The 288358-nt window shown below is 44.3% G+C and overlaps 1 protein-coding gene across 1 annotated transcript; it reads right to left on the bottom strand.

Annotated features, from left to right (window-relative positions):
* Positions 1-7047: 7047 nt before the first annotated feature.
* EPM2A (EPM2A glucan phosphatase, laforin) lies at positions 7048-204716 on the bottom strand. Its single transcript, XM_077486416.1, has 5 exons — positions 204598-204716; positions 188684-188944; positions 82969-83143; positions 79961-80202; positions 7048-12122 (listed from the first exon to the last, which is right to left on the bottom strand). The coding sequence occupies exons 2-5, from the start codon at positions 188937-188939 to the stop codon at positions 11845-11847; spliced, it is 951 nt and encodes a 316-aa protein (XP_077342542.1). The 5' UTR covers positions 188940-188944; positions 204598-204716; the 3' UTR covers positions 7048-11844.
* Between the last annotated feature and the right edge of the window lie 83642 nt (positions 204717-288358).

The following is a 288358-nucleotide window of genomic DNA, read 5'->3' on the forward strand; positions in this document are numbered from 1 at the left end:
AGTTTGTAACTGCAGACATCAAGAAAAAGCATAACTTTCCCCGCTCTCGGACCAATTTTGATTGTGCTGAGCGAGCGGCACTTGATGCGTTGGCCTGTGACCACGACTTTGTAATCAAACCATCTGATAAGGGTGGCAATGTCATGGTCATGGACAACACTCAATACGTAGATATGTGTATGGATATGTGTGGGAATTTATTTGAACGAGCCACCCTAAAGAGGCTACTTTCTATCCTCTACCAAAATTACACCAGCAACATACAAAACCTCCAGGCAGACTGATTATATCGGGCTGGGGTAATCTTACCGAAAATCAAAGTCGAGTAGTAGATGGTCATCTTAAACCCCTTGTCACCTGCTTATCGTCCTAGGTATGCGACACAATCCACTTTTTGCAGACCCTACAGGATCTGCATATTGAGGAGGGAGTACAACTAGTTACTATAGATGTGGAGTCGCTTTATGGCACCATTACCCATGTAAAAGGTCTTGCCACTGTACGTCATGTGCTGTCGCAATTTAGCGACTGTGAACCCGCCTACACAGAATTCATTATGAATTCTCTTGAATTCATACTTTACCATAATGTTTTTGTTTTTTGCTTTGACAGTTCCCACTACCTCCAGGTACAGGGGATTGTGATGGGGCACAGCATGTACGCAAACCTGTACCTGGGGGAGTGGGAACACTCACTTCTTACTAATGAAGGACTATCTACCTATATGCATCATGTATTGATGTTGAAACGATACATAGATTATATATTCATCATATGGGACGGCTCCATCGAGCTCCTGCTTGAATTTCAGGCCTTGATTAACAACAATGAGTTTAACCTCAGTTTCACTATGCTACATAGTGCTACTGAAATCACCTTTTTAGATGTAACCGTCAAGAAGCAACCAGATGGGAGTTTATTGAGTCAAATATAGCACAAACCCACAGCAGGAAATTCACTGCTTCACGCAACCAGCTTTCACCCAAAGCCTCTGCTTATGTCCATACCCTTTAGCCAGTACCTTAGCCAGTAACTTAAGGTTCGCAGAAACTGCTCAGACGATGTTGTCTTCAAAAACAAAGCAGATACCCTTAAGACTAGACTCCGGGAAAGGGGCTACTTTAATACATACCTCAAAAAGGCATACCAAAAAACTATCAAGCTATCCCGTCTGGCCTTACTTGATGCACAAAAACAACCACCAGAATTATCACCACATATTCAGTACAACATAAACAGTTTAGGCAAATCCTAAATAGGTACTGGCATTTACTAACCATGGACTCATCATTATCCCAATTTGTGTCAGATAAACCGGCGGTCACCTTTGGGAAAGCACCCTCCGTGGGTGACAAGATCATTAATAGTGAATACCAACCTCATAGGGGTGATGCATGTAAAACCCTAGGCACTTTCTCATGTAGGGGCTGCCCATATTGCCAATATATGGACAGGCGCCGAGGAATTGACCTACTCAACGGACGTTTCCATCCAAATCATTTTGTTAACTGTAAAATTCCCAGCGTGGTATATACATGCTTACATGTGAATGTGGCTGTTACTACGTCGGGAAGACGATTAACGAATTTTGGAAGAGAATCTACCAACACATCCTTTCAATCCGTAAACGTGACCTGGAGACGTTGATTGGCGGAGACATGGCCACGGTGCATCCCGACTCACTCCTGAGGGTCCTCTTTTTGGCATTGGATCGGGTGCACTTTCACCCTAGGGGAAGCGACTTCAATAAGCGCCTCCTCCAATGCAAATTAAGATGGATCCTTAATTTACAGGCAACTCAACCGCCTGTAAAGACCTTTTCTCCCAGGATTCACATCGGGGGTCTGCGAGTTAAACCTGTAGGAACCCCCATTGATATATGACTTCACTTGTATTTATATCTACATTAATTATCATCCAGTGTATACATTTCTTTGTGTCATAATTGTGTATTGCAACTCCTTGTAATTTTTTTCATTATTACATTTTTTTTTATATATTAGTCACTCATTTCTTTTTAATTCATTCATATTTATTTATTATTTTTTCACTTTCATTATTTCATTTTATATACATTTATATTAATTTAATTGCATCTTTATTATTATTTGCTGTTATCTGTGTTGTTGTATCCATGTATGCTTTGTCAATCTACGTAAACACACTGATAGCTATTCTATCCATCCACTAGGTGGCTCTGTATCGTGTCTCCGCTTGCTCCTGTCTATACGCAGACACCTGGCGGGTAAGCTCCACCAGTGTTGGCTGGGGAATTGATGGAACATTTCCGTCCATGCCTCAGCCTATATGCACTGGATGGAGCGATTGTATGTGTCCCCCTTGCTGCATTTGATGTTGCGAGTGGGGAACCTCTCCCCACCGGTGACGTGGGGGTGCATGACGTCGCCATACCCCATGGGCATGGTCGCGCTGCGCACCTTTGTGTCAGGAAGACGCTCTGGACATCGCGTTTAGATGTTCTCGTACAGCTGATCAGGGATGAGCATCATTAGCTGTTTTCTTACAGCTGATAAGCGCTAATAACAACACCCCCTACCACCGCTCAGTTGATTGGCCCATGCCAGGCACAGCCAGGTATATATTTACTGACTCCAGTTTGGGATTGTCAGTCTACCGGCTGCTGACTTGGCACAAACATCATCCTGAGTAAAAGGTAACCTTGTTTACTTCATTTTTATGTCCATATATTTTTCACAGTGGACCATGGTATGTTTGACTGCCTGCTATGTCATTAGTCTGGGCCACTTGATATACTTAATTAATACATAATATATAATTATGTTGTGAGAGGAGCTTACTCTTTCCCTCTTACAATCATTTCCACAGTGCAAACTTTATTGCTGCGGTACTTGCCAGGCGCCTTTTGTGGATGCGTTTTGACACTTGAGCTTCGGACACACACTTTACCATCTACACTGTGTGGGTGTGAGGATTTATGCGACCAGTGTGTATTGCTGTCCTGAATTGTTTTTATCTCCATCTTTTTCAATGAATCTAATATGTAAGTACCTATATCAAAATGCCATTTATCACTACATATTCATATTTATGTTACAGATAAGAAAGTAACAACCCAATTCTGCTTTATAATAAACCACCCCTGAGGAAGGAAAATGCAACAATGCAATAATTTCTGAAACATGTCGGGTACATGGTTGAATATCTAATCTGCTGACCTCACTTGGTTTACGTGGCACTTTAGAATTATAAGTTTGGGTTATCCTATGATATTCTATATGCTTATTCATTGATTTATTGTTACAACTTACTTATTTTTGATGAGCATGTTTGTATGCTATATATATCTTTTTCTACCTTTATATATTAATAACGTTTTTTACTCAATTTTGACCTTACCTACACTTATTATTCTGCCATCCATAAAGTCCAAGAGGGCGTCCCCTAATGCAATTGACGCATGTTTTTTGCGCCAGTAGTTAGGATGTGTTCAGTATAATCAACACAGCACTCAATTCTCAACCTTTTTTTTTTTTTTTTCTCATTAATGTGCACATTTGAGTTTGACGCATAATTTTGCAGTTCCAGTGAGTCATTCACTTTAAAGGGGGCAGCTGTTTGTTCTCATCCCCACAAGGCGCCATTTTTTTTGGTACACGTTTTCTTTCATATTAGGGAATTATGCCTCTGCATTTTTCAAATAGGAACATATTGGTTGCACTGTACTATAGGTACTGTATGTGAATATTTAGGTGTTTGTCAATCATTAGCTGAAGGACTTTTATTTGCTTAACCACTTGCCGCCCGCCCTATAGGCAATTGACGGCGGCAAAGTGGTTTCATAATCCTGACCGGACGTCATATGACGTGATCAGGATTATGAGCCGCTGTGCGCCCCCGGGGGCGCGCATCGCGGCGATCGTTGTTGCGGGGTGTCAGTCTGACACCCGGCAACTACGATCTCGGTAAAGAGTCTCCGACGGAGACTCTTTACCACGTGATCAGCCGTATCCAATCACGGCTGATCACAGTGTAAATGGGAAGAGCCGGTGATCGGCTTTCCCTCACTCGCATCTGTCAGACGCGAGTAGAGGAGAGCCGATCGGCTGCTCCTCTGACAGGGGGGGGGTCTGTGCTGATCGATTATCAGCACAGCCCCCCCAGGATGCCCACACTGGACCACCAGGGACGCCACCAGACCACCAGGGAAAAGGTAATCCTCCCTAGACCACCAGGGATGCCAGTTAGCACAATGGGTGCCAATCAGTGCCCATAATGGATGCCAATCAGTGCCCACAATGGGCATCACTGATTGGCATGCATTATTGTTTGGCACTGATTGGCATCCATTACTATAGCATAACACCAATGCCGCCTATGAGTGCCCACCTGTGCCGCCTATGAGTGCCCACCTGTGCCGCCTATCAGTGCCCACCTGTGCCGCCTATCCATGCCCATCCATGCCCATCTGTGCCGCCTATCCATGCCCATCTGTGCCTCCTATCCATGCCCATCTGTGCCGCCCATCCGTGCCGACCATCTGTGCCAGCTATCAGTGCCAATTTGTGCCACCTATCAGTGTCCGTCCGTGTCGCCCATCCGTGTCGCCCATCAGTGCCGCCTATCAGTGCCGCCTATCAGTGACACTTCATTGGTGCCCATCAGTGCCGCCTTATCAGTGCCCATCAGTGTAGCCCCATCAGTGCCCATCAGTGAAGGAGAAAACGTACTTATTTACAAAGTTTTGAAACTGAAACAAAAAAAAACATTTTTTTTTTCAAGATTTTCGGGATTTTTTTATTTGTAGCGCAAAAAATAAAAACCGTAGAGGTGATCAAATACCACCAAAAGAAAGCTCTATTTGTGGGAAAAAAATGATAAAAATTTCATTTGGGTACAGTGTAGCATGACCGCGCAATTGCCATTCAAAGTGCGACAGCGCCGAAAGCTCAAAATTGGTCTGGGCAGGAAGGTGTTTAAGTGCCCTGTATTGAAGTGGTTAAAAAAAAAAACACAAAATGAATGCAGCCACCACATCCAATGATTGGTAAGCTGTAATATATTACATGTTTGGTTTGGGGTTTAATACTGCATTAACTGTGAATTCTTGGCACAAAAATGTTTATTTTAATATATTCCTCAATAGCCATTAACAAACTAAATCCTCTATATGTTCACTAAATGCTTCTGCAATCATAGATATTACTTTACAAAAGTAGCATAGGTATCATGCTGCTTATGGCCTGTGCACAGACCAGAGGTCCTCACAGTTCAGTTCCGTTTTTATACTGAAGGGTTTTCATCTAGAAAATCAACATCTGAACATTTGGCTTTACTGATTAAAATACCATTATATAATCTCTCCAGCATATGAAAATATTTTTAAAATTTATAGCTTATTCTCTGCAATTTTTTTCTGAACTATCAGCAGTCCGGCTTTGCCAGAAGGCATCTTATAAAAGATTTAATACATTAACATGTTAAATACATTATGTCATTTTTTTTCAGACCATTATATTCTCATATGTTTTTGTTGGAGATCTTGAACTTTTTTTGAGCATATGGATAATCATATACAGTATAGAATGACAAGTGAAAAGATTATTTTTGGATAAAATGGATTATTAACTTTGTGTTATCAGCATAACATGCATTTACTTTGCTAATTCCATTCAAAATGCAAATGTCTTACTTTGTAATTGCAGGCCAACTTGTTTACAAATATGTAAGGTTATAAAATGCAAGTTGATTAATTAAAATGTTAAATAGACATGAGGGGTTTTAAATATTCATAGAGTACATGTTTATGGTACGCAGCATTTAAAAGGGTAACTTGTTTACCAATGTACAAAAGTGGTAAAGAATCCAATTTTGCCTTAAATAATATGAGAAGTAACTGGGGCCAAGGAGCATAGTTTGTGTATAACAAGATCAAAAGAGTTAATTCAACCGATCAGCTGTCTTCACATGGGGCTTTTTTCTCAGAGAATAGGTGCAGGAACCCTCCCCCTTCTGGGTTAATTCTTGTCTCCACCCCCTACCCACCTCTGAGTAACGTTCCTTGGTTTTATCCCCCACCCACACCCCAGTACTACCCCTTTTAGAGAATACAGAGCCAAGTATCATTTTGTGGTGCTAAGTAATTTGTATGGAATTTGTTAATGATAGCAAGAAAAGTAGTAAAATAGATCCCCACAGCCAGCAGAAATAGATCCCCCCCAGAAACAATAGATTTGATCAAAAACAACAGACTCCCCCCAGCAACAATGGACCCCCACAACAAAATACCACCCCAGCAGCAACAACAGATGCTGCCAGCATCAATAGACTCTCTCTCCAGCAGCCAGCAACAATAGACCCCCCCCCCCCTTGTCAATAGTAGATCTCTTCCAGCAATAATTGACCCCCAGCAACAATAGATCCCCCACCAGCAACAATAGACCTCCCAGTAACAATAGACTGTCAACCAAAAATAGATCTGCTCCAGCAACAATGGATCACCCAGCAGCCATTATTAATAGACCCTTCAGCACACCCCAACACCCCCCACCAATACTCATAGTACATTGATTGTTGGGAAAGCGTTATTGTGGATGGAAGGGTCTAAAATATAGTATATTATTATACTTCATATTATTGCATTCATGGAAGCCATTTAGATCCATATTATAGATCAGACATACAGTATCTCACAAAAGTGGGTACACCCCTCACATTTTTGTAAATATTTTATTATATCTTTTCATGTGACAACACTGAAGAAATTACACTTTGCTACAATGTAAAGTAGTGAGTGTACAGCTTGTATAACAGTGTAAATTTGCTGTCCCCTCAAAATAACTCAACGCACAGCCATTAATGTCTAAACCACCTCCGGTTTCAATAACGATACTAATAATTACTATAAATTATTTGTCCTTCAACATTTTGATTTACAACAAGGATGAGGGTCTAGTATGAAATCTAAAGGTGGGCACCACACCAACAAAAATGTTTTGGGGTTCCCCCTAAACCTATCCTTGATCCCTAACACTTACCCTTCTCTTTCCTCACCAGCCAGGCTGCACACACAAGGGTCAGTGTGGATTTTTAGGTGGGCCCTACACTGTTTTTTGGATTTGATTTTTGTTTTGTTTTTTGCACAGGGCCCCTCTTAAAATCTAATGTTATTTAACGGGAATATTTTTTTCTAAATGTCACTTTTGCTGTAGTATATCCTATAGGTGTGCCACTTCTTGTGCAGATTTAAGGCATCCCTCAAGTTTGTTATTTACAGGAATTGAGTATTTTTAATGTTATTCTTTAAACCTTTTGAAAAAACCTGCTCTCGGCTTAATATTTAAAATGTGTTTTTTTTTTCACAATAATACATTTCGTTCCATTGCAGTGCCCAGTTATCCAAAAGCTTGCACACTGGTCATTAACCACTTGCCGACCGCCTTCCACATATATACTGCGGCAAGGTGGCTTGGCTGTGCAAACCGATGTACCTGTACATCGGTCTGTGCATATGGTACTGCGGGCGCATGTGGGTTCACCGGCCACCCGTGATCACGGTGAAGAGAGGCAGAACAGGGATCTGCCTATGTAAACAAGGCAGATCCCAGTTCTGACAGGGGAGGAGAGAGAGTCCGTCCCCCATACAGTTAGAAACACTTCCCTAGGGAACACTTAACCCCTTGATAGCCCCTTAGTGTTAACCCGTTCCCTGCCAGTGCCATTTATAAAGTGATCAGTGCATTTTTATAGCACTGATCATTGTATTGGTGTCACTGATTACCAAAAAGTGTCACTTAGGGTCAGATTTGGTCGCTGCAATGTTGAGTCCCGCTAAAAATTGCTGATCACGCCAATACTAGTAAAAGCAATAAAAACATTTTTTTAAATCCCTACATCTTTCCCCTATTTTGTAGAGGCTATAACTTTTGTACAAACCAATCAATATATGCTTATTGTGTGTGTGTTTTTTTTTTTACCCAAAATATGTAGCAGAATACATATTGACCTAAACTTTTTTTGATTAGCTATTATAACAAAAAGTAAAAAATATTGTTTGTTTTTTTTCAAAATTGTCAGTCTTTTTTTGTTTATAGCACAAAAAATAAAAACCACAGAGGTAATCGCATACCACCAAAAGAAAGTTCTATTTGTGGAAAAAAAAGGACATAAATTTTGTTTGGGTACAACATTGTAGGACCATGCAATTGTCAGTTAAAGCGACGCAGTGGCGTATTGCAAAAGATGGCCTGGTCATTAATCCTTCCAGGGCTGAAGTGGTTAAAATGGCAGAAAAAAATTACAACATTTTGGCTCCCTGAGACCTGACACTATGTTTAGGGTTTGCAAATTTTTCAACGGAGCAATCCCTGCTGAGCAAGCGGAGTCCATAAAAACGGACAGCCCCATGTGAAAGGGGCCTAAGTCTGTTGGTTTAAATGCCATACCTTAAACAATGTAGATTTGACTATTATCTTTATTGTATAGGCCTTCAGATATTAAGCTTCAAATTATGTTTAGGGTCATACTCCCTATAGTGCACAGTTTTGAATTGTCAAATAATGTTTTAATAAAGAAATAGATTATTGATATCATTTATTTTATCAATGTTTCTATTAGTGTTCTCTACATAGAGTATATTATTTTAAATTTCTGTAAATTTTGTAGCTCTGATAAAGGGGAATTGTTTGGGCTCCTGAAATGCACTTGTTGCCTTTTTTTTCTTCTGGTCTTTTTGCTTGTGGAATCAAATAATTACTTTTAGACTTTGGCACTTCTTCTTGCTCAATCATACATGGATTATTCAAATTGAGTGATCTCTGCCCCTCAGAAGGGGCCCCCATGTTGTGGAGAATTGATAAACCTAAGCCATTGTTTTTATTGTAGAAAAAGTATGTACACCCTGCCTCTGCCTCTACCTCTTCTTGGATTTCTGTTGAATGTGGGTGATAGAGGTTTGTAGGTTGTAGGAGTGCATTGGGGTACACTACATGCAGGATAAGACCTAAAGCCTAAGTTGAGATAAAATGAAAATCAGAAAAATTTGAACAAGAGACATAACCTATAGCTAGCATGATGTGCCCTTTGTGTTTATTGTTTTTCTTGTTCTTCCACCCAACATTGCAGTAATCTTCTGGTGCAGCAGGGGTTAATACAGCTAAAAGGCAGTCAGGAGTGCTCATCAGGAGAGCTTGACTATGCCTGCCCTTTCCTACCAGATCCACCATTCATAGAAGCCATACTACATCTTCTACGAATGGCACAGGATCACTGAATTAAGGAGGCAAGCTATCATCAACCCACCTACAATACAGAAAAACACACAAAAAGATACAAAATGTGAGGATCTATTGAAGCGGATAATGAGAGTGATGCCAAATGGTTACAAAGTTTGACAACAGGCATGTGTAAAAGAAGAGTCATGGAGGGTATATGGCTAAGTGGTTAGCATTTCGGTCTAGCAGCACTTGGGTTGTTGGTCTGAAACCTAACCACAGCACTACCTGCCTGGAGTTTGCATGTTCTCCTTGTGACTGCGTAGGCTTCCTCCCACACTCTAAAGACATGCTGGTAGGTAGATTGACCCTAGTAGGTGTATGTATGAATGTGAGTTAGGTTACTTTAAGCCTCATACACATGATCAGACTTTGTACAAACTTTCCTGTGGATTTTTGTACAAAGGGCGTCGGCCGTGAACTTGTATTGCATACACACGGCAGGACTTTTTCAACCAACTTTCACAAAATCACATGTTTTATTTGCTCTTTACTGCCACTTTTGGTCAACTTCTGTATTGTTGTCTGATCTTTTGCATTGGTTCTGAGCATGCGTGTTTGTACTTTGTACAAAAGTCCTATGGTTTCTGTACACGTGATCAGACTTTGCTCCATAGGACTGTTGTTGCTAGAAAGTTTGTCCGTTCATACAGCCAACAAAAGTCTGATGAAAACCGAAAAAGTTTGTCCGATGGAGCATACACACAGTCGGATGTTGCCTTATAACAGCTAATTTGCATGTTTGTTGTCAAAAAGTCTGATCGTGTGTATTGGCATTCAGATTGTAAGCTGCTTTAGGGCAGGGACTGATGTGCAATATATGTGTAAAGCACTGTGTACATTGGCAGCCCCATACAAGTACCTGTAATAAGTAAGCATGTGTAGGAGAAGAGTATAAAAGGTATGACAGTGAGCAGTGGGTGCAGAAGAGAAGTAGCGTATTATATAACTGTAGCTAGTATGTGCATGAGAGGAGTGAAAAAGGTTATGGCATGTGCAAAAAAAGATTTTATATTTTTTTATTATATTTTGAGGTTAAAATATGAGGGTGCACATATTAAGTAAATGTTGCCTTGGGAAAAATGAGAGATTAAATGCATTGTTTTTTTTAAACTGTTACTATTTATTCCCTATAAAAAAAACAAGGAAATAAAAGCACATGTATCCAAATCTGCTGCTAAATTAAAGCCATATCTGCCAAAAAACAAAAAAAAACTCTTGGACTCCAAAGAGCTTTAAGGAAAAAGAGAAATAACAACGAAAACGCAAAACAAATAAAGGGGAACACAAATGAATGTGATTATGGCTGCTACAGTCTTCAAAATGGTTCTAACATGAAACCCTGTCTATATACTTGTTTTTGCAGGAGAAAAATGCATGGGCATTCAAGTGGTTGAGAGCTTGATCAGAAAATTGGGAAAATTATACCTTTTGCTAGTTAATTGAATAAGTTACAACTGCAAATTTTGTATCATTTGTTTCGGTCATGGCAATATTAGGCTGGATTAACACATAAGCATTTTTAGTGCTTTTTGCATTTTGCAGATTTGCACAACAGAATGTGTTCCATAGGAAACCATGTTAAATGGACTGTAGTGCAAATCTGCAAAATGCAAAAAGCACAAAAAATGCATAGGTGTGATTCCAGCCATACACCATGTCTGATTAAGAGATTTGAGACATCCCAGAACTTGCAACTACTCTGCCAAAAGAAGTATATATTTATCCTTAATTTTCCATCTTCTATCGTTGGCTAACAAGTGGCAAACAACGTCACTACTTTTTTTTTTAAGGAGTATGATTTTATAGTGTTAGGGAGGATACAGAGAAAACAAATGTCATTGCATATATAGCCTCAAAGTGTTCTCATAGACACATTTTATATAGTATATAAATGTGCTAAGTTTAACACCTTTAGCTGAGACAGAAAACCTCCCATACCTTCCACAGTTTTTCATAGTAGTTGGCTGACATTATTTATTTTAATAATTACACGTGAGGGGCCAGCTTTTTTAGGCTTGTCAAGTATCGTATAATATAAATCAATTAAATCGATTCTGTTCTACGGGATTGAAATTCAAGTTGAAGTGATTGATGAACATTGGTATAGCAGAATTAATGCAGCAAATTAAATTGAGGATGTAGACTTTGAACTGACTGAAAAGCCTTAGGTTCACATTAACTTTTGTCAGGAAAATCAGATGGCTCTTGGAGCACTTATTTTTGAAGATACAACAGTCTTCAGTTTAATTTATAGGTCAGAAGAAAAAGTAAAAACTCATTTTTTTTTACCTTCTAACACATTTAGCTCTTTTAAAGAAAAGCAAGCTTACGTGAAAGCTTTTCATACCAGTATAATGTGCAAAACGTTATTGCTCTTCAGCACTTCATAACAAATAGAAATGTACTTGTATATCTGTATTAAAATGCAGATGTTTGTAATACCAAGTAATCATTTTATTATTATATGCAGTAATTGGCAATAAATTAACCATAATTAGTTTAACGAAGAGACAGAACATGTAATTGAAACAGAAGAGTTTCAAATACTTATATGCAACAAGCAGTTTTCTACAGTGATGTGTATATTATATTACATCCTACATACAGTGGAACGGAGCTGACCAAACTTTTGATGGAAATCCCCCTGGGCTTGTATCATAGCCTCTTCATCTATGTAGACTGCTGGTCTTCGCGAAGCAAGAAAGTACTGCACTTTTCTGAGGCTCCAACCAATGACATACATGAGAAATCCACATACTGCAGCTGTAGATCTGCCAACGCCAGCATTGCAATGAACATAGACTGTGTGACCATTTTCTAACAGTCCAAACAGGAGGTATACAGCTTGTGGAAGCATCCGAACTCTGCCTAAAACAAAACAGCAAGAACATATATTATTTTAGATAAAATCTGTTTTGTAATTTAAACATATACTGTATAATGGTCTTAATTATTTAGAATAGAGTAAATAAAAAACTTGCAGAAAGTTTAAAAACCAACCAACACATCAAAACTTATTTTTATTAAACTTTCAAAAACATTGCTGCAAATATACATGCCGTTTCAGTGCTCCCAATAAAGACCCATTTACACTAATCAAAACGCCGCTGGAAAGCAATTTATATATATATATATATATATATATATATATATATATATATTTATGGTCTAGAGCCCTCTGACCGATACGTATAAGGATGACAAACAAGGTTAACATAAACTCCCTTCCTAGAAATGGACCTGAAAGTGTGCCCTGGTCTAACGTACGGTATACCAAAATAAGGGGGCATACCCTAGATAGAGAAATGGGTATAAATGAGATGAATATGAAATGGAGTGAAATGAGTACTCTCATGAGGAGTATAATGCCTGAGAAATGCCCTAAAAAGGGGATGGGTGGGTGGGTATCGCGCACCGGAACCGACGAGGGAGGCAGGCGAACGGGCTAGTTATATACCCCACCGGGCTCCTCCCATAATTCCAGGCCACCATACTGGCCTTTCTATTTATGGTCTAGAGCCCTCTGACCGATACGTATAAGGATGACAAACAAGGTTAACATAAACTCCCTTCCTAGAAATGGACCTGAAAGTGTGCCCTGGTCTAACGTACGGTATACCAAAATAAGGGGGCAAAAACATTCAGGTAGGGGTTGTATTTTATTGTTTCAAGTTTGAGACTGGGTGAGTTTAACAAAGGCCTGGGCCATCTCCACTTGCGGGTTGGGTATGTAACGGGCGAAACAGGTGGACTTCCATCTGCCCAACTTCTTGATAACATGGTCCGGGACTCCTTGACGGGAGGCGGTTGAAGCTGCTCCGATACGGAAAGAATGTCCGGAGTAGTGAGTAGGATTGAGGTGAAGGATGCCCAGAAGTATCCTGACATGTTCCATAAACTGGGCAGCGTTCAGTGGTTTAGTGTGAAATGGCAGAAGCGGGCCAGACCCTGGTTGACCGGCCAGAAGGTTTAACAAGCGGGTGAGAATGGCGACCGGGCACCAGCGGTTGTTGGTCTTATAGAAATGTATGTCAGTACCCGAGCCAAGCTGCTGCGTCTTGGAGACTGCTAAGTGTAGAATATAATGATCTTCGTATCGGACCAGGTGGTGCTTGCACAGCATGCGTGCTGAGGGGCCATTACAAGTAAACTCGCCTGGCCGTAAGAAGCCGTAGAAGGCCAGGTGTATGGCTGCTTGCAAGACGATACTTATGCAGAGACCAAAAGGTGAAGTGGCCAGAATATCTGACATATCTCTAAAAACGTCTCCTGTAATAGGCAGCCGTTTGGTGAGGGCCACTAGCTGGCGCTTCTGGATGCCGCGCATAAGAGCCCGTACGGCGTGATAAGAAAATAAGGAAGGTTCGGTAGGGTCCTGGAGGGACGAGAAATGTTGTACACCGGCCAGATATAGCCGGATTGTATTAAAGGACAACGCCAACTCCGAGTGGCAGTGGGAAATGAAGCCTAGGACTTGCTTGACACGGGACGTCTCTGTGCTGTGACACGTCATGAAGCGGTTAAAGGCCCTCCAGGCCGATTGATAGGCCTTGAGGGTATTGCGTGAGAGGGAGTGCTCGATGAGTTGGGTCACCGCTAGGAGGTGTGGTGCTAATCCAGGGTCAGCTGAGACCAGTCCGGGATAGCTGCTGATGTTGGTCCAGCTCCGGGTACCTGATCAAAAAAAGAGACAAAGTTAAAGCGGGAGAGGGCGTCCGCTGCCTGATTGAATTTACCGGGGATGAAGGAACAATGGATATTGAACTGAAATGATAAAGAAAGCTGGACCAGTCGACGAAGGAAGGACATAATTGCTAGAGAGTTGGATCTGCCTTTATTAATGATCTCCGCAGTGGCTAAATTATCTGTAGAAAAGGTCACCGTTTGCCCCGACCAACTGCGGCCCCATGTGTGAGCTGCAGCTACGATAGGGTACAACTCAAAGAGGGAGGACGTCTCGGCGAAGCCAGGAATAGCCAGTATCTGGGGAGGCCAGGGAGCTGCGAGCCACAGATGGCCAAAAATAGCCGCAAAGCCTGTGGAGGCCACTGCGTCGGTCACCACCTGGGGTGAAAGGGAAGACACAGAGGGAATGAACAGGGACACGCCATTCCAAGAGGATAGGAACTCCTCCCACATAGCAAGGTCTGCGGGATCCAGGCTGAGGACTTGCTCCGGGTCCTGTGAGAGGGACAGTAAGACTAATAGGCGTGACACGAATGCGCGACCCTGAGGGATGATGCGCATGGCGAAATTCAGCATGCCGAGTAGGGACTGTAGCTGTCTTTTGGTGCAAGTTCTGGCACGGGTGAAGTCCCTCAGGACCGTCCTGATGCGGGCCAGTTTATCCAGGGGGAGGCTGGCCTGCATAGTGTTGGTGTCTAGGCTGACCCCGAGAAAGGTGATGGTCTGCGTCAGACCGTCCACCTTGTGCTCGGCAATGGGGACGTTGAGGTTACTGAAGACCGCCCTCAACTTATGCAGATCTCCTGGAGGTGAGCCGGGTGGCTCGATCAGCAGGAAGTCATCCAGATAGTGTATGACTCCCCGACACTGGGCTACGTGCAGCAGGATCCACGTGAGAGTCTGAGCGAAAGTATCGAAGAGCCAGGGGCTGCTCTTGGACCCGAATGTAAGTTTGGTGGCAAAATAGTACCGCTCCTTCCACTTGATGCCATGCCAGCACCAGAGAGATGGGTGGATGGGAAGGAGCTTGAAGGCGTCCGAGATGTCGGCCTTGGAGAGCCAGGTTCCTGTGCCTGTTTTGAGAATGGCCTGGATGGCCGTGTCTACAGATGTATACTTGAGGGAGAACTCCTCTGAGGGGATAAGGGAATTAAGACTGGGGACAGAAGAGGAATGAGGCGCTGACAAATCGTACACCAATCTGAGTTTATTAGAGAACTTGCCCTTGACAAGCCCAACAGGGCTGACTCTCCAGGTGTTGAATGGGGGCTGTGTGAAAGGGCCTATGATGAAGTCTCGGTCTAACTCTGACTGTAGTAGTTGGTCAACGGCTCGTTCGTCCATAGCTGCTGACCGCAGGTTCTGGTATTCGTGCGTGAGGTGAGGGAGAGAAATAAGTCCAGTGTGAAAGCCTTGAGTGAAGCCCTGAACAAGGTAGACGGATAGTGAGGGGGTAGGATGATCGGTGAGGTAGATGCTGAGCCACGAGACGTTGACCCAGCTTAGTCAAAATTTCTTAACCGGTTTGACCTCACACATGATCCTGGGATGAGCCCTATGACACTGTGTGCATACGTGGAGCAGCCTGCACTGACTGAAATTGCATGAGCCGCTGTTATAATTGTTGCAGATTGCTGCGCCCCCCATGGTCTTGATCGGGCGCCCAAATTTATCCGTCTGCGGCAGACGTGCCGGCGCCTGTGAGCCCTGAGCGGTACCTGAGGTAGAAGGACCGTCTGAGGGCGGGGCTGCCACTGAGCTAGCGCACCAAGTCGCGGTGTGAGTAGCCGATTGGCAAATCGCACAAAGAGGAGACCGTAGCCCCGCAAAGTGGCGGCAGAATAGTTCTGTATCCATGACGCTCCAATCAGTAGGCGTCTGGAACTGGACGAGCCTGGCGGCCGCTTTGGCGGAAAAGGAGCGGTGGTAGTCGTAAAATTAAAACCCGCCGTATTTATAACCTAGATCTACTACCACATGGAGGTAGCGATCCAGCTCCTCCCTCCTGCCAGGGGAGACTGAGCAGATGATGTCCCTCATCATGCCGAAGGCCAGTGTAAATTCGGTGACAGAAAGCTTCCTGTCCAGCCTGGGGTCTTTGGTCTTGAGGACCACCGACACATCCCCCCATGTATAAGCCTTGTTTTCTGCCAGTTCATGAATGGAGATGAGAAGCGAAGCCAGATTGACGTCCTTGCCCTCTAAGATGTCCTTCCTGATGCTAGCTGATACCAGATGAGAGGGGTACACCACTGATGTACACTCGGTGGTACCTGCGAGAGGGTTGGTCACTGCCTGGGATGCTGGTACTGGAGGAGACACGGGCGGGTGGGTCTCGAGGAGGGCCACCCGATTCTGGACCTCTGACATTGAGGTCGTCAGGGAAGACACCAAGGTATGGAGCTGCGAAATAGAAGAGGCGATAGAGCCCAGTGAGGCCTGCTGGGTACTAGCCTCAGCCGCAGCTGGGGGAGGAAAGAGGAGCCTGAAAAGCTCGGCCTTCCTGGCTGTTGCCGGAAAGGGTACGCCTCTGCGCCTAAGCTCAGCTGTCATCCTAGGAATGGTCCATGCTCTGAGGGACCGTTGGCTGCCACTCTCTGAGACTAGAGACGGAGACAATGGGGCAGTGAGGTCCTCGCTGCCAGCCCGAGACATGGTGGCGTAATCCAGGCCTGGCGAGCCTATTAGTCCTTGGGTTCGGGTTTTCTCCTACGCGGAACCTATATGAGGGTGACATGGATTACAAGACACGTTGGAGATCCTGAAAAAGCATATATGCTTAACAAGAAGGATGCTTCCGCTCATGAGCGTTTCCTCCCAGAAGACGTTTTTTTTTTCCTTTTTTTCTTACCTAAGGAGGCACCGTCCCACCAGGTGCAGGGTGGACCTACTGAAAACTCGACTGACCTGAGGAGATGAAGGTGAAGTTTGAGAGTTCTATACCTGAACAGAAATGCTAGCCAAAATAGTGATTTCATGGAGGTGAGATTTATTTTATTTATTTTTTCCTGGCAGGTATGAAACTTTGAAGCAATTTATAGTGAAATGTGGTCGGTGAGCCAGGCCCCCGGTAGGAATCCAAAGTTTGAAAAATCAACTGGACTTGAACCGGGAAGCGATATGACAGTGAAATGAGTGAATCCGCCATGACAGATGTCCGGATCGCCATGCCACCATCTTGCGACCGAGCACGAAACGGATTCTGGAGCATGTACTGAAAATGAGGCCTGTCCTAGGGCACGCCGAGGCGAATTTGGTGCACGGATGTGACTATTCGTACCGGAGCGTGATAGGTGAGATGAAATGATACCCATGACAAAGACAAGAATCAGAGGATGTGCCCATGAATGAAACAAACGAATCCTGTCTTTGGAGCATGTACTGAAATGAGGCGTGACAGCTGGGCACACCGGAACAAATCGGTGCATCAATAAATGCAACAGGATTCGAATCGGAGCGTGATAAGTGACAGAAAATGATATGCCATGACAGAGACAAGAATCAACGACTGGACAGATGGTTACAACAAAGAATCCTTCTCTGGAGCATGTACTGAAATGAGGCGTAACAGCTGGGCACACCGGAACGAATCGGTGCATTAATGCATGCGACGGGATTCGAATCGGAACGTAATAAGTGACAGAAAGGGTATGCCATGACAAAGACTAGAATCAGGGATTGTGCCTGAACCTGCGAGTGACTCAGTCTCTGGAGCATGTACAGAAATGAGGCCGAATAACTAGGGCACTCCGAAGCGAATCGGTGCATCGGGGATGCGACAGGATTCGCACCGGAGCGCGGTGAGTGACAGAAATGAAATGAATCGATCTGATATCAAAAAGATTGAAATGATGTGAAGTGACATGAAATGATCGAAATAATTCGAACGGAATGAAATGATCGAAATGACTCAAATATATGAAATGAATCGTATTTGGAACGGTCGGATCGGTTTACCGTTTGAAAGGACACGACATTCGAAATGATCCGGACTGCTAGAATTAACGTAACGAGCAGTCGGCTGCGGTATCGAAGTAATTCGACCGATTCGAATATTTAAGTAATGATTGGGGAGTCGTTCGGCTCGACCTGACGTGCCTACGAAATGAAGTGCCCGATGTGGCACGACCGACGCGTCTCGAAAGGAAATAACAACTTTCCTTCGCAAGAAAAAGGAGTAGTGACATGAGGTAACGAGTACGAGTGACACGGTTTAAAACATTCGTGAAATGAAAGGTGAGAGGTTCGTGAGTTCAGGATATCGTGTTTAAGTGACATTGTAACACATGAAATGAGAAAATGGGTGCCGAAGCCCTACCTGCGACAGCCGGCCCAGACGCGTTGTACGACAATGGCAATTTCTTTGAGTATTGCGACACTCGGACGGAAAACACACGAACGCCAACGACAAGACGACTGACAACATGGACACGATCAAGACAAACACGGGGACTCACGAACACAACTCGCTACGTTTGGTCTCAAACAGTCGGCCCTTGATTTCTGACGTATCAGATATCGCGCACCGGAACCGACGAGGAAGGCAGGCGAACGGGCTAGTTATATACCCCACCGAGCTCCTCCCATAATTCCAGGCCACCATACTGGCCTTTCTATATATATATATATATATATATATATATATATATATATATATATATATATATATACATATATACACACACACAGTGCCTTGCGAAAGTATTCGCCCCCCTTGAACTTTTCAACCTTGTGCCACATTTCAGGCTTCAAACATAAAGATATAAAATTTTTATTTTTTGTGAAGAATCACCAACAAGTGGGACACAATTGTGAAGTGGAACGAAATCTATTGGATATTTTAAACTTTTTTAGCAAATAAAAAACTGAAAAGTGGTGCGTGCAAAATTATTCGGCCCCTTTACTTTCAGTGCAGCAAACTCACTCCAGAAGTTCAGCGAGGATCTCTGAATGATCCAATGTTGTCCTAAATGACTGATGGTGATAAATAGAATCCACCTGTGTGTAATCAAGTCTCTGTATAAATGCACCTGCGCTGTGATAGTCTCAGGGTTCTGTTGAAAGCGCAGAGAGCATCATGAAGACCAAGGAACACACCAGGCAGGTCCGTAATTCTGTTGTGGAGAAGTTTAAAGCTGGATTTGGATACAAAAAGATTTCCCAAGCTTTAAACATCCCAAGGAGCACTGTGCAAGCGATCATTTTGAAATGGAAGGAGTATCAGACCACTGCAAATCTACCAAGACCTGGCCGTCCCTCTAAACTTTCAGCTCAGACAAGGAGAAGACTGTCAGAGATGTAGCCAAGAGGCCCATGATCACTCTGGATGAACTGCAGAGAACTACAGCTGAGGTGGGAGAGTCTGTCCATAGGACAACAATCAGTCGTACACTGCACAAATCTGGCCTTTATGGAAGAGTGGCAAGAAGAAAGCCATTTCTCAAAGATATCCATAAAAAGTCTTGTCTAAAGTTTGCCACAAGCCACCTGGGAGACACACCAAACATGTGGAAGAAGGTGCTCTGGCCATATGAAACCAAAATCGAACTTTTTGCCCACAATGCAAAACGATATGTTTGGCGTAAAAGCCACACAGCTCATCACCCTTAACACACCATCCCCACTGTCAAACATGGTGGTGGCAGCATCATGGTTTGGGCCTGCTTTTCTTCAGCAGGGACAGGGAAGATGGTTACAATTGAGGGGAAGATGGATGCAGCCAAATACAGGACCATTCTGGATGAAAACCTGTTGGAGTCTGCAAAAGACCTGAAACTGGGACTGAGATTTATCTTCCAACAAGACAATGATCCCAAACATACAGCAAAATCTACAAAGGAATGGTTCACAAATAAACGTATCCAGGTGTTAGAATGGCCAAGTCAAAGTCCAGACCTGAATCCAATCGAGAATCTGTGGAAAGAGCTGAAAACTGCAGTTCACAAACGCTCTCCATCCAACCTCACTGAGCTTGAGCTGTTTTGCAAGGAAGAATGGGCAAGAATTTCAGTCTCTGCATGTGCAAAACTGATAGAGACATACCCCAAGCGACTTGCAGCTGTAATCGCAGCAAAAGGTGGCTCTACAAAGTATTAACGCAAGGGGGCCGAATAATTTTGCACGCCCCACTTTTCATTTTTTTATTAGTTAAAAAAGTTTCAAAAATCCAATAGATTTCGTTCCACTTCACAATTGTGTCCCTCTTGTTGGTGATTCTTCACAAAAATTAAAAATTTTATATCTTTATGTTTGAAGCCTGAAATGTGGCAAAAGGTTGAAAAGTTCAAGGGGGCCGAATACTTTCGCAAGGCACTATATATATATATATATATATATATATATATATATATATATAGGCAATGAATACAGTAACTTTTGGGGCCATTGGCATTTATACAGTGATAGGTGCTATAAAAATACATCAAGAGTAACTTCCCCCTTACAACAAAGGCAACATTAAAAATGTTTAGTAACGGCAATCTACCAACAGATACTTTTATTGCTTTTTATTTATTATTTGCATACCTTATTTTTTTACTAAGGGCAAATGAATCCAACTCCCTTTACTTCCTGAAACTCAGTCTAGAACTGTGGGAACATGTGATTGGATGTTCCAAGGACACAGTTTTAAGGCCAGCGTGACATCACCAGTGGCTCGGCTGCATGAATTGGCGTCATGTTACGTCGCTTCTATTTGTGGCCACTAGGGGCGCACGCTCTCGCTGCTCGCCCCCAGAGCCGATGCGAGTGCCATGCGCGGTCATAAAGATCACTTGTGACACGCCGAGAATCGGGATCACTGTGTGTAAACACAGAGATCCCGGTTCTCTGAGGGGAGAAGAGACAGATTGGTGTTCATAGTTTGTATGAACACACAATCTATCTCTTCCCCTAGCAAGTTCCATCCCCCCATCAGTTAGAACATGTAGCAGGGAACACAATGAACCCCTTGATCGCCCCCTAGTGTTAACCCCTTCACTGCCAGTGACATTTTTAGTGTAAGCAATGCACTGTAATTTTTATAGCACTGATCGCTGTATACCGTATATACTCGAGTATAAGCCGAGATTTTCAGCCTCTTTTTTGAGGCTGAAAGTGCCCCCCTCGGCTTATACTCGAGTCATCGCTGTCTGCCCGCTCGATCAGCGTGTCGAGCAGACAGACAGCGGCCATTCTATAATTCAAAAGCCGCGCCTCCGGCTCCGCCTTCGCCTGTGATAGGCGGAACACTGAATTTCCCAGCAGCCTGTGTTCCGCCTATCACGGACATCGTATCATCCTCGTACTACGGACGAGGATGATACGATGTCCGTGATAGGCGGAACACAGGCTGCTGGGAAATTCAGTGTTCCGCCTATCACAGGCGAAGGCGGCGGCGCAGCTTTTGAATTTTACAATGGCCGCCGAGGCGCCGACGAAGAGGGCACGGGACGGAGGCAAGGCAAGGCACGGCACGGGACGGGACGGGACGGGACGGAGGCAAGGCACGGCGGCAAGGCACGGCACGGCACGGGACGGAGGCAAGGCACGGGACGGAGGCTCGGGACAAAGGCTCGGGACACAGGTAGGCTGGACACACACACACACACACACACACACACACACACACACACACACACACACACACACACACACACACACAGGGATGGATGGATGGATGGAGACACACACACACAGGGATGGATGGATGGAGACACACACACACAGGGATGGATGGATGGATGGATGGAGACACACACACACAGGGATGGATGGATGGATGGACACACACACACACAGGGATGGATGGACGGACACACAGGGATGGACGGACACACAGGGATGGACGGACACACAGGGATGGACGGACACACACACAGGGATGGACAGGCATGTCTCACCCTCGGCTTATACACGAGTCAATAAGTTTGCCAGTTTTTTTGGGGGTAAATTGGGGGCCTCGGCTTATATTCGGGTCGGCCTATACTCGAGTATATACGGTAAATGCCAATGGCCCCAAAAATGGGTCAAAATTGTCCATTGTGTCCGCCATAATGTTGCAGTCACGATAGAAATGCAGATCGCTGCCATTTCTAATAAAAAAAAATAATAATAATAAAAATACTATAAACCTATCCCCTATTTTGTATATGCTATAACTTTTGCGCAAACCAATCAGTATATACTCTGATTGCGATTTTTATTACCAAAAATATGTAGAAGAGTACATATCAGCCTAAACTGAGAAAAAACGTGCTTTTTAAAAAAAAATTAGATATTTATTATAGCTAAAAAGTACAAAATATTGTGTTTTTTTTTCAAAATTGTCACTTTTTGTTTATAGCACAAAAAATAAAAAAACACAGGGATGATCAAATACCACCAAAAGAAAGCTCTATTTGTGGGAAAAAAAAGGATGTCAATTTTGTTTGGGTACAATGTCGCACGACCGCGCAATTGTCAGTTAAAGTGACACAGTGCAGAATCGCAAAAATGGCCTGGTCATTCAGCAGCCAAATCTTCTGGGGCCGAAGCGGTTAAAGAAACCAGCAGGCAAGAAAAACTGTAACTGTAAGTGAAAGCAAATATGATGTAAATCGGCATAAGCTGGTCGGCAAGTGGTTAAATAGCTAGACACTAATATGACAGTCCAGTATAACACTACCAAAGAAGTGTCAGGGCTGGGCTCTAAGCCTTCCCTTCTCAGTGCTTGGGTTGCTCAGCTGTCAGTTATTTGCCAGCACTCATCGTTCCACAGCGGCTTACCTGGTGATCATTTCCTGCTCATCAGTCTAGCCTACAGCCAGCCCCTTCTGGCTATTTAAACTGCCTGGTTCATTTCTTCCGTGTCTTCGCCTTAGTCAAACATATCTGGAGACTCTCTGCTGTGTTCCTGTTGAAGACTTGCCTGGCTGATGTCCCTTCTGGTTCCTGATCCTGTCTGCTGCCTCTGACTACGCCGATCTCTGGTTTCCTGATTTATTGGCTTGTTCTGACTACCCGCTTTGGCTACCGTACCCTGGCTATATTTTGACTATATTTACTATTTGTACCATTTTTACCATTATATTAACCGGTTCCCGACCAGCGCACGACGATGTACGTCGACAGAATGGCACGGGCAGGCATATTGGCATACAGGTACGTCCAATATTCAATGCCGCCCTGCCATCGGGAGCACGCTGCCGCCGACGCGCTCCCGCACTGGTCGGGACCCCCGTGAGTCCGGTCGCGGGACCCGCGGACTCGATCACCGCGGGCATCCCCGCGATCGTCTCACAGGGACGGCTGAATGGAGGAAATGCCATGTAAACAGCATTTCTCCATTCTGCCTAGCAAGAATCACTGCATTTATATAGCAGTGATTACTGTATAAATGACAATGGTCCCAAAAATGTGTCAAAAATGTCCGATGGGTCCCCTACAATGTCGCAGTCACAATAAAAATGATCGCCGCCATTACTAGTAAAAAAAAAAATGATAAAAAATTAATAAAAGTGCTATAAAACTATCCCTATTTTGTAAACGCTATAACTTTTGCGCAAACCAATCAATAATCGCTTATTGCGATTTTTTTTTACCAAAAATATGTAGAAGAATACGTATCGGCCTAAACTGAGGGAAAAAAATGTTTTTTTATATATTTTTGGGGGATATTTATTATAACAAAAAGTAAAAAATAATGTGTTTTTTTAAAAATTGTCGCTCTATTTTTGTTTATAGCGCAAAAAATAAAAACCGCAGGGGTGATCAAATACCACCAAAAGAAAGCTCTATTTGTGGTAAAAAAAGGACGTCAATTTTGTTTGGGAGCCACGTCGCACGACCGCACAATTGTCAGTTAAAGCGACGCAGTGCCGAATCGCAAAAAGTGGTCTGGTCTTTGACCAGCAAAATGGTCCGGTCTGTAAGTGGTTAAAAGGTGTGATTTTAACTGCATTTTCTGTCTCCGTCTGATTCATAGCTCCTGACAGTAGGTGAAGGCCATGAATCCAGAAGATACAGATGGTCCACCTAGTGGTAATATTTTTTCCAGATTAAATGAGCAGGACCACCACATGGATCAGTTTGCCATAGCGTTATATGCTCCTGATTCGCACTGCTCATCTAGATCCTCCCACTGTGAGGCCGCGTACACACGCGCGGACTGTTCGCCCAATTTTGTCTGTCAAACAGTTTCGGCAAACAGTCCGCTCAAAATTAGCATGGACGGACATGGCCACACACGACGGACGAACAGTTTGCTGAAACCGTGCGCGATGACGTGAACGGCACGTACGACGGGACGAAAAATACGACGTCCTATACACTGCATTATAACTTTCGGCGTGTAAATCCTTTCTGAGCATGCGCGGAACTTAGTTTGACGAACAAGCCTACACACGAGCGGACTGTTCGCTGAAACAAGGTTTCAGCGGACAGTTTTTCGGAAATTCCGTAAAACCTTGTTCGTCAAACTGTCCGCTGAAACTGTCCGCTGAAAGCCCACACACGAGCGGACTGTCCGCCCAAACACTGTTCAGCGGACAAAGTTGGGCGAACAGTCCGCCCGTGTGTACGCGGCCTGACTGTTCCAGTACAACTTGTATTGCAGGCTATCCCTGCTGCTGCTCCAGTCTCTGTGCAGGCACCCACCTTGAATATTACCTCTATAAGAGATATGTCTTGTTCCACTCTGCTTCCCCAGCGATTTGGGGATGATCTAGTTAAATGCAGAGGGTTTTTCAACCAGATTGGGATCTACTTTGAGATGCTGTCCCAGGCGTTCCCCATGGACAGGAGCAAAGTAGGCTTCATTATTTCTTTGCTTTCTGATAGAGGCTGAGAGGGAGATGCAAAAACCCTGAGTTACCCTGAGTTTGTGGCTTCCTTTAAAAGGGTATTTGACGTTCCCACGTGCTCCACTTCTGCTGCCAAGAGCCTCATGTCCATCAAACAGAGTACAATAAAATGTTACCGATTACGCCAGTGAATTCTGTACTCTGGCAACAGAGGCCGCTTGGAACCATTTTGCTCATGGTCTCTCAGATAACATCAAAGTAGAGATAGCAGCCCGAGAAATACCTACGAATCTGGAGAGGTTGATCACATTTGCCATTCTCATTGACTCCAGACCTTCCTTTAAGGAGCGCTTGCGGAACCCTCCTGTACATTTGGCTCCGAGCTTTGCAGCCCCACCCTTGCCTCTCTCACCTCCCATGCCTCCTGGTACTGAGTCCACCAGTGAAGTAGAACCCATGCAGTTGTGCTTCACACATCTCTCTGCGGAGGAGAGGGCCTTTAGGAGGGGGAGAGATTGTGCCTTGATTGTGGCCAGGCAGGTCACTTTTTGAGTCTTGTTCTACTCCTCCAGGAAATGTCCACACCTTGAGATCCTGTAGGGGACAGACGTTGGGTGGAGTTGTTACGTCCCCAATTATCCTGAATATAAACTTTTAGTTATAGTTAACCTTTTTTGGTCTGAGTCGGCCATCAAGACACAGGCTCTAGTTGACTCGGAGGGGCGTTTCACCATGAGATAATCCAATTCCAAGTCATTTCCACACCTCATCACCCATGGTTATTGGTTATCTTTGGTTACAGAGGCACAATCCCTCTGTAATTGGATTTGTGCTGAGGTTCTTTCCTGGTCGCCACAATGCAGTAAAACATGTTTTCATTGTGTACCTCTTTACTCTCCTCCTTGCCAGGGGAGTACTGCGAATTTAGTGGTGCCTTTACCAGAGTTCAAGCCAGTAGTTTGCCTCCACATTGGTCATATGATTGTGCAACTGACCTTCAACCTTGTCATAAGATGCGCATGGGTAAAGCGCTCTGGCGCACAGTTGTGCGCAAATGGAATAAGCTAAAGCACACGTGTACACACACAGGGTGTGACCCCTCGCTGACCTATAAAGGAAGTGAGGTCATTCAAACACACTGCTGGTTCATCTTCAGCTTCCTGTGATTCCCACGTCTGCTCTTGTGATCTGTATTACCCATTGTGACTCGGATTGCCTCATCAACCTCGCTGATCTTCTCCTGACCCGACCTCTGGCTTGACCTTGGACTCCCACTTTCTGAACGTGTTTGACCCTCAGCCTGCATCTGGACTTACCTGCTATCTCCTGTGTTCGACCCCTGGCTTGTCTTTGGATTACCCTTCTGTCTCAGCGTTCCTGGTACTTGTTGTCTTCTAAACTGGACTGTGTTTGACCCCTGGCCTGCCTCCTGGATTCTGCCTTTGCCTTACGGACTTGCTACCATTGCTTCTGGACCTTCCCGCGGGACATCACCTTTCAGCTCAAGCTACCTGCTGATCTACTAGCAAGTGACTGTCCTACCGGTAGCTTGTGCCTCTTGGTGCAACCACACTCTGTGCCACCCTCAGGGGTGGTCTGCGCCGAGTCACAACAGCGACCACTCTCGGCATCTTGGCCTCAGTGAGTACATTTATATGATAAACCTGGTGCCATGCCCCATCGTGGCCGGGTTTACCCTTTGTCTATCTCTGGGAATAAAGCCATGGCGGAGAATGTTGCCAATGCACTCTCGAGGATTCATCTGCAAATCCTTGTCTCCAGCTAGTGCTAGCTTCTTTTTTTGTGAAAAAGAAGAGTGGTGAACTGAGAGATTGTATCGATTATAGGGGTCTCAATCACTTCACTATTAAGAATGTGTATCCGATTACATTATTTGGCCGCCTCAAGGGAGCAATGGTTTTCATGAAGCTTGATCTGAGAGGGGCATATAATCTGGTGAGGATCAAGGAGGGTGAAGAATGGAAAACTGCGTTTAATACCAGGACAGGACATTACAAAAACCTTGTAATGCCATTTGGTCTTTGCAACACTCCTGCAGTTTTTCACTAATTCATCAACAATGTCCTCTGCGATATATTGCAGCAATATGTGGTGGTTTATCTCAACGATATCCTCATATATTCTGAATCCCTAGAGAGCCAAGACACAGATATCTCCCGTGTCCTACAGAGGCTGAGAGGTAATAACCTGTATTGTAAGTTTTGAGAAATTCGAGTTCCATCATGAACAGATTACATTTCTGGGTTATGTCCTTTCTACTGCTGGATTTTCAATGGACCCAGAGAAATTATCTGCAGTTTTACAGTGACCTTGACCCATAGGTCTATGTCCACAATGTTTTCTTGGCTTTGCCAATTATTATCAGAAATGTATTCAGGACTTCTCTTCTCTGGTCAAACCCCTGACTGATATGACCACAAAGGACAGCAACTCACAGAATTGGTCTCTGGATTCCAGTAAAGCCTTTGAGTCTCTCAAGGCTGCCTTTGTTTCAGCTCCTGGCCTGGCACATCCTGATCCCACATTATCTTTCAACCTTGAGGTTGTTGCAGCTGAGACTGGAGTAGGTCGCCTTTCTGTCTCAACGTCCTACCTCTGAGAGCGCTATGAATCCTTGTGGCTACTTTTCTAAGAAATTGTCTCCTGCAGAGTGCAATTACGAGATTGGGGACAAAATTGTTAGCTATCATTCTAGCCCTGAAAGAATGGACACATCTCCTTGAAGGTACCACTGTACCGGTCCTAATTTTGACTGACCACAAGAATCTCACATTCTTGTCTGAGGCAAAATGCTTATCTCCCAGAAGGGTGTGATGGGTTCTTTTTCTGTCAAGCTTTAATTACCCGGTACTGAGAATGTAAGGGCTGACACATGTTGCAACAGTTTTTCTCTGCTTCCAAGATGGAGTCGGTTCCTGCTCCTGTAATACCTCCTGACAGTATTCTAGCCACTGCTCGTACTAGTCTTACTTCACCTTTGGGTGTTAGAATTCCTGCTGCTCAGATCCATTCTCCTCCCGAGAAACCTGGTGAATGCCGCTTTGTCTCTGAGAATCTCCACATTGCTTTGCTCCAGACTTACCATACTCCCAAGGCAGCTGGCCACCCAGGGAAGAATCAACTCATTTAGACTATTTCTCAACAACTCTGGTGGGCTAGTCTCTGCACTGATGTGATGGCCTTCGTAGCCGCTTGTTCCGTGTGTGCTCAGTGTAAAACACCACAACACCTTCCAGTGGGCCTCCTACAACCCATACCCAATGGAGAGAGGCCTTGGACCCACATGTCTATGATTTTTTTGTGGGGTTACCCAACTCCCAGGGCAACACAGTAATTATTATGGTGATTGACCGGTTCTAGAAAATGTCTCATTGTATTCCACTGGAGAAGTTGCCCACATTCAAAGAACTGGCATCCATTTTTGCTCAGGAGATCTTTCTGTTACATGGACTACCCAAGGTTATCATCTCAGACAGGGGTAGTCAGTTTGTCTCCAGGTTTTGGTGAGCCTTTTGTGCAAAGTTAGGGATTCAGCCTTCCTTCTCCTCTGCGTATCACCCACAGTCCAATGGGGCCACAGAATGAGCCAACCAAGCCTCAGAGTAGCTTCTTTGTTACTATATTTCTGACCACCATAACAACTGGTCAGACCTCTTACCTTGGGTGGAGTTTGCTAACAATAGTGCCGTCAATATCGCTTCCCAATTGTCTCCGTTTTTGGCGAATTATGGTTTCCAACCATCCATGTTGCCTGACTCTGTTGTTCCTTAAAGAATTCCTGCGTTATGTTAGAGGAGCATCTCTGTGATCTTTGTTCCACTTGGGTGCAGGTCCAAGAGTCCTTGCAATGTGCCAGTGAGATGTACAGATTCTATGCTGACCACAGGCGCCTCCCTGGGCCCTCCTACCAGGTTGGGAAGAGGGTCTGGCTGTCATCTCGTAACCTCTGACTCTATGTTTCCACATTGAAATTGGCACCACGGTTTATTGAGCCTTTCCGTATTCTCCGTAGGATCAACCCAGTGGCTTAGGCAATAGACTTTCCTTCTAACATGCGCATTTCAAATGTATTCCATGTCTCCTTATTAAAACCTTTGGTGTGCAAAAGTTTCACTAACTCGGTACCATGTTCTCGTCTGGTTCAGGTTGAGAACCATGAAGAGTATTAGATACAATTGATCATTGACTCCTGTAGGTTCTGTGGGCGCATACAGTACCTGGTTCACAGGAAAGGGTACAGTGTGGGGGGACAATTTTAAATTGCCTGGCTTTCTTCTGTACCTTCGCCTTGGTCAAACATATCTGGAGACTCTCTGCTGTGTTCCTGTTGAAGACTTGCCTGACTGATCCATTCTGCTTCCTGATCCTGGCTGCTGCCTTTGACTACACTGATCTTTGGCTTCCTGATTTACTGGCTTGTTCTGACTACCCACTTTGGCTACCGTACCCTGGCTATATTTTGACCACGTTTACTATTTGTACCTTTTTTACCATTATTTTAAAAGGTGTGATTTTAACTGCATTTTCTGTCTCGGTCTAATTGATGATTCCTGAAAAGAAGATCCCCTACTCCAGATTGTTTTCTCAGCATGTCCATATTATTCCAACAGGAAAAGAAATGGAAGCTTCATTCCAGTTATCCACTTTGCATAAAATTTTACTGTACTAGGGTTAATTTTGTAGGTTCTGGGGCCCTTCCTTTGACGCATTTCACAGGTATGAGCTTAGTAGTGGAGTCCACTCCTTGATTATGCACATTCCTGAGTGAAACATGTCAATGGCAGGGACAGATCCATGGAATGAACACTAGAATAATAAAGTGAATAAAGTAAGAGTCTGGTATGTGGCCTCATATTTTTTACGTTAGCCCAATGTGACACCAGCAATGTGAAGTACTCGTTTCAAACAGCGACTCACTAAATTCATTGAAAACCTCTGTGTGACAGCTGATCAACATGTGGGTACCAAGGACTAATTATATGCAGTGGCTTCTAATGGTTTCCAAAACAAACGGATATACTCCTGTCCATTGCATAAGACTGTAACTACAGCATAAACTTATGAATTTAATTATCAATAGCCTTTCTTTCCTCAACATCTCTATGAACACATTGCTTGGCCTATTATTTATATCAGTTACATTTAGTCATGTTTCTGTAACTTAGCAAATTAAGCAAATTACTCTATATAAAAAGTAATTTAGTTTTGAAGTTGTGAAGTGCATACAACTGAGACAAAACAGGAATGATCAATGGTAGTGCAGATTTCTTTTTTTATACGCTCTAAGAATCACTGTTAACAAGTTAATATGTTTTTATGCCTTAATCACTAAGATATCCAGCCTCATTTAAAAGATTATCAACTAACAACTTTTCATTAGCTTATGTATTTATTCAAATGCTATCAAATGAATTTCATTTCAGCTAGTATAATTACTTGAAATGTATGCCTATTTCAAGCTGTCACACACCAGCTAATGGACGAGAGAAGTCAGAAATTTGGTCAGGCAAGATAAGAAGGGTATTTTGAGGGAGTGTCACCAATGTGTCATCTCTAATGGTAAATGTGTTGCAGTCCTATACAAATCTATTGCAATTGGTTGCCCAGTATTACAGATGCTGTAGCGACAAATACAAAAAACTATTACTGTACATGGAATTTGCTCAGTGTGAGACAGCTAGATTTGTCTCCACAGTAATGATGTCACTAATTTGCCAAATAAATGTTTTGGGGGGACAAACTAGACTTTCTTTGGGCTATATTGTTAGTGAAAAATGTATTTAATTTTCTATGCCATCTGTAGAAAAAATAAATAAAAAGGATTACACTAGATGAAAGTGTGCAGAAATATGTGGGTTAATTATAATAAACTTCTGGGAATTAAGAATTAGCAAATGGTTTGTTAATTATCCTAAACACCTGAGAATTAAGAATTAATCCAGGTTCGTGGCAGAATAATCAAGCCCAGTGTGAAATTAAAAAAATTGCAGACTTAAAACCAAACCCCATTAAAGCCTATTGGGGTGAATCTTGATTGCAAGGCTAATAGGGAAGGGATTGTCAAAAAAGCACATGTAGTGCAGATTCATGTGTTTGCTCATGCATGTGGTACACAAATGACTGGTAGTTTCCCATGGCTTATATGCTGCAGGCCAAGCCTGCAGACCACAATGGTGCTGTCATCAGCAGATGTGGGGAGAAAGGCCTATATTTGAGAGCTATGTGGACAGGCCCTGGGGATAGCAGTGAGCTGTAAATGTAGGCCACTGCTGTCCAGTGGAACAGGGCAGCTGCCCCCTCCTGCACCCCTGCCCACTACTGTTCTGTCTCTCCTTACTCCTGGAGTCCACTTAGCAGTAAGCTTCGGGAACATCACTGTCAAATTCAGGGTTGGGAGTTTTAAACAATTTGAATATTAACCGCTTGCCGACCAGCCACCGTCATTATACGGCAGCAGGTCGTTACGATCCCGCACACCATCGTAGCTATATGTCGGCTCCTTTAAGCAGGATAGCAGGCGCGCGCCACCGGAGACATGAGCACGCGCCCGCTGCACTGCGGGGGTGCTGATGCTCATGGCCGAGTGATCTTGGGCACGAGAGTCAGAACAGGGATGTGTTTGTGTAAACACACAAATCCCTGTTCTGTTAGGAGTGACAGATCATGAGTTCCTAATAGCTAGTAACCACAATTTGTCATCCACTCTAGTCAGTCCCCTCCACCTACGGTTAAAACACACACCTAGGGAACACATTTAACCCCTTGATCGCCCCCTATTGTTAACCCCTTCCCTGCCAGTGACATTTATACAGTAATCAGTGCATTTTTATAGCACTTTTTGGTGTATAATTGTCCATCAACACAAAAATGTGTCAAAAGTGCGATGTGTCCGCCGCAATATCACTGTCTCTATAAAAATTGCAGATCACTGCCATTACTAGTAAAAAAATAAAATTAATAAAAATGCCATAAATTGATCCCCTATTTTGTAGACGCTATAACTTTTGCGCAAACCAATCAATATAAGCTTTTTGCGATTTTTTTTTTATTACCAAAAATATTTAGAAGAATACATATCAGCCTAAACTGAGAAAAAAATAACTTTTTTTTTTTAAAGAAAATTGGGGATATTTATTATAGCAAATAGTACAAAATATTGTGTTTTATTTCAAAATTGTCACTCTTTTTTTGTTTAAAGCACAAAAAATAAAAACTGCAGGGGTGATTAAATACCACCAAAAGAAAGCTCTATTTGTGGGAAAAAAGGATGTCAATTTTGTTGGGTGTAACGTTGTATGACCACGCAATTGTCAGTTAAAACGGCGCAGTGCCGTATTGCAAAAAATGCTCTGGTCAGGATGGGGGTAAATCCTTCCAGGGCTGAAGTGGGTTAATTGTTTTTAACCCCTTTTTACACCACCCCACCCCTATCCTGTACATCTCACTCCATCCCATTCTTTCTCTATAATAAAAAATTTACGTAATTGTGCACCTGCACAATGCAGGCAATCTGACCCTGTGATGTCTGATTGGCAGTGGATGTTAACGCCCACAGGGTAGGGGAGCTCTTATAGCAGCCCTTGTGGGTCTGCTATGTGAGCAGCAGTGAATATTCATGCTGGCCTGATGTGATGGATGGTGCAATTCTGATGCGAGTGTAATAATCTGGTCGGTGCTTGGTCTTCCCCAGCGCCTCCCTTATTAGTTATGTTTTTTGTTCCTTTCCTTCTCTCTCTCTCCCTGCCACGTATGGTTGAACTGCGAGGAATATCTGCATACACATTATTTCAGTCCATGGGGAGGAATTATGGCATGATGTATGAAAATGCACTATATTGGTATGACTATTAAGATCAATTTTGTCACTCTATTTATATGGTCCATGAAACGCATTGAGAGGAAAGACTTGCTATAAATCACTGCAGTGGTTTAAAGTTACGCATTTATAATTGTATTTTATTATATGTTTACTTCTTTAAAAGAAATGAAATAAAATATTACAAATTTCACTAAAATGTTGTGCCTCAAAAGTCCCATATGTTACTACAGATACTTTTTTGATAACACTTGGAATATAATAATACATTTAAATAAGTGCAGCTCTGTCTCAAACTACTAATGTATTTCAATTTGAATGCCACAATACGAAATAATACAAAATTAAAAACAATTTAGTGCAATACAACCAAAATTGCTAAAATAGTGTCTTAGATTCTGAATCATCGTTCTTCTGTCGCTCAATCAATTTATATTTGTTTTTCTTCTATTGATAATGTTCTCACACACTGATAGCAAAGTCCACTCAATAAACAACAATCACTGTGAACGTGTCCTTATTTCCAAACAATTATTCTTCTAATAATTGATCAATTTGATTTGTGCAACCTCCTCTGTGTCAGTTCTTCCCAAAAACACATATTATATTCTATATAATATTAATATATATAGATAATATATAATATATAATATACCTTATAGATAATAAACAATATAATTAATGTTTTATTAAAATACAATTATTGGATTTGGACCTAAAATTATATAACAGGATGGGAGAATGCATTTACACAAGAATGCATATATTCCACAAGTAGTGGGCACCACCCTAAGTGGTTGGCGAATATCCTAAAAAGGGCCGACGTTTAGAACCATACAAGTTTGTACAGAGATTAAAGTGATTAACCCTTACATACAGGGGAGGGCTGGCAGCCTTAGGCTGGGGGGCAAGTCCAGTCAAGTGGGCCATTGAACCACCGAATCAGCTCAACATCCATCTACACCACATTCCCCGCACAGAGAGAGAGGGAGGGAGACTGCTCCACATTGCCCCAGAGAGAGAGAAACCCCTTGACACTGCCTGCACATACAGAGAGAGACTGTTTGACAGTGCCTGCACAGAGAGAGAGACCGCTTCACACTGCTTGCACAGAGAGAGAGAGAGAGAGCGCTTCACACTGCCTGCACAGAGAGAGAGAGAGAGCGCTTCACACTGCCTGCACAGAGAGAGAGAGAGAGTGCTTCACACTGCCTGCACAGACAGAGAGAGTGCTTCACACTGCCTGCACAGACAGAGAGAGACCGCTTCACACTGCCTGCACAGAGAGAGAGAGAGACCGCTTCACACTGGTTGCACAGAGAGAGAGCGCTTCACACTGCCTGCCCAGACAGAGAGAGACCGCTTCACACTGCCTGCACAGACAGAGAGAGACCGCTTCACACTACCTGCACAGACAGAGAGAGACCGCTTCACACTCCCTGCACAGAGAGAGAGACCGCTTCACACTCCCTGCACAGAGAGAGAGACCACTTCACCTTCCCTGCGCAGAGAGAGAGACCACTTCACCCTGCCTGCACAGACAGAAAGACCGCTTCACACTCCCTGCACAGAGAGAGAGACCGCTTCAACCTACCTGTACAGAGAGAGAGACCACTTCACCCTGCCTGCACAGACAGAGAGACCACTTCACACTTCCTGCACAGAAATTTCAATCTGTCTATGGTGGCCTAAGTCCACCAGTCTCTGGGTTTAATAATATCCTCAAATCTTCTGAAAGGGGTGCTCCAGTTAGGTGTAGAAATTCACTTTGAACTTCTCCTTATTTCTATAAATCTCTCTAGGGTACTTTCACACTGAAGGCACTTTACAGGCGTTTTAGCGCCTGTAAACTGCCTCTCATGCAACCCCAGTGTGAAAACTTGAGTGCTTTCACACTGAGGTAGTACACTTGCAGAAAATTCCAAAAAGTCCTGCAAGCAGCATTATTGGGACAGTTTGGGAGCGCTGTATACACCGCTCCCAAACTGCCCTGCCTATTGAAATGAATGCAATACGGGCAGTTTTAACTCTCTCTTTGGCCGCTAGTGGGGGTTAAAAGCGCCCTGCTAGCACCACTAAAACAAGCAGCACTGTACCACTACTGCCCACACCATCCCAGTGTGAAAGTACCCTTTGGTATTAGACGTGCAAACAATAAGTTGAGAGCACATCTAATACCTACAGAGAGTAATGGAATCAAGGTGGAGTTCAAAGTGAACTGTGCCATTATCTGCAGGGATTGGCATTTAGGGGGTTAAAACAGGCAGGGAGGAAATGTGATATCAACTCCTCACTGCCTTTCAAAATGCCTCTGAAAAGTGACCTGAACATGGATCACTCTTCAGAGGAGTGGCAGTGACTGCTGCAAGTGAATACATGCCTTTGGGCTGACACAGATTTAGCCTGCAGAGAGGGGGAGGGAGGAGGAGCTCACTTACTTGGGCCGTCCCAGCCTCCCAGGAGACTCACTGGATTCCAGCCGACTGCTCACATTTAACTTTCTCGCCCACACATCCTCTTCACAGAGAGCACACGGGCTGTCCGGAGTGTGGGCGCGGAAAGAGAGAGCAGGTCCAGCCTCTGCCAGCCATTCATGTGGAGGAGGGAGGGGCTGGGCGGGGTTGAGCTGTGCTCTATAACACAAACTGTCAGTATCAGCCCTGTGACAGACGATATCGCCATTCACAGTAATGGATGGATGAAGCTGCCACACTCGGCCGGCTCAAGAACTGCGCATGTGCATTTCTGAGCAGGCGACACAGTGGCCTGTGTACAGCATATCAGAGCGGCCCAGGGGGCAATTACATCCCTGCCCCCCGGCCCAGCCTGCCCCTGGACTAGGTTATAAGTAGTGCGTTCATTGTGAGGAGGTGAGCATCTAGATAAAGGAAGGCCCGTAGACGTGGTGTATCTGGGTTTTGCAAAAGCATTTGATATAGTTCCCCGTAAACATTTACTGTACAAAGTAAGGTCCATTGGCATGGACCATAGGGTGAGTGCATGGATTAAAAACTGGCTACAAGGGCGAGTTCAGAGGGTAGTGATAAATGGGGAGTACTCGGAATGAGCAGGGGTGGGTAGTGAGGCGGGTGCCCCAAGTACTTCCCTGGTCCCAGAACAGGGTTCTGTCCTGGGATCAATCATATTTAATTTATTCATAAACGACCTGGAGGATGTGATAAACAGTACAAACTCTGTATTTGCGGACAAAACTAAGCTAAGCAGGGCAATAACTTCTCTGCAGCATATGGAAACCTTGCAAGAAGATCTGAACAAATTAATGGTGTGGGCAATCACATGGCAAATGAGGTATGATGTGGAAACATTTTAAATAATGCATTTGGATGGCAAAAATATGAATGCAATCTACTCCCTGGGGGAGAACCTCTGGGGGAATCTAGGATGGAAAAGGACCTGGGGGTTCTAGTAGATGACAGACTCAGCAATGGCATGCAATGCCAAACTGCTGCAAGCAAAGCAAACAGAATATTGGCATGCATTAAAAAGGGCATTAACTCCAGAGACAAAAAGATAATTCTCCCACTCTACAAGACTCTGGTCCGGCTGTACCTGAAGTATGCTGTCCAGTTCTGGGCACCAGTCCTCAGGAAGGATGTGCTAGAACTGGAGAGAGTTCAGAGAAGGGCAACAAAATGAATGGGGTCTGGAGGACCTTGGTTATGAGGAAAGGTTATGAGCACTGAACATATTCTCTCTGGAGTAGAGATGCTTGAGAGGGAATATGAGGGGATATGATTTCAATATATAAATACCATAGTGGAGACCCCACAATAGGGATAAAACATTTCTGCGTAAGGGAATTTAATGAGCCACGCGGCCATTCACTAGAATTAGAAGAAAAGTGTTTTAACCTTAAACTGTGTAGAGGGTTCTTTAATGTACGGTCGGACATTCCGTCAACAAAATCCGTCGGACTTTGTCAGACGAATTTTGTCCAAAACTTGTGTTGCATACACACAGTCGGACAAAGTTGTCGGAAAATCCAATCGTACGTAACGTGATGACGTTATTTCGTAACGACTGGACTACGTTCAGGCTAGTAGCCAATAGCTTTGGTCTAGAAATTTGATCTGAGCACTTTGTCCGATCGGAATTCTCTACACACAATCGGACAAAGTCCGATCGGATCATGTTGTCGGAAAGTTTTATAGCCCAGCTCTAAAACTTTGTCCGTCGGATATTCCGATGGAAACAGTCCAATGGAGCCCACACACAGTCGGATTATCCGACAACACGGTCCAATCGGACATTTTTTGTCAGAATTTCTGACCGTGTTACAAGGGCTTAGAGCTTCAAGGATGTAGAATTCCCTTCCACAGGTGGTGGTTTCAATGCAGGGCATCGATAATTTCAAAAAACTATTAGATAAGTACCTGAACGACCACAACATACATGGATATGCAATGTAATACTGACATAAATTCACACACGTAGGTTGGACTTGATGGACTTGTGTCTTTTTTCAACCTTGCCTACTATGTAACTATATTATCACCAGATTGTTGGATTACAGATTTGTGCGGCTTGCTTCTTTCTTCTCATTTATAAAGCTTGTCTGAGCCTTCATAAAAAAAAGTGTCAGAAAGCTGAAATTACACTCTACAGAGCTGAATTAGGAGAGCTCTAACAGCTCATTGGAGACATGCCCCTACACACAACACACAGGAACAGAGCTGTCAATCAGCAGGAGCTAATTTTTTTTCTTGGGTTCAGAAAACTTGCCAAAATTGATTTATGCTGATAGCAATGGAACGAAGCAGCAGACAAAAAATGATACTTAGTGCTCTTAATAAAAACAAGTAGAGATGGCCTTGCGGTTCGCCCGGCAGTTGGTTCGCGGCAAATTTTGCTTGTTCGCAATTCGCCAAACCGGCGGACTTCTGGCGCTGTTCGCAGTGGCCATATTTGTTTACATTGTGAAGAACGTTCACCCATGACACATCCATCATGGGGTACAGGACAGCCAATTGAGACATTTCAGGACATGGACAGTTGGACATCCCCCCTACCTTATAAAAAAGACCTGATCTGGCGGCCATTTTACAGTCTGTCTTTTGTCAGTGTAGGGAGAGGTTGCTGTGTGGAGCAGGGACAGACTCTAGTGACACAAATCGCTAGCTATTAGGTCCACAAAAGTACTTTTAAAGACTGGTATAGGTGTACAGTATATAGGGTTCTGGTGCACTACTGCTGATGGCTGTGCTGCTGATTGCTGAGTGCACTGCTGACTGATTCTGTAGCTGTCTTTTGTCAGTGTAGGAACAGGACGCTGTGTGGAGCAGGGACAGTCAGTTTAATCACTAGCTATTACTATTAGGTCCACAAAGGTGCTTTTAAGGACTGGTATAGGTACAGTATATAAGGTTGGTACACGTATAATATACTTTCTTTCAAATATACAAAGTATATTATGGTGCACTGCTGACTGCTGTGCTGCTGAGTGCTGCCCAATTCTGCAGCTGTCTTTTATCAGTGTAGGGACTGAGGGACATTCTGCAAATCACTTGCTACTAGGTCCACAAAGGTCCTTTTATAGGTGTATATTATATAGGCTTGTACACATATAATATACTTTCCACATACATACTGCACTTCTCTAGAGACTTTTGTCACAGGGTCATTTAAAAAATGACAGGCAGAGGAAGAGGCAGGCCCTTCCGCAGGGGTGGTAGGGGTAGGGCAGGAGCAACAGACTTGAGCCAAAGTGGCAAATTGCAGAAGGCGCGTGCAATTACGTCAAAGGACGCACCAGACTTGGTTGAGTGGCTCACTCAGCCTTACTCTTCTGCACCCTCCTCATCCTCTCAATCTGCACCCTCTTCTTCACTCTTTGCTGTGTACACCCTCAAAGACACTACCACCAACACCACCATCATATACCTTCCGCTTGAGTCACAGGATTATTTCCCGATCCATCACAAGACATTGCCGATGCACAGCCACTCTTGGCATTGGATCAGGAAGAGGAGGTAGCAACAACTGCCACTCAGCAGTCTGACGACAGTACCCAGATCACCCCAAGGAGGAAGTTGATCCCCGCTGTTGCTGCCTACTCCGAGATCTCTAATTATAGAGGTGGAGAAGGTGACGTCGATGATGACGTGTCTAGTGATGTCATGTGGGTGCCCACAAGAGAGGAAGAGGAGGGGAGTTCAGAGGGAGATATGGACCAGCAGATAGGGAGGAAAAGCAGGCAGAACTTAGATTGCACAGGAGGGACAAAGCAGACTACTAATGTATCAGGAGTGAGGCATCAACCATGTACGGTCACATCTGGCGCTCCCAGGACGCCGGTACATGGCTCCGCAGTGTGGGCTTTTTTTAACGTGTCCACTGTTGACAATAGTGTTGCCATCTGCAGCCTTTGCAGTCAACGCATAAGTCGCGGTAAGCCCAACACTCACCTAGGGACGGCCGCCTTAAGAAGGGACATGAGCTGCCATCACCGAGCCCAGTGGGAGCAACGGAACACACAAAGCCACACTCCAGGCTCTCACCGTCCTGCCTCGTCTTCTACTTCTCCTTCTCCTCTCTCCTCACAATTGTCCTCCACTCCACCTTCCATCATGCCATCCTCACATTTTTCTGGAAAAAGGCAGGCTTCCGTGGGCCAAATGTTCAAGCGTAAAAATATGATGACGCCGGATAACCCTCTTGCCCAACGGTTGACGGCTGGCTTGTCAGAACTGATAGCCCACCAACTACTGCCATATAAACTGGTGGACTCTGAGGCCTTTTGAAAATTTGTGGCCATTGGAACACCACAATGGAAGGTGCCAGGAAGGAAGTATTTCTCACAGAAAGGCATCCCAGAGCTATATGGCCATGTTCAGCGGCAAGTGAATGTATCTCTGGCACACAGTGTCGGTGCCAAGATACATCTGACCACAGACACGTGGTCTAGCAAACACGGGCAGGGAAGGTATATCACTTTTACTGCCCACTGGGTGAGCCTTCTGAAGACTGTCAAGCCTGTAACCCGTGGCACCCGTGTAGATTTGGTTTTACTGCCACGGATTGCATGCAGGCCTGCCTCTTCTTCTCCTCCTCCTACTCCATCCTCCTCCCTCTCCTCCTCGGCTGACTCCTTCTTTTCTGCTGCTAGCGTCTCTTCCACTGCGCCACCCAAGCTCCCCAGAACCTATTCGACATGCCAGGTGAGACCTTGCCATGCTGTGCTGCGTCTATTGTGCCTGGAAGCCAAGAGCCACACTGGCCCTGCACTCCTTTCAGCTTTGCGTTCACAGGCAGATCAGTGGCTAACACCGCTCAATTTGACAGTTGGTAAAGTGGTGCGTGACAACGATGCCAATCTGCTTAGCGCATTGAAACAGGGCAAAATTAGGCATGTGCCATGCATGGCACACGTCTTAAACTTGGTCGTGCATCGATTCGTTGTCAAATACCTTGGGGTCCAGGACATCTTGTGGCAGGCAAGGAAAATCTCAGCCCATTTCAGAAGATCTTACACGCCCATGGCTCGCCTTACTGACATTCAGCAGCGACACAATCTGACGGTCAGAAATCTTATTTGCGATTGCCCGATGCGATGGAACTCAACCCTTCTATATGCTTGATAGGCTGCTCCAGCAGAAACGTGCAGTTAACGACTACCTGTGCGAGCTCAGCGACAGGTTCTTGGGAGCTCGGTTTTTTTCACCACGCCGGTGGCTGCTCATGCGTGCAGACTTTTGCGGCCATTTGATGAGATCACCAAACTGGTCAGTCGCAGCCATGGCACCATCAGTGACATCGTACCTTATGCCTTCTTTATGGAGCGTGCATTGCGTCATGTCATTGATCAAGCCGTGGAGGAGCAGGAGCAGGAAGATGAGGAAGTCGCAATGCTGGATGAATTCCCAGGGGGGGCTACTCTATCTGAAACAAGTCAACAACAGGAGTCTGAAGAGGAGTCAGAGGAGGATGGTGCCGGGGCGGATGAGGAGGAGCAAGAAGAGCATGCTTTAAACCTTTCTGGGATCCCTGTTGTGCGTGGATGGGGAGAGAAGATTGTGGAGGACGACATTATCCTGGATGATGAGCAGGAGCCAGGCCACCACACCGCTTCCAGTTTAGTGCAAATGGGGGCCTTCATGCTCCAGTGTTTTAACAGGGACCCCCGTACTGTACTGGGTGGCAACGTACTTAGACCCCGGTACAAACACAAAATGGCGGAAATGTTACCACCATCACAGAGGGCTGTCAGAATGGAGCACTTACAGACCTTGCTTAGACAACTGCTGCATTCTGCTTTTGCGTGCGCTAGCAGAGGAGGAATTCTCACTCCCAGAGAAAGAGTTGCGGGTATCAATCCAACAGTGCCTGCAAGAAGAGGGTGGTTTGAAGATGTCTTGGTGACTTCTGATATGAGGTCATTCTTTCAGCCAACCCATCGACAGGTCTCATCCGGATCCAGCATCAGCGAACGCCTAGATTGACAGGTGTCCGACCACATCGGGTTAACGGCCAATGTGGACGCTCTGAGGAGTGATGAACCCCGGCACTACTGGGTGGGCAGGCTTGACCTCTGGCCAGAGCTTGCCCAATTTGCAATGGAACTGTTGGCTTGCCCCTCATCCAGTGTCCTGTTGGAAAGAATGTTCAGCGCAGCAGGGGGGATCGTGACCGATAAGCGCACTCACCTAGCTCACAACAGTGTTGACTACCTCACATTTATAAAAATGAATGAGGCATGGATGTCGGAGGAATTCAACACATGTGACCAGTAGACCATGTATATGCATAACTCTATAAACGATTTATTTAATAGAACACACTGACCTTTTTTCTACCTTTGGCTCACTTCCTTGCACAAAAAAAGCGCACCGTACTATATTCCCGTACCATCCTGTTTGAAGAGGTTGAGCGATGTCATATTTTTGGGTCCCGCAGCGAGTTGCTGGTATCAGTGCTCTCTATCTCGGTGCTGGTGACCGTGCTCTCTATCTCGGTGCTGGTGTTGTCTTAGTGCTCTCTATCACAGTGCTGGTGTCAGTGCTCGCTATCTCAGTGCTGGTGTGGTCTCAGTGCCCTCTATCTTGGTGCTTCTGTGGCCTCAGTGCCCTCTATCTTGGTGCTTCTGTGGCCTCAGTGCTCTCTATCTCGGTGCTGGTGTTGTCTCAGTGCTCTCTATCTCTGTGCAGGTGTAGTCTCAGTGCTCTCTATCTCCGTGCAGGTGTGGTGTCAGTGCTCTCTATCTCCGTGCTGGTGTGGTCTCAGTGTTCTCTATCTCGGTGCTGGTGTGGTGTCAGTGCTCTCTATCACGGTGCTGGTGTCAGTGCTCTCTATCACGGTGCTGGTGTGGTGTCAGTGATCGCTATCACGGTGCTGGTGTCAGGGCTCTCTATCTCTGTGCTGGTGTCAGTGCTCTCTATCTCTGTGCTGGTGTCAGTGCTCTCTATCTCTGTGCTGGTGTCAGTGCTCTCTATCTCTGTGCTGGTGTCAGTGCTCTCTATCTCTGTGCTGGTGTCAGTGCTCTCTATCTCTGCGCTGGTGTCAGTGCTCTCTATCGCGGTGCTGGTGTCAGTGCTCTCTATCGCGGTGCTGGTGTCAGTGCTCTCTATCGCAGTGCTGGTGTGGTGTCAGTGCTCTCTATCACAGTGCTGGTGTCAGTGCTCTCTATCACAGTGCTGGTGTCAGTGCTCTCTATCACAGTGCTGGTGTCAGTGCTCTCTATCACAGTGCTGGTGTCAGTGCTCTCTATCACAGTGCTGGTGTCAGTGCTCAGTCTCTATTGCGGTGCTGGTTTCAGACAGTGAGGGAGATAGCAGCGGAGAAGTCAATCAGCAGGCAGTGCCAACACCATGGCTGAGGATCAGCACTGGACTGGCACCTCTGGAGCACCGCATAGGTGTGGGTAAGGGCCCGGGCAGAGGGAGGGGCTCAAGCACAGGTTGGCACACTGGGACACTGGCACAGGACTGCGCTGCCCTGACTGTGGCACTGATAATCTCCTGCACCCCCTTCATAGCCTGCCCTGACCTTGCCTCTCCTCCATGGCCTTCATGCGCTCCTGAATTGTCAAAATATCACAGATAAAAAAGAATGCTTGTCGTTGTCGATCCCAGATTCACTTAATACTTTTGTTATGACAGTGTCCATGTTGTGGGACTATGTGTGCACAGCTAGTAAGTATTTTGTGGCTGAAAATATGACCTGGAGGTTTTTAAGGTTCGCCTGCCATTAAAGTCAATGGGGTCCACCGCCAACTTTGCGGTTTGCGAACTTTTGGCCGCATTCGCGGTTCGCATTCACGAAACGTCCCATCGGAAGTTCGTCCATCACTAAAGACAAGTACACACTATAGAGTGTTATGCTTTGTTCATATTTCACATCTGAGGTTTACAACCACTTTAAGCAGTACAATAAAATAAAAAAAATACTAAAACAATGTTTTATCCTAAAAGGTTATGAAGAACAGGATATTGAAGATATAAAAGAAATAGTAAGGAAAGTAGGTAGGGAAGAATCATTAAAGGTGTCTTTATTACACACTTTTATATACAGCACAGATGGAAAACAATTTTTTTCAGAAATGCAGGAATGTAGTCGAAAGAAACCCTATTTTATGGAAACATAAACCCAATTTCCTAGTTATGACTGAACAGATCTGACATTTTACAAAAAAAATTACCCTAATTAACAAAATCCCTGAAACAAAAAGGACCGCTTACCCTCTCCACTTAACCAATCAGTTTAAAATTGACAAATCTTCTCTCTGGAAATTTGATTTATCTAGTTGCATATGAGCACACAGGCAAATATATAGGTTACTGATAGCAACTCAAAATGACAGGATAAGCATGTCCTAACTACAGCACATTTCAGACAGGTTCTCGCTGCTATGAAACCAGGCAAACATAACAGTTTGCAAAAATGATGCAAATCCTTTTTCTAATATATCCACTATGAGGGAAAAGAAGCCGCATCATCTCTTAGGCAATCCAGAGATAGGAATGGAGTTACTATGAAGTCTAAACTTAAATAATTCCATGCAACACAAATGCAATCAAGACTGATCTCTATGCACGCACATGCCCACCAGGACTTCACATAAGACATAAGAATGCCTCCTCATTGAGAAAGCGTACAACACAAGAATTTTAAAATGTTGCAATTCCGAGAAAAGATTCCATTTGAATTCGGCAGCATTTAAATATAAAGAGAAAGGAAGGCATCATTCTGTCTTTTCAAATTCAAATGGCAATAGATTCTAGAATTGAAAAATAGTATAAAAGTAAAAATGAAAGGTGTTTTTAATGCAGATCTTTACCACGCTCCTGATCTCTCTCAGTTACTCAAAAACTATATTGCCAAAAATGTAATCAACTCTAATCAACTCTAATTTAGCTCTAAAACATAACTTCACAGCCCAGGTCACTAATTAGATTCTCATATAAAAGTTCTAACTAGAAACTTCAGTGACAGAATCCTATTCTTTTATTTAACATTATTCAACATTGGATATCTGTGCTCCTATTCCCCCCTCTATTTTTCACTTGATAACTCAGGATAATGTGAAGAGGGTCACAGCTTCAACCACAACAGAATACTTTGAACACATGTAAAAAATAGTGCCATTTAAATGTCTCCCATTCGTCTTTCCATCAATTTTCTTCCCACAATGGATGGCAGCCCCTCTAGGAGCATGTCTCACTCCATGGAACAATCACAATAACAACATTACAGGATGCATACACTACAAATATCAACCACATTCGCTGGTAAGTTAACAGAGGCTTCTGGTACAGTCCCTGCATCTTGGCACACACACCAGAATATTTGCTCAAAAAGCAGTTCTACAAGATCTACAACTTCTGATGACCAAAAATGGTCTCTTTCTTATATATACAGTAGTACACCAGTCTCCCAAACTGTATTGCAAATACTCCAGAAAGATATTCAGCCAAAATGTCCAACGCTATTATTCAGGCACAAAAAACATCTATGTGCCAATCTTGCATACAGTAGTGTTTAAGAGTAAATGTAACATTCCATTCCAGCAGGAAAAGCAGCACCACTATGAAATCTACAGCCTAATTTTGGATACGATATCCATCTTCCACATTTCAGCTCCCTGGAAACCTCAGCTTCACCTCCAGGCCATTTCTCTGGGCATCCTGCTTCTGGGGATTTTGTGTTTCATACCTCTCATCAGATGCTGCAGACTATGCAAGGTATTCTGTCCCTATTGAGGGGGTTCCATCACCCTTAAAAAAAAAAAAAAAATCCCTTGTGCAAAAAAAAAATTTTTTTTAAAAATGATAAAATTATTTAAAAACTTCTCATGAACATAAGTTGTAAAAAGTATTTAAAGTGGTTGTATGGTCAATTTTTTTACTTTTACCTACAGGTAAGTCTATAATAAGGCCCTTGCAATGGGCATATGCACAGGGAATTCTCAACTGAAAGCCCGGCAAATGCTGGTGTTTTGTCAAATACTGTCCTCCGTCGGATAGTGTCTGCCCTGTACTGCACTTGCGCAGTATGGAGAACAAAGAGACACCGAAGGTCTCCGAAGATGAAATGTGCCTGCACACTGAGTCCAGGTTCAAGCCCCACCATCCAAGTGGACATAGAGTTAGAATAAAAATTTGCAGAGCGAAGCGAGGCCGTGCCAGAAGCATGACGAGCGGCCCTGTTACTAAGTGCTGTTTTACATCATCTACCGTATGCCCACTTGCATGGAAGGCCTTGAACCTGGCCTCAGGGCAGAAGGTACTATTAAGTGCACCTTGTCCTTTTGGCATCTTCTTGGCCTGTGCAGTATGGGGCGGACACTATCTGATGGAGGGACAGTTCTCGGCAGAACACCAGACTTTGAAGTTTCCCACATGCATGCGCGGGATTGACGGGAGTGACGTCATCGCGCCTCCAGCCACTCACAGCGATGGAGCCGCGATACCTGGAGAACACGCCAAGGCAACATGTCAGCTACCAAGGCGTGGACCAGGTGAGTTACCGATGCTTCGTTTTAAGGTAAGTATTTCAAAATGAGCTAGTATGCGGTGCATACTAGCTCCTTATGCCTTTTGCCTTACAGGTGTAGAAAAAAACAAAACATTTTGGGGGATATACAACCACTTTAAGTGGGATGGATTCCCTAATGTTGAACAACTGCCTAAGGCCAGGACTCAAATGTTTATTCCATTAGGTCAAGATCCCTTCTAAGGCCACTATTAAGCTTCAACAGCCCTATTCCCAAACACTTTTTAAATGGGTCTCCATCATCATAGGTGTAAATGTGGAAGACACTGTGATGATAATGAGGTCCGATGACCTTAACTGAATGTAGATAAGGGGGAAATGGTGATGAAAAATGGATTTAAAGGGGGAATGGTGTATATATCCCCACTTCTCCAAAATTCACAAGAGATAACATTTTTAAATTTAAATCTCATGTCTATGCTGCAAAAAGGATGACAGCTTTTAAAAGCCACAAACCAAACTGAACATCCCCACACTAGAACACAGTCCAGCCTGAGACATGAAGCAGGAAGCAGGTATCATAGTTCCTGTTAAAGCATTAAATCAGACATGACTAAGGAATGTGCATATTTGTGAGGCTCCCGTCAATAAACACTATAAACCCATCTAAATCCTTACCAGCAATTGACCAGACAATACAATTTTTGGAGTCGAATGGCCATAGCAGCCTCTTTATTACAACAAATATAATACAAAATTCACACGAACATATAACTTAATGCATATAATACATTTTTACATAAACATTACAATCAAATACAAATCAGTTTTTAAACCTTCCTGATCTAGAGGTCTTTGAAGGCAAATTATATTTCCACAACCAAATACACACCATTGTTACCATTTAAGGGAAAGGACTCCCATATCTCCATATGGTCCCAACTCCCCCTAAACCTCCATTATTTTTCAGCACCGCCTTCAAAGACCCCATAGACCTCCTGCCACAGCACACACACGTGACACCTTACGTGCGTGTCACCCTCCAAACTTGGAACACCCGCTGAATGCCATCCTGTAAACCCAGCTGCCACAGGTCAATACCAATAGCATTCAGGCGCACCCCATCGGAACATAAAAAATGCCACGTTTCCTCCTCCAAATCCCGGTGACGAACTGCCAAAGCCCCATTCCGTACGAAAAACTTGGCCACCGCTTTGTTGACTTTTACCCTGGCTCTGTTAAGACCTGCAACAGAACGAGCCAAACGCCAAGCCATCCTGGCCACTATATCAGACCAGATATAAATGGTATCTGGGAAAAAAGATTGCAGTTGCAACAAATCAAATTTGATGTCCCTGATCAGCTCCCAAGCGAGCATACCTATGCATTTCAGGCACAACCCTGGACCATAGCATGCCAGGGACCCCAATCCAGCGTACTATGTCCTCCTCCCCAGACAAACCCAGCAACCTGCCACCCTTCCTGACATCCGCCCTCCTGGCACCCCAATACACATAGGAGTGTGACAGGATCCACACCAAGCAGGTTTCCAAATCTGAAAGAAATAGAAACAGAAAGGGGGAGGGAAGGGAAACACATCACCCCACCACCAAAGTAAATGACCCACCTGAACGAACAACATGAATGTGTAAAAAGCTGAGGAGAGAGGAGCCACAAACAGTAATCCCCCCCCCCTATTTTTTGACTCACAACAGGTGGGGGCAGATATATGATTTAAATCATGTTGACTCCCAACGTCCAATACTTTGAACCACCTTCTCATCCAAACCCCACTGGACCGCCTCCGTAGCCGCTCCAATGCAGAACGAGTGAGAAGAATAATTTTCCGCCCTCAACCCCGCCACCACCAAAAAATTTTTGAACACCGCCTGAAATTGGAAGCGGGACACAGCCACCCCATCCGAATGTTGGAAGAAAACCCCTTGGCCTTGAGGCCTAAATTGGCAAAATTCTCACACAGCTGCAACTGGACATATAGGAGAACCCGGGACCGTCCTCAACTCCAACCAGGCAGGCCCCCTTACCCAATTGATCCATCTTGGACCGCCTCAGGAACACCCCCAAAGCATCCTCCCGTACCCACACATCCTGAACTTCCAAGCCACCTTCACCCTTTTTGTTCCTACTCACTATTTCACCCACCCAAAAAGCCCCAAAAAAGGCCAATACAAAAACGGCCCGGAACAAGACCCTCTCATAATGCGTCTTGTGTCGGCTGCCGAGCGACCATCATGGTATCCGCGCATAGCATGCCGAACCATGAAAGCCTTAGTTGCATCCCGTTGACCCGCCAACTGGAACATAAAGGCCAGCCCATCTAACTTTTGTGACCTATACGAAGGCGAAACCCTGCTCTCAAAATTTCTACCCTCATCGTGAGAGCATTCCCCAACCTATTGCACCAAGTCACCCCATTCCAGTCAAACCTTACTGTACGCTGTCCAAGAAGCCGCAGAGACCGACTTACAGATGAAGAACTGGGCAGTGGCAATGCGATGCTCCATAACTGCTCGGGCAAGGAATCCCGTGCATATCCGCTTCCCACGCCAATTGAATCTGTCCCACTGGAAACAACACATCAGCCACTGAATTATCAATCCTCGGAACATGCACAGCAGTCACAACCCCCAGATTATCACAATGAAAACGCACGCGGCGATTCCTGAGTTCCTCCCCCCAGAGTTCAACCGCCAGCACTAGGGGGAATAATTCCAACACTGCCAGATTGCGTACTAAACCAGCCTCCTTAAATGCCGCCGGCTACCGCCTGCCGTTCCATCTTCCCTGGCAAAAGGCCCCAAAAACCACCTGAACTGGCCGCATTGGTGAACAGTTCCATGTCAACATTTGAAACCACCCACCCCAACCAGAGACAGCGCCTATTATAGGTAGCCAAAAAAAGAGTCCCACACCTTCAGATCCTCCTTATGATCCAGCACCAAATCAATGTAATGATGTGCAGCCCTGACACCGGCCGTGGCAAAAAACGCACCCCAAAGGCATGATGCCACAGAAAAATTTAACTTGTCCAAAAGCGATTGCAGGGCTCGAAGCTGAATTTTCTTTCCCTGTAAAGCCCCAGCCACCTCCTTCCTCAAATCCTCGAGTTTGTCCAAAGGCAAACGGCACTCCATAGACACGTTATCTATGACGATACCCAAGAAATGCAGCTCCGTGGCCGGACCTTCGGTCTTGTCAGCGGCCAACGGATCCCCAAAAGCTTCGAAAATTTGTTGAACTGTGGCCAACAGAGATGCACATACCAAGCTCTCCGCAGGACCTATACACAAAAAATCATCCAAGTAGTGGATGACGGATGACAGGCCCGAACCATCCAGCACCACCTATTCCAGAAAGGAACTAAACTGCTCAAACAAGGAACAGAAAAGGGTAAACACCTGTCAACAAAAAACGTACCCTGCCACCTACAGCCCAACAAATGGCAGAAATCAAGATGAACTGGCAAGAGGCGAAAAGCAACCTCGCTATCTATCTTGGCCAACAGTGCCCCTTACCATACCGTTGCACCCAGGCCACCGCCGTATCAAAAGACGTGTAGAATACCGTACAGAGGTCAATTGAATCGTTAACTGACCCCCCACACAGATGAGACGAATGGTGAATGAGCCGAAACTTGTTCGGCTCCTTTTTGGGAACCACACCCAAAGGGGAAATAACCAAAGCAGGTACTGGTGGCAGCACAAACGGGCCAGCCATGTGACCCAATGAAGATTCTTTGAACAATTTTTCAGTAATGACCCCAGAATGCTCTCTAGCCGACTTCAAATTGTCCGCCATAGGCAGAACCACCATCAATCAACTGTTAAACTTGAAAACCTCAGTAAACCCCAACTCTAATAACTTGCCCGCTTCCCGATTAGGATAATGCCTTAGAAAGGGGACCATCCTTCTTTCCCTCACCGGTGTCTTTTCTTTTTCCAGAATCCTCCCCTTTTCCGCGTCCCTGCTTAAAACACTGAGACTGTGGGTGTAAACCCCCACAGGTGGAACACTCATGCCGGAATCGACACTTGGCCACGAATTTGCAAGTGCCTGCATTAAATTGCCAGCAGAAACCCATGTGACTTCTGGCCATTGCCTGGCAGAGGCCGAACCCCTGGCCCCACCCTGAAAGGTGGGCAAAAACTTCTGGGAGAGAACATTAGCTTCATCCAAAGACTAATGTCTTTATGGTCCCACCGCAAAAGAAGGGCGGAACAGCCTTCAGTTGTCGGAATTGCTCATCATAGCACAACCAAGCAGTCCCCCCATACACCCTTTGCTCCTCCCCAATGGAATCAAGGTAGCAAAAAAATGGTGAGCAGTTTTTCGGGTGCCTTTTCCCCAATAAAGCTCACCAAAATCGCAAACGCTTGCAACCAGTTTGCAAACGTGTGCGAGATCAACCTGTAGCGCTGCTTCTCCTCCTCTTCTTTCTTGCTCTCGTCTGGCTTAATTTTGACCTAGTTAAACTTCTCCAAGGGCAACAAAGAGAAAATGTAAACATACCCCCCTTCCCAATGTGCTTCTTCACCTCAGCCTTCAAATGAGTGCCCAAAGGCCCCTCAAAACAGATGTAGACTTCATATTTGGCGGCATCCGCCAAATGCATCCCATCTGCTCCCACCGTCCCTTTGCCAGCCGCCGCGGTATCCACTACCGCCACCGTTGTACTAGCCACTGCCACCGGTGATGCAAGTGGGGCTAAGGGATTGGCCGCCCCTACCCCACTAGTAGTTGGGCCCCCCACCAACCCCGGCCATTGTGACTGGCCTGGCACCGCCAGAGTAGGGCCCTGGGCTGTGGAAGTGTGGAATGCCTAATGGGGACGGAGGGGAGAAAAAACATCCGTCCGGTGCGTCCTACTGCCACAATTGACCGCCGCTCGCTGCCACCATCCCAGCTTGATCATAAACTCCCCCCAGCTGCCAGCCTACCAATCCCAGGTAACTACCTTCTTTTTCCTCTACCCCCACTCTTGTCTTCGCCTCGCTGCTCACCCCAGTCATGCTGGCCCTCCTCCCAATGCTACTTCTGCTCTGGGCCATTACTTTATCATCACAGTGACTTGAAATGTGTTGGGAGATAAGACTGCCAGGCCTCAACAGTGGCCTTAGAACGAAACTTGATTTAGTGGATTCCACTTTTGGGTGCACTGCTTACCTCAGGTGAATGTTCATCACTGAAGAATCTGTCCCTCCAAATCCTTGTTACAACTTGTGTTCATGAGTAAATATGAAATATTTTAATAAAGTTATGAGTTTTTATTGCACAAGAGCTGTCTGGTGTTTTTTGAAGGGATCCTGAAACACCCTCAGTAGATGTGGAAGACCTTCAATAGTCTGTGGCAGCTGCAAAGAGGAATGAAACAAAGACCACAGAAGCATTATGTCCAGAGAAGCAGCCTGGAAAGGGAGGGAGCAGGAAAGTGGAAGCTTGGTATCAGATCCAATTGAGGTTTGGCGAACCAGTTAGCTGCCACTACAGCCGCAACTTCAGGTTTCATAGCAATGCTGCTTCTTTTCACAGCAATCATATGTCAGATTACTGCTTGAAGACCTGAGGTGATTGGCACAACTTTTATAAGAGAATTTAAATATTAGTGACCTGGGCTGTGACGTTATATGATGAATTGGAGATGGCTGCATTTCTGATAATATTGTTTTTTGCGTAATAGATAAGGGATAAGGATAAAGTGAAAATATGTATTTTTCTGGTCTTCAATAAGTTATATTCGTTTCACCACAAGTTGTTATTTTTCTGTTAGAAATCTATGGATTGATTTATTAGATGTGAAAATAGAAATGTTATATACAGGTATGCTCTTGCCTGTGTGGTCAACTTTATATTGACTGGACTACCCGGAGATGGGACGATCAAATTGATTAACATATTTATTCTACTGAAGCGGTTAATTCTTCTGCTCTCTCTCCTCCTGTCAGCAAGATCCCAATATAAAATTAACAGCACTATGCAATTCCGGCTTTCCCTCTTCAGTCACAGCTCTGGTGTTCAGAGGATTACAAAAAGTGGATGTAAAACAGCTTCAGATACATATACCAGATGTATGTAAAATATATTTAAAGTGTTACTAAACCCAGGACCCTGCATTCACTATATCTGGTCTCCCACAGTACACAGAACATGGAAATGCAATTATTTTAGTAAATATAAACCACTAAATATCTTTTTTCATCAGCAGTATATAGCAGTCTTGTGACTTCTATCAGTGTCTGGTTAAAGCTTGTTGGAGGAGTTTCTATTCTGTTCTGACTGTCCTATAAGTTTACACGACCCCTGGCCCTCTGTCTGGACAGTGCTGATTGGCCCTGTGCTGATCACACGCACTCTCCCAAACAAAAAAAAGAGAATTAACCCCCTAGGTTCCACAGTAAGAAAAACAAGCATGCTTTACTGCATATACTGACTTATTTTATTGTTGTGGATTTAGTAACACTTTAATACACTACTGAATAAAGGTCACATATATTTGCCTACAGTCTAAAGCCTTGTACACACGATTAGATTTTCCGCAGACAAAGTGCCAGACTTTTGCCCGAAGTGCGTGTGCCGTGAATTTGTCTTGCATACAATGGTTTTCAGCACAACAAACAAACATGAACCTAGTGACGTCCTACATAGAATTTCAGCTCTTCAGTGCAACTCTTTGGGCATCTTCTGCTAATGTCATGTTTGGTGAGCATTGATTCCGAGCATGCGTATTTGTACTTTGGACTTTTGTGTGACAGACTTGTGTACAGACGATAGGAAAATCTGACAACAGACTGCAGTCCGCCAAAAATTTTGTAGCCTGCCATCCAACATTTGTTGGTGGAAAGTTGGCCAACAATTGTCTGATGGAGCATACTAATGTTCGGATTTTAGGCAAACAGTTTGTCACACAATTCCCAGACGAAAATCCGCTCGTGTGTACGAGGCTTTTTCTGTATTTACTATGTGCTAGGACAGAATATTGTAATATTTTTATTACAATAAAAATTTAAATTTTCATTCATAAAATCCTTTGCAGAGAACCGCCCCAACAATTTTGGAGAGCATTAAAATTGCAACACATTGTGACCAGTATCTGGAGGGGACAATACTTCCTACACCTTCTGATGAATTTTGAAGAAGCGTGCCCATTGAGTTTCCCAATACGCCATGGCCTTTCACTGTCCTATAGACTGTTTACTCACCCCCCTGAGCGGTGCACCCCTACCTATCTTTTTAATGGGAAAATTAGAAACCATTTTTACAAAACAACAAAAAGAGGATTCTAAAGCCTCGTACACACAATCGGATTGTTGGCCAACAAAACCGTGGAATTTTTTTCTGAAGGGCATTGGCCCAAATTTGTCTTGCATACACACGGCCACACAATTGTTGGCCTACAATTACAAATGTAATGACATACTACGTTATTTTTCAGCTCTTTAGAGCCAATTTTGTGTTAGTAGAACTTTGGTGTTTGTTGATTCGCACTTTTCATTTCACGCTATTCAGTTTGTTTTTGATCGGCCGTTCATCAACCAGCCATGTTGTGGAATCGGAGGAGATAACACGTTATTTTTTATTGGCCTTGGAGTTATTGCTTTGACATTATTTTTTGGTTGAATAATAATGATTTGATTTGGTATATTTTCTATATTTTTGGATGCATAGAATGCACTTTTTGGTAAAGTTCTATTGGCAGATAGAGCAGCTTCATTATTAGCCCATTAACCACTTAACAACCGACCTATAGCCGAATGACGGCTACAGGGCGGTTGCTTAACTGTGGGAGGCCGTCATATGACATCCTCCCAGAATTCCTCTCTCCCGCACCCCCTGGGGTGCGCACTCGAGAGCATCCGTGAACGCCGGGTCCACAGGACCCTGCGCATCACGGATTACGGTAAATGGCCGCTCATCACAGCCGTTTACCACGTGAGCTCTCCGTCAAAGCAATCACTTGTAAACAAACCAGCGTCATGTTATGACGCCGGTTCCTCCCTCCCCTCTCTGTACCGATTGGTGCAGTGCAAGGGGAGAGATCGGTGCCAGCAGCGATGTGGGCTGGATCTGCAGTGCCCACAGCGCTGCTCACCGACAATTAACCCTGCAATTCCCTGCCAATACTCTGCAATGCCCTGCCAATACTCTGCAATACCCAGCCAATACTCTGCAATACCCAGCCAATACCCTGCCAATACTCTGCAATACTCTGCAATACCCAGCAATACCCTGCCAATACTGTGCAATGCCCTGCCAATACTGTGCAATGCCCTGCCAATACTCTGCAATGCCCTGCCAATACTCTGCAATGCCCTGCCAATACTCTGCAATGCCCTGCCAATACTCTGCAATACCCAGCAATGCCCTGCCAATACTCTGCAATGCCCTGCCAATACTCTGCAATGCCCTGCCAATACTCTGCAATACCCAGCAATGCCCTGCCAATACTCTGCAATACCCAGCAATAATCTGAAATACCCAGCAATACTCTGCAATAGCTTGCAATACCCTGCCAATACTCTGCCATAAATTGCCATACCCAGCCATACTCAGTGATACCCATCCATACTCGGTGATACCCTGCAATACCCAGCCATACTCTGCAATACCCAGCCATACTCGGTGATACCCTGCAATACCCAGCCATACTCAGCGATACGCTGAAATATCCAGCCATAGTCGGTTATACCCTGCAATACCCAGCCATTGTCGGTGATACTCTGCAATACCCAGCCATACTCGGCCATGCTCAGCCATACTCTGTGATACCCTGCAATACCCAGCCATACTCGGTGATACACCGCAATACCAAGCCATACTTGTGATACCCTGCAATAATCTGTGATACCCAGCCATGCTCGGCCATGCTTGGCTGTACTCAGCCTCTGTATGTGGCCAGGCTGTGGAAGTCTCACACATGTGGTATCTTCATACTCAGGAGGAGTAGGAGAATCTATTTAGGGGTGTCATTTTTGGTATGTAAATGCTATGTGTTAGAAATATTGTATAAATGGAAAACTTTGTGTTAAAAAAAATGCATTTTAACCACTTCCCGCCGCAACCGTCATATGACGTCCTTGACTTTGTGCGGGGATATCTGAATGATGCCTGTAGCTACCGTGCAAGATAAAAAGTTGCAACGACCACGATTGTATTCTCTAGGGTCTTTGCTAAAAAAAATATATAATGTTTTGGGGTTCTATGTAATTTTCTGGCAAATAAATTATGATTTTTACATGTAGGAGAGAAATGTCAGAATTGGCCTTGGTGCTACAGAACGCCTGATGGTGCTCCCTGCATGTTGGGCCTCTGTATGTGACCATGCTGTGTAAAAGTCTCACACATGTGGTATCGCCATACTCGGGAGTAATAGCAGAATGTGTTTTGGGGTGTAATTTGCGGTATGCATATGCTGTGTGTGAGAAATAACCTGATAATATAACAATTTTGTGAAAAAAAAGAAAAAAAAATCTTGATTTTGCAAAGAATTGTGGGAAAAAATGTCAACTTCAAAAAACTCATCATGCCTCTTACTAAATACCTTGGAATTTCTTCTTTCCAAAAAGGGGTCATTTGGGGGGTATTTGTACTTTTCTGACATGTTAGGGATGTTAGGGTTTCAAGAAATGAGATCAATCAATTTTCAGATATTGGCACCATAGCTTGTGGACTCTATAACTTTCACAAAGACCAAATGATATCCATCAATTTGTACTTATTTTTACCAAAGATATGTAGTAGCATAAATTTTGGCCAACATTTATGAAGAAAAATTACTAATCTGCTATAACAGAAACAAAGAAAAATTCATTTTTTACAGAATTTTCAGTCTTTTTTCTTTTATAGCACAAAAAATAAAAAATAAAAAACCCAGCGATTATTAAATACCACCAAAAGAAAGCTCTATTTGTTTGAAAAAAGGACAAAAATTTCATATGGGTACAGTGTTGCATGACTGAGTAATTGTCATTCAAAATGTGAGAGCACTGAAAGCTGAAAATTGGTCTGGTTATTAAGGGTGTTTAAGTGCCCAGTGGTCAAGTGGTTAAAGAAGAAGAGAATTTTGTGCTGCATTTTGAGATTTCATAATTTGCCACATCACAAATGTTAATTCTCCATTACGAATGCTATTTTACAAGACCGACCACTTCTGGCTTGTCCTTGCTTCTAAGCATGCGTGTTTGTACTTTGGACTTTTGTCTGATGGACTTGTGTACACACGCTCAGAAAATCCGACAACAGACATTTGTTGGTGGAAAATTTGAAAATCTGCTAGCCAACATTTGTTGGCGGAAAGTCGGACAACAATTGTCCGATGGAGCATCCACATGGTCGGATTTTCCGCCAACAGCCTGACATCACACATTTCCCGTCGGAAAATCTGATTGTGTGTATGAGGCATAGGAGTTTAAAACCAAAGTAAAAGTGAGCGCTGTGTGGTTAAATAGCAGCTGGCACAAAATATATACAACCTCCAAACAGTAATGGAAAGAAATGTGCAGCGCTTCAATATAATTCATAAAGCAAAAGACCTGTTATGTGCAGTAAATAGAAGTAAACAAAATAGAACTGTGACATAAGCCGGAATCTATTTTCAATGTATCCAAAAAGTAGCTGCAATAGTCAGTGTGACGTGCCAAACCACTCACTAGAAATCAAACAAATTTCAACATAATATGAACACACTTCACCCCAAGTGCTGAGGGATAATCTTCCACAGTGATACACCTCCATCAATCTAAACACTCACCAGATGGTAAGTTGTAACAAACCTAGAACTGTTGTTATGCAGTATAATGGTGACCTGCACCAATGTGTTGATTTCGTGGTAGGCTCCAATGGGATCAGGCACTTTACAAATGAAGCTCACCAGCAGGAGCCCAAGTGATACTCATATAGTGTATTATTTTATTAAAGTTAAGAATAAGTACATGTACCGTAGTATAAAAGACAATAGTGGTTAAAAGAAACTTACAAAAATGGCTGCTTTCCTACCCACCTGTTGTGTTTCGTGCGCATGCATGTTCTCTAGGATTCTGCCTATTACTGACGTCAAGTTACAGGCTTCTTTAAATAACCACAATCCTGGAAATTACAAAAATTCTTACTGGAAATTGAATGTCTGCCATTTTGCGGAAGGCCGGAAGTGGGATGGCCACCATTTTCCAAGAAATCGAAAGTACCTCGGTCTACGTGTCTATAAGGCCTGAAGTACTATGGCTGCCATTTTGTTGGATTCAGATCACTTACAACCATCCTCAATGACCGAACACCATTTTTCAGATGACTGAAAATAATCTGATCAGCATAACAGAACATCGATAGCATGCCCGCAACCATTTTGTTGAAGTGGTGGTCGTTTACAGACGCTGTATACATAGAAAAGGGTGAACTACCTGCACATTTCTTTCCATAGGATTCTAAGACTCCCTCACTGTTGTCATTTCTTCCAATTGGCTGATTTGTGTATTTCTTGTTTTTTGGAAATTGATTATAATTTTACTTTGACATTTTTTTATAAACAACTACAGAATGCAAAAAAGTGTCAAGATGGTATAGAGCTCCTCAAACACTGAACAAACCTTTTCCACAGTCCTCCCCAGTATATTGGAGATGTCAACAACAGGAAGGTTGCACATATTCTGCAGTTGCCCAATTGCCCAATGCTAAATGCTTCAGGAAAAAGGTGAAAGAACTTTAATTTAAATTGAGTGATGTAAGTTTAGGAAACTCCAGCTGCCTTCCTCCTCCTTGCTCCTCTCTTAACAAAACAATATAAATGGTCACTTTTAATCCATTTTTTAAATGCAGCAAAAGTGCACATTCTGTTTTATTGGAAACAACCATATGCTCCTCTGACTGGCCTTTGAATTTGAAAAGTCAATTAAATTACAGCTAAAGAAGAAATTGTGGCAATGGCCAATTGGGAAGAGGAAATGTTCTGTAAAACATGGTTTTGCTGGTTAAATTTACCTTTTCTGCAGAATACTGTGAACTGATGACAGCTACAAATCATTAAGCAAATATGCCGATATGGTAGAACTGTGTAAATGTGCATTAGTGATTATACCAAGACACAGTCCTCCCTTTCCCCCCTTTTTTTTTCTTCTCCTTCTTTAAGACCCATTTTCTTGTTAAGACTAATGGAACCTTTTACGAATGAAGTATACCTACTTCTTTGGTCTTCTTGGCCTTATAGATCACCTAGTGTATAGTTCACGTCTTTATGTGATATACTAGATGCAGTGATGGTCCTTCAGTCGCATATTTGATACAGTCTTGAACATTTTTCTTTTTTCAATTAACGTTTTTTATTAGAATATACAACAACAAAATCAGAAACATTACATGCCGAGGGCACAGCGGCAGGATAGGCATACAAAATAGAACTGTCAAATGCGGAGACCACTGTGCCCAGTTGAGGAGAGAAAAAAAAGATCAGCAATCACTGGCACCACAGGCCCCACCGAAACAGAAGGCAGGGAACATCGAGTACCAACTTGTAGCTCACGGCATTAGTAACAAACAGAAGTAACAAGAGAAGAAGAAGAAAGGAATGGGGAGGAAGAAGAGAGAGAAGAAAAAAAAAGAGGGGGGGGGGAGAGAATAGAAGGGTGGGTAGAATAGGAGCTCAGCTTCCAGGGCATCTCACCTCGTGTCCTCCCGAAGATGCTAGCGCTCCCAGATCACACCGTGCTCGTCCAACTTGTCCCTCACCCTAGCCGTCAACTTTTCCATCAATTCAACATCCTTAATTCTGGCGTACAGGTCCTCTTGGGATGGGGGTGTATTTTTTTTCCAATTTAGAGCTATCAGGCAGCGGGCAGCTGTGAGTATGTGCCGGAGCAACTTCCTGGACGGCTTGGCCATCTTCGGGTGTGATAGGCCAAGCAGGAAAAATTGTGGCGTAAAGGGTATAGGTGCATCAAAGAGGCGGGTCAATAAGTGTCGGACCGAAGTCCAATAGGAAGCTATTAGGGGGCATGTCCAGTAGATATGGAAGAGAGAGCCCCTGTCGTGCTGGCATCGCCAACACCGGTCGGAGTTGGAGGGGTATATTTTATGGAGGAGATCCGGGGTCTGATACCAAAAATAGAGGAGTTTTCTTTATAGAGAGTGCACATCGAGCTTTTGGCTGCCTGCCTCCAGACTTTCTGCCACGCCTCCATCGGGAGTACCTCCCCCAGCTCTCTCTCCCATCTCAACATGTATGCGTGTTTGCCCTTCGTGTCCATCGGGATTGCATTAAGAAGTTGATATTAGACCCCTACGGTCACGTCCCTCGAGTATTATCCATTCAAACAAAGTCAGAGGGGAGAATTGCAGGGTGGGGGCTATAGTCCGGGCAAAGTGTCTGATCTGGAGATAACTAAAAAGGGCTCGGCGTGGTAGGTCAAATTTGGTCTGGAGCTCCGGGAACGGCAGCAGCCTGCAGGTCACAGGATGAGCCAAGTGGCCAAAGTGGAACAGATTTCTAGAGGCCCAGGGCCAGGACATCCGGTGAGTGAGGCTGACTGGGATTGCGGGATTGTAGAGAAACGAGTTCATGACCGAACATTTAGATTGCAGCACCCCGGAGCTAGACAACCGGTGCCAGAGCTGCCGTAGGTGGGACATCGGACCCAACAGTCTGTCGGGAGGCACCGGCACCTGCATGTTCCATAAAAGGCTATTGGGGTGAATCGGGCCAACCATATTTTCTCAATTTGCGACCATTTATTGTAGGACCGCTGCGGGAACCACGCAAGGATCCCTCGTAATTGGGTACGCCAAGCCCCCATCAGCCCGGGACGCGGACATGACAGAGCTTGGTATTCTATGTTTCCGATGGCCCCATACAATGCGTCCCCTTGAAGTTTCCGCAAGTGGGCATAGGGGACGGGGATGGGTAGAGTTTGAAAGAGATAAAGGAGCTTCGGCAAGATAACCATCTTAATAGATGCGATCCTGCCCAGTAAAGAGATCCGGTGGGGCCTCCATTTTTGGAGAAGGGCTCTGATCGAACTATACAGGGGCGGAAAGTTGGCGTGGTATAAAGTACTATAGGAGGGAGTGATAGAGACCCCTAGGTATTTAATGGAGGCGGTTTCCCATCTATAAGGGAAGGTGGACCTCAGATGTTCAACCTCCGCTGCCGGAATATTCAAGGGGAGGGCTGCGGATTTGGTGGCATTGATCTTGTACCCTGATAGTGCTCCATATGCAGCCAACTCCGCATGAAGATTGGGCAGGGAAATCCTAGGGTGGGTCAACGTCAAAATGACATCGTCCGCAAACAGGGACACCTTAAATTCCTCGCCTCTCACCAACACCCCCCTAATATCCGGGTTGCCCCTAATGGCTGCCGCCAGCGGCTCCACACATAGCGCAAAAAGCAAAGGAGAAAGGGGGCATCCCTGGCGGGTACCGTTAGTTACCCGGAATACGGGTGAAGTAGCAAAGGGGGTTTTGACTTGAGACGTAGGAGCTGTATAGAGATTAATTACCACCTGCAGTCCCATGAAGCCTAGGCGCCGCAGTGTGGCTATCATAAAGGGCCAGCTCAGGCGATCGAACGCCTTCTCAGCATCGAGACTCAAGAGTACCGACGCCATGCTTTCCCTATTGGCTACATCAATTAAGTCAATGATTTTCCGAGTGTTGTCCCCCGCCTGGCGCAAGGGGACAAAACCCACCTGGTCCTTATGGACTAGAGCGGGGAGGAGTGCGTTCAATCTATTCGAGAGGATCTTAGTGAATATTTTCAAGTCAGAGTCCAGCAAGACAATGGGTCTGTAGCTGGCGCATAGCGCTGGGTCCTTGTCCGGATTCGGGATCAGGGATATAAAGGATCTCTGCATGTCGGTAGGCACCGGAGTTTGGTGGAGAAAGGCATTGTAGAGTTTAGTCATGTTGGGGCTAAGTAGGGGAGGAAAGCCTTGTAGTATTCATACGGTAGTCCATCAGGACCGGGGGACTTATGGGCGGGCAAACCCTTCACCGTCTCCTCCAGGTTCTCCGCCGTAATAGAGGCATTAAGACCTAGCAAGTCTTCCTTCCGTAGCCGGGGCAATTGCACGCGCTCTAAGTAACGAGTGATACGGTCCGTCAGATCAGAAGACGGGGGATTGTGCGGTATCTCAGCTTTATTATAGAGATCAGTGTAATAGTCAGAGAAGGCGTTCGCAATTTCCTAGGGATGGGTCAAAAGAACACCTCGCCCATCCTTAATCTGGTGGGGCGCAGACATATGGGTGCGTTCCGCCAGTTTACGGGCCAGAAGTGACTGAGCCTTGTTGCCCTTGTTGTAATACACCTGTTTCAGGCGGACCAGGGCTTTTTCTACCTGGCCCAGGGCTAAGTCCCGAAGGGTTGCCCGTACCCGAACAATCCGTCGGAGGAGTGGGATAGAGGGGGAGACTTGGAGTTTCGCCTCCAAGGACTTTAGCTTAGTGGTAGCCGCCTGTTCGGCTGCCCTGGCATCCTTCTTCATGGCCGAAGAAAGGGCAATACAGCGACCCCGGAGGACAGCCTTATGGGCCGACCATAAGGTCTGGAGCGAGACGTCAGGGGTGTCGTTTTCCAAAAGTAGTGTTCCAGAGTGGATTCTAGTTCGGTCTTGGATGGGGGATGCTGTAGAAGAAAGTTGTTTAGCCGCCAGTTACAGGGCCGTCGCACAGGGGCACCAAGATGTAGCGAGAGAGCGACGGGGGCATGATCCGACCATGAGATGGGGAAAATCTGCGCTGAATCGACAATACGTAGTGCGTTGTTGTTTACAAAAAAATAGTCGATGCGGGAGTGGGTCTGATGGGGGGCAGAGTAGAAGGTATAGCGGCGGTCGATCGGGTGAAGGGCCCTCCACGCGTCAAAAATACCATGCCTCCTAGTCAGCTGGCGGAATAATTTGGAGTCCCTAAGGGCCGTGCCTGTGGGGGTTGAGGGGACACTGCCAGACGGTCATGGACAGCAGAGTGGGATAGGTTAAAGTCTCCTCCTAACACAAGAAGGTCTGAGGGCGTGCGGGATAGACGGGTAAGAACCTTAGCCAGAAAGCTATGTTGGCGCGCGTTCGGAGCGTACAGAGCGCACAAGGTAATGGCCTGCGCTTGCCAGGTGCCTCGAAGAATAATGAAGTGTCCAAGTGGGTCAAGATATACACTGGAGCACTGAAAGGGGGCCCCTTTTTTTAAAAGGATAGCGACCCCCGTCCTCTTTCGCGGATTAAAAGCTTGGTAGGCCTGTGGGTAGTAACTGGATGCGAACCCGAAAGAGTCCCCCTTGTTAAAATGCGTTTCCTGAACCATAATGATATCGGCCCGTGAGTGCCGGAATTCCCGGAGCGCCAGACGTCTTTTTTTTGTTTGAGTTAAGCCCGTGGACATTTAGTAATAGTACCTTAGCCATTGTCATAGAGGGAGCGGGTAAAAAACATACTTAGCTGAGACGTACAGCAGCAAGGTGCGATCCGGGAGCGCAGCAACCAGGGGAGGAAGTCAGGCGGCGTGCCAGATAAGGAGGACCATAGAGCAGGAGGGGGTGGAAGCCTAGGGTAAAGAAAAAGAGTTAGAAAACATACACAATTAAATAATAACACAATCATTTACAGTCTGGCCTACAGGGATCGAGATATCCCAGGGCCAAGTTCCAATTGGGCTCCCCGGCTGGGCTCCCCGGGAGGGAAGTCCCAGAGAGGGAGGCCTAAAAAAAGTCCAAAAGGGAATGCAAAAACAGGTGACGAAAATGACAAAAAGTAAAAAAAAAAATAATAAAAAAAAAATAAAGAAGGGGGGGGGAGGCAGGGAGCTATCAGGTGGCTAACCACGGGGGGTGGGTAACTCCGAGACCGGCCTGTCCGACAGGAGTCCAGGGCCAGCCCAGTTCGTGAGGCAGGAGTAGGTAGGCTATGGGCCAACGGGGGGCACACACAAAAAAAAAGGGGAAACGTAGTGGTGTTCGTGGACACTCAAGAGGGCAAGATCATTGTGATAGATGTCCTGGTGGGAGGGTAGAAAAAGCAGTGTGGTGTGCAGCTCCTCCTGCAGGCTCATCCCATTCTGTGTTTGGGGGGTCTGCACGGGTGCTCTGGACCTCTGGCACGTTTAGTGGAAGGGACCTTCTGCCAGACCACTGGTGGTGGAGGCGGTGTGGCCAGCAGGTCCCAGGCAGGCAAGTTGGGGGCGGGGATCTCCAAAGCGTCACAGAAGGAGTCCAGATCTTCCGGATAACGTAGGATGGCCGTCTTCCCCTGGTGTTTAGCGGTCAAGCTGAAGGGGTATCCCCATCTGTAGACAATACCCTTGTCCTGGAGTGTGCGCAGGAGAGGCTGCAGTAATCTGCGCTTTTGGAGCGTGATCCAGGACAAATCCGGGTATATTTGCAGTGGGGAGTTATCAAAGGTAAGGTTACGGATGGAACGTGCCTTCCGCATGATATCCTCTTTCAGGGGGAAAGAGTGGACCGGACAGATGATGTCCCGAGGTTGCGATGAGGAGCCTTTGGGGGCGGAGGGCCCGATGGGCTCTATCCATTTCAATAGGTTTATCCGCGGGCTCCCCCAGCATTTCATTAAACAACTCTTGTAGCGTAGACTGGAGGTCCTCAGAACCTTCCAATTCTGGGAGGCAACGGACACGGATGTTGTTTCTGCGCCCCCTATTGTCCAGGTCCTCCACTTGGTGCTGCAGATCTCGGAGCATAAGACGGTGGTCGGATGCCTGCATTTGGGTCTGGTGGACTGTCAGCTTCGTGTCTTGCAATTCTTCTTCCACCATTTCCACCCGGTCTGTCAGGTGCTTGAGGCCGGCATGTAAAGATTGGATTTCCGCTCGGCATGTGGCTTGCACGTCAGCAATAAGTTGCTTGAAATCGTCCTTAGTCGGGATCGCTTGCAAATAAGCCTACCCATGAGAGTCCGGACCTACGTTCTGACCCCGAGTCGCAGGGGCAGGGGGAAAAGGCATCTGGGAGACCCCAACATGGGGACTTTGACTCCGGGAGTGGGGTGGAGAAGGGCGGGGGTCCCACGGTTCAGACGGGGCCCCTCTGCGAGGAGACAGCACAGATGGCTCGGGGGGGTCTCTTCCTCTGGTAAAAGGGGGAGCTTGCGCCATCGGTGCATAAGAAAGGGGGGCAAGCGAGTGTCCTCCAGACTCACTTCGGTCCCTGGAACGTTGGGCCTTAGGAACAGCGGGGCCTGGCCACTCAGAAAGCTGCCCCCATCCCCCAGTCGAAGCAGACGCCATCGGGGGGTGCTTGGGGTGCATCAGCTCCGGGAAGTCCTCTGGTTCTGCTGACAAATCTGAGGGGGGGCTGTTCGCAGCAAGGGCCCCTGGGTCCGAGCAGGCACGAAACAGCTGGGGGAAAGCTGCAGTGCACTGCGTGTAAGTTAGCCCGGCTTCCGGATGGGTGGATGGTGGGCCAGGTGAGCAGGGGGAGGCATACTGAGTTTGTACCCCCCGGTGGGGGTCTTCTGGGGCCAAAGCGCTGCGCCCGGGATAAACTTCCCTCTCTGGGGAGCGGTGAGGGCCTGCAGGCGGCAGTGTGCAGTGGTCATTGTGCGTGGCTGCGGCAGCCGGCGCCATCTTTGGACTTCCCGGAGGTCTCGATGCGGCCTTGTCACTTGGACGGTCGGGTGAGGAGCCGGGGGGGGTCATGGAGAGGACTCACCCCCCGGAGCACAGCAGCCGGTGTTTGAAGTCCCGCGGGGAGCTCGAGGTGGAGAGCGGCGGCATCTGAAAATGCTCTCGTAGCGTGGCAGCGGCCGGCGCCATCTTGCTACTCCCGTCCAGGGAGTCCTCGGGCGGGATAAAGTAGCCCCGGAATGCTGCCGAGGAACCCGGAGGCGGTAGCGACGACCCCCGGGAGGATGCAGAGCGGGTGGTACGGGATCTACCCATAAAAGCTGGATGTGGCCCCCGTTTTTGGCCTTTTTGATGCTGGGCTGGACAGGAGCTCTCAAGCCAAGCGTCCGTCCAGGTCGGCTTCCGGTCACGCCCCCTCAGTCTTGAACATTTTAACTATAACATTCATATTGCTCTCTATTCTAGGATCCATGATTGTACTAATGCATGTTTAAAGTGTTAACACATAATCACATATTTCATGGTTAACATTGCTAATGTCATTTTTACAGGCTGTATATTTTCTAAAATGAAAAATAAAGAATTTACAAAAAAAAACTTTGCAGAATTTCTAGAACTTCGTTTGAGCTAAAGCTGATCCATTGAGCTGACTTCTAAATTATTTGTATGGTTTATCATATTCTAAACTATAAATATAATGTAAAAATAGCTTATGTATGCGGTAAAATATGATCACTTTAAAAAAATCAGGGATTGTCTCCTTGAATCTGTCTTATTCACTTACTGTCGGTCATTTAATAGTCTTGTGATGCAAGCTAATAAATTAATTTTACTGCAGTACATCATCTATTACTGCACGAGTGCTCCCAAGTGCGATTGCTCCACTAATTCCAAAAAAAGATCAAGTGAACCATATAACAAGAAAATAATTCCATATTTCAGATCAAAATTGGTTTACAAAACACAACCCACAGCAGGCAGTTTTATAGCTAAAGGAGATTTAAAATGCAGACCAACCAATATTTTTTCTTTACTTTCAATTAAATAACAAACAAAATGCCTGTCAGCACTAAGCCAGTGCATTAAGAGACCAACCCCTTATTTGAAAAGAGTGAAGAGAGTATAGGCTGGTATTAGGGATCGCATATTCTTGGATGTCTTCCAGCAATGTACCAGCTTGTATGTGTCAGTACACCTGAGGCCAGGTGACAGGTGCACGCCACTGGGGCTAGAAGCACACCACTAAGGTTGTGGACCCTTCAACTGACTGCTGCGGATGGAGCTCAGGGTGGTTCAGGAAAGCAGCTCCACCTGAACACAAACATGGACCAAACAGGGAGCTAGAGCTTAAGATCCCCAGGGTGCGGAGTCTAAGCACTAGCAGGTTTTCACCAGAGCCTCTGATGGTGAGGATGGACTTCACTGCAGCTGACTCCAGGTTGTGGCCCCCAGGGTCTCCCAAAAGTCGGGACTACAAGCAGACAGGAATAGTCAGGATAACAAGCCTAAGTTTGTTACACGGAGTCAAACATACAGCATATGGCAAGAAATACACATTGCTCGGGCAAGGCTGGCTTGCAGTGCACAAAGTTAAGTAGTGTTTCCTGTTAGAGGCTGGGGTGGAGCCATGCTGAGAGAATATTACTTAAACATGCAGGTATGAGAGCACAGTCCTTAAGATAACACACAGACCAGAGAGGTAATCAGACAGACAGGGCAGGAAACATTACTGCAGATTCAGGACAGTATGCTTGGTGTGATGGGTTTGTATTTCCAATGTAGCAGGGGTTCACATGCATTGTTTTCTAGAATTTAAAGCTGAACTCTAGTCTTACCTTCAGCTTTGCACAGTTGTATAGGCTTCTCTCCTTTACTTACAGCTTACTATGATTTTATTGCATACTGTGAGTTTCTCACAGTATGTACCAGAAGTTTCAGCAAGTAGGAAAGAGCCTGCTTCACTTCCTAGCTGGAGGATGGCCAGCATCAGCTTTACTGTCCCTAGCTCACACCTTTTAATCATTGTATGTCTTGTATTGTACATTTTTGAAATAAAGAAGCTCAGCATCACGAGGGTGTTACCTAGGGTGTTCTGCATGCACAGCAGTCTGCCTAGGCATGCCAACTCCAGACTACCAGTCACCCATTAAGCTATTTTGATATTTGCTTAACTTCTCCTTGTATGAGGCTCTTAAGAGGTGCACTGGGGGGTGTACTGTGACATTTTTAGAAAGCCCCCTGCTAGCCCCACCCACCAGTCATGGTCTGCCTGCATTGTATGAAGAAGCTTAGAGACCCAGTGATGGCATTGCTTGTTCTAAGGTAGGGTATGTATTGAAAGCACTTTTTATTTAACCACTTTCTGACAACCGTACGCCGATGTACGACGGCAGAATGCTAGGACAGGCAAAAGGGCGTACCTGTACATCCTTTTGAATTTGCTGCCCGTGATTCCGGCAAACTCGATGCTCACTGGCGGCCCGTGATGGTGGCAAAGAGAAGCAGAACGGGGAGATGCAAACAAGGCATTTCCCTGTTCTGCCTAGCAACATGACAGGGATCTACTGCTCTCTGTCATCGGAAGCAGTAATCTCTGTCATGTTGTAGTGAGCCCACCCCCCCTACAGTTCGAACACATCCATGGAACACACTTAACCCCTTAATCGCCCCATAGTGTTTAATCCCTTCCCCGCCAGTGTCATTTATACAGTAATCAGTGGCTATTTGTAGCTCTGATCTCTGTATAAATATCAGTGGTCCTAAAATAGTGTCAAAAGTGTCTGATCTGTCAGCCATAATGTCGCAGTCCCAATAAAAATCGCAGATCGCCACCATTACTAGTAAAAAAAATAATAATAATAAAAATGCCTTAAATATATCCCCTATTTTGCGGACGCTATAACTTTTGCGCAAACCAATCAATATACACTTATTGCGATTTTTTTTTACCAAAACTACATAGAAGAATACATATCGGCCTAAACTGTGGAAGAAATATTTTTTTTTATATTTTTTGAGGGGATATTTATTATAGCAAAAAGTAAAAATATTGCTTTTGTTTTCAAAATTGTTGATTTTTTTTGTTTATAGTGCAAAAAATTAAAACCACAGAGGTGATCAAATACCACGAAAAGAAAGCTCTATTTGTGGGGAAAAAAAGGACATCAATTTTGTTTGAGTACAACATCACACGACCACGCAATTGTCAGCTAAAGCGACGCATTCGCGAATTGCAAAAAATGCTCTGGTCAGGAAGGGGGTAAATCCTTCCAGAGCTGAAGTGGTTAAAAATGTCATTAGTATGTTGATTTGGTTGTAAAAATTGTGGATTAAGGTAGTAAAATTCCAGCAAGACAGAGTATTGGTTATTTCTCATCTCTACCTTTAGATTACCAACATTTTACACAACTATTATAGTTTTATGCAGAGTTAAACGTGATATAATCCTGGCCAGGGTAGTCATTTAACATAGTGTTCAAATATTTCAATGACAATACTATTAAACTGGCCTCTTTAACCACTTAGCACAAACCGCTGTCATTGTACGTCGGTACTTTGACACTAAATACTGTTGTTATGGCAGCAGATAGCTGCTATAACCCTGGTATTTTCAACAACGGCAGGTGGCTGGCTTTCAGATCAAAGTGGTCCCTTGGTGGATTCGCCGTGAGATCACTTTTATAGGTAGCGGGAGAGGGCCCCCCCTCCCACCACGTCCCAGTCATATCCGCCGCTTACCGGAACTGTCAGTATCGGCGAAGACGATCACGTCCTTTCTCCTCTGAGACATGGAGCAGAGTGAAGGGAAGATCGCCCCCACTCGGTAAATAACATTAAATGGCCGAAGCAACGCCATTTCCGCCCAATGGTCTTAAAGGGGAATTTTTTAATTTTTTGTATTGCATTTTAGTGTAAATGTTAGATCTGGGGTCTTTTTGACCCCAGATCTATCATTTAACAGGTCCTGACATGCTTTTTTTTTATTTATTTCTATTACAAGGGATGTTTACATTCCTTGTAATAGTAATGTAGCGCCAGCTCCTGAAGAGCATGCGCTATGTTTTTGTCAATTTAAATGTTCTTAAGACCATAGTTGGGTTTTAGGGTTAATTGTAGTCAATTATGGTCTCAGTATCAGTTTGGCTGGACTATAATGTGTTCTGCTTGGCCATAGGTGTGGGTGTCACCTTTGGCAGGCATTGGAACGCAGTCCAGTATGACGCATTGAGTGCCAATCTCTCTCTGAACCAATCAGTGGGTGCATTGTCTCGCTGTGTATTCTGGGAGAGGGTACTTAAGGTACTGGGGTCACATGATTCGAGGTTCCAGTCCAGAGGATTCTTTCTGACTACCTGGTCCTTGTCCTCCTGACCAGCCCCCAGAGGCCCTCATGGCCTGTGGTGTGGATCCATCCATTTCCGAGTCTCAGGGCTGGCTAGCCTGAGGCACAGTAACTGGAAGGAGGGTTCCAAGGTGGTCCGCTGCCGTCTCAGTTTTGGAGAGGCCCGGCAGCTGAAAACGCAACCAGGGGAGGACTCTTCAGAAGACGGCCACGCACAAGGCTGGCTGCTCAGCAAGAGCCTGAAGGCTAAGCTGGAAAGGACACCAGTTGAATCCACATTCATAAGGTATCACTGGACCGGCTGCAAGATACTGGTACCATGTGAGAGTTATCTAATTTCATCCTTCAGTTACAACTAAGTCTGTGGCAGAGACTTTTCATTCTAAAGTTCTACAACCAAGTCTGTGGTAGAGACTTTGCTTTATCTGAATCACCTGTCAGTTGCTAAATTCACCAAAAGGGGATCTATTCGATAGTTGTAATATCCAGTTGCGAATGGCTATTCCCTGGATTGCATAGAGAGAGACATTCAAGTGTCAGCCGTTCCAAGAGTACCTGAGCTTTCCTACCCTTACCCTCTATTCCCTACTGAGAGATTGTGTTCTCTTCAATGTTTTGCAAATAAAAAAATCCCTAAAGTGGATCCAGTGTCAGTCTCCGTAGTTTGTTGGGCCATCTACCTCGGGAAACCCCTAGATGCAAATCAAGGTGAAGAAGGTAACTGTAAGCCAAAAAATAACCAGCCGCTCCTTTGGGGGTCAGTGCTGCATGTGGGGGCCCGTAGTCCGGGATTTACCTTTAACCTTCGCAACAAAAAGAACTGTACATGTGAGTTTATAGGATAGAGGGTGTAAGTTTTTTGGACTGCGCCATTTTGTGAAAGGCGAAAGACATTCACTGTTGGTGAGTAAGCATGGGAGGAGCCCTGTAAAAGCCTGCGAGTTGCGCAACCAGAGGAACCAGTGGGAGGAGTCTTGCCTGTTTAGTTTCCCTGAACAAGGCACCGCATGAGTGTGTTGTAGGAGGAGAGCGAAGTCACTCGTGTTTTTGCTGTATGGAGAAAAGTTTTGATCAGAAGAAAAAGAATGTTCCGAGTCCCAGGGACATCGTCTGTTCCGGGACCCAGGATGCCATCAGTAGGAGGCCCTATAAGTATGAGGCTGCCTGGTACCGTGCTGACCGACATGGGGATCCGCTTGCTGCCGCAGGGGCGTTTTATCCTCTATACCTCCGGGGACATCGAGGGCCTCGGCATGCTTTTCGGAGCATGTGAGGGACTGGTTGCAAGTCCCCGGCCGTTTGTCCGCTGCCAAAGATGCAGAAACTACTTGTTTAAAGTGGAACAGCCTACAGAGTCGCCTTGGGCCTACCACATGGACTGGGCCATGGGCGTAGCCACCGAGGAGTCCATTGTCTACACTCCGATGGTGAGGTCTACAGCTTCTGCACCATCTACTGTTGCCGGTGCCCTGGAAAAAAGACATTGCTTCTTCCTGTGTTAGAGAAGCTACCCCTGAGGTTATGGACACGGCTTTGTCCACCACCACTGCTATTAATATGCCTGCTCTGGAGGATGTGGAGTGTGCAAAGACCTCCCGCAGCCGCGGTAGAGGACCACCTCCCAGTCCGGCTGGACTTCATCGGAAGGAGGCGATTGCCCTGGAGAACCCAACAAAGTCTACTGGTGAGAAATCTGGGGAAATGGTGGGGAGCAGGACTGTGAAAAGTTACTTGCCAGCAGAAGAGGTACGGGACTCAGATTCAGACTCTTCTTTTAATGCTGGGGACGTTAATGAATTATTTGAAACAATGTCCCAAGAGTTGCTATGGGCCTGTGGGGATGATGTGGCCGCTACCTGTGCTGACATTCCGGGCTGTGTAAAAGAAGCAATAGGTAGATGTGGCACTAAACTTTAACCACTTGCCGACCGCCGCACGACGATGTACGTCGACAGAATGGCACGGGCAGGCATATGGGCGTACCTGTACGTCCCTGCCTTCCCGCGGGTGGGGGGCCCGATCGGGCCCCCCCCCCGGTGCCTGCGGCGGTCGGTATTCGTTCGGGAGCGATCCGGGATGAGGGGACGGCCATTCATTCATGGCCACCCCCTCGCGATCGCTCCCGACGAATGGAAATGCTCCGTGACATCACTTCCTCTCCTGTAATGTAAACACAGGAGAGGAAGTGATGTAATCTCTCCTCCGTGTCGGTATTTTTCGTTCCGGCACCGAGGAGAGAGGATCGGTGAGTTGCACCAACACGACACTTCACAGTAGAACATGCCAGGCACACTCACACCCCCCCTTCACCCCCCGATCACCCCCCCAATTACCCCTGCCCCCCCCCCCAGTCACAGTGACACCAATTGCATTTTTTATTTTTATTTTGCATTGGTGTCATTTGTGACTGTAATAACTGTTAGGGCAGTTAGGGTTAGCCCCCTTTAGTTCTAATGTACCCCCCTAACCCCCCCAATAAAGGTTTAACCCCGTGATCACCCCCTGTCGCCAGTGTCACTAAGGCTGGGTTCACATTGCAGCGGTTTATGAGAATGGATGTGATTCGCACCGCACTGCAGTGCAAATCACATCCAATCTCTGTGCGATTCGAGTTCAGCCATACAGATAGTATGGCTGAATTTGCGTCGCACCCGCCGCACCCGCCGCAAACTCGCACGGGACCCTTTTTTTGGTCCGCAGCAGAATCGGATCGCATGGGTGTTCACACCATGCGATCCGAGTTTGCAGATCGCACTGCGATATGCGAACTGGTCTGGGGGTGTCATTAACATTTCACTGACACTCCCAGCAGTTCGCATAGGGCAGTGTGAACTGCCGCCGGGAGGCATGCGATGCGGGAACCCGCCGCGGATTCGTGGCGTTCCTGCATCGCTTCAGTGTGAACCCAGCCTAATAAGCGATCGTTTTTCTGATCGATGTATTAGTGTCACAGGTGACGCTAGTTAGGCAGGTAGGTATTTAGGTTCGCCGCAGCTTTTTATAGCGCCAGGGACCCCCATATACTACCGCATAAAGCCCCCTGATTGCCCCCTAGTTAACCCTTTCAGCAGTGATCACCATATAACTGTTACAGGTGACGCTGGTTGGTTAGTTATTTTTTTATAGTTTCAGGGAACCCGCCATTTATTACCTAGTCTCACTAGTGTACCCCTAAATTTAGGGGTGTCTACTTTCCAAAATGGGGTCATTTGGGGGGGGGGGTTTGTGCCATCTTGGCATTTTATGGCCTTCAAAACTGTAACGCCCTTAGAAAGCCTGAAGGCGGTGCTTGGTTTTCGGGGCCCCGTACGCGGCTAGGCTCCCAAAAAGTCCCACATATGTGGTATCCCCGTACTCAGGAGAAGCAGCAGAATTTATTTTGGGGTGTCATTTCACATATGCCCATGGCATGCGTGAGCAATATATCATTTAGTGACAATTTTGTGAAAAAAAAATAAAAAAAAATTAAAGTTTGTAATTTTCCCGCAACTTGTGGCAAAATATAAAATATTCCATGGACTCAACATGCCTCTCAGCAAATAGCTTGGGGTGTCTACTTTCTAAAATGGGGTCATTTGTGGGGATTTTGTGCCATCTTGGCATTTTATGGCCTTCAAAACTGTAATAGGTAGTGAGAAGTGAAATCAAAAATTTACGCCCTTAGAAAGCCTGAAGGCGGTGCTTGGTTTTCGGGGCCCCGTAACGCGGCTAGGTTCCCAAAAAGTCCCACATATGTGGTATCCCCGTACTCAGGAGAACCAGCAGAATTTATTTTGGGGTGTCATTTCACATATGCCCATAGCATGTGTGAGCAATATATCATTTAGTGACAACTTTGTGTAAAAAAAAAAATAAAATTTTTTTTTGTCATTATTCAATCGCTTGAGGCAAAAAAATAAAATATTCAATGGGCTCAACATGCCACTTATCAATTTCCTTAGGGGGTCTACTTTCCAAAATGGGGTCATTTGGGGGGGTTTTGTACTGCCCTGCCATTTTAGCACCTCAAGAAATTAGATAGGCAGTCGTAAACTAAAAGCTGCGTAAATTCCAGAAAACGTACCTTAGTTTGTAGATGTGACAACTTTTGCGCAAACCAATAAATATACAGTTATTGACTTTTTTTTTACCAAAGACATGTGGCTGAATACATTTTGGCCTAAATGTATGACTAAAATTGAGTTTATTGGATTTTTCTAATAACAAAAAGTAGAAAATATCATTTTTTTTCAAAATTTGCGGTCTTTTTACGTTTATATCGCAAAAAATAAAAATCGCAGAGGCAATCAAATACCATCAAAAGAAAGCTCTATTTGTGGGAAGAAAAGGACGCAAATTTTGTTTGGGTACAACATTGCATGACCGCGCAATTACCAGTTAAAGCAGCGCAGTGCCAAATTGTAAAAAGACCTCTGGTCATTGACCAGCAAAATGGTCCGGTCTGAAAGTGGTTAATAAATCCCCAAAAATTATTTTCTATCTGAAATATGAGAGAGGCCTCTATTTATTTTTCCAGGATATGCCTGCTTTCACAACATTAAATGAAATTAATTTTAAAAGAAATTAATTATCATTTTTTTTGCAAATATGGTGTTGGACCCCCTGTTATGTTTTACTCCTAACTAAGGTCAACCTCAGGGTTTGCTGTGTTAAAAAATAAATGTAAAAAATGTAATATTGTGGTGTGCTTTTGTAGAGTGATAATTGTGAAAAAAATATGTTGAGGTGAAAAACAAACATTAAATGGAATAAGACGAATAAACAAATTAATAAATAAAATTCTGTGTTGGACCCTCTGTGCAGTGATGGGTCTTCAAAACTTTCCCAAAAATATGACCAAACTGCGTGAAATTTTTTTTTTTTGTCAAATAACAATATTAAATATGCATATAAACAACTAAATTAATAGTCCAAAGACGTGATAAAAGTGACTCGTGCTCAATTTAACGAATCATGTGACTGCTTCTTAATGGCTGAAAAAGTTCCCCGGTGCGTTTTTTCGTGCAAAGTGATGGTTTTGCACTCACCAGATACCAGCTCTTAACAAAAATGCCAAAATTCCCATGTTTCTTGGCAACCCAATGGTACACAAGGCTTATCCACAAATCAATTGGCCATGTGAAGCCCCATATACCCAGCACCTGGCAGCCGGATGAGTGGTCTGGCTGGGAAATAGTGTCTGGGATCAAAACATCCGCCGTGGCTCACTTGGACATCCCCGCAGGCCAGGTAAATGACCTAGACGGGCCATAGTTTAAGGACCCCTGCCTTAGGTGTTTGGTTGCGAGGGATCTTGATTGCCCATGGGTTGCTCATTAACCACTTAATAACCGGCCCATAGCCGAATGACGCTACAGGGCAGTTGGATATCTCTTAGAGGGCATACAGTGATGTCCTCCCAGAATCCCGCTCTTGCGCGCCCCCTGGGGCATGGACCCGAGAACGTCCGTGACCGCCGGCCGTTTACCACGTGACGTCGGTTCCTCTCTCCCCTCTGTGTACTGATATGTACAGTGGAGGGGAGAGATCGGATGGCAGCAGCGCTGTGGGCTGGATCTGTAGTGCCCACAGTGCTGCTGTGACAATTGCAGTCACATCCATGGATCCATCCATCCATGCTCAGCCATCCCTCGATACTCTGCAATACCCTGCCATATCCTGCCATACTCTGCCAATACCCTGCCAATGCCTTGCCAATACTCTGCAATACTCTGCCATATCTTGCCAATACACTGCCAATACACTGCCAATACTCGGTGATACCCAGCCATACTCTGCAATATCCAGCCATACTCTGCAATACTCGGTATTACCCAGCCATACTCGGCGATACCCAGCCATACCCAGCCATGCTCAGCCATACCCCGCCATGTACGCATCCTCTGTATGTGACTAGGCAGTGGAAGTCTCACATATGTGGTTTTGCCGTACTCAGGAGGAGTAGGAGAATCTATTTTGGGGTGTAATTTTTGGTATGTACATGCTATGTGTCAGCAATATTGTATAAATGGTCAACTTTGTGTTAAAAAATATGCATTTTATCCACTTCCCGCCTGCCGGCCGTCATATGATGTCTTTGATTTTGTGTGGGGATATTTGAATGATTCATGCAGCTAAAGGCATCATTCAGATATCAGCTTTTTCAGCCAGTGATTCCCTACACCATAAGAATGATCATAATGGCTGTTCCACTGCTTGATCGTTCTTACGGGAGGCAAGAGGGGACTCGCCCCGCTCCAGTCACCCTCCGGTGCTTCTACCGACTCACTAATACGATAAAAGCCAGGAATGTTTTTTTTTATTTCAGGCTTCCCAGCCTAGAGGGGAGATGTGTGGTCTTATTGACCCCATATCTCACTGTGAAGAGGACCTGTCATGCCATATTCCTATTACAAGGGATGTTTACATTCCTTGTAATAGGAATAAAAGTGATCAAACTATTTATTTTTGGGGAAAAAAGTGTCAAACTAAAATAAATAAAGTAAAATGAACAATAAAAAAAATGTTTTTTTTAAAGTGGCCCTGTCCTCGTGTGCTTGCATGCAGAAGCGAATGCAAACATAAGTCCCGCCCACATATGAAAATGGTGTTCAAACACATGTGAGGTATCGCTGCGAATGTTAGAGCAAGAGCAATAATTTTGGCCCCAGACCTCTTCTTTAACTCAAAACATGTAGCCAGTAAAAAAATTTAAAGTGTCACCTATGGGTATTTTTAAGTAGCGAAGTTTGGCACCATTCCACGAGCATGTGCAATTTTGAAGGGTGACATGTTAGGTATCTATTTACTCGGCATAACTTCATCTCTCACATTATGCATTGGGCTAACTTTACTTTTTTTTTTTTTTTTAAAGCACAAAACTGCGCAAATACCATGCAAGCTAAAAAGCTGCAACGACCGCCATTGTATTCTCTAGGGTCTTTGCTAAAAAAACATATATATAATGTTTTGGAGTTCTATGTAATTTTCTAGCAAATAAATTATGATTTTTACAGGTGCTCCCTGCATGTTGGGCCTCTGTATGTGGCCACACTGTGTAAACATCTCACACATGTGGTATCGCCATACTCAGGAGTAATAGCAGAATGTGTTTTGGGGTGTAATTTGTGGTATATATATATGCTGTGTGCAAGAAATAACCTGCTAATATGACACTTTTGTGAAAAAAAAAGAAAAAAAATCTTGATTTTGCAAAGAATTATGGGAAACAAAAACAACTTTAAAAACCTCACCATGCATCTTTGTAAATACATTAGAATGTCTTCTTTCCAAAAAGGGGTCTTTTGTACTTTTCTGGCATGCTAAGGTCTCAAGAAATGAGATAGGCCGTCAGTACTTGAGGTGTGATACATTTTCAGATATTGGCACCATAGCTTGTGGACTCTATATATTTCACAAAGACCAAATAATATACAACAATTTGTTCTTATTTTTACCAAAGATGTGTAGAAGTATAAATTTTGGCCAAAATGTATCAAGAAAAATTACTAATTTGCTAAATTGTATAACTAACCTTTTTTTTTACAGAATTTTCTGTCTTTTTTCTTTTATAGGGCAAAAAATAAAAACCCCAGCAGTGATTAAATACCACCAAAAGAAATCTCTATTTGTATGAAAAAGGACAAAAATTTAATATAGGTATAGTGTTGCATGACTGAGTAATTATCATTCAAAATATGAGAGCACCGAAAGCAGAAAATTGTTCTGGTTAGGAAGGGGGTTTAAGTGCCCAGTGGTCAAGTGGTTAAAAAGAGAAATCTTTTACTCTGATTAAGCTTCTTAGGGGAATCCATATTCCGGAATGCATGCATAAAGCCACTACAGGATGGGGCAGTTTTGATGCTGCAATTTTGATGGTGGCAATATGATGGGGCAGTTTTGATGGGGCAATATGATGGGCAATTTTGATTGTGGTAGTATGATGGAGCAATTTTGATGGGGGCAGTATAATGGGGCAAGTTTGATGGGGCAATAGAATGGGGCAGTATGATGGGGCAATTTTTATGGGGTCAAAATGATGGGACAATTTTGATGGGGGCAATTTTGATGGTGGCAGTATAATGGGGCAATTTTGATGGGGGCAGTATGATGGTGGCAATATAATGGGGGTGATTTTGATGGAGGCAATAGGATGGGGCAGTTTTGATGGGGGCAATATGATGGGCCAGTTTATATGGGGGCAATTTTGATCGGGGAAATATGGGGCAGTTTTGATGGAGGCAATGTGATGGGGCAGTTTTGGTTGTGGCAGTATGATGGTAGCAGTATGATGGGGCAGTTTTGATGGGGGCAGTATTATGGGGCAATTTTGATTGTTGCAGTATAATGGTGGCAGTATGATGGGACAATTTTGATGGGGGCAGTCTAATGGGGCAATTTTGATGGTCGCAGTTTGATGGGGAAATTTTGATGGAGGCAATAGGATGGGGCAGTTTTTATGGAGTCAATATGATGGGACAATTTTAATGGGGCAATTTGATGGGGCAGTAGGATGGGACAATTTTGATGGGGGTAATATGATGGGGCAATTTTGATGGGGGCAATAGAACGGGGCAGTTTTTATGGGGAAATTTTGATGGTGGCAGTATGATGGGGCAATTTTGATGGTATGATGGTGATGGTATGATGGTGGCAATATAATGGGTGCGATTTTGATGGAGGCAATAGGATGGGGCAGTTTTGATGAGGGCAATATGATGGGCCAGTTTTTATGGGGCAATTTTGATGGGAGAAATATGATGGGGCAGTTTTGATGGGGGCAATGTGATGGGGCAGTTTTAGTTGTGGCAGTATGATGGGTCAGTTTTAATGGGGGCAGTATCATGGGGCAATTTTGATGGTGGCAATATAATGGGGAAAATCTTGATGGGGCAACATGATGGGGCAGTTTTGATGGGGCAGTTTTGATGGTGCAATTTTGATGGTGGCAGTATGATGGGGCAATTTTGATGGTGTCAGCATGATGGGGTAATTTTGAAGGTGGCAGTATGATGGGCCAGTTTTGATGGGGGCAAAATAATAGGGCAATTTTATGGGGCAATATGATGGAGCAGTTTTGATGCGGCAATAGAATGGGGCAATTTTTATGGGGCACTTTTGATGGTGGCAGTATGATGTGGCAAATTTGATGCTGGCAGTATGATGGGACAATTTTGATGGTGGCAGTGTGATGTGGCAATTTTGACGGGGCAATTTGATGGGACAGCTCCTTCAAAAGGTAATTACTTTTTAAAAGATGCTAATTGTAAATGATATCTCTTGTTTCTGTGAAGATATATATAACAGTATCTCACAAAAGTGAATACACCCCTCACATTTTTGTGAATATTTTATTATATCTTTTCATGAGACAACCCTGAAGAAATGACACTTTGCTACAATGTAAAGTAGTGAGTGTACAGCTTGTATAACAGTGTAAATTTGCTGTCCCCTCAAAATAACTCAACACACAGCCATTATTGTCTATACCACTGGCAACAAAAGTAAGTACACCCGGGGAGACACCACATCTGATATGAACATTTGCTGTTCTCCATGTGGACATTCTCGTTCTCCTGTCATTGCCTTGAGCAACTGATCTCCAGTGCATAAAGCGTTAAACACATGAGGTAAGTTTGTGACATTAAAACATATGTATCTATACTGTTTAACCACCTCAATACAGTGCACTTACACACCCTTTCTGCCCAGACCAATTTTCAGCTTTCCACGCTCTCACAGTTTGAATGACAATTACTCATTCTTGCAACACTGTACCCATATGAAACGTGTCCTTTTTCTCACACAAATAGAGCTTTCTTTTGGTGTTATTTAATCACTATTGGGTTTTTTGTGCTATAAATTTTAAAAAAACTTACATTTTGTGAAAAAATTGCCTTTTTCTGTCATAAAATTTGGCTAATTAGTAATTTTTCTCCATAACAATTCTGCTACATATTCTGCTACATATCTTTGGTAAAAAAAAATAACCCAAATTAGTGTATATTATTTGGTCTTTGTGAAAGTTATAGAGTCTACAAACTATGGTGCCAATCACTGAAAATTGATCACATCTGATCAGGCCTTCAGTACATCAGGTGAATCTCATTTCTTGAGACACTAACAAGTCAGGAAAATACAAATACCCCCCAAATGGCCCTTTTTTTAGAAAGTAGACATTCCAAGGTATTAAGTAAGTAGCATGGTGAGTTTTTTTAAGTTGTCATTTGTTTCCCACAATTCTTTGCAAAATTAAGATTTTTTTTATTTTATTTTTACAAAATTGTCATATTATAAGGTTATTTCTCACACACAGCATATGCATACAACAAATTACACCCCAAAATACATTCTGCTACTCTTCCTGAGTACGGCGATACCACATGTGTGAGACTTTTACACAGCCTGGCAACATACAGAGACCCAACATTGAAGTAGCACCTTCAGGCATTCTACAAGCATAAATGACATATCTCATTTCTCAACCACCTATTACATTTTTGAAGGCCCTGGACCACCAGGACAATGGAATTTCCCACAAAATGACCCCATTTTGGAAAGCAAACACCCCAATGTATAATCTATGAGGAATAATGATTCTTTTTAACTGTCATTTGTTGTCATTTTTTTTCCTGAAGTTTTTGGAAAATGTGGAAAAAAATGAAAATGCATTTTTATTTTTTTTACACAAAGTTGTCCATTTCTAACACATAGCATGTATATAGCAAAAATCACACCCCAAAATACATTCTGCTAGAGTATGGCGAAACCACATGTGTGAGACTTTTACACAGCCTGGCTACATACAGATGACCAACATTGAAGTAGCACTTTCAGGTGTTCTAGGAGCATAAATTATACATCTCATTTAATTCCTACCTATCACACTTTTGAAGGTCCTGGTATTACACACAATATGACCCCATTTTGGAACGCAAACACCCCAACGTATATTCTATGAGGCATGGGCTGCAAATAGGTACTCGGGTACTCTGATGGGCTGCAAATAGGTACTTGGGTACTCTGATGGGCTACAAATAGGTACTCGGGTACTCTGATGGCCTGGTGACAGGTACTCGGGTACTCTGATGGGCTGGTGACAGGTACTCGGGTACTCTGATGGCGCGCATTCCCTGTTTAAATGGAGGGCAGTCATATGACGCCATGATGGACGGCGGGCAGCAAGCAGTTGAACTGTTGTATACTTGTATAACATTATATGTATAATCATGATTTCTATATCAATCTTATAGATTGTAGCTATATGGAAGTCTTTCAGCCCTTTACTTTCTTTCCCTGAAGAAGACCCTTACTCCACATGTTGAAACGCTTTGGATTTTATCTGTTTTACAGCATACCTTTACTAGAATACATTAGGTATGAGGATTATAGGGCTATTTTTATCTAAAAAGTAAAATTTTGTTTGGTCACTTCACCTCAAAATTTTGGTAATTTGCATTGAGTGACTACTTTTTATCAAGACAGAAAATTAGGCAAGTCTACCAAACAAAGCTTGTGAATGGTTGGTATGTAAACACAGAGTTATAAGAAAATTGGCATTCACAATGTATATGTACCTTCTGTACTCATATCAGGTGTGGGTATCCATATGTAGGTCATTCCAACATCCTTATACAACATGAAAAGGGTATCTGGGCTCATGGGTTCATTGTATCGATTGCAGCCTTTACTGTTTTGAACGATGTCCCACTCATTTTGAAAGTTTAAGACAGCAGTCACTTTTAGTTCATGCTTCATCTTGATAGTAACATGTTCCAACTGTCGTGGACAACTTCCCAACCAGATATTGGGCAGTATTCTGTTAAAATACACAGATGCATAGTCAAAATATGAAAATAAAATTGCACTTTTATGCCAAAATGATTTACGCAATTTTTCAGGCTCCCTTTATTTTCAGGGTATGATGACATCTTGCTTAATGAAATGTAGCTTAATGAAAATTTCTAGAATGCCCATGCTTACAGTACAATTCACATACATGAAAGAAGCAGCTTCATCACAAGGTGATCGTTCTCTAGTACTGAATGAATTTAAGGGGTTGTAAAACCTCAAGGTTATTCACGTAATACATTCTATGCATTAAGGTGAAAAAAAAACTTCTGTGATGCAGCAGCCCCCCAGAGCCCCCCTTTTACTTACCTGAAACAGGTCGGGGAAGGGGATAAGCTCCAGCTGGTGTCTAGGGTCCTGATTGGATAGATTGATAGGAGCGCAGTCATTGGCTCCCACTGCTGTCAATCAAATCCAATGACGTGGGAGTCGAGTCCTGCTGTCTGCGTCAATGGACGCAGCAGCAAGACACGGGAGGGCACCGGCATGAGTGCTCTGGGGGAGAGCAGCTCTCCAACGGGGCACTCGGGAAGAGGAGGAGCCAGGAGCGCCACTGAGGGACCCCAGAAGAGGAGGATCGGGGCCACTCTGTGCAAAGCCAACTGCACAGAGGAGGTAAGTATGACATGCTTGTTTGTTTATTATTTTTAAAACAAACCTTTACATATCATTTAAGCCTTTCTGAAAAGCAATCCTCTCTTTCAACACAAATATATATATATATATATATATATATATATATATATATATATATATATATATATATATATATATATATATATATGAAGTAGTGAGTGTACAGCTTGTATAATAACAGTGTAAATTTGCTGTCCCCTCAAAATAACTCAACAAACAGCCATTAATGTCTAAACTGCTGGCAACAAATGTAAGTACACCCCTAAGTGAAAATGTCCAAATTGGGCCCAATTAGCCATTTTCCCTCCCCGATGTCATGTGACTCATTAGTGTTACAAGGTCTCAGGTGTGAATGGGGAACAGGTGTGTTAAATTTGGTGTTAGGCGTATGAGTGCTGCCAGCATTGCTGCAAAGGTTGAAGTGGTGGGGGGTCAGCTTGTCAGTGCTCAGACCATATGCCACACAGTAAATCAAATTGGTCTGCATAGCTGTCATCCCAGAAGGAAGACTCTTCTAAAGATGATGCACAAGAAAGCCCACAAACAGTTTGCTGAAGACAAGCAGACTAAGGACATGGATTACTGGAACAATGTCTTGTGGTCTGATGAGACCAATATAAACTTATTTGGTTCAGATAGTGTCAAGCATTGTGGCGGCAAACAGGTGCGGAGTACAAAGACAAGTGTATCTTATCTACAGTCAAACATGGTGGTGGGAGTGTCATGGTCTGGGGCTACATAAGTGCTTCCAGCACTGGGGAACTACAGTTCATTGAGGGAACCATGAATACTAACATGTACTGTGACATACTGAAACAGAGCATGATCCCCTCCCTTTGAAGACTGGGCCACAGGGCAGTATTCCAACATGATAACGAGCCCAAACACACCTCCAAGATGACCACTGCCTTGCTAAAGAATCTGAGGGTAAAGGTGCTGGACTGGACAAGCATGTCTCCAGGCCTAAACCCTGTTAAGCATCTGTGGGACATCCTCAAAGGGAAGGTGGAGGAGCGCAATGTCTCTAACGTCCACCAGCTTCGTGATGTTGTCATGAAGGAGTGGAAGAGGATTCCAGTGGCAACATGTGAAGCTCTGGTGAATTCCATGCCCAAGAGGGTTAAGGCAGTGCTAGAAAATAATGATGGCGATGTTTAGAGGAGTCCATGTGACACTCACATAGAAGAAATTGTTCCATTGATCAACTTGGGTACAGCCAGCATGGCAGATTTTTACATGTGATTATTGCCAGCAGCTATAGCCGCTAGCATTAATCACTGTGTTCTTCCCCACTGGGAGAACACAATAGCCTCTCGGGCACTGACTGTGTTGATGGGGGAAACTAGCAAATTTCTTTCCTGCTATCTGTGATTGCAGGAAAGAAAATCACATCATCTCTGGCCTGTCTTAGTTAATTCCTCCTACACAGCTGATTCTGTTTGATTTATGATTGTATTCTAACCTACATGTTAACCTGTTGATCTGATATAATTGTTTGATCATGCATTGGACTATATGCCTACAAAATCCTTAACTGTGCTCATGTGTACCTAGGAGAACGGACGCTGTTTTAAAGGCAAAGGATGGCCACACCAAATATTAATTAGATTATTATTATTATATTATTATTATTATATATTATTATTATACTTTGTTTTCTGTTTCTGCAATTTGTAGGTTGTTAATAAATCAAAACTTTTAATTCAATGCTTTTTGAAAGCATCCTTACTTTACAGCATTTTTCACAAGTGCCTAAAACATATTACAGTTATAATAAATATATATATTGATTTGAATGTATATATTTGCTCATTACATATGCAGGATCTGCTTCCTGCTTAATAACCCCACACAGTGACTGTGCTTTACTGCTCTTTTCTTTCAAATAAAAATATATATAAATATGGCACAGCAAGTAAATAAAAATGTGCAAATCTCACCAAAAATAGTTTTCTGGTAAATAGAACAATGATAATTCAAAATGTTTACTTTGTTTCTCTTAAAAAAAATAAAATAATAAAGTTAACTTAAATTAGCCAAAAATAGTGTCCATTCTAATTTGTTGCCCTACTCATACTGGTCTTTGAATTTCTAGTACCTGGAAAAGTGCATTGCTTGATTGTCAGCGATGTGAAAATAGAAATGTGTAGTGTGCTTCATTTCATCTGTATGGCCAGTAGTTTCAATCCAGTGCCCTATTGGATAGCAATAAGCGCCATCAACTATATTGCTCTCATCATAAGTACAACATCGGTCATGGTGAGGTCCATTACCTAAGTATAAAGAACACATAAAGGAGAACAAATTTAAATATTTCAATAAGCAGTGGCAAATAATTACTGCAGTCTTAAAGGAAAATATATTAATTTTGGATTAATTGACTTACTTACCTGAAACAGAAGTAATCTACTTCTAAGTACAATGTATTTCTTTGTTAAAGTAAGAAACACTGTAATATATTAGACGAGTACTGCTTAAAGCTTAACTCCAGGCACAATCGCATTTATTTAAATATAGTAAATGCCTTTGGAAACTCTGATATTACCTTGTAAAAGTAGCAGTCACCTGTGCAGAGAGCAGAGCTCTGGGAGGCACCCAGAAGGCTCCACCCACTACAGGTTGCCTGCAAAAAACTACAGGAGGAGGCAGAGACAAGACCAGTCACCCTGCACAAGGGGAGAGAGCAGTAGTGACTGATCTTTATTACTTGAAGCTCCTGCACAGAAGCAATAAATACTGGTAGTACCAAAAACTACGTGGAAGAAGACCACCTGCCCACATCCCTAATAAACTGTGTAATAGGACAAATTTTCCTCTTATGGGACTTTGGGAGGCAGGAGTCTTCAAAATGATATCAAAAAATAGTTTTATTAGAAAAAGTTAAAACATGAAGGCAATAAAAACATATGGATGCAACATTAATGATTGGTGGCATACAGAAAAAACACACAGAAAACACAATGAGGAATGATAGCAACACCACACTGATGAGTCCTAAGCAGTAAGCTGAGGCCAGAATAATAACAACGCGTTTCGAGGTTATTAGAGAGTAGAACCTCTTCTTCAGGGGCTGATAGTGTAGTGTATTCTCATCTGTAGATATTGCAAAAATATAACATAAACAAATAAAATAATCACAATTAGTGACTATTAGTGACTATAGTTCAATATATAAAGTATCAAGCAACATCCAATTGCCACATTCTGTAATTGTTCTAACCGTATAATATTGTAGGTCACCATCCAAAAGCATCCAATGTGAACAAAAACTGGAAATAGGGGGAAGGTTTCTCCTCCAGGGATCAGATCCGTAAGCCGGTGCAAGATGTCGGGGAGTACCGGGAATTCGGAAATCAAGCTAGGCACAAAGGGTGTGTTCCGACCACATATGTTACACCCAAAAAGTGTGCCTGGAATGATCCTATGATCTAACACAAAACAATTGAGATTGTAAGGTAACTGATGTAACTCATTAGTATATGCTATTAATGCAAGCCTAAGCTCAAAAAAGGGGGCTATTAGTAGATACTAAAAATAGGTATTTTCACCCAATAGCATACCTGCTCAAGTGCATCATACAGGGAGTGACCGGCAAATGGCTATCCACCCAGCGATTGTAAACACGGGGACGATAAAAGGATTAGTCCCCACAGGGAAACAATTAAGGCCTAACAGAAAAATGCACCATAGCCAGGGATGTCTGGAAATGCAAAGACATAAATACTGTCTAGTAAGGCATAATAAACAGTCAGACCCTGCTAAGAAAACAGACAGTGGAAATGAGCCCGCAATGAGAGCACATTTCCACAATTAGTGGGGTAGGCAAAGTGAAAGCCTTCAAAACCACCATCAGTTTACAAAGCACTCATATTGTCCCTGGATTTAAATACCAATATATCTATATTTACCTGTAAGAAAGTATGCAGCAGCACGATCAGTCTGATGCCTGCAATAGCATGAGACTGAAAGTGCAATTGCTGCTGTTATATAGACTAACTGACGAACACATCAGTTACAGCTGATCAAGGGGGTTTGGCAGCTAGGGTGAGGTGGGAGGGGCCGCCCTCCGAGTCTCCGGCACGCAAGCTTGCCCACACCCTCCCAGACAAACGATGCCGCAAGAAATAGCCGCTTTGTAACATCATCCGCTCGATTGAAGGGCATGGCCAAAGGAGGGAGGTGACCGGCATCCGCGTCAGTGACACGCGGCGTGCCAGTCACCACGGCAACGGAGGAAAACAAAACCACCGGCTGTGTGTGTACCGGAGACAGGGCGGCCATGGAAGTGAAATCACAAAGGAATGACACCATGGCCTCCGTGCGCCGAGTACATTTCATTTCCCATTGTGTTTGTACACATTTCTGTGTATTTTTCTGTATGCCCCCAATCATTAATGTTGCATCCAAATTTTTTTATTGCCTTCATGTTTTAACTCTAATAAAACAATTTTTTGATAAATTTTGAAGACTCCTGCCTTCCAAAGTCCCGTAAGAGGAAAAATTGTCCTATTACTGCACAGAAGCAAGGTTTCACACTGGATTATTGTACAGATCTGGAAAAAAATACATAAAGCACACTAAAGCATCATACACGCGATCCGACTGTTGGCAGGGGATTGTCTGTTGACAGACTGTTGTCCTGAAAAAAGATCGTTAGTACGCTCTTTCAGACAATTGTCCAACTTTTGGCCAACAAATGTTGGATGGCAGGCTAGTAAATTTTCGGCAGACAAAGGTCTGTTGTCTGATTTTTGTATCGTCAGTACACAAGTCCGTCACACAAAAGTCGAAAGTACAAACACGCTCAGAATCAATGCTCACCAAACAGGAAATTAGCAGAAGGGGCCCTAAGGGTGGCCCTTAAGAGCTGAAACTCCTCGTAGTACATCACTACGTTCATGTTTGTTGGCCAACAATTGTGTACCATTAGTATGCAAGACAAGTTCCTGGCACATGCCCTTTGGACAAAAATCAGACGCTCGGTTGGCCAACAATCGGATCGTGTGTACGAGGCTTAAGACTCAAGTAAGAATACACATGACTCTTGTATTTAGATAATATCTGCTTATCCCATAGTTCAGCGTTAACTTTTAATACTAAACAAATGAAGATACTTGCAGTGGATTACCACCAATCTTTAATATTACTATATATGAAAAAACTCTATTTTAAGTATATGGTAATTAAACCATAACAACAGGCCTAACTAATATGTAGGACAACACAAATAGCTTTATCATCTTTCACATAAAACTCCTAAAAAGATAATCCACCCAATGGACAAAACCATTTACAATCTTTACAGGTATAAGGAAGCCTTAACGCTATTACAAGCAAACAGATATTGGGGGTTATTTACCAAAGGCAAATCCACTTTGTACTGCAAGTGCATTTGGAAGTGCAGTCGCTCTAAATCTAAGAATACTAATAGATCTGAAATGAGGGGAAGCTCTGCTGATTTTATCATCCAATCATGTGCAAGATAAAATGCTGTTTTTTTATTTTCCTTGCGTATCCCCCTCGGATCTACAGCGACTTTACTTCCAAGTGCACTTGCAGTGCAAATAGGATTTTTCTTTAGTAAATAACCCCCATTGTCATTACAACCTGTGGAATCCAATCGCAGTGTCAACAGGTATCTGATAATCTCAAATCCAAAAATAAAACACTCCAGTATATCCACTCACAGTAAGCAGGACTTCTCATCACTTAAAAAATACTGCACATCAATCACTGTCACACTCAAACGGTTTTGGTTCAAATGGCAACATGCATATCTGCTATGATTAATTGTAACCAGCACAGATTCCAGTACTTATTCAATTCAAAGCTAAAAAATTAATAAATAAAGGAGGACTCAATGGGGGTTGTTTATGAAAGGCACAAAGTGCACTTGAAATTGCACTGAAAGTGCACTTGGAAGTGCAGTCACTGTAGATCCGAGGGGGACATGTAAGGAAAATAAAAAACAGCATTTTAGCTTGCACATGATTGTATGATAAAATCAGCAGAGCTTCCCCGCATTTCAGATCTTCCCCTTAGATTTACAGTGACTGTACTTCAAAGTGCACTTTCAGTGCAATTTTTAAGTGCACTTTGCACTTGTAGTGCAAAATGGATTTGCCTTTCGTAAATAACCCCCAATGTGTATTAAGCTTACTTGATATGTTTATGAAGTGTATTCTTTCCTTATCTCTGAATATGTATTCTTCACCACCTTGGCCAGTCGGCAAGGAATTTTCCATTGCAGTATTGCTCCACTTATAGAACAGTACAGAGTATAAAGACATATGAAGAGTAGAAGCAAATGCAAAATGGTTTTAACCACTTCAGCCCTGGAAGAATTTCCTCTCTGACCAGAGCACTTTTTGCAATTCAGCACTGCGTCGCTTTAACTGACAATTGCACGGTCGTGCAACATTGTACCCAAAGTCCTTTTTTCCCCACAAATAGAGCTTTCTTTTGGTGGTATTTGATCACCCCTGCGGTTTTTATTTTTTGCACTGTAAACAAAAAAAGAGCAACAATTAAAAAAAAAAAAAACACATTATTTTTTACTTTTTGCTATAATAAATATCCCCCCAAAGATATATTAAAAAAACAAATTTTTTCCTTAGTTTAGGCCGATACATATTCTTCTACATATTTTTGGTAAAAAAAAATCGCAATAAGCGATTATTGATTGGTTTTCGCAAAAGTTATAGCGTTTACAAAATAGGGGATAGTGTTATTGCATTTTTATTAATATTTAATTTTTTTTAAATGGCGGCGATCAGCGATTTTTATCATGACTGCATTTTTGGGACCATTGTCATTTATACAGCAATCAGTGCTATACAAATACACTGATTCCTGTGTAAATGACACTGGCAGTGAAGGGGTTAACCACTAGGTGGCAGTGTAGGTGTTAAGTGTGTCCTATGGGCGTGTTGCTAACTGTGGTGGGCGTGGCTATGTTTTACAGATGACTGATCTCTGCTCCAATCACATGGAGCAGAGATCAGTGTCATTTGTTGCTAGGCAGAATGAGAAGATGCTGTTTACATCAGCATCTCTCAGTTTTTCCTCTCCGTGAGGCGATCGCTGGTATCCCTGCGGAGATCGAGTTCACGGGACCCGCCACTTGACTCACGGAGCTTCCCGCCCTCTGAAAGGGCAACGCACAAGGTACGTGATTTTGCCTGTACGTGCCCTTCTGCCAACGTATATCGGCGTGAGACAGTCGGGAAACGGTTAAAGCCCAACTATGGGCTAAGTAAAAACAAAAGTCAGATTGATCGAGACCCTGTGCCCTATTTTCACTGGTACTGTTACCAATGACCACTTGTTAAATTCTTTGTCTCTACTGAAGCTGCATGATGTACCATGACACACATGATAATGGTATGCCGTCAGAATGTATGCTGCCGATCCTTTTGGGTTCTGGAATTTGTTCCCCGGTACTACTCTTGTTTTCCCTTTTCTCCATGTCTGATCTTACTTACTGTCGTGTATTGGATTATGAGAGGGCTGAACTCCCTTGTCAAGAGGTCTCTGGTTTTTCACTTCCTGAAGCATCACAGTCCTTAGCAGTGTATTCTTCAGGAAACTCACTTGGTGGGCAGTAAGACACACAGCCGTAAAAAGCCCTGGGTGGGTTTCCACTACCACTCTAGTTACTCTAATTTTGCCAGAGGGGTAAGCTTATTAGTACAGAAGTCACTTCCCTTTCAGCTGTTACACTTACACTAGAGTTGGACCCAGATCGACGGTAAATTATAATACATGCTGTAATAGACAGTCTTGAGATGGTGCTGGTTGGTCTGTATCTTCCTCCTCCAGCCTCATCTAAACTACTCCACAAGATAATTTCTATGGTGACTACATTTGCCAAAGATAAAATATATCTAATACAGGCATACCCCACTTTTAAGTACATAATGGGGTTTATTTACTAAAGCTGGAAAGTGCAAAATCAGGATCACTTCTGCATAGAAACCAATGAGCTTCTAACCCCAGCTTGTTCAATTAAGCCTTGGTATTAAAACCTTGAAGCTCATTGGTTTCAGGATCCATTGGGGCAGTGGAGATCCATCCTGATGAGCAGAAATTAAACAGAAAGACAAATAATGCATATAATTGAACATGCGTGAAAAAATGGATTTACAGCAAGGCCAGTGGGATTTATACATGTCATAAATACTTGGAGCTTGGTATGGTGGCAACCTGTTATATGCCAAAATGGGGCAGGCGCACCGAAACACAGAAAACCATTATATAATCAAATTTGCATAATTTGGATCCCATTCTGATCCACCTGACGCAAATCCCTCCAGGAAGGGTCTGAATGAAATGGACTTGTTTAAACCAGGGGATCTGGTTGCATTGAGGCGAAAGATACATCTCTGCTCATGTTGCAGGAGGATCTTGTTCCAGTTGCCCCTCACATACCCGGATAGATTACAGGATTTCATGGACACTATAGCCCCGTACACACTATCAGATTGTCTGCTGAGTTTTTCCTTCAGATTTACCAAAACCATGTAGTAGAAGGGCCTGCCTGATTGCATACACATTGAAACTCCTAAGGTTTGACCTCATATTATATGGTTTTGGTAAATCTGAAGGAAAAACTCAGCAGACAATCTGATAGCGTGTACGGGGCTTTAGGGGGTTATTTACGAAAGGCAAATCCACTTTGCACTGCAAGTGCATTGAAAGCCCACTTGAAAGTGCAGTCGCCCTAAATCTAAGGGGTAGATCTGAACTGAGTGGAAACTCTGCTGACTTTATCATCCAATTATGTGCAAGCTAAAATGCTGCTTTTTATTTTCCTTGCATATCTCCCTCAGATATACAGTGACTTTACTTCCAAATGCATTTTCAGTGCACTTGCAGTGTAAAGTAGATTTTCCTTTAGTAAATAACCCCCTATGTGTCGGTACGCTCACTTCCAAAATTCCAAAATAGTCTTGCCCACATAAAAACATGCACAGTCACATAACATAAGATATTCTACACTCAGAGTTCGACAATTGGCATAGTGAGTTGGTAGGTATTTTTCGCCATTGGGTAATTTTATATTTTTGGCACTATTCATAAACTGACAATATCTGCAACCCCCGCACCTAAATGTACCTGGGCATTTACAGGGGTCTCTTTTTACCTCTCCCACATATACACTTGTACACTCGTGACTAGTTAGTCCCTTATTGATTTAGCTTGTTTAAAGGTGAATGAGGGATTGTCTTTTATGAAGGGGCAGTGGCGGCCAACCACCCCCCCTTCTGTATTAAATTAATAAAAAAAAAAATATATATATATATATATATATATATATATATATATATATATATATATACACATACTTTTTTAAACGGCCCCTTTAAGAAAAAAAAATAGTAAAAAAAATGTCCTTTAACTAAGTGCACTGTATTCGGGCGGCAGCACAGTGCACTAGGGGAAGCGCCGCGTCAATCACGAGATTGCAGACGTGTCGCTTCATTGGCGGGGTTTGGAGCTGCTTTGTGGCATAAACAATTGCGCTAAGCAGCATCTGCCTGGTGCACAGGCGGGTGCTTTGTTCTCAGTGTGAGAACAAAGTCATTTCCGGCAGGCTACAAAAAGATGGCCATCGATGGGGACTAATCCCCTTGTGTTCAGTGGAGAGGGGAGGCCCCTCCCCTCTCCACTGAACACACAGAGAAAGCCAGTAACTAGCCATGGAGAGTCACAGATGCAGCTTGAAGGAGGACAGATGTGAGGAGGATCCTGTTGCTCCGCTGGGGACACAGATATGAGGAGGACCCTGCTGGAGACACAGATGTAAGGAAGGGCTCCGCTAGGGGCACCTGATGTAAGGAGGGACTCCGCTGGAGGCACCTGATGTAAGGGTGGACTCTGCTGGGAGCACCTGATGTAAGGACAGGCTCCCCTGGGGACACCTGATGGCATCTGGTGGCAGGCGACGTGGCAAGTGACACGCTCAGGGCTCCCACTGATTATGCATTATGGTGAGTTGAATGATTTCATTTTATATTACAAAGTAATAATAGAAATAATGTGCTTCAATCATCCTGACACCATAACAACCATGGTGCCGGGATGATTGAAGTGCTAACACCAGGTGTTTGGAGTATCTTTATCTGCTGATTGTTAAACTTTCTAGAAAACACATGTTCTATTGTTGTGTAGGATCTGGGCCTGCTGTCCCTCCCTCTCTCCCTCTCTCTCCCTCCATCCCTTGTTCATCTCAGACGCTAACCACACCACCTTAGAGTCACGCCCACTATTTTGCTGAAACCACGCCCATTTTCACCAAGTGGGAGGGGTCAAAAAGGAAGGGCGGGCCCCCCAATCCTAAAACTTCACCAGCCGCCAGTGGTTCTCTGACACTCAGTCCAAACCTTCCCCGCATCTTTGCTTCCACCCTGCTGCCACAGCCATGCTGCAGGGTGAGGACAGACTCTGATAGAGACTTTTATGTAAGAGGGAATCTGATGGGGACCCTGATGAAAAGGCAAACTCTGAGGACTCTGATGTAAAGGGGACTCTGATGGGGACTCTAATGTAAAGGGAACTGTAATGGAGACTGTGATGTAGGGGGAAACTCTGGTGGAGATCTTGATATAAGGGGGGGTCTGATGGGAACTCTCACGTAAGGGCGGACTTTGATAAGGACCCTTATGCAAACTAAACTCTGATGTGAACCGGGGAATCCTGGTGTAAAGTTCACTAAGTTTTCATTGCCTTTCTGCCTGGTTGCTAAGAAGGCAATGAGTATTTTACGAATACTTTCCATAAATTAGGCTGAAAGACATGGTTATTGAAAGAGATTTTTTTTTTTTTATAAACGCTTGTGCTGAGGGTTGTACATGTCTGTTAAGCTGTTTTATTTAATGGTGCTCCTCCCACTGTTAGCACAATCTGGCAACACTCACCATTCATCTTAGAGCGCTGTACTTTAGTACTTATAATTATTATTTAGTACTTATCATAGGTATGTAGGTGTTAAAAAAATGTACATGTGAAGGTGGCTTTGACGGAGCTCCAACATTTCTCTGTGGAGAGAGGAGAACCTTTTAGAACAACCATCTCTGCAGCACGCCACCAATCAGTCCTGTATGGTAGATTTGCCAGACGGAAGCTTCAGTAAAAGGCACATAACAGCCCACCTGGTGTTTACCAAAATGCACCCGAAGGAAAAATCACCCCCAACACATTGAATCACATCACCCCAGCACATCGAATCGCATCGCCCCCAGCACATCGCATCGAATCGTATCGCCCCCTGCACTTTGCAGTGAATCGCATCGCCCCCAGCACATCGCATCGCCCCCAGCACATTGAATCGCATCTCCTCCCAGCACATCGAATTGCATCTCCCCAGCATATTGCATCGCCCCGCCAAATGGCATCTCCCCTAGCACTTCAAATCGCATCTCCCCCAGCACATTGAATCGCATTGCCCAAAGCACATTGCATCACCACAACACATCGAATTGCATAAGCACATCAAATCGTATTGCCCCCAGCACATTGCATCAACCCCAACACATCAAATCACATCAGCACATCAAATTTTATCGCCCCAGCACATCAAATCCCATCGCCCCCCAGCACATCACACCGCATTGCCCCAGCACATTGCATGGAATCACATCGCCCCAGCACATCGCATTGCCCCTAGCACATCGAATCGCTTCTCCCCCAGCACATCCAATCGCATCTCCCCCAGCACATTGCATCACCCCAGTACATCAAGTCACCCCAGCACATCGAATTGCATTGCCCAAAGCACATTGCATCTCCCCTAACACATCGAAACGCATCAGCACATTGAATCGCATCGCCCCAGCACATCGAATCGCATCGCCCTAGCACATCGACCGTCCCAGCAAATTGCATCAAATCGCATCACCCCAGCGCATCGCATTGCCCCTAGCACATCGAATTACTTCTCCCCCAGCACATCGAATCACATCTCCCCAGCACATCGAATCGCATCTCCTCCAGCACATTGCATCACCCCAAGCACATCAAATCGCCCCCAGCACATCGAATTGCATCGTCCAAAGCACATTGCATCACCGCAACACACTCCGAACACATCGAATCGCATCAACACATCGAATTGTATCACCCCCAGCACATCGCATTAAATGACATCGCCCCAGCACATCGCATCGCATTGCCCCAGCACATCGAATCGCATCTCCCCAGCACATAGTAATCACATCTCCCCCAGCACATTGCATCACCCCCAGCACATCGAATGGCATCCACCACATCAGATGAGGTGGGATGCGATGGGATGAGGTGGGGTAGGGTTGGGTGGAATGGGATGTGGTGGGGTGGGATGAGATGGGATGAGGTGGAGTGGGGTGGGAGGAGGTGGCATGGGGTGAGGTGGGATGAGATGGGATGGGGTGGGGTGGGATGAGGTGGGATGGGATGGGATGGGATGGGATGGGATGAGGTGGGGTGGGATGGGATGGGATGGGATTGTTGTGTGTGGAAGTCCTGTAGATCTCACCCATGGCCAATAGAGCACACAGTAAGTGTCCCTGCCCCAACCCCTGTATCCATCTGTTACTGTGTGTGTTGTAACTTCCACAGACCTGATCGGTGATGACTGCTTCATGAAGGTCAAGAAACACACCAGACAAGTCAGGGATAAAGTTGTGGAGAAGTTTAAAGCAGAGTTAGGTTATAAAAAAATTCCTAAGCTTTGAACATCTAACAGAGCACTGTTCAATCCATCATCCGAAAATGGAAAGAGTATGGCACAACTACAAACCTACCAAGACATGGCCGTCCACCTAAACTGACAGGCCGGGCAAGGAGAACATTAATCAGAGAAGCAGCCAAGAGGCCCAGGGTAACTCTGGAGGAGCTGCAGAGATCAACAGCTCAGGTGGGAGAATCTGTCCACAGGACAACTATTAGTCGTGCACTCCTGTAATCTGGCATTTATGGAAGGGTGGCAAGAAGAAAGCCATTGTTGAAAGAAAGCAATAAGAAGTTCCATTTGCAGTTTGCGAGAAACAATGCGGGGGACACAGAAAACATGTGAAAGAAGGTGCTCTGGTCAGATGAGACCAAAATTAAACTTTTTGGCCTAAAAGCAAAAAGCTATATGTGGCAGAAAACTAACACTGCACATCACCCTGAACACACCATCCCCACCATGAAACATGGTGATGGCAGCATCATGTTGTGGGGATGCTTTTCTTCAGCAGGGACAGGGAAGCTGGTCAGAGTTGATGGGAAGATGGATGGAGCCAAATACAGGGAAATCTTAGAAGAAAACTTGTTAGAGTCTGCAAAAGACTTGAGACTGGGGCGGAGGTTCACCTTCCAGCAGGACAACGACCCTGAGGCTCCATGCATACTGCAGCTCATGAACTGCAGTTTATTGGAGTTTGGGCATTTTTTTTAAAAGCCCATAAACTCCACTCTATGTTAGCCTGTGTGTCCATGCACACATGGACGTTTTTTAGCTTTAATGAGCAGTGGAGTTTATGGGCTTTTTTCTGAACGCCAGAAATTTGCGTTCAAAGTGCCGTTTTTCACCGCCAAAAAATGGCAAACGCTGATAAACACTGATAAACGCTATTAAACGCTTATAAACATGCGTTAATTAGTGTTCGGCATTCTATTTTTCAATGCATTGTGGGATTTTTGGAGTGTCCTCTGTGTATTTTTATAAAAACGCCCATTAACGCTAATGCTGTAAAAACCTTATAAACGCTAGTATAAAACGCTGTTAAAAGCAGGTTTTTCAACCAGCGTTTTCTGCCAGCAATCTGGCGTCTAGAAAAAGCTTTTTTGAGCTTCAGTGTGCATGGAGCCTTAATATACAGCCAGAGCTACAATGGAATAGTTACATAGTTACACAGTAGGTGAGGTTGAAAAAAGACACAACTTCATCAAGTCCAACTCATGTGTGTGATTATATATCAGTATTACATTGTATATCCCTGCATGTTGCAGTCATTCAGGTGCCTATCTAATAGTTTCTTGAAACTATCGATGCTCCCCACCGAGACCATCACCTGTGGAAGGGAATTCCACATCCTTGCCGCTCTAATGCCTTGTACACATGGTCGAACATTCCGACAACAAAGTCCAACAGACGGATTTTGTGCCAAACTTGTCTTGCATACACACGGTCAGACAAAGTTGTCGGAAAATCCAATTGTTCAGAACGAGGTGACGTTCTTTGCGTACAACGGGACTACGTAGAGGCCAGTAGCCAATAGCTTTGGTCTCGTAATTTAATCTGAGCATGCATGGCACTTCCGTTGGAATTCTGTACAAGCGATCGGAAAAAGTCAGATCGGATTTTGTTATCGGAAAATTTGAGATCCAGCTCTCAAACTTTTTCCACCAGGATTTCTGACGGAAAAAGTCCGATAGAGCCCACACAGGATCAGATTTTCCGACAACATAATCGAATCGGACCTTTTCCGTTGGAAAATCAAACAGGGCATTACAGTAAAGAACCCTCTATGTCATTTAAGGTTAAACCTCTTTTCTTCTAATTTTAATGAGTGGCCACGAGTCTGGTTAAACTCCCTTCTGCTAAAAAGCAACCTTTCCTCATAACTAATATCCTCCAGACACTTTATTAGCTTTGTTTCCCTTCTTTATACTTGCTCCATTTCCAGTACATCCTTCCTGAGGACTGGTGCCCAGAACTGGACAGCATACTCTAGATGCGGCCGGACCAGAGTCTTGTAGAGCGGGAGAATTATTGTTTTATCTCTGGAGATGATCCCCCTTTTAATGCATACCATTATTCTGCTTTGTTAACGGCAGCTTGGCATTGCATGTCATTGTTGAACCTATCATCTACTAGGACCCCCAGGTCCTTTTCCATCCTAGATTCCCCCCAGTGTATAGATTGCATTAATATTTTTGCCACCCAAATGCATTATTTTACATTTTTCTACATTGACCCTCATTTTCCATGTAGTTGCCACACACCATTACTTTGTTCAGATCTTTTTGCAAGGTTTCCACATCCTGCAGAGAAGTTATTGCCCTGCTTAGCTTAGTATCGTCCGCAAATACAGAGATTGAAATGTTTACCTCTTCCTTCAGGTAGTTTATGGACAAATTAAATAGGATTGGTCCCACCACAGAACCCTGGGGGACCTCGCTACCCACCCCTGACAATTCTGAGTACTCCCCATTTATCACCACCCTCTGAACTCGCCCTTATAGCCAGTTTCAATCCATGTACTCACCCTATGGTCCATGCCAACGGACCTTATTTTGTACAGTAAACGTTTTGGGGGAAAAGTGTCAAATGCTTTTGCAAAATCCAGATACACCACGTCCACGGGCCTTCCTTTATCTAGATGGCAACTCATCTCCTCATAGAAGGTTAATAGATTGGTTCGACAAGAACGATTCTTCATGAATCCATGCTGATTACTGCTAATGATACCGTTGTCATTTCTAAAACCTTGTATATAGTCCCTTATCATCCCCTCCAGCTCCTCAAGACTTACCATGGGCCTCTTGGCTGCTTCTCTGATTAATGCTCTCCTTGCCCAGCCTGTCAGTTTGGGTGGATGGCCATGTCTTGGTAGATTTGCAGTTGTTCTATACGCTTTCCATTTTCGGATGATGGATTGAACAGTGCTCTGTAAGATGTTCAAATGATTCAGCTCGGAATGGTTTAGATCAAAGCATATTCATGTGTTAGAATGACTCAGTCAAAGCCCAGATCTAAATCCAGTTGAGAATCTGTGGCAAAATCTGTTGAAAATTGTTGTTCACAGATACTCCCCTTCCAATCTGACAGAGCTTGGGCTATTTTGCAAAGAAGAATGGGGAAAAATGTCACTCTCTAGATGTGCAAAGCTGGTAGAGACAGCCCCAAAAAGACTTGCAGCTGTAATTCCAGTGAAAGGTGGTTCTAGAAAGTATTAATTCAGGGGTGGCTGCATACAAATGCTCCCCACACTTGTCACATATTTCTTTGTAAAACATTTTGAAAACCATTTATCATTTTCCTTTCACTTCACAATTATGTGGCACTTTGTTTTGGTCTATCACATAAAATCCCAATAAAAATTACAGTTTAGGTTGTACATGACAACATGTGGAAAATTTTAAGGAGTATGAATATTTTTCAAGGCCATCTATGTGAAAAAATATACAAAAAAAGCATTTTTCACTTTCAAATAACTTCACCATGTGTACTAAGATGTAATGGTCCAAATTATTTTAAAACTTTAATTTGTAAGAAGTGGAAGACATTTTTTTCAAATCCTTCTCCTTTATTATTATTATTATTATACAGGGTTTATATAGCGCCATCAGTTTGTGCAGCACTTTACAACATGGGGCAGTTACCGTCTAGAAGGGAGGGTCAAGTGGAATAAAAGGTAACAGCTGTGTGGGGGGGGGGGGGGGGGAGAAAATACTACTTACTTCTCTGATAAAAAATAATTTGGTATTGTAAATAATCAAAACATTATTTCAAATCAATATAAATATATAGGTTTACTTTTTTCTCACCTTGCACAGGGTATACAATTTTAGTGTTTGTGTGTTTCAGTTTAAGAAAATAAAATCTAATAAGCAACTTTGATTATTTTGCTTCTTTTAAATACAGATTACAGATTACAGTACTGTATAAAAAAAATACACATCCCCTTTGTCCCTAGTGGTCTGTCCAGTGCCCTGCATGCACTTTTATATTATAAATACAGTTTTTTTCTGCCTGGAATTTGGAGATTGTCCATAGCAACCAAAAAGTGTCCCTTTATGTCAAAAGGGATTTTAGACCAACTAGAAAACAGCGATAATAAATTAGAATCACTTGCAGAATTGAGCAATAGTGATTTGTGGGGAAATTCATCATCAAACACTCAATCTAATGACAGCGACAATTCTGCAAATGAGCAAATTTCTGTGTTTTTGGATTTGATTACATTATTGAATAATTTTTATTATTATTTATTATCATTATTTATTATATTATAAACGTTATCATACCCGGGATGTCTACTAGACTCTTGTTTGAACAGATTTAAGAGAGTTATTCCTAAGAATTGCAGGCCTACAATATAAAAAGCCAAATTTCCATGCAAAATAATTGTACTGCTTTCAGCACCTAAAATCAGAAATAATCATACCGCCAGGGAGGTTAATAAGGGGGCCCCCACCCCATGTGAATGAGTATGGGGTACATCTCACCTGAGGGGAAAAAAGGTGTCAATAAAAAACACACTAGACAGGTTTTTAAAGTAATTTATTAGGCAGCTCTGGGGGTCTTCTTCCGACTTCAGGGGTCTCTTCCTACTTCTCCATTCTCTTTGGCCTCTTCTCCTGGTGTCCGGTTCTTCTCCTGCTCTCCGGCCTCTTCTCCCACTCTCCGGCCTCTTCTCCCGCTCTCCGGCCTTCTTCCAGCTCTTTTTCTAGCGTTGTCCTGGTCTTCTGCGTCGTCTTCTTCCCTCTTCACTTCCTCCGATGTGAAAAACAGACAGTTGGTAGATCGATTGACAGAGGTGGTTTTACAATAGATAGGCATTATTCATCTGCTTTATTAGAGCCCTGTGTATAATGTAGAGCCTGTTATATGATGTGCAGAGTCCTGTGTATAATGTAGATCCTAGTATATGATGTGCAGAGGCTGGTGTATAATGTACAGCCTGGTATATGAGGTGCAGAGCCCTGTGTATAATGTAGAGCCTGGTATATGAGGTACAGAGCCCGGTGTATAATGTAGAGCCTGGTATATAATGTACAGAACCCTGTGTATAATATACAGCCTGGTATATGATGTACAGAGCCTTGTGTATAATGTAGAGCCTCGTATATGATGTGCAGAGCCCTTGTCAGGGTCGTTACCTGGATGGTCGCGGTGCTGCCCATGTTGCTGTGCGCCGATGTCCTGCGGTGCGTGCTGGGGTGCATGTTCCTGTGCGTGTGGTGTTGCGAGCTCCTGTGGGCGCTGGTGCACGTCAGTGTGTGCCCTCGCGTGCCCCTGCTGGCGCCGGTGCGCGTCGGCGCGCGCCAGTGCATGTTGTTGTGGGCATTTCGGGTGCTGCTGGTGTGTCTGCTGGCGCCCGGGTGCAGGTGCGCGCACGCCTATGCGCGCGCCCGCGTGCGTCGGCGCGCGCACGTGCGCGGTGCTTGGCGCCAATCGGCCTATTTAGGCCTGCTGCTGAGACCATTCAGGTGCTGCCTGATCAACAGCTCCTCGGTTCCTGTCCGTTGTCCATATCCTGCATTCCTGTTTCCAGATCTCCTGACGACCCGGCTCTCCTTGGACACCTCTGACCTCTGCCTGCACCTGACCTCGGCCTGTTTGACCTCCCTCTTGCCTGCTCCTTCCGTACCTCTGCTGCCCGCCTGTTGCCAAACCCTGCCTGCACCCGGACCTGCCTGCTCTGCTCCTGCTCCGTACCCAGTTTGCCTGTGTTCTACCTACGCACCTGCTGCTGGAAGCTTCCTGCAAGTTCCTGCTCCTGGAGCCATACCACAGGCTCTCTTACCACTCCGCACTCTCAGCCACCTGTCTGCTCTATCAGGGGTTGTAAGTCGGACACGTACGGGAGACCACCCTCTGCCCAAGCGGACTCACCAGTTCGGTAAGTGCCTGTCTGACAGCCCTGTGTATAATGTACAGCCTGGTATATGATGTACTACAGGGGATGGGGCAGGTGGATTATATAAGGGGTGTGGCTTATGTGAAATGGGAGGGGTCAAATGGAAGGGCGTGGTCTGGCCCCCCATCTTAAAACTTTACCAGCCACAACTGCGAAGGGGCCAGTAGTCGGATCAAATTTCAGCACATGCCAGTATTTCTCAATAATATGTTTTATGGTTTTGTTCTGATTTGAGAATTTTGTAATGGTCCATATCGGGTTGGTCTTTTTTCTAGAAGACATGGGGTTGTAAATAAGCTTGTGTCTCATTTTTTGACAAGCTCTTTTGAAGGTTTTTTTTTTTAGGCAGGTGTTTAAGTATCCTCACACTAACAGCCTAGCTTCCTTTTTTTAAAACGTAGTCATTAGAACAGATTCTTCTAACCCGTAGGTATTGACTATAGGGGATAGAGGAAATGAGCGGTTTGGGATGGAAGCTGCTCACATGCTGTATGGAATTATTGGCTGTGGGTTTACGGTAAATTGAACTGTTTAACAGTCCATCTTGATCCTTATGGATTGTGACATCCAAAAAGGTGATGGAACTGTGATCATAAGTCATTGTAAAAGTCAAATTGAATATGTTATTGTTCAGTTCATGCAAAAAGCTCTTTAGTGTGTCCATTGGTCTGTCCCACACGAACAGGACATCATCAATATAACAATACCATATAATTAAATTTTCTATGTATGGGCTCATACATTCCCATTCCCCAGGGTACAGGTTGGCATAGGACGGGGCACATGATGTCCTCATCACTACCTCGTACTTGGAGGAAATGTGCACCAATAAAGGTGAAATAGTTATGATGAAGTATGAAATCCAAAGCATCTGCTAGAAACTGATTTTTCTTTTTCTCAAAACGATTGTTTTGTGTGATGACGTGCTTGATGCACGTCAGCCCCTTGTTGTGTGGTATAAAGCTATATAAGGCCACTACATCCAATGCCACCAAAATTGATGTAGGTGGGATGCAGAGGCCATCAATAGTCTGTAGAAGATGCATGGTATCTTTAACAAAGCTTGGTAAATTCAGCACGTGTGGATGTAAGTGACCGTCTATGAACTGACTGAGGTTTTCTGTAAGTGAGCCATTGCCAGATATGATTGACCTTCCTGACAGCCGGGGCACGTTCTTGTACAATTTGGGCAAGTCATAGAAAGTTGGAGTGTGGGGTAGTGAGGTTCTCACATAGTCCTAGTCTGATTTGGAAAGTATATTGGCAGCGTAGGCCTCATCAACTAATTTGTAAAATATAATTTATCAATTTTCGTTGAAGAGATTTTGCAGTGCCATTGCTTGTTGTATAAGATTTTATTACAGATTTCTTCATAATGCTCGTTGTTCAAAATTACGATGTTTCCCCTGCTTCCGAAGGTTTAATTGTGATTAAGGAATTGGAGGCAAGCAACTTGAGTGCCTCCCGTTCCTCAGCACTCAGATTATACTGCCTATTGCTAGAGGTATTCATTTTACAAATCTCACTACATGTCAGCTTGACAAAAGCAAACATTAGTATTGAGTGTGGGAAATTTGTCTAATTTCTTTTTAGCGTATTGGGAAGGTATGATTGATCACAAAAGATGTGGTGGGACTGCTATGGGTAACTATTCCAGTGCAATCCCACCACATAACAAGGCAAAATGCCTTGTCCCCAGTGTGCCTGGTTTATCTAACTGCATTGTGATGGTGTGCAGATGGCATGCGCTGAAAAAATTGTAGCACATTTTTTCAGAAAAGGTCAGACAGAATCATTTCATCGGATATTCCAATCGTGTGTGGGCTTCATCTGACTTTTTTTTCAAAAATTCTGACGGAACTAGAAATAGAAAATGTTTTAAATCTTTCCGACGGAATCAATTCCTATCGGGAAAACCATTTGTCTTTATGCTATGCCGACGGAAAAAAAAAAAGACACAAACGCAGCTATTGGCTACTGGCTACTGAACTTCCTTTTTCTAGTCTCGTCGTACGTCATCGCGTTCTAACCGAACGGACTTTGGTGTGATCATGTGTAGGCAAGTCAGTTTCAGAGGAACTCCATTGGAAAGACCGTCAGAGTTTATTCTGACGGAAAAAACGGTCGTGTGTATGCGCATAACACTTCATAAAAATTATATTGATGCAAAGGGGCTCAAGTTATAACTAGCTATCCCGTATTTCAAGACTGACATACAGTTGTGCTCATAAGTTTACATACCCTGTCAGAATTGATGATTTCTTGGCCATTTTTCAGAAAATATGAATGATAACACAAAAACTTTTCTTTCACTCATGGTTTGTGTTTACTCTTTTTAAATCATAATCACAACAGAAACTACCCAAATGACCCTGATCAAAAGTTTACATAACCCAGTTCTTAATACTGTGTATTGCTCTCTTTAACATCAATGACCGCTTGAAGTCTTTTGTGGTATTTGTGGATGAGGCTCTCTACCTTCTCAAATGGTAAAGCTGCCAATTCCTCTTAGCAAAAAGCCTCCAGTTCCTGTAAATTCTTGGGCTGTATTGCATGAACTGCACGTTTGAGTTCTCACCAGAGTGGCTTAATGTGCACCATCCTGGCTGATGAATGCAAATGTTCCTCCATTATTTTTTGATAACATACTGCATTCATCTTGCCATCAATTTTGACCCAATTTCCTGTGCCTTTGTAGCTCACACATCCCTAAAACATCAGTGATCCACTTCCGTGTTTCACAGTAGGAATGGTGTACCTTTCATCATAGGCCTTCTTGACTCCTTTCCAAATGTAGTGTTTATGGTTGTGGCCAAAAAGCTAAATTTTGGTTTCATCACTCTAAATGACTGTGCCAGAAGATTTTAGGCTTGTTTCTGTGCTGTTTGGAGTATTGTAAGCGGGATACTTTGTGGCATTTGCGCAGTAATGGCTTTCTTCTGGTGACACAACCGTGCAACCCATCTTTCTTCACATGCCTCCTTATTGTGCATCTTGAAACAGCCAAACCACATGTTTTCAGAGAGTCCTGTATTTCCCCTGAAGTGCTCTGTGGGTTTTTCTTTGCATCCCAAACAATTTTCCTGGTAGTTATGGCTGAAAATTTAGTTGTCTACCTGGCTGTGGTTTGGTTTCAACAGAACCCCTCATTTTCCACTTATTGATTAGAGTTTGAACACTGCTGATTGGCATTCTCAATTCCTTGGATATCTTTTTATATTCTTTTCCTGTTTTACACACTTCAACTTCCTTTTCCTGCAGATTCTTTGACAATTCTTTTGTTTTCCCCATGACTCTGAATCCAGAACTCCTTGTGACGTCACTTCCGGTGCCGATTACGGAAGCGTGGTGAGGAGGCGAGTGTGTCACTACTCCCATTTTATACTGCGGTTGTTGTTCTTACTTGAAGTAAGCAGCTTTGTTTATTAAACAAGTTTATTTTATCTGCCAATATTGCACTATGGTTGTCCTTTGTTTCCTTTGAGTGCCATTCACACAAAAAGCATTTATCCTTTGGAGCAAGCTTTTTCTCTATATATGGAATTACCCATTGATGAGCGCAGGATGTGTTGATGCTAAGATTTCATGCAGGATTTTGTCTTTGTTTGGTACCTGAATGTCTTCACAGATCCACCAGCAGGATTCCCCATTTGCTATCTGATAAACCTTGTTTGAACTTTTGGTAATTTTTGGAGGTGAGCAGCCAATCTATAAATTTAACAGTTGATGTTGGATTGATGCTTAGTTTTTTTTTCTTCTATCAAGTTATTTCTAGGAGATATTCATCTCTATATGAACTTATTCCTACCACTGGGCTTTAGTTGGACTTTTGTTTGCATTTTTATTTTTCTTTATTTTACTTTATGGCATGTTATAGTGAATAAGCGCACCACTCCCATTTCTCTCCTTTTTTGTATGTGTTTACGCAGTGTTTTTGAGTACACTACTAAGTGGTTGCAGCTATTTCACAGCTATTATACATTTATTATACTTATGTGGAAGACCACTTTTGCAGTAATATGCAAATTTTTATATACATGTATTTCTATCATGATTGATGGTTTTGCCATTTTCATGTATATGCCAGAGCTCAGTTTTTTACAACTTCTATGTAATTGACAAATTGCCTTTTAATACAATAAAGATTTTTTAATCAATAACCTTTGCATTTTTTTAACTGCTAAAAAACCCCATGAGGGAATCTTTCCATTATATAAAAGTTTTGGGGCGTGCAGCATGAGCAGCTCACATATATGTGTTTTTTCTATTCTATACAATTATTAAACTTTTGTTCTTTTTGAGTTTATTATGATTCCTATATTTTCACTATATTTACTGGAGTTTGGAATTTGATGCTTTATTTTTATTTTCAATTACTCATAGTAGCACGCAACTTATATCCCTATAAAAATATGCACTGTCACTGTACTAATGGCACTGGCTGGGAAGGGGTTAACATCAGGGGCGATCAAAGGGTTAACTGTGTGCCTAGCTAGTGTTTTAGTGTAGTGTGAGAGGTGCTTTTACTAGGGGAAGACAGGATCCTGTGAATAGCATCTGCCCTGCTGCTTACAGTTTGACTGCTCAGCACAGGCACCATTTAGAGAATGCCTTGTATCTTCTCAATGAGTGCAAAGCATTCTCTGACTGGAAATGATGAAGATTCTGTTGCCACCAACCCACCTCTCCACCTCATCCAATCAGGGAATGCTTTGCATTCATTAAGAAAATGCAAGTGATCTCTGAATGATGCCAATGCTAAGCGGGCAACCCACTATGTTCAATAAGCTGCAGGGCAGCCGCTTCGCATTGGACCTGGACGCTAGTGGAGATCATTGCAGTAGCGATGCTTATTGCAGTGATTCCCAGCTTTCAGGGAATACCATACAGTAGGTATGGCATATGCCAATATAGATTAATGTAACTATGTAAACGTATCCAATACCTAGATTATATCTTTAAAAGCAAAGCTTAGATTTCATACTAGACAGAACTATTTCTATTTTAGTGCATAAGACACAATAAACAGATTTGTACTTTCAATCTATAATGCAGAACCTTCCTGATTTAAAACACTGTAAAAAACATTGAATTTACTTTTTAAATATGACCGTCCTCTGCTTGTTTTCCTCAGTATTTTGCACAAGCTATACAAAAGATTCACCAATCTCACTTAACCACAATGTTTCAATTAGCTGACCATCTATCATCAGCTCTGAAAAAGTGACACTAATGGTTTCTGAGATAAGAATATTTAGAAAGCTATGCTTTTAGAAAAGACTGTAATCTGAGTTCATTAATTCTGTTTTTATGTTATCACAAAACATTCCCTGCAAAAATAAAATGGTAATAGAGCCATATAATGTACAGCTGACAGCACAGAATTGCCAACTGATGTGTAAAGATGCATGAGACTATATAACAGATCAAGCCCTTCACTCATTTCCACAGTTATAAGGAGATAGAGAATGTTAATTGGTACCCAAATAACTGGGCACAAAGACAAGGAATTCTTCCCAACAAGCATTTTTGTATAAAACATAAGGACATTTCAAGAGTTTCTTGATAGCATTCAAAAATGAATAAGGAACTTCGGTACTGTTTAGTTGTCTGCAATGAAAATCTTTATGACAACCATATTGACATGATGATTTTCACGTAGAAGTTTCACAGTAGTACCGTATTTTCCGGACTATAAGGCGCACCGGATTATAAGGCGCACTAGCAAATGGCTGCCTGCTAATGGGATATTTCCATATATAAGGCGCACCGGACTATAAGGCGCACTGGATTATAAGGCGCATTTAATGAAACAAAGCTCTGAACTCAAAACTTTGGTAATCCCACGAAGCTGCACTGCTTGGATTGGGCATTACGGCCATCTTAGTCAGGAGGTGTGCGCATTCATTCGTTCATTTTCTACGGTCTACCCGCTGCCCCAAAAATGGCTCCTTTTAAGAGACCTGCTTACGAAGCGGATTTCAAACTCATCGCTATCAGTCACGCAGTAGAACAACCTGAGAGAGGTTTACGGTACGTCGGTTTACGGTAAGAGACCGGGTGGCTTTTTCCACGAATCTCCATCCCTATTGGTCTGTGACTCCATGCGCGCCCATCTGACAGATACTGTCAAAGCCCAAGTGAAGAAAACTTATTCGGTGCTTGCCATCATTCCGGGTGCATTAACCAAAGAACTCCAGCGATGTCAACAGGTCATATATAAGGCGCACTGCATTATAAGGCGCACGGTCGATTTTGTGAGAAAATTTAGGGCTTTTAAGTGCGCCTTATAGTCCGAAAAATACGGTATATCTCAATAAAAATAAAGCAGAGATACACACTGTCGTATTGAAATAAAAAAAAAACGATTTCAGACAAGTGAAAACACTGAGTGAATTTCTAATGTTATCTAGCACAGTGTACCAGAAAGTTCAGTCAATATACCTAAAAATGGAATTCCAGATACAAGTATTTTATAAGTTCAGAACTACATAGAGGCCAGGGCTTCATTGAAGATATTTATTTTGTAGAAAGCATTCAGCAGTACCTAGGATATATCTAAGTTCTAAGGTAAGTTATATGACTAAAACCGTACCTCTCCAAAAAAATTAAGATACATTTCAGCCTCAGTGGGAACCTGGAGTATCGATTATGAGTGAAGAAAACAGTTTTTCAAGATTGTGGCATTCCCAGATTGGGCTCTGTAGATTGGAGATTTTAAAGTGCTTTGGGAGTGAAAAAAAGTGAAGAAATCTCCAAACTCTGTATCCAGGTCTTGCAGAAGACCAGCAGGCTGAGCGTGTGGGTGCCATTATAATGATAGGCTTGGGCATAGTTTAGCTCGTTCCATGCTACACACGCCCAAAGAAACTTCATCAACACAAGACGTGTAGCACATCCAATCTCTCTGCCCTATTTCTGAGACCCCCTGCCTCCTTCCCCAGGATACAGTAATTATTGGCTTTGATTAATTAAAGCCAGGATCACTGTATACTCCGAGAAGGTGTCGGTAGCTTCAGCTGTCAAAAAAAGCAGTCTGACACAGTGTTTATAAATAACACCTGCTTAGATGCCAATATAGAAAGTTACAACGTAACATAATGTTACTTTTGTATCTTTCTGTTTATTTATTTGCAGAACAAAGAAATTAAAGCGGAGGTCCACCCTAAAGTGGACCTCCGCTCATCGGAACCCTCCCCCCCTCCGGCGCCACAATTGGCACCTTTCAGGGGGAGGGGGGTGCAGATACCTGTACAGTACAGGTATTCTGCACCCACTTCCGGGATAGCTCTCTGCGGAAAGGGGCGTAGATTACACCCCTTTCCGCAAGGGCCCGCCCCTTTCCGCAAGTGCCCCGCTGCCTGCTGGGAAACACACAGATCCCAGAGGCAGCGGGGACCGTCCTTATTGCACAGCGCGACTCGCGCATGCGCAGTAGGGAACCGGGAAATGAAGCCGAAAGGCTCCATTTCCTGATTCCCATGCCCAAGATGGCGGCGGCAGCACTCGAGACGATCTAGGGATCGGCATCGGGTGCCGACATCGCGGGCGCGCTGGACAGGTAAGTGTCACTATTTTAAAAGTCAGCAGCTGCAGTATTTGTAGCTGCTGGCTTTTAAAAAAAAAAAAACGCGGAGTCCCGGTGGACTCCCGCTTTAAATTAGATCAGCAATTGGTGTCAGTTAAAGCAATCTGGCAACTAAATAAATATATATTTCTTTTAAATGTTAACCCTTAGATTACTAACCCTTGTTACCTTAAAGTACTACCATAGGCAAAAACTTTTTATTTTTTATTTTGAATAGAGTAAGTGAGGGTCATAACCCCTGTCAGTTTATTTTTGCCATCTGTGTCTAATTGGGGAGATTTTCCTTCACTACCTGTCCCATAGCCAAAACAGGAAGGGAGAGGAAATTACTGCAAACCAAAGTGGAGTTCCACACTGAAAAAAGTTTTTTTCAAAAGTCAGCAGCTACAAACACTGTAGCTGCTGGCTTTAAATAAGGACACTTACCTATCCAGGGAGCCCACAATGCCGTCCGTCCATCGGATTGGGTGCAGACGCCACCATAGTAGCTAAGGTAAACCAGCAGTGGAGCCTTCAGGCTTCACAGTCAGTTTGCTACTGCACATGCACGAGTGGCGCTTTCTGAATGGCCCCGTAGTCTTCTGGAACACACACAGGTACCAGAAGGCAGTGGGGGGAAGGAGAAGGGGTAGAGCCAGAAGAGGACAGGGCGTATTTTGTCGCGGTGAAGCTGGGACAGAAGTTCACCATTAAACTACTAAGGTAAGTGAAAAAAAACTATCTAAAAGCAAGGGGTGGAGGGGTGGTCTTTCCTTTAAGAACAAGTTCTAAAGTTGGGTTTTACTCCCCTTTAAGGGAACTATAAGGGGACCCCCAGGTCACCAGAACTAGTATCCCCATTGGAAGATTTCTCCTCTATTACTTTTCTGGGAAAAACCCCAAATTTTAGATTTTTTTTACTTTTTATTCGTTCGGGAGCGATCCCGGACGAGGGGACGGCCATTCATTCATGGCCACCCCCTCGCGATCGCTCCCGACGAATGAAAATGCTCCGTGACATCACTTCCTCTCCTGTAATGTAAACACAGGAGAGGAAGTGATGTAATCTCTCCTCCGTGTCGGTATTTTTCGTTCCGACACCGAGGAGAGAGGATCGGTGAGTTGCACCAACACGACACTACACAGTAGAACATGCCAGGCACACTCACACCCCCCCGATCACCCCCCCAATTACCCCTGCCCCCCCAGTCACAGTGACACCAATGTCATTTTTTTTTTTTTGCATTGGTGTCATTTGTGACTGTAATAACTGTTAGGGCAGTTAGGGTTAGCCCCCTTTAGTTCTAATGTACCCCCCTAACCCTCCCAATAAAGGTTTAACCCCGTGATCACCCCCCGTCGCCAGTGTCACTAAGGCTGGGTTCACATTGCAGCGGTTTATGAGAACGAATGTGATTCGCACCGCACTGCAGTGCAAATCACATCCGATCTCTGTGCGATTCGAGTTCAGCTATACAGATAGTATGGCTGAATTCGCATCGCACCTGCCGCACCCGCCGCAAATTCGCATGGGACCCTTTTTTAGGCCCGCAGCAGAATCGGATCGCATGGGTGTTCACACCATGCGATCCGAGTTTGCAGATCGCACTGTGATATGCGAACTGATCTGTGGGTGTCATTAACATTTCACTGACACTCCCAGCAGTTCGCATAGGGCAGTGTGAACTGCCGTCGGGAGGCATGCGATGCGGGAACTCGCCGCGGATTCGTGGCGTTCCCGCATCGCTCCAGTGTGAACCCAGCCTAATAAGCGATCGTTTTTCTGATCGCTGTATTAGTGTCACAGGTGACGCTAGTTAGGCAGGTAGGTATTTAGATTCGCCGCAGCTTTTTATAGCGCCAGGGACCCCCATATACTACCGCATAAAGCCCCCTGATTGCCCCCTAGTTAACCCTTTCACCAGTGATCACCATATAACTGTTACAGGTGACGCTGGTTGGTTAGTTATTTTTTTATAGTTTCAGGGCACCCGCCATTTATTACCTAGTCTCACTAGTGTACCCCTAAATTTAGGGGTGTCTACTTTCCAAAATGGGGTCATTTGGGGGGGGGGGGGTTTGTGCCATCTTGGCATTTTATGGCCTTCAAAACTGTAACGCCCTAAGAAAGCCTGAAGGCGGTGCTTGGTTTTCGGGGCCCTGTACGCGGCTAGGCTCCCAAAAAGTCCCACATATGTGGTATCCCCGTACTCAGGAGAAGCAGCAGAATTTATTTTGGGGTATCATTTCACATATGACCATGGCATGCGTGAGCAATATATCATTTAGTGACAACTTTGTGAAAAAAAAAAAAAAAAAAAAGTTTGTAATTTTCCCGCAACTTGTGGCAAAATATAAAATATTCCATGGACTCAACATGCCTCTCAGCAAATAGCTTGGGGTGTCTACTTTCTAAAATGGGGTCATTTGTGGGGGTTTTGTGCCATCTTGGCATTTTATGGCCTTCAAAACTGTAATAGGTAGTGAGGAGTGAAGTCAAATATTTACGCCCTTAGAAAACCTGAAGGCGGTTCTTGGTTTTCGGGGCCCCGTACGCGGCTAGGCTCCCAAAAAGTCCCACATATGTGGTATCCCCGTACTCAGGAGAAGCAGCAGAATTTATTTTGGGGTGTCATTTCACATATGCCCATAGCATGTGTGAGCAATATATCATTTAGTGACAACTTTGTGAAAAAAAAATAAAAAAAAATTAAAGTTTGTAATTTTCCCGCAACTTGTGGCAAAATATAAAATATTCCATGGACTCAAAATGCCTCTCAGCAAATAGCTTGGGGTGTCTACTTTCTAAAATGGGGTCATTTGTGGGGGTTTTGTGCCATCTTGGCATTTTATGGCCTTCAAAACTGTAATAGGTAGTGAGAAGTGAAATCAAAAATTTACGCCCTTAGAAAGCCTGAAGGCGGTGCTTGGTTTTCGGGGCCCCGTACGCGGCTAGGCTCCCAAAAAGTCCCACATATGTGGTATCCCCGTACTCAGGAGAAGCAGCAGAATTTATTTTGGGGTGTCATTTCACATATGCCCATAGCATGTGTGAGCAATATATCATTTAGTGACAACTTTGTGTAAAAAAAAAAAAATTGTCATTATTCAATCGCTTGAGGCAAAAAAATAAAATATTCAATGGGCTCAACATGCCACTTATCAATTTCCTTAGGGTGTCTACTTTCCAAAATGGGGTCATTTGGGGGGGTTTTGTACTGCCCTGCCATTTTAGCACCTCAAGAAATGAGATAGGCAGTCGTAAACTAAATTCCAGAAAACGTACCTTAGTTTGTAGATGTGACAACTTTTGCGCAAACCAATAAATATACAATTATTGACTTTTTTTTTACCAAAGACATGTGGCTGAATACCGTACATTTTGGCCTAAATGTATGACTAAAATTGAGTTTATTGGATTTTTCTAATAACAAAAAGTAGAAAATATAATTTTTTTTCAAAATTTTCGGTCTTTTTACGTTTATATCGCAAAAAATAAAAATCGCAGAGGCAATCAAATACCATCAAAAGAAAGCTCTATTTGTGGGAAGAAAAGGACGCAAATTTTGTTTGGGTACAACATTGCATGACCGCGCAATTACCAGTTAAAGCAGCGCAGTGCCAAATTGTAAAAAGACCTCTGGTCATTTACCAGCAAAATGGTCCGGTCTGAAAGTGGTTAAGTAATGACAACGTTATTTCCAAATAAACAGGTCCAAAGCAGAAATGGAAAAATTGCTCTGGTCCATAGGAGGTGAAAAGGTGTGAGAGGTGAAGCAGTTAGGGCTTCTGTTTGGAGACAGAGGTTCTCTACTAAAGACACAGCACTCTATGCTGGAGCAGAGGTTCCATGTCCATTAGGCTGAGAGAATTGAGGTGGCTAAGCAAGTCTGGGAGACTGAAAAAGAGTCTAGGGCCGCGTACACACGGACGGACTGTTCGCCCAACTTTGTCCGCTGAACAGTGTTTCAGCGGACAGTCCGCTCGTGTGTGGGCTTCAGCGGACAGTTTCAGCGGACAGTCTGACGAACAAAGTTTTTCGGAATTTCCGTAAAACTGTCCGCTGAAACTTGGTTTGAGCGGACAGTCCGCTTGTGTGTAGGCTTATTCGTCAAACTAAGTTCCGCGCATACTCAGAAAGGATTTACACGCCGAAGGTTGCATTGCAGTGTATAGGACGTCGTTTTCTAGTCCCGTCGTACGTGCCGTTCACGTCATCACGCACGGTTTCAGCGGACTGTTCGTTCATCGTGTGTGGTCAAGTCCATTCATGCTAATTTTGAGCGGACTGTTTGTCAAACTGTTTGACGAACAAGGTTGGGCGAACAGTCCGCGCGTGTGTACGCGGCCTAGGAGACACAAAGAGAGAGACTGGGAGACTAAAGGAGCCGGGACAACTAGTCGATTCCCAGGGTCTGTGGGCACTAAGGGAATCTGAGTCTCAGAGGAGTTTGAGAGCTTGGGATGTCAGAAGAACACCTATCGAGAGGCCAGGAGTGGGCCCATACAGCAGGGAGTGGTAACTACAGGCTAAGTGGATCAGGAAAGTCCAGAGAGCCAGGAGAAGCTGGGTGTGATGGTTTGAGGGGCCAATTACAGGAGATGGGCTGAAGGTAAGAATGTGACTTGGTGACCTGCACTCAGGGGGAAGGAAGAATCAATTAGACGTGCATTTTGTTTCGTCACGATTTGTTCTTCAGACAAAAATGTAATTTTCAGAGATTTGGATGTATCCAAATCTCTAAGGCCACGTACACACGAGAGGATTGTCTGGCCAACTAAGTTCGTCAGACAATCCGACAGACAGTCCGTCCTACTTTTGAATGAACGGACTTTACCACACACGACGAACAGACAGTCCGCTGAAAGCTTGCGCAATGACGTGTACGGCACGTACGACGGGACTAGAAATTCGACGTCCAATACACTGCAATGCAACCTTCGGCCGTGTAAATCCTTTATGAGCATGCGCCATACTTAGTCCGTCCAACTAGCCTACTCACGAGCGGACTGTCCGCTGAAACCAAGTTTGGACGGACAATATTACGGAAATTCCGAAAGACTTAGTCCGCCAGACTGTCCGCTGAAAAAGTCAGCTGAAGCCCACACACGAGCGGATTGTCCGCTAAAACACGTTTCAGCGGACCAAGTCCGTCAGACAGTCCGCCCGTGTGTACGCGGCCTAAATGGACATGAATATCAACAAATCTGAAAAAGTTATAACAAAATTAACAAATGTATTTGTTTCATTCTGATGCCATCACATGCAATAGTAGTTTGGGCCCATGGGAAAATGTATTCAGTTTTTAAATTTGTTTGATAATTCTGATTCGAATAACAAATGGATGCAAATTTCGTTCCACTCTTTAATTTCGATGCACATGACGCCAGACAATATTGTCCAATCACCTCATGCCATTTCTATTCGTGGGTTAGATTAGCATCTGAAAATATCAAGCCCTTCCGATTCTAATCTATCTGATTCAATAATATATTGAATATATAGCAATTTTCCAGAAAAACTGCATAATTTTTCAAATCCACTTGGACCAACAAATATATGAAATTAATGCTGAAGATATGAAATTAATTCCCCCAAAAAAAATCGTGTCAACATAATGAATATGACAAAATGAAGTTCTTCAATGAACTAATGTAACCGAAAAGCAAACTAATATTTCTGGAGTGCACATGTCTACTACAACTTCATCAACAGATAAATAAAATGTGTTTTCGTTTTCGATAAAGTTAAGGGATTAGAACAGAGGTTTCCAAAATTTTCAATACTAGGACAACATTGTATATTTTACAAATATATGGGGGGGGGGGGGGGCATTCGAAGAAGAAAAATAAATAAATTTTGGAATCAGCAGAAAACTTTACATTGAAATCCCCATCAATGACTTCATTACATTGGAGTCTTCATCAGAGTCCCCCCTTTCTTCCGAGTCCTCAGGAGAGTCCCCTCTTACACCAGAGGGTCACATAAGATCTTGCAGAGGGCTGGATTTGGTCCATGGGCCACAGTTTGGTGACCCCTAGATTAGAACACCTGTTTTTTTTTGCCGTCTGTGCCTGTTAGGGAGATTATCCCTCTCCCCTCTCAAATTTTGGGTTGTTAACAGAACAGAAATAGACCAGAAATATTCCAACGGGGTCACGATTTCTGGTAACTCTGGTGACAAGGGATCCCCTCCCTTTGGAGGAATTTTCTCTCACTATGGGATGGAAAGTAAAAGGAAATTTTCCCAATGGGACACAGTTGACTTGGGTTATAACCTTCCCTTATTCTTTCCAAAGTAAACTTTTTTTTTGCCCATAGTTCTACTTCAGGTTGACAAGTGACAATGTAGCTTCCATATGTTGCATTGTCATTAACTAAAAGAGACGCAGACCAGTAAGAATTCAGAGGTCTTTCTTCATACCGGCATTTTACATCTATAAGTAGATATAACATTTACAAACTGCCATATGCTACAAGCCAAATGAAAGCCACTTAGAAAAGAACATTCCAAAGTGCACAGGAAGCATTTTTTCTCATCTATGACCACTTAGGTGCCTGATGTAGCATTCCATGCATATGCTCAGAAATGGCCCATATAAGGAAACATATGTTGGGGAAAATTAGAGATTATGACACTGCTGATGAGTAAAACCACATTAGAATTTCATGGTTGTTTTGTGATTTTTGCTCTCTTAGAACATATTTCGTGCAAGAGTAATGTAACAGGGCCGAGGTCAATCTCTATCCTCCTGTGGTATAATGTAATAAGACTGTAAAATAACTTAAAATTCACCAACTTTACTGCATGTATGTAAATATACAGAAAAAATTTAACTATAAGGCCGCGTACACACGGGCGGACTGTCTGTCCAACTTAGTCCGCTGAAACGTGTTTCAGCGGACAGTCCGCTCGTGTGTGGGCTTCAGCGGACTTTTTCAGCGGACAGTCTGGCGGACTAAGTCTTTCGGAATTTCCGTAATATTGTCCGTCCAACTTTGGTTTCAGCGGACAGTCCGCTCGTGAGTAGGCAAGTTGGACGGACTAAGTATGGCACATGCTCAGAAAGGATTTACACGGCCGAAGGTTGCATTGCAGTGTATTGGACGTCGTATTTCTAGTCCCGTCGTACGTGCTGTACACGTCATCGCGCAAGCTTTCAGCGGACTGTCTGTTCATCGTGTGTGGTCAAGTCCGTTCATTCAAAAGTAGGACGGACTGTCTGTCGGATTGTCTGACGGACTTAGTTGGCCAGACAGTCCGCCCGTGTGTACGCGGCTTAAGAAATACTATTTCACAGCTATTTCTTACGTAAAAAAGTAGGGATATATTGAATGTTGTGTTATGATTATATTGCGACCGTTGTACAAAAATTGGACTATGCACGATATAAAATTTTAACCGATAACCAGTCGTTTATAAAAAAAAAAAACATTAATAACCAAACCTGCCCTAAAAGACTCTGGGGTAGATTTACTAATTTGTATAGGCTGTTCACTCTGCAAGAGAATTCTATATTTACAGGGGAATTTTCCTTTAGCTTGGTCAATCTTATGAAAAATCACTTTACAAAGCATGCCCGATCTCATGCAAGAAAAAAAATAAAAAAAGTAAATAGTAATATCAGTTGAACTAAATGGACTTGTAACTACCTATGTAACAACAGTATGTAAATCTTTTTTATTGCACATTTGATTATGTCATGAGAGCTTCGCCTCATTCACTAAGCTAAGGCCCCTTTCGTTCAGGTCCGCCTGTCAGTTTTTTAGGTGGACCCGAACAGACGCTCCATGCAGGTCTATAGAGTGACGGATGTCAGCAGTTACCATGTGCGCTGACATCCGATCTGCTAAAATCAGACGTATGGCCCTATGTTCACATACATCGGATCGGATGAGAACTGATGAAAACAGACATGCTGTCCATTTTTGTCAGATCCTTCCATAGGAATCGGCGGTGCTCTGACAGTCCCCTCCCCACTCAGTGAGCAGAGATGGACCTGTCATCTGCCAGCTCGGCGGAGATCAACGGAGAGATCTTCTGCAGAGCTGGCGGACAGAGCTGAGTGGATCTGCCTCCTGGGAATGGGGCTTTAGGGAAAATTGTGAGTAAAGTGAACAGCCTATTTGATTTTAGTAAATCAACCCCTCTGTCTCTAGAATAATAAAAAAAAAACTGCTGCAGGTTCACAATGCGGGTACCTAAAGGTTCCTACACATAACTGCAACATCTGTAAAGATCTGCAGATGCAGCTGAATATCTGGCCACTCTGACATGCAAGCTTGCCGCTAGCTCCATTCTACATTTTTATTGGCCTATCATTATGAGGTGTAGCGGATGACATTTTGGATCAAATGTCACACGCTTTGTAAATTTAGTTTTTTGCCTCAGGACCCTACAGTCCTGAGGGTTAATTGTGTACGTAGGCCTTAACACCAGTCTGGCCAGGCCATGTTTGAAGTTCTGCCTGGTCATGTGAACGGTGAGGTGCACATGACAGCCTAGAACCAGGCCTGGTTGAATGTTTGGGTATGGCCCTCTCGGAGCCAATCAGTGGAAGTGCCGGGCCCGCTGAGGAGTCTGTAGGGATCCGTCTGTTCCCGAGTCTCAGAGCCGATTGTTCCGAGGCACTGTAACTGAGGGAGGATTCAACGTGTCCGGGTATGCTCTCGGCTTGGAGGGACACCACAGCTTGTGGAAGTGACCGGGGGAGGACTCTTCAGAGGAGGGCAGGCAAGTGGCATCCTGAGAAGTTCCTGGTTACTGAGTTGGGAAGGACATTGATGAGTTCACACTTTTCCAGTACCACAAAGGAAGCGGGAAACGTTCCAGATACGGTTGGAAAAAGGTTCCTGTTCACCTTCAGTTGATTGTTTAAGTTTTGAGTCAACGTGCTGACTGCCATGATCTCTGGCTAGAGGTCTGTTCAGCCTTGAAGTACCCAGCTGCAAGTGGCTACTCTCTGGGTGGAAGTAGAGACTTTGTTAAACCTGCAGTTCAAGGTACCCGAGTTCTTCACCCATGCCCTCTTTTCCCTAAGAGACTGTGTTTTGTGAAAGTTCTACTGCAAAATAAAACCTTTTAAAAGGACTTTATCTGTGTCAGTATACAAGTCCTTGGTTATCAACCCTGGGAACCCCTAGACGCGGAAGAGCAGGCCAGGAGAAGGTAACCGGTAATCCCATTCAGTCAAGGCCACCCTGCAATGGGTAAATGGACGCTCACTGACTTTTAATGCAAGAAAACACAATATGAAACTTCATTTTTTTTTAGAAGCTATAAAAGATGATGTTACACTGAGTAAATTGATAACAAAGATGCCCGTACAACAGCGACAAACAGCGTAAATTTTACTATCCATAGGCAATGCTTTAAAAGCCTTTACAGGCTACCACGTTAGATTTACAGAGGAGGTCTGGTGCTAGAATTACTGCCCATGATCTGACGTTCACAGTGATACTTCATATGTGTGGGACGATGGCTGTTTGCGTGCGTGCGGAACCAACACACATGTTCACCTTTGCACAGGAGGACGGGGACACTTTAATTTTTTATTTATTTATTTATTTTACACTGTTGCTTTCATTTTTTTGCTGTAAACATCCTTGTGACAGCAATATGCATGTGAGAGGTACTCTTTATGGAGACATCGGGGGGTCTATAAGACTCCAAACTCCTCCTCTTCCCTTAAAAGCACCTAAAAGAATTTAAAACACCAACATAGGTGTTTTTGAAATGTTTCATTTTTTTCAAAAATGGCGCCAATTCTTTCAGAGTAAATCAGAAGGGATGTCACGTCATTTCTTCCAGGTTACTATTACGAACAGCCGATCAAAGCCAATCCTGGCGTACTGGTCGCTCAGGTCTGATGGTGGGAAAGGGTAAGCAAAGCAAGGTGCAGAAGGCATCGGGGGGATGTCCGTTCACGCTGATTATAATAGCAATCGAGCAGCTAGTCAGCCCCTCCGATTGTTATTACAAGAGAGCCAACCACCAGCTCTAAGTAACTATATGGGGTGATGACTGCAGCAGGCATCTTCCTGGTATAACCACCAAAAGTCCAGTGATGTACGTGTATGTCGCTGGATGGGAAGTGGTTAATAAAATATTTTAATAGGAATAGGAACATAAGATTTCAGCCTCATTAAAGTCCAACTCTGGAAAACAAAAAAATTATTCCTTGCATTGGGATTGTGCCCGCAGTGTAAAGGTTAACTGCTTATTTAGTCTACGAGAGACTTTAACATACCTGATCCTCTATCCCACCAGCAGATAGTGCTCGTCTACACTCTGGCAGTGAACTGGCAGTGTCGCTTGGCGTCATCACATCCAGTGCACCGCTATAGACCCTACATTGTCCCCTAGCCCTAAACAAGCAATTATTCCTGCAGTGGAGTTGGGCTTTAAAAATTAAGATTTTTTTTTCGAAACAGCACCAGAAATAGATTTCCTATAATGGCATTAATATATCTTGGGGAAAAGACCTAGGTAATTATTTATATAGCTGTTCACCTTTATTTAAAAAAAAAATAAACACATTTTTTGCCTTGGGCACATGAAGATGAAATTACCTACTCAAGGTCATCCAAACTCAAAAAGCTGTTTTTCAAGGGTCTCCTATGGAACAGAGGAGCTCATGGTTCATTATTCAAACGCTCACATGATAACCAGTGCAATCTGATAAAGTAATTTACGGTGAGGGATGCCAAGGCGTAATTAACTCACATTAACCCAAAGTGTCATTAACCTACTGTAACTTCTGGATTAATTGCCAAGAATGTGGTACTCTGGATTAGACATAAGTAGGATCATTAAAACATATATGCAAATTAGACATGTTTATAAAATAACTACATGTTTGATAAGGTCTTTGATCAAAATTAACCATTATGTTGCTCAACGTGTTTAAATCATTCTCAGCAGCTTGCTGTTATAAAATGTATTTCATTTTAATCCAACTGTTATAAAAAAAAACTGTGTTTGGTTGATAAATAGCCAGAGGAGGAAGAGAGGCAGAATTTTTTTTGTTGTGCTAATGAAATCATGCCCAGAACACTAGTGCTCTGCCTGTTCTTTTCATGCAAATCTGTGTTTGAAGGTACCTGTCAGTGGTCTTTCCCAGGTTAAACTGCCAGAATCTTTGGGGAACTGAGGAAAGCTCTCAGAGTTCAGCAAAGGAAACGAGAAAGCTTGCATTTGCATCTATAAACATATTTGATTTGTCTGAATGTATTATACAGTAGGAACATTAGGTGAATGTTTAATGGTGCACTTTGTTCTTCACTGCACCTATATACCAGTATATCCTTATCAACAAAAGCAATGGAAATAGTCATGCCATTAATGTTACCATATATTAAATCATATGTTGTTTTAAGGATAGAAAATACTTTTATAGCAAAAGATATTTACTTTTCTATGTAATATACAGGCAAAATAAAAATAAAATAAAAATGTATATATTTTTTCCAATTTGACCTATAACAGTTTTAAAAGAACTAGTGTTACTGATAAAAGTTGCAACTTGCATTCTATTACTTGTCCAATTTACAATGACTCTAAAATTTAATTTCTTCAAAGCATAGGGAAGTTTCTTTTTTACAATGAAAATAAACAAATAAGGTGCAAATGGAGTAAAAAAAAATAAAAAAATAAATCAACATAAAAAAAAATCAGCTTTAAATAATTAAAACCCTACACTGGGCTTTAAGATCTTCCAGGCATTATTTAAAATAAAATGGTAGTGTACATTGCATTGATGACCTTCTTTTCCCCATCAGAAATGTCTTTTCGTCACAAGATGCCCTCAGGCTCCTGTTGAATGACACGTGTGAACAGCACCAACTTCAGCATTGTTCTCTTTAATGTCTCAACCTGTCACATGACTGGCCTGATGACATCTGAAAGAGGTGAGTATAAAAAAATACTGCTGGCAGGATCCTCCATTCTACGCGGGGTGAAAGTTGAGGAGGAGCCTGGGATCTGGAGTTGGGCTCTGAGGCTGACCCTTTTTTTCGTTCACCCAAAAAGCAGATTCCTCCATACATATAATTGAGGTAGATAGAAGAATCCTCCCCACTGAGACATATTCTGACAACAGGGACTCTCCAATTGAGAAAGATATTCCAACAAGTCTGTTCAACAGAAGTGGATCTTCTGTCTCCAGCTGAACCAGGTGAAACTCGATCCATCTATGGCAGTAGTTCTCAACTTCAGTCCTCAAGTAACCCCCCAACAGGCCATGTTTTGGGAATTTTTCTTACATAAAATAGCTGTCCAGAATACCAAGCCATTGACAGTGATTTAAAATAACCATGCAAGATAAAGGAAACATGCAAACATGGCCTGTTGGGGGTACTTGAGGACTGAGGTTGAGAACCATTGATCTATGGCCAGCTTAAAGCAGATCTTCACTGCATTTGAGAACCACAAACCAAAAACGCTACTTCATTAATTTTTATTGCTCAAGGCAAACTCCCCCATCCATCCATGTCTCCCTGCTTTATTTTGTTGAGAAATCACTTTGAAAAATAATCCCCTAGCATTTCTGGTTGTGGCCATCTTGAGTGAGGGCAGATGATTCATGTAGTGTTTACTTCCTGGAATCCATCTCAGGCATACATGGAGGAGAGTGTACTTAGCTGAGAAAACCCCTCCTCCTCACCTCCCCTCTTGATGACTTCTGGGATGTATGCCATCATTTGCCTAGGCAAGAAACCAGGAAATAATTGAAGAAATGTACTGAAAAACAAAGTTTAAAACCAGCAAATATAATAAAGTTTCCTATTTACTAATGCTAGCAGCATGGGGAATAAAAATAATCAATGTTGATTGGGAGAGTGAAGTTCCACTTTAAAGGAAGAGGTTAATTAGGACTGAATAATGTTAAGAAAAGGTTTTTAGGACGTTATATGGGAATCATTTTTTATAAAAAGTAACTTTTCTTTTTACTTGTAAATATGTTTTAACAGACATTATATGCAAATTAAAAGTAAATTCCTCTGATGTTCACATCCAAAAACCAGTGCAGTTACATTGTAATTATTAATTATTGATGTGAAAAAAAGGGAAGCCCAGGTGGGCTAACGCTGCTCTAGAAAAGCAAGAATTTATACTATATATGAAATATAGGGAATGTAACAAGCTGCCAGCACTAAAAGGTCTAATACAAGAACTCCAAATAAATATATATATAGGGTGAGTGCAGCGCAAATAAAATAATGACATGACAAATTTTTCAAATTTGCAAATAAAAAAATAAATGCCCCAGTGAAAAATTCAGTCCATAAATAAAGAAAAATCAGACATCCATCCATATAAAATAACGGTGACAAATTGTAAAAAAATTGTGAAAAATCCTCCAAAGGAATGTGCATCCAACTCCACACCCAAGTGAGTAAGTAGCCTGCTTACCAGCTATCCGTGACTGCTAAAAGCAGTCTCACCCAGCACGGGGAAATCTGTCTCCCCAAGACCCTTAAAGATGTCTGGAACCACAGCTAGGATGATGCCACTGTTTTATTGTGCTCCTTAAAAGAAGGATGGTAGAGTTGATACTGGTTTGGACAATGCTTCTTCAACCACTTGAGTGAGGTGAGTCAGTGTGTTCCCCCTGGAGGGTCATGTTGATGTTGTCCGCACTGGCAGTGTGGTCGATATTATTGGAGTTCATATTGCAATGAATAACTTCCGAAGAGCTCTAAATTATAAGAGATCATCGAACGCATTAGGTAAGAAAATGCCCGATGAATGGCCACATCCTCTGTGTGTCTCCCAAGCTTCCAAGATGGATGGATGGATCCGACAGCTCCAAGCTCAGCGTCCCAACACCTCTCACTCTAGACTCTGGCGCCACACTGAAAATATATTCGGTCCCAGGACATCTTGACATCAACATAACACAACATCAATGTGAACCTCCGGGGGGAACACACTGACACACCCTCCGCTAAGGACACTTCAAAAGTTCCAGAGCCCAAGGGGACACCCAAGAAAGTGCAGACAGAGCCAGACGCACCCAAGCCCACTATACTTAAAGCAACCAGTCAGTTAAAGCGACGCAGTGCTGTATCACAAGAAAATGGCCTGGTCAGGAAGGGGGCAAATTCTTTTGGGGCTGAAGTTGTTAAAAAAGCCTGGATTCTTTCCTAAATGTACATAATATACATTTATAGGTAAAGTTGATCCAAGGAATATCTGATTGCCTCTAGGGGGATCAGGAAGGATCCCCCCCCCCCCCCGCTGGAGCAAATTGTTTCTTGCTGTGCTGTTGTTGTTTTTTTGCCTTCCTCTGGCTCAACTGTGGGTATAGGATAGTGTATATAGGATTGTATAATTTTTTTTTTCTTTTTGTTTTCCCTTTTATTGGTTGAACTAGATGGACTTGTATCTTTTTTTTGGCTATAGCACAGTGGAGAAGTGATTAAAGTAACAAGCAAATGTAACTTGTGTAATTAACATCTGAAGATGTTTGTTCCTATCAACAGTTCCCACATGTGTAACTACTGAGATTTATTGTTCTCAAATTCTGCAAAATCCTCAACTAGTTAAAAAAGAATTCCAGATATAGTATTTTTACACAGTTACATTGATCTAACATGGACCATTTAACTATGTATATACCATGCCTGTGGGATCCCCATGAAAGTTTGCAATCACTGTAGCCAGCACCGCTACTCCAGTGAACTTCAGTAGCTTTGGTGTTCCGTACTGGGTGGCTGCCCTGCTGTATTGTGAACATAGGAGATCAAGCACTCAGCATAGGCACAATTCAGAAAACATAAACATATACAAATATGCGACATTATCACTTTAATAATAGAAAATATAATAAAATTACATCTTCATGTTTCCCCTGAAAAAGCAAGTTCTGCCAAAATGTGCATAGAGCGGAACATGAGATCTGACATCACTAGGCATAAGCTCTGTAAGGCTTAGTGTGATGAGCTTTATGTCTTCTGCTGCATTGTGAGTGCATTATGTTTACAATAAATTTGGATTCATTTTATTAGATTATACTATGTATGGTCTTTTCGTTGATAAGACCAATAACATGAGCATTCTTGGACAGGGACTGTAGGTTTGTTGTTAAGTAGAGTCTGTTTGTAATTTTGAACTGGTAAATTTTTAAAGTGTAGTTACTGCAAAAAATCTATTTAATTTAAGCTTTTTGTAAAACATAGGGAAGGGTTATCACCCCATAACATTTACAATCAGTACTGTGCTTTTTCAACATATCAACAAGCTGCACCACAAATCTCCTAAGGAAGCGCTAATTTGAGCGAAACATGTTGAGAGTGGTAGTGTCTTAACATACTCATGTCTGTATAAATACACTAATTAGTTGTTTGGATGTTTCATTATGTCCTTGTTGGTGTATGTTTTTAATGAATTTTGTGTTAAAAATTGTGTACATTTCTATTATGGAATGTGTTAGATGTGTTCAATTTGATACTGTTAAAAGTCCCTGAGGCTGGTTACCTTACAGCCTTGTCTGTGCCCCTTTTCTCTGTTGTGAGTGCATTATGTTTACAATAAATTTGGATTAATTTTATTGGGTTATACTATGTATGGTCTTTTTGTTGATAAGACAAATAACATGAGCATTCTTGGAGGTGTAGAAGAAAAACCTGGGGCTGTTGGAGTGATTCCCTTGCCGGCTAACAGCTATTTAAAATTATGAAAGAGAGCTTGTGACTTTCATAATAAGGGGTCTCTGGATTCGGTAAGAGGCATATTTTTAGTGGTGGTTAGGGATGAGCCGAACACCCCCCAGTTCGGTTCGCACCAGAATGGACCGAAAATTTGCACAAACTTTAGAACCCCATTATAGCCTATGGGACTCGAACATTCAAAATCAAATGTGCTAATTTTAAAGGCTAATATGCAAGTTATTGTCCTAAAAAGGTTTAGGGACCCGGGTCCTGCCCCATGTATGAATGCAAAATACGTTTTAAAAACGCAGTTTTTTCGGGAGCAGTAATTTTAATGATGCTTAAAGTGAAAATAAAAGTGATATATTCCTTTAAATATCGTACCTGGTAGTTGTCTATAGTATGCCTGTAAAGTGGCGCGTATTTCCCATGCTTAGAACAGTCCCTGCACAAAATGACACTTTTAAAGGTATAAAGGTCATTTGAGGTCTTGTATGGATATTAAGGGGAACCCCGCACCCAAATTAAAAAAAGGAAAGGCGTGGGGCCCCCAGGCCTTATATACTCAGAACAGCAGTATACAGGCGGTGCAAACCAGACAGGGACTGTAGGTTTGTTGTTAAGTAGAATCTGTTTGTAATTTTGAACTGGTACATTTTTAAAGTGTAGTTACTGCAAAAAATCTATTTAATTTAAGCATTTTGGAAAACATAGGGAAGGGTTATCACCCAGTAAATTTTTTTTGCTGTCTGTGCCCCTCTTCAGAAGATTTCACCTCACTTTCTGTCCCAATGACAAATATTTTTTGAAAATTGTTTTTTTGTTGTGAAACAAGGATTGATAAAGCATCAGTGGAGAGGAGACACGTTTTTCCCAAATCAACTCTTACAAGACAGAATTTCCCTTCCTAGGGGTAGATTTCATCTCACTTCCTGTTGTCTCCTTCCGTTTGCAAGTAGGAGACATTTGTAAGTTGGATGTTTGAAAGTAGGAGCCTGCCCTATATGCTCTGCAGAAATTTGGGCCTAAAGTGTTGGTGTTGCCACAACACTGTAAGCCCTCACAGTTACTCTTGGTGGGCGCTGGAACGCCCTGTTGTGAACTACTATATCAAGAATTGTATTTACATGCCATTGTTGAACAGTAGTAGAAAAATTGGGCCTTTGGTGGTGGTGGTGATGCTGGTGCCACAACACTGTAAGTCCTCACAGTTACTCTTGCTGGGCGCTGGAACGAGCCCTGCTGTGAAATGTTATATCAAGAATTGTAATTACATGCACCTGTTGAACAGGGCCAGAAAAATTGGGCCTTTGGTGTAGGTGTTGCCACAACACTATAGGCCCTCACAGTTACTCTTTGTGGGTGCAGGAATGACCCCTGCTGTGAAATATTAGATCAAGAATTGTAATTACACGCCCCTGTTAAACAGGGGCTGAAAAATTGGGCATTAGGCACTGGTGATGGTGCCAAAAAACTGCAACCCCTCACAGATACTCTAGTTGGAGTGCAGGAATGAGCCCTGCTGCTAAGTACTGCATCAAAAATTCTAATTACATGTCCCTGTTAAACAGGGGCTGAAAAATTGGGCCTTAGGCACTGGTGCTGTTGCCACAACACTCCAACCACTCGCAGATATTGTAGTTTAGCGCAGCAACGAACCCTCCTACAAAATATTGCATCAAAATTTTTAATTATACGCCCCAGTTAAACAGGGGTTGAAAAATTGGGCCTTAGCCACTGGTGGCAGCACCCAGAACCAAAAATTTTCTTACAAGCTATCAGCATGATCATTGAGGAGGAAGAGGATAGTCACTCAGCAAAACAGGATAGTCACTCTGTATCAGCATAGGCAGTTTTGAAGGGATCTGACATTTCAAAAAGAATATTCGGTTACACCAGCATCAGGTGCTTGGTAGCTGGTGTTGATCCATGACTGATTAATTTTTATGAAGGTCAGTCGATCAACCGAGTTGGTGGACAGGCGCACCCTGTGATCGGTTACAAAGCCTCCAGCAGCAATGAATGTGTTTTCCGAAAGAATGTTGGATGCAGGACAGGTCAATAGCTTAATTGCATACTGTGCTAGCTCTGGCCAGTGATCCATCCTCAAGGAGGATTTTCGGTGGGAAAAGTGTCTAAGTCTGATCTTGCCCCTAGGTATTCCCACACCATGTAAATCAGATGCTGGCGATGGTTGCTGAAACCGATCATACCTTGGGGTAGCGGACTAAAAAATTGTCTGAACGCATCGGTCAGATGGCCACCTTCTCCACCGCTCCTTCTGTGACGGACCGAAGCCTCAGCAACATGTTGTCGAGGACCAGGAATTTGTAATCTCCCAGGCTCTGGGAACGCGTTGCACAGACCTTTCTGCAAGGCCTCCCAAATATCCTCTGCTCCCTCTGCGACGGCAAGATAAGGTGCGCAACCTTACCCTTGTAACGTGGATCAAGGAGGGTTGCCAGCCAGTAATGATCCCTCTCCTTGATCCGACCAATACGAGGATCCTTCCGCAGGCTTTGCAGGATCAGGGAGGCCATGCAGTGTAGGTTAGCTGAGGCATTTGGTCCAGAGTCCTCTGGGTCACTAAGAATGACATGATCCGCAGCCACCTCCTGCCATCAACGCAGCAACGTACAAGTCCATGGGTTTCTTGGGACTGTAAATGATCCCTTAAAGACTGCTGCTGATGCTGAGTGCTAGGTTCCAGCTCCATGCTGACACAATCCTCCTCCTCCTCCTCTTCCTGTGTGATCGGCAGGCCAGCAGGTACACTGTTTGGATAAAGGGAGCCTTCAGAGGTAAGGAAGTCCTCCTCTTCCTGCCTCTGTTCTGCCTCAAGTGCCCTGTCCATTATTCCACACAGGCTGTGCTCCAACAGGTGGACAGAGCGACACTGTCACTGATGCATGCACTATCACTGCTCACCATCCTCGTTGCCTTCTCAAATGGTGACAGGACAGTGCATGCATCCCTGATCATGGCTCACTGGTGTGGGGAAAAAAAACAAGCTCCCCTGACCCCGGCCTAGTGCCATAGTCGCACAGGTACTCATTAATGGCCCTCTGCTGCATGTGCAGCCGCTGCAGCAAGGCCAACGTTGAGTTCCACCTGGTGGGCATGTCACAGATTAGGCTGTTCTTGGGCAGGTTAAATTCCTTTTGGAGGTCAGCCAGCCGAGCCCTGGCATTATATGACCGGCAGAAATGCACACAGACTTTCAAGTTAAGGATGTATGCCAAGTCCATCCAGTTCAACCACAAAAAAAAAAAAAAAAAATCATACAATCCCATATACCCAATTCTATACCTACAGTTGATCCAGAGGAAGGCAAAAAACCCCAGCAGAGCATGATACAATTTGCTAAAGCAGGGGAAAAAATTCCTTCCTGATCCCCCAAGAGGCAATCGGATCAACTTTACCTATAAATGTTAGTACCCAGTTATATTATGTACACTTAGGAAATAATCCAGGCCTTTCTTAAAGCAATCTACTGAGCTGGCCAGAACCACCTCTGCAGGGAGTCTATTCCACATTTTCACAGCTCTTACTGTGAAGAAACCTTTCCGTATTTGGAGATGACATCTCTTTTCCTCTAGACGTAAAGAGTGCCCCCTTGTCCTCTTTGTTGACTGTAAAGTGAATAACTCAACACTAAGTTCACCATATGGACCCCTTATATTTTTGTACATGTTGATCATATCCCCCCTTAATCTCCTCTTATCAAGAGTGAATAAATTCAGTTCCTCTAATCTTTCCTCATAGCTGAGCTCCTCCATGCCTCTTTTCAGTTTAATTGACCTTCTCTGCACTCTTTCCAGTTCCCCATCCATTCCCCATATCCTTTTTGAGAACTGGTGCCCAAAACTGAACTGCATATTCCAGATGAGGTCTTACTAATGATCTGAACAGGGGCAAAATGATATCTCTCTCTGGAGTCCATATCTCTCTTAATACAAAAAAGGATTTTGCTCGCTTTGGAAAAAGCAGCTTGGCACTGCATGCTATTATTGAGCTTATGATCTACAAAAAAAACAGATTCTTCTCCACTATGGATCCCCCCCCCCCTTGTGCTCCCCCTAGAATGTATGATGCATGCATATTCTTAGCCCCAGAGAGCCACATAGGTTTTATTTTTAGCCTTTTTGAACTTATTTTGCAATGGGAATATACTTTGCAGTGAGTTCACAAACAGTCTTTTTGAAGAATTCCCATTTCTGTTCTGTGCCCATCGCTGCCAATATTCACTCCCAGTCTAAGTCCTGGAGAGCAGCCCTCGTCCTTGGAAAATTTGCTCTCTTGAAACTAAGTGCCTTTATCTTTCCCGTATGTGATTTTTGCTTACAGCTAACATCAAATGAAATCATGTTATGGTCACTGCTACCCAGGTGTTCCTTTATCTGAACATAACCAAGTAGTTGGCTGTGACACACCTAATTCTACACCTTCATTCCTCTTAGTGCAGGTTTCAGAGAGGACTGAACGTATAGTGGGGTTGGAGATCCCAGCTGTGAGGAGCAAGGAGAGGTCCGTTTTGTTCTTTGGTGTGGGTCTTTTAGGTACACTTACCAACGAACTGCATGGCAGGTCGACATATGTCTGGTCAAGCATGTGGTGCCTGAGCGTTTGATGTTTTGGCCATGTGAGATACGCTTGAGACATATGTTGCAAATGGCAGCGGTGCGATCTGATGCACTCATCTCAAAAAAGGCCCGCACAAAAGAACTTTTGGAATAACACGCAGAGACAGCAGTGCCCTGCACATACAGAGCTCTGCGGTGTGATGCAGTCGGTGTGTTGCCCTTAAGCTGGCCCCTGGAGGGCACCCTGCCTCGTTATAGACGTGCCTCCTCCTCCTCCCCCTCTCTCCTATCAGGCACCCACATGGAGTCAGTGACCTCATTATCCCCTCCCTACTCATCACTGGAGCAAACCTAGCAGTATGCTGCAGCTGAGGCAACATGACTGCCAGATTTCTGTCCTTCTTGGGCATCCCCTCTCTCTGGGCTCATGTTACTGCCTTCCTCTTGCTTGGTGTTATCATCAGAGCCTTCAAAACGCTGGACATCCTCCTGGAGCATGCACCCAAGACTGTGTTCAAACAGTTTGAGGGACTCCTCAGGAGGACATGGTGGGGCTAGGGAAGGAGTGACTGATGCCATTGAGCCGAGGGAAGGCCAGGCAAAGTACCCAGAGCCTAGGTGAGAGAGGATGAGGACGGCTTGGTCATCCACTCTACCAAGTCTTCGACATGTTGCGTCTCAACACGACTAGCTGCCGAAAAAAAGGATGAGTGTGCCCCACGGCCACGTGCTGATGAGGATGCACCGTGTCCACAACCAGCATTGTTGCCTCTAGACACGGAGCCTGCTTGCCCTTTTTTATTGGCTCGTGACTGTCTACCTCTCCTTTTTGGCCTTCCAGACATACTAATTGCCTGCAGGAAGATGTAGCTGCACAAAGCTGGGACGTATATATATACTAATTATACTGCAGCTAGCAAAATTAACTGCCTGCCGGTAGTATTATTAGTATGAGAACACCGGCAATTGTATTCAGGTAAAACTTTATGTGCACATTGTGCAAAGGACACTAAAACAAAATACTGCAGCTCCTGCCTGTATTTGTATGAGAACATCGGCAATTGTATTCAGGTTTAGGTGCACACCATGCAAAGGACACAGTACACTAAGTGAAAATAGTGCAGCTCCCTGCCTGTCAGTATATTATTAAGAGAATAACAGGAACGGATCTAGCTAAACTGAATACAGTGTATATATACACAACACACCTGGGATGCATATATATCCTCTATACACTGTAACTGAAGCTAACTGACTCGCCTGCCTATTCCAGCTAACTTAAATCAAATGACACTGTCTCTCTGTCTATCTCTCTCCTCCACCGCAACGCACTACACAATGCCGCCACACAGGCGGCCTTCTATAGTGTGGGGCGTGTACTAAACCCCCTGAGGCATAATTGGCCAAAGCCATCCTGGCTTTGACCAATCATGGCTCTCCGTTTTTTCTGCGCTGTGATTGGCCAAAGCATGTGGGTCATAGTGCATGCTTGGCAAATCAGCAGCCAGCAATGCATCGCCACTCGAATTTGGCTTGAACAGCCCATGACGTTTGGAATTCGTTGAACAGGCGAACAGACAATGCTTATCCCTACTCTACATAAAGATGGTCTAGGCTATAAGAATATTGCCAAGACCCTGAAATTGAACTGCAGCATAGTGTTCAAGACCAGCAGTTTAACAGGACAGGTTCCACTCAGAACAGGCCAAAGAAGTTGAGTGCACGTCCTTAGCGTCATATCCAGAGGTTGTCTTTGGGAAATAGACATATGAGTGCTGCCAGCATTGCTGCAGAGGTTGAAAGGGTGGGGCTTAGCCTGTCAGTGCTCAGACCATATGCTGCACACTGCATCAAAAGGGTCTGCATGGCTGTCCTCCGAGAAGGAAGTCTCTTCTAAATATGATGCACAAGAAAGCCCGAAACAGTTTGCTGAAGACAAGCAGACTAAGGACATGAATTACTGGAACCATGTCCTGTGGTCTGATGAGACCAATATAAACTTATTTGGTTTATATGGTGTCAAGCGTGTGTGGGGGAAACCAGGTGAGGAGTACAAAGACAAGTGTGTCTTGCCTACAGTCAAGCATGGTGGTGGGAGTGTCATGGTCTGGGGCTGCATGAATGGGGCCGGCACTGTGGAGCTACAGTTCATTGAGGAAACCATGAATGCCAACATGTCCTGTGATATACTGAAGCAGAGCATGATCCCCTCTCTTTGGATACTGGGCAGCAGTACTCCAACAAGATAACGACCCCAAACACACCTCCAAGATGACCACTGCCTTGCTAAAGAAGCTGAGGATAAAAGGTGATGGACTGGCCAAGCATGTCTCCAGACCTAAACCCTACTGAGCATCTGTGGGGCATCCTCAAATGGAAGGTGGAGGAAGCAAGGTCTCTAACATCCACCAGTACTCACTTTTGTTGCCAGCAATTTAGACATCAATGGCTGTATGTTGAGTTATTTTGAGGGGACAGCAAATTGACACTGTTATACAAGCTGTACACTCACTACCTTACATTGTAGCAGAGTGTCATTTCTTCAGTGTTGTCACATAAGATATAATAAAATATTTGCAAAAGTGCGAGGGGTGTACTCACTTTTGTGAAACACTGTGTATGTATATGTATATGTATATTACCCCCGAAGGAGCTGCTGGTAATTAATTGGGCCTGTACTCTGCTTCTCCACCCCAAAAGAATTGGGTCAACCCACTTGACACAGCTGTGTAATAATGTTAGTGTGAAACCCAATAGCAAGGAACAACCCAACAATAGTATTATATATTGTACCTTTACCGTTACCTGGGTATCCTTCACTTCACCTGCTATAGCAATAGACAACGTCTCACACCATTTGTACTTTAACCACACAGTAAGTTTACTGGAAACTGGTTTAGGATAGCAAATACAATAATGATTCTGATACACAGGGTTAAAACAATAATAATCAAGGTGCATGTAAATATTCAGACTCAAAGATCACATGAGTAACGCATGCAGGTGTGTCTCAAAGTGGGACTGATGCTCAGGGTGGTAAAACCTTGACACTGGGCACTTTTCCACTCCCGATGCAGCCACGCAAACACACTCCTAACTTTCCATACACTATCCAGTACTAGGTAACAATGCAGTACAGTACATGTGCTCAAGGGCTCCCCCTAGGTCGTACTGCATTCCTCAGAGTGTGTGTAAGAAAAGTAATAAGCGCTTTATAGTGAATGGCAAAGTCTTTGATCTTCTTTCTTCAGCTAGAGTTATTATACTGCAGTATTTGTAATCCAGTGAGTAAGCAAATGTTAAGATAAGATAAGGGTGGTAACTGGTCTCTCTTGACCTGCATAAAGCGTTTGATTCTCTGTCCTGGAATTATTTATTCTTTATTTTGGATAAATATGGATTCGGACCAAGTTTCTTGACCACGCTTAAAATGATTTATGACACCCCCACGGCAAATCTAATGATCAAAGGTTACCAGTCACCGAACATTCACATACGCAGGGGGACCCGCCAAGGGTGCCCCCTGTCCCCCCTATTGTTTATATTAGCTTTGGAGCCACTGGCTATTAAAATCCGTGAACATCCAGACATACTGGGTATTAAAAGCGGCGGACGGGAACATAAATGCGCTTTGTTCGCAGACGATATCTTACTGCTCCTCTCCTCCCCAGTCACCTCTTTACCTAATTTGCACGGGGTATTGCAATATTTTACAACATTTACAGGGTTAAAGGTAAACCACTCCAAATCTCAGGCACTTAATGTGTCCCTACAACCACACATAGTCCGAGCATTACGGAGCTCTTTTCCCTTCCAATGGCAAGACCATACTTACCATACTTGGGTATCACACTGACCCCTACTCTTACATCATTGTATAAACATAATTTTCCTCCACTGTTTAAAAAAATCTCTGCAGATCTTAAACGATGGTCGAATAACCCTCCGTCATGGTTTGGCAGGTTGTGTTCAATTAAGATGACAGTTTTACCTAAAGTACTCTACCTATTCAGGACCCTACCGATCTCTATTGATAGGCGAGAGCTTCAGAGGTTCCAGAAAAAACTGCTGGACTATATATGGGAGCACGGAAGACCCAGGGTGAATAGACAGACGATGTATACACCGAAGGCGGGGGGTGGCCTGGGCATGCCGGATTTGTTTAAATACCACCAGGCGGCACTAATTTCACAATTAATTCGGTTCCATACCTGTCGAGACAGACCGCTCTGGATGCTGTTGGAATCCTCTCAATTTCCAGGAAAAGAAATTAGCCACTTAATGTGGATGAGGGCAAAAGACAGGCCTAAGGTGATGTGCCCGACTTTGTCCCTCTCTCTAAATTTGTGGGATAGGCTAGCTACTACCCACAACTTCAGATCCGGACATGTCCCATTAGCCCCTTTGCTTAACAATCCCATGTTCGCCCCGGGTCTCCGCCCCCAAGATTTCTCATGGTGGACCAACAAAGGTTTACTACGTATAGCTGACTAATGTGACCATAGGGGGGCTCTGTCGCGAGCATCCCTACAAGAAAGGTATCAGCTCCCGAGGTCGGAATTCTACCGCTATACTCAAATAGCGCACTTTTTGGCGTCACTAAGTCGCATTTCTGCACTCACCACATGCACCCCGATGGAAACTATCTGTAGGACACACGACAACCTCACGGGCCACATATCTCGGCTATGCAATATTTTATTCTCACCTTCTCAGAAATTGCCTTATATGGAGAAATGGGAAGGGGATATGCATACCACCTTGAAGATGGAGGAGTGGAACAAAATAATACAAGGTGCATCTAAATCTTTTATTAACACTTCTTTGATTGAAGCAAACTATAAGGTGCTGATGAGGTGGTATATGGTTCCAGCTCGACTGGCCACCTTCGCCCCTGGGGCGTCCCCGCGGTGTTTTAGAGGCTGTAATGCGGATGGTACCATGTATCATATATGGTGGTCGTGCCCGAAGGTGTGACGGTTTTGGATACGCACGTACAATTTTATATATTCTTTGACCCGAGTGAACCTCCGCAAATCGCCCCTGCATGCGCTGCTGGGACGCCCCGTAGAAGGGGCTTCAAAGCCAATGAGCAAGCTTATAGCTTTTATCTTTGTGGCAGCGAGGATCTCCATAGCCAAATCGTGGAGATCACCAATTGTCCCATTTTACTTACTTAAAACAAAATTGGGGTGGGCCAGTAACTCTTTGAAGTACCCTCGCAACTTCACACATGTACTACCAGTTTTTCTTCCTTCTTCTCTCTACTTGAATTGTTTCGTATTGTTTTCTTGTGCTTTTATGTATCTACGTTGTCAGATACAGAAATTGTAACTTCTCTTGTCGAAAATTTGAATAAAAATATTGGAAAATTAAATTAAGATAAGGGTGGTAGGTGAACTGTGAACTTGGTTATGTGAAACACGTGCAAACATCTTCTTCTATGAAGGTTACAATCGGACATGTTATGTGGAAGGCAAACTTTGAGACCTGGTCGGACATAGTCTATAACAGTGAGACCGCTCTGTAGAACTACAGGTCCCAGCAATCCTCTGAACTAGTCTACAAAATGACAAAGTAATATATAAATCATGGGCAACAGCCCTCTCACCACACAGGGCTCGAACAATGTTGCTGCTCCGATCTCAGTCCCACTTCAGGTTAGTCCCATTTGCCGAACCTCTCCATTGGATGACTGATGACTGTGTTTCTGAGCAAAACATGGCCGCTCTGTATCTTTTATCTCCTACCCAGCATGCAGTTCGTTAGCTCGGCCTTGTGGGTAGGTAAGTGGGTATTGTGGGTATGTAGTTCCCTGACTGGTAATTTACATATGAGTCACTTCTCTATTCACTACATGAGGTAGCCATTTTCTAACTTATAACCATCACACTATTCATATGGTAATTTAGGTGGCAAAAACACCTGCGCTGCACACACACACACACACACACACACACACATACATACATACATACATATATATATATATACAGTGGTGTGAAAAAGTGTTTGCCCCCTTCCTCATTTCCTGTTCCTTTGCATGTTTGTCACACTTAAGTGTTTCGGAACATCAAACCAATTTAAACAATAGTCAAGAACAACACAAGTAAACATAAAATGCAATTTGTAAATGAAGGTGTTTATTATTAAAGGTGAAAAAAAATCCAAACCATCATGGCCCTGTGTGAAAAAGTGATTGCCCCCCAAACCTAATAACTGGTTGGGACACCCTTAGCAGCAACAACTGCAACCAAGCGTTTGCGATAACGTGCAATGAGGCTTTTACAGCGTCCTGGAGTAATTTTGGCCCACTCATCTTTGCAGAATTGTCCTAATTCAGTTACATTAGAGGGTTTTCGAGCATGAACGGCCTTTTTAAGGTCATACTACAACATCTCAATAGGATTCAGGTCAGGACTTTGGCTAGGCCACTCCAAAGTCTTCATTTTGTTTTTCTTCAGCCATTCGGTGGTGGACTTGCTGGTGTGTTTAGGATCATTGTCCTGCTGCAGAACCCAAGTTCGTTTCAGCTTGAGTACACGAACAGATGGTCGGACATTCTCCTTCAGGATCTCTTGGTAGACAGCAGAATTCATAGTTCCTTTTATCACGGCAAGTCTTCCAGGTCCTGAAGCAGCAAAACAGCCCCAGACCATCACACTACCACCACCATATTTTACGGTTGGTATAATGTTCTTTTTATGAAATGCAGTGTTCCTTATACGCCAGATATACTTGGACACACACCTTCCAAAGAGTTCCACTTTTGTCTCATCGGTCCACAGAATGTTGTCCCAAAAGTCTTGGGGATCATCAAGATGTGTTGTGGAGAAATTGAGATGAGCTTTGATGTTCTTTTTGCTCAGCAGTGGTTTTCTCCTTGGAACTCTGCCATGCAGGCCATTTTTGCCCAGTCTTTTCCTGATGGTGGAGGCATGAACGCTGACCTTAACTGAGGCAAGTGAGGCCTGCAGTTCCTTGGACGTTGTTGTGGGGTCTTTTGTGAGCTCTTGGATGAGTCGTCGCTGCGCTCTTGGGGTAATTTTGGGCGGCCGGCCACTCCTTGGAAGGTTCACCACTGTTCCATGTCTTCGCCATTTGTGGATAATGGCTCTCACTGTGGTTCGCTGGATTCCCAAAGCTTTGGAAATGGCTTTATAACCCTTTCCAGACTGATAGATCTCAATTACTTTCTTTCTCAATTGTTCCTGAATTTCTTTGGGTCTCGGCATGATGTGTAGCTTTTAAGGATCTTCTGGTGGACCTTACTGTGTCAAGCAGCTCCTATTTAAGTGATGCCTTGATTGTGAACAGGTGTGGCAATAATCAGGCCTGGGTGTGGCTAGAGAAATTCAACTCAGGTGTGGACAACCACAGTTATAGTATGTTTTAACAAGGGGGGCAATCACTTTTTCACACAGGGCCATGATGGTTTGGATTTTTTTTCACCTTTAATAATAAACACCTTCATTCAAAATTGCATTTTGTGTTTACTTGTGTTGTCCTTGACTATTGTTTAAATTGGTTTGATGTTCCGAAACACTTAAGTGTGACAAACATGCAAAGGAACAGGAAATGAGGAATGGGGCAAACACTTTTTCACACCACTGTATATATATATATATATATATATATATATATATATATATATATATATATTGCATTTCTAGTGGATTTTAAAAACATAACTGTAATAACTCTACTATGTTACTGGATTTACTGTCTTGATATTATGCAAGATTTTAGCCTAAACATTGTTGCAATGTGCATGGCTATAGCAAAAAAAAAAAAAAAAAACTGCTTACTACAGATGAAGACTATTACTAAATCTGGTTCAATATCAGCCTTTAAACCAGACCATTCAAGTTGCTCCACATTACCAGCTGACCCTACATGGATTATTATATAGGGCCAAAACATTTTAGCTGCATTAAAAGGGCTTGCTGAATTTAAAACTAATTGGTAAATGCAGTGGCGTAACTAGAACCTTCAGGGCCCCCCTGAACCCCAGCCAGGGCCCTTCCCTCCGAGTCCGGCGGTGGAACTCCAGGGCGTGGTCACAGGTATGACCTTTGTGAGCCCTGTAGTTCCACCACTGGCATCAGTAGTTTTTTTTTTATTAGTTTTTTTTAAATTTTTAGGTGCCCCATTGGGTGACTGTCCCTAGGCAGGATGGGGTCCCCGTCCCCAGAAGAGATGAGGTCCTTTTCTCCAGGGCAGATGAAGTTAATGCCCCCAGGTGAGAAGGGGTCCCTGTCCCCAGGGGGAGATGGAGGGCGTAAGTAATGGTGTGTGGGGGATGGGGTCCTCTCACTCACCATGACCAAGCTGCAGGCCACGCACTCATCCATGTTGGCCTGTGCTCCATCCAGTGTGCTGGACGGGTGATCAGCATATCTCCCAGAAAGACCGTTAATCATCTGTGTATGACGGGGGAGGAGGGGGGCTGGCAGACAAGCCTGCAGTGTCCTCCGGGGAGCCGGCTCTCATAGGGCTGCACTGCATCTGTGTGCTTAAAGTTTGTTTACCCAGGAGAAGTATGCAGTGCAGTGTGGGCCGGACTCGGGGGGGCGGGACTCTGGCTGGGGAGAACAGACATCGGACTGGGCGGCAATGCATGAAGCAGGAGAGGGGTACTCTGAGTTCCAGCCGAGGACACAGGTCATGCGGGGAATGCTCTGCTAGTCACCCTCCAACTCCAGCCACCTGTGTGCATGGTGCACTGGTACCCCTAGCTGCCTATGCTGCTGCTGGCCATATGTAGAGGGGGCTGCATGGGCCCCCTGCAGCACAGGGCCCAGTTGCGGTCGCGACTTCTGCACCCCCTATAGTTACGCCCCTGGGTAAATGTTGTGAAACGATAATTACTGATGGTTGCTACAAAGTCATCTTTTCAAGGCTTGCATGTGTATTCTGTGCTGAATTAGCTGATTTGAGTGGACTTTACTATTTACTTCCATGTTTAAGCAGCTTTACATAAGTACAACACTACTTAGGCAAAAGCAATGTGCAAAATTAGGTAAACTATGCTAAGCCAGGAGAGAGTGTCCACCAATTTTAGGAAGCAAGTGGGAAACCAAACCCGAAACGAATGTTCAAATCAGGGTGAAATTATATTATAGTCCCTATATGTAATCTTCAATTTTGCCTTGCAAGTTCACTTTATATACTTATGCAAGAGGGTTTCGTTTTAGACACTTCTAATTCTTAGTGTAACATTGGGAATCAGTAGCCATCAGATATATGTCTTGTGCTGCCATCCATTTTTCAGATTAGACACATTTATTTTCAAATGTAGCATCTTGTTATACACAGATGTAATGAGATGCCTATTATAAGTTTGGAAATATATTACAAGTTATAAATCTCATTCTGCAGGAACAATTGTTGTTTACTAGTTTATAATCTGAAAATAATGCAATGTAAGGACATAGAAATTAAAAAAAGAAATGGCCTGTGAATTTGCCCGTGACAGATTAAGTGTTCAGAATCCCATTATAGGGCAGGCTACTAAGTGTAATGCAATAGCTTTCTGTATGCAAACTGTATGAATGATGGGCATCCAGTGACCTTTGATCATTTGTAATTGTTTTAGCATAAATAAGCTTAAAATACCCAAAGGATGCTGGTAAAATAGAAGGTGTTTTGAATTTGAGATACAGCAAAGCATCCTCCAAAGTGATTTCCTTAAATAATACAGTAAATGCAGATCATAGCAGACTTATTTCCATTCGGCAAGCACAATGGTGATTATTTATGAGTTACACATAGTTGTCCAAGTGTGTATAATTTGTGATCAGCACATCCTGTCATAAATAGCACTTAATGAGATAAAATAAGTATAATTGAAGAATCTATGCAGGCACTTATGCTTAGTTGTTTTATTAATTATGCAAAGGTCAGCATTTTAGCTCCAGTGGCCTGGAATAAGTGTCACAAATACTTAGATGTTTCAATTAGACAAATAAATATTAAGCTCCCAAAATGTACAGTAACCTTTTCCTGTAGATGGCTGAGGATTTCCAGATAAAGTAAATATATGTGGGTAGATGGTGTTTTAATGGTACTAAGAAACAGTAAAATGAAAGTCTGAACTAAAAATCTGTGATATGCCCAAACACATCTGGTGCTGAAAATTGCACGTTATAAATGTTCCATTTATAGTCTGGTAATATCCGTACAGGCCTATATTTATGATATTGAATGTGCCCCTCATTGCAATTTTGTATTGCAGTCCATTTAAATGATGTTTACTTTTAAAAAATATGGGTCCTGGATTTCATTCTGTCTTTTACGCATCACATCAGAGGCTTAAAGAGGAAGTAAACCCTGATGGGTTTACTTCCTCTTTCATTCCCTGCAAAGGCAAAGCATAATGGACTACTATGCATCGCATAGTAGCCCATTATGTGTCACTTACCTGACACAGGAGCCAACGAAGTCGCCGCTGTCCCCTGTAGTCCGCCGCATCCATCTTGCTGGTGGCGTCTCGCAGCTCCGCCGCTGTCATTCGGCGAAGCCGCAATGACGTCACTCCCGCGCATGCGCACGGGAGTCGAAACGCGCGGCAGCTCCATTCTTGGAAATGCCGCGCTCAGTGCGCCTGTGCGCCGCTGTCTACGGCGCATGCGCCGTAGACAGCGGTGCCCGTTTTCGGGCAAATATCTCCTAAACCATATAGGTTTAGGAGATATTGCTTGGACCTACAGGTAAGCCTTAATCTAGGTTTACCTGTAGGTCAAAGTGGTTTGTAAGGGTTTACAACCACTTTAAACTATACCTAAAAACGTTGTTTAGTTTTGGATAGAGAGGAATTAGGACACCTGTCTGTTTTATTGGGGTTTTTTTTTTTATTGCTGTCAGTGCCCCTGTTAAAGAAATTCACCCTCTCTATTTGTCCTGTTTAATATTAGCAAGAAACTGAAAGTAAAAAAGAAAATTCAAAATTTGGGTTGTCCCCAGAAAAGAAATAGAGGGGAAATCTTCCAATGGGGACACTAGTTCTGGTGAACTTGGTGACAACCAGGGATTCCCTCACTTCAGGATGTGTTATGTCACACCCCCGTGACTTCTTCACGGGATGACGTTATGACTTAACATGCAGGGCGTGAGCGGAGGTATATTGGAAGGGACATCACAATGGATATCAGTTCAGCACGGTGTTTGGTACAGTTTCATTATTTGAAATGTGAGTAAAAGCTGTTTTGATTTAATAAACCAATGATATCACACTATGGGAGTGTCTTTCACATATATATATAACTGTGCATGACATGGGAAATTAACCAGTAATCTACTCAAAATAATTGAGTAAATAAGAACTACTGCAGCTAGCATATAACATTTACCATAATTATATAAATACACACCAGTATGGGAATAATAAAAGCTTTATAAATTAAGAGTTTAACCACTTAAGGACCAAGCCTATTTTTTAGACTCAGTGTTTACAAGTTAAAATCAGGTTTTTTTTTTACTAGAAAATTACTTATAATCCCCTAACATTATATATTTTTATCAGACACCCTAGAGAATAAAATGGTGGTCATTGCAATACTTTATGTCACACCACATTTGCGCAGCGGTCTTACAAGCGCATTTGTTTGGGAAAAAATACACTTTTTTTTACCTAAAAAATAAGACAACAGTAAAGTTAACCCAAGTTTTTTTATATTGTGACAGATAATGTTACGCCGAGTAAACTGATACCCAACATGTCATGCTTCAGACGCCATTAAACGAGCTTCATGTTCGTAGAATGGTGACAAACTTTTACCCTTAAAAATCTCCATAGGGAGTGCGCATGCACGGGCAGCCGGAGCGGATGCAAAGCTAGACTGCTCCGCACTCTCCCGCCACTTTCGGCTAAAATACGCTGCCCACCGGCCCCGCTCGTCCCCATATACATACGGGACAGCGGGCACTGTATGCGCGGATCGCTTCCCCATGCCTACTAGGTCGTCGGGGAAGGCGCACGGCGGCAATTTCCATCCGCCTCGTGGATCTGGCCGCAAATCCAAGATGGTGACTGGCAAATACACAGGGCCCAGACCGGAGCAACAGCCACAACTACAGCGGGACAGAGGACGTTTAGCTGGCTGCAAGTCCTTTGATGAAGGCTCTCTCACAGCTTCTCCACCTTCAGGTGAGCAGATGGATCATCCCTGTCCAGCATCCAGCCCTGTCAGATCTCTCTCTCAGGCCTCTGCTCCGTCCCCGGGCCCTGCTTCTCAGGACTCCTCTGCCCTGGAAAAGGACCTATCGGAAATATTTCTCAGCCAGACCAGCGGCCATGATATGGATCCTGATAGTCCTGAGGGGTCCCCTGACCCTTTGCCTGCACCATTACCATATTCCCCTGATACTGTTTTGCTTGCTCGTTTTGCGGACATGCTGAGGAAGGAGCTAGAGAAAGCTACATCTAAATTAACCTCTGATCTACGGCAAGATTTTCAGAGTTTGGGTTGTCGGTTGGATAGTATTCAATCTAAAGTTGATGATACTGTCCATAGAGTGTCACAGAATTCTGACATGATTACCGAACTCCACGATCGTTTAGAGGAAGCCTATAATAGAATTGACGACCTGGAAAACCGTGCCAGACGTTATAATTTCCGTATTTGCGGTTTACCGGAATCGGTTAAAGATATTACCTCTTTTACTTCTTCTTTGATGCATTTGGCGGTCCCAGAGATTGATGACATTCATATGGAAATTGATCGCATTCATAGAGCTTTGGTTCCCCTGAAGCCTGATGGACCACCTCGTGACGTGATTGTAAAGCCCCATTTCTTTGGGATTAAAGAAGCCATTATGCGGTATGCCAGGGATCGCCCTGATTTGGAGGTTGAAGGTCATCATATCCAAATCTTCGCGGATATATCGCAAGCTACCATTCAGAAGAGGAGGGCGTTTAAACCGTTGCTATCCCCTTTGATTCAGCGCAATATTCGCTATCGCTGGAACTATCCCTTCCGACTACAATTTACCTATGACAATCGATCCTATGCTTTTTCTACATTCGCAGATGGGGAAAAAATCTTGCTGAAACTGGGGTTCATTTCCCAGGCCCCAATTTCTTCTGGTCCGCCCACAGCTACTGATCTACCCCCCCCCCCCCCGCTTTTGCCGCTCTGGTCTTCCCCAACTTCGAAGAAATCTGCGACATCGCGTCGACTTACCTGAGAGACTCTATTTTTTCTTTTTTTTGATTTTTTTTGATTATACTGGTACACCGGACTCGGGGGGGAAGGGGATAATATAAAGAGTTGTAGATTTATGTTTTATGTTGTTTTTTCCCCTTTTTCCTAGGGTCTGGGGGTGTTTTTTTTTGTGCGGTAGCTTCTCTGTGGTCCTTATATAGGACATTAGCTGCCGCTTGCAGATTTTTGTCGCTCGATCGGATTATTGTATCTTTTTTCTTTGTATTACTTAGAGTTTTCAGGTATGGGTCTATGGGCATAACATTTGCTATCTCATATTGTGCCGGGAGGTGGCTATGTGCTCTCCCTGTTGGTAGGACTCTCCCCATTGATTTTCTTTGGTGGAGACTCCCACATTTCCAGACTTAGATTCTGGTCTACGTTGTTATATTGTGTTTAACTTCTGTTGCTTAATGTTTTTTTTTCCGTTGATACTGGGTGTTGTTGCACCCACGTATCGTTTTTTTTTTTCTCTTCTTCTTTCTCTCTTTGCTTTCTTTCCAGTCTTCACTATTAACTCTTTTTTTTTCCTTGAGGGTCAGCCAGCGGAATTCTGGTTCATCGAAGAGGTCCATGTGTTGCCATCGTTAGGTGAGTCTGTCTATCATGTACATTTACGTTTTTTACCATGTCCCGGTTAACTGACTCGACTGGAACCATTCGACTGCTATCCCATAACGTACAGGGATTGGGCTCCCCATCTAAGCGGATCCAGGTATTTAACTATTATAAATCTCTGCATGTAGATATTGTAGCTCTTCAGGAAACGCATTTTGCCTCCTCTTTCACCCCCCGCTATATACATAGAGATTACCCTGTGTGTTACTTTGCTAATGCCACAGAGAAAAAGCGTGGGGTAGCACTCTGTTTGTCACGGCGACTTTCATTTACGGAGAATAAAGTACTGCGGGATCCAGAGGGGAGGTTTCTACTGGTTAAAGGTCACTTGGGGAGCAATTTGGTGACAATTCTGGTTTATTATGCCCCCAACACGAATCAAGTAGCATTTTTTAAAGCCTTGCTCCGGTCATTAGCGTCTGAATTTGAGGGTGATGTGATCCTAGCCAGAGATTCTAATTTAGCACTAGATCATGTTCTGGATAAATCACACTTATCTCGTCTTCGATCCCCTCCCAAATGTAGCCAAATTTTTGCTCAATTACTACATCGCTATGACTTAGTCGATGCTTGGAGGGAGGCCAACCCTACCGCCCGCGATTATTCTCATTTTTCTAGGGCCCACAATCGCTATTCGCGTATTGACCATGTGGTTTTTCGCCTCGGGACTGTTGCCTAAACTGACTGCAGCTAAAATTGTATCTACACCTTGGTCAGATCACGACCCAGTAGTATTACTGTTTTCGAATCTAACGTTTAAATTAGCGAAGTCCCACTGGAGGCTGAATGAGTCTATCCTCGGCAATGAATCTCACTGTACAGAGATTATAGCCCACCTAAAAGCATATTTTGCGGTTAACAAAGCAGAGGACACCAACCCTGCTATTAATTGGGCGGCGCATAAGGCCTCCATTCGGGGCTCTCTAATTCAATTGACGTCCAGACTTAATAAGGCTAACAACACCTTGATCTTGACCAAAACTAAGGAATATGAAACCCTAGCTACCCAACATAAACGACTCCCTCATCCGGACTTACTACTTAAGCTTGAACAGGCCCGCACCGAACTTAATATATGCCTTACTACAAGGGCCGAAAAATGTCTTAGTTGGACCAACCATAGGTTCTTTACATGGCGTAATCGTCCAGGTTCATTGCTAGCGCACAAACTTACCCCTAAACACACGCATACGGCTCTCCCTAAAATTAGACTTTCAGGGGGTAATCTTTCTCAAAATCCTCAAAGTGTCCTTAACGAATTCCAGAATTTTTATACTACACTATATGCCCCAACATCACGACAATACGTCTGTTTCTATCAACAATTTCTTAAGCACTTTATCGCTACCGTCTCTTACGGAACCTCATAGAGAAATTATGGACCAACCTATCACTTGTGAAGAGTTACACCACACCATTAAATTATTATCTCTGCATAAATTGCCTGGCCCTGATGGACTCCCTAATAGCTATTATAAAAAAAATTCTGAATACCTGGTCCCTCATATGGCTCTCTATTTTAATTCCTTACGAGACGGTGGCGAAGTACCTTTAGATGAAAACAGGGCCCACATTAGTGTTATACCTAAACCAAACAAAGATACTACTGATATTCTTAATTATCGCCCTATATCATTGATTAATTGTGATCTCAAAATCCTTACGAAATTATTAGCATTACGATTGGGCGCCTTTTTACCACAATATATACATAAAGACCAATCAGGTTTTATACATCAACGCCAAACTTTAGACCAAATTCGCCGATCTATAGCTTTGATCTCTGCGGTTCGCTCCCAGTGGGATGCTCCTGGATCTCGGGAACTGCTATTGCTTTCATTGGACCTTCATAAGGCCTTTGATAGCCTTAATTGGGACTATTTATTTACTACTCTTGGGGCCTTTGGTTTTGGTCCTGTTTTTATTTCATTATTACGAAAACTTTATAGCAAACCGTCGGCCCAGGTCGCTATCCGGGGTTATAGATCATCCTCATTTCTCATTGGTCGTGGCACGAGGCAGGGCTGTCCACTTTCTCCATTACTTTTTGCGTTGGCAATTGAGCCTTTAGCGGTAGCGATTCGATCTCATCCCCGAATTCATGGAATATGTTGTGGACAGCAGGAACATAAATGTTCCCTGTTTGCCGATGATGTTCTTATGTATATTACCAACCCTACAATTACCCTACCTAATTTGTTGTCCCTATTTCGTCAATTTTCCCAACTTTCAGGACTTACTTTAAACACTCAAAAAACGGTGGCCCTTAATGTCTCTCTGCCCCCTTTAATAGAACAACAGTTGCGACGCGATTTTCATTTCCAGTGGACCTCAACCTCTATACCATATTTAGGTATCCAATTGACATCCTCGATTAGCACTTTATACAAAGCTAATTATCCCCCACTTTTTCGCCGATTACGAGAGGACCTTCGGTGTTGGGGGGATTATTCCTTATCTTGGTTTGGTAAGATTAATTCAGTCAAAATGACGTTTCTCCCCAGACTACTCTATTACTTTAGGACCTTACCCATTGCAGTCCCGAGGAGAGAATTGCAACAGTTACAAGGAGATGTTCTCCGTTTTGTTTGGGGTAATAGGAAACCCTGCATGAATAAATCAACGTTATATACCTCAAAATTACGCTGTGGACTTGGCCTCCCTAATTTGCAAGCTTATTATCAGGCAGCTCAAATAACACAGCTCTCATATACCACAGCCAGGGGGCCTCAGCCCCTTTGGGTGTCTATTGAAGCCCTTTCGTGCCACCCTCTTGCTATTGGCTCCTTAATGTGGTTGCCAAGTCGCCTTCGCCCTCCTATCTTATGCCCCACCCTGTCTCACTCCCTTGAGGTTTGGGACAGGGTGCGCCATCGTAAACTGTTAGTGTCTTCGCATACTCCCTTGGCTCCGGTGTTCTGTAACCCAGAGTTTCCACCTGGCTTGACTCCACAAGTATTCCAGTGGTGGCTCAATAAAGGCCTCCTACGGATAGGTGACTATTTAGATGGGAACCGACCTCATTCCTTGCAGTACTTTATAGAGACAATACAGATGCCCCCTAGTGAACTGTTTCGGTATAATCAAATTGTATCCTTTATACGTTCTAAACTCGGTTTGCTAGATAGACCGTTTACTCTTACGAATTTTGAATTATCTTGCCAATCATAGGACCTAGTACGGGGACGTATATCTACTATTTATGCTACTATTACGGACCCACTTACTAAACTCCCCTATATGACCCATTGGGAACGGGACTTGAATCTTACCTTTGACCTGCCTGATTGGCAAGATATAGCTTATGCTTTATCTAAAGTATCTGTTAATACTGCACTGATTGAGGCGAACTATAAAACTCTACTACGATGGTATTTAGTACCAACCAGGGTAGCTAAGATGCATCCGTCTGCATCCCCCATGTGCTTTAGACGGTGTGGTCAGATGGGTACAATGTGCCACATTTGGTGGCAATGGCCGATAATAGTCAGATTTTGGATTCGTATATTTAACCTCATATACACGGTTACTGGGGTTAATATTCGTAGAGCCCCAGAGGTAGCGCTTTTTCAAAAGCTCCCTGATGGGGTTCCCAAGAAATCTTTCAAACTGATAACATATATAATTCTGGCTGCTAGGATAACTATAGCTAGATATTGGAAGCAGTCGATGGTTCCTCTTGACTCTGTGAAACTTAAGCTTAACTGGATTATGGTCAATGATAGACTCACCTGGACCCTTCGTAATAATTCCAAGAAATTTAACGTGATTTGGGATCCGTGGATCAAATATGTCTCTCCACTGTGACTTGCCGCTGGTTGACCCTCCCTCTTTCTCTTTCCCTTTTTTTTTTTTTTTTCTCTCTCTCTTCTCTCTCTTTCCTCTTTTCTTTCTTCTCTTTCTTTCTTTTCTGTCCCCCCCTTTTTTTTTATTTTTTTTTTATTTTTTCTTCTTTTCTTCTCTCTTTCTTTCTTCTCTATATTTACTGTCTAACAAGATATTTTTTATAATTTGAAAAAGGTCAGGCGCAACTCTGTGCGGTCATTCCTTGTGGAAGGGGGGTGTAGGGGAGTTCTCCCCCCCTCCCTGTTTTTCTTCTTTTTTTTTTTTCCCCCTCTGCCCTGCTCTGTTTTCTGCTCTGTTATTATTCCTGACAATATAGACATAAAAGGTTCTCTGGACAAGATCCAAATGGGTCTAACAGAGTGTGGGGCATGCTTGTGAATTTGATTGGTGAAGCACCATACTCTTTTGGGCTACTCTGTAATGTGTAGTCTATCATTATACTGATTACGTTTAGTCTATTTGACTTAGGGCCGGTTCACACTGCAGGCGATGCGAGGCGACACCGACTTGCCTCGCCGCGACCTGCCGCAACCTCAGCGGCAACTTGCAGATGACTTCTGTATAGAAGTCAATGCAAGTCGCCCCCAGGTCGCCCAGAAGTAGTACAGGAACCTTTTTTCTGAGTCGGAGCGACTCGAGTCGCTCCTCTCAGAACGGTTCCATTGTACAGAACGGGGGCAACTTGCGAGAGCGCGGCGAGGCGAGTCGTGTCGCCTCGCATCGCCCGCAGTGTGAACCGGCTCTTATGGTTTTAAGGAACTACACTCTCATGTTTTACTGTTGATTGACCCGGCTAATGTGTAGGGTAAGGGTCATATTTTTCAGATTTTATTTGTTCATTGACCGTATTATTTGTGATATTTTCTTACTGTCTCACCTTGCATTATAAATAAAAACATATTGAAAAATAAAAATCTCCATAGGACTAGTTTAAAAATTTCTACAGATTACCAGTTTTGAGTTACAGAGGAGGTGTAAGGATAAAATTATTGCTCTCACACTAATGATCACGGTGATACCTCACATGTGTGGTTTGAACACCATTTTCATATGCATTCGCTTCTGTGGTCAAGCTCGGCGGGACAGGGCGCTATATATAGCTTGACCACAGAAGTGAAAGCATACGTTTTTTGCCTATTACAAGGGCTGTAAACATCCTTTGTAATAGAAAAAAACATGACAGGACCTCTTAAATGTGAGATCTGGGGTCAAAAAGACCTCAGATCTCATATTTACACTAAAATGCAATTAAAAAATAAATAAATAAATGTCTTTTTTTACAAAAATAAAAATTCCCCTTTAAGAGCATTGCATGGAAGCGAAGTTTGACGTTGCTTCTGCCATCCAATGCTATGGAGCTGAGTGGGGCCATCTTTCTCTCACAGGGAAGCAGACACTATCGTGTCCGCTGCTACCAACAGCTCTGCTCCGTCACCGATAAAAGTTATTTTGCTGTGAATTCGCCACTGAGACCATTTTTATCTAAAAGCCAGCTGCCCGCTGTTTTTAAAAATACCGGGTTTATGGCAGCTAGCTGCTGCCATAATAATGGTATTTAGTGTCAAAGTACTGATGTAAAACGACGGTGGCTGGTCCTTAAGTGGTTAATAATAGTACATAGTATATAGTTATTAGTTAAAATACCTTGAGATGAATGTTGCAGCAAAGCCCATTTGCATGGGCCATTGAGGATGATCACGATGTGTCATCCATCTTGGTGTTGAAGATAGAATCAAGTATGATAGGGAGATCCTCAAACCATTCTGTAACCAGCCTGGAATGTAACTTCTCACCAGCAGAAACCGTGGTGTGCCACTGGAACTCAGCCTATTTACTCTGGTCCCTAGTAGCTTCAAATCTGCTGTGCAACTAGACCTCTAACTACCTGTGGGCCATTAGATGCCTATGACTATGTGGTTGATTTACTAAAACAGGAGAGTGCAAAATCTGGTGCAGCTCTGCATGGTAGCCAATTAGCTTCTAACTTCAGCTTGTTCAATTAAGCTTTGACAATAAAACCTGGAAGCTGATCGGTTTCTATGCAGCAATACACCAGATTTTGCGCTCTCCGGTATTAGTAAATCAACCCCTATGTGTTATAATGAGTGTGAAATAACAAGAGGACAGATTTACTTCTGTCACCAGATACAGTGCCTTGCAAAGGATTCACCCCCTTGGCTTTTTATCTATTTTGTTACATTACAGCCTTTAGTTAATTTTTTTTTAATCTGAATTATATGTGATGGATCATAAAACTATACATAAAACTATTTTTCAGAAATAAAAAACTGATAATTGGAATGTGTGTTTGTATTCACCCCCTTTGTTGAGAAGCCCATAAAAATCTCTGGTCCAACCAATTACCTTCAGAAGTCACATAATTAGTGAAATGATGTTCACCTGTGTGCAATGTAAGTGTTACATGATCTGTCATTACATATATACATCTTTTTGAAAGGCCCCAGAGGCTGCAACACCTAAGCAAGAGGCACCACTAACCAAACACTGTCACGAAGACCAAGGAACTCTTCAAACAAGTAAGGGACAATGTTGTTGAGACGTACAAGTCAGGGTTAGGTTATATAAAAATTATCCAAATCTTTGATCATCCCTAGGAGCACAATCAAATCTATCATAACTAAATGGAAAGAACATGGCACAACAGCAAACCTGCCAAGAGATGGCTGCACACCAAAACTCACAGACCAGGAAAGGAGGGCATTAAACAGAGAGGCAGCACAGAGACCTAAGGTAACCCTGGAGGAGCTGCAGAGTTCCACAGCAGAGACTGGAGTATCTGTACATAGGACAAAAGCCGTACGCGCCATAGAGTTGGGCTTTATGGCAGAGTGGCCAGAAAAAAAAGGTGTGTTTTGAGCTTGCGAAAAGGCATGTGGGAGACTCGCAAAATGTATGGAGAAAGGTACTCTGGTCTGATGAGACTAAAATTGAACTTTTTGCCCATCAAAGAAAACGCTATATCTGGCAAACCCAACACAAACCCAACACATCACATCACCCAAAGAACACCATCCCCACAGTGAAACATGGTGGTGGCAATGGTGCTGTTGCATCATGCAACAATGACCCCAAACACACTGCTAAAGCAACACTTGAGTGGTTTAAGGGGAAACATGTAAATGTGTTGGAATGGCCTAGTCAAAGCCCAGACCTCAATCCAATAGAAAATCTGTGGTCAGACTTAAAGATTGCTGTTCCCAAGCGCAAACCATTCAACTTGAAGGAGCTGGAGCAGTTTTGCCTGGAGGAATGGGAAAAAATTCCAGTCGTAAGATCTGGCAAGCTCCGACTAATCCAAAGTGACTTGGAGCTGTGATAGCCGCAAAAGGTGGCTCTACAAAGTATTGACTTTGGGGGGGGGGGGGGGGTGAATAGTTATGCACATACTTTTTCTGTTATTTTGTCCTATTTATTGTTTGCTTCACAATAAAATAAAAATAAAAAAATATATATATATATATATATATATATCTTCAAAGTTGTGGGCATGTTCTGTAAATTAAATGATGCAAATCCTCAAACAATCCATGTTAATTCCAGGTTGTGATGCAACAAAACATGAAAAATGCCAAGGGGGTGAATGCTTTTGCAAGGCACTGTATATATAGTTCCAATACAGCACCCAGAGAGATGAAACACTATTGCATATTTAAAAAAGTGGTAAACAATACTGCGCTTGTGTGTGAAGGTCAGTAGCAGCAACAATAAAATGTGAGATATGACACAAACAATATTAAAAAGGGGGGCAAGTTGCATTCACAAATAATGTAAAAAGTCCAAACCTGCCTGGCTTCTGAGCCTCTTGCCTGCCTGCTCAGCATCCAGGCAGGACAAGAGATCAGAGGAGTCCGAGCTGTGCAACAGAGTGTGGGACAGACGACTGGAGAGACATACATCATCTGCACTGCATGTTCAAGGGATACAGCTGATCATTCCCATTGTGCTTTTGACCTTCCACAATAGAGGGTCCATCATGTGAGGTAAGGGCACATCCTATCTTCAATGTTGGTGGCGTTACATGGTAGAGAATTTATTTGGATTTTCTACTCACAAGCACTATATTTAAAGTTTCACATTGCTTTGGATTTATCCAATTATTCATCTTTGTTACTTGGACTGTTTTGATCACAGTTTGGACTTTTTACATTATTTATGAGCACAACTTGCCTCCCTTTTTACTATTACATATTTAACATTGTGATATTAAGCAGCCAGTTATTTACAAATATATGCAGCAGAAGTCAGCTTATTCCTACAGGTTCCCTAAAAGTGAAAACGAATATAGCCAGTATATCCACAGATTAGTAAACTACATTATATTACATTTTTGCTTTTGGGTTTAGAGATCTTTTAACCTATGTAAGGTCATGATCTAGCACACCAATGGCTTCTCATGCAACATGATGTACAGTCCAGTACTGTTAAAGCTTTTGTGGTCAAAGGTCCTTTAAAGCAGTGGGTTCTCAACCCTGTCCTCAAGTACCCCCAACAGGCCATGTTTGCAGGTTTTCCTTTATCTTGCACAGGTGTTTTAAAAGGGAGTCAGTGGCTTGGTATTTTGGACAGCTATTTTATCTAAAAGAAATTCCAAAAACATGACCTGTTGGGGGTACTTGAGCACAGGGTTGAGAACCACTGCTTTAAAGGATGCATGCACACCTGGAGGCAAGGGGTCTAAAACATACATGCTTTCCAGCACCTTGGGTAAGATGGATAGCTGTTAAAGATGGGACTGGAAGGAGGTAACCTATTTATGATACCCAGACTTTGCCAGTTAGAAAATGTATTACATGTAATGCTGCGTACACACGACCGGACTTTGACGGACTTGGTCCGACGGACAATCCAAAGGACTTTGTAGCTGAGGTCCGCTGGACTTTCAAACGAACGGACTTGGCCACACACGATCACTCCAAAAGTCCAACGGATTCGAATGTGATGACGTAGAATAAGAAAGTTCATAGTCAGTAGCCAATAGCTGCCCTAGAGTCAGTTTTAGTCCGTCGGACTAGCATACAGACAACCAGATTTTTCGACTGGACTCGAGTCCGTCAGAAAGATTTGAAGCAAGTTTTATTTCTAGGTCCGCCGGACTTTTGGGAATAAAAAGTCCGCTGGAGCCCACACACAATCGAATTGTCCGACGGATTCCAGTCCTCTGGACCAAGTCCAAGGAAAAATCCGGTCGTGTGTACGCGGCATAAGAACTCGTTTAACTGGAGGGCTCAGTCTGTTACTAGACAGCATGAAACAGCATTTTTATCGACATGACCAGGACCTCTGACATGCCCTTTTTCAGCATTAGTGGAAAAAAGAATTGTGTCTACCAAAGGCTTGAGGATTTCATTCAGTAGCAAAGAGCTGGAGAGTTGGCTGATATCTGAATTTATAAACAGGCATGCTGGCAGATCAGCCAATAATTTGTGGTCCATCAGCTGTCAAATATTACAGTGTTGGATAAATTTAATTTTGCTTGGGGCATGGTTACAGAAAGCTTGTGCAAACTAGAATCTATTAACATCAGCCAAAAAAATAAAGAACAGAGTAATGATATACCTATGTCAGAGAGAGGGCAGAATAGTTCAAAAACAAAAGGCTGTCTGCCAAGTTTATAGGACACAAGCAAATGAGCATATAACTCTACATGCTATACTGTAAAAATGGACAGATCTTTAACACAAGGATAAAAGATTTATGTACACATGAGTACAAAGTATACATGAGTACAAGTAAAAATGTGTTACTATGTCCTTCAATATAAAGAAAGACATTTACAGAATATATTTTACTTGCTCAGTTTTTCTGTGAAGACTTAAAGTGGTTGTAAACTCTCTCATTAAACTTTAACTCATTGTAAGCTACATTGAAAACCCTACTGACCGATGCCTGTGAAATCTCACTTACCTGTACATTCTTCTTGCAATCCTTACTTCAATTTTCAATGTCACGTGCGCAGTCCGCCGCTTAATTCACGGCACGATATGTGTGCCATTTCACGGTTAACAGCATGCCGGGTCTGTCACTTGCCCTGTAAACGGCACAGCACGAAAGACTCACGTTACTGTGCCTTCCTCCTCAGATTTCTGGTTCCCGCCTTGTGTGCACGATTGCGCGTGCGCAAGAATTAGGCAGGGGAACAAAAGAAAAGCAGAAATGCCATCCACACCAGGGAAAGAAAACAAGACTAAAGATGGTGCTGCCAAATCCTGGAAGAGGATTTAATTTCAAAAACGTAAAAAAAGGGTATCTACGAAGAGTTTTTTAAATGCATATAAATGTGGGAGACATGTAAATAATTAGTTCTTTGATAATATTTAAAAAAAAAGAAAAACCCGAGGTTTACTTCCCCTTTAAGGCTGCATTCACACCTGAGCGTATCGCTTTTAGGCTTGTTTAGGGTGTTTTCATGTGTTTTTGCAGCATTTTTGTACAGGGGCTTTGAGGTCCAAAAAAAAAAAAAGAAAAGAAGCTCATGTACTTTTTTGAGCTTCAGGTATTTTGCTTCAGGCGACAGAACTCTGATGTGAACAGGGGATATTTAAATGAATGGGATTTTGTTTGTTGGGCGTTTTGGAGCTTTTGAGATGACCGTTTTACGGGCGTTTTATGAGCTGAAAGCACTCAGGTGTGGTTGCAGCCTAAAAGCTATCCACTAATTCAGAGACTGGTTTATCAGACTTTGTTACAGTTAATATTGGCCGGACCTTTTCAACACGCATTTGCCTTCACTGCATATTTCAAAAAGTGGAATCACTTCATTTATAATTATCCACTTTATATTCCACATATCTACAAAGATATACTTACCTATGAACTACAGTGAGTTTAAAGTAACATTTCAGCAATAGAAATACCCAGCTGTGAGGGGAAAGAAATGTGCCTTTGAGCTCATTTGCTATCTTTTATACAGAGTGTAACAAAGAATGTCAAAATCTGGGCTCTGGCTGTTTCTTTACACAGGGGTACTCTGCAATCTAGGACGATCATGGTTAATAACATCAGACTATCCACATATGTTTCATGCAGTATTACAAACTAAGCCTCTAAGCATCCACTGGTTTAAAATAGCTATATCTCCCTTTTACAAATAGAAAAGCCTAAAAAAAAAATAAAAAAAATAAAACAAAACACTATTTTACTTTATCAGTATGATTTTTACTCAAACTATACACCTTCATGTAGAAAGTATGTACACCCCATGGAAATGGTTGACCCTTTCACCATATGAACCATTTAATGACCATCTTATAGCAGATCTACTGTTAGCTCTTGTACACACGGTCGACATTCCGACGGAAAATGTCCGATCGGACCGTGTTGTCGGATAATCCGACTGTGTGTGGGCTCCATCGGACTGTTTCCGTTGGAATATCCGACTGACAAAGTTTTAGAGCTAGGCTATAAAATTTTCCAACAACATGATCCGATCGGACTTTGTCCGATTGTTTGTAGAGAATTCCGATTGGACAAAGTGCCACGCATGCTCAGATCAAATTACGAGACCAAAGCTATTGGCTACTAGCCTGAACATAGTCTCGTCGTAACGAAATTATGTCATCGCGTTCTGAACGATCGGATTTTCCAACAACTTTGTCCGACCGTGTGTATGCAACACCAGTTTCGGACAAAATCCGTCAGATTTTGTTGTCGGAATGTCCGACCGTGGGTACAAGGGCTTACAGGGTAGCCGTTCTATGCAGAGTCATGTGTACATACGTGACTCTGCACTTCTGGGCAGGGGGTATGCAGAAGCTAATCAGCGGGTGACAGGCAATGGATTGTGGAGAAAAGACGCTGGATGGACCTCTGCCTATTTAAATAAGCCAGAGATCCATCCTGACAGCAGGGATGTGATGAATTTTCTTTCCCTGCATAGAAAATCCATCACATATCTTGGTAAAAACACTACACACAGTATACAAAAAGACTGGCTAGGCACACATTTAACCCTTTGACTACCCTAGATGTTTAACCCCTTCCCAGCCAGAGTCATTAGAACAGTGACAGTGCATATTTTTAGCACTGATCACTGTATGTGTGTCACCGGTTCCCATAAAGTCTCAAAAATGTCAGTTATTGACAGATTGTCCATTGCAATATCGCACTCCTGCTATAAGTTGCTGATCGCCACCATTACTAGTTTAAAAAAATCATTAATTAAAATTCCAGTATATATATATATATATATATATATATATATATATATATATATATATATATATAGACACACACACATATATACATACACACACACCATCATTTGTAGACGCCATAACTTTTGTGCAAGCCAATCAATATACACTCATTGTTTTTTTTTACCACAAATATGTAGCAGAATACTAATCTTGGCCTAAATTTATAAAGAAATTCAATTAAAAAAAAATTATTGGACATGTTTTTTATAGCAGAAAGTAAAAAAAATTGTTTTTGTTTTTTCAAAATTGTCGGTCTTTTTTTGTTTACAGTGCATACAATTTACAAAACGCAAGGTCAAATGGTTAATATTCAAACTTTAGATCTTAATTCAAATAGTTCCTACAGATAAGGGTGACATACTTTGAAAAAATGCAACATAAAATTGACATTTCCATGATCTAATTAATAAGAATGAAAATTTGTCAAAAGTGAATGAATGAACGAGTGACTTGTACACCTCTACATTTACCACCACTTCAAATCCATGAAATTATAATCTCGTGTTAAAGATTAGGTGACAAGGATTAGAACCTCTTTAGGAAATATGAAGGTGGAACCTGTCTTTTTTAACCACTTGCTTACTGGGCACTTAAACCCCCTTCCTGCTCAGGCCAATTTTCAGCTTTCAGCGCTCTCACACTTTGAAAGATAATTGCGTGGCCGTGCAACATTGTACCCAAATTAAATTTGTATCATTTTTTTCCCACAAATAGAGCTTTCTTTTGGTGGTATTTAATCAGTGCTGTTTTTTGCTGAAAAGTTGGAGTTTCATTGTTTGTTATAAAATTTTGCAAACAGATATTTTTTCTTCTTCATTGATGTGTGCTGATAAGGCAGCACTGATGGACACTTATGAACACTGATAGGCTGCACTGATGGGCACTAATGAGGCAGCACTGGTGGGCACTGATGGGTGGTCCTGATGGGTGGCACTGAAGGACACTGATAGATGATATGATGGGCAGTAATGGGCACTGGTAGGTGACACTGATAGGCAGCACTGATAGGTGACACTCATGATGGGGCACTATTGGGCACTGGTTGGCAGCACTGATGGGCACTGATAAGTGGCACTGGTGGGCATTGATGGATGGCACTGATAAGCACCTGTAGGGAGCACTGGCAAGTGGCATGGAAGTGCACTGCTCATCAGCAGTGCCTCTCCCTGTTTGGGACCAATGTCCCTCTGTCAAAATTTGGTGATCATCTTTTTTTTCCCTCACATTAGCAACGTGGGGGGGGGGAGCCGATTACGGATATTCTGTTTATATCACGTGATCAGCTGTCATTGGCTGACAGCTGATCATGTGGTAAGGTTGTGGTATTGATGGCCTCCCAGCAATTAAGGCCCGTGCTGTAGCCGTCATTCGCAGGCAGGGGAGGTGGTTAAACATCAGACTTCTTGGGATTGATTTACTACAGGTAAATCAGCTATTCACTTTGACAGGAAAATTTTCATTTGCAAAGGAATTTTCCCCAGAGCTTAGTGAATGTTTCATCATACAATCATGTATAGGCAAAAATGCTGTTATTTTATTTTCCTTGCTAGTAACTGGGTATTCTTTGCAAAGTGAAAATTTCACCACATTCACAAATCTGGGGGGAAAAATTCTTGCAAAATGAACAGCCTATTGGCCTTTAGTAAATCAACCCCCTAAGGCAGGGGTAGGCAAATGTTACACCTTCAACTTTTGCAGAACTGTCCCCAGCTGTCCCATGAGGCATGTGAAGACAGTGACAAGCCTGCGCATGATTCTCAGAGGCAAAGGCATTATGGGACTATAGGTTTACAACAGCTGGGGGGTGGAAGTTTGCCTACCCCTGCCCTAGGGTCTTTGCTATTGACATGCGTGGTGTCATCAGGCCAAACTCAATAGAGCTCTCTAAAGCTAGCTATATATGGATCAAAATTCAACTGGTTCAACAGAGACCACCTGAATTTCAATCCATGTGTGGCTGGCTACTCCTGTTTGACAGAAGTCAATTTAATGTTGGGGGGGAAACAAAATCCATCAGCGACTACAGCAGTGAATTCTGACAGTGGAGATAATCCTTGCTATCCAAGTACAATGTCTCAGCGGGGAGGATTCCCCTATCCACCTCAATTGTGTGCCAACCTAAGGTCCTCAAAAAGAAAACCTGCCATAGGATTTAAAAAGCTCCTCAAATCAATCATTCCTACAGTAAGGAAATAAGTCTACAAGTGGTATAAATTTCAAACAACTGCTAATTTGTCCAGGATTGGCAGGATAGCATAGAGCTCCAACATTTCATTGTGGAGTGTTCAGATAACTCTTGAAAGTTGAAGTCAAAGGGCATACAGCTACAATTAGGAATATATTGCAACAATTAAGCCTGCATTAGAGGCGTGTTACTAAAAAGCCTTTGTTGTCCAAAAAGAATATTACTGTACAGCAAGATTACAGTTTGCCTTAAAACATAAACATATAGACTGATCAAAGATATGGTTGTGTTGTCACAGTAACACTAGATATGTTTGCCACAAAGTGAAGACAGTATTTCAGAAGAACAAATTGTGAAGCATGGTGGTGAAAATATAATGGTTTGGGGTTACTTTTCTGCTTCAGGGTTTCAAGGGCTGAGCAACTCGCAGTCATCGTCAACTATTTATTCTGCATCATATCAAAGGGTGCTCAATGAGAATGTGTGTCCAAAAGATGAAGTGGAATCTAAACTAAGTCTTTTTAACACGATACTGGTCTAAAGCACACAAGCAAATTCACCAAGAAATGGCTTAAAAACAGGAAATAGACTGCTCAAGTCAAAGTCATGATTCAATTCACATTGAAATTATGCAGGGGGATTTTGAAATAGACAGTTCATGCAAGGAAACCCACAAACATCTTGCAGCTGAAGGAATTTTACATAGAGAAATGGTAACATACTTCACTGAGTCAATGTCAGAGACCGATGGGCAGTTATACAAAATGGCTAAAAGGAGAAATTTGTGGTAAAGGGACAATACCAGCTTTTGATGCCAAGGCTTTTTCAGTAGTACACCATTAGGCTTCTTTCACACTGAGGCATTTTACAGGCACATTTGTGTTAAAAATAGCACCTGAAAAGCACCTGTAAACTGCCTCTTCTGCAGCCCCAGTGTGAAAGCCCGAGTGCTTTCACACTGGGGCGGTGTGCTTGCAGGACAGGAAAAAATGTCCTGCAAGCAGCGTCTTTGGGGCAGTGCGGGAGCGGTGTATACAACTCTCCTAAACTGCCCCTGCCATTGGGATCAATGGGTAGTGTTGCAGAAGCACCTGCAAAGCATTTTGGCATTGGTGCTTTTCAGGCACTTTTAACCCTTTCCTCGGCTGCAGCGGGGGTTAAAAGCACCCCACTAGCAGGCAAAAAGTGCCGCTATAAAAGCGGTAAGGCTGGATTCACACCTATGCATTTTTAGTGCTTTTTGCATTTTGCAGATTTGCCCTACAGAACGTGTCCCATAGGAAACCATGTTAAATGGACTGTAGTCTAAATCTGCAAAATGCAAAAAGCACTAAAACTGCATAGGTGTGAATCCAGCCTAAATCTAACGCTAACGGCTCCCTTCACACCAATGTGCTTTTTCATGCTTTTTGCAGAAATGCAGGATACTATTTTTAACATGTACTCCTATGGAACAAGTTCACATAAATGCATTTTTGTGCCTCTGCGTTTTTGGAAAGGGTCAGGAACTTTTTTAAACACAAAACTGTGCTTTTTTTGGTTCAGTAAACTTCAATTCAGAAGCTGCAGAAAAGCATGTAGTGCATTTTTAACGATTTTGCCATAATTAGCATTTTGCGTTTTTTTTAACCACTTCAGTCCCAGTCCCCCCTTCCTGACCAGACCATTTTTTGCAGTACAGCACTGGGTTGCTTTACCTGACAATTACATGGTCCTGCGAAGTTGTACCTAAACAAAATTTATGTCCTTTTTTCCGACAAATAGAGCTTTCTTTTGGTGGCATTTGATAACCTCTGTGGTTTTTATTTTTTGCACTATAAACAAATAAATAGCGACAATTTTGAAAAAAAAACAAAATATTTTGTATTTTTGATATAATAAATATCCATATAAAAACGAAAAAAAATGAATTTCTTCATCAGTTTAGGCCGATATATATTCTTCTACATATTTTTATTATATAAAAAAAAGCGCAATAAGCGTATAATAATTGGTTTGCGCAAAAGTTATAGTGTCCACGAATAGGGCATAGATATATGTCATTTTTATTATTTTTTTACTCGTAATGGCAGCAATCTACGATTTTTATCAGGACTGCGACAATGAGATCAGACATTTTTGACACTATTAGGGACCATTGACTTTCTATACAGCGATCAGAGCTAAAAATAGCCACTGATTACTGTATAAATGTCACTGGCAGGGAAGGGGTTAACACTAGGGGCGATCAAGGGGTTAACTGTGTTCCCTAGGTGTGTTCTAACTGTAGAGGGGAATGGGACTGACTGGGGAGGAGACCGATTGGTGTTTCTACTTACTTAGTAGGAACACACGATCTTTCTCCTCTCACCTGAGAGAACCAGGATTTGTGTGTTTACACACACACATTCCTGTTCTCGTTCTGTCATGAGCGATCACAAGTACACAGCAGACATGGCTCCCGCCGGGAAATGCATTGGACATGCGGCGTCTGCTTTGACGTCTTAAAGGGGAGATGTATAGCAACGGTGATTTGCACAGCCATGCCAACCTGCCGCAGTATAAATGCGGCGGCTGGTTGCCTAGCGGTTAAATCTGCCCAACAACAAATTTTCCCCAAAAAAGCCCAAAAAAATAAAAAAACGCGGTAACAACCCACAAAATCATCAAAAAGCAAAAAAGCACTGCAGAAACGCTCAAAAGAAAACTGCATAGGTGTGAATAGAGCCTTACATCTATTGATATTTTTGTTGAATAAATGATTGAAAAGGCAGGTTTTCTTCTTATTCAAGTATATCATATCTTAGGCTTGATTCAGACTACCGTAATACGTTTGAGGCTTTTTATATTTTGCAGAAATGCAGAGAATTTTTTTAACATGGGTTCCTTTGGAACACGTTCCAATCAATACATTTTTGTTCCTCTGGTTTTTTGGGAAGGGTCGAGGACACTTTTCCCACAAAATGCAGTGTTTTGCATGTAACAGACTTTAGTGGACCCACATCCAAAGCGCGATTTTACCGTGATTTGCGTTTTGTGTATTTTTTTTACATGCACTGTATACAGCTGGTTGCTGTATACAGGAGCAGGTTGGGAAGCCGGCCGCCAAGTCCTTAGAAAAAGATGAGTCATCAGCTGTCAGTGGGTTTCCCAACTTCTGTCCTACCTAGCTGTGGATAGTATCCTTTTTTCATTAACTTTTGTTCAATTAAGATGCCAACAGCAAAGAGAAATATGCGTCACTTCCAGGTATGCGAAGGATGTGGCTCTCTCCCATTCAGGGGCATTGCTAGGACCATAAACTACCTGAAGTACTACAGAGCACTATTCCTTGGTCAAATGGCAGCATGCTTTGCACATTATGAGTGGGACTAAAATGTAAATATTGTTTAAAGTGTGGTTCTGGAAACCAATGCAAGAGTAAAAGTTGTAGCTCACTTCATTTCTGGGTGTCTACATCTATTTGTTTATTTCCCAAGTTTTTTTCTTTTTTTTTACTGAAATACAGTTATCCTAAATCAAGAGCATCCAGTAGTATACAGTATAATGTATGGCCTTCGCTATCCAGAATCCATTTATTTGTATCATTCAATACTACTACACTCAATCTATATAAGCAATTTACTCATCACGCTTTCATTTATGTGACTAATGGAACAGTAGAAAAATTCTCTGAGGGCAAACAGACCTGGTTCCAGTTTTAAAATCACTTGCAAATAAAACAAGACAGTTTGTTTCCCTAACAGATTCCTCAGTAGCTTCAAATATTGGATAAAGCATTTATAATGTAGGTGAATACTGACCTCTAATGGTAACACATTATTAAAAGACACAAAACACTGTATACACCACTAGATCGCAAATTGAAATGCATACCAATTTAATCATTTAGCTTATGCCAAAAAATACAAGAAATGCAATGACATCCTTAACCCATAACATAAGCCTAAAAAGATTGTCTGTATTTAATATTGTGATACGTAACCACTGGTACCAATTATTTTCTTTCTAGGCCTCTTACAAATTTATTTAGCTAGTGTTTTACATCAAATTTGAAAACGTACAGGTGCAGATCAACCCTTGTTGTGTTTTGCAGGGAATAGTGAGAGTCTCATCTATTTGCGTACAGGCTATTCAATACAATAATGGCACATTGTATTTAATCACTTGCTTACTGGACACTTAAGCCCCCTTCCTGCCCAGACCAATTTTCAGCTTTCAGCGCTGTCGCACTTTGAATGACAATTGTGCGGTCATGCAATGCTGTACCAAAATGAACGTTTTATAATTTTTATCACACAAATAGAGCTTTCTTTTGGTGGTATATAATCCCTGCTGGGTTTTAAATTTTTTGCTAAAAAAAATAAAAAATATAGAAAAAAAAAAACTGTTTCATAGTTTGTTATAAAAAAATGTTAGGGTAATTTTTCTCGTTCATTGATGGTTACTGATAGGATGCACTAATGGTTACTGATAGGCTGCACTGATGGGCACTGATGAGGCTGCACTGATGGGCAATGGTAGGCACTGATCGGTGGCACCGATGAGGCACTGATGGGCATTGATTGGCAGCACTGGTGGGCACTGGTAGGTGGCACTGGTGGACACTGATAGGTGGCACTGGCAGGCACAGATGAGCCAGCCTCGAGTCTCTGTTTGACGGACCGATGTCCTTCTGACAGAAGCAGGTGATTGGATTTTTTTTTACTCGCGCTGACAGCGTGAGGGGAAAAAATACCAATTACCGATCTTCTGTTTACATCATGTGATCAACTGTCATTGGCTGACAGTTGATCATGTGGTAAGGACATCTATGATCAGTCGAGTCTCATAGACTCGGCGATCTTAGAGTGCGCCGTGCTCAGCCCGCAGGGACGAGCTGACAGTGCATGCTCGGGAGGATGTCTATGGACGCCCTCCCAGCAATAAAGACCCTGTTGTCAAAACATTCATTTCACCAATTTATTCCCCTAAGAATACATGTGCACTTTACATTTTATGCTCGTTCTTTAAAAAGAAACTTCACCCAAAAGAGGAAGTTCGCCCCCCCCAGTTTTGACTGGTACGCGCTTTCCACTTGGATCGTCAAGGTGATTGAAGTGGAAGTTTGGCCCCCTCCCTGTCTGCCACCTTTTGGGACACTTTACTGGTCCCAGGAGGCTATGGAACAATTCAAAGGGCACAGCGCAGCTTGCACATGTGCAGTGGAAAGCCGCAAAATGTCACAACTGCCTTGCCACACTAAATATGCTTGTGCTGGACCCGAAGACCAGCGAAGAATGGCCTGGGTGACGACAGCACTGGATCCCTGGACAGGTGAGTGTCTGTTTATTAAAAGTCAGTAGCTACAGAGCTGTGTGAGAAATATACAAAAGCCTCCTGTAACCACCAGGTTCAGCTGAACTGCAGATCATTTGGTAGGTTGGCAGGGAATCGTACAATCTACTGCTGGGATGTTGTATGCATGCACTCACTTTCACATTCTCCTCCTGGGCTCTTATCTATTTCTGAAGCTGCACACTACCCTGATCCTGAAAACCTGTCTGCCAGGCTCAATGCTGCCAGAGTAATGGCTCTTCTTGCATTGATACCCCCTTTGAAATTGCATGAATGCACACGCCAATCAGAATGGATACAAACATGCAGTCAGTATCCATTCTGATTGGTGTGTGCATTCATGTGACAAGCCATTGTGAAAAAATGTCTGCTTCAGGGTCTTAACATTACACTAAAAATAACAACTGAAAATACCCAAAGAACTGTAACTAATAGGAACCAATCAGATTTTACTATTTATTATTGTGGAAACATTAACCACTTGCTTACTGGGCACTTAAAACCCCCTCCTGTCCAAACCAATTTTCAGCTTTCAGCACTGATGCATTTTGAATGACAATTGCGCGGTCAAAAAACACTGTACCCAAATGACATTTTTATAATTTTTCCCCCACAAATAGAGCTTTCTTTTGGTGGTATTTGATCACCTCTGCGGTTTTTAATTTTTGTTAAAAAATTTAGATTTTGTCATAAAATTGTGCAAACAGGTATTTTTTCTCCTTCATTGATGTATGCTGATGAGGCGGCAGTGATCGGCACCGATACGTGGCAGTGATGGGCACTGATGGGTGGCAATAATGGGCACTGATTGCTTACACTGATAGGTGGCACTGATTGGCACCACTGGTGAGCATTGATAGGTGGCACTTATGGTCATTGATAGGTGGCACTGGTGGGACTGTGGGCACTGGCAGGTGGCAATTATTGGTGGCACTGGCAGGGGGTACTGATTGGAACAGATGAGGTGCCTGTGTTCCTTCCTCTTCAGGACCAATGTCCCTTTAACATAAGCGGGTGATCGCCTTTTTCTCCTCACGCTGTCAGCGTGAGGAGAAAAAAGAAGCGATTACTGAGCTTTTGTTTACATCATGTGATCATGTCATTGGCTGACAGCAGATCACATGGTAAGGGGCTGGGACCGACCCCTTACTTGGATCGGTGATCACCCGAGTCTCAGTGACTCGGTGATCACATCGCGCTCCCCAGGGAGCATACACAGGGAAGGACGTTCTATGACGACCTCCCGGAAATTGAGGTCTGCGCTGTAGCCGTCATTCGGCTATGGCCCGGACCTCAAGTGGTTAAACAAGAATTTGCTACAGGAAACACCTGCAATTGTGTGCTATTTTTTTCTCTTAGGCCCCTTTCACACTACCACAACTTGAAAGTCACGTGATTTTGCCACGATGTTGACGTAATTTCAGGAATGCCTGTGTAACTTGCATCAAAGTCGGAACAAAGTAGTGCAGGGACTACTTTGAAGTCGGCACGACTTGGAGTCTTACTAATATAATTGGTTTTCATTGGAAATCATGGGAAACGACTTCTCGTGTGACTTTGCAGTCCCAAATTACAGGACAAGTCGTATAAATGTGAAAGGGGCCTTAATGTTTACTGGGTCATACTTGGATCTATAGCTTTTTATGATAATACGTTATGGATTTAAAGCATATCTATAGCTCAAACTTTTTTTTGCTTGTTATTTATAAAGTAGGGAATATTTAGAATGAGGGTTGGCAACAGTTTGATCAAGATCTACTTGTCAATTTGAGTATAGATGTATTTTCTGTCCCACTAGGGAGATATCCCTTCAACTGCTGTCTTAAAGACACAACAGGAGTGAGAAAAAGTGATTGAAAATCTTCTTTTAGACAAATCCAAAACAGGTGTCCCAATTGATAGATTAAACCGTATCTTTCCAATGACAACTGTAAAATTAAAAAAAAAAAACTTCCTATCTCCTTCTGCTCTGATGACAATGTCAAATATACAAATAGAGACAGTTAATCCCACAAGCAGGGCCACAGACAACAATAAAAATCTGACAGGAGTTTTAGCCATGCTTTTCTCTACCCAAGACTCTGACATAACATAACCTCTGACAACATCGGGATTTCCTGTGTGCTCCAGTGCTGATCTTTGAGCAAGGCCAAGCTAATCCACTTGTACTCCCCATCCCCACGTAGCAACAGATCAATGCAATAGTCTTGAAATCTATTGCTTGATGATAACAGTGAACAACAGATTACTGTTTTAAGTGCTTTGTCGTGAAGATGAGTTTTGAGGAGGTTGGATCAGATTCCTCTTACCTAATCCAGCCTCCAATGAAGAAAAACCCAGTGGAAAAAAAAAGTTAAAAGAAAATAATTTTAAATCTAAGTAAAAATACACCCTCTCTGTATTAATACACTGGTCTCAAAAAATACTTCAGATTCCTCTGAATGGCATTTGTTCTTATTGCATGAGCATCAAACATTCATGAAGGCATACACAATGTCATTGATAATGTTTGTAAATGCAAACATGTGAAAGTGGTCCCACTGTGCTAACTACTGTTTGGTACTCAGAAGACTTCGTAAAATTAGAGAAGCAAAGGTAGGCCCTGCATTTATCCCATGTGATTAAACAGGATTTGACTCTAAATACAGGCACTTGTTGGTTCATGTAGGTACCTTTAGGTGACAACTCTAGTACTGGAAGAAGGAGCTCAGAAATCAGAGCCATAGTTTTTTTTTTTTTTTTACAATTCTGTATCCAGTGGATGCTGCATGGTCATGTCAAGCCCTCATAGTACCTTCAGGGTACTTACACATTTACTTAAAAGGCATAGTTTACCTTTTTTTTTTTATCTGGTAAATGCACCTACAATATTATACTAAAAATGTACATTTATAAAATTTTTGCACCAGGGTCTGCAGAACTTCGCAATACCAATCAATGCATCCCAGTGAAATACAAAGGCTCCTGTATTGTTTACATCCCAGGACTGTACCTCCGTAGTCTTTCCATTTACAGATCTTTATAAATTGATCTGTAAATGGATGACGCGGTTGTGCAGGTGGAGCCATTCACATTTGTGCCAAATTTAAAAAAAAGACACTCCAGGAAGAAGCACAGATTCAGGTAAATGAAGGGATGGCAGTTGGAGAATGGGTGAATGTGACCTTGTTTCCTGTTGCGCCCTAAATGTAACATGAAACATGGTCAGAAAGAGGAACTATGCCTTTAGGGCTGTCTTCACACACATACATTACAGTAATATATACTTTGCATGTTACACAATGTACAATGCAGGCCCAATATTCAAAATAAATGGGCTCACTTAATTCAATGCTCATTAATGTGAAAAATAACACAATGGATCAGGGTCCTTGCGAAGGATGATCATGTGAAAGGGTTCTTAAGCAAACGGGATTTGCCCATGTAGGCCAATGCTTCCTAGTTATTAAATCTAGCCCCCAGTATAAAGAAAAGAAAGAGGCCCTTGCTCCAGTTAGGGCTCGTGCAGGACCGAGGAATGTGCACCCTACCAGGGTGACAGCACTGTCACAAGAAAGGAAGAAGTGTGGACCACATACTGGGTATTTTCTAAATCCAATAGAAAATGGAGCAGCTGGGATAGAACAAAAAGTGAGTATGTCGTGCTTGGGAGGGGGGCTTTCAAGAAGATCTGTTGCTTTGCCATGTGTGGGCACAGATTTGGGCACATATTTTCTTAAAGGAGGGGAAGCGCGTGTGTGGTTAGGTATAGGGAGGCTCTAGGAACAATATATTTGATATTCTAACCTGCACTAGGAGTGTTGGAGTAAAAAAAAAAAAGTTGGGTTGTGCAGAAATTCACTAGAAAACTTTTAAATTTCTGATATTACGTTCTAATAATATAACAAATCCTGGAACAAAGCCTTTAATGAAAAAATGCTGTTATTTCATCTAAATTACTGTTTTCATGCTATTGTTTTCTGCATATAACAGCTTATCTTTTAATCTAGACACTTTGGTTTAGAAAGCAGTCTTTGCCAATAATTGCATCATATTGTAAAATATGCAAGTGTTTATGTAGAAATGCCTTCCCCCTATTATGTTCTATATTGTCTAATTCCAAGTTCTTGTTTTTTTTATACCATTACCATAAATAAATGTGCTTATCGTGTCTCTTTTTAAAATATCACTTTTAGAAATAATATCTGGTTTGTACAATATAGCGGAACCTATTAAAGTGCTTGCTGGGAATATTAGCAATCCTTGCAGAATGGCAGCATTTGCCTGTATTTGGTTACCGCTATATCTTTCTATAGCTTCCTAAAGTTATACTAAAGTCATATTGAAAATTAAATCTAAAGATGCATGCAGGGAAAAAGCATACCATCACAGGGTTCAGTTTTTCTAGGTTTATTTTTATTTATCTTATTTTAGGATTGGGCAGGGGGGTGCAGGAGATTAAAATGATTGTAAACCTTTATTTTTTTAAATAACAAACGTGTTATACTTACCTGCTCTGTACAATGATTAAATGATTATGCAAAGATCAGCCCTCCTCTTTTGTGGTCCCCCGGTGGTGCTCTTGAACCCCCCTCCCGCCAAGTGCCCCATAGCAAGCCGTTCACTGTGGGGGCACTCATGAAGGCTTGAGCTCAAGCTGCGTTGTGCGTTCATAAACACACGCAGAGCGGCTCAGCCCCACCCCCGCTCTATGCTCACTGGCTGTGATTGGCAGGGACAAATTCCATATACTTAACACACACTTGTGCATGCACACACAGATATACCTAAACCCTATTATGCTACACATATTTGGTATTTCTTAGCACAATTTAGGCCGCGTACACACGGGCGGACTGTTCGCCCAACCTTGTTCGGCAAACAGTTTCATCAAACAGTCCGCTCAAAATTTGCATGAGCGGACTTGCCCACACACGAGCGGACTGTTTGACGAACAAGGTTGGGCAAACAGTTCGCTCAACTTTTGAAATGAACGGACTCGCCCACGTAAGGAGGAGGCAAATCCGCCCATTTCGAGCGCGTGTACAGGTAGGCGGGGCCCGCGAAGGAGACGTCGCGGGCTCCGCCGCCTGGAATGGGCTTAAAGGGGAACCCCAACGCCGAAAAAAATCGGCGTGGGGGTTCCCCCCAAGTCCACACCAGACCCTTGTCCGAGCACGCTACCCGGCCGGCCAGGAAAGGGGGGCGAGCGAGCGCGCCCCCCCTCCTGAGCCGTACCAGGCCGCGTGCCCTCAACATGGGGGGTGCCTTGGGGAAGGGGGGGCCGCGCGGCCCCCCCACCCCAAAGCACCTTGTCCCCATGTTGATGAGGACAAGGGCCTCTTCCCGACAACCCTGGCCGTTGGTTGTCGGGGTCTGCGGGCGGGGGGCTTATCGGAATCCGGGAGCTCCCTTTAAGAAGGGGGCCCCCCCGGATACCGGCCCCCCACCCTATGTGAATGAGTATGGGGTACAATGTACCCCTACCCATTCACCTGTGAAATAAAGTAAAATAAAAACACAACACAGGGGAAAAAAATATTTTATTGCACAGCCGGGGGTCTTCCGTCTTCGGGGGTCTTCTCGCCGGACTCCTCCGCTATGTGTGTGTAGCTCTTTTGCCAGCGGAGGAGTCCGGCTTTCTTCCTCCCCGCCGCCGGCCTCTTCTCCCGACTTCGGGGGTCTTGTCCCCCTCTTCGGTTCTTCTGCCGGGCCACCGCGCCTGGTCCGGTGGCCCGGTCTTCTGTCGCCGTCTTCCGTTCTTCTGTCGCCGCCTTCGATTCTTCTGCCGGGCCACCGCGCCTTCTTGTAGCTCTTTTACAGGCGGTGGCCCGGTCTTCTGTCGCCGCTGTCGCCTTCCGTTCTTCTTCTTGTTCTTCTTGTTCTTCTCCAGGAGATGTTGACACGTCGCTCCCTCCGGCCGGAATGCCAGAGCCGCCCTGCGCTGTGACTTATATAGTGACAATGGGGCGGTGTCACATGGTATATGTCACATGGGTTGGTCACATGGGTTGATGTCACATGGGGACTATGACATCGTAAGGGGGCGGGGTCACCATGTGACCAACCCATGTGACATATACCATGTGACACCGCCCCATTGTCACTATATAAGTCACAGCGCAGGGCGGCTCTGGCATTCCGGCCGGAGGGAGCGACGTGTCAACATCTCCTGGAGAAGAACAAGAAGAACAAGAAGAAGAACGGAAGGCGACAGCGGCGACAGCGGCGACAGAAGACCGGGCCACCGCCTTTAAAAGAGCTACAAGAAGGCGCGGTGGCCCGGCAGAAGAACCGAAGGCGGCGACAGAAGAACGGAAGACGGCGACAGAAGACCGGGCCACCGGACCAGGCGCGGTGGCCCGGCAGAAGAACCGAAGAGGGGGACAAGACCCCCGAAGTCGGGAGAAGAGGCCGGCGGCGGGGAGGAAGAAAGCCGGACTCCTCCGCTGGCAAAAGAGCTACACACACATAGCGGAGGAGTCCGGCGAGAAGACCCCCGAAGACGGAAGACCCCCGGCTGTGCAATAAAATATTTTTTTCCCCTGTGTTGTGTTTTTATTTGTACTTTATTTCACAGGTGAATGGGTAGGGGTACATTGTACCCCATACTCATTCACATAGGGTGGGGGGCCGGTATCCGGGGGGGCCCCCTTCTTAAAGGGAGCTCCCGGATTCCGATAAGCCCCCCGCCCGCAGACCCCGACAACCAACGGCCAGGGTTGTCGGGAAGAGGCCCTTGTCCTCATCAACATGGGGACAAGGTGCTTTGGGGTGGGGGGGCCGCGCGGCCCCCCCTTCCCCAAGGCACCCCCCATGTTGAGGGCACGCGGCCTGGTACGGCTCAGGAGGGGGGGCGCGCTCGCTCGCCCCCCTTTCCTGGCCGGCCGGGTAGCGTGCTCGGACAAGGGTCTGGTGTGGACTTTGGGGGAACCCCCACGCCGATTTTTTTCGGCGTTGGGGTTCCCCTTTAAGCCCATTCCAGGCGGCGGAGCCCGCGACGTCTCCTTCGCGGGCCCCGCCTACCTGTACACGCGCTCGAAATGGGCGGACTTTCCGAGCGGGAACAGTCCGCTCATTTCGAAAGTACAGCGGACAGGCCCACACACGGGCGGACTGTTCGCTCAAACACAGTTTCAGCGGACAGTTTTTCGGAATTTCCGAAAGACTTTGTCCGTCCAACTGTCCGCTGAAACTGTCCGCTGAAAGCCCACACACGAGCGGACTGTCCGCCCAAACACTGTTCAGCGGACAAGGTTGGGCGAACAGTCCGCCCGTGTGTACGCGGCCTTAGAGGTTTAAAAAAAAATGTAGGTCATGGCAGGAAAAATATTAAATTGAAGTGGTATTAAAAGTTTGGCTTTTAAAAAACAAAAACAAAGATGTTATACTTTTCTGCTATGTGCAATGGTTTTGCACAGAGCAGCCCTGATCTTCTTGTTCTCAGGTTCCCTGCAAGTGCTCCTCCCCCTTGACCAGTACCCCCAATAGCAAGCTGGTGCATGCTTATTCCTGAGCCGTGCTCTATGAGTCCATAAGACACATAGAGCTGTGGCTCGGCCCCACTACCAAATCTCTCCTCATTGTCTCACTGCCTGTGATTGACAGCAGTAGGATCCAAGTGCTCCCACTGCCATCCCGGCTAATGAGGAGAGGGGGTCATGCATAAAATGCAAGAAGATAAAAAAAACTTTCAGTCTTTACAACCACTTTAATGCAGCATAGGATTTTGCTATTTTGCCGTTTTTCATCTACCGTATATACTCGAGTATAGGCCGACCCGAGTATAAGCCGAGGCCCCCAATTTACCCCCAAAAAACTGGAAAACTTATTGACTCGTGTATAAGCCGAGGGTGAGACATGGCTGTCCATCCCTGTGTGTCCGTCCATCCCTGTGTGTGTGTCCGTCCATCCATCCCTGTGTGTGTGTCCATCCATCCATCCATCCCTGTGTGTGTATCCATCCATCCATCCATCCCTGTGTGTGTGTGTGTGTGTGTGTGTGTGTATCCATCCATCCATCCATCCATCCATCCCTGTGTGTGTGTGTGTGTGTGTGTGTATCCATCCATCCATCCATCCATCCCTGTGTGTGTGTGTGTGTGTGTGTGTGTGTGTGTGTGTGTGTGTGTGTGTGTGTCCGTGCAGCCCTGTGTGTGTGTCCAGCCTACCTGTGTCCCAAGCCTCCGTCCCGAGCCGCCGTCGTCCCGAGCCTCCTCCGTCCCGTGCCGTGCCTCCTCCGTCCCGTGCCGTGCCTCCCCCGTGCCGTGCCTCCTCCGTCCCGTGTCTCCTCCGTCCCGTGCCGTGCCGTGCCTCCTCCGTCCCGTGCCGATGGATCGCCGCTCTTCTCGGCGGCCATTCTACAATTCAAAATTCCGCCTCCGCCTGTGATAGGCGGAACACTCAATTTCCCAGCAGCCTGTGTTCCGCCTATCACAGACATCCTCTCATACTCGTCCGTAGTATGAGAATGAGCGGATGTCCGTGATAGGCGGAACACTGACTGCTGGGAAATTCAGTGTTCCGCCTATCACAGGCGGAGGCGGAGAAGGAGGCGCGGCTTTTGAAAATTAATGTCCGCCGTCTGTCTGCTCGATACGCTGATCGAGCAGTCAGACAGCGGCGACTCGAGTATAAGCCGAGGGGGCACTTTCAGCCTCAAAAAAGAGGCTGAAAATCTCGGCTTATACTCGAGTATATACGGTATTTGATTTAGCACACCATTTGACATATTTTCTTTTTTATTATTTCAATACAGTTTTGTCATTTATCTCTAATAGAGGTTTTTGTTTATTTTATATAAATATTTGCAATGCTATCAAGGGTGTATAATATTAAAGTTCCAACTTTAATTTTCTAGGCTTTCAGAAAATGAATGCTTGAAAAATGTTTTAAGTTTGCAATATGCTTGAAACAAAATAGAAAAATTCGTCTAACCATCTGAAGTACAAAATGAGAGGCAGCGCCTAGGAGCAAAAGGAAATGCAACAAGTGCTCTCCAGTTGCACAGGAATGTAGTAGCAGACTTGCCAAACAGAGAAGGCATGTCAAACTGTTTTAACACATCCTAAGCATGTATGTAACAGATGCGTTAATTGCAACAATTTTCATACCATTAGGGTTAGCTCACAGCAGAACATGGGGTGTTCCGTGCACATTTCCCCCACTGTGTACAAAATTCACTTCAGTTGCGATCTGCAGCAGGTATCAATATTAAGTTAATGACACCCCAAATCTAGGTCGCAAACTCAGATGTAATTGCAGTAATTTTCTAAAAGTAGTGCATGCACTACTTTTGGTGTGGTGTGATTTCGGCCCATTTAAGAAATGAATGGGTTGAAATCACACCACACTTAACTGCATGTGAATCACACAGGAACACTGTGCGCGCTCCTGTGCGATTCCCAGTGTGAACCGGCCTCTAACCAAAATGCCAGACCAATATTAAAACCAACTTTGATCTAGAAATATGCAAAAAAACAACAACTTAAAAGTATTTGAAATATGGATACTTTATACTGTAAAATTCTAAATCTGTCCTTATAGAAACCTCTTGGGAAAGCAAGGGTCAGCACTTTATGCTTACAGGCTTGTGTTTCTTCAGTTATCAATTACCAGGTTGGGAGGGGAATCGGCTATAATGCCACATACACACGACCAGACTTTTTGACGGACTAGGTCCGATGGTTTTCTATGGACTTTCCGAACAAACGGACTTGGCCACACACCAACGGACTATGTCCGTTCGAAAATCCGTTCATTTTGAACGTGATGATGTAAGACGGGACTAAACAAGGAAGTTCAATAACCAGTAGCCAATAGCTGTCCTTGCGTCGTATTTGGTCCATTGGACTAGCACACAGACAAACAGTTTTCCCAATTTTTAGTCTGTCGGAATTGAGTGCGTCTGATAGATTTGAAACATGTTCTATTTCTAGGTCCATCAGATTTTCTTCCCGAAAAACGATTGGATTGTCCTACAGACTGATACCATCGGGCCTAGTCTGCCGGAAAGTCTGGTCGTGTGTATGCAGCATAAGAGAGCAGAACTTCAGCAGCCATTTTTTCCTTATGTCAACCATAATATATTTATGAGTGAATGCCATTACCATGGCTTCAGATGGATGAACATGTTAAACTGTCAAATGGAGAATACATGTAGCTATAAGAGTAAGACATTTATGCTGTGGATACTGTTGAGATCCTGAGAAGATAATGTTTGCATGGAACTCTACTTTACATTTTAACTTCATCTCTTTATTGAACATTTTCTTATTTAAAACATACAATGATAAAACAAAAAGGAGTAACAAATTACAGTCATGTCCTCTAAACTTCATTACATGCGCCTATTCGAACCTCCCCGTTAAAAGAGAAAAATAAGCATTATATAGTCGGTAAGATATAAATATTAACTGGGGGGACCTGGTGGCCTATAGGAGGACTGTCCGAAGCAACACTAAAGACTAGGCTCTCGCCCAACTAGTAGACTGTTCCATCACACTCAATCCACTAATTTCATCCTTCCATCCAACTTCCAAACTCTCTTGGGTCAATTTCTTTTAGTTCCCATTCTGGCACTACCATATTTATCTATCAGGTGCAACTTAACCACTTGCCGCCCGCCCTATAGCAAATAGACAGCGGCAAAGTGGTTGCATAATCCTGACCGGACGTCATATGACGTGATCAGGATTATGAGCCGCTGCGCGCCCCCGGGGGCGCGCATCGCAGCGATCGTTGTTGCGGGGTGTCAGTCTGACACCCGGCAACTACGATCTCGGTAAAGAGTCTCAGACGGAGACTCTTTACCACGTGATCAGCCATGTCCAATCACGGCTGATCACAGTGTAAATAGGAAAAGCCGGTGATCGGCTTTTCCTCACTCACGTCTGTCAGACGCGAGTAGAGGAGAGCCGATCGGCTGCTCTTCTGACAGGGGGGGTCTGTGCTGATCGATTATCAGCACAGCCCCCCCGAGGATGCCCACACTGGACCACCAGGGACGCCACTAGACCACCAGGGATGCCAAGGACAAGGTATGCCACCCTAGACCACCAGGGATTCCAGTCAGTGCCACAATGGATGCCAATCAGTGCCCATAATGGATGCCAATCAGTGCCCACAATGGGCATCACTGATTGGCATGCATTATTGATTGGCACTGATTGGCATCCATTAGTACAATATAATATAATACGATGCCGCCTATCAGTTCCCATCTGTGCCGCCTATCAGTGCCTACCCATGCCCACCTGTGCCGCCTACCCATGCCCGCCTGTGCCACCTACCCATGCCCACCTGTGCCACCTAACCCATGCCCACCTGTGCCACCTATCCATGCCCATCCATGCTAATCCGTGCCAATTTGTGCCACCTATCAGTGCCCATCCTTGTCGCCCATCAGTGCCACCCATCAGTGCCGCCTATCAGTGCCACATATCGGTGTCCATCAATGCCACCTCATCAGTGCCACTTCATTGGTGCCACCTCATCGGTGCCCATCAGTGCCGCCTTATCATTGCCCATCAGTGAAACCCCATCAGTGCCCATCAGTGAAGGAGAAAACTTACTTATTTGCAAAGTTTTGAAACTGAAACAAAAAAAAACATATTTTTTTTCAAAATTTTCGGTATTTTTTTATTTGTTTAGCAAAAAATAAAAACCGCAGAGGTGATCAAATACCACCAAAAGAAAGCTCTATTTGTGGGAAAAAAATGATAAAAATTTCATTTGGGTATAGTGTAGCATGACCGCGCAATTGTCATTCAAATTGCGACAGCGCTGAAAGCTCAAAATTGGTCTGGGCAGGAAGGTGTTTAAGTGCCCGGTATTGAAGTGGTTAAACATTAATCTCCCTTGCATCCCACCAGGGTTTCCAAATCGATTCATACTTCCATAACGCACTTTGCTTTATATAGACCACCTTTTCTTTAAGACCGTATTCATAATGTTTAACCATACCTCACTGGACGGGGGGGGGGGGGCGGGTGCCGACTGCCATCTCCGGGCAATCAAATTTCTTGCTTGAAATAAACATCTTGTGACTGCTATCTGCTTTTTTCCCCAACTTCCCATCTCCTTCCACTAATCCCAGCAGGCATCATTTTGCTTCCAACTCCGTGGAAGTACCAAATGCTCGATCAATGACTCCCGTCACCCCCGTCCAGTAACGGAAAAGTTTCGGACATCTCCAAAACATATGGAACATGTCTGCTTCTAGGTTCTCAGGTTCCCACACCTAGGACATCTCGAGTCTACGCGAAGGCCAAACTGAAAAAGTTTTATAGGGATATAATATGTCCTGTAAAGAAGGAACAGATGTGGCATCCTCTGTGAGGGAGACAGAGAGACCAACGGGGCTATTTCCAAAATTCTTTTCCACTGTATTTTTGTGATATCTCCCAGTTCTTTTTCCCATTTTCTCCTATACACGAGGGGGGGGGGGGGTCTAGTTCCCCCAGTCTCATCTTATTAATGTGTAAATATAGTTTAGAACCTACCCCTGTATCTGCCTTGATCAGTTTTTGAAGTATTGGAATTGTGTTCCACTCTGAAGTCTGTCCCCTGAATTTTTCCTTCAGGGCATGTCTTATTTGTAGGTATCTAAAGAAGGATTTATTCGGGAGGGCAAATCGCTCTCTTAGATCCTGAAAGGACTTTAAGGATCCCTCCGTGTATAATTGGGACAGGGATTTTATTCTACATCACTTCCATTCCCATACTGTCCCCAGTTTCCACTGTTCTCCTATGTCTTTGTTCTCCCACAATTGGGTAAATTCTGAAAAGCCCCTATATTTAAAAATTGTCTTTGCTGTATCCCATACTTTCATTATGAGGTTCAAAGTAGGAAGACCTGTGAGAAAAGAGCGTGCCTCCAGGGCCTCTATTATTGAATCATGTGGGGTGTTTTGTAAAAGCCTCCTTCTTATTGATACTCGATCTGGTACATTACTCTCCCCAATATGCTGGAGTTGCGATGCCAAGAAGTAACTGAACAGATGTGGGAGGGCTACTCCTCCTTCCTGTTTCTGAAGTTGTAGAGTACTCAAGCAAATTCTTGCAGAGCCGCCCTTCCAAATCAGCTCCCGAAACAGCCTATCTTTTGAAACCACTTATTGTACACCCATATTGGGGAGTTTTGTAGGACATATAAAAGTTGCGGCATCCAGATCATTTTAATTAAATTGCAGCGGGCAGCCATTGTTAATGGTACATTTTTCCAATTTTTTTTTTCTCTATAAATTTAGTCAGTACCGGAATGATATTGTCTGAGGTATAGCACCAGGGATCTTTTCAAAATGTTTATACCTAAATACTTACATTTATTCACTTCTGGGAACTGGACCACTTCCTCGGGTAGAGGGTAACTCAGTTGATCTACTGGTAACAAACAGGACTTATTCCAATTTATTTTTAACCCAGAAATTTGGCCAAAGTTATTAATGATCTTCATAGCTTCCCTCAGTGACTCCTGCATATCTCCCAAAAACAACAATACTTCATCCGCATATAGTGCAAGATTTTCCTCATGATCACCTCTTCTAAATCCCCTCACCCTCTCAGAAGCTCTGAGCATGGTGGTCAGGGGCTCAACTGCGATGGCAAAAAGGAGGGGTGAGAGGGGACACCCCTGTCTCGTCCCTCTCCCTAGGCCCAAATTTTTCAGACGTTTTGTTGTTTACTTTTACTTTAGACGTTGGATTTCCATAAAGCATTTTAACCCAGCTGATGAACCCTGGACCAAGCTGGACTGCTTCCATGGCCCTCCAAAGGTACAGCCATTCTAGGCAGTCAAAGGCCTTGGCGGCGTCCAACAAGAGAATAGCCTCCCCCCCCCCCCCCCTCCGTCCATTAGGGCCTGTAAATTTATATACAAGTGCCTAATGTTCATACTAGTTGTTCTCCCGGGTATAAAACCCAGGGTGGACCAGTTTCGATATATAACTTTGTTAAGCCAAGACCTTTGATAACATTTTTATATCTGTATTCAGTAATGCAATAGGTCTATATGAGGCCACATCAAGTGAGTCTTTACCTTCTTTAAGTATAGTAATTATAGTAGAATCCATCATTGATAGGGGTAGAGCACCCTTTGCCATTGAGGAATTCAATACCTTCAATAGCTCGGGGAGCAATACCTTCCCATAATGCCTATATATTTCAGATGGGAGGCCACCTGGACCCAGAGATTTCTGTTTCGCCATCTCCTCAGTGATCTGCTGAAGCTCTTCCAATGTTATGGGGCGATCCAGCTCAGCTCTATCCATATCAGCGAAGGAGGGAAGATTCAGATTCCTGAAGAAGCTCTCCATTCCATCATTCTTCCCATCTTGATGGGATCTGTACAGATCCTCATAATATTCTTTAAATGTATTAGCTATTTCTGGAGTATGAGAGGTCACCCTTCAATTATCTGTAGTGATTGTAGGCACTACCGAGGTGGGAGAGTTAGCCCTAACCAATTGCGCCAACATACGTCCCACAGCTTCTCCTTCTCCAAAAGCTACTTGTCTTTGGAGGAGGTGTTTATTCTCTATCTTCCGGAGGGTCACTAACCGGAAATTATTTTGCTTCTCTATCCAGTTCCTAAGTATTTCCTGTGTAGGGTTGTTAATATATTGTTCTTCTGCTGTTGTTACCTTCTCTCCCATCTCTCTCTCCCAGTCCTTTGGTCTTTTTTTTTATTTTTAAAATCTGTAAAATCAGTAGGCCCCTTAAAAAGGCTTTCATCGCATCCCATACTATGGCCTCTGAGGCTGTCCCCTGCTTCAGATTAATAAATTCTGGTAACGGGAGCATAATTTCATTTGCGTCTCCCATCTGTTCAATCCAAATGGGGCTTATCTTCCACTCTCCGGGATGGCTACACTCCCCCAACTGTAATATCGACGTCACCGGGGAGTGGTCCGACAGTCCCCTTGGCCTGTCATTTAAATTTTTTATAAAGGGCATCATTTCTTCATTCACCAGAATTAAATGAATCCTAGAGAGTGTAGAGTGCATTTTAGAAAAGCACGAATATTGTCGACTCTCCGGATTCCGTGCTCTCCAAATATCCCTCAATCCAGTTTTCTTCAAAAATTTAGTTATCCGAGTATTAGCTGTGGTGCCTATTTGTGGCAAGAGGGGGAAACCTATCCATAATGCGGTCTGTTACCATGTTAAAATCCCCCATTACTATCACCGACACTCTGGGTTTGTCCAAAGTAAAATCGATAAGCCCGCATAGGATCGAGATATCAGAGGGAGGAGGGAGATAAACGTTTGCCAGTACGCAGTATCTATTTTCAATTCTGCAAAACAGGAAAACATTGTCCAAACTCATCTATTTTCGACTGTATGGGGGACATAGCCACCCCATTTCTAATAAGAATGCTTACCCCTCTAGAATAAGAGGTATGAACTGAGTGATGTTGTGTATTAAACTCTCGCCATCTTAATTGGTGGATAGAAGCCTTAGAAAGGTGTGTTTCCTGTAAGCATAAAATATCTACTTCATATGTCCTTGCTATAAGAAAAACTGCTGTCTTTTTCTCTAAATCTCTCATTCCTCAGACATTCCAAGAACATGAAGTATGTTTTTTAAAGTGCATTTTTCTGGATGCCAAAAATATATTTACTGTGAACCCTAAATTCCATATCTTTTGTGATCATGTGCCATTTTTGTGATAGATTGATATCTTCTCATTCCTTAATCTCAAATCTATGCATTATTTCAAACATTCTAGTGTACCAAACACAACATTTATACAACTCAAACACCATTCTTATTCACCCGCTGGGCCTATTTAGGGGCGCCCTAATATGACCGTTACCTATTCCAATGTTCTTATCACTTATAAACTGCTTTATCCTATCTTGCTTCTTTGTCCCCCCCCCCCCCACCCTCCCTCTCCCACCTAACCTCTTATCGTACCAGAACCTTCCACAAAACAAACAGTACATACAACAACACACATATGTGAAAAAACTTTTTGCCATCTCCCTTAACAATAAGGGGTGGTGCAGTCCTAGTTCCCTCCCACTTACCTCCCCCTCCCCACCGCCCATACATTTTTAGCCTTGTGTATATTTGTGAGATATAAACTAGGACCTGGGAAAAAAAAATGCATTCACATTGTCCTACAGGATTAGGCCAAGTCATAAGCCTCGGTCATGTTATTCTTAATTTTCAAAAATACAAAAACAAATTCTACAGTCTATTCTTATAGAAAACTATCCACTCCTCAACCCTCTCTGGAGTGTCCAAAAATGTTGTCTCTCCCATTGCATTTAATCATAGTCTTGCCGGGTATAACAGAGCATAATTCACTTTCAAATGTTGCAATTTGCGTTTAACCTCTCCAAACTTAGCCCTTTTCTTCTGCAAATCCGGTGAGAAATTAGGTTACATGGAGACCTGGTTTCCGTTATACACAACATTCCCCATTTCCCTAGCTTTATTAAGGATAGTAACTTTGTCCGTATAGTAAAGTAGTTTTATCAGGAGGGATCTAGGGGGAGCACCTGGTTGGGGTGGCCTGGGGGGGACCCTACGGGCCCTCTCCAATACAAAGAAGGGTCAGAAAGACTGATCTCCAAACAGCTCTTTAAGCCATTTTTCTACAAATGTGGTGAGGTCCACTCCCTCACTGCGCTCCGGAAATCCCCCTATTCGTATATTCTTCCAACGAATCCTGTTTTCCATTTCATCCAGTTTTATCCAATAGTTAAAAAATTGCTCCTTTATAGTGTCCATCTCCCATTTCATAGGGTTTAGGTCATCCTCCAGTAGGCTAACCCTTCCCTCCAAGGTCGAGGTCCTTTCCCGTACTTTCTGCATGTCATGTCTCACTAACGACAGTTCTTACCGTATAGTTTTAAGTTGGGAGGACATTTCATTTATAGAAGACTTACAGGAGTTAATTGCATGCAATATGTCTTTTAATGATGGTTCTGGTTCTCCCATGCTTACTTCATTAGATGGTTATTTTGAGCGCCCCTGTTCTTCTTCCATTCCCTCGGCTATTACATTTCCTGTGGGGAGGTTTACCCCTATTACAGATGTTACCTGAGCCTGACCCAGGCTCTTCCTAGGGAAGCTAATCCCAGCCTGTGGTTTAGATAACATACCAGCATGTTGGGACTTTGGGGGGTCTGACCATGTGAGAATTCTTTAAGTTTAGCAGCAGCAGCCTGGCTTATTTTAATAGTGCGCTGTGATGGCATAATTGACATAAAGTAGGTGCGTACCAGAATCTGTTTATATCGGTCCCATTTCCGCTTATCTTTTCTTCCTTTTTCTATCTCCTATCCCCCAGACCACCTCACGGTCAACAAAGTGCTCAGGTGACAGAAAGATGGAGGACAGGGGAGGATCAGAGGGGGAAAAATAAGGCGTGACCGGATGCGAGAGGTGTTATGTGTTGTGGTGAGGAGTGAGAGGACGCTGCGCTGTCTCCCTCCATCTCCCCTCTGAGAAGACATGCTGCGAAAGCCGAAGAACCCTCCCTCCGTTCCCTGCATGGTAGTGCGAGAGACAAGTACACTCAATTTAGTTGTAGGAATCACTGGGGCCATACAAGGATTTCCGAAGCTGCTCCGAGCTGACCCGAGATACCCGAGCCATCCCGAGTGCACCTGAGAGTAGAGGGACGTCACATGCCATACGCCGCTCGAGGGGAGACCTGCGAGCTGCGGGAGAAGCCGGCAAAAAGCACTAGTGTGGGGTAAAAAGGGCTCGCTTTTGGAAGTACCCTGAAGAAGGATAGGTGTCTCCCCAATACGCACGCTGTGGACGTTATGCAGGGGAGTGAGGAGCCCAGGGGAAGCTCTCCAACGAAAGGGTCAAGTTCCTGGATGCTGGGCATAGAGAACACCGCACCCTGTAATTTACCTAAGAAGAAGGACACATGAGTAAAAGCAAAGCAAAAAGGAGATATAATATTTTATGGATGCTATTATACACCGCTAAAATATTTTATTGAAAACAGCATATAAGGATTTCAAGATAAAATGCTAAAAGACTGACTCTAGAAACTGTTTGCCATTTTCAACATACACTGCTAAAAGTTTAACTTACAAACCTGTTGCCTGGGCACATGCAGCTGGACACACATTGATCATATAACTGAAAAGGTTGGAATATTGATAAAGGGCTAGCCCAGAGATTGTGTACGCTGTAATAATCCTTACCTTCTCCAGCTACTAGCTTACCGTATATGGTTTGAAAACGGGAAATCGGGACTGGACATTGCAACATCACCTTTGTGTTGTGGAACAAGATCTTTATGTATTTATTTATTTATTTTTTCTAATTTACATTTTGAAATAAATGCAAAACAGACTATTGAAATAACACACTGCCCCAAATACCTGAACTCTTTCTAGAAACTGTTGATCCATTTGATTTAGGCTTTGATTACTGCAGAGAGGAGAGTGCATAAAAAGGTTGCTTGTATCCCAAAACACCTGTGAAGTGTCCACAGGTACCCCACTTCAAAGGAACTTGTTAGCAGTTAAATTAGTAAAACAGACCAATTGGGCCCATTTTACAAGCTGTCTTTTAAAGTTAATCATATTTACAAGCTCAGGGGACCCAAAGCACAGAACAGATGGTCTAGAAGTGATTTTGTTCAATGGCTTGAGACTAGGAATCATAAACACAGAGGCGAACAGTGCAGAATTTTTAAACATGAAAGCAAAAGTCTATATAGGGCGAATGGGAATACCCACAACACCAAACTTTTGGGGAGGAAAAACGTAGCAAAGTTTGTGTAGTTTGAAAAAACCCTTTACAAAGTAAATATAATTTTATATTTAAATAGCATAACTATCATGTGGGAAAAGTAGACTTGCATTTGCTTATTACCCTGCTTCTGTCAGTTTTGGCTAAAAAAACTAATCTAATTAGATTGTCTCTACCAATATATTTAAATTGCTAATGAGGTCAGAGTAAGAATCAACTATACTCAATGCCAGACTGGAGATAAAACACAGCGTGGCATGGTAGCCCACATACAGTATATGCAGGTTATATAAGGAAAGTTATCAAGTTCAACAGAGCTGCCACCACAGCTGATGGTGTATATTCTTGCAGCCGATCAGCTATTTTTTCAAACACAAGATTGCTAAGGCCGTGGCTAAAGCCAGCCATAGATGGTGCAATTTTCTTTCCTGCAACCACAGGTTGCAAGAAACAAAATGCCCACATAGTGGCTATTGTAGCCACTGTCAATAATCTCATGAAAAATCTGACATTTTAGATCTATCAACTTGGCCACAATTAGCCTGTCCATACATGGTTCGACTCTCGGCTGGTCCCTGCTGAATCAGCTGAGATTCAAACCGTCTATGGCATGGTTTAGTGTTATCTTCCTGAAAAAGAAAGTGCTGCTACTAGCAGGATCTCCAAGTAAATACTTTTTGTCAGGATCACTTAAATGCTTCTGCACCCAGCATCTGGGTTTTTACTGTTGCATTCTCCCTGTCTGTGTCCACCTGCTGGGTGATTGATGTGGTCAGTCATCTGTTATAAGCCAAATGCTCTGTCCTTTGCTTGTGATAGCGAATGATACCTGTGTTGTTGCTGATCAAGCTCCCTGTCTGTCCTGCTTTACTAGTTTGGATTTCCTGTGTTTGACTTCGGACCAGATTATTGGACTATTCCCTGAATTCAGCCTGACTTTTACCTGGAATGTCATTGAACCATGCTAGCAGTCTGCTAACTGCAAGTAGTCTGGTTGTTTGTTCAGTTTGCATCTGCCCTGGTGTGGTGGCCAGGCACTATAGCATTGTGTATAAGTTCTGGGGGCAACAGAGTGCCGGTAGGCTTGCTTTCCTTAAGGGAAAGGGGGCTGCTATAGGTGAAGCACACAGCAGTTAGCTATAGTGTCTGATCACCTGCGTTGGGCTAAACGTGACATTTTTTAGAAAGGACATTCCACTTAAGGAAACGGAATACAGTGGAACATAATGGCATACACACTGAACATACTGTAGGTTTTGGTTTGCATGCAATTTAGGGCACAGGGTTATTCATACTCTAGTCCAGTGGTGCCCAACATGCCGCCTGCTGTGTCCTGGGTCTATACTTGTTGGGTGCAACTTTGCAAAGTGGCAGTGGGGTACCAGTTGCTGAAATGTTCTATGTATTCCAGTACCCAACACTGAAATAAACTTTACTGTAGAAGGACTTATCTCTGCCCACAGTACAAGTCCCAGTCTGCTTCTGTAGACTGAGAAGAGTTGTGCTGGAGAACATGTAAAGTGGGTAACATTTCATTGCCACACCGCACTGACACTGGAAGGGGGGGGGTGAAACTGCACTGCCACACTCCATTGACACTGAGGGGGTTTATATTTTGCTGCCTCAATGAACCAACACTAGAAAGGGGCATTACATTTCACTGCACTGACCTTTGGGGGTTCAATTTCGCATCATTGGGGGGAAGTTGTAAATGTTACTGCAAGAACACTGGCCCACCAGTAGGGGGCTTAAAATTCACTGGGGGTAATTATTGAGGTCACCGACACCAATGATGGGAGTTATTATTGTGGGCACTGATAACAATAATCACTTCAACTTTCTTTTCAGTGTACATTGATGTACATTGCAAAAATTTTTTAGAAGAACCAACATTTGTTGGTGTTGAGGTGCATTATATCCTATTTATTTTAAATGGACTGCCTGACTTCATGCATGAAAATGCTCTTATTGTGCAACCCTTTGGATCTGACTTTTGTAGACAATTTTTATTTGGAAATAAACAATCATAAACTTAGTGGCAGATACCACCAACCCTAGAACATTGGGGGTGATTTGTACACCCTCCCTGAACTGAAAACCACATCCCTAAACTCACTCGTCAGATGGCCCTAAATGCAAATCAGCAACATCATTCATCTACTAATATAATATAGATCACTTAGTAAGTAATCACTTAAGCCTTGTACGCATGCTTTGCTTTTCGAATGACCAAGCATCTGTTTTTTGTGGCATGCTAGTCTCATGTCGAAAGTGAAGAGGTCACACACAATACAAAAAAATTTGTACGACAGAGTACAACGTCAGAAGTGGCGTAATGTGTTGAATAGTTTTGTATGTATTCTTTAGTTTCTGAGCATGCGTAGTCTTACTCTTACAATTTCTTTTGTAAGAAAACAGTACTAATGAAACGAAAATTGAACGTTGAGTTCACATCCACCAAAAATTTTATAGTCTGCACAAAAAAGTGAAATCGGCAGTCAAAAGCACCATACTAACGATCTGAAAATCGGAAGACAGCTTGTCATACACATTTTTACATCCAAGTTTCGTATCATGTGTACAGGCCTTAAGACAGCCAAACACAGGATTTTGCAAACAAGTTGGTACCAGCTGGCTGAACTATCATTGTGCTTTGCATAAGAGGGGAACTTTGAGAGAAGCGGTGGACAGGCTATTACTATTACAGTAACATGCAGATTCTTTAAAAAAAAAAAAAAAACAGATATAGGCTGGTAAAGTGTAAATATATATATTTTTTTTGCCATTTGTCAATTTAATAATGAAAACTTCAGAGCAATATAAAATTAATTAACATACTTTAAAATCCACAATTATTTTAAAAACAAAATTTAAGGCCAGCAAATCAGAGTAAGGCCGCGTACACACGGGCGGACTGTTCGCCCAACTTTGTCCGTCCAACAGTTTCGGCAAACAGTCCGCTCAAAATTAGCATGGACGGACATGGCCACACACGACGAACGAACAGTTTGCTGAAACCGTGCGCGATGACGTGAACGGCACGTACGACGGGACGAAAAATACGACGTCCTATACACTGCATTATAGCTTTCGGCGTGAAAATCCTTTCTGAGCATGCGCGCAACTTTGTTTGACGAACAAGCCTACACACGAGCGGGCTGTTCGCTGAAACAAGGTTTCAGCGGACAGTTTTTCGGAAATTCCGAAAAACCTTGTCCGTCCAACTGTCCGCTGAAACTGTCCGCTGAAAGCCCACACACGAGCGGACTGTCCGCCCAAACACTGTTCAGCGGACAAAGTTGGGCGAACAGTCCGCCCGTGTGTACGCGGCCTTATAGTCAAGTTAGCAGACACTTACACTTGTAATGAGAATCTAGGATTGTGAAAAGGTTAAAGTATATAAACAAAAAACTACTACAGCTTTTATCCTATTTTACATATATAATATATATATTATATAACTGAGCTGTGACCACTGACTTGTCAGTGTATTGAAGTATGTCAATTTATTACTATATTTGCAGTGCCTATTTTATGCGTAAGAACTCTTCCAAGGCCACAGTTGTACAATTGTATCAGGAAATAATGTTGTCTCTACTTCCAACATATGTCACTATGCAATCCTCAGCATGTTACAATGATCTGACCTTGTGATTCAAAAAGGTACCTCAGTCTTTTACTGATTCTCCGCTATTCATCGCTTACGCTAGATTCATACTTATACATTTTTCTTTGATTATTTTTTTGCTGAATTCTTATGGGTCAACACATGTATTAGGATGGATGCAAACACACATCATGAAGCACATCAATGTATCACAAAGCGCATTAGGCCACTACTACCTGACTGAGAACAAAAGGTCTGTCCAACAAGCAGGCGTTTACTGCTCAGTGGAAATATCCAGTATAAATGCCTTAAGACTTAGTGATCAGCCCAGGGTATGTGTGTTAATCCCTCAGTGATCAGCATATAGGCCTTACCCCTCAGTGGTTGCCATGTATGTGCTTTAAAAGGATTGTAAAGTCTCATGGTTTTCTCACCTCGCCTTTCAGGACAGCATCTGGAGAGAGCGCAGCTTCACCTACTTTCCAGGTAACACTGCAGTCATTTCTTTAAAGCCTGGACACTTCCACCATGGCCTCAGTTGTAGTGTTTCCTCCAGCCATGATGGATGCTGCAGGGGACCAGGGGTGTGCTGCGCTCTTTCCAGGTGGAGAAGGGTTGGGGCATACCTGGTGTTTTTCTGCTTGTCTGCTGGCCAGACCAACACTGCCCCTGACAGGTGGAGGTGTTCCGGTGCCTTTCCCTTCTTTGAGCCTGGCGAGGGCAGAGGCCAGCAGAGGGTCCCGTGCCGATAGACCCGGTGGGGACACGAGTGGGGTACGGGGCTGCACTAGGCAGTGCGATATCTCTGGATTTGATCCTGTGTTCTCTTCCGGGTCCCAAGTGGTGTGTAATATCACTGCTGGATGGGACTTCTGGCAGCATGCATCGGCTTCTGGTTCCCGCTGTTGGAGCGCAGGGGGGGGGTCGGCCTCGGCGGGCACATTTCCGGTCCTCGCAATGATGAAAGGACCATAAAAATTTCAAATGAAAAGGCTGCCGGACGTCCCCCCGGAACCCTGAGAGAGATGGAGCCAGAGGAACTGTCTGCCATTTACATCCTTTTTCATCCTAGATTCCCCCAGAGGTTATCCCTACAATGTATAGATTGCATTCATATTTTTGCCACCAAAAATGCATTATTTTAATTTTTTCTACATTGGACCTCTTTTGCCATGTAGTTGCCCGCCCCATTAATTTGTTCAGATCTTTTTGCAAGGTTTCCAGATCATGCGGAGAAGTTATTGCCCTGCTTACTATCATCCGCAAATACAGAGATTGAACTGTTTACCCCATCCTCCAGGTCCTTTATGAACAAAATAAACAGGATTGGTCCCAGCACAGAACCCTGGGGGACCCCACTACCTACCCCTGACCATTCCGAGTACTCCCCATTTATCACCACCCTCTGAACTCTCCCTTGAAGCCAGTTTTCAATCCATGTACTCACCCTATAGTCCATGCCAACGGACATTATTTTGTACAGTAAATGTTTATGGGGAACTGTGTCAAATGCTTTTGCAAAATCCAGATACACCACGTTTACGGGCCTTCCTTTATCTAGAGGGCAACTCACCTCCTCATAGAAGCTTAATAGATTTGTTTGGCAAGAACGATTCTTCATGAATCCATGCTGATGACTGCTAATGATACCGTTCTCATTACTAAAATCTTATATTCGTATATTATAATCGTATATTGTCCCTTATCATCCCCTCCAAGTGTTTACATACTATTGATGTTAGGCTAACTGGTCTGTAATTCCCAGGGATGTATTTTGGGCTCTTTTTAAATATTGGTGCTACATTGGCTTTTCTCCAATCAGCTGGTACCATTCCAGTCAGTAAACTGTTATTAAACATTAAGAACAATGGTCTGGCAATTACTTGACTGAGTTCCCTAAGTACTCTCGGGTGCAAGGCATCTGGTCTCGGTGATTTATTAATGTTACGTTTCCCAAGTCTAACTTGAATTCTGTCCTCTGTTAACCATGGAGGTGCTTCCTGTGATGTGGCATGAAGCTAAACACTTTTGGTTACTGAAGCCCCCCCGATTCCCTCGTGAAAACTGAGGAGAAGAATAAATTCAATACCTTCGCCATTTCCCCATCTTTTGTAACCAAATGTCCTTCCTCATTCTTTATGGGGCCAATATTGTCTGTCCTCCCTTTTTTACTTTTTACATAGTTAAAGAATTTCTTGGGATTTTTTTTTGCTCTCCTCCACTATGTGTCTTTCATGTTCTATCTTAGCCGGCCTTATTGCACCCTTACATTTCTTGTTGCATTCTTTAAAAAGTTTGAATGCTGAGGATGATCCCTCAACCTTGTATTTTTTGAAGGCCTTCTCCTTTGCTTTTATATGCATTTTTACATTGGAGTTAAGTCATCCAGGACGTTTGTTCGCTCTTTTAAATGTATTACCCAATTGAATGCATTGGCTAATGTCCTTATTTAATGTGCTCTTAAAGCAAACCCATCTCTCCTCCATTGTTCTTTGTTCCTAAGATTTTATCCCAATTTATGTCTTCTAGCAAGGTTTGTAGTTTAGGGAAGTTGGCTCTTTTGAAATTGTGTCTTTGTATTCTCTTATGTTTCCTATTTGTGTCATTTATACTGAAGTCAATTGACCTGTGATCGCTGTTACCTAAATTTCCCCGTATTTCCACATCCAAGATCAGGTCTGTATTGTTGCTAATCAGTAGATGCAGTAACGCTTTAATTCTAGTTGGTGCATCTACCATCTGACCCATAAAATTGTCCTGCAAGACATTTAAGAACTGGTGAGCCTTAGATGAATACGTGGTTCCCTCCACCCAGACTATGTCTGGATAATTAAAATCCCCTGTTACGATAACACTTCTCATCCTTGCTGGTAATCCAATTTGCGATAAGAGATCTGTCTCCCCTTCCACCCTCGGGTAAAGGGGTCTATAGCATACTCCCAGTATTATTTTACCCTTAGCTTCATCCCTTTGGACCTCTACCCATAAGGATTCCACCTCATCCCTAGCTCCCTTAGTGATGTCATCTCTCACATTCACTTGTACATTATTCTTGATATATAGGCATACCCCTCCCCCTTTTTTACCCTCTCTATCCTTGTGATAAAGGGTATACCCTTGAATGGTTGCCAACCAATTATGAGAGCTGTTGAACTAGGCATCTGAAATTCCCACTAAATCCAAATCCTCCTCGTACAACAGTATCTCTAGTTTGCCCATCTTGTCTGCCAGGCTCCTGCCATTGGTGAACATGCCACGTAGTTTAGACTTTAGGTTTTTCCGAAGGTCACGTCAGTCTTTTACAGATCTCAAGAAATAGTTCTTTCAACATTCTGTCCATTTCCAACATGCCCTAAAGAGAGAATTTTATAGTCTGGACGTAAAGAGATGCGTTTTACACTTGGTGGTAACAAGAGAGTTTACAAAGTCCAATTCTCTGTTTGTTTTGTTTTCGGGGGCATGTAAGGGTTATGGAGCTTCTAAAACCATGATGGGAAGGTGGCTTTGGGTGGCTATTCACAAAGCCTATAGGGCTGCGGAGGTACAATATCTCGCAGAGGTAGTGGCCCATTCAACTCAGGCTGTAGCAATGTCCTGGGCGGAATGAGCTGGAGCTAAGTACTCGCTTATCATCTCCAGGTGCTATCCTAAAAGACGAAGTGAGAAAACCTTAGTTAAACTTACCGGTAACTTTTTTTTTTTTTACGAGTCTTTAGGACAGCACCGATGACCCTCCCTTGTTTATGAATGTTAATATGGTGTTATTGCTATGTTCTGCTTATATAACTGCAGCATGGCTGGAGGTGCTCGATGGTGGAAGTGTCCAGGCTTTAAATAAATGATTGTAGTGTTTCCTGGGAAGTGGGTGGAGCTGCGCCCTCTCCAGGTGCTGTCCTGAAAGACTTGTAGAAATACCGGTACCGGTAAGTCTAACTGAGGTTTTTCACCTTAATGCATTAAGGTGAAAAACCTTCTTTGCTGCAGCTGCCCCCAGAGCCCCTCCTTTTTCTTATCTGAGCCCATCCATTCCAGTGATGTGCATGAGCCACTGCTCCAGCTGCTGTCTGCATCCTCAATGTATAGATTGATAGCAGCGAGAGCCATTGGCTCCCGCTGCATTCAATCAAATCCAGTGCCACGGGGGCGCGGGGCTGAGTACCGCTGTCTTTGTCAATAGACGCAGCTCTCTGTGGGGCACTCACTAGTGATATAACCTATACTGTCCTAGATTCATCTGCTTCTATTTCATTATCATCCATGCCCTCTCAACTGCCCCCTTTTGCTGCGGATACAATCTTCTACTGCTTTAAAAAATGCACAACTGCCACATTTCAGAGCTCCACAATTACCCAGATGCTGCTTTTACACTGGGCAGCTGCTGCATTATGGGATGCACCTCTCTAATAAGCCAGTCATAGTTACACACAGTAGTTAATGAGGTTGAGGAATCCTTCCTGAACCCACCAGAAGGTGATGGGAAATTCCCTGGAATCTCTGGTCTTATTCACAACTCTAACTGCTGCCTGCTGTCAATCACAACAAGAAAGGAGGGGGCAGGGGGGCGGGGCCGAGTCACACTATGTGTTAAATGGCACCTTGGAGGTGGGGGGAGCCAGGAACGCCAACGGGGGGACTCAAGAAAGGAAAAGGATTGTGGCTGCTCTGTGCAAAACCATTACACAGAGCAGGTAAGTAGAACATATTTGTTTTTTTGTTTTGTTTTTTATAAAATTTACCCAGGATTGCCTTAAAATCACTTTAATCACTAATCTCCTAATTTGGTCTTTAACACAGTTTTCTCTCCATTTACAGACTGAATTTTCCCTAAGCCTAAAGACTTTAACTTACACATTAGCCATGTGAGGGGAACTTTGTCAAATGCTTTTCCAAAGTCCAATTATACTATATCTACAACCACTCCTTTGTCTAAGTTTTTGCATGCTCTCTCATAAAAAAGAAATCAGATTTGTTTGAGAATGTTGGTCTTGTGTGAATCCATGCTGACTATTGATCTTTTATCAAACCTTTCTCATAGCTCCCAACTGTCGCTGATTTGGAACAAAGTCCCTCTTGCCCATTTTCCTCCTCATATGTCCCTCATTTTGGTCTGATCTATATAGTTGTATATAAAATGCACTATTTATCTTTCAAAAAGGTGTTTCCAAGTGCTAAACCTTTCATCCAATTTCTAAATTGCTGCATTTGTAAATGTCAAAAGCCAGTATAAAGGAATAGTAATGGTAAAAAAAGCACTTGTAGGTTGAACTAATCATTGCTTTGTATAATTCTCCTTTAATGGCAGTGGGTGTGTCTTATGCCTACATACTTTGCCTAATAGGTGTCCTTCATTCCCATCTCAAAAAGTTGGGAGGTATGCTTCCTCAAGTGCAGTGCTTTCCGGTGAGCCCACAACAGTCAGGAGCTATGTTTAAGGACTTGACAGCCCACTTTTATGAGTTAAGTTTTAACATAAAAAGTTGCCTCAAATGAGTTTTTACCATCAGTTCAGCATTTTATTCTTGCACCCGGGCACCGCAATGTCTTGAGCCAGCCCTGCATATACAGTATATATTTTATTGTATATTTTTTTGTCATTTTAACTATTCATCTTGAAAAAGATACTTAAACATCACTGAATTTATAAAAACATAAAAAATCTCCAGACAAAATATCAGGAACAAGGTTATAATTTTACCTTCCCAAATCAGGACACCAGCTTCTTTCTTTATAAACTTGAACCAGAAGTTTTCAGTATATGGCTCGTCCAGGGACACCTCTCCCACCCATAGAGATGGTTCAATTGTGGACAGAGGACATTGAGTAGGCTTCATTGGAACAGCAAACTGAGGGTCCCAGGCTCCCATCTCCTTTCGTGATCCCAGTATCAGAAGTTCAGTGTCAGTATAGTTAAGAGTGATGACTACACCAAAGCGGAATAGCATTTGCTGCATGATTCCTGCAATAAAAAAAAAGGCTCTTCATATGTCTTTCCCACATTAACGATGTTCATATATTTTATGATTTTCTTTGTAGCTCTAATAAAGTGCCTAACCCTTGAAATCTTTCACATTTTGTCATGTTACAACTAAAAACGTAAATGTATTTTATTGGGATTTTATGCAATAGACCAACAAAGTGGCACATAATTTCGAAGTTGAAGGAAAATGAGAAATGTTTTTCAAAATGTATTAAAAATAAATATCTGAAAAGTTTGGCCTGCATTTGTACTCAGCCCCTCCGAGTCAATACTTTGTAGAACCACCTTTCACTGCAATTACAGCTGCAAATCTTTTTGGGGATGTCTCTACCAGCTTTGCATATCTAGAGAGTTACATTTTTGCCTATTCTTCTTTGTAAATAGCTCTGTCAGATTGGATGGGGAGTGTCTGCGAACAGCAATTTTCAAGTCTTGCCACAGATTCTCAATTGGATTTAGGTCTGGACTTTGACTGGGCCATGCTAACACATGAATATGCTTTGATCTAAATCATTCAATTGTAGCTCTGGCTGTATGTTTAGTAGGGATGAACATGGTGTGTTTGCCCATTCGCCAAACAGCGAATATTATGGGGCTTTTGCAGCAAATTAGAGTGAATGCCCCATAATTGATGTCTGATGATTGCCCAAAGCATGCACCCGACCTGCATGCTTTGGCCTGTCAAGCAAGCTCTGCTGCAAGAGTCATAATTGGCCAAAGGCAGGGTGCATTTAGCCAATCATGGCTCAGGAGGACTAAGTCCATGCCCCACACTATATAGGGCTGCTTACATAGCTGCCGAGTATAGTGTGTGACTGTGGACAGAGACAGATTGAGCTAGAGATTTATATATATATATATATATATATATATATATATATATATATATATATATATATATATATATATATATATATATATATATATATACTCTGCATTTCTGATATTCAGTGTAGACTCTATATTCAGTTAGTACAGTATATATAACACAGTGTATTGAAGTGGTTAAGGGGAACCCCTGTGCCAAAATAAAAAAAAGGAGTGGGGGTCCCCCCTAAAATCCATACTAGGCCCTTAAGGTCTGGTATGATTTTAAGGGGAACCACGTGCCCAAATTTTTTTAAAAAATGGCGTGGGCCCCCCCAAATCCATACAAGATCCTTATCCGAGCAAGCAGCCATGGCAGGCCAGGAAAGGGTGTGAATGCGTGAGCGCCCCCCCCCCCTCCTGAACCATACCAAGCCGCTTGCCATGGGGAGGGTGCTTTGGGGTCCTCCCTAAAGCACCTTGGTTTTGGGTTATGGTTGTGGGGGTCTGCAGGCAGGGGGATTATCAGAATCTGGAATCCAGATCCCGCCACCTCCCACCCCAGGGGGAATGGGTAGGGATACATTGTACAGCTACCCATCCGCCCAAAAAAAAGTGTCAAAAAAGTCAAAAAGACAGGTGAGAGTTTTTGACAATTCCTTTATTAAAAAAAAAAAAAGTGTCCCGCGATGTCCATCCATCTTCAATCACAGACCCGAAAAATAGAAAATAAAAAAAAGCTCCGCCTTGATGGGAGGCATCCCGCCGACTGCTGTCTCTTGGCTGTGACAGGTGTTATATTGGCAAGGGTGGGGCTCCCATTGACGTAAACTGGTGACCGCACCCCTCTGATGTCACGGGCTGTCACAGCCAAGAGACAGCAGTCAGCGCGACGTCTCCCATCAAGGCAGAGCTTTTTTTCTTCTATTTTTCGGGTCGTCAGGCGCCGTGATTGAAGATGGCCATTCTAACACATGAATATGCTTTGATCTAAATCAGTCCATTGTAGCTCTGGCTGTATGATGAGCTCGAACATGGGGTGTAACATGACAAAATGTGGAAAATTTCAAGGGGTATGAATACTTTTCTCAGGCACTGTACAAATACTAGAACTTCAATTGAGGCACATTATTGTTAAAATGTAAGGTTTTACAGCTAAAAAGTTTTACATGAAGTACTTTTTACTGCTGAATTTTTACCAAGGATAAAAAAATCTATATAAATAAAGCATAAGAATATATTTCAGTTTTCCTATTTTATACAAAATGACACCAGATTTTATGTCCCCAATGTACCACTAGTGATGGACAAACTTCCGATGGGACGTTTTGCGAACGCGATATGCAAACTTGCCCAAATGTTCATGAACCGCAAGGTTCGCGGCGGACCCCATTCACTTTAATGGCAGGCGAACCTTAAAAACATCCAGGTCATATTTTCAGCCACAAAATGCTTACTAGCTGTGCACACATAGTCCCACCAAGTATTAAGTGAATCTGGGATCAACAACGACAAGCATTCTTTTTTTATCTGTGAAATTTTGACAATTCAGGAGCGCATGAAGGCCATGGAGGAGAGGCAAGGTCAGGCCAGGCTATGAAGGGGGTGCAGGAGATGATCAGTGCCACAGTCAGGGCAGTGCAGTCCTGTGCCAGTGTCCCAGTGTGCCAACCTGTGCTTGAGCCCCTCCCTCTGCCCAGCCCTTACTCCCAACTATGCAGGGCTCCACTACGGTGGTTCGAAGGTACCAGTCCAGTGCTGATCCTCAGCCATGGTGCTGGCACTGCCTGCTGATTGGCTTCTCTGCTGCTATCTCCCTCACTGTCTGAAACCAGCACCGCAATAGAGACTGAGCACTGACACCAGCACCGTGAAAGAGAGCAATGAAACCAGCACCGAGATAGACAGCACTGACACCAGCACTGTGAGAGAGCACTGAGACCACACTAGCATCGAGATAAAGAGAGAGAGCACTGACACCAGCACCAAGATAGAGAGAGAGCACTGACACCAGCACCGTGATAGAGAGCCCTGACACCACACCAGCACCGTGATCGAGAGCCCTGACACCACTCCAGCACCGTGATAGAGAGCACTGGCACCACACCAGCACCAAGATAGAGAGCACTGACACCAGCACCAAGATAGAGAGCACTGACACCAGCACCGAGATAGAGAGCACTGACACTAGCACCAAGATAGAGAGCACTGACACCAGCACCGTGATAGAGAGCACTGACACCACACCAGCACCGTGATAGAGAGCACTGACACCACACCAGCACCGTGATAGAGAGCACTGACACCAGCACCAAGATAGAGAGCACTGACACTACACCAGCACCGTGATAGAGAGCACTGACACCACACCAGCACTGAGATAGAGAGCACTGACACCAGCACTGATACCGGCAACTCGCTGTGGGACCCAAAAATATGACACCACTCAACCTCTTCAGACAGGAGGGTACGGGCATATAGTACGGTGTGATTTTTTTGTACAAGGAAGTGAGCCAAAGGTAGAAAAAGGGTCTGTGCACTAGATTATATAAATCGTTTATAGAGTTATGCATATACATGGCCTACTGGTCACATGTGTTGAATTCCTCAGAGATCCATGCTTCATTCATTTTTATAAATGTGAGGTAGTCAACACTGTCGTGAGCTAGGCGAGTACGCTTATCGGTCACGATCCCCCCTGCTGCTCTGAACGTCCTTTCGGACAGGACACTGGACGAGGGGCAAGCCAACAGTTAAACTGCAAATTGTGCAAGCTCTGGCCAGAGGTCAAGCCTGCCCACCCAGTAGTCCAGGGGTTCATCACTTCTCGGAGCGTCCACATCGGCCGTTAACTCAATGTAGTCGGACAACTGTCGATCTAGGCGTTCCCTGATGCTGGATCCGGATGACACCTGTCGATGGCGTTGGCTGAAAGAATGATCTCATATCAGAAGTGACCAACACATCAAACCGCCCTGTTCTTGCAGGTGCTGTTGGATTGGTACCTGCAACTCTCTCTCTGAGAGTGAGAATTCTTCTGCCAGCACACGCAAAAGCAGAATGCAGCATTTCTCTAAGCAAGGCCTGTACGTGCTTCATTCTGACAGCCCTCTGTGATGGTGGTAACATTTCCGCCATTTTATGTTTGTACCGGGGGTCTAAGTACGTTGCCACCCAGTACTGGTCCTTGACCTTTATGCTTTTTATAGGGGGGTCCCTGTTAAAACACTGGAGCATGAAGGCCCCCATTTGCACTAAACTGGAAGCGGTGTGGTGACCTGGCTCCTGCTCATCATCCAGGATAACAATAAAAGAATATATAGAAGAGCGCCAAATCAGTAAAAAGTGCATTTATTTTATACAATCAATAAAAGTCTCACTTACATCCATAATTATTATTGTCCTCCGTTTGATAGTCAAATGGTACCACCATTACTACTACTACTAATCAATCTTGACTGGTTGGAGGTATTATAAATGAAGAAATAACTTCATGGTAATAGCATATAATTATGAGCTCAGTTACAGATAAATGTGACAATGATGTTGATGGTGGAGATACAAGATCAATATATGACAATTGTATGGGAAAACTCGTGTCAAGATTGATAGAGGTGATGCGATTAAATTATGTTTAAAAGATATGTGTATAAAAAGGTATATGTATAAAGGAAGAAGGAAGGGAAATGCCCAAACGAGGCTTGCGCAAGCTCAGAAACGCGTTGTGCTCTAGGGTTCCCCCCGGCTGATGTCACACACTGTCTACGAGCCAGTCTGTGTCTCTGTACATCACGGAACACAGCGGAGCTTCCCCTAGCGTGCTGTGGAGGAGGATTCATCCAATAACAGCACCAGCGAAAGGGAACAGTGATTTGATATCAAACGGAGGACAATAATAATTATGGATGTAAGTGAGACTTTTATTGATTGTATAAAATAAATGCACTTTTTACTGATTTGGCGCTCTTCTATATATTCTTTTATTGGTATCCTATTCATGAGATGACTTCACTCTAAAGAAGCAGCTGCCGCAGGTGATTGTGCACATACATCCCCTATCCTCTAAGGACAGCAAACAACCTTTCTGGATTTTCATCAAATTCCAAGTACCGTATATACTCGAGTATAAGCCGAGATTTTCAGCCTCTTTTTTGAGGCTGAAAGTGCCCCCCTCGGCTTATACTCGAGTCATCGCCGTCTGCCTGCTCGATCAGCGTGTCGAGCAGACAGACGGCGGACATTCTACTATTCAAAAGCCGCGCCTCCGTCTGTGATAGGCGGAACACTCAATTTCCCAGCAGTCAGTGTTCCGCCTATCACGGACATCCGCTCATCCTCGTACTACGGACGAGGATGAGAGGATGTCCGTGATAGGCGGAACACAGACTGCTGGGAAATTGAGTGTTCCGCCTATCACAGACGGAGGCGCGGCTTTTGAACAGAGGAATGGCCGAAGAGGCGCCGATGAATAGCGGCGATCCGGGAAGGACGGAGGCTCAGCTCGGCACGGGACGGAGGAGGCACGGGACGGAGGAGGCACAGGACGGAGGAGGCACGGGACGGAGGAGGCACGGGACGGAGGCTCGGGACACAGGTAGGCTGGACACACAAGGCTGCACGGACACACACACAGGGATGGATGGACACACACAGGGATGGATGGACACACACACACAGGGATGGATGGACACACACACAGGGATGGATGGATGGACACACACACAGGGATGGACGGACACACAGGGATGGACGGACACACACACAGGGATGGATGGACACACAAGGATGGACGGACACACAGGGGTGGACAGGCATGTCTCACCCTCGGCTTATACACGAGTCAATACGTTTTCCAGTTTTTTTGGGGTAAATTGGGGGCCTCGGCTTATATTCGGGTCGGCCTATACTCGAGTATATACGGTACTGTTTTCTCAGATAACTTTAAAAAAAAAATCTTGCTTTGATAAAAACTGTTTTGAATTTATTTTAATGAACAATACAGACTGAACTGAAAAGGACACACCAGTATCTTTTAAAGCGCTAGCATCTTGTGTTGTTTTTTTATCATCCAGGATAATGTCGTCCTCCTCGTTCTCCTCCCTCCATCCACAGACAACAACAGGGATCCCAGAAAGGTTTAAAGCATGCTCTTCTTGCTCCTCCTCATCCGCCCCGGCACCATCCTCCTCTGACTCCTCTTCAGACTCCTATTGTTGACTTGTCTCAGAGTAGCCCCCCCTGGGAATTCATCCAGCATTGCGACTTCCTCATCTTCCTGCTCCTGCTCCTCCACGGCTTGATCAATGACACAAGACAATGCATGCTACATAAAGAAGGCATAAGGTACGATGTCACTGATGGCGCCATGGCAGCGACTGACCAGTTTGGTGATCTCATCAAACGGCCGCAGAAGTCTGCATGCGTCACGCATGAGCAGCCACTGGCGCGGTGAAAAAAAACCAAGTTCCCCAGAACCTGTTCTGCCGCAGAGTTCGTACAGGTAGTCATTAAGTGCACGTTTCTGCTGGAGCAGCCTATTAAGCTTATAGAAGGTTGAGTTCCATCGCCTCGATCAATCACAAATGAGACGTCTGACCGGCAGATTGTGTCGCCGCTGAATTTCAGCAAGGCGAGCCATGGCCATGTAAGATCTTCTATTTGACAATGAATCGCTGCACGACCAAGTTTAAGACGTGTGCCATGCATGGCACATGTGTAATTTTGCCCTGTTTCAATGCGCTAAGCAGATTGGCACCATTGTCACACACTACTTTACCAACTGTCAAATTGAGTGGTGTTAACCACTGATCTGCCTGTGAATGCAAAGCTGAAAGGAGTGCAGGGCCAGTGTGGCTCTTGGCTTCCAGGCACAACAGACGCAACACAGCATGGCAACATATCACCTGGCATGTCGAACAGGTTCTGGGGATCTTGGGTGATGCAGTGGAAGAGACGCTAGCAGCGGAAAAGGAGGAGTAAGCCGAGGAGGAGAGGGAGGATGAAGTAGGAGGAGGAGAAGAAGAGGCAGGCCTGCATGCAATCCGTGGTGGTAAAACCAAATCTACACGGGTGCCAAGGGTTACATGCTTGACGGCCGTCAGAAGGTTCACCCAGTGGGCAGTAAAAGTTATATACCTTCCCTGTCCGTGTTTGCTAGACCACGTGTCTGATGTATCTTGGCATCGACACTGTGTGCCAGAGATACATTCACTTGCCGCTGAACATGGCCATATAGCTCTGGGATGCCCTTCTGTGAGAAATACTTCCTTCCTGGGACCTTCCATTGTGGTGTTCCAATGGCCACAAATTTTCGAAAGGCCTCCGAGTCCACCAGTTTATATGGCAGTAGTTGATGGGCTATCAGTTCTGACAAGCCAGCCGTCAACCGTTGGGCAAGAGGGTTATCCGGCGTCATCATTTTTTTGCGCTCGAACATTTGGCCCACGGAAGCCTGCCTTTTCCCAGAAAAGCATGATGGAAGGTGGAGTGGAGAACAATTCTGAGGAGAGGAGAAGGAGAAGTAGAAGAGGCTGGACGGTGAGAGTCTGGAGTGTGGCTTTGTGGGTTCCGTTGCTCCCACTGGGATCGGTGATGGCAGCTCATATGCCTTCTTAAGGCGGTCGTCCCTAGGTGAGTTTTGGGCTTACTGCGACTTATGCGTTGACTGCAAAGGCTGCGGATGGCAACACTATTGTCAGCAGCGGACATATTAAAAAAAGCCCACACTGCGGAGCCATGTGTCGGCGTCCTGGGAGCGCCAGATGTGACCGTACATGGTTGATGCCTTGCTCCTGATACATTAGCAGTCTGCTTTGTCCCTCCTGTGCAATGTAAGTTCCGCCTACTTCTCCTCCCTATCTGCTGGTCCATATCTCCTTCTGAACTCCCCTCCTCTTTCTCTCTTGTGGGCACCCACGTGACATCCCTAGACATGTCATCATCATTGTCACCTTCCCCACCACTATCATTAGAGATCTCAGAGTAGGCAGCAACAGCGGGGACCAACCTCCTTGGGCTGATCTGGGTACTGTCGTCAGACTGCTGAGTGGCGGTTGTTGCTACCTCCTCTTCCTGATCCAATGCCAAGAGTGGCTGCGCATCAGAAATGTCTTGTGATGGATCGGAAAATAATTCCTGTGACTCAAGCGGAGGGTATATGGTGGTGGTGTTGTTGGTGGTAGTGTCTTTGGGGGGGCACACAGCAGAGAGTGAAGAGGGTGTAGATCAAGAGGATGAGGAGGGTGCAGAAGAGTAAGGCTGAGTGAGCCACTCAACCAAGTCTGGTGCATCCTTTGACGTAATCGAACGCACCTTCTGCAATTTCCCACTTTGGCTCAAGCCTGTTGCTCCTGCCCTACCCCTACCACCCCTGCGGAAGGGCCTGCCTCTTCCTCTGCCTGTCATTTTTTAAATGACCCTGTGACAAAAGTCTTTAGAGAAGTGCAGTATATGTGGAAGAAGGTATATAACACCCCGCTTCAATCTGTTGTTTTGGGGGGGGGCACTGGTCTATCACACCAGTTATAATACTTTTTTATAATTGCGTTTGTCACTCTTTGTAGCATAGCTGCAGAACCGCTCATCAGTCACAATGCTGCACAGTGGAAATGCACTATACTATGCTTTCTATATTTGAAAGTATTTTATACGTGTATTACACCCCTATATACTGCACACCAAATAGTACACCTATACCAGTCCTTAAAAGGACGTTTGTGGACCTAATAGTAGCTAGCTAGTGAATTACAGACTGTCCCTGCTCCAAACAGCAAACTCTATCCCTACACTGAGAAAAGACAGCTGCAGAATCGGTCAGCACTGCAGTGCACTATAATATGTTTTCTATATTTGAAAGAAAGTATATTATAAGTGTATTACAACTCTATATACTGTACACCTATACCAGTCCTTAAAAGGACGTTTGTGGACCTAATAGTAATAGCTAATTAGCTAGTGATTACAGACAGACTGTCCCTGCTCCAAACACTAAACTGTCCCTACACTGAGAAACGACAGCTGCAGAATCTGTCACTTCAGCACTGCAGTGCACTATAATATGCTTTCTATATTTGAAAGTATATTATAAGTGTATTACAACTCTATATACTGTACACCTATACCAGTCCTTAAAAGGACATTTGTGGACCTAATAGTAATAGCTAATTAGCTAGTGATTACAGACAGACTGTCCCTGCTCCAAACACCAAACTGTCCCTACACTGAGAAACGACAGCTGCAGAATCGGTCACTTCAGCACTGCAGTGCACTATAATATGCTTTCTATATTTGAAAGAAAGTATATTATAAGTGTATTACAACCCTATATACTAGCTAGTAGCTAGTGAATTACAGACTGTCCCTGCTCCAAACACCAAACTGTCCCTACACTGAGAAAAGACAGCTGCAGAATCAGTCAGCATTGCAGGGCACTATAATATGCTTTCTATATTTGAAAGAAAGTATATTATAAGTGTATATAAGTTTATTACAACCCTATATACTGTACACCTATACCAGTCCTTAAAAGGACTTTTGTGGACCTAATAGTAATAGCTAGTGATTACAGACTGACTGTCCCTGCTTCACACAGCGTCCTTTCCCTACACTGACAAAAGACAGAATGTACAATGGCCGCCAGATCAGGTCTACTTAAAATGTAGGGGGTATGTCCATGTGCTGAAATGTCTCAATTGGCTGCCCTGTACCCCATGATGGATGTGATATGGGTCAAAGTTCTTCACAATGTAAACGAATATGTCTGCCGCGAACAGTGCCAGAAGTCTGCCGGTTTGGCAAATCACGAACCGCCCGCTGGGCGAACCGCAAGGCCATCTCTAATTAGGTATACACCTAATTGGGTCCATAACATCTGGTAAGCCTCCCTTCAAGTGGTGGTGGATTTCTGCAAATCACTCACAGAAGTCACTATAATCTTTCAAGATACTGCACTTCGTCACTAATTTGATATTTTTGTTATCTATGGACTTTAACACGTTCACTTTGGTGGATATATGTATATATTTGTCTATTTAGTATATTTGATATAGCGTTGTTCTAACAACATACAATTATCAAACGGTGTAAATTTGTTTCATGAGGAGTTACTATTGAAGTTGATTATATATTCATTATTATATTCCTTTTCACTGGTGTAAGATTATATTGATATTATCACACGTATAATCTAAGCGCTGCATTTTTTCTATATTAGTACCACTTTGTTGCAGTAAGTCTGCGGTGCTGGCAGCTATTTTTGTTTTGTGGATAGCGCGGTTTTTCATACTTCATATACACTCTAAACCATGCCTAATATTCTCACTATGTGGCCCACGCCTGCAATCTAAAGTTGGAAGGCCATGTACTCCCTAAGCAGGAAGTGGGTGGGGGACATACCGAAACTAGACGACGATGATTGGAGGGAAATTTGGGTATTCCCGTTCTCTCCTCTGGTCTCGGCCAGGCACAAACTTGTTCAGTATAAAATTATACACAGAGCTCACTACACACCCCATAGACTGCACCAGATGTCGCCGACACATTCCCCGGCGTGCTGGAGATGCTCGTATCAGCCAGGGGAGTTCTTTCACATTTTCTGGGCTTGTCCAGCAATTGGGCATTACTGGAAGGAAGTTCTCCAGGTGATAGTTAACATTACTAAGATTAGTATTCCTTATGATCCTAAATGTTGTCTGCTGGGGCTGGTGGAGCAGCTGATAATCCACAGAGCTAGGAAAATACTCATATCCTTATTACTATACTATGCACGTAAGGCCATCACGAGGAATTGGAAGCAATCATCTCCCCCCTCTGTCAAGTTCTGGAAGGGTCCAGTGAATGCCAGTTTGCCCCTTTATAGAGCCACCTACGAGGGCAGGGGATGCCCAAAAAAATTTGAGAAGATGTGGACTTGTTGGTTAGCTGGTAGCACTACGGCGACTGATGCAGTAACTAACCCTTAGACCAACATTAAGGTCATAATATGGTAATAGGCTGACCCAGGTACTACTTGTATTTCTATGCTATGACATTGTGTACTTATGCTTTTGAGCACGGATTCTCCTGCTGTTAACCTCTCCCCACATGGGGGTTTAGATATGTTTAGTTTTGTTTGTATCGGTCTGCCTGGTTGAGGCCTGTTGTTGCTTCAGAGGCAGACCGATCATGTTGTGTTACCTGATATGCCCTGCTGCGGTCTGTAGCCGCAGCAGAGATTTTGCCCCTGCGTGGGTACTGTTGGCCCATGTGTGGGCAATTTTCTATGCTATTGAAAAACTCAATAAAAAAAAGATTTTACAAAAAAAAAAAAAAGTTGGAAGGCCATACATACAAATTTCCAGTCTCTCAGTCTTGATACAAAATGTAGCATATTTACTTTTTTTAAACAATGCAGATGCCTTGCGTTGCAGTGCTTTTCCATAGGGAGCTCTGTGGCTGGGTTCTCAAACACATGTGCTGATCTATTTAGCTCCTGGGCTTAGAGAGGAACTACTGATAGACAAACTGTTCAAGCACTGATTGCGGCCTGGACCCACTGACAAACTGGACAAATTGAATAAATCCCAATTGTCTGTGATTTTGAGGAACTGTCCCTGATTTGGAGCAATGTTCCTCTGTCCCTCTTTCCCTCTAATTTGTCCCTCATTTTGGTCTGATCTATATAGTTGTATATAAAACGCATTTTTTATCTTTCAAAAAGTGTTTCCCAGTGCTAAACCTTTCATCAAATTGCTGCATTTATAAATTTTAAGAGCCAATATAAAGGAATAGTAGTAGTAAAAAAAAAAAAAACCTTGTGGATTTAATTAACTTTTTTGGGTTAATTCTCCTTTAAGGCTGGATTCACACTTATGCATTTTTTGTCCTTTTTGCATTTTGCAGATTTTCACTACAGTCCATTTAACATGGTTTACTATGGAACATGTTCTGCAGTGAAAATCTGCAAAATGCAAAAAGCACTAAAAATGCATAGGTGTGAATCCAGCCTAAGGGAGTGTGGCAGGGGGCATGCCCTATGCCTTCATACATTTTCTAGTAGGTGTCCCTCATTCCCATCTCAAAATGTTGGGAGGTATGAAATTGCTACTATCCCAGCCCCATCTGAAAATGGCATATGGGGTTCAAGTGGTTAAAGGAGACCATACAGATCCCGCAATAACCCTAGCTTCACACCTATGCGTTTTTTAGTGCGTTTTTCAGTTTGCAGAAATGCACTACAGAACATTTAACATGGTTTCCTATGGTACAAGTTCACATCTATGCGTTTTGTAGCCGGTGCGTTTTTGGAAAGGGTCAGGGTCTTTTTTCCCATGATTTCCAGGTAATAGATTTCAATGGAACCGTACCAGGAAGTGTTGTGTTTGTGATGCGATTTTTGATGTGTTTGCGGTTTTCATTTTAACACTGTATATAGCTGGTTGCTAAGCAGGGGGCTGAGAAGCCACGTCCTTAAAATGGTGGGCCAGCTGAAGTTTTTTTTTTTTTTATGTCAGCAGCTACGAACACTGCTGAAAGCTCAATGTAAAAAACTAAATAAATTTTGCCTGTAATAAATAAAAAATGGCCTGGGGTTCCCCCCCCCCCCCGGGTCTATACCAGGCCCTTTGGGTCTAGTATGGATTCGGAGGGGACCTCCCCACACCAAAAAAAACTTTTTAAATGGCGTTTGGGGTCCCCCCCCCCCAAAATCCATACCAGACCCTTAGCCGAGCATGCCATCTGGTAGGTCAGGAAAGGGATGGAACCATACCAGGCCACATGTCCTTAACATTGGGGGGTGCTTTAGGGCAGGGGGGCTCTGCACCCCCACCACCAAAGCACCTTGCCCCCTTGTTGATGAGGACAAGGGCCTCTTCTCCTGGCTGGTGGTTGTCGTGGTCTGTGGGCGGGGGCTTATCAGAATCTGGAAGCACCCTTTAAAGAAGGGGCCCCCAGATCCTGCTCCCCCCCATGTGAATGGGTAGCAGGTACATCGTACCCCTACCCATTCACCAAAAATACAGTGAAATGTTAACACACTACAAGATCTGGTTTTTGACAAGTTCTTTATTAAATAAGAAGCCTGGAGCCATCTTCTCCAGGTGCCGTCATCTCCCGTGCCTTTTTCTTGTGCTGCCTTCTTCCTTGGCACTGCCATCTTCTTCTTCCCTGCTGCTGCCGTCTTCTTCTTGTTCCTCGCCCCCGCAGTCTTCTTCTTCTTCCTCGCCCCCGCCGTCATCTTATTCTTCCTCGCCCCCTGCCTGCCTTGTCCTGAAGCTGTCTTTCTCCGTTGTGATGTTCCCACTGTCCAGCACCTCTTATATAGGCATGGCGCATGGACATCCAATGACGTAACGTCAAAAGACAAAACCGACTTTTGTAGTTTGTTAACATTTCACCGTTTTTTTGGTGAATGGGTAAGGGTACAATGTATCCGTCCCGATACCCGTCCCAATACCCATTCACAATGTTAATGGGGGCTTCCAGATTTAGTTAAGCCCCCGCCTGCAGACCCTGACAACTACCAGTCAGGGATGGCAGGAAGAGGCGTGACAGTCTGAAAAACACTGCTACACTGATCTTTCTGATGTAGGCTCTTTACCATGTGATCAGCCGTGTCCAATCACAGCTGATCACAGTGTAAACAGGAAGAGCCGTTTATCGGCTTTTCCTCACTTGTGTTTGTAGAGTAGAGGACAGACGATCGGTGGCTCTCCTGACAGGGGGGTCTGCGCTGATTGTTTAGTAGCACAGCCCCCCCGTGGATGCCCACACTAGCCCTCCCTTGCGGATGCCCACACTGGACCACCAGGGATGCCATCAGGACCACCAGGGCACCACCATAACAGCCACACATGGATGAGCAGGTATGGCCCCCCCAAGGATGCCAGTCAGTGCCTTTAAAAATGCCAATCAGTGCTCACAAATGGTGCCACTCAGTGCCCACTGTGAATGCCTGTCTCCCTGTCAGTGATCCCCAGCAGTGCCACCCATCAGTATCCATCAGTGTCACCCATCAGGGCCCATCAGTGCCCACCCATGCCATTTATAAGTAATCATCCGTGCAGCCTATCAGTGCCGCCTATGTGTGCCCATCAGTGCTGCATACCAGTGTCACCTATCAGGGCCCACAAATGGTGCCACTCAGTGCCCACTGTGAATGCCTGTCAGATATCTCCCTGTCAGTGATCCCCAGCAGTGCCACCCATCAGTGTCCATCAGTGCCACCCACCAGGGCTCATCAGTGCCCACCAGTGCCCATCCATGCCACTTATAAGTAATCATCAGTGCCGCCTATAAGTGCCCATCAGTGCTGCATACCAGTGCCACTTATCAGTGCCTCATCAGTGTCATCTCATTGTTGCCACTTCATCTGTGCCACCTTATCAGTGCCTGTCAGTGCAGCCTCATCAGTGCCCATCAGTGAAGGAGAAAACTTACTTATTTACAACATTTTATAATAGAAACAAAGAAAAATAAATATTGTTTCAAAATATTCAGTCTTTTTTTATGTGTTGTGCAAAAAATAAAAACCCCAGCAGTGATCAAATACCACCAAAAGAAAGCTCTATTTGTGGGAACAAAATGATAAAAAAATTGTTTGGGTAGAGTGTTGTATGACCGCGCAATTGTCATTCAATATGTGACAGCCCTGAAAGCTGAAAATTGTCCTTGGCAGGAAGAGGGTGTAAGTGCCTGGTATTGAAGTAGTTAAAGAGAAGAAAAAATATATAAAAATTTCACACAAAAATGCCGGTTTAAAAACGCAAAACGCACTGCAAAATGCGCCTGAAAAACACATCTAGCACAGCCGCATAGATGTGAACCTAAACTTATGGGAGAAAATATAAAAACAAATCTATGTCTTTAGATACTGCAACTGCAACCCTTATACTACGGCTAACCTAGCTCAAAGGAGAATTGAATCTTTGAATTTCCCATCCAATCAGGATTCCCCAACTCTCCAAACAGTGCAAACACATTTATGGAAAGATCACTTTGCAGTCGGCTCACGGCCTTTACCTCCAACTGCCATCTGCTTCTGTTAATTTATACTTCTAAAGCAGTAAAATAAGGCCCTAAGCACACAAGCGCTTTCGGGTACGGGATGTAAATTTGGGGTATATTTCCATATCCAGGAGAGACAGCTTCAGACTACAGGCAGTCGCCGAGTTACAAACAGGTTAGGGACTGCCTGTTTGTTCTTAAGTCGGATTTGTTTGTAATTCGGATGCGCATGCACAGAATGGCGTTTTCCGATGTTTTCCAACGTCGTTTTCCGATGATTTCCTCTGTTTTCCAACTTGCCCGCCGGCACCACCTGCCGTTCGTAAGTAGGAGTTGTTCATAAGTCGGATGTTCGTAACTCGGGGACCTCCTGTACAGCTGCCCATAGTGAGAAATGGCTGTACGCTGGTAAATAATGTGCTTTCGCATAAACCCACACACACGGGCATGTGTAATCCTGATCGTGGCTTTTGTGCGTCCAGATATTGTATGCCTGTGCGCATGCGCAAGTTTACACAAGCATACCTGCATACAGCTAGCATACCATTATTCCTTCCTACAGTATGGCCGGCTGTTTATGCTGGGCCCACAAGTAATGTCAGATGCATGAGGCCTAAATATCTACACAGACATAAGCTTATTGTACTGGGGTGAAGAGGAGACAGGCATGCAATACATGTTGCGCTGTTAACCAAGGTGCTGTCCTAAAATGGATTCCATGATTGCCTCTGTTTATTTTCAGCTGAGTCAGTTATGCCAGTGCTTATGCGTTTTGTAACACAAAAATATCAGAAAGCAATAGAATAGAAATATGAAGTATCATTTGCAAGAGAAACCTGTACCTTTCTACGCAGTTGAGCACAGGCCTTGAGGACAAGCCCTCTATTTGCAGCTCAGGAATACTGGCAGTCTGGCACAGACCTACTGAACAGTCAGTCCCTCCTTCTCTGTGCAATGGAGCAGAGACCTAGCTGAACATAAGGAGAGGGAGGGGAAAGAGGTGGCTCAAACCACAGCTAATATGCTGTGCACTATGCATAGTCTGTAAATAGACGGCTGCTGCTCTCTCAGTGTGTATTAAACAACTGTATGTTATGAACAAATTAAATTATCATGAGAATTGCTACGTCCATTCAACTCTAGTCATTTTTACTGATAAATGGCAAGTTTGTTAACATTTGCAGAAGTCAGCGTGTCAGTGCGATTTTCCTCACTTGATAAACTTGTTTTTGTGCAGATCTCAATGGCTAGTTTTATCCATTGTAAAATCTTATATAGTTTTATCCATTGTTTATAGACAAATCATGGTAGATTATCTCTTCTTCACTATATTGTGTGTTAGTTTGTATGACTTTAATGATAATGCCCCATACACACGGTCGGATTTTCCAACGGAAAATGTGCAATCGGATCATGTTGTCGGAAAATCCGATCATGTGTGGGCTCCATCTGATTTTTTCCGTCGGATTTTGAGAGTTTGAGAGCAGGATCTAAAATTTTCCGACAACAAAAACTGATTGTTTAAATTCCAATCGTGTGTAGACAATTCCGACGGACAAAGTGCCACGCATGCTCAGAATAGACTAAGAGATGAAAGCTATTGGCTACTGGCCTCTGTATAGTCCCGTTGTACGTGTTATACGTCACAGCGTTCAGAACGATCAGATTTTCAACTTTGTGCGACCGTGTGTATGCAAGACAAGTTTGGGCCAACATCTGTCGAAAAAATCTGACGGATTTTGTTGTCGGAATGTCCGACCATGTGTATGGGGCATTAGCCTATATTCACAATATTGCTGTTGCATAATCATGCGTTTTTGTAGCCCCTTTTGTGTGTTTTTTACATGCGCTTTTGATGCATTTTTATACTTTATCTGTTCTTAGTAGGAAGAGGAGACTGGTTATTAAAATTAAATATGGCCAAAGCTTTTTTGGTCAAACTTCTCTTCTGGGTCACAGGAGTGCACTTACTTTTGCACTATAATGCCCCAAAATCACCCAACAGCAGGCTAAAGCCCACCGTCAAATTACATCACTGAGCCACTTCAGGGTCTGGAATGATCCCAACCAGTGGCGGCTCATGCAGTTAACCATGCGCTTGACCCCTAGTCTGCATGTAGGGTGCCAGACGCATGGATTCCAATGTTTTCTTCTTTTTTTTTAAGAACGTGATTAGAGCCTAAGGCTCTACCTGGCTTCAAAAAGGGTGAGCTCACCCAGTTGTGAGCCCACCCAGTCGTGTAACATTAGTGAATTAATATTTGCTAATGTCTTCCTGTTTCTCTGCCTGGCCAATCAGGATGCGGATCCTGAGACCCGATTGTCCACGAGTCCTAAGAACCGATAGGACTCTCAGCCTGATTGGCTGGGAGGAAAAGCGACCGCCAGGACTCAGGAGGAGAAGCCGCCAAAGCCACGACCTGGATGGGGTAAGTGCAGGGCTGGTGGGGGGCCTGGTGGGCGATGGGCGAGTGATGAGGTGATTGGGGGGGTGGTTGGTTGGCTGGCTAAGATGAGTGTGGCTGGCTGGCTGGGGGGCCACGGGCCGCCCCCCCCCAAGAAAATTGAGCACCATCCACCACTGATCCCAACTATACTGCCTGATTGACAGCTGACACTGGCTCTTAGCATGCGGCTGAGAGCTGGAGCCAGCTGTGCCTACTATTCTTCAGCCAGGCGCTCCACTTAGTGCTGGAGGGGCAGAGCGGAGATTAGTGACTGAGAAGATCGAGAACTGAGTAATCAATGGTCATTTGATTGCTCGGTGCTTGGTCTTAAGTCGGCCATAGACAGATCGAATATTCAGTTGGTTCAGCAGGAACCAGCTAAATTCCGATCCATCTATGGGCAGGCTGGTTGTACTGAAGTTAATCTATTGATCGACTTCAGTACAACCAGACTGTTTGTTTTTTTCCAAACAATCCTTGCCACTGGTTATAGCTGACAGCAGGGATCATTGTATTCTGATGGCAGGGGGGATTCCCCCATCAACATAGTTACTGTTTTCTTTCCTTTCACCATGTGATTTCCCTGCAGTTCCTGCACTCACACAAGCACTGCGATTTTAAATGCGTGCAGTGCGTGATTTAGAATGAATGGCAGCCCCGCGTCTTTTCTCACAGCAGAGCAATTTCACTGTGGGTGGTTTAGGGTATCGCCGCAATTTCCACACCCGCAGCCACAATCATAGGTGTGGACCTAGCCTAAAACACAAAACCCTGCCAAACACTCACTAAAAACATATATACGTGTGTTTTACATGCACATTGAAGTGTATGGGGCAAAATGAGGATATGCTGGACCAGTGGCGGCTGCTAAAGTTTTAGGATGGTGGGCGCCAGACCCCACCGTTCCTTTTTGACCCCTCACACTTTTCATAAGCCCCACCCTTTATAGAATCCACCCACTTGTCCCCTGTATTCTACTTGCTTCCACCCATAGTGTCAGGAGTATACAGCTCAGCATCACAGGACAGAGTATATACCTCAGCCTCACAGATTAGGGTATATAGCTCAGCATTACAGATAGGGTGTATATAGCCCAGCATAACAGATAGGTGTATATAGCCCAGCATAACAGATAGGTGTATATAGCCCAGCATAACAGATAGGTGTATATGCTTCACTGACAGAACCCCCCCCCCCCCCGACAGCACCCACTGAGGGGCTCGCAGTACTGACGGCACAACCGCCCCCCCCTCGAGGTCCCCGGAATGGGGCTCGCTCCACTGACAGCACCCCAACCCCCCCCCCCCCACAGCACGGGGCTCACAGCACTGATGGCGCCGCCCCCACCCCCCCTCAGAGCTCCCTCCGCTCACAGCACCTCTTACCGGGCTGTGGAAAGGATTGTCCTTTGTCTCCACTCACAGTGTGGTCAGCAGCAGACACATCCTCATGCTTCGTCTGCTTGCCAAAGCGCCGCTAGGCATCCAATAGAATCGCCTGGCGCTTTAGACAATCGGGAAACAGGTCTCACTGACCTGCCTCCTGATTTGCGGGGAGGCACTGTAGTGTGAAAATAGCGAAAATACATTCACTATGGTCACATAATTGGGTGGGATCAGGGCGCAGAGCTTTTTTGAAGCCTATTAGAGCCTCGGGCTCTAATCAGGTGCTTCAAAAGAAAAACACCCCCACCATAGGAATCCATGCACCCAGCATCCTGAAAGGTGCGGGGTGCACGGATAGGGGTGGCAGCAGGGATGGGGGGTGGTGCCCTGCACTCCCAATGGATGGGCCGCCACTGTACTGGTCCAAAAAAAGCACCAGTACCTTTTCAAAAAACACCATGTACCATGATGCATTGATGTGAGCAAACACCATAGAGAATAATGCGATTTCTATTGTCATGAATTGCAGCATGATGGCAGAGACAGCAGAAATTGCAGTAGTGTGAACGAGGCCTTACTCAATGCTATTTCCCGAAACGTATAATGATAAAATTTGGACAGTTTTTTGTTTTTATTGACAATCCCAAATGTGACATAAAGTAATACTATTTCCACTGTATACTATACATTAATGCTGATATCTGGTAAAATGAAAAATCATAATTAAAAGCTCACTTTTTCCTCGGAGGAACAGAAAAGCAGTTATACTGTACTTGTCTCTTCTGCAAACTTCTTTCCAGCTGTACCACCAGTACCCTGAAGCTTTTTTTCTATGCCACTCCTTTGGGCAGAGGCATGCTGAAGTTATCAAATAAAATGCAAGGCCCACCTAAAGTGTTGGAGAGAGGAGAGGTGGGGGTAAGTAGAGTATACATTACAATATAGCTACTTTTAGACTCGTAAAAAATATGATTTACGGCTGAACAAGAAAAAACGTATATATACATGAATCCCGAAGAGGGGTGGGAGCTCTGTATCCTGTGATGTACTCCCAAGAAAAGGATTTTACAGGTAAGCTGTATTTTAAAAAAAACAATTTTCTTGTTCATACATCACAGGACTCAGAGCTCTAGCAATTACTTAGTTGGATGTCCCAGAGCAATGGCCAAATTGAGGGGAGGGAGACACAGATCAAAAACCAGACCGCCATCGGACGTGAGGACCTATACTTCTGCCTGCAGCACACTGCGCCCGAGTGCAGTATCCTCATGCCTTTTCACATCCATCCAAAAGAATTTGATGAATGTATGGATGGAAGACCAAGTTGCAGCCTTGCAGATCTGAACCAAGGAGGCCTGATGAAGCACTGCCCATGAAGCACTTACTGCTCTAAATAAGTGTGCTCTCAAATCATCTTGAAACCATAAGCCTGAACAGTATCCTTTGAAAAAAAGAAATATTGATAAGGCCGAGAACTGACCCTTGATGTGCTCAAGACCAGTTTCATTTCTACCCCTAACTGTAAAAAGGCAAAAGGCGAGACTTCTGCCACTGGCATACCTTTGAGGATGCCAACCCCTGGATTCACGCCAGGAAACATACACCTTCCAGACTCTGTGATAGATGAGTCTGGCATCCTGGACTTTTTAAAAACAGCCACCTCATGCCTGTGCCTGTGCCTGTGCCTGTGCACTGATGTGCCATGCACGCCGCACGTGCATGAAACTAGCAACCACGTCCCCCTCCTTCCCCACCAAATCCACCGTAAAAACGTGCCCCCCTGCACGCGTGTAAAGGACCATCGTGGTGGCGGCCAGGGGTAAGGGGGGAGAAAAGAGACGACTGGAAGACTACGTGGGACCCTCTAGACTTTGTGGGATCCCCTTTCAGATCATGTGGCAGAGCCTGCAGCGGAGGTGAGCAGCTTCACAGACCGACTTCACTGAGCGTGTATCCTGGAAGGCATGTCTCTTACTCCCTCTAGTGGTGGAAACAGGTAAGACATGCAAACTACTCAGAAGATAATCCATAAGGTGTATACTTAGGATTGTCTTCGCTTACCTTATCCCCGCCGCAGGACTGCTGAGAACAGACAGATCCAACCTTCACCCATCACGACGGGGAACGTTGTGCCAACCTTCAGGGTTCTTGGTTCCTACTTACAGGATCCTCTTCCCTGGACCTGTAGAAGACTCTGCAACTTTCAATTTGTGCCCCAAAGTGCTAGATCCCAGAGCCCAGACCTCAAAGAGAGACATTACAGGCAAAACCTTGTTTCTTCTTTCACGAGGCCCAGGTACCACCCATCTTTATTGGCCCGAGGCATGGATCCGGTTGTATAGCTCCTAAGCCATCGCAGAGAACATCAAACAGAGGTTTCTTCTTAGCACATCTTTAACATGACCAACCACCTTAGACACTGGCAAAAAAACTGAGGTACACTCCATATGGGAGGGGTTATATAGGGGAGGAACTCGCATTGTAATTGTGACATCAATGGACACTAGCTAACCCTATTACACTGACCTAAAGGGTTTGCCAGTGTCCAATCACCTGATGGTGACTATCTAACCCACTAAATAATTGATAGAGCTCTGTGTCCCGTGATGTATGAACAAGAAATAGACTTTTATATTGAGGCTGGTTTCACACCTATGCAACATATGTGTTTTCCTGAATATTTGTATTGCCTTTGACAGATGCCTTGTGATGTATTGATGTGTGCTGCCATTCCCTTCAAAAGTCCCTATAACATCTGGACAGATTCAATTATAGGCATGAACTTTTTTTTCCACCACATATCAACGAACAGAACTGATGGGATCTAGCGCCATTGAAAACAATGGCAAACTTGTGTACATGCATTAACTTGTAACCCTGGTCATACACAATACAATCTTATGGAACAATCTCTGTAAAATCTCCTTTAAATGTAATAAGTATGGGAGGGTCTACCTAAACAGTTCATTCAATTTGCAGCCAATCGGGCAGGTCTTTGCTTTGCATAGTTGTTAGTAGATGTGTAGGAATGCCAGATGTGTGTGTTCTAAGAGGTGTAGTTAAATATTTACATTGTTTATTGTTATAATTGTATTGGCCTCTACATGCTCATCAGAAGCCTAAACAGCCCCCAGATCAGTAGTACAATAATCCTAAAATCTAAAATATTAAGATCTGCAGCATATGACGCACTTGCCAAATTTCCTAAAAAGTTTAAAGATACCTTTGTTATACAGAGAAAAAAGCAGTGCCCAGAAACATCGGTGTGTGGTAATGGGCAAACTATGATGCATTGCAGATCACCTGCCTAACGTTCTCCCTGAAGAAGATACGGAAATCCCTGTATTGACATGTGTTGGGGAGGGGACAGGACGGCACGTTAGGCAGGTGATCAGGAGGAACTACATACCATCCCGATATCAGTCCAGTATTTTACCCGTTATTCGCTTGATGCAGAGTGGTGCACTAGCGCTCCTGATCTGTGTGAGTACCCCAGATGGGGGGTTTTGCTTTGATTTAATAAATCATTTAACTCTATTACACTATCAAGTTTTTATTTACTACTTACCGAGGTATTACACTGAGGAGTCCAGGATTCCGGTATAGCTGCAGGAGCCCAGAGGTGGTTCACAGGCGTGTACTGAGCATTTAATACCTAAGGAGAGCACCAGAGTGAGGAACACCACGGCATGCTTTGGATCACCTATCAGTTTCAGAATCGGACTTTAACCACTTGCTTACTGGGCACTTAAACCCCCCTCAGTCCCAGAGCAATTTTCAGCTTTCAGCGCTGATGCACTTTGAATGACAATTGCGCGGGCATACAACACTGTACCCAAATGAAATTTTTATCATTTTTTTCCCACAAATAGAGCTTTCTTTTGGTGGTATTTAATTACAGCTCGAAGTTTTATTTTTTGCTAAACAAACAAAAAAAAGATGCAAAAAAAAAATCATGTTTAAAAGTTTGTTATAAAATTTTGCAAACGGGTCATTTTTCTCCTTCATTGAAGTGCGCTGATGAAGCGGCACTGATAGGCTGCACTGGTGGGCACTGATGGGCTGCATTGGTGGGCACTGATAGGCTGCATTGGTGGGCACTGATAGGCTGCACTGGTGGGCACTGATAGGCATAGTTAAGGCGGCACAAATAGGCACAGATAAGGCAGCACCGATGGGCACAGATAAGGCAGCACTGATGGGCAAAGATGGGCACATAAGATGGCACGGATGGGTGGCACGGATGGGTGGCACGGATGGGTGGCACGGATGGGTGGCACGGATGGGCACTGATAGGTACCACTGATAGATGGGACTGATGGGCACTGATAGGTGGCACTGATAGGTGGCACTGCTGGGCACTGATGGGTGGCACTGCTGGGCACTGGTAGATGACACTGATGGGCACGGATATGTGGCACGGGTGCAGCACCTTTGTTAAGGCAGATTGTGGGCACTGCTGGGTGGCACTGTGGGCACTGCTGGGTGGCACTGTGGGCACTGCTGGGTGGCACTGACGGGGGGCACTTACTTTTTTTATTGTTGCACTGGCAGGGGGCAGGTGGGCACTGACAGGGTTGCAGGTGGGCACTAGCAGTGCTGGCCATGATCGGGACTGATGTCCCGATCACGGCCGCCGGTGATCGGCTTTTTTTTTTTCTCCTCGCGCTGACAGCGCGAGGAGGAATAATAGCCGATTACCGGCTCCGTTATATCACATGATCAGCTGTATTTGGCTGACAGCTGATCACGTGATAAGGGGTCGGGATCGACCCCTTGCACGGATCGGTGATCAGGCGAGTCTCGTAGACTCGCCGATCACAGAGCGCGCCGCGCGCGCCCCTCAGGGGGCGCGCAGGCCGCTCGTGCACGGGACTACGTCAATAGACGTAGTCCCGGAAAAGGAGATCCGCGCTGTAGCCGTCAATTGACTATAGCGCGGATCTCAAGTGGTTAAAGCGGGATTGTACTGCGGAAAAAAATATTAAAAGCCAGCAGCTACAAATACTACAGCTGCTGACTTTTAATAAATGGACACTCACCTGTCCCGGGGTCCAGCGATGCCGGCAGCCGAGGCCGATCGATCGCTTGGCTCTCGGCTGCTGCCGCCACCATTCTAGGTGAGGGAATCAGGAAGTGAAGCGAATCAGCTTCACTTCCCGGTTCCGTACTGCGCATGCGCGAGTCGCGCAGCGCAATAGGAATTGTCCGCGCTGTCTCTGGGACCCGTGTGTGTCCCAGCAGACAGCGCGGCAGGACAGGAAATAGCATAGACTCCCACGGGTGATTTAGGGTGGAACCCCGCTTTTTTAAGCACACTTAAATAGATTGAGCAGGATGTCACGCATATGTACAGGAGCACTTTTGATTCAGTAGTGGGGTCATTGTTGATCGATACATGATCATTTGTACACAGTCAGCACTTGTATGCACACAAGCACTTTTTCATCACTTTTGTTCATCATTTTTCTTTTCTTTTTCATTTACCTTATAGTTTATTTATTTTATATATTGTACACTAGTATGACTTTTTGCAGTCAATAGAGACAAATTGATTTACCACTGTAAGACATTCACATACAGTGCCTTGTAAAAGTATTCGGCCCCCTTTAACTTTTCAACCTTTTGCCAGATTTCAGGCTTCAAACATAAAGATATAACATTTTTTTTTTTTGTGAAGAATCACCAAGTGGGACACAATTGTGAAGTGGAACGAAATCTATTGGATTTTTGATACTTTTTTAACTAATAAAAAAATGAAAAGTGGGGCATGCAAAATTATTTGGCCCCCTTGCGTTAATACTTTGTAGAGCCACCTTTTGCTGCGATTACAGCTGCAAGTCGCTTGGGGTATGTCTCTATCAGTTTTGAACATCGAGAGACTGAAATTCTTGCCCATTCTTCCTTGCAAAACAGCTCGAGCTCAGTGAGGTTGGATGGAGAGCGTTTGTGAACAGCAGTTTTCAGCTCTTTCCACAGATTCTCGACTGGATTCAGGTCTGGACTTTGACTTGGCCATCCTAACACCTGGATACGTTTATTTGTGAACCATTCCTTTGTAGATTTTGCTGTATGTTTGGGATCATTGTCTTGTTGGAAGATAAATCTCCGTTCCAGTTTCAGGTCTTTTGCAGACTCCAACAGGTTTTCATCCAGAATGGTCCTGTATTTGGCTGCATCCATCTTCCCCTCAATTTTAACCATCTTCCCTGTCCCTGCTGAAGAAAAGCAGGCCCAAACCATGATGCTGCCACCACCATGTTTGACAGTGGGGATGGTGTGTTGAGGGTGATGAGCTGTGTTGCTTTTACGCCAAACATATCATTTTGCATTGTGGGCAAAAAGTTCGATTTTGGTTTCATCTGATCAGAGCACCTTCTTCCACATGTTTGGTGTGTCTCCCAGGTGGCTTGTGGCAAACTTTAGACAAGACTTTTTATGGATATCTTTGAGAAATGGCTTTCTTCTTGTCTTCTTTCTTCTTGTCACTCTTCCATAAAGGCCAGATTTGTGCAGTGTACAACTGATTGATGTCCTATGGACAGACTCTCCAACCTCAGCTGTAGTTCTCTGCAGTTCATCCAGAGTGATCATGGGCCTCTTGGCTACATCTCTGATCAGTCTTCTCCTTGTCTGAGCTGAAAGTTTAGAGGGACGGCCAGGTCTTGGTAGATTTGTAGTGGTCTGATACTCCTTCCATTTCAAAATGATCGCTTGCACAGTGCTCCTTGGGATGTTTAAAGCTTGGGAAATCTTTTTGTATCCAAATCCAGCTTTAAACTTCTCCACAACAGTATTACGGACCTGTCTGGTGTGTTCCTTGGTCTTCATGATGCTCTCTGCGCTTTCAACAGAACCCTGAGACTATCACAGAGCAGGTGCATTTCTACAGAGACTTGATTACACACAGGTGGATTCTATTTATCACCATCAGTCATTTAGGATAACTTTGGATCATTCAGAGATCCTCGCTGAACTTCTGGAGTGAGTTTGCTGCACTGAAAGTAAAGGGGCCTAATAATTTTGCACGCACCACTTTTCAGTTTTTTATTTGCTAAAAAAGTTTAAAATATCCAATAGATTTCGTTCCACTTCACAATTGTGTCCCACTTGTTGGTGATTCTTCCCAAAAAATAAAAATTTTATATCTTTATGTTTGAAGCCTGAAATGTGGCAAAAGGTTGAAAAGTTCAAGGGGGCCGAATACTTTCGCAAGGCACTGTATACCTGTATGCACTTTGTTTTTCACATTGGTATTGCGTGTGGTCTAGTTCAGAAGTGCAGCCTATATATTTAATTTATCAGCTTTTACCTGTTCTCAGTCACGGCCTGTTTGGCTGAGTCAGAGGACCGTAACCTGAGCCGAACACCCCCCAGTTTTGTTCGCATCAGAACTTTCGAACGGACCGCAAATTCATACGAACTTTAGAACCCCATTGAAGTCTATGGGACTCGAACTTTCGAAATAAAAAGTGCTAATTTTGATGGCTAATATGCAAGATACTGTCCTAAAAAGGGTTTGGGGACCTGGCTCCTGCCCCAGGGGACATGGGTTAATGCCTAAAATGTTTTTAAAAATGGCCGTTTTGGCGGGAGCACTGATTTTAATGACGATTAAAATGAAAAAAAAAAGTGAAATATTCCTTTAAATATCGTGCCTGGGGGTGTCTATAGTATGCCTATGAAGTGCCACGTGTTTCCCGTGTTTAGAACAGTCCCTGCACAAAATTACATTTAACGGAAAAAAAGTAATTTAAAACTGCTTGCGTTTTTAATGTAATATCTGGTTCCGACAATATGAATGAAAATCATTGAGAAAAATGGCATGGGTAGCCCCGCTGCCCATTACCAGCCCCTTTGGGTCTTGTACAGATATTAAGGGGAACCCCGTACCCATATTAAAAAAAGGAAAGATGTGGGGCCCCCAGGCCCTATATAATCAGAACAGCAGTATACAGGCGGTGCAAACAAGACAGGGACTGTGTAGGTTTGTTGTGTTAAGTAGAATCTGTTTATAATTTTGAACTGGTACATTTTTAAAGTGTAGCTCCAGTCAAAAAATATATTTTTAAGCTGTTTGGAAAACATAGGGAAGGGTTATCACCCCTGTATAATTTGTTTTGCCGTCCGTCTTTTTTCATCTCACTTCCTGTTGTCTCCTTCCGTTTGCAAGTAGGAGACGTTTGTAAGTTGAATGTTTGAAAGTAGGGGCCTGCCCTATATGCTCTGCAGAAATGGCGGAACAAGGTGTTGGTGTTGCCACAACATTGTAAGCCCTCAAAGTGACTCTTGGTGGGCGCTGGAGCGCCCTGCTGTGAACGATTATATCAAGAATTGTAATTACATGCCATTGTTGTACAGTGGTAGAAAAATTGGGCCTTTGGTGGTTGTGGTGCTGGTTCCACAACACTATAAGTCCTCACAGTTACTCTCGGTGGGCACAGGAACGGGCTCTACTGTGAAATATTATATCAAGAATTGTAATTACATGCCCCTGTTCAACAGGGGCTGAAAAATTGGGCCTTAGACACTGGTGCTGGTGCCACAACACTGCAACCTCTCACATATACTCTAGCTGTAGTGCAGGAATGAGCCCTGCTGCAAAGCATTGCATGAAAATTTGTAATTAAACGCCCCTGTTAAACAGGGGCTGAAAAATTGGGCTGTGGCACTGGTGCTGGTGCCATGACACTGCAACCTCTCCCATATACTCTAGTTGTAGTGCAGGAATGAGCCCTGCTGCAAAGCATTGCATCAAAAATTGTAATTAAATGCCCCTGTTAAACAGGGGCTGAAAAATTGGGCTGTGGCACTGGTGCTAAGACACTGCAACCTCTCCCATATACTCTAGTTGTAGTGCAGGAATGAGCCCTGCTGCAAAGCATTGCATCAAAAATTGTAATTAAACGCCCCTGTTAAACAGGGGTTGAAAAATTGGGCCTTAGGCACTGGTGGCGGTGCCACAACACTGCAACCTCTCCCATATACATTAATAAAATATTTAACTATGCTTCAAACTAGCAAACATTTATCAGGGTCATCAATAAAGTGCAAAAGTGCAGATGAAATAATATCCTGAATTAAATGGCATATATGTTAAAAGAGACATAATAATTTTTCTACTGTGCAAAAAACTAATAAATATAAAATATATATCAAACGTGCAATACTGCAAAAAAAATAAAAATATGATATAAAGTGTAACTGCAAGTGATTCTAAAACTGTGCAACATACACAAAGAGTGAATAGTTCATAAAGTGACTTGTTTTGACAAAGAAAAAATTAAGTAAATGAAAAATGGATAATTAAAGCGGGAGTCCACCGGGACTCCGCGTTTTTTTTTTTTTTTAAAAGCCAGCAGCTACAAATACTGCAGCTGCTGACTTTTAAAATAGTGACACTTACCTGTCCAGCGCGCCCGCGATGTCGGCACCCGAAGCCGATCTCTAGATCGTCTGTAAGGTGCTGCCGCCGCCATCTTGGGTATGGGAATCAGGAAAGGGAGCCTTTCGGCTTCATTTCCCGGTTCCCTACTGCGCATGCACGAATCGCGCTGCGCAATAAGGACGGTCCCCGCTGCCTCTGGGATCTGTGTGTTTCCCAGCAGGCAGCGGGGCACTTGCGGAAAGGGACGGGCACTTGCGGAAAGGGGTGTAATCTACGCCCCTTTCCGCAGAGAGCTATCCCGGAAGTGGGTGCAGAATACCTGTACTGTACAGGTATCTGCACCCCCCTCCCCCCTGAAAGGTGCCAATTGTGGCGCCGGAGGGGGGGAGGGTTCCGATGAGCGGAGGTCCACTTTAGGGTGGACCTCCGCTTTAAATAAAAAATGCTTTTAACAAACTAAGTGTAACAAGTTTTTAGTGCAATATTGGACGTTATTCCTTGGTCCAATGTGCAATAGTAGTGCAGGTGTGCAAGTGTTTCACTGGAACACTGTGTGCTGCTATCTTGACATTTTGGTGATACTGTGCCTTTAAGTGCAAAAAAGGTAGATCTTCAGTGTCACTGACACCCGTGGTTATAATGAATGATTACCTTACTGCTGTAAGGTAAACAGCATGTAGCAGGATATTTATGGGGGGAAGGGGTCCCTTCAGATCGATCCTTTCCTAGGCGTTCGTACACTATATGAAGTGAAGCCAGGGGGGGAGGTCGGGATGGTCCTTTCCTTTTTTCCTTTCTTTCCACTGGGCGTTTAGATGTCTCGGATCGCTCAAATCATTAAGGTGAATGCAAAGCCTGTTTGCAGCGCTGAAAAAGATCCATGGTGCTCAGTACAGTACAGACATGTGGGTGATCCAAGACTGATTCATCTTTATGAAGGTCAGTCGATCAACCGAGTCGGTGGACAGGCGCACCCTGTGATCGGTAACAAAGCCACCAGCAGCACTGAAGGTGCGTTCCGAAAGAACGCTGGATGCAGGACAGGCCAGTAGCTCAATTGCATACTGTGCAAGCTCTGGCCAGTGATCCATCCTCAAGACCCAGTAAGCCAGAGGATTTTTGGTGGGAAAGGTGTCCAAGTCTGACCTTGCCCCTAGGTATTCCTGCACCATGTAAATCAGACGCTGCCGATGGTTGCTGGAACCGATCATACCTTGGGGCTGCGGACTAAAAAATTGTCTGAACGCATCGGTCAGACGGCCACCTTGTCCACCGCTCCTTCTGACCGATGCCGCAGCAACACATTGTCCAGGACCAGGAGTTTGTAACCTCCCAGTCTTTGGGAACGCGTTGCACAGACCTTTCTGCAAGGCCTCCCGGAGATGTCTCATCATCTGATCCCTCTGCGATGGCAAGATAAGGTCGGCAACCTTACCCTTTTACCGTGGATCAAGAAGAGTGGCCAGCTAGTAATTGTTCCGAAGAATACGAGGATCCTTCCGCAGGCTTTGCAGGATCAGGGAGGCCATGCAGCGTAGGTTAGCTGAGGCATTCGGTCCGGAGTTCTCTGGGTCACTAAGGACAACATGATCCACAGCTACCTCCTCACAGCCACGTACAAGTCCACGGGTTTCTTGGGACTGTAAATCATCCCTACAAGACTGCTGCTGCTGCTGATGCTGAGTGCCACCACCTCCATGCTGACACAATCATCCTCCTCCTCCTCTTCCTGTGTGATGGGTGGGACAGCAGGAACACTGTCTGGATAAAGGGGGCCTTGAGAGGCAAGGAAGTCCTCCCCTTCCTGCCTCTGTTCTGCCTCAAGTGCCCTGTCCATTATTCCATGCAGTGTATGCTCCAACAGGTGGACAAGAGGTACAGTGTCACTGATGCATGCACTGTCACTGCTCACCATCCTTGTGGCCTCCTCAAACGGTGACAGGACAGTGCATGCATCCCTGATCATGCCCCACTGGCGTGGTGAGAAAAAAACAGAGCTCCCCTGACCCTGTCTTGGTGCCGTAGTCGCACAGGTACTCATTGATGGCCCTCTGCTGCGTTTGCAGCCAACGTTGCGTTCCACCTGGTGGGCATGTCACATATAAGGCGGTTCTTGGGCAGGTTCAACTCCTTTTGGAGCTCACCCAGCCGAGAACAGGCATTAAATGATCGGCGGAAATGCACACAGCCTTTCCTGGCCTGCTTCAGGGCATCCTGTAAGAACCACTGCACCACCAGATTAAGGACGTGAGCCACACAGGGCACATGGGTCAGTTGTCCCTGTCGGAGGGTGGAGAGGAGGTTGGTGCCATTGTCGCAAACCACCATTCCTGGCTTAAGCTGGCGTGGCATCAACCACCTCTCAGCCTGCCCCTGCAGAGCTGACAAAATATCTGCCCCAGTGTGGCTCCTGTCCCCCAAACAAGCCAGCGCAAGCACGGCATGGCATAGTTTTGCCTGCGTACTTGCGTAGCCCCTTGAATGCTTACGGAGCACCGCTGGTTCTGAGGACAGAGCACTGGAAGAGGCCATGGAGGAAGAAGAAGAGGAGGGGTGGAGGAGAGAGGTGTGTCACAACCAGTAGTAGCATTTTGGAGGCGTGGTGGCAGAACAACCTCCAACACTAATGCACCTTGTCCTGCATCCTTCCCAGCTGCCAGAAGAGTGACCCAATGGGCCGTGAAAGACAGGTAACGTCCCTGTCCATGCATGCTGGACCATGAGTCAGCGGTAATATGCACCTTACCGCTGACCACCCTGTCCAGCGAGGCAAGGACATTGCCTTCCACATGCCGGTAGAAAGCCTTCTGTGAGAAAAAGTGGCGTTTGGGGACCTGCCACTGAGGAACCGCACATTGTACAAACTCACGGAAGGGGGTGAGTCTACCAACTGAAAAGGCAGCAGTTGAAGTGCTAGCAATTTAGCCAAGCTAGCATTCAACCATTGGGCATGTGGATGGCTGGGAGTGAACTTCTTTTGACGGTCCAGCAGCTGGGGCAGGGAAATTTGCCTGCTATAATCAGACGTGGGTGTACTGCTAGCAGAGTGCTCGGAAGCACTTGGCTGTGACACACCTAATTCTACACCTTCATTCCTCTCAGAGCAGGTTTCAGAGAGGACTGAAGGTCTAGTGGGGTTGGAGATCCCAGCTGATGAGGAACAAGGAGAGGTCCGCTTTGTTCTTTGGTGTGGGTCTTTGAGGTACACTTGCCAACGAGCTGCATAGCAGGTCAACATATGTCTGGTCAAGCATGTGGTGCCCAAGCGGCTGATGTTTTGGCCACGCGAGATACGCTTGAGACATATGTTGCAAATAGCAACGGTGCGATCTGATGCACTCGTCTCAAAAAAGGCCCACACCAAAGAACTTATAGAATAACGCGCAGGGGCAGCGCCCTGCACAGGCAGAGCTCTGCGGTGTGATTCAGTCAGTGTGCTGCCCCTAAGATGGCCCCCGGAGGGCATCCTGCCTCGTTGGACATGTGCCTCCTCCTCCTCCTCTCTTCTACCAGGCACCCACGTGGAGTCAGTGCCCTCATCATCCCATCCCTCTTCATCGCTGGAGCAAACCTGGCAGTATGCTGCAGCTTGTGAAACATGACTGCCAGATTGCTGTCCTTCTTGAGCATCTCCTCTCTCTGCGCTCATGCTACTGCCTTCCTCTAGCTGAGTATCATCATCAAAGTCTACAAAACACTGGGCATCCTCCCGGAGCATGTACCCAACACTGTGCTCAAAGAGTTCAGGGGACTCCTAAGGAGGACGTGGTGGGTCTAGGGAAGGAGTCACTGATGATGACATTGAGACGAGGGAAGACGATGCATTGGCAGCTGCTTTCCTAGTACCCTGAGCCTGGGTGAGAGAGGATGAGGAGGACGAAGAGGGCTTGGTTATCCACTCTACCAAGTCTTCGGCATGATGCGGCTCAACACGTCCAGCTGCAAAAAAGAAGGACAAGCATGTCCCATGGCCACGTGCTGATGATGACAATGCACCGCGTCCATGACCAGCACTGTTGTCTATAGACACAGAGCCTGCTTGCCCTCTTTTATCGGCTCGCGCCTGTCTGCCTCTCCTTGTTGGCCTTCCAGACATGGTAATGGCCTGAAAGGAGATGGGAAAACCAGCAATTGGGTAGTGTATATTGTGCTGGAGGCCCCCACTAACTCCTGCAGATGCCTTTATTATAGAACAGGAATTAAAGGGTAGATACTGGTGTATACCAACTAACTCCTGCAGATGGCAGATGGCTCAATTAGAGAAGAGCTATATAGTTGGATAATGGTGTATACTGCGGTCAGGGCACACAGACAACACCCACAATCTCCTACAGCTGACTGAAAGCTCTATTAAAGAAGAGCAAGATACAGTGGTGTTAAAAAGTGTTTGCCCCCTTCCTCATTTCCTGTTCCTTTGCATGTTTGTCACACTTAAGTGTTTCGGAACATCAAATCAATTTAAACAATAGTCAAGGACAACACAAGTAAACACAAAATGCAATTTGTAAATGAAGGTGTTTATTATTATAGGTGAAAAAAAATCCAAACCATCATGGCCCTGTGTGAAAAAGTGATTGCCCCCCTTGTTAAAACATACTATAACTGTGGTTGTCCACACCTGAGTTCATTTTCTCTAGCCACACCCAGGCCTGATTATTGCCACACCTGTTCACAATCAAGGCATCACTTAAATAGGAGCTGCTTGACACAGTAAGGTCCACCAGAAGATCCTTAAAAGCTACACATCATGCCGAGACCCAAAGAAATTCAGGAACAATTGAGAAAGAAAGTAATTGAGATCTATCAGTCTGGAAAGGGTTATAAAGCCATTTCCAAAGCTTTGGGAATCCAGCGAACCACAGTGAGAGCCATTATCCACAAATGGTGAAGACATGGAACAGTGGTGAACCTTCCCAGGAGTGGCTGGCCGCCCAAAATTACCCCAAGAGTGCAACGACGACTCATCCAAGAGGTCACAAAACACCCCACAACAACGTCCAAGGAACTGCAGGCTCACTTGCTTAAGGTCAGCGTTCATGCCTCCACCATCAGGAAAAGACTGGGCAAAAATGGCCTGCATGGCAGAGTTCCAAGGAGAAAACCACTGCTGAGCAAAAAGAACATCAAAGCTCGTCTCAATTTCTCCACAACACATCTTGATGATCCCCAAGACTTTTGGGACAACATTCTGTGGACCGATGAGACAAAAGTGGAACTCTTTGGAAGGTGTGTGTCCAAGTATATCTGGCGTAGAAGGAACACTGCATTTCATAAAAAGAACATTATACCAACAGTAAAATATGGTGGTGGTAGTGTGATGGTCTGGGGCTGTTTTGCTGCTTCAGGACCTGGAAGACTTGCCGTGATAAAAGGAACTATGAATTCTGCTGTCTACCAAGAGATCCTGAAGGAGAATGTCCGACCATCTGTTCGTGTACTCAAGCTGAAACGAACTTGGGTTCTGCAGCAGGACAATGATCCTAAACACACCAGCAAGTCCACCACCGAATGGCTGAAGAAAAACAAAATGAAGACTTTGGGGTGGCCTAGCCAAAGTCCTGACCTGAATCCTATTGAGATGTTGTGGTATGACCTTAAAAAGGCCGTTCATGCTCGAAAACCCTCTGATGTAACTGAATTAGGACAATTCTGCAAAGATGAGTGGGCCAAAATTCCTCCAGGACGCTGTAAAAGCCTCATTGCACGTTATCGCAAACGCTTGGTTGCAGTTGTTGCTGCTAAGGGTGGCCCAACCAGTTATTAGGTTTAGGGGGCAATCACTTTTTCACACAGGGCCATGATGGTTTGGATTTTTTTTCACCTTTAATAATAAACACCTTCATTTACAAATTGCATTTTGTGTTTACTTGTGTTGTCCTTGACTATTGTTTAAATTGGTTTGATGTTCCGAAACACTTAAGTGTGACAAACATGCAAAGGAACAGGAAATGAGGATATATATCAATATAGCTAGCTATATAGGTGGATATAATGGTGTATAGTGTGTATAGTGCGGTCAGGGCATGCAGACAACACGCACAATCTCCTACAACTGACTGCAAGCTCTATTACAGAAGAGCAGTATAGCTAGCTATATAGGTGGATATAATGGTGTATAGTGCGCTCAGGGCATGCAGACAACACGCACAATCTCCTACTACTGACTGCAAGCTCTATTACAGAAGAGCAATATAGCTAGCTATATAGGTGGATATAATGGTGTATAGTGCGGTCAGGGCACGCAGACAACACGCACAATCTCCTACAAGTGACTGCAAGCTCTATTAGAGAAGAGCAATATAGCTAGCTATATAGGTGGATATAATGGTGTATAGTGCGCTCAAGGCACGCAGACAACACGCACAATCTCCTACAACTGACTGCAAGCTCTATTACAGAAGAGCAATATAGCTAGCTATATAGGTGGATATAATGGTGTATACTGCGCTCAGGGCACGCAGACAACACCCACAAACTCCTGCAGATTGCTAAAAGCTCAATTACAGAAGAGCAAGAATGCTAAATCAGCCGATAATGAACGGTGTATACTGTGTTGAAGGTACACAGAGAACACCCACTAACTCCTACAGACGCCAACACACTACACAAGGCCGCCGCGTGTACTACACAGCCTGAGCTATGATTGGTCACAGGCATCCTGCCTGTGGCCAATCATGGCTCTCCTCGCTGTGATTGGCCAAGCATGCAGGGTCACAGTGCATGCTTGGCCAATATTGAGCCAGCAATGCACTGCGATGGCGCAGTGCATTATGGGCCGTGAGTGCCACACGAATTTGGCGCGAACGGCCCATAACGTTCGGTATTCGCCCCAACGTGCGAACAGCCGATGTTCGAGTCGTACGTATGTTCGACTCAAACATCAAGCTCATCCCTAGTTTTCACCATAACAAAGCTTTCTTTTGCTTTCCCACACTAGTGGAGGCAGAAGGGAAAAGTGCTGTGTGCCCCCATTCTGCAGAGGATCAGGTAGCAGAACGCCAATACTATGTGCAGCGGCGGTCAGCTGAATGTAATGGCTGTATGAAAAGCAGCTGCCCACCCTCAGTCCCTGTCTGCTGGCACATGCTTGAGCATAAAGAGGGAAGGAGGGAAAAGTGCTACACACCCCAATTCTGCAGAGGATGGGCACACCATTATAACTGAGCAATGAGCAGGTGAATGCATCAGCAGGTCGACCATCATTGCAGGCTTTGAAAAGCCCCTGACTGGCCAACTCCTCGGGGCTTTGTCTGCTGGAGCACACTCAACCATAAAGAGGGAGGCAGGATGGAGAAGTGCTGCGCACCCCCATTCTGTGGTGGATGAGGAAGTGGCAGGCTTTTGTAACTGTGCGCAGTGGCAGCCAGCTAAATGTGTCACTGTTTGTAAATCTCCCAACTGACCTCTTGCTCCGTGTCTGCTGGTGCACGCTGAAGCATAGAGAGGAAGGCAGAATAGAAAAGTGCTGTGCACCCCTATATTGTGGAGGATGGGGTAGAGGAATGCCATTATAAATGCTGAATGCATTGGCTGGGCGACCACCATAGCGCATCTTGAAAGGCCGCCTTGCACAGGTTCAAGTACCAACAGGGAGGCAGGAGGGAAATGTGCTGTGCACCTCATTCTGTGTAGGATGGGGCAGCAGCAGCCACCTGAATGTATTGGCTGGGTTTTATCCCGAGTTTTGAAAAGCCCCCAACCAACCATGCAGGTGCTGTCTGCTGGAGCACACTCAAGCATAATGAGGGAGGCAGGGAAGAATAGTGCTGCATGCCTCCATTCTTCAGAGGATGGGTAGCTTTGTGCCATTATAACTGTGCACAGCAGCTGCCAGTTGATTATAACAGCTGAGCAACCACCAGTTGGGGCTTTGAGCCCTTGACCTACCTCTCAGTGTCAGATTTTCACATACCTGAGCGCTGAGCCCAATGGAGCAGAGGAAAGCCTCCCTTACGTATCTGACTCAAGGCCCCTGGTAGTATGAACAGGAGGCACGGGAGTGCAGAGTGGTATGAAAGCCTGGCGGGTAGTAGCAGAAGAGAAGGCTCTGGATCCAGGTGCAGAAGAGTCGTGACCACTGGACAGCAGACAGGTAGGCAGGTACACTGCCAGAAGATGCTGAGCAGGAGCAGAGCAGGCAGGGTTGGCAACAGGCCCGCAACGAGGTACAGAGGAGCAGACAAGTTCAGAGTCAAAGGCAGGCTGAGGTCAGGTGCAGGCAGAAGACAAAGGATAATCCAAAGGGCAAGCTGGGTAGTTAGGAGATCAAATGTTCAAACAGATAACAGGAGCGGGGTCACAGGAAGCTGAAGATCAGACAACACCGATCCAAAGTTCACTGTCAGTTTAAATAGACTAATTGGCGTCAAGCGCCGTGCAACAATGCGCATACCCACGCATGCACGCACACAGTAGCGCACACACCAGAGCCAGCGTGCACAGGCGCACACCCAGCTGAATGCATAGGTTGGGCAAACTTTATCGCCGGCTTTGAATAGCCCTTGAGCTCTCAGTCCCCGTCACCTGGTGCACGTTTGTGCATGCTCAAGAGGGATATAGGAGAAAAGTCTTGCACACCCCCATTCTACGTTGGATGAGGTAGCTGCATGCCATTATAACTGTGCACAGTGTCAGCCAGCTTAACCTGCTGCCTGGGAGACCACTGTCACACCACTGTAAACATGTTGCTCATCCCCATTCTGCAGAGGATGGTGTAGCAGTATGCCATTATATCTGTGCAGTGGCAACCAGCTGAACCTATCGGCTGGGCAACAGCCATTGCAGTCTTCTAACTTTCAACTATCCTTTTGGTCCCTGTCTGCTGGTGCCTGCTCAAGCATTCAGAATGAGGCAGGAGAGAAATAGTATCTGATCTTATTCATGTGTGGCCACTGCAGTGTAGCTCTTGTCCTGAAAGCTGGGTGTTATTCTTAGTGTCTCTTATTCTGTGTGTATGGTCCCTGTACAGCATCTATTTTCTAGTTGTGTGTGCTGGATGAAATTCTCAGTATCTATACTTATTTTGTAAGTAAGGACACTGCACAGTAGCACTTCTCTAGTTCAGTTTACTGGGTATTATTCACAGTATATAATATTATATTAACTCTGCCCTGGCCAGGCCCATGTCCATGCTGAGGACAGAGGAGGGTTGAGTGCTGGGCAAGCAAACCACCCTTGTAAAGAAAAAAGTCATTACTATTATGAAATGTGTACAGCAGCACAAGGATCCCACCACAGGAGTCAGTTGGATAAATACCTCCAGGAGATGCAGTAGGACAAAGCGAAGACAGACAATGAGTAGAGATCAGTACTGAGCAGGGACAACACAAGGGGAGAGGCTGCCAGCTGTAACACTGCACTGGCTGTGCTGCAGTGGGGACCTGGGACACTAGCAACTCCTATGGGGGTAATGCTACATGTATGCTGAGTATGATTCTCAGTATCTGACACTCTGCTTGTATGATCCCTGAACAGTACCATTTCTCTTGTTTTGTGGGCTGGGTGCAATTCTCATTATCTCTAATTGATTTATTTCATTCTCTGTTTGTCTGGTTAACAGCTCAATATAGACTATAGGTTCTGTTTGATGGTGCATGCTTGAGCCTAAAGAATGGAGGAATGGAGAGTATTGTGCACCCCCAAATTGTGCGGAATGAATAATAGCATTGTGTACAGCATCGGCCAGCTGAATGTTTTGATTGGGCCACCAATGTCACAAGGTTTATGCTCCTTTCAACAACTGTTTTACAATTTTCGGCCATATGTTGGATGACAGGCTAGTAAATTTTTGTCCAACGACAGCTCCACGTCAGATTCCACATCACAAAAGTCGAAAGTACAAACACACATGCTGGGAAATCAATGCTTTCCATGCACGAGATTAGCAGAAGGGGCCCAAAGGGTGGCGCTCAAGAGCTGAAATTCCTCGTAGTACATCACTATGTTCGTGTTTGTGGCACAACAATTTGTGTAACATTAGTATGCAAGACAAGATCCTGGCACACTTTGACTAAAATCAGACGCTCGGTTGTCCAACAATCGTGGGCTTTAGAGAAGTGTAATTGCTTCAGCTTGAATTCCCTTTTTTGTTTGTTTATGCTGAGGTGGTGACACAGGCTCACCTTTTGGTTTTTTTTTCCCACTTACAAATTTTCCATCTATTTTTAAAAAAAATTAAATAAAGAATGCTAGAAATTATACTGTTTATGATTTGCTCATTTATTACACTGTGGGACCTGAATGTATGTCTTCACCCAAGATTCACACAATTTTCTCCCAAGATGCACGCATTATATTTGGTTTTAATTGGAAAAAATGATTGAATCCTGCATGAAACTTGTGTGGATTTTGAGTGGTTTCTCCGCATCCAATTCTCATGGCAGGAGATTATGACTGGCTCTCTATGGAGAGCTAGTTCACATATCTCCGCTGCGACTCCGGTGTGAAATGCACAGGAATCCTGTGCATATTTTGGTCCGTTTTAGGTCCAAATTTAGCCCTGAAATCGGACCTTGAGGCTGGATTCACACTTATGCAGTTTTGGTGCTTTTTGCATTTTGCAGATTTGCACTACAGTCCATTTAACATGGTTTCCTATGGAACACATTCTGTAGTGCAAATCTGAAAAATGCAAAAAGCACAAAAAATGCATAGGTGTGAATCCAGCCTAAATGGTGAATGGAGACAAACCGGACCCCTGCTAGGAGCCGTAGCGTGCTGCACTGTGAACCCAGCCTTAGTGCTAGTTCCCACCAGACGCAGTTCCTTTTTTTTTTTTTTGCACAAAATGCATGCACAGTATTTTCCATGTATTCCAATGGCTCTAGTTCCCACCAATGCAGTCAGTTCCAATCAGTTTCCGGTGCAGAAAGTGACTGCATGGTGTGAACTAAAGTCATTGGAATACATGGAAAACAATGTGCACGCATTTTTAGTGTAGAAAAAAAGCGAACGGAACTGAACTGCATTTGGTGTGAACTGGCCCTTAACCTAAATGTACAAAGTATCATGGTGAACTGAATAAAATCATAGAAACATGTATGTTTTCTATATAGTATGTGTGGTGTTATACTTCAGCCTTTGTTATAATAAGTAACTACTGTAGCGGCCATAATCCTTGGCAGGGCGGCCTTAACTTTTGGGCTTACCGGTTACCTCCGCTTGGCTGGTTCCTCCACACCTAGGGGTTCCCAGGGTTAGTACCCAACAACTTTGGACGCTTACACCATAAAAGTCCTTTAGAAAAGGTTTTTATTTGCAGTGGTAACATCCAATAAACACAGTCTCATATGGGAACAGGGGGCAGGGGTGAAGGAACTCAGGCACCTTGAACTGCTAATATCAGAAAGTCTCTAATACAACCCAGAGAGTAGCCACTTGCAGATGGGCCCTTCAAAGCTGAACAAATCTCTAGCCAGAGATTATGGCAGTCAGCACTTTGATCCAGAACTTGTGAAACCTTGGACTTTGAGTAACTTGTAACTGAAGTCAACAGAAACCTTTTTTCCTCAGTACCTGGAACGTTCTCTGTCTCTTTGGCAGTACTGGAAAAAATGTGAATTCGTCAGTGTCCTCCACAACTCAGCAACCAGGCACTTCTCAGGATGCCAGCTTATCAGCCCTCCTCCAAAGAGTCCTCCTCTGGTCACTTGCAGGAGCTGCGGTGCCCTTCCAAGCCGAGAGCGCACCCGGCCGCCTTGAATCCTCCCTCAGTTACTGCTCCTCGGACCAGCCGGCTCTGAGACTCGGGAACAGACGGATCCTCACCCCAGACCAGGCGGGTCTATTGGGGCTGACCAACCGAAGCATGTTGCGGAGCGACATACACTCCCGTGACCAGGACCCCTCATGGCGCTACCCCGGTCCATTATCAGGAACAGGCCACTATGGCCTCACGAACGAACCCTGAACACGTGACTTCCACATCTTAAGTACCCTTCCCCAGACTCCTCAGTGGGGCCCAGCACACCCACTGATTGGTTCCAGGGAACGCCTGATACCCAAAGCGTCCAACCAGGCCTGGTTCTGAGCCTGTCATGTGCACCTTACTGTACACATGACCAGGCAGAACTCTAACACAGCCCAGCCAAACTGATGTCAAAGTTAACCTACACAATTAACCCTCAGAACCCCATTACTGTTCTGAGGCAAAAAACTAAATTTACAGATGACAGACACCTTGTCCAAAGTGTCATCGCTACACATCCCCCCCCCCCCCAGTTATTTAGACAATGTCCTCATCGTCTAGGCAACAACCAGGGAAAAATCCTATCCTATTTAAAAAAAAAAAAAAAACTATACTTCAACATTAGCGTTTTCACAACAACACATTCAATGCTGTACATATACCACCCAGCTAAACTGGCTAACCAACCCAATCTCCGATGAGCTTGACAGTCGATCTCGGTGCATCCTGAAAGAGAAGAACACAATATACAAGACAACACTGTACACTATACATTTTGTCTTGAAGAGCGAAATTCCATTGTTAATTCAACGGAACTTCCTCCTTTAAAGGCACATAAAATGTTTCCTAACATTTTCTAACAGCTGTGAAAAAGAAAATCTTGCTTATTACTGCTCCTTTCCTGCCAACTCACGCCACCTGGTGGTCAGAGCCGCTGAACTACAAGTCTCTCACTAAGCAGAGCACTGTGGGCTAAAAGCCTGTAGAACTTGACGTGTATTTCCTTGTAGTAACCACCTACCTAACTACCCCACAGTCCTTGTAACTTTGCAGAAAAACACTGGGAAACTGAAAACACAAAGAAGTTCTTTTTTTTTCTTTCTGCACAAAATCCAAAGACTTGACTCCAGGGACAGTTCACCAATAAAATCTCAGATCGGGCACAACAACATCCCCATCCTTTTAGACATCAGAGTTGGTGATGAAGTGAACGGCACTGTCCTTATCCGGTTTGCAGGGCACAACTTGTCACAACAGGTCTGCCGACCATAGTCCCAATGAAACAGATATCCCAGGAATCAGTTAAACATTTTTCGGGTGAAAGATATCTTCCACATGTCACTTCTCCCACAATGTCCATGACTTCCTCAAGCACAAAAAAGGAGTTCAAGTCCATACTCTGTTGCCACCCGACTACGAAAGTCTGAGGGGCATAACAACCCCGTCACGCTCGGGTAGTGTCCATGCACAGGCAACAATTAGGGTTTAATCTAAAAGCTTTTAAAAAGTTAAAACTTTTACTCACGGCAACTTTGGTTCAAAATACCAATCATCTCCCTCATCAGAGCCGGTCTCAACTGGTGAGTCAGACGAAGAATCTCCCGCAGGCAAATAATTCCCTGTAGCAGCACTTTCAGCTCCCTGTGGTTTGCATTTGAATACTTTCCCCCAGATATCTGGCTTAGGGGTGCAGGAGGCAGGCCTGCTTCTGCGGCTTGCTGAGCTGCTCCTCTGTCTGGATGACTGACGCTGCGGTAGCGGCCTTCTTACGCAGGGGCACGTCCGCAACCTCTGTGAAAGTCTCTGAAACCTCAAGAGGGGTAGGATCCCTCCTGGCAGTCTGAGCCCCAAAGGACGATGCTGGGGCATACCCAACGGACTCTTCCGTGGAGACACCTGTGGTCCAATCATGCCAGAAGGCTCTGGGTTGCACAACGGGCTGTTTGACCCTGAATACATACTCGCCGCACTTCCGACACCTTGAGAACGGCCGGGGGTTTGCGACCAACCCCTCACATCTCCCACACAACATCCCGAGGGCCTCAACATCCCCGATGTTCCGATGTTGCACAGAACAAACCTCCTCTGCGGCAGCAACCGAATGCCCGCATGCGTGATTACTGTACCAGGCATTTGTACACTCACTGGACCATTCACTGTAGGCTTCCTGGGTCCAGGTGCTGGTTGCACGTGCGGAAGTCGGTGCATTTTCAAAAACTTTTTCTCCTGACTGAGAAAAACTAACTTGCTTCCGCAACACACTCTCGCGCGGTGCCTCGTGCGGAGAAAAGATCAGCCTAGACTTAACAAAAATTCTTAACAAAATGGACAATTATATAAAAAAAGGTCAAATTTTATTGCATTTGTCTTTTCTTTATACTGAAACTAAAGCCTAACTTCAGCCTCCCCAGTTTGTCTCCTTCCTGAAGCTGTGTAGTGTGCCTGTTACAAAATTTCAGCACTGATATACCTGCTCCAATGTCCTTCCCTTCCCAAAGTTCAGGAGGTTTCAGTGCCAGGTAACAAAGTTCCAGCTTGTGTGACGCTCAGTATGACACAGGGCCAGGGCCACTGTCAATAGCCTGGCTGTTATAGACACTCTCCTTGATTCTCTTGAATGGTCTATTTAGCTGCATCCTCTGTAGGCGTTACTGGTAGTGATATAGGCTGCCCAGCAATGCCCGCTTGCTAGGATTCCATGTACTGGTGTCCTGCAAAGTAGGTATGACCAGATATCTTAGGCTTCATAAAGAAGTCTGGACTCAAACTAAGTGCAATTTTAATAAGATTTATTAAGAAATCAGCTAATGATTAACCATACAGCACCACAAACAATATACCAGCAATAGTAAAGCACAGGACAAGTGACACATTGTAAAAGCTTCCCTAACTAACAATCTAACTATATACAAAACAAAGGTAGAAGTTGCATAAGGCTGGGCCAGGTAGGAGACGCAACGGACAGCAAGTTAGACAGGTTAGCAAGGGGGCCAGATCAGGAATCAAGAACAACGGCCAACTGTTTAATCACAAATGGAAATAGTGGATGACTCTAGTTTGAACACAGACTTTGGACTTTTTACAAGGACGTCTCAGCTGTGCGGTTTTACTGTCCCCCAAACTGAAAATGTACATGAAACAAGCCCTTGCTGTCCTGAGCCCCTATAAGGCAGCTTTTAGACTAATGCACAGTGGTTTACCTGCCCCAAGGGTGCAGTTCAGTGCACCTTTGGCTTTCCTGCAGGTTCGCTGCACTTTGCTATAGACTTCAATTATATCTTGCGGGTGTGGTGTACTTTCTGAAAGCCCAGGAGTACCAAACCCGCAGGATATAAAATATGTCTATGGCTGTGCTCAGGCGGGGGAGCAGGCGATCTTGACTCACCTCGGCTTGGCTGGGTGGAGGGGACGGTCACAGGGATGTAAGTAATGATAACCGGTAAATGTATTAGCAGAAGGATGCTGACCATGTCTGCAGCCTCTGACCATGTCTGCAGCCCCTGCCTCTGACCATGGCAGCAGCCTTTGATCATTTCCGCAGCTTCTGACCATGTCCCCAGCCTCTGACCATTTCTGTAGCCTCTAACTATGTCCGCAGCCTGTGATCATGTCCGCAGCCTCTGACCATTTTCACAGCCTCTGTCCATGTCCATAGCCTCTGACCATGTCTGCAGCCTCTGATCATTTCCACAGCATCCGACCATGTCCACAGCCTCTGATCACCTCCGTAGCCTCTGACCATGTCTGCAGCCTCTGATCATTTTCGCAGCCTCTGACCATGTCCACAGTGCTGCAGCCTCTGAGCATTTCCACAGCCTCTGACCATGTCCACAGCCTCTGACCATTTCCGCAGCCTCTGACCATTTTCGCAGCCTCTGACCATGTCTGCGGCTTCTGGCGATTTCTGCATCCTCTGACCATGTCCGTAGTCTCTGCCCATTTCTGCAGCCTTTAATCATGTCCGCAGCCTCTCACCATTTCCTCAGTGGCACAGCCTCTGTCCATGTCCACAGCCTCTGACCATTTTCCAAGCCTCTGACCATGCCCGCAGCCTCTGACCATGTCCCCAGCCTCGGATCAAGTCCGCAGTCTATGATTATCTCCTGTATCATGTCTGCAGCCTCTGTCCATCTCTTGTATCATGTCTGCAGTTTCTGATCATTTCTGCTGTCTCTGACCATCTCCTGTGTCATGTCTGCAGTCTTTGACCATCTCCTGTATCATGTCTGCAGTCTCTGACCATCTCTTGTATCATGTCTGCAGTCTCTGACCATCTCCTGTATCATGACTGCAGTCTCTGACCATCTCTTGTATTATGTCTGCAGTCTCTGACCATCTCCTGTATCATGTCCGCAAGCTCTAACCATCTTCTGTATCATGTTTACAATCTCCGACCAACTCCTGAGATGGAGCTCTTACAGGAAGGGGTAAAGCCTAAAGAAGAAGGGGTGGAGTTTACAGATGAAAGGGGTGGATCTTAAACAGGAAGGGTTGTGGCAAATTCAGATGTGGGGAGCACCAGATTTTAGTCTTGCCTATGGCAACACAAAACCAAAATACACCACAGAGTTTAGGTGAGATCAGGGGCTGAGCAACCCTGGTCTAGGAATGTCATTTTACAATTGTTCACCGAAGAACTTAAACAGGAGAGGGGTTTAGGGTCACAGAATACTCCAAACGCTATTAGCAATCAGCAGTAGGACAATCTTTGGAACTACGTCACACATTTGAATGTCCCAAACCAGATCCTACTCACACTGTCCCAGGAGCCATATCCCACTCATCTTCCACCAGGAGATCATTAGTGAGGGAGAGAAGAGATTTTTCTCTGTACCATAACATTAGACAGTGCTTACAGCATTGATCCTTTACCAGTCTTTCCCAGGCTCCAGCTCAGCTCCTGCTGAGGCCTAGACTGTAACCAAAATATTCCTTTGCAAGCTTCTTCAGGCCCTCAGTCCAACTCCTGCTGAAGCGCAGACTTCAACACTTGACTAGGAATGCTGTCTCCAGAGGCAGCAGTCCCAAAAGAACTGAAACCCTCCTGGCAGAAGAAGAACACTCCAGCAAGGCCTCCCAAATACTTTTCGCCTCCTCAGCCACCTTCTGGTGGTCTCCTTCTAGGTATTGGATGGGGCATGCTGGTCATTTGAATCTGCCTTATATTCTGTAAGTTTCTTCCAGAAGCAGGTGGGATGAATCAAACACCCAGTTTAGGAAGCCCTGACCAGACAAAAACAGTAGATCACTGCTCCACTTATTACAGTGAAGCCAAAAACGAAATTTAGCCTAGTAGCCTAACTAGAGGAAGGTACTACAGGCCTATTATACTGTACATGTTCTAATGGATGTTTAGGTACTTAGGGACACATTAAAGTGGATCTTCACCCTTAGCTTATTTTCCTCCTCTCCTGTATAGTCAGTCTTTTTTTTCCTTTGTTTATTTACTTTATTTTTTAGAAAAAGTTTCATCCCACCCCTTATCCTTTGCCATTTGCCTAGGTGAATGACCTCTTTCCCCCGGTGCCTCTTGGAATATATGATTTGCATGTCCCAGGAGGCAGCGAGAGCATTATAACGATTCCATTCACCAATGCAGAAGGGGGCTGGCCTAACGGCGCATCATCAGGAGGTGTGCCTGAACCTTTAAGAGCCTCCCAATTACATCTCAGGACATGATGGACCTGAGTCCTGCAGGGAAAAGGATCTCAGTGGGACAATCCTGGGTCTACTGGGTAGGTGAGAATCCTTATTGTACAGAACACAGCATCAGGTAGGCAGGAGAAAATATTACGTTGGAAGGGTGAAGTTCCTCTTTAACAACAAAAAAATACCAAATTTGGGCAGGGTGGGTGGTAAGGTAATGGTACTTTTATACTCATTTATTTTTTTCTCTACCCTTTCTCTTGTCCCTTTCCCATTGGCGTACCTATGGGAGCTCAGCAACAGAGACAAAAAGCCTAGAGTTACAAAAAAACAGACTGGCCCACTGAATATGGTGTGCCTGGGAGAACTGTATTAAAGGCAGCAAGTGGTCAGACTGGTACAGCTGTGTACAGCAACCCATAAGAGCAGATTGGGAGTTTGATTATCATTTTCCTCTAGAAGATATCTTTTAAGCTCACCATGCACCATACAATGTGATTGTACAATATTCTTTAGATCAACAAACTACAAATGCAAGGGCTTGTCATACTGTATACAGATTGGCTGGTTGGATAGATTAGGTAGGTCTCCCTATTACATAGTTTTTGCAGATCTAAAGTTGATTGTACAGAGATTGTACAGTCAGGTTGTAGCATATATGGTGACCCTAAGACTCATATTTTCCTGCACATTAACAGCCATTTATACAGATAATATTTACCAAACACAATAATTTGCATACTGTGGTTTTGTAATATATTAGGAAAAAATTACATCCTAGAATGCTAAGAGTGTCCGTTGGTTTATCAAACCATACTAGTTAGTGATACTAATGTCTCCTTTTATTTATTTTTTTTATTTTTTTTAAATAACAAACATGTCATACTTACCTCCTTTGTTCAGTGGTTTTGCACAGAGCAGCCCAGAGCAGCACTTCTCAGGTCCCTCTTTAGTGCTCCTGGCCCTTCCTTCCTGTTAAGTGCCTCCACAGCAAGCACCTTGCTATGCGGGCACCCGAGCAGAGCCACAGCTCCCTGTGTCCATTTAGACATGAAGCTGTGACCTGGCCCTGCCCCTTTCTCTCCTCATTGGCTGACTGACTTTGACAGCAGTAGGAGCCAATGGTGCCGTGCTTCTGTCTTAGCCAACGAGAGGAGAGTCTCAGGCAACCGAGACACTCCTACAAAATTTCTGGATCTAGAGGGGGCTCAGGTAAGTATTAGGGGGGCTCAAGGGGCTGCTGCACACATAAGGCTTTTTATCTTCATGCATAGATGCATGAAGATAAAAAAACCTTCTGCCTTTACAACCACTTTAGGTTTTCATTAAACATTCTGGTTTGTCTACAGTCAGCCCAAGAAACCATGAGTCAAGGGGGAGAATAAAGGCTACACCCTGATGCAGCAGTAAGAAGTGTTAGTAAAATCGCTCATTTGAAATCCATGACACATATATTGTCTATTAGCATATCATCACTAGCTTATTATTTTATCTAGAAATAACATATTTTATGTAATCCAATAGATCCCCCTATATCTATGTACAGTTTTTGCAGTCTAATAATTTAACAGATTTTGTATAACAATATGGCAATACACTGCCTCTGTCAAGCGGTATAAATTGTTTTATACATATCTACTGAAAGTATATATAAAATAATTCCAGTTAGAACAAGAATACCAAATATCTTGAAGATTTAGTAAAACTACACCTAAAATGCCACTTGTTTAAACAATAAATTAATTTACATGCGGGGAAAAAACACGAACAATGATGTTTAAAAATGCATAAAAATCTGTTTTCGAAACTTTAGCAGTAGAATGCTGCCATCTAGTGTATTTCTATTTCAATAAGCTATCAACAATACTTTCTTTTTTTTAAACTTTACATTTTTATTAGGCTTTGACAGAATATTTTCCAACAGAAATGATTACAGTTATTTGGTATTGCTTATCATATTGTATAGATCATACCGTAGTACAAACATTAAAAGAGTAATAAGGAGTTACAAGGATAACGTACATTAGTTGAATTTTACGAGTGGGATCTAACTGTAAGTGGGACGTGGTTATCAATTATTTAAGTTAATAGGGATGAGAAGGATTTGTCTGGTATTCTTAGTTTTGGTATATCATATATCGCTATTCTTTAGGTAGGTAGAGGCTCTCGGGTTGATTAACCATGCTTGCCAAACAATACTTTGATAGAACAGCCATGTGTTCATTAGGACAATTTAATATCAATCAATACCTGCCCTCCAGCTATAAAAAGCTTACACTGTATACTGAGTTAAATATGCCTTGAACCATTTCATTAGTTATAAAGAGAAATGTGCAGTGTTTATGTATTTGTTTATTCATTAATTATGTTTAGAACTAAATAAAAAATAAATCAAAAAATTTTTTTAGTCAACCAATATGAAAAATTACATATGAATAATTTGCATGTAGCTTTAGGCTCCTGTTTACACATTTATTAGACTAATTTCATCTGCTTTGCTGTAAAAAGCTTTGTTGTTTAGGTTTTATGTACACTGGATGTTTTGCTAACTCTACTAGACTCCTTTCCTCCTGGCGGGCAGATTATAAGCATAAAAAACACTTGACGCTTGTAAACTCATATAACACATTTATACAGGTTTAGGCATGTCAATCATTTAGAAATTAATTTATTTCATTAGCCAGAATAATATTTAATCTGGCCCCTGAAATTAATTAATGATCAAGCACTAAAGGTGCCTATTGCTTAGATGCGTTTAGGCACATAATTTGGTGACCCTCGGACGATCTTCTTATCTGCAACCCCACCACCGGCTCTCAACCCGCAACAGGAGGGACAACAAAGAGGCCTCAGGTGAGAAAAAATGTATTTCTCATTATTATAAAGTACTGTCTTTCTGTGCGGTTTTGAGGAGCCGGGTGGGGCTTGTGGAATACAGAAGGTAACACGTTCCTTTTTGATTTTACTGCATTCTGTCTATGTATGATTACTGAGAAAACTAATGGTACCAGTTATAGCTTAAGCATGCAAAAGTACTTACTTGTCTTTCTTCTTACTCTCAGAAATGACAATGAATATAGTCATGTTATTAAGGGATGTGTAAAATGCAGGTACCACAATTTCTATGAGTGAATAGAAGGTGGTGAATGTTGAATTTTTTGTGTGATTTTTTGAGAAACATTTGTGGTCCTAAGGCGGATAGGTTTGCCTTCAGCGGATAGCCACAAATGGGTGAATGACCTGCTGTATGTTCTCTGGAATAGGGAGTTGAGAGAGACTAGCCTATTACCACTCAGAAAGGAGACGTCCTTCTGAGAGTAGAACGAAGTGAGATATCTCAATATATGTACTGGGCTGCTGGTACACAGCCGTAAGAAGTAAAAAGTAGAGCTCTCAGTCCCGGAGCTCTAAACTATTGTCATTTCTGAAAAGAGTAACAGGAAAAACATAAAGAAAATGGGAAATTTGCTTGAAAAAAATATTTTACCGGTAATGAATACTTTTGGGTTAACAAAAGAAAGGGCAAAAAAAATTATTAAAAATAGCAAAGAAAACAGGGTTAAGTGTAGCGAAATTGCATCCAAGCGCTCCTATCATCAAGATGATGGTAAGTGGAGAGCCGGATGCTTTAAAGCATCATGTAAAATGGTGTAAAATTACAAAAAGGGAATACAAAGAGGACCCGTCGAAATGGTGGCCCCCCTGAGGGTTCTCTTGATACCCCAACAATTGATGCATTATTTAATCTACTCTTTAAAATGTGTGATTGCGGGGGGATTGAATGTTTAGCTGCTTGGGAAGAAGAGTCCCGAAAGAATTTAAAACCACCCCCTTATAAGATGTGTACTGAAAAAACTGCTCTGCATCTGGAAGATGAAGAGGAGCTTCCCAATGCTTGGGCATCCCCGTATGAGTTTGCAAGAAGGGATTTAGCAGTAGCATCTAGAGCAGCGTCTGCCCCTATAGGTGAAGTTGATCCTGTAGAGGAAAGGGAAGAAGACACAGGAGAACAAAGTGCTCCCCACCCGCCTTTTCAGGTTACCCCTCAGCAGCAGCAAGCTGTTTCCAGCTTCTCACAGGAGGGAAGGAGTCGAAGGCTAGAGGGAGCCCAAGGGACTTCTCAGCGGAGGAGTAGTTTGGGATCTTCATTAGATAGAAGTGAGGGGGTAATATTTGATAAAGATGGACAAATTTGGCAGTACACCCCATCAAGGCCAAATGCTTTAGCAAAATTCACAAAGGTAGATCAAGCACATAGCCCCCTAAGACAGATAAGTCAAAAGTATAGCCCAGTAACTACAAGGCAAAAGGCAGCAAAACAGAAAACTCTGGGGGTACTGCATACTCCAGAAAGAAAAAGAGAAACAAGAGAGTTACTTAGGTCTCAATTAAAGTAGAAGCCGCTAGAGCAGATGCCCCTAAGGGAAGTAGCCCTGCCAGGAGGGATAGTGGGAGATCACTATGTAGCTAATATGGCCCAGGTTTATGTCCCGTGGAAGCCTAGTGAAATAAGAGCTATTGTGGCAGAATTGCCCAATATGGAAAAATGTCTTAAGAAATGGTATAGGAAAATGATGTGGATGGAAAGGACTCAACAAGCCACATATACAGATATGTGGATCTTGATTGACTGTGTGGTGCCTGAAAAGTATGTGGATGTATGTAACGTATTTGCAAAGAATAAGGGTGCTTGTGAACAATAAAATGTTAGAGAAAAGTAAGTGATGAGTTAGCAAATGGGTTAATCTCTCAATTTGTGTGCATGGGACAGCTAGCAAATTGCAGATGTGCTTATGATTTTCTGAAAGGGAGGGGTCAACAGGCTCCGTGTCAGTGAGGGAACAGTGCGGCAGATGCCTGCTGCTACAGTTTCTGACTCAGCAATAAGAATTTAAGAAGAATTAAAAGAAAGTATAAAGACATGGTCTGGTTAACAGTTTCATGGGAGGATTGTTATAGGAAGTTAAAGAATGGAGAAAGAAGCCAGCGCTAGAATTAATGAATAGTGGATCTTAACCACTTCCCACCCGGCCAATGCATATATACGGCCGGGTGGGAGCCGTCTACTCCTGATAGGACGTTCAGGAACGTCCTTCAGGAGTAGCGGTATCGCGCGCGCGCGCGCCCGCGCAGCGTCGCGATCCCGATGTGCTCGTGTCACCCGGACACGGCACATCTCAGATCGGCAGGAGGGCTCTGTGATTGGCCCTCCTGATCACATGATGGCCGTGTCCAATCACGGCCGTCATGTGATGTAAACAAACAGCCGGTTGCTAGGCAATCGGCTCTCCTCTCCTCACACGGAAGTCACCGCTGAGGAGAGGAGAGCAGAACGCTGCAGCCGGCTGATGATCAGTGAGTATGGGCTGCTTTTTACAGCTTTTTACTCACTGATCATCAGTGTAGTGTAAACACACAACACACCACACAGTACAAACACAGTCCCCACATATGTCCCCAAAACACACATGTCCCCAAAACATACATGTCCCCAAATAATAAAAACACACGTCCCTAATAATAAAAACATGTCCCCCACATATGTCCCACTAAAATCACATGTCCCAATGATTATCTGCACACATATGTACGTGATCACCTGCACACATATGTACATGATCATTTGCGTACATATGTCCGTGATCACACAAACCAATTATTATACACTTAACGGAATTTTTTTTACCAAAAACATGTAGCAGAATACATTTTGGCTTAAATTTATGACAAAATTTGATTTTATTGGATTTCTTTTCAAATAGAAAAAAGAAAATATTGTTTTTTTTCCAAATTTCCGCTATTTTTGCGCTTATATCGCAAAAAAAAAAAAAATATGAATATGTGAATAAATAACACCAAAATAAAGCTCTATTTGTGCGAACAAAATGATAACAATTTCATTTGGGTACAGTGTAGCATGACCGCGCAATTGTCACTGAAAGCGCTAGAGCGCTGAAAGCTGAAAATTGGGCTGGGAAGGAAGGGGGTGAAAGTGCCCTGTATTGTAGTGGTTAAAGAATCTAAGAGATTAATAAGGATAGCGATAAAAATAGTAAATGTATAACAAGTTCCCATACCTAAGAAAACAGCACTGCAAATGGAAAGTATTGAAGTGCAGGTTGTAGCTCTTCAAATTAAAGGAGAAAGACAAAAACAGACTTTGTTAAATATATGTGATGCCAATTTTCCTACTTTGAATCAGCAGGTATTTTCTTGGTTAAGATAAGTAATGATGTAATTACTGCCAGCGTCACTGAACCTCTATAGGTAAGAGGTGGTGTATCGCCATACTCCCCTAGCAGTCTGCTAGACAGAGAAAATATAAGAGTAACTATAGTTTTAATGCCTGAAGGGATGGGAGTAAAACATACTTGAAGCAAAGGGAGATGTTAAATTTGCTCCTTATGCCAGAACTTTATTAACCCTAAATAGGAGGGATTACAAGAATGAATCCAGCAGTCTGGATTACTGGAAATTCTCACCAGACTATATGAAAGTGGCCATGGTGAAAAGTCATGGGGATTTAGCCCTGTCAGTACCAAGAATTTTTCAGTATCTTGAGTAGAGAAGTCACCGGAGGAAGCTGCCCGGTGATTAAGAATAGATAATAAATAAATAAAAAATTAAAATTTTACTGGATGAAGGAGACTCAATCCTCCACTAGTATTAGGTCTTTTACAAGTATTATTAAAGCGACATACAAAGGGTAGTTATAAGTTTATCAAGGACAAATTAACCCCAGCTGTGAAGAAAGAAACTTAAAGAAATTTTACTAACAACCCCAAATCTTGGGCTACCTGACTATAGTAAACCTTACTACCTATTTTGTGTAACAAGCCAATGAATATGCTAAAGGAGCAATCTACGAATAGCCATCCATTGCCATGCCTATGTTGTTTCTGACTGATTTACCTGTTGATTTACACATTTTGTCTGCCTTACAGGAAAACTCACCTCACAGACCATCCTGGTGCTCCAAAGGGGCTGTTTGTGATGAGGATGGCCTGTGGACTATGAAGGGAAAAATGGTTGCTCCTCCTACTCTGTTTATTTATTTGTTTGCTTTGAGCCATGGGCCTTGCCATGTCTCAACAGGAGGGATGTGTTGGGTGGCGAACAAACACTGGTGGGCTCCAGGCTTTCATACATATGCTGCTAAATAGATTAATGAATGTGCAATATGTCAAATGCATAACATTGCAAAACCAGTGCCCACTCATATGAAGCATATTCCACATATTGAGGAGCCGTTTCAAATTGTGCAGATTGACTTCTCAGATATGCCCCCTTGTGGTCGGCTCAAGTATCTTTTAGTTTGCATATGCCAGGAGTAATACTCCAAACAGTAGTAAAATGTCTCATTAGAGAGTTAATACCACGGTTTGGTATAGGGGCTGTCATTTCCTCAGATAGAGGTACACACTTTGATAATAAACTAATGGCAGAAGTAGTGGCTATTTTGGGAATAAAACAGCAGTTGCACACGCCATATAGGCCGCAAGCTAGCGGGATGGTGGAGTGCAGCAATCAAACTTTAAAGGGGTATCTGGCCAAGATAACTGCTAATGGGAAAAGCACATGTGTAGAAGCACTGCCAATAGTCTTAGCTACCATTAGGACCACCCCTAAGGAGAAGCATGGACTATCACCCTTTGATATATTATTTGGGCGACCGCCTAAGAGACTTCCTGCAACCCTTGTGCCACCAGAGACAGTCACTTTGCTAAAAGGTCAAGATGCCATGATATACTATTTATGCAAATTGGCAAATGTGTTTTCTGATACCTTTTCCAGAGCCAAAGCAGGACAACCAGTGGATACAAGTGAAGGAACACATGTACATCAAGAATCGAATACCCGGGGGGGCGTGTCCGGATGTGAGTGGCGGTGGACATGTAGGAGAGGAGCTCCGGGCATCCTTATATGTAATCCTTTGCAATCCTTTGCCATCCGTGCCAAAAACATCAAAAAACTGCCCAAATATCTACCTACAGTGTGTAGCTGCATCAGCTGCTGCTCCCCCGTGCATATATTGCTGGGATCGGGCCTGGGGAACCGCGGATCCTCTGCGAGGGCGGCCGTCGCCATCTTTCTTCGCTGCAGCCGGCGCGGGAGCTGTTACTGGCCTGGAAGAGAGGTAGGGGGTCCCATCACCGCTCGGTCTACCCAGCGGTGTGTTTAGCGGAGCCTGCTGATCCACGGGGCCGTTTTTCTTTCGTCCGCAGCGGCCGCGGCCTAGTCCGGCCTAGTGCGGCCTGGTGAGGCCTCCAGACCACGGACTTTCCTAAATCTCCGGCCGGCGGGGGAGCGCCGCGGCCGGCCTGATTTGCCGCCGGGTGTGGGGACACCGCTGTGCTCGCACACCCCCATCCTACCTCCACCATCCTGGAAAAATAAAAGAAAAGAAAGGCTTGAGCTGCCTGTGGAGACTGCGGGTGCAGGCTGACAGGGAAGGCCTGGTGCTCAGCATCTCAATCACCCCCCTGCCCTGCCTTCACTCTGGCTTCCTGGCCTTCTCCTGCATAGTCCCCTCGGCTGACACTTCTAGTGGCCATCATCTATACATTCACCGGGGACGGCTGGATCTATATTCTCCCACTGCTGGGCTGTGAACTTCCGGGACTGGATAAGTGTGCCTTGCCTCAGGTATTCTCCTGGCCACTGTTCTGGGCCTGAAAGCTTCCCTCTGTCTAGACTGGAACCCTGAGGCCAGTGCTGCATCAGTGCCCTGGTGAGTGCTCCTGTGGCACACATATTTCTATTGCCTAACTGTCTGTGTGGTTGCGGGGGGCCCAATATCCTGTGGCTGACTATTCCTCTGCTCTGCACTGCCAACCACTGACCCCCACATTCATGGGCCCTAAGCACCGTCCCAAAAACGCATCAGCACCAGGCCATCCGGCCCCTGTGCCGGCTGCACATTCTACACAATCTGACCCGTCTCTCATAGGGAGGCTGCAAGTCCTGCTGACTAAATTGGCCATGGAGTCTGAGGCCTCTCCAAGTGCGGCCCCTTCTGCCCCGCCATCTCAAGACAGCACTGCAGTGATCCTGGCTGCCATTGAACAAAGCAAGACCTCCATGCTGGTGAGAATAGACCACCTGGCCGAAGAATGTAACCTCATTAGAAATGACCTGGACAAGATCAGAGGTAGGCTGACTGAATCAGAATCCAGAATTTCTGCCACTGAGGATCTCACAGCTACCCACTCCAACACTATAGCGGACTTGCAACGCACAGTACAGTCACTTGTTGCTAAAGCAGACGACGCGGAAAACAGGGCAAGACGCAACAATGTTCGTGTCCTGGGTCTTCCGGAGGGGGAGGAGGGTGACCGACCGGCGGAGTTTGCAGAGGAATTCTTCAAAAACCTGCTGGGCCTTACGGATATCTCTCCGACCTATGTTGTTGAGCGTGCCCACCGTGTCCCCACGGGACGCGTTATTCCTGGTGCGAATCCCCGACCTTTTTTGGTTCGCTTCCTCAACTTTAGGGACCGTGACAGGATCCTTTCCGCAGCTCGAAAACATCCCTCGCTACCATATGGCAACTCATCGATCCTATTGTTTCCGGATTTCTCCGCCGACCTGCAGCGCAAGAGGAAGTCTTTCAACGATGTCCGTAAGCGCCTACGCGAAAAGGACATTAAATACAGCATGCTGTACCCCAGCCGCCTCAGGGTCCCCCATAACGGCTCGGTCAGGTTCTTTGATTCTCCGGCTGATGCAAGTGATTGGCTGGACAGTCTGAGATGATTCTGTCTCTCTTTTGGATCTGGGTTCGGAGGGGTCATTGTTCCGTTATCTGTTTGTTAAATTCACAGGGTTTGTTTACTATACCTCAGATTGCAGTTTTTCTCTGGCTAGAGTCGCTGCTCACTGGGGATCCTAGTTCGGGACTAGATGCATATTTCCTCTACATCCTTCTACCCCCGGAGCTATCTCGTTGGACACAACTCACTAAAGTTCTAACCCCTTCGCAGTTTCTCTTCACGCCAAGTGGAGAGGCACTCGCGGCACTGAATTGCCGCACTTTGGAACTTTTTCACAGAAGTCTGAAGTTCTAAGATTTTTTTTTTGAGTTTAGGTTTTGGGTATCAAACTGACCATAATTCTGTTTTTGTTTTTTGTTTTTTTCTCTCTGTTCGGGGTACTTCATGGTCAGTAGGGAGTTTATAGTCTGCTGTTTGGTTTTTTCTTTTTCTTTTTTGTACGCTCTATATCCACTGTCTGCTATTTATGTGTCATGTGTGTTGTCAATGCTTACAAGGCCCGGTGTAAAAGGTGTTCTCCTCCTTGTATTCTCCCCCGGCCCCACAAGGGTGGATCTCTCCCAAGCAGGTATCATTATCCTGTCTCATAAATTGTTATTGCCTTTATGGAGTTAAAATTACTAACATGGAATGTACGGGGTCTTAACGACAAGGTAAAGAGGGCGTTAATGTTTAAATACTTGAACAGTCACAGACCTCATATCTTGTTTCTACAGGAGACCCATCTCCTGGGGAATAAGATTCTGGCACTACGTAGACCCTGGGTACGGCAATCATTTCATGCGACATACTCCAGTTATGCCAGGGGAGTGGCCATCCTGTTGAGCAAATCCCTTCCTTATAAGGTCCTACATCTTCAAACTGATCAGGAGGGTAGATTCATAATCCTCTTGCTGGAGATTAGAGCGGTGGTCTATGCTTTAGTAAATGTATATGTTCCTCCCCCCTTCAATCCACAAGTCCTCTATAAGTTGTTTGAGCATTTAGCTGCACTACAATTCTCCAGACTATATATAGCTGGAGACTTTAATTCCATTCTGGATCCATCCCTGGACACATCCAATCCGAATAGGGTGTTTTCACCAGACTTACTTCAATGGGCACAAACATTTAATTACACTGAGATCTGGCGATGGAAGCACCAAACCACTAGGGCGTACTCCTTTCACTCTGCCACCCATAGGTCGGGCTCCAGGATTGACCTGATCTTCTGTAACACATGTGCCCTGGCGGCGGTGAGGGGGGTCTCGTACTTACCCACGGGCCTCTCTGACCATGCCCCTCTGGAGGTCACCTTGGGGTTGTCTGATGCCGGGAGTAGAGACTGCTGGCGTTTGGCACCTAAATGGTTGCAGGACTCGAGGGTGGGGGAGGAAGTTTCTCCTAAACTACAACAATACTGGGAGATTAATGAGGACTCAACATCAGCTCAGGTAGTCTGGGACGCATTTAAGGCTAACACCAGGGGAGAATACATCTCTGCGATCAAAGCGGTTCGTTCTGAGATGTCTTGTCAGGTTCAGGCACTTGAGGAGGGGGAGGCTAGAGCGGCCGAGGCCTTCTCTGGCTTGCCGACTCCAGATCGCTTCAGTCAGCTAGCTGAGGCGAGGAGAGCTTTGTCTCTGCATCTTGCCGCGGCCACACATCTGGACTTGAACTCTCTGGCCGGGAGGATCTTTGAATCCGGGGATAAAAATGGAAAACTCCTAGCAAATTTAGTTGCGGACTCTAGATCACAGACTGTGGTGTCGGAGATCTGTGGGTCTGATGGTCAGACGCTCTCTTCTCCTGAGCTGATTTTGGGTGAATTTAGATCCTTCTATGAAAAATTATATGAAGCAGTCCCCGGCTGGCCTGAAGACCAGCGTAGGGAGTTTTTACACTCTCTGCGCCTGCCCACTCTTTCGCAGGAGGATCTCGAATTCTTAGATAGAGATTTTACCACCGAGGAGATAGAGGCGGCAATTTGCTCGTTTCCCAGTGGCAAAACACCCGGTCCGGATGGACTTCCTGGTGAGTGGTACAGGATGTATGCCTCATTAATTGCACCGAAACTGCTGAAGGTCTTCTCTGAAAGTAAAAAACAGATGTTCTTGCCCCCTTCTATGTACCAGGCACACATAGTCCTCATTCCTAAGCCTGGCAAAGACAAATCCCTCTGTACTTCCTATAGGCCGATCTCCCTGCTAAACTATGATCTCAAAATCTTGACAAAAATATTAGCGACCAGGTTGAGGGCGATTCTTCCATTCCTGATCAATATAGACCAGACAGGATTCATGCCGGGGAAGTCAACAGATATAAATCTACGTAGAGTATTCACACATCTTCAGCTGCCTTCCAGTGAGTCCTCCACGAGGGTGGTGGTTTCACTGGACATTGAAAAGGCATTTGATTCGGTAGCATGGCCTTTTATGTCTTCAGTTCTAGAGGTTATGGGTTTTGGTGCAGAATTCCGTAGGTGGATTGATCTTTTGTATAAGGACCCGACAGCGCAAGTAAAACTCAATGGTGCCTTGTCCGCACCTTTTTTGGTTAAAAGAGGGACGAGGCAGGGTTGTCCACTATCGCCGGCTCTGTTTTGCCTGGTGATGGAACCCCTTGCCTCAGCCCTTAGGCAGGCTGATGGGGTTAGGGGCATACGGGTGGGAGCCATACATGAAAAAGTAGCTTTATATGCAGATGATCTCATCCTTTTCTTGAATGACCCTGCCCAGTCGCTTCAAGAGACACTGACCATTCTTTCAAACTTCAGTGGTTGCTCGGGTCTCAAGGTAAACTGGGATAAATCCCAAATTTTACCCATTGATATGGCTGCAAAGGACGTAGCAGACCCCAACCTCCCCTTGATATGGGCAGACAAAATTAAATATCTAGGCATTCACATCTCCACATCTACCTCTGACTATTATACCCTTAACATGGAGCCATTGATACAGTTGATGAGGAGTAGATTAAAGGCGTGGGCGAATTTGCCCCTCTCTCTAATCGGCAGGATTAATTTATTTAAGATGAAGCTCCTACCTACCTTTCTTTATGTCCTCAGACATGCCCCTGTCTGGATCCCCAAAAAAGTATTTTGCCTGATTAACTCTATTTTATTATCTTTCCTCTGGGGAACCGGTCAGCCGAGGTTCAGACTGACGGTGCTGCAGAGACCTTGGGGGGAGGGAGGCCTGGCTTGTCCCGATCTCCACTCCTATTTTTTGGCGGCTCTGTTATCCCACGCCCACAACTGGCTGGTCTCTGATGAGTCCAATGCAGCGGTGGCTCTGGAAGCAGCACATCTGGGATCATATGAGGCGCTAAGGAATCTACTTTACCGGGGTACCAGGGCTCCTTTCCCTCTTACAACGTCAATGAGAGCGGTCATACGGGCGTGGTTGGTGGCAAAATCAATGCGACCCATGCCCGCTGGACATATATCGCCACACAGCCCTCTCTGGTTTAACCCACAATTGCCGGAATTTGGGTCCATTCCTGACCCTAGTGTTTGGGCATGCAAGGGCATTAAATATATAAATCAACTCTGTTTGGAAGGCCGACTGCTGTCATTTGACCGGTTGAAACAACAATATGATTTACCCAACTCACACTTCTTTAGATTCCTGCAGCTTAGGCACGCATTTAACACCCAGTTTGATAATGCTCAGGTTGCTTTTTATACATCAACCCTGGAGACTCTACTCAGGGACGAAGCTCTACCAAAGCCCTTATCCACTATATATAAAGCGATACTTCCTAACATACACACGGGACTAGAAAACCTCCAGGCAAAGTGGGTGGTCGACTTCCCCTCACTAGACGCTGAGGATTGGGAGGAAATCTGGGAATGTCCTTTTTCACAGCTAGTATCAGCTAGAGATAAATTAGTGCAATTTAAAATAGTACATAGGGTTTATTACACGCCCGCGCGTCTGCACAAAATTTATCCATCTATTCCCGCCTCCTGCTGGAGATGCAACTCGTCCCCAGCAGATTTTATTCACATATTTTGGAGCTGTCCTCAGATCGCAATTTTTTGGTCTGCGGTGACCAACTCTATTACGGCCATCACCACGGTACCAGTACCACTGTCTGTAGAGGTATGCCTGCTGGGACTTGTGGAACCATTGGCCCCAGGCCGGGCAATCAGAACCCTGCTAGGATTATTACTTTACTATGCCCGCAAGTCGATAGTACTCAGATGGAAGGCATCATCTGCGCCCTCCTTAAATTTTTGGAAGAGGTTAGTGAATGCGGCTCTACCACTATACAAGGCTACCTACCTGTCCCGCGGTTGTGCCAAAAAATTCTACAAAGTATGGGATATCTGGACGGACTCACTGTCCACTAATGCTGACTCGATGGACGATTAGTATAGTTCCATTAAGTACCCCAATTGTCCAAGTGGCATCTATGGCCTCATAAACCCTCTGGGTTGCTCAACCAATAGTTAGGGGGGAGGGGGGAGCGTGCATGCAACGATGTAATTATAATGTACACTTTATCTCCTAAGTATTTCGAGTAAGCCTTGTAGGGGATATGTAGAATCGGCAGGTTGATATGAATATTCTACACAGGTGGTTGAGCGTACAGTGGTTTGGGTAGGTATGCATGTTTTTATGTAATGCCTTACCCTTTTGTTTTTGGTTTTGTTTTTTGTTGTTTTTTGTTTTTGTTTTTGTTTCTCTCTTAGTTGGTAAGTTGTAGTGATCGAGCCTGGGTATGCCCAATAGGCTCTGTAGTGTTTTGTTCACATCTTGAAATGTCAATAAAGATAACTTTAAAAAAAAAAAAAAAAGAATCGAATACCCCGGACCACTTTGTCTCCTAGGTGGAAAGGTCCGTTTCAGATCATTCTTGAATCTTCAACTGCAGTAAAGCTGAAAGACTACAAGTACTGGGTTCATGGTTCCCATTGTAAAAGGACTATAGGTCCGATGGAACATACAGATCATTCTGCTGTTAGCAGGTATTCTTCTTTACCCTTGCCTTCTAGGTCATCACCGCCAATTACTCGTGCCAGAGCCAGAAGACTCCAGAATGAATCTCCTGGGGCCTAGACCGAATGTGGCGTTATGGAGCGTTATCCTCTGTGGTGGAGTGGTGGTGTGGATTACAGTCATGGCATTCGAATGGACATACCATAAAGAAAAGGGTAAGATACATGACACCTACCTTTTCAATGCCACTGTCACAAGTGAGAAATTGCAACCTGAAGAAAGCCGTAATCCCAATCAAAGAGCAAGAAGAGACACTCATGAGTATCATGTTAAATTGGGTGAACCCTTTCAGAACTCCTTTGTGTCCATGCACCTACAGGCAGCAAAGAAACTGAACATTTCTAATTGCTGGATATGCACACACGCACCTATGTCAAATAAGACTATACCCTTATTAGGTGTTCCCAGCACATTGGCTGAAATAGAGAACAGTGCTCACTTTGAAGATGTAAGCAGACCTATGGTTGACAGAGTTGTTTCACTCCTGTTGTTCACTAATGCTCCAATGACAATCCCCTCTGTCTGCATAAACTTCACTCGAGAATATTCATCTGAGCTGCTTACTCAGGGTTTTCAAAGTACTACCAGACCTATTGGGAACTCTAACTGTATGGACAATGCTGAGATCAGATATTGGTTTGATGGTAAGGATACAGCATGGAGCACGGATCGATATCAGGAACTACATGACTACACGCATCGACAACATTCTAGGCAAAACAATATGAAATTATTAATGTGTTTGCAGGGGTATAATTTCAAGAAGGCTTGTGCAGCTCCCCCAGGTTATTACTTTATATGTGGGAAGAAAGCATATAATTGGATCCCTTTAAATTCTATGGGGGTTTGTTATTTTGGGAGAGTAATACCTGCCACTTGGTATATGAGTAACGATGAGTTTAAGGAGTCCCAAATCCGTAAAATCCCCATACATATTTTAAAAAGAGATTTAGATTCTCAGTCAGTACCTGGGGGGAGGAAGAGAATCATGATGAGGTTAAAGATCCTGATATGAACAAGGAGGGTGAGACTAACATTGAGGTACCCCTAGTTAATGTTGAGGAAAATACTAATTACACTTATACTAGTGACCTTGGCACTAATATAGAGTCCCATGACAAGGAGATAAAGCCAATATTCTCCATACCATGGGTAAATAGATGTTGTATCAAAAAGGCATTCAGTTTTATCATTGATTTAGCTGACTTGATTGATAATATTACAGCATTGTATGATAGGAACTTTGTGGCTCTTACCACAGAACTAAAAATGGTTATAAAGGAGATTTTGCAGCACCGGCTGGTGCTGGATTATCTTACAGGAAGCCAGGGAGGAATATGCACCATAGTGGGAACAGGCTGTTGTAACTACATTGGAAATGATACTAAAGCAGAAGATGCTATCATTTCACATGTAGAACAGGTACAACAGCTTAAGCTCAATTTTCGGAAAGAGCATACTGAAACTGCTTGGGTTGAAGGAAGCTGGGAAAGCTTGACTTCCTGGCTTAATCCTGCCAACTGGTTTTCAGGCATTGGAGGTTGGTTTGCTGGTATATTACATGGTATCCTTTATATTGTTGGTATTATAGTACTTTTAATCCTTATAATCAAATGTGCACCTATGTTATTCAAATGTTGTTTGAAAATAACTACCACCTCTTGTAGTGCTATTTGGAAAGCTTGTACTAATACTGGTTCTTTTGAGCCCCAAAGGTCAAGAGTCAGAACTGCTCATGAGATGGTGGCTCGTATACCTGGAGGTCAACCCAGAGACATAGAGGAAGTCTAAAGAGGAATACCCAAAGAATTACAAACATAGGAGGGATGTCAAGATATGAAGACATATGAAAACACATATCTGTATATAACCCAGAGTTCCCCTTCAATATAAGAATGTATTTCTTTCTAAAATGTTTCTTAATTCTTTTTGGGTATTTCGCAATTCTTGTTGTTCACTTTTGTCTTGCCCTTTGCTTGACAAGAGATGTCCTGCCAATAACATGATAAAGCATATTATTCCCAGAAATGATGTTCAAATGTTTTTATGGAAAGTCCCTGTTTATAACATAACTTTTCCCCTTCTTAATTAATATCTAAATTGCCAAATTGTCAGAATGACCTTTAAAGTTGTTATTGTGTTAGGGCCAAAATGATCATTTGAAATATGAAATAGATTATCCTGGAATGTATTACGTATTTTGTAACTTGGTTCTGTGCCTGCCATAGACTGTAATGTTATCATTTTCTTATAAAACCCTGTAACCGTGTTGTATTCTCCACCACAACCCCTTGGAAGGTGTGGTCCTCTGTACGGAGATTTTCTGAGTAAATATACATTGAGACGAATGCTACTTCGTAGATGTCCTTTATTTCAAGGCTCAACATAACAAGAGTTTTTACTTCCAAAATGCTGTTGCCCCATGATACACTGGCTGTGGGTTTTTATTCTGCCTCTAAACACCCCTACCTCTAAACTTCTTTAAACACCTATGTGTGCATGGACACATAGGCTAACATGCAGGGGCATTTAGAGGCAGGAAAAAGAAACGCCAAAGGCCCCTAGGAGCAGCAGAAAAAAACATCCAGTTTGCATGAGGCTTTAAAAAGCTCAGGATAATGCAATACAATACAGCTAAATGGTCAAATGAATAGCTCATTCTCTTAATTTTCCTCACTCTCCCTCTTCTATACTGCTTGTTCTGTACATTCAATTAGAGAAAATCAGAAAGCTAACCTGCTCCAACATTATATAAACCATAATATTCTGACATCATTGTCATGGGGGTAACCTGTATTAAATGCTTATTTAAATATTTGATATATTTTATATTTATTCAGCTGTGAACATTGTAGGGTCTATATACCAGGGTTTCTTGCCCAGGGTTCCTCCAGATATTGCTAGGTGTTCCTTGAGCAATAAGTAATATCTACCTCTAAGAGAAGTTCCCATTGACACCATTGATCTTTTTAGCCATTTGTAAGGGGGTAAGTGTTCCCAATGACGACAAGGGTAAGGAGCATGCTTCCCACTTACCATTGCACTAATGTATCATGAGCTATAGATATAGTAACATTTAGCAAGGGTCCCCTGGGACCCAAAAGATATTTCAAGGGTTCCTCTGCATTGAAAAGGTTGAGAAAGGCTGGTTTATACTATACATATTACCCACAATATACAAGCAATTAGATGCTCCACTAGGCCATCGGATTGTATCTTGGGCTGATTCCATACTACAATGATTGGCAATTTCACATTACCTGCAAAACATTTTGCATTTGTTCCAGCTATACTGTGTGATGCCATGTGTAGCGGATGACATTTTGGAAAAAGTGTCATTTGATTGTAAATTTAGTTTTTTTGCCTCAGATCGGTAATGGGGTTCTGAGGGTTAATTCTGTAGGTTAACTTTGACATCAGTTTGGCTGGGCTTTGTTAGAGTTCTGCCTGGTCATGTGTACAGTGAGGTGCACATGACAGGCCAGAACCAGGCCTGGTTGGACGTTTTGGGTATCAGCTTTCTCTGAGCCAATCAGTGGGTGTGCCGGGCCCCGCTGAGGAGTCTGGGGAGGGGTACTTAAGATGTTGAGGTCACGTGTTACGGGTGGTTAGTTTGTGAGGCCCTCACGGTCTGTTCCTGTTTTCCTAGACCGGGGTAGCCCCGCGAGGGGTCCCGTCACGGAGCGTTCGATGCTTCGCAACATGCTTCTGTTGGTTACTCTCGATAGACCTGCCTGTTCTGGGGTAGGGATCCGTCTGTTTGCGAGTCTCGGAACCGGCTGGTCTGAGGCGCAGTAGCTGAGGGAGGATTCAAGGTGTCCGGGTGTGCTCTCGGCTTGGAGAGGCACCACAGCTCGTGAAGGTGACCGGGGGAGGACTCTTCGGAGGAGGGCCAACAAGCTGGCATCCTGAGAAGTGCCTGGTTACTGAGTTGGGAAAGACATTGACGAATCCACGCTTTTTCCAGTACTCTCAAGGAGACAGAGAACGTTCCAGGTACTGAGGAAAAGGTTCCTGTTCACTTTCAGTTACAACTTGTTCAATGTCAGAGATTTTACAAGTTCTGATTGCCATAATCTCTGGCTAGGGATTTGCTCAGCTTTGAAGCACCCAGCTGCGAGTGGCTACTCTCTGGGTGGCACTAGAGACTTTGTTATGTCTGCAGTTCAAGGTGCCTGAGTTCTTTGCCCTTGCCCTCTGTTCCTATATAAGACTGTGTTGTTGGATGTTACCCCTGCAAAATAAAACCTTTTAAAAGGACTTTATTGGTGTCAGCGTCCAAAGTTGTTGGGTATCAACCCTGGGAACCCCTAGACGTGGAAGAACAAGCCAAGCAGAGGTAACCGGTAAGCCCAAAAAGTCAAAGCTGCCCTGCAAAGGGTTATGGCCGCTACACATGAATCACTGGAAAATATCACATTTGTTTGTTCTTTGGATATCCTATGCTGAGGGGTTTCACTATATGACAAGAAAACTAATCCTGACTCAAGCATACATTAATGGTAATATTAGCTTTCTAATTACATTACTGAAGACGATTATTACTAAAAGATATTTCAGATTCACAATCAACTTCTACTTACCTATGGGGCCAGAGAAAATTTCAATACCAAACGACTCTGCTCACATTATCATGCCCCCTTATTTCTTCATTAGGCCTCCTTAATAGATAATTCAAGCTGAATATTTTAGTTCTACTAATAGCATTCTGGCAGCTCCGGCAGAGACTGTAAGGGAGCAAAGCAGTTTCCATATGGCTTTGCAGGGCTGCCACAGAGTTAGCTGGCCACATAAGCCGATACAACTAAGATAATTATGGCTGAGAGCGGGCTGTCTCTTTGCTGGATTGGGCTGTCTCAGCTGGATTGGGCTGTCTCTCTGCTGGATAGGGAAGTCTCTTTGCTGGATAGGGCAGTCTCATTTGCAGATTGGTATGTCTCTTTGCTGGATTGGGGTGTGTCTTTCATGTATGGGGGCTGTCTCTTTGATGGATTGGGCTGTATCTTTGTTGAATATGGGGGTTGCCTATTTGTTGGATATGAGGGATGTCTATTTGTTGGATATGGGGGATGTCTCTTTGCTGGATATGGTGGATATCTCTGCTGGATATGGAGGAAGCCTCTTTTCTGGATTGGACTGTCTCTTTGGATATGGGGGATGTGACAGACCCAACCGGGACAGGGGCTTTTAGAGGGGACTGCAGGGTAGCCTCTGATTATGGACCCTGGCATTTGAGGGGGCTCTAGTCTTTGGGAGGTGTGCGCCTGGTTTTGCTTCAAATTTGGGTCCATATCTCCCCAAAACACACAGACTGTGGGAACCTAGGACTTGGATACAAATTTGGGGCCTCTGTGCCCAAACCAGCAATGATTGCGTTAACCCCCCCCCCCCCCAGACTCAGAGACTCTAAGCAGAGGATTATAAACAGCTTTAAAACAACCTGATGCTGAGGTCTCCTGCTGTTATATGTAATCTGTATAATTCCCAATTGTGTGCATTCTAGGTGTGAATTTACATTGTAAATTGAGTCACCTATTTTTTCTGTTTGTCTGCTAATTCTCTTGGAGATGTGATTAGTATTGTATCCACTTTAACTCACTACCGAACCATTGTGGAATGTTCATGTGTTTATGTTATTTAACCACCTCAATACAGTGCACTTACACCCCCTTCCTGTCCAGACCAATTTTCAGCTTTCAGCACTCTCACAGTTTGAATGATAATTACTCAGTCATGCAACACTGTACCCATATGAAACTTGCATCCTTTTTTCCACACAAATAGAGCTTTCTTTTAGTGGTATTTAAACACTAGTTTTTTATTTTATTTTTTGTGCTATAAATAAAAAAAAACTTACATTTTGTGAAAAAAATGCCTTTTTCATTGTTTCTGTCATACAATTTTGCTAATTAGTAATTTTTCTTCATAAATTTTGGCCAAAATTTATACTGCTACATATCTTTGGTAAAAATAACCCAAATTAGTGTATATTATTTGGTCTTTGTGAAAGTTATAGAGTCTACAAACTATGGTGCCAATCACTGAAAATTGATCACATCTGATCGGGCCTTCAGTACATCAGGTGTATCTCATTTCTTGAGACACTACCAAGTCAGGAAAGTACAAATACCCCCCAAACCCCTTTTTGGAAAGTAGATATTCCAAGGTATTAAGTAAGTAGCATGGTGAGTTTTTTTAAGTTGTAAGTTGTAAGTTGTTTTTCCCACAATTCTTTGCAAAATTAAGATTTTTTTTTTTTTTTTACAAAATTGTCATATTATCAGGTTATTTCTCACACGCAGCATATGCATACAACAAATTAGACCCCAAACTACATTCTGCTATTCTTTCCGAGTATGGCGATACCACATGTGTGAGACTTTCACACAGCCTGGCCACATACAGAGCACAAACATTGAAATAGCACCTTCAGGCGTTCTACAAGCAAAAATGACAAATCTCATTTCACAACCACCTATTACACTTTTGAAGGCCCTGGAGCACCAGGACAATGGAATTGCCCACAAAATTACCCCATTTTGGAAAGTAAACACTCCAAAGTATAATCTATGAGGCATAATGAGTCTTTTGAATTGTTCAATTTTTTCCTGAAGTTTTTGGAAAATGTGGAAAAAAATGAAAACGCATTTTTTTTCACAAAGTTGTCCATTTATAAGATATTTCTAACACATAGCATGTATATAGCAAAAATTACACCCCAAAACACATTCTGCTACTCTTCCCGAGTATGGTGATACCACATGTGTGATACTTTTACACAGCCTGGCCACATACAGAGAACCAACATTGAAGTAGTACCTTCAGGTGTTCTACGAGCATAAATTGCACATCTCATTTCATTCCTACCTATCACACTTTTGAAGGTCCAGGAGCACCAGGACAGTGGAATTACCCACAAAATTAACCCATTTTGGAAAGCAAATACCCCAACGTATATTCTATGAGGCATGGGCTGAAAATTGGTACTCGGGTACTCTGACGGGCTGCAGATAGGTACTCGGGTACTCTGATGAGCTGGTGACAGATACTTGGGTACTCTAATGGGCCGGTGACAGGTACTCGGGTACTCTAATGGACTGTGACAGGTACTCGGGTGCTCTGATGGCCTGGTTACAGGTACTCGGGTACTCTGATGGCCTGGTGACCAGTACTCGGGTACTCTGATGGCCTGGTGACAGGTACTCGGGTACTCTGATGGCCTGGTGACAGGTATTCGGTACTCTGAAGGGCGGTGATAGGTATTCAGGTACTCATATGGACTGGGAAAAGTACTTGGGTACTCTGATGGACTGTGACAGGTACTCGGGTACTCTGATGGACTGTGACAGATACTCAGGTACTCTGATGGACTGTGACAGGTACTCAGGTACTCGTATGGACTGTGATGGGTCCTCGGGTACTCATATGGACTGTGACAGGTACTCAGATGAACTGTGACAGGTACTTGGGTACTCATATGGACTGGGAAAGGTACTTGGGTACTCTGATGGACTGTGACAGGTACTCGGGTACTCTGATGAACTGTGACAGGTACTCGGGTACTCTGATAGACTGGGACAGGTACTCGGGTACTCTGATGGACTGGGACAGGTACTCGGGTGCTCTGATGGACTGTGACAGGTACTCGGATGGACTGTGACAGGTACTTGGTTACTCTGATGGACTGTGACAGGTACTCAGGTAATCTGATGGACTGTGACAGGTACTCGGGTACTCTGATGGACTGTGACAGGTACTCGGGTACTCATATGGACTGTGACAGGTACTCAGGTACTCATATGGACTGTAACAGATACTCAGAAAGGATCACAGCCGATCACGTGGGTAAACATCCGGCCAATGGCTGTTTACCAGTGTCAGTGACGAGCAGTGTTCCTGGGAACATGCCGCCACCGACGTGCACGAGCAGTGCGCTCGCGATCGCACACATGCGCCATGCAGAGTGGGGGTGGAACCATCTGTCATCGCCGGTGACTTCATCACGGCCGATTATGTGGTAAACAGCCATACCCAATGCTTGTTCACCCCCTCCGTGGCAAACGGTGTCTCTGTGACACGCTGCCCCCGAAGGAACAGGGATGCGCGCATTCCCTGTTTAAATGGGAGGACGTCATATGAGCCGCGCCACCTGCCTATCATTTGACAGCCAGCGGTTGGCAACCAGTTAAAGTATAACTAAAGGCAAAACTTTTTTTGTTTTGGATAGAGTGAAGAGGGATTACAACACCTGACAGTTTTTTATTGCTGTCTGTGCTCCCTGTGCTTGTGTGAAAGCAAAAGAAAATCCCAAATTTTGGGTTGTCCCCAGAAAAGTAATGGCAGGGAAATCTTCCAATGGGGACAATAATTCTGGTGTCCCGGGGGTCCCCAAGGAATTCCCTTAATTTGCAGGGATTTCTGTCACTTCCTGTTTGAAAATCTCTGCAATGGGACACAGCTGGTGAAAAACAAAAAAGAACCCCCCCCCCCCCCCCGACTCTATCCATAATGGAAAAAAAATGTTTTGCCTATAGTCCTACTTTAATTTACTGTTTAATTAGATCACTGTTAGCTGTTAATGTGATTGCTGTTTGAAGTTGGCATTGTCATGCTACTATCCCCAAGAGGGAAATGTCCTCCTGTGGGGTATAAAGTATGTGTCTGAGTTTTAATAAAAAGATTTATTAATTTGGTTTTTACCTCAACATCTTGTCTGTGTATGATGGTTGGGGTAAAGGGCTGGAAATAGCGCTCAGTCTGCTGGATGGTTTTGGAAGGCAGGAAGTACTGTTTGGTGAGGTGCCAGGTAGTCCACCATGGGGAATGTCTCTTTGCTGGATTGGGCTGTCTCTTTGCTGGATATGAGGGATGTCTGTTTGCTGAATTGGGCTGTCTTTTTGCTGGATATGGAGGATGTATCTTTGCTGGATATGGGAGATGTCTCTGACGTGAGAAGCAAGGAAAGAAGCAGAGAAGATACATATGGCAAGCATACTTTGGTAAGCACTGGATATTTCTAATGTTTTGTACATTTTACTGCATTGCTTTTTATTAAAAAATACATATTTACTTAAACCCTCCAAATTTTACTTGGTTCCCTGTTCTTTAAACAGGCGGTCCTAGGAGGCATGTAGGGGTAGCGATGGGTGGTTCTGGGGGGCGGTTTTAGGGTGGTTTGGGGGCAGAGACAAGCATGACCTAGAGGAGTGGGGTGAGTTCCTGCCCTGACAAGCTGTATTTAAAGACTTGCACTCAGGTTTTATAGAAAGAAAGGGCTTTCCTGACCAAGAACTCACACAATGTGAGCAGGAGGTTGAGGCAATAGATAGATATGAACTTTTTATAAGAAACATGAAACCTAGGGAAGCTTACATCATGTTTACCAGCTCATATGGTCCAAATCCAAGAATAAACACCTCTTTTAAAAGGTGGACCTTTTTAAAGCAGCATTAAGCACAAAAGTAAACAATTATTATATTGCAGATTACCAATTCTTAGATTCGATGACTGTATTAGTTTCCTTTTATAGGCTTTCTTTCTTCTATTTTTATCTAGTGTTCCAGCTAAGCTCTCTAGCAGAATGTATCAGTTTACATGGATGGGAAAAAACACTTAAGATTATCAGGGTTGATTAAAATTATCAACTTTAATTTATTCATGTAAAACCTTTATCCCTAAGGCCTCATGCACACGAGACGCAGATGAAACCTCTGTTAAAAAAAAGCTGAAACGTGCGTTTAGAAACGCGCGTTTTGCCGCGTTTGCATGTCGCGTTTAGACGCGTTTAGACGCGTTTAGACGCGTTTGCGTTTAGACGCGTTTATAAAGATAACATCATGTAGACCCTCCCCAAGCTCTCAAAGCATTTTTTTTAACTATTTCTGCTATTTTGATCAGAGTGAGCAGCAGCAGCATAGAGAGCAGTTGTACACTTGCATTTGCCGTGTCACTTGCCACGGCACCTGCCACAAGTTGTGGATTGTCCACTTGCCACGTCACTTGCCACAAGTTGGGGATTGTCCACTTGCCACATCACCTGCCACGTCACCTGCCACAAATTGTGGATTGTCCACTTGCCACGTCACTTGCCACATCACCTGCCACGTCACTTGCCACGAGATGTGGATTGTCCACTTTCCACGTCATCTGCCATGCCACCTGCCACAAGCTGTGGATTGTCCACTTGACATTGACACGTCACCAGCCACATCACCTGCCACAAGTTGTGGATTGTCCACTTGCCACGTGACTTGCCACATCACCTGCCACGTCACTTGCCACATCACCTGCCACAAGTTGTGGATTGTCTACTTGCCGCGTCACTTGCCACTTCACCTGCCACGTCACCTGCCACGTCACCTGCCACAAGTTGTGGATTGTCCACTTGCCACGTCACTTGCCACAAGCTGTGGATTGTCCACTTGCCACATCACTTGCCACGTCACCTGCCACGTCACTTGCCACGTCACCTGCCACAAGTTTTGGATTGTCCACTTGCCACGTCAGCTGCCACGTCACTTGCCACATCACCTGCCACGTCACCTGCCACAAGTTGTGGATTGTCCACTTGCCACGTCACTTGCCACATCACCTGCCACGTCACTTGCCACGAGATGTGGATTGTCCACTTGCCATGTCACTTGCCACGTCACCTGCCACGTCACTTGCCACGTCAGCTGCCACGTCACTTGCCACAAGATGTGGATTGTCCACTTGTCACATCACCTGCCACATCACTTGCCACATCACCTGCCACAAGTTGTGGATTGTCCACTTGCCACGTCACTTGCCACATCACCTGCCACGTCACTTGCCACAAGATGTGGATTGTCCACTTTCCACGTCACCTGCCATGCCATCTGCCACAAGTTGTGGATTGTCCACTTACCACGTCACCAGCCACATCACCTGCCACAAGTTGTGGATTGTCCACTTGCCGCACCACTTTCCACGTCACCTGCCACGTCACCTGCCACAAGATGTGGATTGTCCACTTGCCACGTCACCAGCCACATCACCTGCCACAAGTTGTGGATTGTCCACTTGCCACGTCCCTTGCCACGTCCCCTGCCACGTCACCTGCCACAAGTGGATTGTCCACTTGCCACATCACTTGCCACATCACCTGCCACAAGTTGTGGATTGTCCACTTGCCACGTCACCTGACACAAGTTGTGGATTGTCCACTCGCCACGTCACTTGCCACATCCCCTGCCACAAGTGGATTGTCCACTTGCCACATCACTTGCCCCATCACCTGCCACAAGTTGTGGATTGTCCACTTGCCACGTCACCTGACACAAGTTGTGGATTGTCCACTCGCCACGTCACTTGCCACATCACCTTCCACAAGTGGATTGTCCACTTGCCACGTCCCCTGCCACAAGTGGATTGTCCACTTGCCACGTCACTTGCCACGTCACCTGCCACAAGTTATGGATTGTCCACTTGCCACGTCACATGCCAGTCACCTGCCACAAGTTGTTGATTTTCCACTTGCCACGTCACCTGCCAAGTCACTTGCCGCGTCACCTGCCAGGTCACTTGCCACGTCACCTGCCACAAGTTGTCTATTGTCCACTTGCCACGTCACATGCCAGTCACCTGCCACAAGTTGTTGATTTTCCACTTGCCACGTCACCTGCCAAGTCACTTGCCGCGTCACCTGCCAGGTCACTTGCCACGTCACCTGCCACAAGTTGTCTATTGTCCACTTTCCACGTCACTTGCCACTTCACCTGCCACGTCACTTGCCACAAGTTGTGGATTGTCCACTTGCCACATCACTTGCCACCTGCCATGTCACTTGCCACAAGTTGTGGATTGTCCACTTGCCACGTCACTTGCCACAAGTTGTGGATTGTCCACTTGCAATTGCAATTGTTTAAAATATTTTTCTAATGGTTTTTCATCATTTGCAATCATTTTTGAGATTTTTAATGTAAAAAAAAAGGTCACCTTTAAAAACGCATATAAACGCAAACGCGGCTAAACGCGGTAGCGGCGTTTTGCCGCGTTTTACCGCGTTTTACCGCGTTTTGCGTCTGAAACGCAGAAATTTTTGTTTCTGAACGCATTTTTTTGCTTCTGGAAAAACGAGATTAAACGCAACTGCATATAAACGGAAAAAAACGAGACTGTGTGCATGGACACATAGGATAACATTGAATGAGTTCAGGTGCAGTTGAAAAAACTGTCCAACTGCATCTGAACGCGCGTTTAACTGCGTCTCGTGTGCATGAGGCTTAAAGCCTCATGCACACGAGACGCAGTTAAACGCGCGTTCAGATGCAGTTGGACAGTTTTTTCAACTGCACCTGAACTCATTCAATGTTATCCTATGTGTCCATGCACACAGTCTCGTTTTTTTCCGTTTATATGCAGTTGCGTTTAATCTCGTTTTTCCAGAAGCAAAAAAATGCGTTCAGAAACAAAAATTTCTGCGTTTCAGACGCAAAACGCGGTAAAACGCGGCAAAACGCCGCTACCGCGTTTAGCCGCGTTTGCGTTTATATGCGTTTTTAAAGGTGACCTTTTTTTTTACATTAAAAATCTCAAAAATGATTGCAAATGATGAAAAACCATTAGAAAAATATTTTAAACAATTGCAATTGCAAGTGGACAATCCACAACTTGTGGCAAGTGACGTGGCAAGTGGACAATCCACAACTTGTGGCAAGTGACATGGCAGGTGGCAAGTGATGTGGCAAGTGGACAATCCACAACTTGTGGCAAGTGACGTGGCAGGTGAAGTGGCAAGTGACGTGGAAAGTGGACAATAGACAACTTGTGGCAGGTGACGTGGCAAGTGACCTGGCAGGTGACGCGGCAAGTGACTTGGCAGGTGACGTGGCAAGTGGAAAATCAACAACTTGTGGCAGGTGACTGGCATGTGACGTGGCAAGTGGACAATAGACAACTTGTGGCAGGTGACGTGGCAAGTGACCTGGCAGGTGACGCGGCAAGTGACTTGGCAGGTGACGTGGCAAGTGGAAAATCAACAACTTGTGGCAGGTGACTGGCATGTGACGTGGCAAGTGGACAATCCATAACTTGTGGCAGGTGACGTGGCAAGTGACGTGGCAAGTGGACAATCCACTTGTGGCAGGGGACGTGGCAAGTGGACAATCCACTTGTGGAAGGTGATGTGGCAAGTGACGTGGCGAGTGGACAATCCACAACTTGTGTCAGGTGACGTGGCAAGTGGACAATCCACAACTTGTGGCAGGTGATGGGGCAAGTGATGTGGCAAGTGGACAATCCACTTGTGGCAGGGGATGTGGCAAGTGACGTGGCGAGTGGACAATCCACAACTTGTGTCAGGTGACGTGGCAAGTGGACAATCCACAACTTGTGGCAGGTGATGTGGCAAGTGATGTGGCAAGTGGACAATCCACTTGTGGCAGGTGACGTGGCAGGGGACGTGGCAAGGGACGTGGCAAGTGGACAATCCACAACTTGTGGCAGGTGATGTGGCTGGTGACGTGGCAAGTGGACAATCCACATCTTGTGGCAGGTGACGTGGCAGGTGACGTGGAAAGTGGTGCGGCAAGTGGACAATCCACAACTTGTGGCAGGTGATGTGGCTGGTGACGTGGTAAGTGGACAATCCACAACTTGTGGCAGATGGCATGGCAGGTGACGTGGAAAGTGGACAATCCACATCTTGTGGCAAGTGACGTGGCAGGTGATGTGGCAAGTGACGTGGCAAGTGGACAATCCACAACTTGTGGCAGGTGATGTGGCAAGTGATGTGGCAGGTGATGTGACAAGTGGACAATCCACATCTTGTGGCAAGTGACGTGGCAGCTGACGTGGCAAGTGACGTGGCAGGTGACGTGGCAAGTGACATGGCAAGTGGACAATCCACATCTCGTGGCAAGTGACGTGGCAGGTGATGTGGCAAGTGACGTGGCAAGTGGACAATCCACAACTTGTGGCAGGTGACGTGGCAGGTGATGTGGCAAGTGACGTGGCAGCTGACGTGGCAAGTGGACAATCCAAAACTTGTGGCAGGTGACGTGGCAAGTGACGTGGCAGGTGACGTGGCAAGTGATGTTGCAAGTGGACAATCCACAGCTTGTGGCAAGTGACGTGGCAAGTGGACAATCCACAACTTGTGGCAGGTGACGTGGCAGGTGACGTGGCAGGTGAAGTGGCAAGTGACGCGGCAAGTAGACAATCCACAACTTGTGGCAGGTGATGTGGCAAGTGACGTGGCAGGTGATGTGGCAAGTCACGTGGCAAGTGGACAATCCACAACTTGTGGCAGGTGATGTGGCTGGTGACGTGTCAATGTCAAGTGGACAATCCACAGCTTGTGGCAGGTGGCATGGCAGATGACGTGGAAAGTGGACAATCCACATCTCGTGGCAAGTGACGTGGCAGGTGATGTGGCAAGTGACGTGGCAAGTGGACAATCCACAATTTGTGGCAGGTGACGTGGCAGGTGATGTGGCAAGTGGACAATCCCCAACTTGTGGCAAGTGACGTGGCAAGTGGACAATCCACAACTTGTGGCAGGTGCCGTGGCAAGTGACACGGCAAATGCAAGTGTACAACTGCTCTCTATGCTGCTGCTGCTCACTCTGATCAAAATAGCAGAAATAGTTAAAAAAAATGCTTTGAGAGCTTGGGGAGGGTCTACATGATGTTATCTTTATAAACGCGTCTAAACGCAAACGCGTCTAAACGCGTCTAAACGCGTCTAAACGCGACATGCAAACGCGGCAAAACGCGCGTTTCTAAACGCACGTTTCAGCTTTTTTTTAACAGAGGTTTCATCTGCGTCTCGTGTGCATGAGGCCTTAAGGAAAAAAACTGTTTGCTGTAACTGCTTATAACGTGTGAGCTCAGCTTCGATTTGTTAGTGTATCTAAATCTACCAATACATTTAACACTGCCCCCTAGACCGACAATGCTTCTGTCTGCTATGCCTTCTGTGCTCATTCATCCAGAGTTGTGTCTCACTAATGCTGGAGACGTGTTACTAGCCAGATCTCCTGGTGAAAACCGAGGGGTAAAAAACAAAGAAAATTACATTTATGCAGCATTTATATTTTATATTATATTTCTAATGTTTTGTACATTTAACAATTGGTAAACTGTAATATGATACATTTTTGGATTTGGGTTTAGTACCACTTTAGGCATTCTTTAAAAAGTATATCACAAGAGGACAATTGTTCGTTCAACCACCCCCGACCACAAAATCTCTGTGAGTCCGACCAGACCAGGTAAATACACATCTGCCTTAACAAAGATAGAAATGTCAAAGTCTTCCAGCAATCATTTCAGGATGACCACATGAAATGTCTACAAAAAACTACACAGTTTTATATTACTTCAGGAAGAAAAATACATAACAATGCAGTGGCACAACACTTTTTAACCAGCTCTCGCATTAGTACTAGAGCAACCTCTTCTGATGTTTCCTATGGACAATTTCTATATTTCCCGTAAAGGCCTGTTTATTTGGCAATAATATTCTGATCACTGAAGATAAGTAAGTAATACTTATATTTTTTTAGTACAAACAAGGCATTATTTATATGAAATTGTCATGCAAAGTTTATTTCACCTTGTATCCAGACAATGAACTTAACAAAACAAAAAAACATACACTTTTTTTCTGAATTTGATCAGTGTTCGTTTTAAAAAAAATGTGCTACTGCAAATATAAATGTATTCTATAGTTAGTCTTTTTTTAAATGAAACTAAAATTCTGATTCTGATATAAAGAACTGCAAATTGGAAAATTGTATCATTCTTAGCTCCTGTACACACGGTCGGAGATTTCGACAACCAAATCCGTCGGATTTTGTCTGTCGGATTTTGTCCGACGGATCTTGTCCGAAACTGTTGCATACACACGGTCGGACTAAGGCCGCGTACACACGAGAGGATTGTCCGTCCAACTAAGTCCGTCAGACAATCCGACAGACAGTCCGTCCTACTTTTGAATGAACGGACTTGACCACACACGATGAACAGACAGTCCGCTGAAAGCTTGCGCGATGACGTGTACAGCACGTACGACGGGACTAGAAATACGACGTCCAATACACTGCAATGCAACCTTCGGCCATGTAAATCCTTTCTGAGCATGCGCCATACTTAGTCCGTCCAACTAGCCTACTCACGAGCGGACTGTCTGCTGAAACCAAAGTTGGACGGACTGTATTACGGAAATTCCGAAAGACTTAGTCCGCCAGACTGTCCGCTGAAAAAGTCCGCTGAAGCCCACACACGAGCGGACTGTCCGCTGAAACACGTTTTAGCGGACTAAGTTGGACGGACAATCCTCTCGTGTGTACGCGGCCTTAGTTGTCGAAAAATCCGATCATTCAGAACGTGATGACGTAATTTCGTTACGATGGGACTACATTCAGGCTAGTAGCCAATAGCTTTGATGTAGGAATTTGATCTGAGCATGCGTGGCACTTGGTCCGATCAAAATTCTCTACACATGATCGGAGTATGTCCGATTGAACCAGTTGGGAAATATTTCCAACATGTTGGAAAATTGGGTCCGACGGATATTCCGACGGAATTAGTCCGATGCATACCACACACAGTCGGATTATCCGACAACACGGTCCGATAGGACACATTCCGACGGATTCTCCGACCGTGTGTACAAGGGCTAACTGTAATTTTCCTTTTCTGGTGCCTATCCATGGCAGCATGTGAGTGATAGAGCTCTGCCTCGACTCCTTCCTCAGGACCAATGAATAGCATAAATTAAAGATGTAGTCCCTCCCCCAACATTCTCTGTAATATAGAATACCGAGGATGCTGCCATGGATAGGCACCAGGAAAGCAAAATGGTTGGTAAGTATGATACAATTTTCCATTTTCCTTGTGCCTCAATCGCAGCATACCAATGATAAATAACTAGCTTACACAGATAAGTTTGATGCTAGCAAGAAAATTTTAATTAGACAAGGACATAGCAGCATAACCTGCTTTTCTTCTAAACTCTACAATTGAAAGAGCCTCTGGGTAAATATAATAGTGCCTGAAAAATGTGTGTCCGGAAGACCAAATGGCAGCCCTACAGACCGTTTTGAAAGAAAATTTTGCCCTCGCTGCCCATAATGCTGAAACTGCTCCAGTTGAATGAGCATTCGCTTGAGATGGAGGCTCCATGTTCTTCACCCTGGAAGTCTTCGGAATTAATTTGACCATTGCTATATTTAATTCCTGTTCCCATTTGGATTAATATAAAGGTGAGTTTGGATAGGACTTCTGTAATAAGATTTGATATAGCAGGGAAAGCGGGTGGTCAGGTCTGGAGGACTCAAATCCCATAGTTGTTCTAGTCAGGGTAACCAGGGAGGATTACTGTTTAAGGAAATGTTATATCTGAGTATATTCCAGCCAAGCACTCTGTGGATTGTGAAAATCAGGTACATTTGTGAAAAGCAAGACCAATTTTCCATCACATTAGACACGGCACAGTAGAGTGTTATAATTTTTCTGCCAAGAAAGAAATGTAGATCTAGACAGGATTAGGGTAAAAGAAGCATTGCCGAACAAGGGGTCAAGGGGCTCAGTCTCGATGAGAGCAGTCCCATACACAAGTTCCTGTTCCCTCTACAGTGCCTTGAAAAGGTATTCATATCCCTTGAAAATTTTCCACATTTTGTCATGTTACAACCAAAAGCAAAACTGTATTTTATTGGGATTTTATGTGATAGACCAACACAAATTGGCACATAATTGTGAAGTGGAAGGAAAATGATAAATGGTTTTAAATTTTTTTTTACAATGCTCTCCATTAAAAACCTTGCATATATTTATTACAGTACTCCAAGCACCAGTCCATCCATCTATCCTGCCTGTCCCGGAGGACAGTCGGGACATGAAAGTTCCACACTTAACCCATCTAGGAAGCAGGCAGGCGGACAGCGTGTCCGGCAACTTTCTTACTTACTTACCTCCTGTGGTGTGGATCACAGTGGCTTCCACCGTGCATCCCCCTCCGCCTAGGCATCCAATAGGATCGCCTGACCTTTCAACCAATCAGGAAATGGATATCAGACCCACACTTCCTGATTGGCGGAGAGGCAATTCAATGTTAGGAAAGCAAATATTAATTTGCCTTTCTAACACACCTGGGTGGGCTCCGAGTGCAATGCTCTGTGCCACGAGTCCACCCTATTTTGAAGCCTATTACAGCCTATGGCTCTAATTAGGTGCTTCAAAAAAACACCCCCCCGCAACTGTAATTCTTGAGCTGGGCATCCTGAAAGGGGCCAGGTGCATGAATAGGGGGTGGCCGTGGTGGCCGTTGATAGATTCATGCTATGCATGAATCTATCTATTATTAATACAGGAGGTGGTGTGGATAGAGGGGGTGGCGCTTGTGCATTCTTAGTGGACAGGCCGTCCCTGGCCTCTACAAAGAAAGCTCTGGATGGAGTGAAACACATTAGACCAGTGGTCATCAACCCTGTCATTAGGGCCCACTAACAGGCCAGGTTTTATGTATTACCTTGGGGAAATGCAGAATGCAATCACAGAGCAGCAAATGATATCACCTGTGATGTATTTCAGTTATCTTGCAAACCTGGCCTGTTGGTGGGCCCTGAGGAAAGGGTTGAAGACCACTGCATTAGACTGTGGGACATGTGAATCGGCTTGTTATTTCTGTACTTTAATAAACATATGCAAGGTTTTTTTGTTTTTTTTATTCTTGTAAGTGGACTTTCTGGAGTGACTGACACCTACTGGAATTTTAGTCCATTGTCAGAGGAGTGAAGGGGTTTATACCTGTAGCGGGACTGGACACTTTGCTGTATATTAATAGTGAGTTGTTATATCTTTTAAGTGATGATATATAAAAGTCATACATGATAGTATTCTGGTAGTCTGCAACACCATGACCATTAAAATACTTCATATAGTTCTGTCTGTTACGATGTGCAGCATCACTTTGCAAGCAAGGCTTTGTACAGGCATTACATAGCTACCAATAGTCCAGAGTTTCCCAAGAAATTGGTGTTATCCCAGCAACCTGGCCATCTCTGGCCAACCACTGTGACCGGCCACAGCTCCCAGTTATGAAAACATGGCCACGGGGATCTCCATGTGGCTAGAAGATCTCTTCCATGTGTACAGTGGAGAGGGGAGGGGCCTCCAACTCGGGCAGCTAATTGTCTTCTCTGTTCAGTGTACAAGCAGAGCAATTTGCTTGTACACTACAGCCGACAAGCTGCCTGTGTCAGAGGCCCCTCCGATTTCCACTGTACACGCGAAAGAGACCTGCTGGCACCACAGAGCTGCCACCTCCCCCCCCCCCTTCAATTCTCAGTGAGCTGACAGCCAGAGGTCAGGTGAGTGGCCATGCCTGGGGTAAAGATCTGCTGGACGTTCTGTGTCAGGGGGTTACAGAGCGCTGTGTTGGAGGCGCACATCAAGTCCTGTACCATGTCTGTACCCTCTCACCCACCATGTCTGCACCCTCTCCCCCTATTCTGTACCATCTCCGCACCCTCTTCTGTCCACCATGTCTGCACCCTCTCTGAAAGTCTCCTGTACCATCTCCGAACACTCTCTGACAGTCTCCTGTATTATCTCAGCACCCTCTCTGACAGTCTCCTGTATCATCTCCGCACACTCTCTGACGGTCTCCTGTATCATCTCAGCACCCTCTCTGACAGTCTCCTGTATCATATCAGCACCCTCTCTGACAGTCTCCTGTATCATCTCCGCACACTGACAGTCTCCTGTATCATCTCTGCACCCTCTCTGACAGTCTTCTGCATCATCTCCACACACTAACTGACTGTTTCTTTTATTATCTTGGCACACTCTGTGACTGTCTCCTGAATCATCTCTGCACATTCCCTTTCTCCCTTTTTCTCTCTCCCTCTTTCTCCTTTTCTCTCTTTCTTTCTCTCTCCCTCTTTATTTTCCCTCCATCCCTCTTTCATCTCAGACTCTAACCACACCCTGTTAAGCTACATCCAATATTTAGTTGAAGCCAAGCCCATTTTTGCCACAGCGTGCGCAGCTTTAAGCTTCTCCACAACTTTATCCCTGACCTGTCTGGTGTGTTCCTTGGCCTTCAAGATGCTGTTTGCTCACTAAGGTTCTCTACCAAAAGGTATACCAAGACTCCATCACAGGATGGTACTGCGGGGGTCTTAAAGATGGAGAAGTGCCACGTCCTACAGAACAATTTTAGATCAAAAAGCATGTGAGGAGAAAGAATGGACTTCGTAGGCACCAATTATAAAAATAACTGTTTATTAAACACAAATTACAAAAGGGAATTTTCATTAAAACGTTATTTTGCAAAGTCAAAACATGCAAAACTTTGTTATTGCTTTTACTCTCTAAAACAGCAGAAAAATTATACCAAACATCATATTAGTCCTGCAACAGTGTATGGTATGTAGTAACGCGCTTACTCTACATGTTTCGCATATGAATTCTTCCTCGGGAGCTTAGTAGGGAACCACAAGGGCTCCGACCAAAATGGTGGGGTGCATTTTGGTCGGAGCCCTTGTGGTTCCCTTCTTTCCTCCCCCTAATTGTTCTTGTCATCTTACAGGCCAACCGTCCTCTGCCCCACTATCTCCCCATTTGCCATTCCCTCCGTGTTTGATGCGTTACATCTGCTCTAAGCCCTTGTACACGCGATCGGAGATTCTGTTGGAATGTGTCCGATCAGAGCGTTTTGTCTGATATTCCGACTGTGTGTGGTCTACATCGGACTGTTTCCGTCGAAATATCCGTCGGGCCAACTTTTCCAACTTGCCGGAAATATTTTCCGACAAAATGCTCCGATCGGACATACTCCGATCATGTGTAGCCTACTCCAATGGACAAGGTGCCATGCATGCTCACAATCAAATTCGGACACGGAAGCGCTCGCTCAGGTAAAACTACTGCTCGTAATCGATATAGCACATTCGTCACGCTGCAATGTTAAAAATTCTTTCATGAAGCGCATTCTCTTGTTCTTTACAATGCTGCAAGAAGGAACTTCTTTTGATGCTCATAGTCACACACATTTCTCCCGAACGTATTTCCTGACTCTTTTTTACTCATTTCAGCAATACAATTTTTGAATTCGTCACATCTACACAATTTTATTTTTGTTTTTTTGTGTGAATTTTGTTTTTTGTTTTTTTCATAAACATCTCCTTTTTTGTCATTTTGTTCATCTTTCCATTTTTTGGGGTGTTTTTTGTGTGTAAACTTACCACAACAACATTATTATATTTTTTATATTTTCTTTTTCTTTTTTAATCTACAGGAGGTTGTTTAGTGTTGGTGTCCCTTCTTATTCATTTCACTTTGTATTTTTGAAATGTACCTGCCTGCTCACAAATAAACTGGCCTTTTTGAAGTAAAACACATATGCAAGTATTTCTTCAAACAAAAAAAAACCTTTATTTAGGTGTCAGTAACAAATAAAGAGGGAGGCAGCAATGGACAAACTGGGGAGATTAGCGAAGCCTTTGGCCCCCAGGGCACACATCAACTATTTAAATGCAAAACTTGGTGGCCTGAGGAGTACATGTCTGGGGGAGAGAAGTCTGGTCCTGAAGCTCAAGAAACCCGGAACAGCAGCAGATGACATCTATGTTCCCAGGCTGCATCTTCTGTCAGACCAGACTGAACCCAGGTCATCACTCTCTGGTCTTCCTTCCACGCTTCCTTCCAGGCTGTGGCTGTGGTGCTGGAGGTGTGGCAGAAGGAGGAGGAGGGGCATGGGCCAAATCACACAAGTGTGTTGTTTGTGTCATTTGGCCCAACAGACCCTTGTTGAGGGTGTGTATAATTACCTCCTCACACAAGAGCTGTTGCCCCTACTCCATTTTCTCTAGCTTGCACACAGCCAAGGCGGCAAAGGCCTCTTGATAGGTTGGTTTGGCTTGGAGGGCCGCGGATGCCTCCCCAATCAGCCTCAGGGCCGACTCCTCCACATTCCCCCCCTTTCTCGCCCTTTTGCGTGGAAGGCGGAGGGGAGGAACCTGGCATTCTGTGAGGCTCCTCTGCCCGCCCACCCACCGCCTGGCTGCCGCTTACCCCCCGCCTCCTCCTGGCTGCCACTTTCCACAGCCACCTCCTGGCTGCTGCATTCCACACCCTCCTCCTGGCTGAGGTCTTCCTGTGTATGAAAAAGGGGCATAGTTTTAGTTTTTGGTTCATCAAACACACACAATTTTCACATCAACACTGTTGCAAATTGTTAACCAATAGAAAAGACTATCATTCTGTGCCCAGCATTTTTCTTTCTTGTCCCCAAGGTTTTGGCCACTACTGTCTATTGATATGTGAATCACTTTCTAAAATCAGCAATTAGTGAGCAAAAATCAAGTTAACATCATTCATTTATACTCCCAAAATATGTACAACAATACTATACCTGGCTCAAGCTGGGCTCCCCCAGTTCTTCCTGAGTGGAAGGCCCAGGTTGGGCGTCGGAAGACTCAGCGGGTGTGAAATGGAGCATAGGACGCGTGGAAGGAAGAGTAGAGAGTGATTCTCTGACCTCAGCCTGGTCTGACAGAAACTGCATCCTGTTATAATACCGCAGCCTGGGGACATAAACGTCATCTGCTGAAGCTCCAGATTGCATGGACTTCAGCACCTTGGTCCTCTCCTTCAGATGTACTCCTCAGGCCACCGATTTTCTTTTTTAAAATAGTTGACGTCTGCCCTGGGGACCACCGGCTTCACAAACTCAACCAGTTTGTCCATTGCTGCCTGCCTCTTTTGTCTGTTACTATACTGAGGGTGTGTTGGTTGCCACAGGCAGGGCATCTCTCTGTATTTATCGATGAACAGAGGGAGGAAGCTATGATCATTGAACCCGTCCATAATGTCTGCAAGACACAACACAAGACAAACCCTATTGTCAGGCTAAACTTCACTAATGCAGGCCTCAATCTAGAAGTAGTATAGCCTAGAGATGTACCAAGTTCAAAATTTTACCTTCGTTTGCACGTTCGTCGCCTCAGCTTATCCCTCTGTTCACAGATCGTACGGACGACACATGCGTGTTGCGTTTTATGTACAGTGCGCATGCGTGAAACTCTGCCCGCCCCTAACGTTCTTTCTAGACTATTCCCCGCCCCTTTGCTTTCAGCGCAGTGGGGAGAGCACATGGCGGAGAGAACGCAGATGCACAATCAGAGTTCCACTAACGAGGAGGAGGGTGAGGTCCCGATACAAGAAGAGAAGATTTAAGGCCTCAAATATGTCTTTTGGAGAGATGTTGGAGATGGTGGACATATCGAACAGGACCGACTATGATGGGAAGTATGGACCTTACTCAAACCCAAATATCAGAAAGGCCAAGATCATGAATAAAGTTGTGAAGAGTCTTCATAAGAATTTTGGGGTACACCGATCCATGGATCAACTGAGAAAATACTGGTCAGACCTGAAACTGAGGGAGCACGAGCAGTACATAAGGATCAAGCGTGTTCTTCAAAAAAGTAAGTAGTTGTCATGTGTTCATATGATTATTCTTGCTTGCATACTGCTCCATGTGCTTTGATTTCATGTTGTGCATTTTAAAATGGCCACTTTCACGTTCATGGTTTCATTTGTTCGTAAGAAACATTGTTCTGCAGGTAAGTATTCCAGCTTAACAAAGTGTCCACAATAATGTTCTCACCTTGGAACACAATTGTACAACACTTCCAAGCAATGTTTCATATTCCTATTTCTGCCCTCTGTGTGCTAATTATTCTTTTTTTACATTCTCATAGGGGAGAGAAGACTCGGCAAGTATGAGGACACCAGGGACCCCACCCCTCCCAAAGAAGGCCAAATTCCAAAACCAGAAGCAGAGGAGCAGGAGGAGGAGGAAGGAGAGATCGTTGACGTTGGACAAATTGTCACCCCAACAGGTGAGTGTCGGAGAACACAGCTTCCGGTAAGCTCATCAATGTATGTCACCATATTTATAATACATGGTGTGTTTTTTTGCTTTGTTTTGTAGGTGATGTGGAAGAAGAATCACATTTTACCAGTGAAAGTGCCAAGATCCTGATTGGGGAGATAATGGGGTGCAATCGGGATTTAGAAAATATACAGCAAAACATCAATGATGTTAAAAATAAAATGAAGAACATCATTGATGTTTTGGGGAGAGTGTGAAACAGCCCAAACTAGCTAGGGTTTTATTTTTTGGATTTTAAACCACAACTTTTGTATTTTTTGAAAATCCAAATTTGGAAGATGCACAGAGTGTGTAAACATGCGCTATCTCCCATCATGGGGGATCAATGTACGTGTTTTGTGGAAAGTGGCTGAGATGAAGGGGTTGTAGCCCCAAAACATGTACATTGATCCCCCATGATGGGAGATAGCACATGTTGACACACTGTGTGCATCTTCCAAATTTGGATTTTCCAGGGGTGACACCCCGTGTGATGAAGGCAATATCAGCCCAGTTTGTACATACTCATGTCTGATATTGTCTTCACTTTTCAAAGTTGAACTTTGTAAGTTCCTGTGTTCTGTATGTTACGTTTTGATACATGCCTGTTTACACAAAAACACAAAGTGTAAAAAAAATTACCTGAAAGTCTGTTTTTGATACACAAAAACCCTGTTGTAAAACCCTTTTCTAAATGCACATGTGAATGTGCTTGGATTAAAAAGTTAAATTATCAACAATGTGTGGCTTCCTTTTTCATTGCGCAAAAGATATATTTGGAGTAAAATTTTTGTTTTCGGTGAGAATGGGTGTTATTTACTAAAGGTAACTCCACGTTGCACTCAAAAACAAGGTGTGTGTGTAGCAGACCCACAACATAATAAGCTTATCTGAAGAAAAGTCTGTCCCCTCATCTCGCTCAGAACTTGGGTTTGCACTGTTGGTGAAAAAGACACAAGAAAAAACATAAATTTACATAGGAGACACCTAAATGCAAGCCAAGCAGTAAATGAAGGAGTTTCAAAGAAAAGTTTATTCTGAAAATGCGCTCAGACATTGTCTGGCATATCAATGGCCCCCCTACCCACAAAGTAGTCCATGTATTGGGTTCTAACCTCACGGGCGCTTTGGGGGGGGGCAAGCCAGGATGAACAGCTTCAAGGCCCGTGAGGTTATCATTTTCCAGCAAGTCTGCTTCTTGGACAACTGAGACCGCATAGTTTGCAGAATGTCTTTTTAGAAAATTGTGAAGAACACAGCACACCAGCACAATGTGATTTAGTTTGTATTCCGCCATGTGGATAGGTGTTAAAAAAAGGCGAAACCGGCTGGCCAGTATTCCAAAGGTGTTCTCCACCACTCGTCAGGCTCTGGACAGGCGGAAATTAAAAATCCTCTGGTCCGGGGTGAGGGTCCTCATCGGCAAAGGCCGCATCAGATGGTTCGCCAGGGCAAATGCCTCATCCGCGACGAAGACGAACGGGAGTCCTTCCTGATTCTCCTCTGGGGGTGGCAAGCCCAGACTGCCACTCTGGAGACGCCAGTAGAACTCAGTCCGTGAGAACACTCCACCATCCGACATCCATCCATTTTGCCCCACGTCCACATACAAAAACTCATAGGTTGCAGACACCACCGCCAACATCACGATACTATGAAACCCCTTGTAGTTAAAATAGTACGACCCCGAGTTGGGTGGTGGGACGATGCGGACGTGCTTCCCATCAATTGCTCCTCCACAATTGGGAAAGTCCCAACGACTGGCAAAGTGGGAGGCCACAGTATGCCATTCCTGTGGCGTTGAAGGACACTGTGGAGTGAAACAAAACCAAAAATTTGTAATTTTGCAAATCAGCATTGCAAGCAGATTAGACACGAACATTTTTGGCCAAGATTAGTATAACATTTTGGGAACTGAGTACTTAAAGCCTAAAGTATAAGGTCCCCTTATCAGAGTCAGCACCCCCCCACCCCCCACCTGATGGGCCCTTGCTAAAAAAGGAGGGGGGGATGTTTTGGACAGGTAACCCTCTCCACTTGATTGAGAACTGAAAGCCTAAATAATGTGTGATACTTTGGGAAGCCCCTCCTTACTTACACTATTGGCAGCCCACCGGACAGGTAAGAAGTGTCATAATAACAAAAAGAAAACAAAATGGAAGCACATTTTGACATTCTGCTATTACATATCAAGATAATAATAGGGTAAAAAAAATTAAAAAATATAGCATTTGAAAGTATTGAGGCAGGCCCTTGCACTACATGCTTTGGTGAATTCATTCATAAATGCGACCATCAAAAAGGTAGATATAGTGTGTATTGGGTTTGGTAAAGTCAGAAGATAGAGGATTGCTATCAGCTGAGCTAGCAGTTGGGGGAGGGGGGTTCCTAATGAGTTTGGCACAACCAAAAAAAAAAAAATGTCACTGTGCATGAATTGAAGCACACACATAACATTTGTAGACATTTTAGGGGGTGTTTAGGGGAAAGCAATACTATGGAGCTGACAAAAGACATTGGTAAGTGACTAGACTATAGTTTTATGGGCCAAGAAGAGCATGGTGGGGAAGTTAGTGAGGCAAATATGCCTGAGGACAAAGGGGCAGAACATATGAATTAGAGCATATTGCAATGATGGTAATTAGGGAATGAGGAAAGAAATGCAAGACATTAGCAATCATGAAATACATAGAATGTGATGTTAAAGGATAAAACTTACCTTCATATAGTCCTTCTGCAGGACCTGAATGATGGCAGAACAGGTCTCTGGAATAATGATCCCCAGAGCCTGGGGGGAGATACCTGTAGAGAACTTGAGGTCCTGAAGGCTTCTCCCAGTCGCCAAGTAGCGCAACGTGGCGATGAGCTTCTGCTCCGGAGTGATGGCTTGCCGCATGCAGGTATCCTGCCTGCTGATATAAGGGGTCAGCAAAGCCAGCAGACGGTGAAAAACGGGGGTCCGTCATCTGGAGATAATTCCTGAAATCATCAGGATTATTCTCCCGGATCTCACGGAGCAAAGGTATATAGAAAGTGTGGTGGGAAATGCCTTTGGCATTATGAAAAATACACTTAGAATATTTCATACTGCCATCCACCTTAGCCTTCCCAAAACAGACATTGCTGTATACTGCTGCTGTGTTTTACAACTTTTTTTGTGGCGCACAACTACTACATATAGTGCCTTGAAAACGTATTCATACCCCTTGAAATTTTCCACATTTTGTCATGTTACAACCAAATTGTAAATGTATTTTATTGGGATTTTATGTGATAGACCAACACAAAGTGGCACATAATTGTGAAGTGGAAGGAAAATGATAAATGGTTTTCAACATTTTTTACAAATAAATATGTGAAAAGTGTGGTGTGCATTTGTATTCAGCCCCCTTTACTCTGATACCCCTAACTAACTAAAATCTAGTGGAACCGAGGGGGCGTGGCCGGGACCGGCATGTGAGAGGACATATCTCCCACAGCTCCCACGGCAAATCCATGATTGATCCTCCCCCAGCTTACATAACATTTTTCTACCGCTATATGCAGCTGGATAATGATCCCGGGAACACTGTCGAACCTCCGCCGGCCCTCTGTACTAGGGGAAGGACCCATAGAAGACAAACCGAAACTTCGGGCCCCAAATTTCAAGATGGCACCGCAGCGTTTACTGTGAAGGGGACTCCTCATGGCACTGAACAGAAGAAGGACCTGAGAACCAAATCGCACAAGCCACCAAAGACTCTGAGCTGAGCTTATGTCCCTGGCCCAGCACAGCTCAGACACTTAGGACATGACTCAGCCCACCCTAGCAGACATACTCAGGGCAGTGAACAACTGCACTGCATCTGTGAATACTTTAAAAGAGCAGTTTGGGGGCTTAAAGGGGGATGTTTCGCTATTGCGACAGGATAGTCAGTGAAATGGAAGACCAATTGTCGCCTATAGCGAGAGATACCAACACAGCGTATCAGATGGCAAAGGAAGCTAATGATAGAGCTGAAGACACGAAGCATCATCTCAGATTAAATAATGTGCGCATAGTGGGTCTCCCTAAGAGGGTGGAAGGCGAGGACCCCACGACTTTCGTGGAGAATTGGTTACTTGAAGTATTCGGCAAAAACATCTTCTCGCCCTTTTTTGGAGTGGAACGCACTCACAACCAGGAAGCCTGCCCAGATCCATATTGGCGAAAAATTACTTCACTATCAGGACAGAGAAATAGTGCCGCATCAGGTACGGGAGTGTATCAATATCCAACACAATGGTACCATGGTGTCCTTCTACCCTGACTTCTCTGTAGATGTGCAGAGACGCAGGGCTAAATTTAAAGATGTGAAGCACTGCCTGCGGCTCCTGCAACTTTCGTATGCTGTGCTGTATCTCACCAAGCTCAGGGTTACTGTGAAAGGCCAAGCAGAATTTTTTGAGTCGGTAAAAGATGCTTCATCCTGGCTGGATTGTAATGAGCAGGCCCTAAAGCAGCGAGACCAAGGGGGAGAGGAAAATTGACCCAGCTTCCAGACTCCATTGTTTTCAACCTAAAGTTATAACCCATCTTTAATGCTTAAGAAATATACCTGGGTCTTCAACCCTCTAGTTACACAGATGTTCTCTGGCTGGGGGACATAATATTTTTGCAGATCAAGATGAGAGCTACACCTCTACTATGGTTGATCTACACTACCTGACATTGTTCAAGCTGAAGCGAGCGAGTGCCGGTATAACGACTGATTCTGCCCTGTTGGCAGTGTATACTGCTAATTGGCAAGTTTGGTTTACAGTTTTTGAGAACCATTATTTCTTCAGCTGGGGTTCATCGAGCATTCTAAACAGAGGAAAATATGTGGTTCAACAGTACAAAAGTTTCAAAAGATGTCCGCAGCCTTGCATTGCTGCATGGTTCTTTTTGTTCACTTTTGCATACCCTACTCCAGTGATGGCGAACCTTTTTGAACCCGAGTGCCCAAACCGCGACGCAAAACCAACTTATTTCTTTCAAAGTGCCAACAGAATTAAACCTGCCAGCTTTGAATGAGCCCTAAGGGACCAAAAAGAATGCAGAATGCACTGTGCAACATACACTGACCTACCTGACCATTGCATTCACCTACATGACACATGCACTACCTGACACATGCACTTACCTACATGACACATGCACTCACCTACCTGACCATTACACTCACCTACCTGACCATTACACTCACCTACATGACCATTACACTCACCTACGTGACCATTACACTCACCTACGTGACCATTACACTCACCTACGTGACCATTACACTCACCTACGTGACCATTACACTCACCTACATGACCATTACACTCACCTAAATGACACATGCACTCACCTAAATGACACATGCACTCACCTACATGACACATGTACTCACCTACATGACCATTACACTCACCTACCTGACACATGCACTCACCTACCTGACACATGCACTCACCTACCTGACCATTATACTCACCTACATGACACATGCACTCACCTACCTGACCATTACACTCACCTACTGTACATGACACATGCTTCCTGCACTACTAACATGCCCCCACACAGTACAATGTAGATCGGAGGATCCAACCTCCTCCTTACCTTTCTATTGCCTCATCGTCCAGCTCTCCCCAGACAGTATTGAAGGAATCCCCGACATCCGGCCACTCCTCGATATCCCCGCCGCCTGGATGCCAGCTAGCAGCCATTGCACCTCTCCCCATGTAAAATCAGCTCCCAGCACCGCCCCTCCCCCTTCTTTTTCACAGGCTGCACTAGGACAGACTGAACCAAAGTCGTCCTGGAGCAGGGGGAGCTGAAATAGGGTACCCGCAGAAAGGAATCCCTGAATGCCTTACCAGAAGTGTAGGGGTCCGGGGGAGGCAATAAGCTGCTGAACAGAGTCTGGATGGTGGAGAAAGAAGAATTTTACACCCCTCTTAAACGACACACATGGAACAAGATGACTGGCTGCCCACTCCCCTGCCGATGTCACTAGCAACGAAGCAAGGAAGAAAGCCGGCTCCTCCCTGCCTGCAACGTCAGTGCAAGTGACTGCCTGGCTGGGGGATTCCCCTGGCGTGCCAACAGGGAGGGCTTGACGTGCCAGCTGTGGCACGCGTGCCATAGGTTCGCCATCACTGCCCTACTCTATTACTGACTTACCGTGTCCCATGGCAAAGGTACCCATAGTGTCATGGAATATCAGGGGAATACATTCTCCTCTCAAATGTACTATGAACTTCTTTAGTTTTTTTTTACAAAACATATTTATTTGTAAGTAAAGCATACAGGCACAGTACACGTCATGTAGCACAATAAAAGGAATACACAATAATCACAAACAGGTGAATTATCTATAATATGCATTTTATTGTATGATCTTTCTTAGTATCTATCCTACTAATAAATTTTCCATATTTTATTCCCTTGCCCTGCCCTAGGGACTCTCTTAATATTTATTGGTTTACAGCGTGGTATAGTTCTGATATCCGGTTAGGAGCGCCACTCTCCCCCGGTATATAATCAGTCCTACACACCTACTCGATACATATGTCTGGGGTGTCGAGCCACCTGTCCCAGATCTTATTGTATTTAGCAAGACAACCCCTATGTTAGTATATTACTTTTTTATAAGGTAGATTTAAATTTATTTCCCTAATCCAATCCTGGATTGTAGGAGGCATTTCTCATTCAGTATTTGGCCACTAGCTTCCTTGCACTAAAGAGGGTTTCATATAGGAAAGTGGCTAGGAATTTTTCAATGGTGACGTCTGGAAGTAGTCCCAGTACACAGGGTTTAGGATCCAGCTGTAAGGGCGAGCCCATGTGATCATTCAAAAATTTTATAATTTGTGCCAATAACTGAATATCTGGGCATGTCCATATTAGGAGGTAGAATGTACATGGGCGTCCTGCACATCTTGGACACTGGGTTTTTGTTTGGGTAGAACTTAATGATTCTTGCCGGTGTAAGGTAAGATTTATGTATGATGTATAGTTGGGTCAGACACTCGGAGAGCCTGGGAGATACCTTCTTAGTATATCCTCCTTCCCATCTAATTCTGTCCGTGCCCATGACACTGAGTGAGTTCTTAATATATTATATAAGGTAGATATTCGTTTGGATGGTTCTGCACCTATGATTACATCTACCATGGATAGAGTTTGTGGGTTTGGGAAGCTGTCGGCGAAATAGGTTTGAAGGGCATGTCTCAGCTGTAGATATCTGAATAACATGTAGGGGGGTAATTCGAACTTGTCCTTAAGTGATTGGAGGCTCCGCACTCCCAGTGGGGTAATTACCTGATGTAGAAACAGTATCCCCTTAGATGCCCATATGTTAACTCCTGGGAGTGATGGCAGTTCCCTTTGCTGAGGATGGAGCCACAAGGGTGTATGTGCATGAAAGAAGTCAGTGCCGGTCTGTTTAAGCGCAATCTCCAATATGCGTTTGTGTTGGGATAGTAGAAGGTTTTGGCTGTCATTACCCCCCTGCCTCCCCCACCTCTGAACAGTACTCGTAGGGGAGATTGAGTGTCATTGTTTGGCTTCTTGCATGTTAGGGTTTGGTATCTAAGTCTATCCATTTTGTGGAGATGGTAAAAGTGGGAGAGTTGGGCAGCTATATAGTATGAGTGGAAATCCGCAAAGGGCTGCTCCTTCCGAGGAGGTCGGGTTTTTAAGGGTGTTCCAGGCTAGCTTGTGTCTGCTAGGTCCTCATATGAAAGTGTTGAGAATACTGTCAAGCATTTTGAAGCTTTTTAAAGGAAATAGTACCGGTGAATGCCAAAACATGTAGAAGAACTTTGGCAGCAGGATCATTTTAGTTAGGTTGATTCTTCCCATCACCCCCAGTGGGAGTCGTGCCCAGGATTGTGTACGAGATTTCAGGTGAGTAAATAGCAGTTCAGTGTTATTGTTAACATATTCTAGGGGTTTCTCTAGTGATCTGTACTCCTAGATATTGAATAGAGGATACTCTATGCAATGGGAGGGAAGCAGAACAGCGTGTAGGTGGAGACAGATCTAGGGGCAAATTTTGCGACTTAGTCCAGTTCATGCGCAGTCCTGGGTGTTTTCTAAATTCCTCTATGGTCTGAAGGGCAGTCCATAGAGACGGGCCAGTGTCCTCTAGATAGTGGGGCACATCATCTGTGTAAAAGGCTCACCGTCTCCACTACAGAGCCCAGTCGAAGACCACAGATATTTGAATTCATTCTGAGTGAAATGGCAAGTGGTTCTGCGGCGAGGGCATACAGGAGTGGGGATAGTGGGCAGCCCTGTTTCTTGCCCCAGAGGGAGGGGGTCCGATGTCCGCCCGTTCACTGCTGCTCGGGCTTCTGGGGAGAAGTATAACAGCTTCACCCATTTAATAAAATTGGGGTCGAACCTGAAGCCCTTCAAACACTCCCACAGGTATCCCCACTCCACAGAATCAAATGCCTTAGCAGCATCTAGCGTTATTACTGCTCTGGTTCCGATTGTCTCATGGCTCACTTGGAGATTGAGGTGCAGTCGACATATATTCATGGCTGTATTTTTCCCAGGCATTAATCCCGTCTGGTTGGGGTGAATAAGGGATAATATAAATAGATTAAGGCGAGTGGCCAATACTTTTGCCAATATTTTTATGTCCACCTGGAGTAGTGAGATTGGGCGTTAGGAATCTGGGTATTTTTACCTGATTTGGGGAGCACGATGATCACTGCTTGACGGAGGTATTCAGATTCAAAAATGTTTGTATAGCTTCACGTACTGTGATCTTTATGTGTCTTAAAAAATGTAACCCTGGGATATTTTGTTTTCAGGAAACTCATTTAACAGCAGATACGGTGAATTGTTTAAGATACTCCTGGGTGGGGGAAGCACACCACTCTACACATACCTCTTATTCCAGGGGGGGTCAGGGTGTTGTTTCATGGTGCCTTGGATTACCAGGCGTTTGGCAGTAAAATTGACCCAGAAGGTTGTTTTGTTTTCATACACTGCTGCCTTGGGTCTTTGACATGTATATTGGCATGTGTTTACATTCCTCCACCCTTCGCTGCAGTGGTGCTATGGCTTCTCATCTCCTATGTGGATGGTAGGCCGGAAGTGCTATTTCTAGTACTGGGGAACTTCAATTGTTTAAATCCAGCTTAGGATAGACACCCGGCCCCTAGTTCCTCTGCCCTCTCCAGGGTACTCCCTTGGCAAGGTTGTTGCAAGAGGTGGGCTGGGTGGATATCTGGAGCCACAGAAACAATAACAATTAAGCAATTTACTTGTTTTACTAAAACTCATGGTAGCCTGTCTAGAACTGACCTTGGGATGAACAGCTTGAGCATGCTCCCGTTTTTCTCTGCTTTGATATATATAGGCCCTGCAGTGTGTTAGATCACTCCACCTTGATGACACACGTAACGGTATCACGGCCAGTTACACTACCCAAAGCCCCATGGAAATGTAATTCTTTCTGGTTGAAGCTGTTTGCATCTCCTGAGGTACTGGCAGAGAGCATGCAAGAGTTCTTCATGTTTCAGGTTCCAGATGTGTATTGTTTGCAGCAATGGGAGGCCTTTAAAGCTTATCGGAGGGGTTTACTGATAGCGGAAATTAATAAAGTAAAACATGCATCCTCTGCTCTGAAGGCCAAGGTGGAATCTTGGCTTCAGGCATTGGAACAACGGTACATAGTTGATCCCTGACTCTGTTAAGGAGGAGTGGCAGGCTGCCCAATCTGCCCATGAGCATTTGCTCACCTCCTCGACAGAGAAGAAGAAATTATTTTCAAGACAAACATTTTTTGAGGAGTGGGAGAAAACTGGGTGCCTATGGCTAGGATTGCCAACTCACACTAAGGATCCCCTGCCAAAGGTGCGATAAAGTCAAGTGCAGGTCCCTTAGTTCAACTGAATGAATTATGCAGGAGTTGGCAGGCTATTATGAATCCCTTTACTTCCTGGCACTACTTATGCCCAGGAAGATCTTGACCTCTACTTTCACAGCATGGCCTTCCCTGAACTGACAGAAGGACAGCGGGAGGGATTGGAGGCCCCATTTACCATAGAGGAACTTCAGGAGGAGGTCAGGTCCTTCCCTAATTGCAAGGCACCGGGGGAGGATGGGATCCCTATAGAAATATTCAAATAATATTCTGAAGTGTTGCTACCAAACATAATTTTGCTTCTCAAGCCAGGAAAGGCTATTTCATTGCTGCAGAGCAGCATTAAGATACTGTTAGCAATTCGGCTGAATGGAGTTATTACCTCTCTAGTGCATGACGACCAGTCTGGTTTCATGCCGAATAAATCAACAGCCATTAACCTACGTAAGACGTTTATTTCTGAATTTAAAGTCCACGGTGGACAGTGCTAGTAGCAGGGCTCTGCTATCACTAGACACCACAAAAGTGTTTGACAGCATTGACTGGATCTACCTGTGGATGGTATTGGAGAAATTTGGGTTTGTGGGTGCGCCTTCTATACAATCGACCACAGACTGCAATTCAAACCTCTGGCCATCTGGCCCATACTTTTGCATTAAGGAGGGGGACTAGGCAGGGCTGCCGGTTGTCCCCTCTCCTTTTTACACTGGCTATTGAACCACTGGCCATGGGGATTAGGGCTAATACACGAACTGTGGGCTTTTGCTATGGCAAGCTGCAGTAAAAATAGAATTTTTGTAACAGCTTACCTGTAAAATCCTATTCTTGGAGTACATGACAGGACACAGAGCACCAAAGTAATAACTATGTGGGTTATAGGCCACCTTTAGGTGAATGGACACTGGTATAACCAAAAAGGTTGCCTTCCGGAAACACAAACAGTCGCTTTCAGATAGGCTTTAACTGCTCTCACTACATTTTCTTCTGGAGAACGAGGTTCTGGGAAAAAAGAAGCTAAGGAAGCATCTTGATTCAGATGAAACCCAGACACTACCTTTGCCAAAAAGGTTGGGTGGGAACACTGCACCACCTTATCCTTGTGAATGATTAAGTATGGCTCTTTACAGGAGAAAGCAGCCAATTCTGATACTCTTCTTACAGAGGTTATCGCAACTAGGAATACCAATTTCCTTGTCAAAAGGATCAAAGGAATATTCCATATAGGTTCAAAGGATTGTCTTTGCAACACCGAAAAAAACATATTCAAATCCCATGGGCACAAAGGTAGTCTAACTGGCGGAGTTATCCGAGTTACCCCTTGTATGAATGCCCGAACTAAAGAATGCAAAGCAAGCGGCGTTTGGAAAAGCACTGCCAAGGCTGAAACCTGACCCTTGATTGTACTCAAGGCCAGCTTCGTTTCTACTCCTAATTGTAGAAAGGCCAGAATTCTTCCTATGACATACTTACGAGGATGCCAACCCTTGGTTTCACGGCAAGTGACATAGGCCTTCCAGACTCTGTAATAAATGGTCCTGGATGCCGGCTTTCTGGCATTAATCAGGTGGTTACTACCGAACCTGAAAGCCCCCGATTTTTAAGAATGTTGGCTTCAATAGCCACAGCATTAAATTTAGCGTTTGTAAGGCAGGATGGAATACCACTCCCTGCAACAGCAGGTCCGGACTAGTTGGAACAGTCAAAGACTCCTGTACTGCCATTCTCACAATCCCTGCATACCAGGGTCTTCTGGGCCATGCCGGGGGCCACTAGGATAACTGGCTTCCATTCTTCCCTGATCCTGTGAAGCAGCCATGGCAGCAGCTGAACTGGAGGGAATGCATAAATCAGTGAAAACCGATTCCACAGGGTCACTAACGCATCTACTCCGAGAGCAAGTGGATCCCTTGTTCTCGCCACAAAAGTTGTACAAGTTCTTGTTGAACCTGGATGCCAATAGATCTATGTCTGGTGTCCCCCATCTTTGTCATATGACCAAAAAGACATCAGGATGTAGAGACCATTCTTGTGGCCACAACTGTTGACGGCTCAGAAAATCTGCCTGCCAGTTTTCCACTCCTGGAATGTAAACTGCAGATAGGCAAGGAACATATTTCTCTGCCCAAGCCAGAATATGGTCCACCTTCCCTTGGGCTGTATGGCTTCTGGTCCCCCCTTTGTGACTGATATAGGCCACTGCTGTGGCATTGTCAGATTGTATCCTGATAGGAGAATTCCGCAACTTGGACGTCCATGCGATTAGAGCCAGACGTACTGGCTGAATCTCTAGGATATTGATGGGCAAGGTCTTCTCAGACTCCGACCACTTCCCTTGAGCAGTGGTCTCCTCTAGATTTGCTCCCCAGCCTCATAGGCTGGCATCCGTTGTTACTAATTTCCAGGAAACTGGACTGAAGGATTTCCCCTTCTGTAAATTCTTGGGAATCAACCACCAGTTGAGACTCTGGCGTACTTTTGGAGCCAGATTCATTGGATAATCTGCATGTTCCAAGCAAACAGAATACTGTTTTGCAACAGTCTTGAATGAAACTGGGCATAGGGAACCGCTTCGAAAGAAGCTACACTCTTCCCTTGTAATCTCATACAAAGGCGAATAGAAGGACCCTTCTTTGCCTTGACCGCTTGGACCAGCTCTCTTAGAGCATTGACCTTTGCCTGAGGCAGGAACACCCTTTTTTGGGTTGTGTCTATGACCAGGCCCAAATACTGCAGCCTGCAGTGGCCTATATCAATCACAGCCTTCTTACTGGCTGTAAGGATGCTTTCTCTAGATTGAGAATCCAACCCAGGTGTCTCCGATAACTGACTGTTCTGGACACCCCCTGATTTAACCCTTCTATTAACTGATCTACCAGTAGCAAGTCGTCTAGGTATGTGATTATTGCTATACCCTGGCCCCTTAGTCTTGCTAGTACTGGGGCAAAAACATTGGCATTGTCAGTCAGGGGGCAGTGGCTAATCCACAAGGCCACAAACTGAAAGTGGCGCTGCTCTACCGCAAACCGCAGAAACCTCTGGGAATTGCCACACATTGGTTCCGGGTCCCAGCTCTCAAAAAGAAGCATTACAGGCAAAAACCTTGTTTCTTCTTCCACGAGGCCCAGGTACCATTCATTGTGGCTTTCAAGCACTTTAGATGGATCAGTTTTCACGGCTCCTTGATCCCGTCAGGGATTGCTTAGAGAAGCTCTCTTAGCATTTCATCAACCATGACCAACACCTTAGACACTGGCGAAAAAAAACTGAGATACTCCCGGTATAGGAGGGGAACTTCCTGTTTCCTTTTTGGCTATACCAGTGTCCATTTACCTAAAGGTGGCCTATAACCCACATAGTTATTACTATGGTGCTCCGTTTTCCGTGATGTACGATAAAGGTGATGTTGTACTCCGATGACATGCTGCTCATGCTGGGTGACACTGACGGTTCCTTGCAAATGGCCATGGCAAGAAATACAAAGTTGGGTGACTTCTCTGGACTGAGAATAAACTGGTCTAAATCAGCCGTATTGTCATCTCTTTAAAAAATAAAATGTAATGAGTATGGGGTTTGAGACACAGCTTCACTGCCATCTCCTTCTATAATTTGCAGCTTAGTTGATCAGTAATAAAGTGTAATGGGATAACAAGCATTATTAAAATTTCCGTTTTTTTTTTGTTCGCCATCTGTAGCCCAATGTAGAGTTTTTCCTTCACTTCCTGTCCCATAGCCAAACACGAAGGGGAAGGAAAACCCCGGAAATTAAAGGAATTCCTTGGGGACCCCATTGGAAGATTTCCCCTCTATTACCTTTCTGGGGCCAACACAAAATTAGGAATTTTCTTTTACTTTAAATGATAATGGTAAACAGGACAAATAAATGGCAAGTCCCCTTAACAGTGGCATAGATAGCAATTAATACTGACAGGGGTTCTAATACCTCTCCACTCTATCCAAAACGAAAAAAAAGTTTTGCATTTAGTTATACTTTAACCTCTTGTGGACCAGCTGCCCCAGTTGTACTGCGGCAAGTTGGCTCAGCTGCTTGAATTGCTGTAGGTGTAAGTCAGTTCATGAACAATGTTCTGTGGGCATGCGCCAAATGGCCAGCGAGGGGAGCCAATCAGCGGGTTCCGCCGGCTGCCTGTGTTCATTCCCCACAGAGACAGAACTGGGATCTGTGGCAGATCTCTGTTCTGACAGGGGATGACACAGGAACTTGTCGTCCTGCTATGCAGGAAGATGGATCCGTGTGTTCTCCCAAACAGCCCAGCCCACCAAAAGGTTCAATCTTTGTTTCATCAGAGCAGAGAATTTTGTTTCTCATGGTCTAATGCCCCGTACACACGAGCGGACTTTTCGACATTCAAAGTCTGACGGGCTGAGTCCGTCAGACTATCCGATCGTGTGTGGGCTGCAACGGACCTTAGCGAAGCTAAAGTCTGACGGACTTTAGAAATGAAGCATGCTTTAAATTTTCCCGACGGAACTCCGCCGGACCCGGTCCCCTTCGAAAAATCCGCTCGTGTGTGTGCTACTCCGACGGACTAAAACCGACGCTAGGGCAGCTATTGGCTACTGTCTAGGAACTTCCTACGTCGAATCCAGTCGTACGTCATCACGTTCGACTCCGTCGGAGTTTGGTGTGATGGTGTGTGGTCAAGTCCGTTCGGTCGAAAAGTCCGCCAGAACTCCGCTAGAACTCCGTCGGAAGTCTGTCAGACTTAATCCCTCTCGTGTGTACGGGGCATAAGAGTCCTTCAGGTGCCTTTTGGCAAAATCCAAGTGGGCTGTCATGTGCCTTTTACTGAGGAGTGTCTTCTGTCTGGCCACTCTACCATACAGGCCTGATTGGTGGAGTGCTGCATAGATTGTGCTTCTGGAAGGTTCTCCTCTCTCTACACAGCAATGCTGGCGCTTTGTCAGAGTGAACATTGAGTTCTTGGTCACCTCCCTGACTAAGACCCTTCTCCACTGATTGCCATTAGGCCCACGAGGACGAGTCCCGGTGGTTACACACTCTTTCCATTTGCGGATTATGGATGCCACTATGTATGGGCATCCAGTCACAGCTCATCCACCCACTCCTGGGTTACCAGATAATATTGATACCTCAACAGCTGAGCTTCCAATTACACATAAATGCCCATCATATCCAGCACATACCAGTCCCATGGGCTACAACCCTCCAGTCTGCCAGACAGACCTCAGTACGTCAACAAGCAGTAAAGATGAAAAGGAGGGGCAGGTGCTGTGTCGGTCGGTGAATTGCAGCGAAAAGGATTTTATGGCACGTACAAAAGAAATCCTATTTTCTCTTATATTCACCGACCGACACAGCTCCTCTCTTAGCCATTGGGATGTCCCCAAGCAGTGCCAAACGAGGGGTGGGAAAAAAAAAAAAAAAAAGCATAAAAACTTCATCCACCATGGCAAGTGGGAACTAGGGAAACTTTACCCACAAAAAACAACAGTGCGTGGAAAAACCACCACAAAAACCAGGGTAC

This window comes from Lithobates pipiens, unplaced genomic scaffold (assembly GCF_037356315.1).
Source record: "Lithobates pipiens isolate NorthernLeopardFrog02 unplaced genomic scaffold, aLitPip1_a1.2 Scaffold_18, whole genome shotgun sequence".
In the NCBI taxonomy this organism is placed as follows: Eukaryota; Metazoa; Chordata; class Amphibia; order Anura; family Ranidae; genus Lithobates; species Lithobates pipiens.

Bases quoted from the DNA above. Each gene is read 5' to 3' on its own strand.
- EPM2A (XM_077486416.1), bottom strand. From the start codon at position 188,939: ATGCAGCAAATGCTATTCCGCTTTGGTGTAGTCATCACTCTTAACTAT. The intron at 83,144-188,683 runs GTAAAATTATAA...CTTTATACTTAG, and splicing joins TGGTGTCCTGATTTGGGAAG to GTAATGGACCTCACCATGAC. The intron at 80,203-82,968 runs GTACTAGAAATT...GTATTTTAACAG, and splicing joins CAAGCAATGCACTTTTCCAG to AATACTGCCCAATATCTGGT.